The sequence below is a fragment of the Chelon labrosus genome (assembly GCF_963514085.1).
Source record: "Chelon labrosus genome assembly, chromosome: 20".
NCBI lineage: Eukaryota > Metazoa > Chordata > Actinopteri > Mugiliformes > Mugilidae > Chelon > Chelon labrosus.
In genome coordinates this window covers 12,830,123-13,096,831 of record NC_140353.1, presented here as the reverse complement: position 1 = coordinate 13,096,831, position 266,709 = coordinate 12,830,123, and the positions used below count along the sequence as shown (strand labels likewise).

Genomic DNA, 266,709 nt, shown 5'->3' with positions numbered 1-266,709 from the left:
GCTGGAGCAGGTGTGTGTGCGTGAGTCTGTGCGCAAGGATAACTTTGGTACACGCAGGTGTTTAGACAATCTCAGTACTGTACACACCCATCTTTGGTCAGGTCTGTTTGTACATATCAGAGCGGGAGGGGATTATTCAGTCTCTGGCGCACGGTCAGTGTGTTTGAGGTCCCTCGCATTCTGTTCAGCATTAAGTAATCAAATCTAAAGCCTTAACAAGTGCTTTGAATATTCAATTGTAGCTATTCAATTAAGTATGATGTCATTATATTGCAACCCCTGCTTATTTGACTGTTCTCTCCACTAGACACATACACTGCAGTTATTCTCGTGGCGGAGGTGGATTTCACCATACCCAAATGCTAAAACCCATGTATATACATCCGGCCTCCACCTCGCCACCTCATGGGAGTTTGCGGATGTGCATCGCCGGTGTTGATACTGTTAAATATACTGTTAAAGAGCCGCAGCAGCTGTAGCTCCACAACCCTGCAAAGTACACGCATAAAAAGTCTGTTACAGCCAGCAGCTGGCATGCAACCTCACATACGAGTATCATTGCACTGTAGGAGCCATCTGTGTGTTAGCAGAAGGGAAAAAAAAAAATTAAAAAAAGAACAAATGAATCTCGAACAAAAGGAATCTTATATTGAAGAAAAGTTGGCGATTGCTGGCTCATATCTCCAATGGAAATTGTATATAATGAATTGAGTTCCACACGTTCTGATGAATTTTTAATGGTTTCTATCACATTTTAGTGGTTGTTGAAGGTCCGTGTTTTTACTGTAGTGGACAACACTGTGTACTTGTCTTCGTCATGAAATCTCACTAAGAATGTGTGGTATAAAACTTAAAAGATTGTGTCTCGGAATCTATTTTGTTCTTAAATGTTTCGCATTTAGGGCAGTTTGTTCAATATTGTAGGTGGCGTGAATAACCATGTTTGTTGAGATGTTTCCCCCCCCCCCTTTTTTCCCTCCCCTTTACTTTAAAAGTAACAGGAATACGTAGAGCTTTGAAGATACTAGCTCTCTGCTTAGCTGTGATGGAGATGCCAAGCAGAAAAATCATTTTTCCGTCTTGGTTGCTTCATGGGGAAAAAATGCAAAACTCCAGATTCTTCCCCATGTTCATGTTGGGTAGTTGTTTTATTTTCCAGGACAATGTTCCATTGAGTAAAAGTCCTTGTTTTGCTCTTTGCTGTAGAGAAGTCAGTGCCTTCCCCTGCCTGCGGCTGGGCTTTTATTGGAGAAGTGACTTTGATGTCTATGCAAGCTCTTTTCTACCAGCTTACCAGCCTGCATCAAATAGGTCTTTAAAATCTCATGTAGCTTGTTTTGTGTACATAGTGTTATTTAGCACCTTTTGAAATTCAACCATCAGAAATGTGTGATTGCTTGTGTTGAATTGTAACAGGTACATTGTACTTGTATGGTATCATAGAAACCATGTTTGTAGATTGATATTAAGTTGCATTTAGTTTCACTGAATCTATTTTTCTACTGTCACCTCAGAAGGTGCGTAACAGTGGTTCAACTCGGGCATCCTCAAAATAAATTGGTTTGATATTATGAATACTGATGTCAGCTCGACTCTTTGTTCATTAGCAGTGTGTTTTATTGGGAGCGTCAATCCACATTCACGTCACTTTCACAGATAAGTTTGTCCTAACTGGTCGCCACCAGAAAATTTCACAAACAATGTAAACACGGTGTCGTAGAATTCAAACAAAATGAGGAACGAGAAATGCTGGTAAGAAGTTGCATGGTAGTACCATGATCACGTACAATGCTGAACTAGTTGAAGCAAGTGGCAAAACACAATTTTTGTCAATGAAAAATGTATCGGTGTGCAGCATCTGTGAATGTTTCAAGTAACAAAGTTTCATTCAAAGTTAAGGCATCATCATAAACCAATAAAAAAATGTACATAAAACTCTAACCTCACAGTCCTTCAACCCCAAAAGAATCACTTTACAGCAACATTCAGTACTCTTTGCACTATTTTTTTTTTCCAAGCTTGGAGGATCCCACTGGTTGCAGCAAAAAAAAGACTTTATTTAAGAGAGGAAAAAGGTCACATTCATCCAAAGCACCATATGAACCCAGCATATGATGTTAGCAGCGTGGACTCCTCGTTACTGATATCCTGCATTAGTTCTGCGTCGTTTTCTGGCCCGCAGCTCTTCAAAGAATTGATGTACAGCTTCAACTGTGACTGTCTGGTGTAAACATGGAAGGAAGGGGTTAGATTTGGGATTGAGAGGAAAGGGAGGGGGGGAAAAAAAACATTACAAACATCACCAACAAGGGTGTGTATTTCTCACCTTTCCTTCAGAAGCACACTGGCTTAAAAATGCACTGATCGAAGTCGTCAGCTCGTTGAAACCTGAGGGAAGAACACGTGATCCATTAGTCCACGTCAAGTCTCAAACAATTGCCCCTCCCTTATACAGAATTTCACTTTACACGATTACGTCCTAGGAGGAAAACTGATCCCCGTGCTCACCGTAAATGACCTCCAGCTGCTGTACGCGGTCCATTGAGCTCGTCAGTGCCATCAGCGGGTGCAGCCCAAACGGTTCATCCAAGCCCTTCTTCTCATAGGCCAGAACGGTGTCGGACTGATCCATTAAAAACTGCACCTCGGCAGCCACGTAGGCCCTCTGGTGCACACATGCAACACACAAGGGACGGACGTTAATTAAAAAATATCGCTCGTGTACGTCACAGGCAGTGAAGTCTACATTATAATCTTGGAGCTGGCGTTTGTGCAGCCTTACCTTACAGCTTGTGCAAGTGCAGAGCTCGGAGCGCCAGCTGTAAGGCCAGAACACCGCTCCCTGCCGCTGCGTCTCCAGCCCCCGGCCTTGCAGCTCCTTCAGCTTGCACTCCGCAGCTTTGGTTGCGGCCTTCCCAGGGCTGCTGGTCATTTCCTCGTGGGTGCGTTTGCACGGGGAACTCCTGTTAGCCGCTTCCTGGGATAGAGATAATAAAGATGGAGTGAGTAGCTGTGATGTGCTGGCAGGAGAAGCACGTGACAACACCTGGGCTTTGTTAAACACCGCCACATACACAGCATAGCTGAAGGCGACCGACACGATGACATGGCTGGCCGATGAAAATCGCCAGTTTACAGTAAGCTGTCCTGTGAAGCCTGGCCAAAGCTGTCTACAGAGCAGGGGAAGCAGTGCCTCAATGGGTCATTTCTCCTGTAATTACCCAGAGGAGGGGAAGGCACGATAACAGGAGCTGCTCTCTGGGTATAATCTGCTCATTTACCCACCAGCCCCACCTAGTGGCACAACTGTACTCCAACACTAACCCTCATACGCCACATAAAGTCATAGCTGTGGAGGGCTTCCATGTTACAGAGGATACACAAACCGGCATCAAGGATAAGGAAGCAAGGCTTTTATCTATACATGCAAAACATTCTCCAGATTAATGAAGCTGTACCATGTCCTAGATATTTTATAACTCGTTTGATGACCCTCCACATCTCATCTCACCTCCTGCTTTGTGTGATCATGACTGGTGGATGGCTCCTCGTCCCTACTTTGACAGGGCTCGCAGTCCTCATCCTCGACATTGACCTCTACGTCCTCCTCAGGATGACCGATGCTAATCACAGGTGGCACTGAAGGAAGAATGACACATCCATCAGTCTCAATTTTGGAGTTAAAGCCTGTGACAAGCGGCGCCGAGCAGACAGTCACCTGCAAAGTGAGCGGCGTACGTCCACAAGAAAGGAGCCTTGTTCATGCAGGCCTCGCACACCATCTCTTGCAGCTCCTCGGGTTCGGCCATAGCGCAGCCTAAGTGCTGTTGAAGGCAAACAGGGAGGGGAGAGCATTCAAGGGAGTGATCAAATGTTAATCGGGCTGAAAGAAGAGCTCAGGAAGCATCTCATCTCTTACCCTGCTGTGAAACCAGTCCTCACAGACCACACACTGAATCATCTCATCGTTGTCCTGTAAATAAAAAAAAACGTAAAACAATTTTAATGTAGTGACAGAAAACACAGAAATAAATCATCTGAATTACACGAGAGGCAAAACAAAATACCTGGTCATCTGTGTCTGGGTACGGACGGTCACATGTGCAGTAGCAGCCACTGAAGTTGTGATTATACTGATTGCTAATGTTTTCCTCATCTTTGGCCTGTGAATACAAGGGATATAATAACTTCAAAATTCAGAGCATGGACAGCAGGAAAAAACACAGAGACAAGAGATTCAAAAGTCTCACAGGATTTAGCTGGCACTGGAAATCACCAAACTTGCTATTTCCACAATCACAGCGAAAGTTTCTAAAAGAGAAATAGAAAAGATTTGTGAAATGATTTGGATGATAAAGGAAACATGTAAAGTTAGTTTACTGCCAGTAACCACACACAGATTTCATTGATGTTTTTTCTTACCTTTTGGTGTACAGTTCAAATATATCATGTCCATCGTGACATTTGTTGGCACAGGCCAGACAAACCCCCGCAGGCTCTGCAGCACTGGGAGTGCAAGTGTTGCAGGCAAACACTGCCTGTCTCTTCACATAACCCTGCACCAAAGTAGGAGATGTAAATATACAGCAACAGCATGCAAATGGTTGAAGTCAGGATCCCTGGACTAAAGAACTGTAGTAACTGTAGTAGTAAGTCTTTATTTTCATTAGAAGATTATCCTTAAAAGCAAACATGCAAAACTATCATGTGGGGGAAAAAATCACAGTTAAAACAGACACTCAATGCTGTGATCTAAACTCGCGATAGTATGCGCAGACAGCAGAGCGCCGCAGGGGATGCGGTGCAGGAAGCTTTCCTTACCTGGGAATAAGAGCAGTTTTCTGGGTCGCTTCCGGCCAGCACACACAGAGCCTGCTCGATCTCCTCCTCGGTGACAAGAGCACCGTCGACATCTGTGTCTCCGTTATTTGCAGCCATTCTGAGATCAGCGGGAACACAAGCAAGCACACAATCAGACACCAAGAGGTCTGTGCAGAACAACACTGTTGATAAATGAGAGTTCCGGGCGGGAGTTTGGGCCGAGACCACGTGGAGGAAGTGACGAAACGTGCTGCTTCACGAGCAACAAAAGGCAACTGGTGTATAAAAAAAAGTACTATTGTTTTCTATTTTACTATAGATGGCTTCACGCGATTTAGTTTATTTATTTATTTTTAAATTAATAACCTTTAATTAAATGTTATTGGGTTATTAATTATTTACAGGTCAGTTGTAACATATCAATAATAAGATATTTTGTAATATCAGAATTGCTAAATAATATAACAAGCAGTTGCTTACAACAAAATCAGTTTGTTTTATTAACAACGTTTATAGAAACGTCAACTAGCAACCGCCAGTTTATTATTATTAATCGATTTATAGGAATTAGTTCATGCTTTATTGACATAAACAAAACATTAGTTACAAATTGTTAACGCTTTGTAAACGGCGCCCTGTTTAAAGTGTGGACAACTAGCATTATTATGATTTACAGAGTGGAAAAAACGATAGGGAATGTCATTCAAAATGGTTGGTAATGTTCAAAATCGTTCAGTATATTTGCGTCTTCTCCGAATTGAAACTAGTTAGACTAAAAAAAATAAATAAAACAAAATCTTGTCAATTTAAAAAGTACATACCCTTTCCAGTGGGGAATAGTAGTCTGGAGAAAGAATTTCAAATCTGTGGTGTGTCCTCTCTCCGTCCAGTCGAGCAGCGTCTGTGCTGTTGTGTACTTTTAAAACATGTCTGTTTTTGTTTTTCAGAGCCGCGAGGCAGTGGAAAACTTTAGGAATATTCTAAAACTAGCGCCTTTGAAAAAACAAAACACTGGGAAGTTTCTAAATAGAGCCCTGTTTCTTTTATTTATTTATTTATGTGTCTTTATCGCAGCAACAAGGTGTGTATAATTTTCTTAATTTAAAAAAAAACACCAAGATATCAACATGAAAGAAGGACACTCATGTACCTTGTAATTAAAATAATATGTAGCTTTATTTTGTTTTATTTAGCAATAATTGTCTTATTTATTTTGGTCATGAGTGCATGTTGCAGTGTTTCTCCAGTGGATGGCGCCACTGCGACATGTTTGTCTGCTCCGTAGAAAACATGTACCCGACGTTAAATAGAAGGAACAGACTGAACTTCTCCGACCGCAACAAGGTTTTTCAAAGGCAGTCGGAAATACCAGCATGAGTAAACCAAAGAGGTGATTGACGTGTAAAGAAGCAAACAATAACTTTTTATATATTAGCTGGAAATAGTCTTAATTAGTCGACTATTTTAAGCGAAATTGCGAAATATTTACGTAACGCAGCGTACACTTGCAGCTTGTCTATGTTTTGTATCTTAAATAAATAAATGTGGGGCTTGGACTGTTACGCAAACATATTAGAATCAGTGTAAATGTTTTCTGAAGGACGTTTTTCATTGGTAATTTCTAACATTTTTATGTCCAAACCTATTAATGAGTCATTGTTATGGTAACATGACGTGAAAGTTAATCGTTAACTGAACTGGCCACGCAGTGATTCAACGGTCGGGGGCGGTATTTTCCGAGGTGCTCCTGAAGGCAGCACCAGTCTCCTGGATCCTGGGTGTGTGCAGTCAGTCAGTCGAGCCCAGAGCCAGGGAGAGAAAACACCAGGAACATCTCAACGTGAGTCCGGCCGTGCCTGTCATCTGTCACCGTGTTCGCTGCCCCTTCTCCCGCGGACAGGACCGAGAATGGGAAACTACCCGAGCTAGTTTCTGAACAGGACGCGGATTCGGAGGGGGAACTGTGCTAAAACTACCAGGTTAGTTAGCTCACCGTAGCCTGTCGCTGCCAGCTTTATTCGCAACTAGTTCAGTCAGTTGCTTCGCGTTTTCTTTTGCTAGCCAGCGGCTGCTAGCACCATTAGTCAACTCATTTCACATGAGGAGGTTTTGTGAATCTGCTCAACCATTTGACGTTTTGTCAGCGTTGTTAGCAAGCTAGCTGTCCTAATTGAATGCCTTCGGTTAGCTATGCAGCTATATCACTACTACACAGTTAGCCAGCTACCGTTAGCAGTTGAGGTTATCAAAAAAAAAAAAAAAAGGGGGTCAGCGTGTGAGGTTCGCAGATGCTGAACCACGCTCATTGTTAAATCATGTTTGGTGAACAAGACCAGGCCAACCACAGGTATAGAGGTGCATGCGAAGACAAGGCGCCACTTCTGGTTTGTTACTTGAACGTATCAGAAATCGAGTCGTGAACTTGACTATTCCCCTCAATTGCCCTGGTTGGCTGCTGTGTGACTATATAAAGTGGTTTCCTGTTGTCGTCCGCACAGGTTGAAGACTTCAGTCGCACCGTTTACCTCCAGAAGCAGGAACAGGCGCACAGTGGACATGCAGACCTTCCTGAAAGGCCGGAGAGTGGGCTACTGGCTCAGCGAGAAGAAGATGAAGAAGCTGAATTTCCAGGCCTTTGCTGATTTGTGCAGGTATGTGGCCGTGACACCCGTGTATTTGCATCCATGTGCTTGTGCCTTGCCCCATCCCCACCGTGGGCCTGCATCATTAACAATTCATGTCACAGTGAATTAAGAGCTGCGTTCACACACACACGCAGTGAACTTCCTCTTGAGAAGTCAGTGACAAAGGGAACCCCGTGAGCACCTATTCTCCTCTTACAGGGAATAGCCCTTTTGAATTTTTTATTTGAACTTTCGCTTCCATTCCTAAACCGCCGCTAACTTCCCTGGCTGTTCATGACTGTTGAGCTTTCGAGGTTACTGACAGGGGCCTGTGGCTGCACTGCTTGTTTGACTGCTCCGGGTTTCTGAAGTGTTTTGTTTAGTACCTCGAAAGAAAATGTGCCACCATTAGGTCTTGTTTGTTATGGAGTATTCAGTACTTGTTGAGACATGATGCATGAAGGGGTTGAGTGTAGAAAGGACGCCTCGTAGTGGTCTTAGGTGTGTGTATTAGAGGCTTAAAGGCTATTTCTGAAACATAGTACGTGCTCTTAACCTGTTGTGGCGTCGACGTTGTTTTTTTCTGACATAAATTCATTCAAGTGTGCATATCTGATTGAACGCAGATCTGATCTCTCAGCCTTGAGGCAGCTATTTGAGCATTGTATGTGTACTATTATAGCTTCTCCGTGACCAGCAGACCAAGTTGTTATATAAGTTGTAATCAAAAGGACTTGTATTTCTGTTGCAGGCGTGAATCTGAACTCTCCCTCACTGATTCCCGATAGCTTGTATAGAGTCTATTGGACTAGGGAAGGGCAGTAGCCTTATCATCTCGTGTTTCACCATCGCCTTGGTGCCTGTGCTCTTGCAATTATTCCGTAATCATTTGACCGCAATATTGTTTCAGTTCACCTATATAAAAACAGCTGTTTGAAACTAACATAGATGTCATATTTTCATGCTTCCGCATTGTTTTCCAAAGTTTGAAGTTTGACTGGTGCATTGTTGTGTCCACTTCTTTTGCTAGAGTTTAATTTCACTTGAGGAGCTTAACTTCTAATGCAGCTCGGCCGCATATTTATCAGTTTAGGCCGAAACACCACAGCATGTACGGAGAAAGGAGATCTCAACAATGTGGAGAAGGCAATTTGTCAGAAACCAGATAATGGTGAAAGGTGCTAACACCACAAATTCTAAAACTCCTCCACAGCTCGACCACACCACCCAGTTCACCAGACTTGCAAGACATCCCACAGCAGCAGTGGGAGCGAGTGTAAATGTGACCGCATCAGACGGCAACACAGTACATAGCCAAAGGAGTGCAGCCGTTTATTACAGTTAGAAAAACAAGCAGCACAGGTTAGACAAAGACCCATAAATCATTAATCACAATTAACTGTATGACCATTAATCATCAATTAAAGGTTTCATGATCATGACAACCTTGTTTAGGGCACTCATCCTGAAAACTCAGGTGTTAAAATGAATCCAGCTAAGTTTGAGAGAGACTGTAGAAGACATTTTAAAAGCCCCAGTTGTTTGATTTAGCTAGAATAGGTCACATATGTTGACAGTGCACTTTGAAGGATTTGCACCTTTTCCAACAGGGTTGTTGCTTCACAGAGCAACCTGACTGAGCCAGCGCAGATTACCACGCGGTAATCCACAAAACATTTTTAATCTCTTCATAAACCTCCCAGCTACCCCCCCCGCCCCAACCCCTTCTATCGCTCTGCTAATGAACTGTGGCCTGTTTAACGTGAAGGGCTGTGGTCAGTTTTGAAGGAGTGATGTTTGAGAAAGAACGAGTCGCCTCACCAGCCTTTAAGCACAAAAGCAAATAGCTGCACATTTAAATGAAAATGAGCCACAGTGAATGTGGGTGTGATCATGACTTTGTTTTCCAAGTCTTTCACTGAAACTTGTCTTTAAGTTCTCCTTTTTGTGTCAAGTTTCTCAGTCATACGGCTTGTTAGAAAACAAAAAGTCATGTTCAGGAGGAAGGAAATGGTGGTACTAAGATAATCTTCTGAAGTTTTTTTTTTTTCGAAGGCCTTCAAATAGTCAATCCTAAACTTTCTCAGGGCCTGCTGTTCTGTATCAGTGATGATTTTTACTCCACAGATAGGTATGTTTATTTTATTTAAACAGTGACTGATCAGATTCTTTCCCCTGTCATCATGTGGCATGCAGCTGACACCGCTAAGTGCTTCATGTCTGTCCTGTCTCATACAGCTGGACTTAAGAGATTCACGCTGGTCAGACCCACTTGGGTTTATGTCCGTCTCGTGTAAGCTTGCGCAGCGATTCGAAGGCCTCTCACCAGTTCACATGTACGCGATTTGGAAACACGGTGATGCCCCTGAGAACAGCCAGGCCGTGGAATAATATGAAAATACTGTCCCGCGAAAGCAAGGCGACAGATTCAAAGTCAACAAGTCTAATGAGATTACATTAATTCACACCTACTGTTTGCTTGTATTTATTTATCACCGATGAGGAGACTGATTATTTAAAGTCTTGTGATCAGACTCACTCTAACAGCTATTAACATGTGAATCTTTAATTGAAACAGATGTCTCTCGCTCATCTTGTACAGTTTACTTTATCATTCTTACGTCTAGATTATCCATTTAAATGGCAGACAATATGTAACACTAAAACCTGCTTTAATTTTCATGCACCTTAATATTATCATTAGCTACACCCGGCTCTGATGTCATTCTGCTTTTATCAGTATGTCAGTACAATCTCAAACGCACCCTGTTATTAACTTTGCACCGACTAGTTGCGCACTTGTTAAATACTGTATATAGTGTACCATAAAAAAACAAACTTGACAGTTGGAGTTTATAAATTATACCGTGCGTCGGTGATAAATCTCCTGTGTTTCTGTACACGTCTGTACACTTGAGCGTCAAAAAGTTCTGGCACCGGCTTGCTTCTCTGTCCCTCGTCCCTTTCTTTCTGCCTGCTGTGTAACAATATCGGACGGCAAGTCATCTCCATATCTGAGATGGGACGAAACCAAAGGCCCCATTCAGTTCACATGAAACGCTCCAGCTGCGGTATTAAATATCCACATTGTTGTGGAGCGGTGAATGGCTGCACTGCTGTTACCATGGGGCTGTATCCTCAAAAACAACTGGGTTGGACTGGCTGGGTTAGTGGTAGTCCTGGACTTGTTTGTTGTCATTACAAAACCCCCACCCCCCACCCACCCAACTAGGACGTGGTTGTGTTTGCTATTCATGTCTGACCCACAGAAGACTCTTGACAAGCAAGCTTAACCAGGTTTGCGCAAATGTGCCTTGGATATTTGTTATGTGGCTCAGTGGAGAGGTCGGACCAGTATGGTTTAAACATGTAAGAGGCATTATCCAGGCCTTTTGAAGGATTTGTTAAAAACAACTCAAAGTCATCTCATGGTCAGATTTATGCGCAAATGATTCCTTAATTCTGCTGTTTGGATAAAGAGAAGCGGTCGGCCCCAACACCAGACTCCTGTGCCGTTTCTGGAAAGCAGAACATTTTTCCATGGAGATTTTGTTTTTCAGACACAATAATCCTACTGCCATCAAACAATGTAGATTATCTGTTGAAGAGTTTTCTGCTGAATCCTTGTTTTGGAGTGTAACTATGTTGATGCATATTAACAAAAAAGCTTTCTGTGAGGTTAAAAGGAACCTTCGTATTATAAAGGAGGAAAGAGAGTTCAGACGATAGAAAGCATATTAACGCAGAAACAAAATAGTAACAAAGGTATATGTAAAACATGTGTTGACTTCCTTCTCTTCTTCTGAATCTTTGAGCCTGTATGTATTTCAGATATTGTTTCTGGACACTGAAAGACATCCCCACCTACAGTACCTGATGTACAATTTACATCTTATAGTTTTTTAGGTGCTTTGATCCATAGCAAAGTCTGTTTATAGTCATGTTCATGTTATTTATAATAAATTAATTTTTTTTCTTTGTCTTTTTCAGGAAAAGGGGAATAGAAGTTGTTCAGGTAAGTGAAAAACATGTTTTTTTAAGTTACAATATGTTTCCTATTGAAAGACCATTTTTCAAACCAGGGCTGTCGTAACGAATACGTTAATTATACGTTAACGCAAACTCCTTTTAACGCTATAAACTCGAAAAATATAATTTTCAGGTACATTTAAAACAGATTAATTAAAAGGGCAATTGATTTGGCCATAACTACGGAAATCCTGCGATGAACCGCGATGACTAATTTAAACTAATGACAACCCTAAACCAAACCCTTTAGCACGCCTACATTTTACAGACTTTTACTGTAAACTTCGTAACCTCCGAGGTACATGATGTACGTACTAAACAGTCATCTGTCATCAGTCACAGCATAGCAAAGGATGGTCTGTCTAGTAATTATTTAACCCTAGTCAAGGGTGCTGAGTAACGTTCCAGTAAATACAGGCCCCAGGGAAGTAAGGGCTACCTTCATTAATGGATATTCCACAGTGTACTGCTTGGAGTAAGTAAACGCAGCACATAGAGCGGCATAGTAACAATTGTCACTAAGTCCTGGGAGCTCAGTGCAAAAAAAGGATCTGTCAGTTTAAGTGCTCTCTGCAATTGAGGAGGAAATTATCTGGCCTTTTTTCTCCGTTTCTTTTCTTCCTGGGGGCAGGGGGTTATTTTTTTCCCCCCCTCGCTTTGAGGTTACTTTTTTCCTCTCTCAGTGCTGACGATATCAGCACACCCAGAAAGAGTCCTTCTATTCCCTTGTCCTGGGAATAGTCCCAAAGTAAGCAGGGCTTTGTTTCCCACTGTGCATTCAGTCCCTCCTGGGAGACGGCAGATCCTCACAGACCCTAGAAGTACCCAGAGGCCTGGAACAGCGCTGCGGCCTTCCCTGTTTCTCTTTTTCCAGGGCTACCTGTTGTCAGAGGAATTTCTGTCCACCTCAAATCAGGCTGACGTTTTTATTTTTAGCTTTGAATGTCATTGCCAATTTAGAGAGGTCACTTTACTCACAAGCCTAGAGGTGTTTTTGAGTACACACCAGTGATTCAATTGCCCCGAGATGCACCCAATGCCAGTCACTGCCTCTGTAGTGTCACGGCTACATTAGAAACCAAGACATGGGTAGCCATTGTCATGCATTATACAAACATGTCTTCTCCAGTTGCACTACTTAATTCTCAGCCCAGAGGCCCATACGTTGTTATTTTACAATCAACGACGTAATTATTTAAAGCTAGACTAAAGATACATTGTGTCTGAATTAGTGTTGTTGGTGTATTTTAAGCCAGTGCACGCTGCAGCTAATAGAATCAGTCGTAACGCAAAGTGTGAAATTGGGTTTGAGACATGACTGATGGAGAGATAAACAGGCGATTCTAGAAAGGAAAGGGTTCCGGAAGTGATACGTTAGATGCAAAATGTTTGGTTTCAGATAAAGCGTTCACTTGCTTTGTCTATCTTTTAGACAAAGCAAGTGCTTTGACAGTGCTGTTGTTTTTTTTAAAGCTTTGAGGAAGGGTGGGAGTTGATTTATGTGGATTTTAAGGCCGTTTAACCTTCCTCACAAGGCTAGAGTAGAATATGGCTACCGATTTATCTCTTACAGCCTGCTTAATCACCTAACCTTGTCCCAGTGGTCTGACGGACGAGCTGACCCTGGTGATAACAGCTCGACCTTGGCTAACCGAGAATAAATGGGTCCTTCTGGCAAATAAACCATTAGCTCAAATTGTTCACGGCTTTGTAACGAGGTAATTTGCTCGTTTGTTGTGTTTTGAAATGTACAGGAGTTAACCAACAGGCTCGACTGGCTTGTCAATCAACCGATAATTAGCCCATGGCTATTATGACATAGAGACATGCCAAAAATTCTCTGACTTTAGCTTCTCTAATGACCCACTTTCCTTGATCTTATAAGATACTCAGCTCTGTGTCTGAACCCTTTGGACAATAAAACAAAACAACCTGATTTATGGCATATTATTGAACGACTCAGTTGGTGATTTAACTAGAAAATAAATAGCGGTTTAAGCGTTAATACAAGGACTTGTTAGATGCAGACACACATTCTGCTAAATCAAGAAAAAACAAAAGAGACATGCATATAATTATTAGTGCAGTTCTACCTTGCTATATATATGGTATGTGATTATGCGGGGGGTTTGGCCGTGGTCGTGATGTTACCCTGTGTGAACCGATCTTTGCTAAATCTGGCAGCCCTAGGGAGTTAATTTTATATTTCCATCCCCAGTGTGGGAAAGCCATCCACATGTATACCCCTCATGCCTCTTTTGTTTGACTTTTACTGTTTCGTCATGAAGCACTAGAGACTCGCCACCCCCCCCCCCAGCTCCTTACAAGCGAGTCATTACGCTCATCTCGTCTCTATTTCTCACCCCTCCATCTTCCCTTTGCCTCCTCTGTGTAATTTCTCAGCTCATCAATACTGACCTCTTAGCCCTGAGCTCATGAGAGCCGTCCTTCCAGTGCTCCGTACATTAGCCTGTCTGTATTTCAGAGCTGATGAGATTAACTCACCAGGCCTGGTTTCAGGGAAGCCAGTATTTGCTCTCAGAGAAAGAACTCGTCACAGCAAATGGTCATTGTTTGAGTGGGCTGTCGAAGGGAAGTTATTGAGTTACTGTTTTTATTATATGCTAAGTGTTTAGAAATTTAAAGTTTCCGGCATACCACTGTATTCCACCAGCACATTGAATTTGCGGAAGCTGACAAACAAGAGATTGTCTGCCGAATGCATGTATTGATCTTCCAGTGTACTATGGCAAATTCAAACGTGGCAAATTTGTGGCCATTATTGAGAGTTAGCATGTAGCAACTTTAAGATGGTGAATACGGTTAGAAATGCACTTAAAGCTTCATTACAATGGTTTGCATGTCATTACAACAAATCAAAAATATATGTGTTTACATATAAAGTATATTGTCATACTGATATTAATGTGTCAAAAAAATAAAATAAAAATGTTTGTGAGTTCCAGTTTCAGATGGGGAAGAAGATGAATGACATAATCAACAGTTTGACCAAGATGAGCTGTACAGCCCTTCTCTATAGGCTTGGTTGAGTTATGGAGGTTCTTTCATTGTTGGTCTTAGTTTCCATCCTATGTGATTTGCAGACGTGTTCTCTAAATGTTAGAGTACCTGCAGAGCCACTTCTGTCACTCTTGTGAAGACATGCTTAACCTTTACCGAACAAAGCGTTTGTGTTAATGTCAAGCTTAAAGGCAGTTGTTTCGTCAGCTTTCGTTGCTCAACACGGCGGAGAGAAAACTCCTGCTGCTCTATGGGATGTTGAGGAGACGCCATTAGCTTGTGGTTCTGCTGGAGGTTCACCTTCATGTTGTTTCAGTCTTGTTCTTCGCGTGAGATGTGGCCAACTGCCACAGTTTGTCTCAGACACGTATGTTTCTCTTACACACGAGGGTGTCAATTGCCGGTACACAAAATAAATAATTTATCACATGTTTGTCTGCGCTCTCCAAACAGTCTTCTGGGATCGCCTTACAACAAAGCGAAAGCCAGGTGAGATTAGAACCAGCTGAGTGCAACTAGAAAAAGACGTCTGAAGCAGAGGCATTAACAAGTTACTGATCCAAACACTTCTTCATACAGTTCAGTGTACTTGATGAAAAGTCAAGCTCTGTCCTCGCTGTTTGCACAAAATTACAGTTGTTTGTTTCCCTTCGGGTAGAGCTTCGCCCCACAGTGAAGCTACATCAAAGCTGAAAATATATTGGCCCTGACCGACCCTCTCCCACCAGGATCCAGCATGTTTTCTGGGCTGTCCGTCACCACCATAGCCCGCTGCTGGCTCTCTGTCCCAGAGGGATTTACAAATACGTCAGCTGACATTTCTGCTTTTAGCATTTAGCAGGACATCAGTGCCTTTACTGCTGGGTTCTGGGATGAGCTCTAAGGCAGGGTCACTGTGTGCGCGCAGGGAGATGGAGAGCTTCATCCTCTGCGATGTGTCTATGCCCGTGGGTGTTGACCCCTACCATGTCAAGTCCTGTTTTTGTGGAGGGGCCAGAATGTGGACGGACCCTCTGCGTTGTGTAAGCAGGAGATTAAAAGCTGTACCTCTGCGACTGATTCCCGTCCAGCAGGCCCTGTCAGACTGACACTGTTAGCTAGTCAGAAAAGGACTTCTCGCCAGTGCTGCAGACCTGTCACCACCGCTGGTTGTGTTAAACACACAGTAATACTTTATCCAGATCGTGACTGCAACACATTTTATGAGTATAGCGTATGCTAACAAAGCTCTCAAGGTCCTGTTTAGTGTTTAGTGTGTTTGTCACATGCTTGCTGAGTCTGTGCCTGTGCGTCTCTCAACTCACGCGTTTCCTGATAAACCTGCTGCGTGGCGGAGATGCTCAATCACCTAGACATGGTTTGTTCAGTCTGAGTGATTGATTGTTACAAAAAGTCATAAATAGTTTGACGTCCTGAAGCAGATTATTTCGAAATATCTCATTTCAATTTTGCGTCTTAAGTGATTTCGATCAACAGTGCTGTCGTGTGTGTATACTGTATCAGCTGCTGTGTTTTATGCTAGCTTCTTATGCTAATTAAATAACATTTTGTTGAAAATGATTTGAAGATTGTGGCGATATCTCTCTTCAAGTTAGGTGATACGATAAGATATATTACACCATGATATAAACACGAGGTTGTGACATTAAATGTGTGTGGCATAGTGTGAACATGAACATGAGAAAGGTCCAAATGAACATCCCCCTTCTTGTAGTAGTCACAAATATGTGTAAAAACTTTAGTAACACCCTAATTTAGGAACTGTGATGTCTTTGCTTTAGTTGAATTAAATATAGGTATCTTTGTAGCTTTAGAATATGTACAGTATGAGTAAAATACTGATATTCACAGCAGCTTCATCCTTTCATTATGTGTTTGCCCAGTGGCTTCTAGACACCAGTAGTTGCCGAGCAGCATTCTTTTCATGTGCTGCTATCAGTGTTACCATTTGAATGCCATACATGTACGCAGTGTCGCATGTCATAGCCACAAGTTCACAAGTTCCATTTTAAGGCGGGACAAATATATTTCACGTTAATGTACTGAAAGATTTAGCTGTGTCAAAACCAGAACCACTCTGGTCGTTTGTCACGTTAAGAATTTCTAAAACATTTCTGTCATAAAATATGTTTGAGTAGTTAAATTTAATTGCATCACTCAAGATTTTAGCCACACTGCCCGTTCCTCCATGGCGTGACAACGGTCATTTTGAATATGAACTTCATGACGCACTCTTGGCTTTGTATACATTTTTGCAGCTTGTGCCAGCATGTTGCTTTGACTTGAAGACGTGTTCCTACAAGCATGTGGAATGGAGTGGGCAGGAGAACGAGATCCAACACTGTGAAGATGGGCAGAGAAAGAAATGTTATAATGATGGAGCGTAATGGGCTCTGGAGGGAATACAGCTTGACCTGTGTTTATTTTCAATACGTATCGGCACATTGTGTATAGACCGTGTGTTGTGTGCTATGCTGTAGATTGTGCTTAATAAACATAAATAAATATTTTTCATCTCCGGTTCCATGTTAAGAGTGAGATGAGAAAATTTACTTTAACTCTGCCAAAATGCCCTGGAAAGTCGAGAGCTAGACCCAGGGTGCTCCAATTAGTCATCCATCACCTCTCACAATCATTAACCAGATAATGTTGGCAGCGGCTGTGGCCAACCCTAAACCAACTTAAGCTCTGTACAGTTTTACAGTTCTTGCATCGATCACCACCTGTGTGACTAAGGTGTACTAGCTCTCGGATTGTGTACTGTCTGGACAGCACAAAGGACAGTGGTATCTTGCCCACCTCTGGCCTGTTTGCACAGGTTGCTGCTGAATTAATTATCTTTTGTCTCTAATGTTCAAGCGATCACCATTTGATGATTAGCTAATGAGTTAATATACATCTCGGTGACACAATGTCAATATGTTTGCTCTCCTTTCCTTTGTTCAGGCTTAGTCACGTATTTTCATTTTACACATTAAAGCAGTGATCATGTGTAAAATGAGTTGCTGTGCTGATAAGATGAATTGAGACTGACAGATTTATATTAATGCACACCTAAAGACTAAATATAGATTTCACAACACGAGTATTTCTTAAAAACACCATTTTTCCTTAATACACTGGAGTGTAGTCCCATACTGATGGCTATTTGATCGGCCTCTTCCACTGCCAGCCTCAACACCAAACACTAACTTTTATAAATGTAAAAGTTACTCATTCATCAGAGGCCTCGACGTCGGTAAAACTACAGTCTCTCCTCTGTCTTGAATGCTACGTTTGTGCGAGCACGTGTGCATGCTTTTGCTGTGCTACATCAGTCGTAACAAACTCGGGTCGCTGGTTTGACTACTCCTGAACTCATTGGCCAGCGCGGACACTCTTTCGATTCTGTTAAACATCAGACAGATGCTAATTTGGGGTTTTCTCAGAGTCTGTCGAATATGCCCTGAGAGACCAGAGGTCTGGCCAGAGGGAGTGTGTGTGTGTAACTCATAGTAAAATAGATGACGGCAGAAATAAATCCCGATGGTGTAATTCAAAACAAATGCAACTTAAACTCTGGCTGCACCAAAGGTACTGCTGTAAATAAAGAGGAAGAAGATTATGTAGAATCAATCATAATTGTGTTTTATTACCAAAAAAAGTATGGTTGTTTCCTAAAGCACAACTGTGAGATGGGAGGGAGAGATTACTGTCTTCTATACACGGATTGGGAGTATAAATGACGACGACAGTGGCAGATTCATGACTTACTAAAATTAGTTGCCCTTTTCTTAAAAATACTGCATCAGTTTGTTTAGAAAACAAGTAGTAAAAACTTAAAATAAATAAATTAAGAGAGAATAAGGCCATTTGATGATTTGTGTTAGAGTTTTGTGAATTACGCAGTTTATTCTGTATGCTGTACAGTTTTCGTCACTACATATGGACCCACAATAACAGGGCATCCAAGTGCATCCATTATTCAGACTCATGCATATGGTAATTGCAGGTTTCTGAACGCCCTAGACTTCATTAGCAGTACCGCCTCCTACCAGAGCTGCCTGGTCACTGAACTGGTGCATGTATGAGCCCATCTATATTCAAGTACTTATGATAAACTTACCAGCTGCATTGTTTTAGTGTGCAAATAAGATGAGAGATGTGAATAAACGGTGGGTTGGAAAGAAATAATGTGTCCAAAGGTCACGCATAAAAAAACAAAGTAAATATATAGCAAAGCTAACCAGTGGCATGCAACAATGTGTCTTAGAGGAAAAGAGGATATTGTGGCAGGTCATGACTTGAGGCTAGATCAAATTGTGTGAATTTAATTAATGTCGACATACTGCATGTGAGAAAATGTGAATGTAACTGACCAGCGATTTGCACTTTTGTACTGCCGTGATGATTCAGTGCAGTTTCTTTTAAGCTGCGAGTCTGTTTCAAAGTGTGGCCTATGAACACCTGACTGTAGGAAGTCTCTTTTGCAAAAAATAATCCTTGACCTGTGCCGTTCTGCTCTCCACAGCTGGACCTCAGCCAGCCTCTTGAGGACCAGGGTCCCCTGGACGTCATCATCCACAAACTGACTGATCTCATCCTGGAGGCTGACCAGAATGATTCACAGGCAGTGCTGCTGGTGCAGAGAGTACAGGTATGCATCTCTTTCTCCCACTCAAGTATTCGCTAATTAAAGCACAGAGATCTATCATAATGGACTTTCCTACCTCTGGAAAACCTTCAGGGTTGTGCACATCATTCGGTAAATGTGAAAATGGTCATTTACTTTTGTTTTAGTTTCATTCTCAACCTTGGCATCAGTACAAGTGCCAAGACTGTTTATCTCTTGAGTTCAGCAGGATATCACACAGGATGGATATTGAACCTCAGTAATTGTCTGGTACTGACTGACATGTGGCTGGTGGACTGATTGAGATTAAATCAAGCATTTAATATGTTTATATTTCCCAGACATAATATAGTAACACAAAATTTCAAGAGATATCCAGCCCTTTTAGGGGCCTTTTTTCAGCTCTTTAGATATGGTAGAACAAAATGTAGATGCTTTGTTTGGCAATCTGTAGCACTCCTACAGCCAGTAAACATTTATGGCTGATAGTTTTACATTTACAGCTGTAACTGTCCCAGTTCAAGGAATCAGATAGTGTAGTCAAGGAATAAAGGAGACGGATCACTGACACAGTCAAAGGTTTCTCGGTCAACTCAGCAAACCATAATGCCAAAGTTCATTGAGAGTATTTCTCGTTCTTCATTAAGTGAGAAACATGTCACATGGAGAGCAGATCACACTTCAGAAAACTGGTGTTATTCTCTGTCTTGTGTATTAATTAATCTGGCAGCGCTGCAGAAGGTGTGAAAATTAATTTTATTCCACCATCTTCCACTCTGCCACTCTCTCTCTCTCTCTCTAGCTCTAGCTTTCCCTCTAGCTCTCTGTCCGAATGACTCAGAGGAGCTGTAATCGTGATCAGCGTCACGCAGTTCTGTCAACATGTTCCTGACTGCTCAATTAGGAAGGACAAACAGGATGTCAAAGTGGGGCAATCTCCTAAGCGGCAGAACCTGGTCAATATTAACAAATGGCCGCATTTGACACTTTTATGGAACACTAGCCATTTTGAAATAAGCGCACACGCCTTGTTTTTTTGTATGATAAAGAACGGCTTTAGATAAGCTAGAGGCCTTTTATGGTGATCGTGAACAACGGGGAATTTTCCTTCTAAGGAGGCAAAAATAGATTTTTGTTTTTTATGTAGGAGTTGGTTTCTAGTAACAGGCAAGTAAGTGGTGAGTTTATTTATTAATCGTTTCAGTCGTTAATCAGAAAAGCTAAATATTCAGCTTTGTGCATTTGCTGCTATAGTTTGACAGAATCGCTTTTGTTTTTGGATATTTTTAGTTTTTGTTTATTTTTTTTATCTAAAGCATTATGGTCTTCCTCCAGTTGGCTATGTACAGGCTGTTGTGTTGCTATTGTGTTGCTAAATGATAGCATTCTGTAAGAATTAATTATAGCTACCTAAGCTATCTACAGATTTTTATTTAGAGCATGTGAACTCTGCTTTTAGTTCTTTTAGCCACCCAAAGGCTACCAGAGTAGGTGGTGGTTGAGTTGAATATCAGCTGGTAAACCAGCAGCTCAGTCTTGTGGCTCTAACCTGTCTGATCTTCTTTTTCTGGTTATTTGCCTGAACACCACTGTACTCTTTGATCACATTTCCGTTGGAAATATAAGCACTGATGCATTTCTGATATCACACGGCTCTGGTCGTAAATAACCTTGTGTGGTGGAGGGCGAGTCTTCCTCTCTAAAATAGCTCTTTATTTAAAACAAAATGTCATCCTGGGTTGCGCTCTGGTGATTCACCGGCCTGAGGTGTGAGCCATGTGCACAGAAGACATGGGTCATTAGCATGGTTTTCCTCTGGAGCTACATGATGCAACGATGATCCAGTTGGTTTAGTGTTGTAGATCTTAATTTGTGTAGGAGGACATGATTCAAGAAACTTAGTCTGTTGAGCTTGTAATTCTTTGTAGCATAAAAATTGCAGGCTACGTAAATATTATCATTAACTCCATACATTAGTATCTACTACATTATTAAAACTGCTGTTTTGAATAATTATTAAGAATAAGAGCACACATGGAGGTAGTATTTTCTCGTGGATGTCTCTGTGATCGACAACTTGTGTAAGTTGGACTGATGTCGCGGTTTAAGGCCCAATGAAATCAGTTTTCACTTCAGGTTTGACCTTGGCATTACAGACATGGCTTACAATGAGTGGAACAGACTGGATCCTCTACCGACCATATTTTCTGAGACCATTTAATCTCCGATGGAACCAGATCTGGTCTGAGGAATGAACAGAGAATGTGCAGCCCTCTCCTACGCCCACACCGACATACGTCTGGCTCTCTTCCTCTCCAACACCTGCTAAAGAGCGTTCATCTCTTTCTCACCTCCTTCTCTTGTCTGTTTAACCGCACTCCTTGTTCTGGGGTACAGGAATCAGGAAGTGACCGTCCTTATGAGCAGAGTATTCCTTGAACTCCTGGAAGATTAGTTTGGATTTATTTTATGGTGGCGGCATGTTTGACTTATATAACCGCTCAACTGGCTTTGATCAGCGCTGCCTGTTAGATCCTGGCAAATCCTACAGATGGGTCCCCTTGTCAAGGCAAAGGCATTTGTTTACATGCCAGTTCACAAATGTGGATTTTTTTTTTTTTTCCATTGGACATGCGTGCTTGATGCATGACATCGCTGCACGTGTTGAATTCATTCAAACACGGATGGCAGTGGGGCGGTGGTGTTTTAAGGGACTGTGATGTGAGCAGGCTGGCTCTTTGTGTAGTGTGAGTCGGTAAAAAATGCACGTAAGGAACGGTTGGCAGAAAGATCCACTGAACGGAGTCTGAAATGTGGAGAGAGCGGGAATGGAGGTGGTGTGAGGTCGGAGCCAGAGGGGAGACGACGAGGGGAGTTCAGTTATGTAAAATAGGCAACCTCACGCTGACCTAACAGCCGGCCATGCAGAGATGCAGTGATGTAACCTACATAGACCCGCTGGCATACATCTCCTGCTCTCACTAACTCGTACACACACGGGGGGGGGACATGTTGACCCTTCACCTCATTGTTTGTTCTTTGCCTACTTAAATAGGTTTGTTTAACATTTCTAATCTGTATATTAGAGTGTGTCATGGCACACGGTTGCCCTTTTAGCACATTTACACGTATTTGTTAATGTAACAACCCAGATATTTCCATTATTGATTAATCTGTGGGTTAGTTTTGTCAGCTCGACAAATAAAATGTCCTCAGATCAATCTCATTGTCTAACGCTCACAAATGCTTTCTGTTGACTGATGAATAACTGAGTAATTGTTGTTTTTTCTAATGTTTTACTAAGAGAAGTAGTTGTGAGTCATTTATTCTGAAAAGTAATGTGTAGACTGTATTTAGTGTGTTGTGAATGTCTGTTCGGACATATAAAAACAGTAAGTGCGTGAAATGACTGAAACATTTGTGTCTCTGTGTTTCAAGGACTACATTGATGCCCACCCTGAGACTATTGTCCTGGACCCACTTCCAGCCATCCGAACTCTGCTGGACCGCTGCAAGTCCTACCAGCTCATCCGGAGATTAGAAACCTGTATGCAAGGTATTTTGTTTTGGGTGAACCTGGTGGCCAAGCTCCCTCTGACTGGCGTTCTTGGTTGTGGCGGAGAAATTTCACACCTAATCGGTATCAAATCACCTGTCTGTGTAGGATTTAGTGGCATCTAGCAGTGGGGTTGTAGATTTCAACAAACTGGACACTGATCATGATATGATCGTCATATGTCCGCTCAATGTAACAACATAAAAACCTCTCAGGTTTCTATGTTTTAAGTGTAGATACGAAGGGGACTTTCTAAGCTAACGACAAAAACAACAATTTGTAGATACATGTGGTTACACAGGAATGAAAAGATATTTATGAATACTATATTTAATTTTCTGTTAATAGATCTCCCTAAATCCTACACACTGGTCCTTTATTTTGAGGGTTGATTCCTGGGGGTAAATCACATCTGATCTTCCATGTTGTGGTCAAAAATGGTGAAACTTTTATCTTGCAAATTCAAGTTCGTATTAGCTGTGTTGCATCCTGCCGTTTTATATAACCCCGCTCTATCCGAGTATGAACTGCGCTGTGAAAGAGATTCAGTTTGATTTTCACTCGACTGTGTGACAAGAGTGGATGGTAAACACCATTAGTCTCTGTTCCTTTTCCACTCCTCAGTATTATATAAAAGCAAAAGTTGTCCAAAATAATAAAGTAACTGTTGCTTCCTTAGACACAGCCTTCTGCCTTACTTAACGTGTCTAGTATTATTAAGAGGAGGGAGCAGAGTGGAGGTGACTCCAGGATCTCTGTCTTTCCTCTTCACTTCCAGAGGGGACACATTGGTAACATATGACACCACCAGCGCTTTTCTCTTGAATTATGTTACTTAATGCTTCCGAGCAGATGTTTAATTCTTGCCGGTTGAGCGCCTCCCTGATATCATAATTCCTCGCCTCCCTTTCACGCAACAAAACCACCTCCTCATTTCACCGTGCCTGAACTCGGCGTGAACTTGGCTCTGCGTGTCTCGCTGATGCTGCCTTCGCGTCGGTCCAGCGGCACCTCCCCCCCCCCCCCCCCCCCGTCACCGAACCCATAAACTAATCAGCCGGCAGTGTCTTTTAGCTGGGGGCGATGACGACAGGGGTACATTCTCTATCGACAACGCACTGTAAGCACACCTGTGACTCATCCACACTTCCTTTTCTCCCATAAATGGCAGGGAACGTAAACCATTTAATTATTACTTCACCGAGCACCGAGTGTGTGAAGGGGCTGAGTGCGTGAAGGGCTCGCGCTCCAGTGACAGAGCAACGAATCGGAGAGGTTTCAGCGTGTCGGCCGTGTCAGTGATTTCTTAAAATAGAATCGCAAGAAGACGTCTTTTTATCCAAACGGACATGATGACTGTTACGTAACAACGAGCATAAGCTGCATCCTTCTGTGCAGTTGGGTTGAAGAGAAAGATGCTCCACTAGCTTCATTTATAAGAAGCTCTTTATTTTCTTTTAACTGGTCTTCTACCATTACTGCATGTATTGCGTTCTGCTTACATTTAGGCCTGCATACCAAACCTGCCTGGCAATTGCAACCAGTTTAGACTCAAGTATGTTGTAAGCCATTATAATCCTCGTAGAACATACCACAGCGACTTTACAAAAAAAAAAAACATCATGTGACCGAGGATAAATGTAATGTCTGTCAGCAACAATGACTGCCAGATCTGGGTTAAGAGGGTGAGAGTGTTTGAGTCTACCTTGCTTTCTTAGGCACAGACACTTCCTCCTCCTTATCAACCGAGGCCACAGAGTCCAGGAGCAGCTGCCAAGGCAACCCCGCACTAAAAGGCCATAGAGAGGCTGCCATGCTTCACAGCCTGCATGACTCAGAAATAGTCCCTCAATAGGAGGAAGCACTTGAGGTGTGCTTGTGCTTTCTCGTGAAAAGCGAACCCTATTTTATCACTTGAGTGGCCTCTCGATGTTAAATGGCCTCGGTCATGGTACATTTATCTGTTCTGGTACAAACTGTTTAAATTAATATAGAAGAAAGTACAAGAATTTGATTATCGTAACGTTATGTTTAATAGAAAGCCGTCAGACAAGGGCCACATGAGCGCTAATGGATCGGTGTCGTTGATTCATGTCTGTGCTTATTGGAACTTTGGCGCTGCTCTGTTGTCTAACTTTGGTTTGTGTTTCGTATGCGAGCCAGAGCAAGGTAACTGTTTATGTTCCTTAGTGGAATCCACTGGTTCCTGTGTATACACGAGTTTTGATATCTCAAGACTGTTTTTGTAGACAGAAACCGTCGTCAAGTCAACTCAATAAAACGAAAGCCTCGCAGATGAAAGAATTCTCCTGAAAACACGGCGGATTCCTTCGGGCCGAGGCCGAAACCTTACTCGGGTATTTGTATATTCGTCAGACTGGCTTGAGGTCTCTGTGTTGGCATCAGTTTACGCCTCAGCGAGGACCAACAGAACAAGTGTCCCGTTTATGCAAGTGATCAATAATTAATCACACAAAGACAAACACAGAGAGATGGTTTAAGGCCCAAGCAGCCAGCCAAGTCCAATGAGCCAAGCGGTGGATAAGGTTGTCCAACTTGGGTTAAAGATTTCCTACCTGTCCGGTTGACCTGTACTGCGTTGTTTTGCGAAATGATGAATATCTGGTCAAAGAAGTCCTGGATTTACATTTCATCACAGAACAATCCTGTTGTGTCATTATTCAAATTGAAGCTAAAGCCTCTTATTGAGAAATGTAATACTCTTAGGGCACCAGTCGTGTTCAGAGTTCAATTTAAAATATTGAAAATCCTGCTGCTTTGCCTCGGAGCGACGCATTGAGAGCGGCAAGAGAAGATGCTGGGGTTTCTAGGAAACAAGCTCTAAATAGCAACAAGAGAGCTCAGCCTTCCAACTAAACAGCACCACAGTTTATGAAGTGTAATGTAACTTGGCTTCCTGTTGTTCTCCGCACATAATGCCTCAAAGCAGATTGAAGAATCTGAAACCTAGGTGTTATAACAGGCCCGTTGAAGGAATTCCTCCTCCGTTCACTCTTGGTTTCACTAGTCACTGCCTGCCAGTTTGCTCATTCGGTTGCATGAATGTGATGCAGCGGGGTGAACAAAATTAGATGTGGCAGATGTCCTGATGAGATAAAAGGTGAAACATAAAAACAACTGGATAATGACATTTAAAAAGCATCTCATTGTTGAGCCCTGTAAACGTCGTCCTCGGCTCCGCTGGGTCTGCTGCAAGCACGCAGTGTTTAGACAGAACCAGAGATTGATCCTCCCCTCCACCCCCTTATTCCTAAAGCGTCATCCGGAGCCAAGCATGCACGCTATTACAAACTTGGCCACACGCTCTTATCCACCATTACCCGGGTCTCTTTATTATAAGTCCTCAACTTGGAGCTTGAAATGTTTTCCATTTGATGAGATTTAGGCCTTTTGATGGTTTTTGTTTGAAAATTTTTTTAACGCTATCAGTCTTTGGGAACTCAGTGATGTAATGGGGATATTTTCCCCGTCGCACTGTTTTCTGAAAGACATTACGCTGCTATTCTTGTCCTGGTAAAATAACATCAGTGTGAGGAGCACATTTGAAGGCAGTGCGGAGATGACTGATGGGTAACCCTGTGGGCTTCCTGCTCCCAGCGCTGCCTGGTTACAGAGCCAGCACTGGACTAGACCCAGCTTTACAGGGAAAGGTTACAGAGCGCAAAACAAGTATCTGCCTGTGAAAGAGAACAGGAGTATTCTATACTTGTCTGCCACATAACGGCAAAAAATAGAAACACTTCAACCATAAAATATCTATTTTGGCATGCTTTAAAGAGGCAGAATCAAAGTCCTCCTATTAGGAAATTAGTTTTGTACATGGTGTGAAAGCACATGTCGAGTTGCAGCTGAGCCGGAGGGCATTTCATTTCTTGTTTACAGACACATCACAAGGTGGATACTTAAAGGATTATTCAGAGTTATTAAGACTTTACTTTCATAACTGTAGCAATCTTTTCTCTAACTTGTGGTAATGTTGTAATCACCAAAGTCACTGAGAAATGGAAACACGGCACCACAGTGAAGTCATAGGACTGGTATTAAATAACCGGATTACATAAACTGCTTCATTTGTTATAACTGGATGTAGGAAACGGAAAAGCAGTTTTTCAAACTTCCATAGCTATTGCCGGTCATTTGAATCCAGATATTGATCCTTAAACTCAAATGTTTATTAGTAAAGTAGGATGTAATTATGTTCCCTGTACTGTACATAGCAAAATAAATATCTAGATTGTATTCAGAGATTTCTAAATATACTTACTCATTGTGTACACTAGTTTAAATTAATGCATTGTAACGTAACAATCATGCACTAAATCTTAGCTTCATTACTTTGATAATGTTCAGTTTATGTTGAAACGGCGTCAGAAAGGTGGTGATTCATGTTTTGGAGGATGTAGGCAGTGGTGATGTTCAGCTGGACTGAATTTAATACAAAAGTGTTTTTGTTAGTTAACTAAATGCCGTTGTCAAAATGCAACACAATATAATACAATTCAATAAGTACTACAAACCGCAAACCTGTTAAAATGAAAACACAGTTGAATCAACGGCTCTCTGTTATTTTAAACGAACGCTGAATACCATAACCTTCATGAAGCTAAGATTTATGCAGGACTGTTATATTAGAACGTATTTGTTTTCACCAGTGTGCCTAATGAAGATTCAGATTCAGAAAACTTTATTTGTCCCTGGGTGGCCGTTGCAAGGCACATGTGAGCAGCATGACGTGCAAAACAAGACACTTTTAATGCATCTCATTAAAGGCAGAAAACATCTAATACTCGTGGAACAGAGTGGAGTACACATTACAAGAGACTGCACCACAAAATGCAAGGTGCCAGTTGCTGTGTTATAGATGATAGGGATTCCCTTACACATAAGTTTGGCAAGTGAGATGTATCCAGAACTTCGATCTCAGTACCTTTGCAGGAAAATGGAGAAAAGTGCTTAATAAAATTCAGTATTGAGTCTTGAGTTTGCTGAAACCTTTGTCCGACTATCAGCCCAAAACTGAAAATTCCCCCAAATCAATATATTTAAAAGATACTCAGTGTGGTGTCATCTAGGGTGAAGCATGCCAGCAGAGATGCAATTTAATAAGTTGCAATTGACCTTTGGCTAAGCCCCGCCCTAGAATGTAGATTGACCAATCACAGCCAAGAGAGCTCCCACAGGGGTCCGACACTTTTTCCACAGCGCTCCATTGACTTTAACGCAGGCGTCTCATATTTTCGGTCTCGGCAGGCTATACTGTCGGTATATATCCAGCATCCAGGGTATGGATAAGCCCAATGATGTGCGCGCAAAACCCCGTGGAGCTAACCAAAACATCACCGTTACAGCTTAAGTTGCATAGTTGTTGATACGCTAGCACACGCTGAAGAAATACAACGTTATACGTGCGTAACGTTAGTCCGTTTGCTTCGTAATAACGATTATAGAAGTGAATAGAGACGTACCCAGCTTTGCATGAACAGTGTTGCTCCTTGATATTGATACCAGAGCCTTATAGATAACCAGAAAACCACAGCCCAGAAGAGAATGTCGGACGTAGCAACAGTAACCAAGGGGGGCGGGGCTTAGCCAAAGGTCAATTAGTGAACATTTTGACTTATTTCTTTAAAGCTTTATCTATTATCAAATTAGTTACCAGCTGTGTTTGTTACAATAACAGAGAATCCTTAACACATCAGTTCATTTTTTCCTGATTGTTACGGAACCGGATATGCAACATCCACACTAAAGTAGTTTATATGATCACTTTTGGGCCACTTAACGTGGTGTTATGGTTATTATTATATGTCTGTGCTGTCCCACTGTAGATGCCTGTGGGGCCCTGAGTGCACCCAGAGCTCAGCACTGGAGTTAATGTAGGCAAATGAGATTCTCCTGACCTCAGCACTTGCGGGGAGCGGAGAGCCTGGTCACTGTTGAGGCCCACAGCACACAAAGACCGGCGTTTTTCCATTGTGCTTTTGTCTTTAGCAATTTGCCAGCTCTTGCTCTGGCCCCCCCTCACTGATTTCCTCTGGTGATATCTCTAACCATCTGCCTTATCACCCAAGTGTACCTACTGCCGAGGGGAAATTACAGAAGACAGAACATTAATATCAGTGCGTCCTTAGCCGTGATATGGTGAAGTATGACGAAGCTGCAGGATGATTTTATTATTATTATCATTTTCAGTCTTATCAGAAGTGACCGACCTGCCGTTACAGGATATAATAGTAGCTCATGAAGTAGAGATGAGTGAGAAATAGGCCAGACGTTTGTGATTACTGCTGTGCACTCGTTTACAATGTAATGGTGCCTGTGGTATTTTCTGCTGCAACCGGTGAAATGTCAGTCAGGACTGTCAGCCTGTCAGGTGATGCATCAAATGACAATGTAATGTACTCAGCTGGTTTGGCTTGTAGTTCCTCATGAAATAGCATTGAATGTCATGAAATGTCTTCCGGTGTTTCAGTATTTTCCAGTGTGGGCGTGTGTGTGTTTGAAGAAGGCCCTGTAAGCTTTCTGCTTTATTTATTAAAACAGGAGTCGCTTGTCCCCTGTGGGCCTTAAATGGCCTCTGCCGTGTTTGTTGTGTAAACGTGTCGCTAGGACGGGATATAAATGGCATAACATTTTGGCCCAATTGATTTAAGTAAGGCGTGTCTGCGTGTGTGTGTTAACACGCAGGTCTTAAACATCTGGGATAGCCGGGACAGTGTGCAAATTAGTATCCGCGACTGCATGCTAATGAAATGTTGCACAAGAACAAGTTTCAGGTACGGAATCACCTTATTGAATCCTATTTTTCTCTTTTTTTTTAGATGAGAGGATTTGCTCTCCTCCGTTCATGGTCCTGAACACAGAGTGCAGCGTAGACGTGCTGGAGCAGATCAAGAGGCAGGGACTCACATTCCCCTTCAGTAAGTATCTCGGCCTCGGCTGTGTTCACACTACAGGCGACAGAAGCTGCAAACCCCGGCAGCTAAGTTGTTGGCAAGTCACAGCTGAAGTGCTGCCCAAGGGCTTGTTGATGTTATGTTGTCATCTGTTGAAAAAAAAATGAAGTGGTGGAAAAAAAAAAACATGTGATTGGTTGACGCAACACAGCAAGCCTGCTAAACTTTGATTTGCAGCCTGTCGCTTGCGTCCCACAGCGACAAACATCAGGCGTTAATCTAAAATCTTACATTTTAGTTTGCGACCTCTTATACATACCGATCAGCCACAACATTATGACAGGAGAAGTAAATAACATTGACCATCTTGTGATGATGCAGTGTTCTGCTGGGAAACTTGTGGACCTGGCATTTGTGTGGCTGTTATTTAGACATGTACCACCCACCTAGACCAGACCACACCCCCCCACCCCATAGCAATGACACTCCATAGTCACCTCCAGCAGGATCTAGCCTGACACAGACACAGATACGGTTTTGGAACAACTAAAAAAAAACATGAAAAACAGCACAAGGTGTTGACCTGGCCTCCAAATTCTCTAACGTTATCTCCTACATTAATGTTGTTCACTGTTTCCAGTGTAGGCAAAGTGGGAGAAGTATTTGAGTTAGTTCCTTTCAGTGGTTGTGAAACATTGCTGGACAAAAAAAAAAAACTTATTCTCACCTACATTTCTTCCGCAGTTTGCAAAACACGAGTGGCTCATGGCACCAACTCCCATGAGGTAAGAGGCCCCAGAGGCTGCTCACACCCTCCACAGTTTGCTTTGTGTAACCAGTAACAGTCGTCGTGTCACAGGACTGTCATTTAACTCCAGTTCAAACAACAAAATCAGATAAAGGGCTCTACCTCATGTTTCTTTATGTGTCAGCTGAGATCAATACCCCTGCGAGGCGAGGCAAACAGCCTTCATTCCTCCGCGCTAAGAGAATCGAGTTAGGCTTTAACTCTCATTGATGATATGACTGTTTCTCTCTGCGACTTCTTTGTCATGTACCCTGCGCCCTCCTGTTCCACAGATGGCCATTATTTTCAGTGAAGAGGACCTGAAGGATGTGAAGCCTCCGTGCGTGATCCAGAGCTTCATCAACCACAACGCAGTGCTCTACAAGGTGTTTGTGGTGGGAGACTCCTACACCGTGGTGGAGAGACCTTCCCTGAAGAACTTCCCCGCTGGACCTGCAGGTGAGAATTCAGAGAAGTCAGGTGGGGAAGTCCAAGGGCTGCTATCAGCCACACTGCTCAGGTTGTATAGTCTGCACAGCTTCTCCAAATTACTCAATAAAAGACCTCATAAAATGGCTTTTATAGTCCCTGTGACTGGACCTGTTCGTCCTTTTAAGGGGTGCAGCAGAGTGCAGTTGAGTTTTACCCTGCTGGTACACGCTGTCGAAAATAAACAAGACGAGCGGTGTTTTTCTCCATAAACATGTCAGAAGTTTTACCCGTGGCGTGTTTTTGAATACAGGGTTGTCCCCTGATACAAACGGCTCCCGGCATTTGCATGTAATACAGTAGAGGCCCTCATGCAAACCATTTCCACCATCAGCGTAGTAGTCGGCTTTGTGTGGCAGAGCACAGAGGACAGATGCTTTCAGCCTGGAATGCTGAGTGGCACAACAGAAAAGCTCGGCCCTTTGCAAAACGCATAAAGCAGCATACCACAGCGATGCGTCCGCGCAGACTTTAGATTAGTGTCTGAATCTATACGTTGGGTGTCGTACCCAGAAAGCAGTGCGAGAAAGGCTGCACAAAAGGCTGAGAATGGAGATGAAGAGAGATCCCTGTCTTACTGCTGTTTGTGTTCGTCCAGCCTGGGATTGAACGAGCCGATCTGCCTCCGCTGCACTTCATTACCACGACCCTCGATGAGCCGAGGAGCATATTTATTTGGACAGTGATGGAATTTACTTTTCCTCTCCACTCTCCTCCCCTCTTCCTTCACTCTGACACTGGAGTTAATCATTACAACGAGAAGAAAGAAAAGAACGGAAAAATAAATTTGCAGTCCGTCCTGTCACATTCATCACCACTTCTAAGACAGTTCTCCACCTGAGGCAAACAGTTTATATGCTCTTGAATATACTAACACTCAATATGGTTATGAGTGAGAGACTTGAGGACCGGGATGGCTTAGGTTTACTTTTCTTTCACTCCAGGTGTTGAAATCGGTAAACAGTGACATTCATTTTGAAGTTGCCTGTGTGCCGTGGAACTAGTTGAGCTTTGCTGCCACCTAGTGTCCACGACGGGACGCATGTCGTTTTTCAAAGCTCATCAAAATTCTGCTTCTCTTTCAGAAAGGAAAGCCATATTCTTCAACAGCCACAATGTTTCCAAACCAGAGTCGTCCTCAGACTTGACCTCGGTACGTCCTCAATGCCGCCGAACATAATGTCACTTTCTCACGAGCTGCTTTCGCTAACACGCGACTTTTAATATTTCATCCGCCTCAGAGAGAGAACGTCGAGGGAATGTCTCTGCCACCCAATGACGATGTCATCAGAGAGCTGTCCAGGTCACTGCGCCAGGCGCTGGGGGTGTCCCTGTTCGGCATCGACGTGATCATCAACAACCAAACAGGCCAACATGCCGTCATCGACATTAATGCATTCCCTGGTAGGTGCAGCCTCGCGGTTCTTCTCGCTTAACTTACTTGAGTTCAAAATATGAAGCTTCCCTGTTAGCGTAGACTATAATCTACTGCTATCAGATTCTGATTATAGTTTGGGGTGTGTTAAGGCTTTCTGAGATCCTGAATTTAACCAAATTATTGAAGAACACAAGAACTTACAGGCTGCCTTTACTTTAGCTTCCTAATGCTAGTAAGGTTTCCTGTAATGTGCTGTACCATCTGACTTTATTAAAGAACAGATATGGTTAATAAAGGATAAGGTCTAAGGTTAAATACTGGAGGTAAACTCTTACTGTTTACTGCTTCTGAAGTTACTAAATAAGCTCTGACGTAAACAGGAAATGAAGTCGCTCCATAATGAATCCATGCAAACACACATTCTTTATTTAACAAGTTATTTTCGATCCATTTTTTGTTTCTAAAAACGGTCTCTGATTGTCCTCCTGTGTTCCCAGGTTACGAGGGTGTCCCCGAGTTCTTCAACCACCTCCTAAACCACATCAGCAGCATGCTCCAGAGCCAAAACCCTGACTTTGCTCCTGGCAGCGAGCAGCCCAAAGGCCTGCCGGTGAGCACCCCGGTACCCAACGCCGCGCCGCCGGCCTCGGGCTGCTGCAGCAGCATGCTGGGAAAAGAGCTGCAGAGACTGGGCTGCAACTCGGCCATGTCCCCCAACTTCCAGCAGCACTGTGTCTCCACGATAGCTACCAAGGCTTCCTCCCAGTGACGGATCCCCCGCCCCTACTTACCCCGTTTGATCCCCAAACAAACAAACAAAAAAAAAAAAAGAAAGAAAAAAAAAAACTGATGACAGTGGTGACAATAATAATGAATAATAATCATAGTAATTATGATGTTAATGATGATAATATATCTAATCAGAAAAGTTTTCCTATATAGTTATTGAAAAATGATGGTGATTGGGTGTAAGCTTTCTTTTCTCTCTGCCTTTTGTATTTTTGGTTTTGTCTAATGAGACTTAACAGTACTGTAATGTGAACTTTTGGGAACTCTTGCCTAATAGCTGTTTTTATTTTTCTCTCTTGTGTGAAATCTCTGTAATGAAAGGGTCCAGATGAGGTAGCTAATGGGAATGGCCTAATCGGGACTGGAGAAAGATGTGCCACTAGACGTGCAATGTATGATCGCTTGTATTTTACACACACACACACACACACATTTACACACACACGGGCACATTTACACTGCAACAAACCAGTGTTTTGTATCCTGGTCAATACCACTGACTCCTCTGTACAAAGTCCCGGGGAGAAGACGTGGCTGGGCATTTGAACACTACTCCACAGATCCCAGGCTGCTATGTGACTGTGGCCAACTGACGGCAGAGGACATCACGAGTCTGAATAGTTTTGGGGTTTTTGTTTTTTTTTTTGTTTTTTTTTGTCAGTTTCAACAAACACGTGAGCCGTTTATTTTTCTGAGTGCCATCAAATTTACTTGGAGTGTAGGAAGGTCGACCGCAGTAAAGAAAAATGTTTAAAAAGGTTCTAATCTCCGTAACCATGTGACCAATTTTTTTTTTAAAAATGTTGTTGCACCAGTTAGTACCAGTTTTTTTTTTTTGTCCTGTGTGTCAGATGCCGGATGTTTGGTGTTCAACAAACAAACCCAGTTTGAGTCGCTCCACTGCAGGAAGACGAGGATCACATTCCCTTATTTTGTGTGTTTTCTGGATGTTTTCAGAGAAATTCCATGATTTTTCAGAATTCCAGCGGGATCTTTGTGAGGGTTTCTCACGTCCCTTCATGGGGTTTGTAGTCTCCTTAAACACTCTCCATGTGTCTTCAACGCTTGTGTCTGTAACCTGAGCAAAGTACTCTCCTGAGGCAAACTTGACTTATCAACACACAACATTATTTCGCTAAAATGAAGGTGAAATGCCTGAAAGCCCGCGTCGAGTGGGCGCTTGTTTTGCCACCGTTAAACGAAGAGCAGCACTTCTTACACTTAAGGAAAGCAACAGTCCAGTCGGTTCATTTGCTTAAATATCTCTGGCCTGTCTTCTGTTCCAGCTGCTGTATGTGTGTCACGTGTTAAAAATCAATCAGTGGTGGGAGAAGCTGTTGTACACAGTGTTCACTGTGAGATTTTTTTACTCCAATTTTGTTAATATCTTTGTCCTGACATCTACTAAGAGCAACTTTATTTTATTGAGATTTTATGGGGAAAATGTTTTATATAAATGAAATGAGAGAAGCGGTGTTTCTGAACAACATGTGGGATATTTACTAGAGGAATAGTAAAGTGCTGGGTCTAGCAGGTGGTGTCAAAGGGACAGATGAGCTGGTGGCTGGCGCTGTTCCCTCTGGTATCTAGTGGGAACGAGCACTAACCTGCAGTGAATACAGATTATTGCATTCCTTTGAGCCTGCTGCTGCTTCTTCTTCTTCTCTTGTCCCAGTGAGTTCCTCCTTGCTGTTTTATTTCCTCCATCAGTATCCAAGGACGGTCCTCCAGCTTGACCTGTGATTCGTAAATAATCACTGCAGCCATCTCACCAGCATCTCGCTGGGACAAAAGAACAGCAGCGACATTTTTGGAGCAGGTTTTCACTCGATATCGCAGCGCGAGATTAGCATCCGGTTTTCCCCACAAATTGAGAGTGCAGTGAAGTAACCATAACGTATCACAGCAGGTTCAGGGCGCGTCCCTGTTTGGGTTGGAAAGGCTGACATCTGTGTACACAACTATACTGTGTCCTATCTCGTGTTCCTTCTTGTGCTTCTAAATGGGAAATAAATGGTTAACCCTACTCTTCTGCAACCCGGACGGCGTCATCATGCTCCCAGCTTCCACCTGAATGTTTACTTCTTGGGTGTCTTGTACAGTACGTGTATATGCGCCTAGGCTTACATCCGTACAGTATGTTGTTTTGTATCAGTTCTGTAATTACAAATCCACAATTTTGTGACCTTTTTTTTTTTTTTAAATTAAAGGGCCGACAATTCTACAGGGCGAAATAAACATGTGAAACCTCGTCTGGCTGCATTTCTTTATCCTCCTCTTTCTTAATTCAAGTTTCAGAGATTTTCTCCACAAGTAATGGGTCGAGGTTTATAAATTCTGTATTACCGAAACCATAAAGTTAAGCTCTAAATACTTTAATTTCTTTTTACAAACATTCCTTCATGAATATATCGAGTGCGAAGAGAAGACTGCAAAACAAAGTGCAGCGATTCTCAATCCAGGCCTCCAGATGTTTATTGCTTCAGTCGCACATTTCATAGATTCGGAGACAGTAAAAAAAAAAAAAGGACAAACATTTCCCACAGGGTCAATTCAGACACTTTACAAGACACGTATTAAAATAAAAAATATATCTTTTCATAATCTTAGTTTTCTGTACATGTAAAAAAAAGAACACAAACAGATAGAAGATATATTTACAAGAACGCCAGAGAAATGAGGCTAAAAAGGTTGCTAATGCTACTTCCAGGTTTCTATGCCGCTGCACTAATGAGACTGTAGGTGATGTGATGATGGCGTCGCCAGCAGTCCAAGGATGGTCGACAGACAGTGCAGCTTTTCCTTAACGTGTTCTGGCAACTTCTCATTTTCCTTATACCTGCAGAGAAGACATAAACACATGTATAAACAGTTGTCTCCCAGCTGACAATATCCTTATAAATACTGATGAACACACAAGAACAAAACATGTTTCCTACCTGGTGATCCTTCCATCTGGAGACGTGTAGGTGATGCAGGAAACTCCGGCCTGAACCACCAGCTGAGACCCATCGTTGAACTGCACCCACACCTCTCCACTTGTCAGCTGCAGATATAAAAAAAACACTCTTTTAATCACAAATATAATTCCTTCACCGTTCATAAAATATTCATCAACTAAATTCATCAATTACCTGGGAGGCCCATCCAACGTTGGGCACAAATATGGACTTGACCACCTTTCCTGCGCTCTGAACCAGGTCCTGTCGCACCGGGGAGCTTTTCTTAGTCAGGCTGGCCGTGGTGAAATCTGAGCCATCGTAGGAAATCATCTGGAAATATGAGTTGGAAGAGTCAAACACAAATCTCAACGCAATCTAGAGCTTTTACAATTTATGAAATGCATCAGTCCACACTGACTCTGAGGTTGTAGACTGATCAAGTTGTAGACTTAGCATTAAAAAAAATGGAACTGTGATTCTTCAAAAACATGAAAAACATAAAGTCTAGTATGAATGTGTAGGTACGGCGAAGGAGATAATCATTTATGCAAACTGAAAACTCATAAACCCACAAGTTTTCAATGACCCCTGCATGGATATTGTTTGTATAACCTAGCAACAGTAAAATAAGCAGATGGGACTTGACAAAGGATAGGAGCCCTCTGGTTGGTGGTCAGCGGACCAATCAGGAGACCAACAAAGAGTTAATTGAGGTGACAAAACGAAAAAGAATGCAAACAACAGAGTTCACCAAACACAGAGCTAGTGGACGGGGCTTAATGCTGTGAGACACTTACTGAAGGAGTGATCTGTGGAGGCTTCGGAGGTGAGACTGTATCAGGAGGCGGCGGATGGGAGGGCAGGGACGATGGGCACGGGGAGTCTGAGCTGGCAGGTCTCCTGAGAAGAATATATAAAACAAACCTTTGTCACAAATAATGACGAAAAAAGAAAATAACTATTAGTATAAGACAGAATTTTCCCTCTCACCTGCCAATAGTGACGGGGAAGAAAGGGACGCTCCTGGCGCTGCGCTGCTCCTCTGCTGCGATGGCCGCCTCGAGCGACAGACACATGTTGTGGCCTTCATCGGAAAGCTCCGCGTACGTCCGGCTCTCTGGGCTCAGGCCGCTCAGACCGACCTCTCCCTTCACCGTGTACGACTTCCCGCTCTTCTCCACCACCCGCACCAGCTCCGACGTCTTGTGTGTCTTTGCTCCTGCATAATACAGTTGTTACATGTTCATTTACACGGAGTCAGATCAGGTACTTCACGATGTACTCCGTGTTCAACAAACGCATTTGACTCACCATCGTAGAAGCAAACTTCCAGGTCCGCACTGGGAGAGTTCTCCATCAGCATGACTTTAGCATACTTGGTGTAGAGGGTCACTTTAGGCGTCTTGGATTTAACAAGCTGCACAAACTTGGAGGCATACTGGTATTTCTTCCAGTATTTCTCTACAACAGAAATCATATCCATTAAGATATCATGTCTAATCTTCCATCAGTTGATTTTTATTTTATTTTTTTTGGTGTGATGCATCCATCAGAATACCTGGAAGGTCCTCGTAGCTACATATAAGAATATCCTCTGGAGGAGCTGGGGGACGGTCCAGCACGGGAAAACCTTTTCCACCATTAGGCTGGTATATTGTCACCTGCAACAGACGGTAATAAGAGTCCATTTACGAGCGTTACAAGGACAGGCTGCGTGTCATATCATATACCGCATTGCCCCATACATCAAATAAAATGAGCTACTGCTTGATAAATGTATCCGTACCATCAATCCATCGCTGGAAATCCGAAGGACTTCTTTAACTCTTTCTTGCCCGCTCTGGCTTTTTAACAACTCCATGCACACTTCACCTGTTTCCAGGACGCTCACCTGCAGGAAAGAAGAAAAAAAGAGATTAGACATCAACACTTACTTTTAAAGGTGAAAACTAAAACCTCTGAGCAGCATCTTACAACAGCATTTTTGGTCTTCTGTCTGATGGGCTTCAGTCTGGATGCACACAAAGGCGGCACGATGTCTCTCAGTGTTTTCTTCTGCTTATCTGTGCTGGGTTTGGATGCGGGAGGCTTTGACTCTCTGCTGTGAGGAGGCTGAAACTCTGCTCCAGGCGTATTCTCCCTGTACGAGTCGGGGTTGGAGGGGAGAAGGTGGTGCGGGTTGTGGTGCTGGTTGTGGTGAGGGTTCACGCCGCGGCCCGTGGGCTTGTCTGTCCACGAGTTGTGAACCCCCAGCGGTCCTCTGCTGCTGTGGAAGCTGCCGCTGCTGCTGTGAGTGCTGCTGTCTGTGGGCCTCTGTCCAGAAACTGGGAAAGAAAAATAAATATTTGGAGAATGTTGCTTTAGCTTAATGACCCTAATGTTTATATTTAAGCTTTAAAAAAATCTATTGCACACATAATCATCATTATAATGATTTTACCATCATTGTTGAGCCAATTTGAAACTCCCTCCATGTCCTGAAATTGCAAGTTTGGTGGAGGCGCGTTCTCTGTGGATAAATACCCGGAACTGAAACAGAAAGTGCAACCAATTAGTCTTGTTCAATTTGAAAAATAAAGAGAAGTTCATGAAGAGGTCGACTATTACTTTGCTGACTGTTTGACAGGAGGAGAGGGAAGCCTTCCATACTCTGAAAATGCGTGCTGAGTGGAGGACACGGGGAAGACAGGCCGTCCTACACCAGTCAGACTCTCCTCTGAGTGGCATCGCCCCAGCTCAGCGTGGCCTGAACTCTGGCCTGGGGCAGAAGAACTGGAGCGGTCTGAAGAGTGAGCCCTCCTCAAATAGCGGGAATGAGGCTGCCCGCTTTCCTCGACATGAACCGCCCTGCTCCTGCCCTCTCTGTGAAATCTGTCCGGAGGGTGCTGGTGCTCCCACTGGTCTCCGTCCTCAAAACACGCGCTGTTGGGTTGGCGTGAAAGACTTGGAATGGGCATCATGCGATTGGGTAGGGCGGAGCCAATCATGTGCCTGGTTCGCCTCTGGAGGCGGCTGCTGCTGCCGGCTGAGGTGGAGGAGGTGCAGGCCGTGGAGATGGTGGCAATGCCGCTGTCCATGGATCCTTCATCCTCCGGGCCCAGCTCTTTGGTCCTGACCAGCAGGCTCTTGGTCATGAACGGATGGTCCAATACTGCAGAGAGACTGGGCCGCTGGGTGGGGTCCTTCTGCAGCAGCTGATGTATCAGGTCCTGAGCCTCTAGAGAAACATCGGTCGGCATCTCATATTCCCCGAGAACCACTTTAGACAAAGTGTGCCTCACTGTGTCTGTGTCAAACGGAGGGCGACCCATCAGGAAGGCATAGAACATGCACCCCAGTGACCAGACGTCCGATTCCAGGCCATGGGCACTGCGAGTGGCCACTTCTGGGGAGATGTAGTTGGGTGTCCCACACATGGTGAAGTGCTTCTCATTTGGGAGCTTGAGTTGAGTGGCCAGGCCAAAGTCTGCTATCTTAATGTTCATGCTGCTGGTCAGCAGAAGATTGGACAAGGTCAGATCTCGGTGCAAGATGCCATGAGTGTGTAAATAGAGCATTCCTTTCACTATTTGATGCATGAAATGTCTTGCTGTGGGACACAAAAGAAAAACATTCTTTTAAAGGCAGGCAACTCACAAAACAGATTATTTCCTGCAACACAATTCACAATTATGTTTCAGAATGAAAACTTCAGCCTCACCTTCATCCTCAGAGAAAGTCATCTTTTGCTCCTTAAGATACCGACTCATCTCTCCATTGTGGCACATCTCCAACACCAAATACACATAGTTGCTGTCCTCAAAGTAGTTGTACAGCTTTGTAAAAAGACATGAAATACAATAGTTACAAAGTGTGACGGCACAAAAAACACGAAAGCAACAAAATCTAGAATATATTTGACTGGATTTTAATCTAAAATAATTATACTGCTGTGGTCCAGAAAAGCTGTATCAGCGTTAATAACCAGGCTACTGAAGACCGATCCTAAAATTAAGTGAAGTGGAAATAATCAGCGGAGTCACAGCTCAACACTACATAACCATGGCAACGAAACACAAAGTTAATAAACACATTTAAAGACAACAGAAGTTAGTTCCTTGCCTGAGTGGTGTTAGTATAAGACAAATAATCGAAAGGAGAATGAATACACAAATAATACATCAAACTTCATGTTGTGCATTAAGAGGGCTCCACCACGGGAAACCAGTTGCGGTCGGTTACCTCGAGTATCGATGGATGCTTCAGTCGGCAGTGAATCTCCACCTCGTTTGTCACACGCTGGACCATGCCAGCTTTGTGCATTGCTTTTTTGTCGATCTGCAGATGGGAGAACAAACGGGGATAATTACACACCTGCCACTTTCAGGATCGACATGTAACATGGCACAGTGGCGCCGCAGCACGGCAGTTCGGTCTGTCGACTAATAGTCAATCTGTCACCCACAAAGACAGGGAATTACTAAGACCTCATTTGCGGGGCATGTCAGGGGACCACAAGACGCCCACGGGACACACCTGAGCTCTTATAATCCAACACGCTTCAACGGTCAGTTGATCGCAACAGCTTGTGTGTTAAGTGTCTACATTACGGGTAAAGCTTGTTATAATTATGACAAAGGGTCTTACCGTTTTGATCGCAACCTCCAGACCAGTCCTCACTGATTTTGCCCGGTAAACACACGCAAAGGAGCCTTTGCCAAGGAGGGTGAGGACCTTAAAGTCCTACAAACACACACACACACACAGAAAAAAAAAGAAAACATGAGTTTTGCAAGCAGTGAATAAAGAATAAAAACATTATTACTCCACTCTTATCGTAACACAGGCAAGATCTTTAAAAGCAGATACCTCAATGCTGAGCTCCTGAGCATAAGGTAAACTTTTCCTCTCATCTCTGGAGGTGTCCGGAGACAGGTTTTGAAAGAAATAGTGAATAACCTGATCAAACACAGTCCCTCTAGTCTGCGACATGCTGCTGGACGTTCAGGTAATAAAAAAAAACGTCTATCCTGCCACCGAGGACTCTCTCTCTCACACACAGGAGAAATCCTCCCACAACAAACGTTAACTGTCAAACAAGCCACCAACACCTGACGCCGTCATATGGCCAACCACAGCCTTTAATTATCCCGGCTCTCTTCCCGCTAATGAGGACCACTTGTAGCCGTTACCAGGCAGCATCGTGTTGGGGTTACCGAACTGAAGCACCGAGGAGAAACAACACTGTTTGTTCCGGGGGTTTGGGTAAGGTTACACACACGGGTACCAAGACAACACTGACACAACATTCATAATAATAATAGTAAAGTATTATTATTAGTAGTAGAAATATAATAATATAAAGTTTTAGGCCAACTGGTCACCATATTCAGATACAAAACAACAACAACACGACGACACTGACAATTAGCCAATTACTTAAGTTTAGCAGCGTAGTATTAACTGTATTAACTAAAGTTTGACCCATTTCCATTAAATATAACTAACTGAATGCCGTTTTCCCACTTTTATGCATTATTATGTAGCGATAAACAGCTAACTGGCCAATTTAACAAGCCTTTAAATAAACGCTGCGAGACCCCAACGGCGCTAGCTTGTGGGCGTTAGCCTAACGAAGGAGCTCACCTCAATTTTATCGCCGATCGATACGCTCATCGTGCCGGGTTTTGTCCTCGCAGATGCATGCAGGTGTGTAATAATGTCCCCCGGTCGTCAGAGCGCATCTATTCTCGGTGCAGGTGTCCTCAGAGAGAGAATAATTGTCGCTGTCGCGTTACCCTCCAAAACTTTGCCATTTCTTCCATTTTGAAAATATCCGCCCGTTACTCCGGGGCCACGTCACGCGCAACGTCACATGACAACAATCGAAGTGACCACGCCCCCCTCAGGAGTCCCACACACACACACACGGCCACGGTGAATTGATACAATTGATCCTGCTTTAAATAAATTAACAAGTTAATAATAAATGAATAAATACATTTTTACCCGTGATCTTCATTTTGCAAATATGCAAGTTTGTATTTATAAATCTCGTCAGTACATTGTGCTTTTTATACAGCTCTGTACTGGCAGGTTTAATTTTGAGAAGCTGCACATTTCTCAAGTTTTGTCTGCAGATGTATGATATGAGTGCTAGATTAAACGAATTAATTAAAACATTAGAGAATTAATGATAACAGATAACATATTTAATACAACTGTGAGGCAGAATATTCCACATTCACAGATTTCTTCATCTACCTCTGATAAAACGTGTCGGATCTGCTCTGTTTGTCTTTATTCACACACAACGAAAAGGCATCTTTAAATGTGAATGAGTCAAAATATATCTGTAGCAGTCTGTAAGCATGAAAAAGACAGGATAATATGTCTGTGAAGGTTCTCAGTCAGAAGCTGACTGGAAGAGTGTCAAAACATCTTCAAGATACTAATCTAGTTGGCTTTGTTTCAGCTTTTTTTGGATAATAGGCATACCTGTCAAGTATCCCGTTTTGGCCGGGAAAGTCCCGTATTTTACCCTTCTTTCCCGCCGTCCTCCCGTATTAGTATTTTCCCGTAAATCTCCCGTATTTTAACATGCGTTATTAAAAAATAATAATACCCCGGGCCCGGGCGGAGTAAAAAAAATAAAATAAAAATATTCCCAATCTGAGCTCTGTCACTAGCCTCGCGATAACTGCCACCTGCAGTAGCATACTACAGGTACTGTAGATCGCGTGCCATTTAATTTTTTTTTTTATGTTAGTCTAAAACATGCATCCATTGCAACTCCAAAACAAACAGCAAGACAAAGCTTCATCTTTATTTTTACTTTATAGTTGCAACATGCCCTCAGTTCAGAGGCACACATCCACAGCCACACAACAACTCCAGACTACCGTCTTTCTTAAAGAGACAGCGCTATTTTTCTAAAGGTGCAGTGCACCAATTTTTCTTGATAAAAATAAAAACAAAGATGGATAGAGCTTTTAACACTGTAACAACTATTAATATGACAATTAAAAAAAAATGTGTATATATATATATATATATATATATATATATACGGGTAGATCACTTTGACTTGGTCATTGTAAAAGTAGCTCGCAAGCCAGAAAAATGTGGGCACCCCTGATATAAGGGATACTGGAGCTTGGTTGGGGTGGTGGGACTGCTTGCGGCGGGCGCCGGAAAATTTCCCTTATTTTTAAATCCAAAACTTGACAGGTATGATAATAGGTAATTTCATGATGGGCTGACTTTAAAATAGCCAGGACTTCTTAATATGCCTTTTAGTCCTCCACATACTTTATCAGTATGTGAAGGTGCCCCAGAAACACAATTGTCTGTTTTTACTCATGAACATTTATTTCATGTCATATTAGTTTTGAACACTTTAGGCTCCCATATACATAATTTATTTTAATGGCAATATTTGTTTTTTGAAAGGCAAAACACCCCATCTATAGGTGTCTGTGTTCACAAACCTTCAGCTCTTCTCAGCAGATTTTAGTTCCAAAATTAAAGTTCAGTCGACAACGGTTTCCCTCTCATTCAGATTTAGATTGTACAGTAGATGTGGCCAATGTCTTTCAACTTCCCCCTCTTAATAATGAAATCATTTCAGACTTAACAGTTTTTGTCTTACAGACAAACATATTTATTTCTGCCATTTTTAAATCCCATAACTTAAATATGGAAAAAACTGCAAGAAACCAAAAAGGAAGTAAGTAACCAATCACTAGAGAAATTTGGTATATCAAGCATTTCCATTGTAACACTAGGAATGTGTTCGTAATGTTCATATCTATGCTGGCTGTTTTTCTTTACTAAATATTATTTACAGTTTCTAGACATCTCTCCAAAGTCATTAAATACAAATATATATCATTTGTATCATTGCATACAAACTAATAGTTCTGTTTATTTGGACAGATCTTTCTATTTCACTTATGATTGATAGAATTTAGTGCTGATACCTGATGCGTAAGAGACACGTGGAATGCAAACACAAAGCATAACTTCCTTTTTGGTGGACAGGAAACAGCTTTATGCCAGAATCAGAGTTTTATCTATTGCATCATTCCTTAATTTATTAAGTATGTCAAACCTTTGAGAGAGAGAGTAAAGCACACTGTTGTCACACATAAGGATGAAAGAGTGAGAACAAAAACCTCAAAAGGTAAAGTCCGATGGGGGGGACACCAAAAACAAACCCACTAAAGTGGCTGGTGAGGTTTGAGAAATGGTCCCAGGTATAGATGTTTCTACTGTCTAAATGGTGCATGATGGTCAACGCAGTGACGGCTGCAGGGTTTCCTTGTCAGACATGGATCTCAGTCCACTTCCATCTCTTTCGTGCCGGGTTTTGTTTGCTGGCTTCCCTTTGTGTCTCCCTTCCCTTCTGCTCCTTGCTTAGCTGTCGGGCCATTATGAGCTCCACTGTTCTGGTCATTCACTTCAGGGACCTCTTCCACTGTGGGCTTCGGCCTGTTGATTACTGGGTTACATACATCCTCCAGCTCCTGTTGGCAAACGTAAATTAGCAGATCTCATTCTTTCTAACAGAGCCACATCTTAAATAGTCGTTCACGTACCTGGATTTTGGCAATGATGTCTGCTACTTTAACAACTGGGTCTTGAGTTATAGCAAGCTTGCTCTGAGCATTCATCCTGCTGTTCATCCAGCCCATGCTTTCATTCACACACTTCTCCACAGTGTTCATTTCTTCCCCACTCAAATGTAGGAATCGCTCATCCTGGGAAAGATATCAATAACCATGTCAGTTAATAACCATGTCAGTTAACAAAACCAGAAACATGAGAAACATGTTTGATAATCTGCTGATGCTGAGGTGTTTGTAAAGCAATGTATAAAATTGCAAATTTTACCACTTTGAAACACAATCCTTAATGTTTTCTGTTGTCACAAGAGTTTACCTTCTGTTTGTAGGAATCTACAAACTTCATGTAGAGCTGCAGTTTCTTTCCCAACTCTTCAAAAGCCCTCGGCCTGTCCTCATGCTCTCTGTGCCGGTCCTGAATGGGCTGACCCAACCTCTGGAAAGCAAGAACTTACATGTTATATGTATCTCTTAGTTGTAAACTCCCCATGAAACTGAAGTTTAAACACAAACCTTAAGTCCATCTAGCTTCTCCTCATAGACTTGTTTGGGTTGGTCCTCTCCGTCCTCGTACAACCAGTTCTCTGTGTCCTCCAGCATCAGCGTCAGCCGGTTACTGTCCTGTTGTTAAGCACAAACCAAAAAACTGATGTTAAATAATACATTAGGTGCTATTCTTGGTGTGTCCTCTCAGTTACAATGGCTTTTACTACATCAGGGTAAAGTGGCACGTACCTCCTCTGTGATATACTTTTCATAAATCCCACAGAGTTTGTCCCGCAGGTCATACACGTACTCCTCCACAGCATTTTTAGCATCATTCTGCTCTTTCACCAGTTTGTCCTGGATAATCATCTGACGCTGCGAGGAGAAAACACAGATAATGTCACAGAAGAACCAAACAATCACAGAGCTCACAGAGAGATGATGTTACTCTCATATAATCCTGGCACACATCGTGGCCAATCAGTAACCATTAAACTAGAAACTAGAAACTACCAGAATAGAACAATAAGATGCAAAAAACAACGGTAGAAAACAGCTGCCAACTGGAGTAATAAAGCACATGTCAGTTGTTAATTCCACTATATCATTAAAGGCTGAGTTAATCGACATTTCAATCAGAGCATGACTCAGCTGTCACAAAGGCCAGCAGCGGGACTCACCTCATACTCAACGAAGTTAGTAAGGACTTCACTGTCAAGGTGTCGAATGTTGTTGGCCATGATTGGAAGATCGATACTCTTCACCTTGACTTTGGGCTTGCTTCCTCCTGCTGCCGGGTCCTGCTTTTCCCCAGCTGCCCCCTCCTGGATTTAGAAGCCAGAAATTGAAATGAGGCCTTTTTCAAACATAGCAGCACCAAACTTCCGTATATTTGTGTTTCTTGGTACTTTATCGCATCTGACAAAGCCATTGTGGATAATTAGTCTAAAATTCCGTTGCAGTAGAAGTCTAAAAAGCTTAATGTGTTTTGGAACTGCAAGACTGACATTAGTATTTGTATGTGCAAACTAAGACTGGAGCCTGACAAACCTTGCTGTTGTCTTCGTTCTGCTGGTCCCCCTGGCTTTGGCCCTCCTGGTCCACCTGCATGTTGGTCTGGGACACAATACAAACAGTTATTTAAGACAAGATATGATAAGTGTAAAATAACATGTCCCTAATCCAGTATGTATCCCAGTACCACTAGTAAAAACTAATGCATCCTAAAATAACAGATCTGTGTTTTCATTTTGGAGGCTGTGGTTGGTAGTACTATTGAATTGTATTGTGTAGTACCAACACATGTTACTAGTATTCCTGATTATCTATTGCACATCTTTTGACAACCCATTTTAGTCGGTAGACTGGACTAAATAACACAAACACCTAGGTTAACAGCACCATAGACTACATCCTTCAAAATTATCATTTAGTTGAATTACCAATCTGAAAATTATTAGATGACAGTCAACAGTTTCAAAAGTCAATAACAGGTTCAAGTCATGGCATTATCGTGTCGTTATGTTTCATCATCTGGAGAAACTTCTTCATTTATTTTCACATCAGTTTATTCTTTATTTGAGGCAACAATCATCTCACCTGCTCCTCTGCTCTGCTTTCATTCTGCACCATTGGCTCCGAGTCAATCTGCATGTCCTCTCCTTCTCCTTTCTGCTTCTCAATCAGAGAAGCGCTGGACACACTGAAGATGCCGTGGACGTTGACGCGCACTTTGACTTTCACTTTGGAGCTGTCTCCGTCCGGCTGCGGAACCACATTCTGCACTGAGAAGCAGCCTGGAAGCACATGGAAAATGAGTGGATTGTCAAGATGCTTCTGTGACACTATGTTGTTATAACACACCGGTGAAAGTTTAAACAAACTGATATGCAACCTGAGAGAACACAACTACCAAACGCACGTACAGACAATGATGCTGTTTGGATGAGTCACTACAGCCCATCTGTGGCAACGTTGTTCTTAATTACCATCCAGGTTGTAGATCCCTACAGGCACTCAGCTACAAATAGGCCGGCTACTAGGGCGAATGCATCAATCAATTATCTTGCTAAAAACTTGTGCAGCTGGTAAAAGGAGCACATGCATCGATAAGTTGTTGACTTTCACAGAGCAGAATCAGCACCATTACCTATCCTGTGGTCGGGGTAGGGGAGATCTTGAGGGTTGCTGTAGAAGGCTTCAAGGTCAAAGGGTTCCTTCTTGTGGAAGGTGATCACTTTGGAAAACGGAGCAGCGTGATTCTTGCTGAACACTTCGCACTCTCTGCAACACGAAATGCAGCAAAAGAAAAAGCAAAGTCAGGCTGTGGAAAGTCAACACAGTCAGCACTTAATGTATCTCCAAGGTGGCTGACCTAGCTTGATTTATTCATAGAGGGATGGCTACAGATTCATCCTTAATAGTGTCACAGCTTAACATGGCTAATTACCCCAATCCATCCTCTGTTGGTGTCTTCCAGCGCAGAGTAATGGGGAAGGGAACCACGTCAGTGATGGAGAATTCACGAACCTTAAATGCTGGGGACAAAATTGCACACTACACCCAAAGAGTCACCACACAACAAACAAACAAAAAAACAACAACCATTTAATGCATTATATATTATAAACCAGCTACATATGTTAGATATAAATGTCAGAGAAGAATCCTACCTGAAGTGCACAGCCCCTTGCTACAGCTTCGTCTGCATTGAGTGTGGTGCTGATGTCTTTGCCGAAAAACTTGGAGATCCTCTCTTTAATAGCCGGCATTCTTGTTGCTCCTCCAACTATCTCCACTGCATAGATTTCGTCTCGGCTCAACTCTGCAGCAAAACACGGACATTACTGAGTGGATTCTTCCTTTATTATAAAATAGCTTAGTAAATTCAACCAAAGTTTCGGGACATACTTGATTGTTCAAGGGCTGCCTTCAGGGGCATCTCCACTCTCATGAGATATTGTGCGCACATGTCTTCAAACTGCACCCTGCAGGTTGCAAATAAGGAAGAAACAACATTTACAATGCTGGATTATCACACTAGAGATGCAGGATTAAAAGTAAAATGTGTACCTGTTCATCCTGCTAGAAACGTCGATGTCATTCATGAAGCACTCGATGTTCAGAGGCAGGTCGGAGGAGTTGGCGCTCATGAGCTTCTTCAGTTTCTCGCATTCCTGGTACAGCCGCAGCACGGCCCTCGGGTTGTCCCGCACGTTGAGCTTGTACTTGCCCTTAAACTCCTCGCAGAAGTAATCTACCATCGTCTCGTCAAAATTACGTCCTCCGAGATAAGGGTCAAACGCCGTGGAAAGAACCTGATGGACCAGATTGACACTTCCAGTTTAAAAATACAAATATAGTTGTGGTTGCAAGCGAAAAAAAAGGCGAAAGGCTGACCTTGAGTTTGCCTTTGTTGAAGGCAGTGACGGAGACCTGGAATGAGGAATGACCCATGTCCACAAATACCACATTTCTTGGCTTCTCTTCTGGAGTGGGAAGGTCTTGTTTGTAGATCCCATACGCCAACGCCACTGTTAACAAAAAGATATTTATTTACATCTCTGTTCTGTCAATTAAAACGTGCTCCACTTTAGTCCTGTGCATTTATGTTAGAAATTTCACTGTTCACTAAGAACACTGACCTGCGGTGGTGTCATTAATTAACCGTAAACAGTTCAACCCCGCAATTTGAGACGCATCAAACACAGACCGTCTTTCGGCATCTGTGAAAAAACTTGGGACCTGTGGATCAAAGCAGGAATCAATATGTTTCCTGTACTTGTTGAATTGTGTAACAGTACGGTCTTCTGTGGCGTTTCCATCACTCACAGAGATGACACAGTCCACCACCGGCTTCTTCAGCGCGCTCTCTGATGTCTCCTTCAGCTTGGAGAGCAGCATCCCCGTGATCTGCTCCACTGTGAACACTTTATCCTCGTCCAAATAACGCACCTGCAAGCATGACGTGGAAAACATTTTAAGCTTAAAAAGTCAGGGTCAAAGAGAAAGCACTTGAAGATGTTCAGCGCCTCACCTTGATTCCAGTGTTTCCATTGGCCAGCTTATGTAAGCTGTAAGGTAATTTCAGTTTTTCCGCTTGGACGAATGGATCATCAAATGCTCTGCCGTGGAACTTTTTGAAGCCGTGGACTGTATTTTTGAAGTTTGTAATAACCTGAAAAAAAAAGTACAGTGATTCCAATATTTCAGTGTGTAACGTTGCTTTTATTACATAAATAAGACAGTTTTCCTTACTTGACTCTTGGCTGCATTTCCAATCATGCGGTTTTTGGAGGCCAAAGACACACAAGCCCTTAACAGAGGACAAACATATCAGCAAATTAGCTCCAATCAAGTTAACAGATGTGGCAGATGAAGCAGAACTGTCATTTACTGGCTGCTGCAAAATATATATATAAATATATACTGAGTGCTGCAATTTCACAAGGGAGTCTGTGGAAGAATCACAAATTAGGGCAGTGAGACAAATCGGTTCACCTTCAGAATGAATCACTTCCTGTCCAGGAGTGAAAAAAAAAAAAGAAATCATTCATGTTTTAGCAGACCAACAACGAATATCACTGTGTTTACTGAAAAAAAAAAAAAAAAAAAAAAAGATGAATGCTTCAGATTGTACAAGGTTTATAGGGATCCATTTCACATTGGCTGGCAGTGACAAGTCACTCCCTCGTTTCACCTTGCCACAAAAATATCCCCATTCATTTAAAGGTGCACACTTCCTTTCCAGCTGCACATCCCTGTTTGCAGGATGCTGCAGCGAACGAACACAGCTTGCAGAAACAGAGGCCCGCATGGAAAACACTTGTCATTCCAAGTTAATTAACGACACCCTCAATAAATAAAACAGTGTCACTATTTATGATTCACCTTGGGGTTTAATTCATTTCCGGGCTGGTGCTTGTAAGGATGTAGCTTTTTTTTTTTTTTTTGTGACAGGCTATAACAGATCGCTGTGTCATGCTAGAAAGCTATTTATTTGACTTTAAAGCATATCGTATGCTAACATATTGACGTGCAAATTGCTTAACCGAGGCGACTTGGTCAGAGGTTGTTATTAGGAGACGTGTCAAATGTTTTTTTTTAAGATTTTTAGCCACGCAGACGACATTTTGACCTACAATAACCTGCTGTGACTGCGAATAAACCAACAGTTACAGGCCTCATCACTACCACCACCGCCACCACCACCATCATCCCCGCTGCTGCTGCAGCCTCTGTATCACACCAGTGCGCCTCCGGTTGCAAACATTGCGTAACAAACTCACAGTCAGACTACACTACACGGTGATGATGATGTCTGTCAACATGTATACTTACGGTGTGCATCTGTCACTGTACTCATTGGCAACGGTTTCAATGCCGCCGCTCCTGGCCACGGCGATGTAACAATTTTGGAAACCCACATCAATGCCTACCACTGACATAATGAGCGCTCTGTAATTCACTGAAGTTATCCTGCTTAGCGACCGCACTTACAACACCTATAGCCTAAGGGGAAAATTTACAGGCTAATTTCAATAGCGGTCTACTCCAAAGAAAAATGTATTTTAATAAGTCCACTCTTGAAATTTACGAGTCTACTAGCAGCAGGTGCACTGACTGAATTACTCGCCGTTATGTAAGTCGAGCTGTTTATAGCAAACTCATTCAGCGTAATCCCAGGGAGCAGTGATGTCCAGAGCGGATTCTCCCACTCCTAGGCAGCCCTAACATCACCAAGCCGCTCCGGCTGACTGATGCTCCCCAAGCCCCGCCCACAGACCACTGTGATTGGCTGCGTCGCTCCCGTTCTCCGTACGTGATTGGCGTGGCAACCAATCGATAACAGAAACATCTAGAAGCCCCTGGAAAGGGGGCCGCGGTGTACGTCACATCGGTGAGAACGGTGAGAACGGCAGTGGATCGCACGGACACTGCGCCCCGAGTTCAACCTACCAGGCACTGTTTCTTCGTTCAAATCCCACGTGACTCGGGATGTACGTTTTTCGCCAATTGCATAATTTATGAAGCTGACGTTACTGTCATTTATTTGAAATCTAAAGTTTGCAAGAGGTTGAGCTCACCGAATGAAAGCCTGCGTTTCCTGAAAGCCTTTGCTGAGGGATTAAGCCCCCTAACACTGACACATGGTCTTGCGAACATGCATGATAAACCATGAATGTAATTATTATTTTAATAATGCAATTATTATTTTAGTAATTATATAAGCATCCTGGGTTTGTGATTATGACAAATACTCTTTTCTTAAAAAGGGAAAATAGCTGTTATTGAATATTTATAATGGTTTGATGATGATGTATGAGGTTTCTACTTGCAGGTATTCCCAAGTCAAACGTCAGTCAGCCTAAAGAAGAAAAGATTAAAGGTAGTAAAGATGTTACAAGATAAGGAATAACTGTCAGGTTAATTAAGCATGCCACAACCACACAAAATGCATAAAGCAAATCCACACAAACACACTGTTTATAACTGTAAAAATAAAACCTACCCATATATTTTTATAGGAGAAAAAGAAAACAGAGCTGTCATTTTTATACTTACTTACAGTGACATATTAACAACGTGCCATTTATCCTTTTATAGTAAAGCAAACGTGTCTTCATAAATGCATAGACACCATAATTAGTGTTAGATGGTATTGTAGAGAGAAACATCTTATTCACAGGCGAAAAAAAGTAAAATAAATAGTGTGTGAAGGCAAAACGTAAGAACAAAGCTGAGACTTTGGTTTATACATGGTCAGTTGTACATGACCTGCATATTTTAACATGACAGTAAGCTTTTAAAACTTTATAATTATAAAACATTGCCACATGATGAGTTGGTAAAGTTGAATCTCTATATATGTCAGTAGTAGTAGTCTTACTTTTTTTTTAAGTAATTTGAGAGAACTTAATTTTTGATTTTTCAAATGTAGTTGGAGATTTCTTTGCTGTGTTGGCTGGTAATACATGAATATATCATGACCAGAAAAGATCATGCGAGTTGTTTTAACTTATTTGCGTGTCTCGTTCGATTTCACTTGCACACTTGTCTTCCTTGCTGAGGACGGACCCTTCCTTCATGTTCGTACTGAGCCCGAGAGGCCTGGGCGAGAACAGGAAGTGCTGGATGAACGAGCTCAGCTAGCCAGCTAGTTATAGTCAGACGGGTTAGCTTGGCCTTTAACTCACCAGCTACAATGGGGCTGTTCGGCAGAACACCGGAGAAACCACCAAAAGATCTGGTGAGTACTGACTGCTGAAGGCTTGGACTGTCTTTTAGAGTTTTGTCCGTAATAAGAGAGAAATGGTAGTGGCTTTAGCTAACCTTGCTAACGCTAGCTGTCTGTTTAACTAGGCTTGGCTCGTCCTATCTGTTGATACTTCTTGCTAACTGAATAGGTGACATCACTCTTTGTAAATGAAGCCGTCTTTGCCCCTGACATAAACGTGGGCTATCCCCACAACATTTAACATTACACGTTTGTTTATGCACCTCAGTAACCAATAAGTCAGTGTTTGTTTATTGAACTGGAGCGAGAGCTAGTTAGCATACAAGCTAACATAAGGCTACTGTCAGTCACTTCGGTGTAAACAAACCCTGATTGTGGTTATTTCAGCTGACATCGTGATCTATTTTTATCTCTTATACATAGCGTTAGTCATATATTTATGGTCAAAATGGACATTATAAACATACTTTAACTGTTAAGATATTTTAATTCGGTTTGTTATAACTTATTGTTTCTTTACAGATCAATGAGTGGTCTCAGAAAATTAGGAAGGAGATGAGAGGGATTGATAGACAGATTCGAGGTGAGTTATTGTCAGCGTTTGACAGCTATTACAAAGTGTCCTGTTTATACATTTACTTTTAGGTGATTTCCAAGAATCTGATAAATGAATGGAAAACAATAATAGGTTTGTAATGCATTAGCACTGTCTGAAAACTGTCAATGCATCTCATTGTCTATGTTTGCCAGGAAAATGTGTAATAATAATAGTCAAGTGTAATTAAATTTAGAGACTCCTTTGTTAGAGGCAGTGGCTTGTTACAGTCATAAATCAGTCAAAGAACTAATTTCATAAATATATTGTTGGTGTTGTTTTTAATGACATAGTCTTTTGTTTCAGATATCCAAAGAGAACAGGAAAAAGTTAAAAGATCCATCAAAGATGCTGCCAAAAAGGGCCAGAAAGATGTGTGCGTGATCCTCGCAAAGGAGATGATCCACTCGAAACGGGCCATCACGAAACTTTACGCTTCCAAGGCCCAGATGAACTCTGTGCTGCTCAGCATGAAGAATCAGCTTGGTAAGTGCGGGAGGGCGGAAACTATGTCATCAGAAAATCAGATTGCTTTTCAGTCATCCGAGTTAAAGTTCTGCTGTACTCTGTCAGTGAGACTATGTATTTGTGTGTTTCTAGCTGTGCTGCGTGTGGCCGGGGCCATGCAGAAGAGCACAGAAGTCATGAAAGCCATGCAGAATCTAGTCAAAATCCCAGAAATCCAGGCCACCATGAGGGAGCTTTCGAAAGAGATGATGAAGGTCGGCAGCATCCAAAAATAGATGGATCCTACGAGAAGACAGTGCCTCTGATTACCATTTATTACCCATTATTTTTTTCAAAGAAAAAGTTGCTTATCCACATATTCATCTTTCAGGCTGGCATCATTGAAGAAATGTTGGAAGACACATTTGAGAGCATGGAAGACGGAGAGGAGATGGAGGAAGCAGCAGAGGAGGAAGTTGACAAGATCCTCTTTGATATCACAGCCGGTAAAGAGATTCATTAAACTAACTCATAATACGCTGTTACGTTCATGTTTTGTAATAAGGCTTTGGGATCTAACTTTTTGAAGAATTTCAGCCCTAACCTCAGATTGACCCTCCTCCCGTTCTGTTTTCCGTGCTAGGTGCCCTTGGCAAAGCGCCGAGCAAAGTCACAGACGACCTGCCCGAAATGGAGCCGGCTGGAGCCACCGCAGCTTCAGAGGATGAGTCAGAGGAGGACATTGAAGCGATGCAGTCGAGATTGGCAGCTCTGAGGAGCTAAGGTGAACTGCCACTCTTCTCTCAGTCAGAACACTCCATAAAGGACAGAGACAATTCTGGTGCAGGGTTTACAGCGCTGAGCATCCCCTTTGCTTCACAATATAGTTTCACATAATCATTTCTCATTGTGCTATATAAGTTAAAACTTTTTTATATATCATCTGGTCTACTCAGCCGGAAGAAAAGGTGGTAATGCTTCTTGTCTTTAATTATCAGGGGTAACCCTAGGTCAGTCTTTACTATCCAAAGTTAAACAGAAGGTTAAGAACGTGTATATAATGTAAGTATGAAAAGCCTGCGGTGCCTACAGTGCTTCGTCATATTCTTCTTCTGTCCTAAGTTGTGGACATGTTGTGGAGGTACTTGGGTGTTTTATGATCAAACAAGTGATTGAATAACTGTCAATAAATCGCTTCCTAGATCACTGTTCAGCAGTAGTTTTGTAAGCAACAGCTGTTTGTTTACTAGTAATTATACTTTATCTGGAACACTAGAGGTGATGGGCCTATTTCACTTTTGATAGATATTCTCCTGTACAGTCAAGATGTATCTGTTCTGTATGTGTTCATACACGTTAAGTACACTCATCAGAAAAATGCACGCATACTACCTTAACCCATTTTTTTGCATTCAGCTTGTTTAACGTTTCACTTTGCATCACGATTAGTTCGTCCACGACGGGAAGATGCGGAGGAAATAGAAAAGTTGTGCATTGTGGAAGTATTGTGTGTTTATTTTTTCTATGTGAACGGAGAAAAAAAATTATGAATAAACTTTTAAGACCGAAGGTGAGACGTATGTTTTGGCGCTCGTTTCTGCCGGCGGTATTGATCACACTGACTAACTGTGCATTGGGTCCTACTACATCACAATAAACATTGGGTCTGTTCTCATCAAAATAAGGGGAACGTCAACCTGCCGGCTGGCAACAGCCCGCTCAGCAGGTCAGAAACTGTACTGCACGAACAACTGAATGCTATTGACACAAACACCCGTCTGGCAGATGAAGCGGCTTGCTCAGCAGTCCTGGAAACGAACATTTTATGAAGAGCAAAGAGTTAAATGATTGACAGGAAATCCCGGGACTGTAATCTATCAATAATTAAATTGTAGAGATGTGACTCAGACGCGATGACGAAACTATGTCTTTGTTTGTTCAACCTGTAACATGATGTAAGGGGAAATTAGATCACGTTGCATTTTGTTGATATCAATCTCTCTTTTTTCAGGTTAGTGCAGTTTGGGTCCACCTTATTTCAAAGCCTTTCCCTTTGCTTTAAAATGGACAAAAGGATTAGATTTCTACCAACCTCCCTCCCTCGCAGGTTTTGTTGTACTGTAACAAAACCTTGCCTCTGTTCTCTGGCTTCAGCTAGTGGGCCAAAGGCTGGACAAAGCCAATACTGTAGCTCTGATAATGTCAGTGCTCTCAGGTTAGTGAGCAGAACTCAAAGAGACTTTCAGGGCAAAAATCTCACAGATTGGTCATTCAGATTAAGGTTTCTGTACACGTCATCTAGTCTATAGTTTACCCTGTACTTGGAGAAGTACTGGAGGGTATACTCACTTTTAAAAAAAACTTTTAAGAAGTCAAGTAATCATGCAAATGTAGTGGTATTAAAAATGTGATTGGTATGAATGATAACACCTTTAGGGCTTTATGGTGATTACAGATGTGTAGATGTAGAGCAAGCTTTTAAATTTCCATTTTGCAGTTTAATCCATGCAGGTCACGGGATATCTGAAGACATTTCACCACTTATCCGAGTGGCTTTGTCTGTTCTAAGCGTTTACCACTTTGTCATCTGCTCGCTCTGGAATATTTTGCGCATACTTTCCCAGTCTCCAATGCCCCAAAATATAATGATACCCAGTGTCGTAACTGATTTGAGATACTCCCGAGATCAATTAAAGTGGGTCAAGCTTTATCAGCTCCGTCTTGCAGCAAGGCCTGTTATCTAGGTCATGGTATGTCAAAAAAACAAAGCCAAAACAAAGAAGAGGCCACTCGGAGGAGCGGTGAAACATTTTTGAGCAAAGTCAAACCAGTCCAGTTGCTTTTGTTTTGGCTTTGTTTATAGATGCAGTTGGTGACATCAAGGACTCTGTCTTGTGTCTTTAAATAGCGACGTAAACTGAAAAATAACTGAAGAACTGTAATGACTATTATAACAATTCAACTTTTAAACTGAGAAAAAAAACATCAACTCTGTAGTTATCTTCCGTGTTGTTGTTTTTCAGTTGTTTTCTTTCTTGTTAAGTGAATTTCTTAAAGTTTCTGAGTAGTGGTTTAAAAAGAAACTCTCTGGCACACTGATGAACACCGGTCACTGTTTTCTGACACCTTCTGAAAGGCAAGTCAATGAGTCAGGAAAAAAACTTGCAAGTAAGTCTCACTTGGGGCATATGCGTAAATTACATCATAATGACTCGTATAAAAAAAACTGGGGGCAGGGTAGAATAAATTTAGTTTGAACATGGTTTCTAGATGTTTGGACTTTAATTCGGCTACTGTTCTGGTTATTGTCAGCTAAGTTTGCTTTACTTAAGGTCATTTTGGAGCCACATACTCCACACACTGTTAGTAAAAGAGCGTACAGGACTAACAGGAAATATATTGAACCTGGACATATTTATTAAGCAACTTTTAGCCAAAGATGAGGCACTGGGGCTCGTCTTTACCCATCGGCATGCCGAGTATCTGTTGTCTGTGTAATGCAACACTGCCATCTATGGATACGGTTACGGTCCTCTCACTGTTTATCCCGCATCACGTTGCTGCCTGTGTGCGTCCGTACGCTGCCGCCTGGACGCGCCTGTCATCTGGAGGAAACTCCTCCCCGCAGACAGCGCGTCCTGTCGCCTTTCCAGCGAAATGGTCTCCTGGCTCATCTCTAGACTTGTGGTGTAAGTCATTTTATTTATTTCATTCCGTACCATCTGTAACAGCTTTTGTATGTTAATAAGCGGAGGCTCCTGGTTGTTGCAGGTTGCGTTATTTGTGTCGCTATAAATGCAGGGGCGGCGCGCTTTGCAAGCCCCCGCAATTTTGTCTATATTTAATCAGAATCAGACGTCTATGTGTAAAGAGAACTGGTCTGTGTCTATTAAATTTTGACTGAAAACGGACTGTATCCCTAGCCACGGGACTGCACATTGCCATTTCAGCAGTAATGCTGAGCCAGGCCTGTATAGACCTATTTCTGGCAGCGCTCAGATGTCTGGCACTCTTTGTTTTTATCAAATTGATTTTTTTTTATTTTTTATAACAGACAAAGAGATGACGTGATTGCCTGAATAATGTATTATTATTGTTATTCACGGGTGGATACAAATGAGTCAGATCCAGGAATCAGAGGCTTTTCTTTCACAGCCAGAAGCCCTAAATGTCACAAATGAGCGTGGAGGTGACTGAACAACAGGAGCGGTCTTTGAGTGGAGCACTGTTCAGTGTTGATGTCCCATATTGGAAAAAAACAAAAAAAAACAAAAGGGATGGGCCAGCCTTCTCCGGTTACAATGCAAGAGTTATTCAAGTCATTGAAGTGTATGCATATCTCCCCTTGAAGTAACATTTAATAATGACAGGGTATTTTGACCTGCACAAAGTATGAATCAGCGCCATTGCATACCCTGTGGAGAGGCCCACACCTTAAATATAGTGAGGCAATTAAATTTAGATTACCAGATCTTATAACATGGATTGGACTTCCTCAGCTGTGGCTGTTAAGAACCTGGTTATGAGGGACGTTTTGGATCCAGTCTCCAAACAGAAGGTTTAGCTGCGTCGCCCTGGGTTGGTATATTTTGAGTGTCCTTTCTAAAAGCCCTGTTTGAGCACAGTAAGCTGGCCAGGCCTGAGTGCTGCAACATGATGTGGGTCAGTAATTTGATCAGGTCGCACTCACAGCTGTTGCCTTCTTAGTACTTCAACAGGGTGCTGTCTCTGTCCGGACACCCAGTGGCACAGGTGTCTACACACAAATATAAATTTAGAGATAAACACATGGGAGCTAATTTTGTCTCATACCTGGGTGTTTGTCGGTCAGATTAACCAACTGGACCAAATGCTTAGTTGGTTTAATAGTTATTTAGCAGCTGTTTTGCATGTTCTGATCGAGAAAACGCATCAAATTGGTGGCAAACATCATATCTAGCTGAACTTAACCCATAGTATATTGTCCATAATCATTGCTTTTGTAATGATTTGATTTCATTTGTAACTCATGCATGTTTTAAATCATTCCCTCTGACTATAACCTGGCATTTTATTGTGTTTAGACTTGTGTTTGGTACACTGTATCCTGCGTACTCATCATATAAAGCTGTGAAGTCGAAAGATGTGAGAGAATACGTAAGTATATGTTTTGTCTTTTTTAGTTTCTCATGCGCATGATTGCACAAGGTAGTTTGTGTACCTATTAACTGCTCCCATTACATTGCAGGTGAAATGGATGATGTACTGGATAATATTTGCGCTATTCAGTACTGTGGAAGCATTTACAGATATGTTTATATGCTGGTAAGTGAATGTAGATATGTAGACTATACTTTACAAAGGGAAAACTGGTTATAAGAATTTTCAATACTATTCTGTTTTCTTTGCAGGCTTCCTTTCTACTATGAACTGAAGATAGCCTTTGTGGTGTGGCTGCTGTCCCCTTACACCAAGGGCTCCAGTGTGCTATACAGGAAATTTGTTCATCCCACGCTTTCCTCAAAAGAGAAGGTGAAATCCCTTTCCTTTGTCGTATCTGAGCAGTGAAAGGAAGGGCTTAGGTGAAAACCTTCGGTCTAGGTTGTAAGTTAGCCTGCATGGTTTTGTGACTAATAGAATACAAGCTTCGCGACGGTCTCGAGAACAAAAGCGCCTTTGTGCCAGTTTTAGCGGTTAAGATGTGTTTTGCTGGACAGGAGACTTGTCACTTCTTCCATGCCTCTTTTCCCTTTTCCTCTATGTGTGAATGAGGAAGCAGATAAGTGACTTTTTAAAGATCAAAAGTCAGAGAGTGAACATGAGGCAGTGTGAAATGAGTTACACAATGACAGGCGTTTTATGTTTATGTGGGTTTTTTATGCCTTCATCTCAGGACATTGATGACTACATCTGCCAGGCAAAGGACAAAAGCTATGACACCCTGGTGCATTTTGGGAGAAAAGGACTGAATGTTGCAGCCACAGCTGCAGTCATGGCTGCAGCAAAGGTAATGCAGACTCTGAGCATTTGTTTTGTACCGACCTGGGGTACAGTCGACCCTCGCTGCGGTTAAATAGACAGTTTTGTTTCCAGAAATGGAGCTAAAACCATTGAGGCTAAAACAAAGGCCACTGGACTTATTGAGTTTTCCTAAAGACGTTTCATCACTCATCTAAGTGGCTTCGAAATCACTGGTGGAGCTTTTTTTAGAAACAAATGTGGGTGGTGCTGATTTAAAACTCACATGACTTGAGTCTGTTAACAACTAGATACTTTGTTTTTGTCCTCTCTCATTCCTCCAATGAGTGGCACTCTAACTTACCCATTAATGGCCAGAAACTCCTCCAATTCCAGGTGAATATCTTGTTTTCTAGACATTTAGAACTGAAGAAGCCACTTAAATTAAGGTGAAAGGTCTCCAAGTACAGCTGCCTTTCTTTTAGCTTTGTTTTTGGACATACCATGACCTGGAGGACTGAGAATCTTCACAGACAACCTACAGTAATGTTTATTTTATAGTTAGAGATAGTTCAGTTTCTTTGCAGTAGGCTTGCAAGAGGCACTTACCCGTAGTCAGTGTATTACATACAATAGATGGTGGCTGGCGTAACTCCAGCTTGGCGAAGCAGAGATGAGTGCTGACATGGAAGCCAGGCAAAGAACTGCTGTGGATGGGGTCAGCCACATAAAACGAGGTCCACCTAAAAAAGTCAATAGGGGTTTAAGAGTATGCTATATTTAGAATATTATCAGACACCCCTTATTGAAACTGTCACATCGCTCTCTTCAAAGCCACCAGACTCCACTGACAAAAACAGTCATTTTGTGTCACAGAACATAGAAGTTGCCGGTCTGTTTCTTCAGACTGGGGTCATGCCGACCACCGTCAACTGTAATGTCTGTAGAAATGTGCCTCATATCACCCAACTTCAAAGAAACCATCCATTTGATGTGTCGAGCCCGTTGTTTTGTGACCATTGTCCTAATGAAGAGTGCCTCTTAAAAAGCTTTGACTATGTTCCTTATTTATTTATAGTAAAGGATCCCATAGCTGATCATAATAGATACCCTAGATGTCCTCTAAATGTCTGTCATTGCTGCCTGCATTAAAATGAAACCCTGACATTTCCTGGTTTAGGGCCAAGGAGTTCTCTCAGACAGACTAAGGAGCTTCAGCATGCAGGACCTGTCCTCCTACCAGTCTGACGACGATACCACCGGCCCCGGCTCCGACTCCACGCAGACTTCGGCAGCACAGCACCGGACCAGGAGTATGATGCGCAGCAAGTCGGAGAGCTACAACAAAGGTGAGGACACACCACTGGCACCCTGCCTCCTGACACCTACCACTGAAAACTAAAAGCCAGATAAATACATCTGTTTCATAACACAGCGTATTGATAAAATGGATTCAACTTCTCTGAGCACATTAGCTGTAATGGAGGCATTACGATGCAGCAGCGGGGCCTGTTTGGTTCGCGAAGGACAGATCATCACGTCGATAGCTGTCTTCCCGTTCGAGCTTGTTTAAGCCTCCTGATATTGTTTAGTACTTCTGGTTTCCTGAGTGGCCCCCTTAACGTCAGGCCCGCCTTCCTGTTTGGAGCAGGTCAGGCCTCGTAGGGCTGCCAGGCTCGCCATCCTGTGATAAAACTCACATGTACTGTAGCTAGGAGGGATTTTTTTTCCCCGGTTTAACATCATGTGGAAACAGTTGTTGCTTGTTTTAATGCACTGTCAGATTGTTCCGATAATAATTCTTCCTTTGTAAAGAAAATGAGAAATACAGACACAACTGTTGACACTGAGCAGAAATATTACTCCTTTGATTAAACGAGGAGGACTCCCGATGCAAGTCCTTCTGTTAATATTTGCTGAATGTGTTTAAAACATTGCCGCTGTACGCTTCTGACTACTCTCAGCTGACTTAAAGGATTCATCTGGTGTCATCTTGAGTTTGGTTATTGTCAACAAATCCCATTAAAACACCAAAACCAGCACTTTCTGACTTCCCCGCCTTGTCTGTGTGTTTCTAACAATACATAGTTTGATTTGTCTGATTGTCTAAATAATTCTCTAAAGTGTGCATTTGTTGCACACTTTGTTTGCATCTGTGGTTTAAAACACATTTGTTGAGCTGGTGAGTGTTTACAGCGAAATGGCGGCGTTCCCCTTTTCTGAATCAAGAAACATGTCACAGGGAGCTAAGATGTGGCTCATAGATCTGAAATGCTCAGATGAAAACCAGACTTTGAATTCACAGACAGTTCTTGTTATTTGAATGAACGCATTGTTGGTTTTGGTCTTTTCATGAGATCTTTGTTTCAGTTGACAATAATCATCAAGATTACAATGTTTCCTAAATACATGTCTTGGCTTTTCCCTCTAGCTGCATTAAATTAAGCTTCAGTGGACGTACTGTAATTCTGCAGATACTCAACAAAGACCCAGAAACTGTAATAAGAACAGCCTTGTTTTGCTCATGTGTGCTGCAAATTGGTTTTCATTCCATTTGCCTCCTGCTCTGTACGACAGCAGGATGATGATGATGATGATGCAAAATGACTTGAACTTTTATCATCCCCCAAATGACCAAAATCGGTTGCAGCTCTACAGCAATTACCTAAAGTATTTGGCCTTTGATTTAATAGTCCAGGGGAATGATATAAATGTTGTTCATCCCTCCTACCGACCTTCTTCCACGGTACAGGACAGGAGTTTGACATGACTGAGTATGAGGTGTTGGGGCTGGACCAGTGGGACTCCAAGGGGTTTCAATCCCAGACCAGTACAGCTTCTGAGTCTGAGTCCACACCCGTTACGGCCTCTGTGACACCCGAGTCCAGCCCACCTTCCACCCCGGCCACACCCTCCACATCCTCTCCACCCTCTCCACCTCCCGCTCCCGCAGCTCCGGAGCCGCCCGAGGAGGTGGCGAAGGGGGTGCAGGCGCCTTCGAGCTCTCCACAGCTCAGGCTGAGTAAGAGGAAGGCTCCTGAGGTACACTGCCAGGTCAACGTGACTGCTCAGCTGCTGCCTGATTCTAACAGCCCCTTGAGAGTGGCGACTTACTCACTGATTCACTAATTCTTCCTGCCGCGTGGCTAAATGAATCATCACGCTTCAGTACCTGTGAAAAGAGCTGGGATACTAATGGGATTTCTGCACCGATGCATTAACTAGTGAAATTATTATTCGGTTTAAATGGATATGTGATTGCAGTGAGTCCCCTGTTTGGAAATGTGGCATGGTGAACATCCAAACATGGTTGACAGATTGATATGGATTTGCCTTCTGGTGTATTTCACACCTCAGAATAATTTTTTTTATTTTTGATGTTTGTGCAAATGTTTGTGTGAAATCCATCCCTGCAGTAAATTTCAACATCTGATATCAGTTTGTTTGGCATGACAGTGCAGTTTTCTAAAGGGTAAGTCTGGCAATATTGTTTTATTTTTCCACTTGTCAGCAAATATTGTGAAAAGTAGAAACCAGGAGTGAACTGTGAACATGTTTTGTCTGTGTGACCAAAGTCTGATAAAGCTTATTGCTTTGGGTCACACTGTTGCCCAGAAACACGTCAGCGAGCCGCGCCCGGCACTGAGTGTCATGTTCTTTTATCACAATGAATTTGGACGCTGTATTTTTTATTTTTTTTTGTAATTAGTTAATCCTAGATCAGTAGTAGACTGAGCAGAGTGTATTAATACGCAGCTGAAAGTAGTCCCCAACAAGTTTTATCAACAGTGCATAATATAACTTTTTTTTATTTTTTTTATTTTTATTATTGACTCCTTTAATTGACTTCTTTAGAAAGAACAAATGACCTTTGGGGTCAACCTCAGGGTCAAGTCGCAAAGTAATGCAAGACGGATAAACGCATTGTTCGTCTTATCTTGTATTTTGCTGACAGTACTAAAAATTCACAATAATGCCGGCTGTATCTTTTAAATACTCTGCAACCCCTCGCGGCAGTTTGCTTAATAAACTCCATCTTCCTTCTGTGCTTCCCTTCCAGCCTCCTCTTAGAGTCTTAAGGCCTCTCACAAGATCCAGGAGTGCTCTTTCTTCAAACAATGAAGCCATGTGAAACTGTCCTCAAGACTCCTCCAGCTGCCTTTGCTGCAAGAATTAAATATACTGAACGGCCAAAAGCTACATGACTGAAGCAGCCTTGCTTTGGAATAAGGTATTACCAAAGTGACCTATGATGACCCCTCTATATAAAATATATATAGCTAGTGGCTCATAATTAAAAAAAAATAAAAAATAGGTTTGTGACACTGAGTTAAGACAAATGAGTGAATGGGCGTCATGCTGATAGACACTTTGAGTTTGTGGGTTATTGAACATGTATTTATGTACAGTTTGTGCGTACTTCATCTTTATTTGTTTTTATAAGTCAGGGTCTGGGTAGGAAACTGCATGCGTGTCTTCCCACTCATTAGTCCGCTGTATATTGAACAGAATGTGCTGTCACCGGAGACTACAGCTGGCACTGAGAGTGACACGCTCTCTTTGAGAGAATGTGATAAAAGCCAAGGATCAAAAGAAAAAGCAAGGCTGTTTTTAACCCTATTCAATCTGTCCCGGGGACGCATTTCTGCACTACCCACGAAAACGCTTAACCATAAAACAGCCTATATTTCAAGTCATAAAATGTCAGATAGCTTCGACAGACACTATTCTGTCATTTACCTCTCTCTGCAAGCCTTAAAGAAAGAGATAGCAGAGGCACACACGTCTCTACAGGTGGTATTTTCAACAAAATGTTCACATTAAATAATCATTTTGCACTATATATAGAATATAAATGACTGCCCTCCATACTCTGAAATGCCCAAAAAATTAGATCATAACAAATAAATAGCTGAACATTACCATCAATCATTTTAGTATTATTGTGTATTTCTGCTGTGGTTAAAAAAAAAAAATACTTGTTTGACAAGGTATAGCTTCTCTGTCACAATAATTTAAGTGGAGCAGACTGTTTTGACAATCTACTGTTCAGTTTCTAAGCTTGTTTTGTCATTTATTTCACAAATTAATGAAAGCTAATGATAATAGGAAGAAGTCACTTCCATCCGTAGCAGAAATAGGATCCTACGTGAGTAAATATTAATGTATATAAACATGGTTCTTCTTTTCCATGTTTCAAATCACTGTGTAATGTTCTAACTGAGCAACAAGAAAACCCAGCGCTCCTACCTTTATTCGCTTCTGCTAGTTTTTTTTTAAGGACTTCCTGAGTGAGTCTATTGGTTTGCAGGTATACAAACTTACATTTAATGGTGCGTGGTGATGCATTGTATGTTTTCATCCTGTACTTTAATTCACTGAGCCTGAACCTTGGCAATGTTCTTACACTAAATGTCACCTCGTGTTGGCTGGTAACGGGTGGATTTACAGCTTACAGTCAGTGTTCATCGCTGTGTCTGTGTCATTTACCGTGGGGGTGAAGTTTGAAACAAAAGCTTCTCAGGTACAACTGTTCTGTTTACACGTCATCCACTCTGATGTTGTAGATACACTTATTATGCACATGAAATGTCCTTTTGATGGATAAATGGTGAAAAAAAAAGAAAATATGTGTGTTTCAGCATTAGTAGTATCAGTGTTTGTGTTGGAGGTGATTTCCTTCAATTAGAATCCATGCAAAAGTAAAACTGAGAAAAAAAAAAAATGTTGCTATACTTGTGCATAGATTGATAAACTCATCGCTGCATGACGTTTGTTGTTCATTTGTATGATAATCTGATTTCTTAAGTGGTTTTGTGTGAAGCCGTCGGCCTCTTCAGATGCTGAGAAACAATGAATTCTTTTCTTTTACTTTCGGCTCCTCCACAGCGAAGAAATGTTGGAACCATCAATTAGCACATAAATAAGATGTCTTATTTACTGGTAAATTGACCATGTAAGGCTTCATTCATGATGACAAACCACTTATATTACTCACTTATCCTAAGATTTTTTCTGGCAGGCCAGAATGTCAAATCACTTCAGTTTCAACTTGTGAATTATACAACAAAAAAAGCAGTGATGTGATGAATTAATGGTTTATGACTATCAGTTTATTGTTCCGCTAGTTTAAATATTTCTGTTGGTTAAATCAATTTACAGCTATTAAATATGAAGCAAACCTTTGACTCCCTGTTTCAGTTCATTTTGTCCAGTTGTCTTAAAATGCAAAGAATCATTTAAGAGAGAGACGGATTTATTAGATACTCATACAAGATTATTTCATTATTTTCAAGCGGAAGACCAGGTTACACGAATCAGCAAATTACACTTTGAGGTTAACCCGATCGTGGTATTTCATGTATGGATCATTTAGATACCAGTTTCTCCTTCTCCAAAAAGAGGTTGTCATTTTATCAAATAGCTTGCTCTGCGTTTTGTTACAAAACACGATTTCCCTCAGGCGCTTCTTTCTGGCAGGCTTCTTCTTCCACAGTTTCTTCTTGTACCCGGCCTGTTTACGAACGAAGAGAAGAGGACAAGAAGTCAGGTTGTGTTTAGAAGTAAATCCAGTGATCCTTGCAGTGAACTGTAAAACACACGCACCTTGCGTCTGATCCAAAGGCCACAGTGCAGCCTCATGAACCTTTCCGTGACCGATTTCACACTCTTCCTCTTTGCCTTCTTCACGCTGTAGTACGTCAGAGTTCTGCTTGGCTGCTGAGTTAGACTGGGAGCAAGTGCAGACACCCTGGAATAATGCAAAGAAGAAGATGAATTATTATTCAAAAAATGTTAACTTCAATAGTTCATCCTTTCAAGTCATAAACACGTTGTCTCACCGAATGGTATCTACACAATTCAGACAGATTCATTTGAAAATATCAGTTTCCAAAATACAGACTTTGTGACAAAGCATTTTCCCACAATGTTTAAATGGGTGAGCTATCTCTGCTAACAAAAACACACCTTTGCTACCATTAGAAAATAATTAACCTTAATAAAACAAAACATGAACATTCAGATGAAAATGTGGAGGCTGCTCTGTCACTGCCAGTTACACTGTATATACAATACAGCACTACAATAAGTGTGGTTGTTTGGTTGTCAACAAACTAGTTTCCTGGAGGATAACGTACACCTCATCTTATCAGGGCTGAGGATAAATCTTGTTATTTGGATTATTAACCAAATTAAATTACTTATGAGGGTTATGTAGGAGAATACTTTGAAAGATTAGTTGTTGATAGTCACTGAATGATGAGAAAAACGGGGTTGTGCAGTGGCAGCGTGGAGGGGGGTGACTCCAGGACGCTGGAAATCACTGTTACGCCTTCTTGAGGTGTTGTGGGCCTAACTCAATGAAACATCGGCGAAGGGAGGTGCCCACTTGAAAACCCCAATGACATGCTGCATACTGCTGTTGACTAGGCTAGGTATCAGATGTCTTCATGTTGGTTGGTAGCGATAATTCTTTGTCTGTTTAGCAGCTGAGCGGGCCATACAAGCCAGCAGCATTTACTTTGTTCACTTAGATTGTAGGTCTAATCGTCATATCTCATAACTGTAGGTTTATTAGGTTTTCTCAGTTGGACAGGGCCTCTTAATGTGTTTTGCCTGGGATCTTGACACAAGGGATTGTAACATCTAATCCTGTGTATTAACAAATTAACTAGTCTTCAAATGGTAAATATAGATGATGTCCAAATGGGTAATGTTAAATGCCTCTCTTCAAGCTAACACTGATTGTACCAACACCTGTAAAACCCTTGACCTTGTCCTGGTCTCAATAAAGAGGGTCACTGGAACACGTCATGCCGTCATTCATTTTTGGCTGAATAAAGCTAATAATACTAACGGGTTTAACTCTCCTGTTGGTATAATATGATTCAATTTATCCATTCAGTCTTTTCCCATCATGTGTGCACTCTCTGGTCATTACCGTTGCAGGATGTTGTACCGGGGTGTCTGACAGACTACACCCCGAATAGGAGCCCGGACAGCGGCTGTAGCAGAGCTGCAGAGAGGCGTAGGTTGGATGAGGTGGGAGAGCTGACAGATCTGTGGCGTCCTGGCACATGCCGCCACGGATAGTGGCCTCAGCAGCCCTGTCAGACACAAGGACAACACAAAAACACATGAACGCAGGAAAGAGAAAACATAGCTAGCTTAGCTAGTTAGCTAATGAGCGAACTCCAAACCACTAGTGCAGCTAGCAAACAACTATGACAAGTGCAGCAGCATATGGAAAAACATAATAAATATTTACAATATGATAACTGTGAAATGAAACAGTATGAATGTCAAATTATAGTTACACACCGGACAGCCTCCTTGCCAGGGCGGCCGCCATGTTTTCTGCTGTGTGTACTCGCGCAAGTACGGAGTCCCGTTTGGACAAAGTTTACGCTCGCGCGTTCATGCTACACAGAGCTTTACCGCCACCTAGCAACCGCCACTTGTGCCATGGTTACACATTTACAAACATATTCTCAGATTTTACTCTTCACAACAATAGATACCCTTTAATACACAAGTAAATATAACTTAGCATGTATTCAAATACTGATGGCCACTCACCTAATGGTTTGAAAAACTTGTATTTGTCTGAGTATTTCCTTTTTTGTTACCCAACTGTTTCACTTGACAAACGTAGAAAGAAGCAATACAGTACACAGCTAAAACATTTAAATACTTCCTAACATGTACATTATATTAATTATATATTTATATAAAAAAATATGTACTTTTTATATTACCACTAATAAAAGTACTTTTAATTTGATAAAGTACAAATCCTTGAGTTGAATTTGTAACTGAGTATTCCCACATTGTAACGTCGCTGTATTCATTTGAGAATGAGAATCAGATTTATTGCCAAGTAATTTGCTTGGTAAATGAAAAAGAATAATATATAAAAAGTCTGTTTTTATATAGTAAAGACTGATTATTAGAGTATAAAAAGTATTGACTACATAAGAATGTAAAGGCTATGGTCCAGAGGAGTGTGGTAATGTAACGCATAGACACAGGTTAAGGAGACTTCACTTTAATGTAATGCTGTAAATAAGTCTTATTTGTTTCAGTATGCAGCTATTGTTGCGAGAAAGAAAATATCCTAAAATCGCTCTAGGCACATTTCATCCTCTAGAAATTTGTTATGTACTCCAGTATTCACTCTGCGTGTACAGAAAGTATGAGGTTCGCCCTTCTAGTTTGCAGCTTTCAGCTCTGTCTTTATGGCTGTCACACTCTGTAAACGCATTTATCCGATCGCGAGATGTGCCATTTGTCACAGTCTCCTGCTGGATGTTTACATAATGTGGAAAGAATGGTTCAGTGTTGTGGAACTTTCTATTTTCTGCAGTCTGGTAAACCCTAAAGGGTCCATTGAATAGATATGTTTAGTCATGGCAAAAAAATGTTCACTTGCAGGAGAAGAAAACAGTGCAACTAATAGCATTAACGATGACCCCTTTACCACTGAATGTTTCGGCGGATCCGGATCCAGGACACCTAATGAACGCAGTGATTGAAGTTATTAATAACACATGTGCTTTTCCTGAGGTCACATGTACAGCATTTTGTAATGCTGCCGTAACATCCCATCGAATAATATTCAGAACATACTCTACAATACTGTGAAAATGTTTGATGCTCTAAAAGGTTATTTCTAATCATTAATTATCTTTTTTATTAGGTGTTGTAAACAGGGACAACCTGGATTATATTAGTGTTTTTATTGCATTGGTACAGTTCTACTGTGTCTGCTGTCTCTTCGTGTATTGCACACTGACTCCATGATTGTGAGATTATGGCACTGTGGGAGCCATACCATCTGTCGTAGGACTCCTTGTTCCTAGTACTTCCTTATGACAGTTTATTTTGGATTTTGGCCCACTGCTGAATGGATTTTGGACTGAGCAGATGTCTTGTGGATCATTCATTCAACTCGTCTGAGCAGTGGTCTATATAATAAAATCTCCAAATAAGATAAAATACAGTAAATTAAAAACATTGTCTAACCTGATGACATACTGAACAGGAAATACTGTAAAAAATAATAACTAAGAGGGGCTCTCACACACTCTTTACCTTTTTACTTTTGATAAATGTTTGTAAGTAGCTGAGACACATCATAAAATCAGACTCATTCATTCCACCTTCATCAATTCATCTATATGTGTGATTTGTCCATCAATAGTCAAATTAATATATTCTTTTAAATGACTTAACACCCTGAGAGCTTGTGAAGTCAGTGTTTAAACATCCCAAATCACCTCACCTTTCTGCAAAACTAATATGAATACCAGGTAATACCGTTCTGAGAGAACAAAAACAGCAGTAGACCAATAAAGCAGGGCATGCTCCGCACGTTTCACACGCTGAAAGATCAGTTTCACAGTATTTACAGTAAAAGATATGATACAAAATCTCAAATTAAAGCTCTACTGATGCACTTCACACTTATATAATAGGAATATTTTCTATGCTAAATAACCCAATGGCTTTTTTGACTACATTATCATAAAGCCACATCCAGCACTGAGAGGGCAAAGGTCTTTATGAGTTAAAAGTATAATTGTGTAGAAGCCTGGACTTAAATAAGCTGTGATTAAAAAGATGGGAAATGAGGGAAATACTGTTGCAGTGTTTTGAAGGTTTGACCGACAAACTTGATACGCACAGTAATTTGATAGGGAAATATTTAAATTGCCATCATTTCTTAACACTAGTTTGAAATATAGTTTATATTATTGCAAAAGAATTAGAAATCTGAATCATTTTATTTATTTCCTGTTAAAACACACAAATATAACCTTTAAAAAAGAAGAAAACCATTAAGCAAAGCGAGCGATGAAACTGCAAACAACCAGACACAATAATCGAACGCATTAAAAAAACACAGGGCTTCAGCCACAGTTCACACCTCCCTGTCACCGAGGAATGACACGAGTTAGTGGAGGCAAAGTAAATCAGTTACCTCGGTAAAAAAAAAAGTGCTTTTCATAAGAGAAAAAGATTCCCACCAAGTCGACGTCTGTTTCACCGTTCCAGCATGCCTCTCGTAATCCAATAACCCAGCGTACAAAAGGAACATTTATCTCTGAGGGGAACAATTTTAACAATGTCAAACTATAAGAATTCATAAAAGAATCAACTTCTGTTTGTCAAGAATATATTCAAATGTACCACATTTATAAGCTGGTGGATTGTACACTCCAGGTACCGTTTCAGGATTTATTTATTTTTTATCAGTCACTTTTTCTGTGTTAGTGGTTCACCAGCCGGCATATACGGGCTCTGCGTCGCAGGGCAGCCCATAGTACCGACCCTGAGGCCGCTCTTTGCGTAACAACGGAGCCCGGGCCATTGTCAGCTCTCCGTCAGCGTCTCTCCGTCGACGTAGAACCATTAAAATGATGAAGAGTAAGGCCACTGGAAGAAAAATAAGACGGGAAAGCGCCAGAGGATGTTACAGACATAAACAAAGAGTGCATTGATGTGTGAGCATGATTCTCATTTCATCTGATTATGTCTTATTAATTTATTACAGGGTCTCAGTACTTGGGCCAAAAAATGATCTGCTCCTGACGTACAGATAGTTCCAGTGAATACACAGTCTGTCTCATGTCTGCTTTTTTTCCTTATATGAGAGAAAAAACTGTACAGAACATATGTTTCATGAAACATTAGTACATAAAACTGTAGCTAATGATGCTAACCGTATAGCCTGTTAAATTTTAAAGCAACCAGTTTAAAAAGCACAAAAGAAATTCCAAATTGTATACCATGGGTCTGTAATCACAAACGATATGCATTACTTAAGGATAAAAACGCTGGCCCACAACACACAGTGCATCATTGTTCTCCTTTTTCATACTTCGTTAAGCATTGCTACTCACCCCCTCCTCCAATAACTAACAGCGCTATCGTGACAGGAGCCAATTCACAAGTGTCTCCTGCTTTCCGGAAGAAAGTCTCCATGCAGTAGCCCGGGGCCAAGCTGCCCTCTGGACAGAAAGCGTCACTCGGACACCGGATGGGATTCACGTCAGGACTCTGAGGACAACAACATGCTCTGTTACCAAACACGCAGAATATCCTTCTACTGCACACATGTTCATTTGCCTGGTCCGACAGGCGCGTGCAGGGGTCAGTACTCACTGGACAGTAGTGATTCTCTGGGCAGACATCACAGCTTTCCTGGCCCCAGTGGATCTGGAAGAAGCCGCTGCTGCAGATTTGACACATGGTCTGATGGGGAGCCTTGTGCATGCCTGTTGGAAGACAGATATCACTCATATGGACGGCAGCGCCTACACTTCTCTCCATTATGAGCTGCGGCAAGCTCTCATACAGATGACAAATTGCAGGCCTGTAGCTTTATGTTTGCACGATGTGAATTACCTGGCCGACACGGTGTGCAGTCTCTGGCGGCAGGCTGGAGAGCTTCTGTGCCTCCAGGACACATCTGGCACTGGCTGCAGCCAGACGAGCTGTCAGACAGAACGGTACATGATTATAACCATAAATGACTAATGACTATAGTTTTCACGGCTGCTACGCTTAAAAAAACAGTTGATTTGTTTGCAGCCTCGTTTTGCAGACACGTTGGTGACACTTACCCACTGGAAAAATTGTTGTAATAGTTGTAAGGACATAAATTAAAGAATAAATGCACTGTCCAATATCCCACAGCAATAATTTTAGCCACTCTATTTAAGCTACGGAGCTGTGGCCTCTCATGGCAGCAGACCAAGAACCCGCTGGTGGACGCCGGCAGTGGAGTAGGTTTCAGGCTTGGCAGACGAGCACTGACAGACCAGGACTATCGCTTTTATTACGTAGCTGCCAAAGCTCAGTGAAAAGAGATTTTTGTGGACTTGAGTGGTTCACGGACTGTCGTGGTAAAGATCTGAGCCTTAAATATGTTTTTTCAGTCTACCACTGAAGATATTGCTCCAACCCTCACAATGATTATGAGCTTGTAGTGACGTCAGTTTTACTTCTCCATGCTAAATGCAGTTTCTCCAACAGGGTGCTTGGGCTTGGATATATGGGAGGAGCTATTAACTGCTTCTTTACGCCCCCTCATTAACAGTGATCAAGATGCCAACAGGACAGCTCCTTTTGGAGGTATTGGAGGTACAACATCTGGGAGTAGAGCCCGGTGCAGAACAAGAACAACCTGGACAAGAGCAGCTGGTCTGGGAATTGCCAGGAGTACCCTAGAGAAGCTGAAGGACGCTTGGTCTGCTGTAACCACATATCACACTCAACTGGATAGATAATGTATCATGCGTTTGAAGCAGTAAACCATCTTACGTGACGTTTATATTTTCATGCCTATCGTTGATTACTCAGAGGGGACGACTGCATAATCAGTCTTGTGTGCAGGCGCATCTGCGCTGGCAGACAGAGCCATGGGATGATGAAAGCATGTGATGTTCAATTTGGTGGTTAGATACAGTGGGTCGCTTTTCAGACACTGAGAGAGTTCGGCTATGTTTTGTTCTGTTTTGTTTTTTGGATCCTGGTTACAGGATCTAACCCCTAACAGAAAAAGAATCAGCTGTTAAACTTACTTGCAAAAACTTCCCAGTGCACACGGCGAGCAGGAAGTAGAACTCTGCTTTGATGTAAAGGAACCTGAAAGCAACAGAGAGAAAATAACTCAACCCACCCAATCCATGTTAAGTGTCATATTACAATACACGAAACTGTGTTGTGATCATTGCCTGAAAATAATGTAATACATCATCTTAGCTGTACGTAGGTGTTGTAATATATATAGTACAGTTACAGATATAATACAACAATGAGTTACAGCTAAATAAACATACCTGGTGGACAACTTGTGCAAGTTTCTCCCCCTGTGTTATTGTTGAAGGACCCAGCGGGGCAGGGGTGACACAATGGGCTACCGGTGAAGCTGTAGAGTAGACGTAAAGTATTAAAGAAATTCACCAGTAAAGTATATAAGACAGACTTATTTACGTTCTATAAAAATAAAGTAGGAGCAATCTTTGTCCTTACTTGGTGTAGAAGCCCCGATTGCAGGGCACACACTGCTGCTGTCCCGCTAGCGGTTGATAAAATCCCTTGTTGCAAGGCAGGCACGCTCCAGGAAATACACACAGACCGGGGTTCGGACAGCACGTGCACAGCAGGGTGTCTGGGGAGGTATGTGCTTGATTTTATTGTCTATTGTTTAACCACTATTGTAAGGAATCTTATCTTTTCAGAAAGTAAATACAAAGTGCCTAAAAAAAGACTTAAATCTTGAAACGTCCACTAAAATCTATCTGTGACCCACCACCACACACAATGACACAATTAAATGGTGGCTCTGCATCAGGTGACACTCATTGACTCACTGTTGTCGAACTGGGATCCCGGTGCACAGGGCTCACAAGTAGAAACGTTGAAAGCGGAGCAGCCCGGGGTCGTGCTGCTGAAAATCACGGGTGTTGGGGTCAGACTGGTCACATTCTCAATGAGAGTGGTGTTCACCACAGCAGGGGCCAGTGTCGTCTGGCTCACCGCCATGCCTGCAAGACGAGGACACTGGATGATTCAAGTGTTTTTGACGTGTGGGGGCGGCCGGATGCAGAGCTGCGCGGCAAACGCAACTGCAAAATGTTTCTGACCTGTGTCTGACCTGTGGCGTAGACCTGATCATCAGAATACATAGTTTAATCTCTGATTATTAATGCAACAGTGGAAGAACAATAGCAAATTATTAGAAGGGATTAGCAGGGCCTAAGCTTTTTGAGGCTGTCAGCAAGTGTTTTGTTTTGGGATCCCACGCCACATCCTATGCTTGGATAATTAATCAAATTAAATTACTTTCTGTTTTCAGTCCATTTATCAGTTGTGTAGTGGCTAAAACAGATAAATATAATAAGTAATAACTGCTTGTCTCTCTGTTTCTGTGAGGAAACAGTTGAGATGAGATGACTAAAGCAGGTTTATAGTCAATGTTCCTCCTTAGACATGCTCTAAAAATGGACACAAGAACGCAAAAAAAGCAAAACTAACCCTTTGCCAGAGGTCACAGCGTCTGCCTTGTTTGGATATATCACGCACCAGCCCTTAACTATTATTACAAGTGAGGAAAACGTCTTCATTAAACTACAGCTGAGTTTCAAAGCCATCTCAAATAACATTCACCCTGTCAGAGCAGAGGGGGCCAACAGGTATAAGCACATCAGCAAAAAACAGAGCCCACATTGTGGCCCGTAATCACATAAGCCATGTGCTTAAGTGCTTTCTTGAATACGAGCCATCCTCCTCATGAAATGAAATTATTCAGAAAGAGAGGGGGTCATGTGATAGCACTGCTGTTTCAGTCTCCTCCGGGTTGGAAACATTTCTTCCGTCTTTCCAAACTGTTAGAAAGAAATGACCGCCGTCCTGATTTCTTAATAAGAGAGTTTGCAAGGATATAAAACCAGTCGTGATTGTGTTGACACAACAGCGAGGAAACCACAATTTAAAATAGAACTACAGGGTACTACAGAAACAGTGAGTCAGTTTATGAATTATATGGTGAGTTTTAATCAGGGGAAAGAGCGTTAGGTTGGCCATGTTGGTTGCAAAGTAAATGAATAAATCCCATTTTGTGGTAGAAATCTATGTATCTGAGTAAAAGTAGTTTCTAAAGAAGCTGAAAGCATTTATACAGATGCAAAAAATAACTTGTGTTTGTGCAGGATTTTATTTTTTTCTATACATGTTTTGGTTTTTTAACCAATAAATTTCACAACAAACATCTGGAGCAAAAGAGACTAGGACTTTAAGACGTGAATGCTCCTTGTTTCACAGTAACTGCTACAGTAGTTGCATCAATGGTGGATTAAACCTCTTATTTTCGTTAATGCTGGAGGAATCTGGACTTACCCAAGAAACAAGCGGCGGCTATCGCAGACAAAACTCCCCGACCGTCCATCCTCGGGATTTCCGAGCACTGCCACCAAACAAAGTTCAGTCTACAGCATCTCATCCCTGACAAGTGGTCGAGCCGACTTTGTTTTCACGGAGGACGAGGCTCTCTCGCCGGGGAGTCGGTCCTCTCATCAGTGTCATATGACAAAATAGGCACCATGTGATTTCGCTTTAGAGGACAAAAAACTGAGCACAACGGGTCGTTGTTGTTGCAGGGAGCCGCCAGCAGGGACACCCCGGCCCCTAAAATATCATTAGATAAAAAGAACATCTACTGGTAAACCATTATATTAAACAGATTGATTGTTTCAAACTATGATGAAGTAGTTGTCATATAACTCTATTAGCATTATTTGATGCAAGTTTTAAGAAAAGATTGTGAATCTCTTCAGTTTCCAGGCTTTGTGGAACTTAACAGTGACCCTCTGGTGACTTTATAGTCCCGTTCACTGACTTGCCACTTCATTAGGTACACTAGTTAACACAAATGCATTCTAATATAAGAGTCCGGCACATAAACTCGGCCTCGTGAAGGTTAAATGTTCAGTTTATGTTGAAAATGAGTGTTTCTGTTATTTAGCCTAAAACAAGGTTGTCAAACTAATAGAAACATGTATCGGTACAACACAACACAACACAGTTCAATAGTACTAAGCATATCCTCCGAAATAAAAACACAGTTACTAATAATAAAAATAATAATAATAAATTTTATTTATAAAGCACTTTACATCACCATAACCTTCAAGAATTATTAGTTTTTTACTACTGTATCTAATGAACTGAAAGGTGAGCGTATGTTCTTTTGTGATAAATATTCTGTGCTCTTTCTTGAAGCACTTCTGTATTTTTTAGTGGATTTCCCCATCAGAGGTGCCTCTTCATGCTCTGAGTAGTGATGAGTAACATTTAGTACAGTAACCTGTTACCAAAATACACACGCCCCATAAATAATAATGTTCTGAGGAAGGGAAAATTCCTTATGAATCATGAGTTCAAGGTCCGCTTCCTTTTGCATGTTGTACAAGTGTGGGCGGAGAAGTGAAACCCTGATGGTATTTACTGGACGTACAGTATTAGACATCAGAACAACAATTAAATAAATTAGTTTCACAACTGCAGTGTGCAACGGCTGTGATATTAACCAAGTTGCATGTGAACATCTTCACTGCGCAGAGAGATCAGAAATGACAGCGATAGGAGAACACTGTTGAAACTGTTTTAATGTCAAATGTGTCAAGTTAAGTTTGTAACAGAAGATGAAACGTTCACATTTTATAAAACTGAGCATATTATTGTTTTGCATCTAAGGACCATCTTGGGTAAAGCGCATTAAGCTCTGCTCAAGTTCCTCCCAGGTTTTCTCCTTTATCTGGCAAAAGGAAACAGAGAAAAGAGTGAGGGGTGTTATTTACTGCTACTACTATTGAAAATTAAAGTTCTTCTTTCATACTCACTTGGTTGTGTGTCCCTGCGCTGCTAACCGTGTGTGTTGATGTCTGCTTAGAGGCCCTGTTGCTTTCCATCTCCTTCAGCCTTTGGCGCTCTTGTTTTTTTTCCTCGAGCTTCTTCCGCAGAGCCAAAATGGTCTCATCTTGCTCCACGGCCTGCTGAAGGAAATCCAGCTTGGCTTTCCTTTCCTCTTTCCTGCCACATGTCAAAACTATCATGAACGTGTCATATGTGCGTGTTTGCTGCATGCTTGCTTTGGGCCGCATTTTCTCGCAGCCACAATGAAGTCGGAGCCAAGCGTTTTTCCTGACCTGATGGCGGCCGTCTGTGCCAGCGCTCTGCTGTGGAGCTCGATGGTGTCCAGCCTCTCCAGCAGCAGCTGCTTCTTTTTCTGCTTCTCCTCCATGATGTGCCTCCGCTTCTCCTGCTGCTCTCTTCGCTCTGCCTCCTTCAGATAGGCCAGCCGCTCCTTCAGCTCGGCCAGGGACATCTCCCCCAGCAGCTCGTGGCCTGCAGTCTTAGGTGGGACAGGTTAACCGTGACCCAGAAATCAATGGGAGACTGTGAAATGTAAAATGACGCCCTCCCTTTCTTTCACTCACCTCCGTCTCGTCGAAATTCTTGCCTCTGATGTGAGGTAGAGATTCAATGCAGCGAATTTCGTAGATGATTTCAAATTTTCTGCTCAGCTCTGCCTGCGCTCTCTCCAGCGCTTGACGAAGGAGCTCCTGGCTTTGTTCTGAGACTTCTTTCACTGTGAAATTTGCATGAAATTGATGAGAATCCAGAGGACACCATACAAAATGCTCTTTGTACCACTTGAAACGAGGAGGCGTACCTATGCTTTGCTTTAATTTCTGTATCTTCTCTTTAGCCGCTTTCGAATTCTTGTGGCCCTCTGCCACTTGTTGGACTAAGTCTCTCATTACTTTTTCCTCCTGCAGCCTTTTCTCTGCATATCTTTGCATCAGCTTGGCTGTCTAGAAAAAACAAACGAAGCATTCATTAAAGACATTTTTGAGGAGAATGCTTTTGTGTCTTCTTTAAAACAATTTCTTATCAGTTGCCTAATGTTTTTATTTACCCACCTCTTCCTTCTGCTGCTGTGCAGTCTTCTGGTTACGCTCCGTCAATCGTTTGCGAGCCAGAGCCACCTCCTCATCGCTGATGCGTCCCTCCAGGTATCTGCGCTCAATCCTGTTCAGGTTCTCCTGGAGGTCCTTCTCAAGCATCTCTGCCTGCCACCGTAGGAAAGACGAGGGCTCACGGTCACCTTGCACCAGTCGCTCTATTCTGTTCACACACACACACACACACACACAAAAAAAGGTACTGACTCATTTAATTCAGTCCGCTGGAGCATTCCTTCATTCCTGTGGTGTCTCGTACGGATGTCGTACCTCTGCAGCTCCTCCTCCACCTGGCGTTCATACAGCGCCTCCCTCCTCAGGATGGCTGCGTTGTTGAGCTTGATGCTACAGCTCTTAGCCTGACGGAAACGGAGAAATACACAAATGCCAGCAGATGTTACACTTACATTAGCTGATACCCTGAAGACTGGTCCACTGAAGCACATGAAACTATGAGATCTCACCTTGTTAGTGGAAGGAGTTCCCGAGGAATGAACAAAATTAAATTTGAGCTTTGAATCCAAGTCTTCCTCAATTTCGGAAATCACTCTCTGTGAAACAAATGATGATTCAGCAGAAATGTGAACGGCTTTGACCTGTCTCTCTCAGTACAAGCTATCTAAGTGATTATGCAGGAATTTAGTTGCCAGCAAAATTAAACGTTCAGCTCATTCATGTGTTGCAAAATCACTAAAAATGAGGAGGACTCTCTCTTTTGTGTCTTTCAGTATCAGTGATGTGAACCTCCATGTAAATTAGCCCCTACCTTTGTGTGTTGAGACTTCTGTGGCCTTACACAGCTGAACTGTTTCACATTTGCCTCGTACAGCAATTCCTTGGGTGAAAACAAGACAAGAAGCCATTACAATGTCATGCAATAGAGCTGGAAATTGATGGCGAATTATATTATTACATGGTTTGTTGGATATGCTGGTGATTTGGTAATGGTGAAAGCAGACGTCTAGTACCTCAGCCTTTTGATGGTTCTTTTGTTTGATCTCCTCTATTATCTGCATCTCCTTCGGAGGCTTGTAGGTGCTTTCTGGTACCTACAAAAACAAAAGTGTGATGCACCAGCCGCTGCACAGTTTACAGCAGAATGAACTACGTTGTATTGGAGGACGTGTTGCTTTGGGAAGCACAATGCAGCACACATGGAGTCCAATAAGAGAGTGAAAGACTGAGCAAAACTCTAAGCGAGGCTGACCGGTTTGGTTTTTTCCTGCTGCGGGATGAGCTCAGGCATGGGCAGAGGTCGAGGTTTAGGCCTGGTGAGGGAGAACTCCTGCGGCTCCGTGGTTTTGATAGGAGCTTTTTTGACCTGACTCCCTTGAGATATTTTGACAGCAAGCTGGTGCACGAGAATATCGATCTCAGGGCGCCACCTAAAGGAGACACAGAGACATATTTTGGTTGTTTGACTTTGGAATAACTTGTTGCACAAAACATTTGCCTGCACTTTTGTTTTCTCACCGAAGCAGAGGGCCAATCCAATGTTCCTCCACGAAGGCAGAATCATAGATGCGGTTCCACTCCGACTGTATCCACGTGGCGAGGTTTGAAAAGAAGAAACTCAAGAACTAAGAAAAAACAAAACACACTTACACAGAGTTCTTCACAACAGAGCCACTGATATTGCGATTTGTTTCCAGTGCATCAACCGTCATGTGTTCAGAAAAGGTGTTTCTTACTGAGTGCATCTTCTTGATGTCCAGAGATTTGACAATGTTCCTAAACTGCTGAAACCCAAGGTTGTCAAGAGCAAATGTGGCGATGTAACAGACAACTGAGGAACGACAGAGAGTTATAAACATGTCAGTGGAGACCTTGTTTTGTTAAGACGACACATAACTAACCATCAGATTCAGTTAATAATTTTGACTTACTGACAAACTGGCTGCGATCACCTCTGGATAAGAATTTCCCATTCTGCCCGTAGAAGGCATTGACAACTACATCCAGCAACTTTGTGTATTTGACACATCCAGACACGGCATCAAGGATGAACTTCTTCTGCACAGGATCCATGCTCTGCAGCAAAGGACAAAGGTGAGGTTCTTAAAAACAAGCTGCAGCAGAAGCCTCTCATTGACGCTGATCTGAGTCTTCCTACTGTACCTGCAGATCCTTCGAAGCATCTTCTATAAAGTCATCCAGACACTCTCTGCCAGCTCTGAATTTATCCAGCAGCACAATGGCTTCCTTTACAAGTGATCCATAGCTGGATTCCATTTTAAATCCACCAGAAAAGCCAGCAATTAAAACTCACAGACTGTGTAAAAATAACCTGAAGTGAGTGAAGTGGTTGCTATTAAACAGCACATAGATTTACAGAAAGTAACATTTCCACAAGAAAATCCGCGGAGCGCTTTGTGTTTATCTCCAGTCATTGCCAGCCGTTGCTTAGCAACACTAAACAGACGTAAACAGAAACGCAACCCAGCTCGAAGTGTTAATTTAATGCTGTACAAAAACAAGAATCGTGGATTTTATTTGCACTGATGGGAGGTGTTTTATTATTGATCTGTTATGTTCGACATATACAAGCATTCCTGGTCTTAATCCGTGCAGATTAACAGTGTGGCATCCTGATCCTTTGTTGGCTGCCATAACAATAATTATGACGTAGCGCGATGTGACGTCTGTGCGAGCCCTGTGGTGCCTTCAAGTGCCGTTGGAAATGTAATGAAAATTACAAGATAATCCAATTAACATGATCATTTTAACAAAAACGGTTAAATGCTTTAAAGGTAGCAGCCATGTGTGTTTTTTTAAATGTTTTTTTTTTTTCTACAAACAACTGAAAGAAATTCTTCAGACGGGAAAGTGACTTGTTTAACATCTGGGTTTTGAGGGGGGTCATTGGGGAAAAAGCTGATTACGGCACAAATCACATGCAAACAGGGGTTTTAGAGTGGCCTCGCAATGCATCATCTGACTTCCTGCCTTAATCTGATTAACATAATCTGATTTTGTTTTTATGCGGATGCGTAAACAAAGTCATTGGTCTGGCATTGTGTTGTCACAAATGTACATTTTGAATGTTTTCTTTAAATAATCTTACAGATTTAATTATAGAAAAAAAAAACTATGTAGTGGACTGAAAGTCAAAGAGTGCATTGAAAAAAACAGATTATCGGAATAACTGTACTCTTGTACTAGAGTAAACTCCATGATGACTTGTGACACTGCGAATAACTTTATAAACACGTAAGTGTGTCTCGAGTTAGGAAAGTTTTACCAGTCCATGTTTTTTTGTGAAATATCTGCTATTTCATGTTGATGTCCTTGTCTGTGCAGCATGATACATCTGTAAAGTTTGATACTAACAGGCTGTTATTACATTCATATGCTTTCTGAGACATATACAGTAGTTCTGCTTAAAAGTATATGTGACGCATGAATATTATTCAAAACATCAGTGGATTTTAATTTACTGCTGTGTCTGCTGCACGAGAAATCTTACTTTTGCAACCCACAGACTACAATTTCTTGAACATATGTATAGTATTTCTGTTTCACTTCCTTTATAGTGGGTTCTCCTTGCCTATTTTCAGCTCTGATGTTTTGAGCTATTTTTTTAAGCAGAAATGTAAAAAAATTTAGAGGGACGCCAATAAAAACGCACATGGTAGCTTAATTAATTTCACTGTAATTTCATTTGACTATTCAATAATTTTATTTTTGTAAATATTTTGTATATATGTACTTCTCTATCTTTATAGATTATGTGTGGTAAGTGCATGTACATCGCTGCTGCATCATTTAAATGTCCAGCTCTATCTATCTATCTATCTATCTATCTATCTATCTATCTATCTATCTATCAAATTTAAAGCAGTACTGTACATGTGAACATGTGTAGGTTTTTGTGTCCAATAACTAATATATATATTTATATATTTATAGTATATTCATATAGCCCATATTTATGAATAATAATAATAATAATAATGATAATAATAATAATTCATAGTTCTTATTATCCATTTTTGAGGTTGGATGTACGGTGTTTGGGAGCAGCACGTGAATGCGCCACTTCCTGGGAAAGTGGGAGGTGAATGTTGTCAACGTGACTGTCATCAAGCAACGTTAGAGGGGCAGAGAACAGCGGAGCCGTCGGTGTAGCTCCGGTTGTCTGTATCGTTGGGACTTGGGAAGTGACCGGGCGGCGGGCAGACTGGCGGCGAACCTCGGGATTCAGGGAAGATGGAAACGGGTCGCTGCTCTCCGGTACCCGCTTTGTAGGCGCTGAGAGCCGCGGTGTAGCGTTCAGGACAAACTTACCGCACATTGTGTTTTTGTGCGAATTTGGACACCACCAGCGCTAGCTAGCTTAGCAGCCGACACTGTCAGACGCACAGGTACAGGAGAGGAGAGGAGGGGTCGGTGACAAAGGAAGGTGGCGAGGTAACGATGAACCGCTTTCGAAAGTGGCTGTACAAGCCCAAGGTAAGTTGCCGCGGATCCACGCTGTGTGTGTGTGTGTGTGTGTGTGTGTCAGCTCTGCAGTCTGTCATATTTTATGCATAGCTCTGGAGAAACAGGCGAGCCAGTGAGCTAGCCCGATCACTTCAGCAGGCAGCCACACATCTGCTAACGTTAGCCTGTGTTCCTGATGTTACACTGTATTAACCAGCAGCTGTCCCTTTGTTGTTGTCTTTTGTTTTCCAGCCACAGTCGGAGCTGACAGTGTCACAGCCCGGCTATGTGCCCTGATTCACACTGATTTATTTACAGCTGCCTTTGCCTGACATTGCCACTGATTTAAGGCATTTCTTTATGTGATTTTATTTTGGTATTTTGCAACGTATGGCATGGCCTTAATGCAAATGTGATTGCTAATAACAGCATGATCAGAAACAAAGCAGAAAAAAAATAAGATTGAAAATGGCTACAATGATAATATCGACATTTTAAATATGTTTTTATAAGTAAATAAAGAGTTATAGCATTTTAGGGCTTATTATCATTTTAGATTCTGCTGCTCTCAGTTAGCTGATTCATAATTTGGTATTTTAAAATCACAGAAAATAGTATATTTTTTTTTATAGAAGAATACAAATCTATATATTTACATAGTTTTGTTCAGATATTAAATGTACAATCAGATAGAACAGGGTTAGTTTAAGCATTTAAGCTTAAAAAAAGGCCTGAAACTAATTATTGATTATCAAAATAGTTGCCTTTTATTTTTTTCTTCTTGTTTTTTTAAACGATTGATTGTTTTAAGCTTTGTAGCATTTCTGTCGGTCTGATTTGTTTGTTGACGACGGAAATAATGAGAAAGTGTTTGGGAACTAGTCCAGAGCTTCCTGGAAAACACAAACTGTGAGCAGAAACATCACTTTTTTTTTGAGTGGGGTGAGAGCCGGTAACAGACGTGCTGCTATTCCTTAAATCAAGCTCAGGGTGTGGAAACATGCCTGACACAGCAGAGGAAGTATTAAAGGCTTGGTTGCTTTGGTAAATGAACAGTTCAATATATGCCAACTGCAGCACCTTTAAGGATGAGTGAATGCGAAGGTTTCTCCAGGGTGAAAATCCTTTTATGTTTAACCTCTTTCCTTTGGGTGTGTGGAACTTGTGTCCTCACGTCCGCATTCATAACGAGTCCAGAGAGTGTGTTTTCAACGACTTGAATGCTTTAATTATATTGACGCAAAAGTTCCAGAATAGAAATGTTTGCATAACTACTTTACATTTGTGACGTTTCTCAAAAGCAGAGTTGACTTTAGTGCAGTCAGTGTTGTGTGCCTTGGCACATTTAATACCTTAAAGGGTTCGTCAACGCATATTTGTAATTGTTGGCCTTCCTGGTTGTAGGAGACAGCTGAAATGCCGTCAAACAGACATAATCATGTCAGACAAGGCTTAAATAAAAGGCCTCTGATTACATATTATCCACCTGCTCTTAGCCACATACACACACCTGCGTCATTCCCCCTTTCTGTGTTAGACCAAGTTTGCTGTCGCAGCGTTTTTGTGGTCCATTGTTGGGGTTAGGCCGAAGTGTTTGGGGTTCACCGGGGTATTGTCGCGTTCGCAAATGACTACTGTCGCGAGAATGCTGAGCTGTTGCATCAGGGCCTCTTTCTGCCAAATCACGGCCACGGTAGGTATTAACAGAATTACACATAAGTCTGTGGGATTCAAATGAGCAGTTATGTCTCAAAGGAGAGAAAAGAAACGCGCTAAAAGCCTCTGTAATTATGCCAATCAGCATGAAAAGACAACAGCAATGAAAGGAGGGTCAGCCGGCAGCGAAGCTGCTGTCGTTTTGGCTGTGAGAGAAAATATTTCTGTACCAATTTAAGTCTTGCCTCCAGCCCCCATATTATGGCGTTTATTGTTGGACCGCTCCGTAGCATTGTCATTTAGAATCAACAGTAAACAGTTTATTACTGAACTATGTTCTCTTGGAGATAGAAAGGTGTTGAATCAGCACGTTGCCTTGACGGAAGCAGACATATTGATATTCCCCATATTAGTCCCTCTGAGAGGACTTTCTTTTGCCCCTGCTATGCAGTCCCTTCTCAGTCTCTTGGAGGGTACTGCGTGGTAAATAACAAAGCTGTCTTTCTGCCTGTGCCTGCCATCATAGTGCTAACTGCTGGAAAGAAGATGAATGTGTAATAAAGGATGGATGTCCTTGTCTTGTCAGGTCAGGTTGTGGGGGGGAAAGGGTGTAATAGTCAACCCGAAGTAAGGTCGGATTTTTTTTACCTTCCTTCAAGGCATTTGAACTGGTTTAACCGGTTTTACATTATTAGTTGGCCCCTGTTTCCCTGTGTATCTACAAAGGATACTTTGTGCATGGGTTGACGTAGTGTAGGGTAGAGTTTCAGATGAGAAAATAATCTTTGGAGAGTCTCAAATCAGTAGAGGAGCATTCATAAAAATCTACCCCATCGTACATCACCGCACTTCCAAACAAAGGCCCGGCTCCGGTTCCCAAGCAGCCAAAATGGCCAGAGTCTCCTCACCTCTCATTCGTCAGCACAAAGATGCAGAGTGACTGATGGCGAGAGAGAGGGGGAGAGAGATGTCGGCAAAACCTGTGCACTTCCTCTGTGGGACCGTGCTCCACTTCTTTGCATTCAGGAGCTGACCTTCAGATCCACGCCACCTCATCTGTCAGTGTGACGGGCTCAGAGCTCGCGCCGAGCCGGACGCGCTCACCTCCGTCGGCAGGAAGCTGCTCATTTGCTTCGTTACGTTTTAATATGTGGACGGCTTCCGCTCTGCTCTCCTTCTTTTCTAAATGGAGTGAGTGATAACTTTAGTTTAGAGGGCTGCTCTTATGCAGCTTTATTTTTGGTAACAAGTAAAACACCAGACTCCAGTTAACAAGGTTTCCTCTTGGAACTGTGTTTATAATTACTGAAAAGTTGTATTTGATTTAACAAAACAGCTTTTAAAAGTACGCGATATTGTAAAAAGGCCCATTTAATTTATTCATCAGATCACAATCCAGTTTAATATCAGAGAAAACTAAAAAAAAAACAACAATTGTTAATATTTTATAAGCTACAAGCAGCGTGCATTATTTAATAGCTAAAGGTCAAATCTCATGAAATGATCAGCACTGTGCGCAGAACAATGGTGTGAAATCACTAACATGCATGCTAACGAGACACGACGAGGCATGCAAGTATTTACCGTGGTCGTAAATCATTGTCACGCCGCCATAACAGATGCTTTATAGATGTTTGTCTACACTGTCAGGGAGAAAAGCTGACACGCTGACAGCTGACGGTTCGACAAAGAAACACATTTTTACTCTTTGTTGCCAGCTGTGTGGGCCCTACTTAAAACGCCTCAGTCGAATCTGATTTGAAAAGAAATCTCTTGAAGAGTTGGTGATGACACACAAACTTATCAACATCTGTTTGGAAAGTGGAGGCCCGGTCATTAGAGCTGGGATGCTTTGTGATTTTCCGGCTGTTAAAAAAAGTCTGTGACATTGCTGACAAAGGCCCAGTACAAATTATGATTCTCATAAAGTTAGTTGTTAATGATCATGTGACACGACCAATAAATCCATTTATATAACAATATGGTTTGTAAAAAGGAGCTGTCACCTAGAAATTAAACAATTACTTAGTAGACAAGTGCAATTTTGATAATTGTATGAACAATAAATCAGTAAAAGTGATAAATAATTGTCGGTTAAATGTGTTAATATAACTTGTGAGTGCTGTGAGTGTGTATTGTGGCATTTTGGTCAGTTGTTTGGACCAGTTACGTCTTAGGAAGACATCACTTTGGTTTTGTAATATTATGATTTCTCTGCTCTGTAGTTGTTCACAGTTTTCTGACATTTTGTACAGCAGATGATTAATCTAGAGACTAATTGTCTGCCATACTCTTCTTTACGTGGACACCTTATAAATGAACCTTTGCTGGTCCTCTGATTGGTCTGCTGACCTCCAGCCGGAGGGCTCTTACTCTTTGTCACGTCCCGACTTCCCGACCGTTCGGTGATCAGTTAACAAACCTGGTTTTGGCCTCTCAAATATGAGGATTTACTCCCTTTCTTAATTTATACTGCTGTAAACTGAATATCTGAAATCAAACAAACAAATTAATGACATTAGCTTGGCCCTTTTAGATTTCAATAGTTTTTTTACATTTTCTAATTGGCTAATCGATACTATAATGACCAGATTAATTGATGACAATTTAGCTGCAGCCCTGATTGATCTGTTTTATAACTCTAATCTAAAATTATATGCTGTATACTTAGCGAGTCATGGCAGGTAATGTAATTACAGCTCCATAAGCTGCAGAGTATGGCAGGCCTTTCTGTGGTGTTGCAGCAGCCATTGGGGGGTTTGTTTCTGCAGTGTAGGTTCTGCACACTTGGCACGGAGTCGATGGGGCAGCAAACTGCTGAGCAGTGGCCACCGCGGCTTCATATTTAGCCCCGTTTCTGGACTTCTTTGTGGATGTCCCATTCTGCTTACCCATCAGCCGTGCGGTAATTGATTTGGTGTCAGCTGCTGGGATTTAGAGAGCTGACCCTAGTGCAGATTGAGACAGGCCGGGCGATTGAAAGCCTTTTTCAAATTCGCTGCGGGATTGGGGAATCACGGAGCCACCATCTTGAAGTGTGAGGACGCGATGATTGAAGGAAAGTAGAAGTGGATGAAGGCTGAGATTTAAGATTCACCACAGGGAATCAGTCCTGACCTCGAATGATAGGTTGCACTCGCACCTGCCTGCGTGTTGTCTTCCTAGTAATTATTGGTACACTGTTTGATCAAATACCTTTTTAAATTCCTCTTACCATTGTCACTGATGATAACCATTGTCTAAGTTGGCCTTGGTTACAGTTGGGCGGATGCCACTCATTATCAGCTGTATTATCAGCATTGTCAGCTCTAGTGTTTCTTCTTTGTGGTTTCTAGGACTGGGACGATAAGACAACTGGACCAACTGTTTCAACCATTATTACGCAGACTTAGGCTCTAAGTCTGTAGTTTCCATGAGCCATAGTGTAATGACTGCCTTTAGGAAACAAGTGCTGTGTTTTTAAAAGATCCCACAAGTTGGTTTTGTTATCTTGATCAAATAAATTGCACTGTGATGTTAGATTAGCAAGATAATGAAACTGTATTCCTTTAATTTCCCCAAAGATAATGAGGGAAAAAATATCATTAACAATCTCAGGATCCTTCTATGTATAATAAAGCTAAAACTTTTTTTGAAAGATTGATGAGGTTTACTTATTTTTTTTTTACTTTGCTACCCTGCAGTGGGGTTGACATGTTAGTGTTGCAGTTTCAGATGCAGTCCCAGTTGCACAGTTCACTGGCGTACGTGTAATCTCCACTGACTGCGATCAGAGATGTGTGTGTTTCCTCACACACACACACGTACCGCTGGCGTCCATGGCTGTCATTGTCTGCAATTTGGGACAGTCTGAGCTGTGCCTACACTCTGTCACTGCTCATGACAATAAGTGGACAGAATTAGCCTGACTGTGAATCATGCGCTTCCTTCAAGACTGCAGGAAGGAACACGTACGTAACAAGGTTTGTTTAATCGGTAAAATGTGACAAAGTTGTGGATTTATGTGTCCAAAATTCACCTTCCCCTCTGTGGCCACGATTGAACAGCCAATTCTGGATTGTGTAACCAGATTATTTCTTGCATAAGAACTTCCCTGCTGTCATTGGGCGGAGGGGTGTCCCAATTTGTCACCACACTCCCATCAGGGGATCCTGGACACGCCTTGCGGCCACCTAAATCCTCTGTGCCCACCCCCGTTTTACAAGCAGCCTGCTCCACCATGTGTCAGGCACATGCACAGGTCACTGCTATAGTCCGAATGACAGATTAGACCAACCCTCAGAGAGGAGACAAGCACGCAGATTATGCCATCATCAGTCCAGATGGGCAGACCACTCTGAATATATTGAGTCAGGGAACTGATTTAAATCCGCAGTCTTCTGCGGCTCCAAATCAACTTTAGGCCGGTTAGTGCAGAAATTCTCCCCAACTATTTCGTCAATTCGGTTGCACTTTTATGTAATCGGAGATCTCAGAAAAGATTTTATGGTTTAAAAGTCACCATCAATAACTCTGTAGCTGCAGCGGTAGGGAGGAAACTCCTCATGCAAGCTGAACACGAAAGAAATGACTCAACACAACTGTACTTGCTTCAGCATCACACTGCATTCTTAGAAAGATTTTATTATTTATTCTGCCAAGTCTAATGTAAATCATAGTCAAGGAAGCTTCCTTGTTTGTTACAGACACAATGGGCTCGCTCTTGCCATGGGTTTTATGCTGAGTCCTGAATAATAAATAAGGTGATGAACTGTTCCCGGCTGCTCTTTTGCCAGTCTGCCAGCTGACTGAATGAAGCAGAGTGAACTGGTTTCCCTCTACAGAATTTGCCTCTGATCCTTGGAAGGCAGCCAGAAGGCAGCAAATTGAGCCTGGAATAGAGTATGGAGGGCACAGGCAAGGCCTCTCAGAAGTCCCTTAAGTGGGCTCGGTGTGCATGCACCGATGCTATGGATGCTCATGAAGCATTAGCCTGACAGCCGTCATCATCTGCACGCTCTGAATGAAAATGAGGCCCAGAATCAGCAGCTCAAGGAGAGAGAGAGAGAGAGAGAGAAAGAGAGAGCTGGCCGGCACGACGAAAATGTTCAGCAGCAGGCGTCTTTCAGTGACACGTTTCAATAAGAGTCACGCTGTCGCCTCTCGTTATTGATTTAAACAAAAGAGGCAGCAATTTAACTTAGTCACAGTGAAATGATGTGATTGAGGAGGTTTAACAGTAATTGTCACTATGGGCGAACTTATGGATCTTAGTAGGCTGAAATGATGTGTTTGTGACCGCAGTGGGTAGAGAGTCATCCCAAGAGAGACAGGGCACCCGGGACAACAGTCAGCGGGAGTATAGGAGGAGAGCGACCTGCACAAGGGGACAACAGCTGAATCTGCTGATTCATTTCCTCACTTGCACAAGGTAGAACTGTCATTGGTGGTGATGACACAACTCGCAAGTTCAGGAGTCAGGCCACCAGATGCATCTGTCTTAATAGGAAGAAATGATTTCTCAACTTCTTAATCCGATTGTTACCTTTTTAAGTTTTCCACTTTTTGTGTTTTTCCCCGTCTAGATGTTTTGTTGTTGCTGTAGTTGTAAGTTAAGACCAAACTTCTTTTTTTTTTTAACCATTTACTCTGACCCTGTTAAGTAAATGTCAAGGCCAGTGCTTTACTGCGAGCCAACGTATGTTATGTAAGCAGATAAAAACAGGCACTTGTTTCAACAGATAGCTCGCCTTTGTAGAGCAGCATCTAACATCATCACTGACTCACAGTCCATGTAACAAGGTAAACATTACCACAGGAGGCTGTGGATCTCGCTTTGCAAAGGCGAAAGACTAATCTTTATTCTGTTACTCTAAAATGCCTGCCCAAGGAAGTTAGTTTAGCAAGGAGACATCTCTTTTTTCTCTGCAAGAGACGCCAGTCAACTGTGCTAACAGGATGTTGCAAATAAAGCTGTTTTAGGAGGGCAAACCGTGTGTGAAAACTCATTATAAATGTAGGTGATAGTTTAGTTCTAGTTTTGTATTTATGTATGCATACATGCTACATGCTATTGCTAATGCTGCGTTTGCACAACGAATGCAACCACTAGTGTGGACGTAGCATAGTACGGTTTAGAATGACAGGAAATGTCACATCTGCCATGTGGACTAGTTAGCTCTGTAATAGTAACTGCTGTAGCCACAAATGCAAGTATCAGCTGATCTCTGTGAACTAGTGTTGGGTGGTTTTGATCTCTGCTGGGTAAATACACCAATCAGCCACAGCATTAAAACCACTGACAGGATACCCATAGGACCCAAAGGCCCCCACTAACAATATTCTGGTACCAAACACCACAGGACACCCTCAGAAGGCCCGTGTCCATTCTCTGATGAGTCACGACTGTTTTGGAGCCACATGACTTTGGTCATAATGTTATGCCTGATCAGTGTATATAATAAATAGGATATGTTTGAACTTGAGAACAGCTGGTGCAGCCAGTTCTGTGCTTTCACTTCTGATAAATGATTATTCCATACACAAAACCTGTAGAAACCCAAACAACTCGAGCACTGCTGCCTGTGTAAAACTAAACCAGCACGCTGTGAACATAGCCAGTCTTTGACTTTTCCCCCATGATGCAATGCTGCAGGAATGTTCCCTTCTTGTGTGAGGAATGCAGCAGGAGGAGGATATACGATGGCATCTTGTCTCAAACACTGCGTTTCTTCCTCCTCTGGCTTTGGCCTATATGCTTCAGCTGAATGCCATCCGTCTGTGGGCCGCGTTGTGCCCGGGCTGGGGGAAAAAAAAAAAGGTCTTTCTCTGTCTCCCACTCCTTTTTCCTGTTTGGTCATCGTGACATTTGTATCATAGGCTCAGTCACTGACGAGCAGTTGTCCTGATAAATCAGCCTCCTGACTGGTGATATCATTGCTTTTCTCTCTGTTCAGAGGTTACAGTTTGATGGGAAGATAAGTACCTATCTCATGGTGGGTTTGGTTTCTTCTCATGTAATAAAGCTTTACTTTGAGCTCACTTCCTGTAACCTGCGCTTGCAGAGAAACACACTTATTTGTTTCGATTAAACAGTTGCCAAATGCAATAAAGAATATGTTTTGCCTTGCAACAATCTACTATTCACCCTTGCTTCAAGTTTATAGAGTTTATGACCTTGTTAAGAACCGCATGAAACACTTTATTTACTCAGAGTAATACAGACTCAGAGTTGCCTGTGTTGGGTACGGGTTAGATGACCTCTCTGCTCCACTTCTCCAGCTCATTCAGTAAACATGACATAGCAGAGACGTCTAAATTCACACACACAAGAGCAAAGATTTGCAGGAATTTTATTGATTTTCCTTCTGTGGGATTCGGTTTGACAAGAGAAACGCAGCGAGTTCTGAGTTTAGAAACAAACTGGGTTTTATGTTGGACTGACAAGTGTCTGCCCTGCTGAAGGAGCCTTGGGCGAGAAAAGAAATGTCGATCTGCTCCTTTCCAGCTGTTCTGTAACTCAACGTATCTGATTTAACTGTACTTGTACTTGTGACTGCCAGCTAATACACGTTTGACCTTGATAAAAACAAATACAGGTTGCAAAATTTTGTGTACAAGTCACCATGTGTTGATAAGGATTTTCTTGATATTAGTTCAACTAATACCCTTCTTAGCAATGTTTATATCCCTGCATCTCCTCCCTTCTCTGATACAATGCATCCTAGCCGTAGGATATATCTCTGTGTTTCCTCCTTTCTGTTTGTTTCATTATTAATGAGCTAGAGTGAGGGGAACAGAACCATGTATCATATTCAGAGAGAGAAGCGATGGTCCGCAGGGAGCGCATCACGCAACAGGAAACACTGCAAACTTAAGGGGAAAAGTCCTGCGAGAGGTTTCGGTAACTACTGGCGTTCTGTGGATCTTCACTTCCAGACATCGAGCGCGAGGGAGGCATATGAACCTGTTCACCGACTCCTCCCTGCTTCCAGTCTGCACAGTCATGCTGTCCTTTTTTTAAACTGTGCCGTCGCTGGGGGCATTGCTGGGCATTGCTGGGATGATGCACGTCGGCATGTAGTTGCCATTTCCAGAACCGTTGACCTTCTGGTTAACCCGGGCCCTCCCCAGGATGTGTGTGTTTCTATGTGTGATAAGTTTGTTGGTTTTGTGATTTATAAATTGGTGTCTTGATATTCAGTTTGAGTTTGCAGTTACATTCGACAAGAAACAACATATGCACAGTTGTTGCGTTTGCTTTTTTTAGTGCAGTTCCTTGCTTGTGTCGTGCTCCTCACAATGAGGGCTTACCTGCTGGGAGATAATGACACAAATCTTCTACTAGGACCAGGCTCTGTAGCCACTCATATGATTCTTTGGAGCTTTCACACTATACACTGATCAGGCATAACATTATGACCTAATATTGAGTAGGTCTCCCTTGTGCCTCCAGAACATTTCTGACTCGTCAGAGAATGGACATGGGCCTTCTGAGGGTGTCCTGTGATGTCTGGCAACAGGATGTTGTTAGTGGGGGTCTTTAGCTCCTATGGGTTGAGGAGAGGGGCCTCTGTGGGTCAGGCTTGTTCCAGTGCATCCCACAGATACTTGATCAGTTTGGGATTTAGTAAATTTGGAGGCCAGGTCAACACCTTGTCCTGTTCTTCATGTTTTTTTGAGTTGGTCCTAAACTGCTTTTGTGTGTGTGCCTGTGTCAGGCTGCATCCTGCTGGGGATGGCTGCTGCCATCAAGGAGTGCCATTGCTATGGGGTGGGGGTGCCTGGTCTGGTCTAAGTAACATCCACATGAATGCCAGGTCCACATGTTTCCCAGCAGAACATTGCATTGTCACAAGATGGTCAATGTTATTTACTTCTCCTGTCAGTGGTTTTAATGCTGTGGCTGACCGGTTTATTAACCTTTGTTAACTTTTCTTGTCAGGACTTTGTTTCTTATATATATTTTCCCCCATACTCGTAGGAAATGTGGACGTGTATGAATGTGTATCTGTGTTGCTCTCATAAATGTTTTGCTCATAAATCACCAGAATACCTCAACAAATGTTGTTAAGCTGACCCGTGTGGTGCCCTACTTACCTGATTTTATTTTCGTCCCCACAGACCGGCATTATGTTGCTGTATTATATTCCCTCTCGTTTGTGCTCAATTGCCTTTGAATGTCTACTCCCTCTGCTCTTCTCTGTTGCTTTCTCTTGCTCCTTTATTTGCACGAGATCTGTTTTGTTTTTTATCCTCAAAGAAGAAGACCACTAAAAGAGTTGCATTCACTGATTAAAGTGAGGATAGCTTCCTTTAAAATACTCCACCTGTTAGCACTTCAGGGCTGTAGTAACTCTGTATTGTAACCAGGAGGCTTAATCATTGCACTGACTTGCCTGCCTCACATAGAAAAGTACCAAGCTGGATATCTACAGACTGCAGCTGCTCATGTCTGACAATGTATTCTTTTCTCCTGCAGAGCTAGAAACGAGTGCACCCCATAATTCCCTCAAGCATTACACATAGAAACAAGGGTAGTGACACTGAAGCACAGCATTCGGGTCTCTGGATTGATTGTTGCTCGGTGCTACCCCTCAGCACCCTGTAACAGGCTAAACAGTCGTAACAGAGGACGTCAGGAAACATTCTTCATCCTTTGTTGCTTTATTTCCTCTTTGCGTGACATCTGTTACTAAATTTTGCAGCTAAAATTAATAATTGACTTACCCCGTGAGCTCAACAAGCAGGTTTATGACACTAGGGAGCTAAACCAGGGATGAGTTTAGGCAAAGGAGAGCTTCGTCGTCGCTCTGGCGGTGCTGCTAGATGGAAGGGAGCCAAAGAGTAGGAGGAGATATTTAGTAATAGTAATTTCAGAGGCGTTTTACTTTTAAAAGTGTGGTGTTAACACAGAGTGTGCATCTTGCATTGCTCTTTAAAAAGATGTTTCTACAGACAGGCTCTGGAGAGGCACTCTGCTGGGAGCGGGCTCGCGCTGTAATGTCTTTGTTTGTAGGTAATGCTCATAGGGTCATCAAAAAGATAGCATATGATAAACATCCTGAACTGAGCGTAATACAATTAGGCCAGGCCTAACAAGGTTGCCTCTCAGATAAGCTCATTTCACACATGAACCCCACACAATGCTCGGCGTATTGTCGCCAGCAGCTCCTTTGGTCGATGTCCTCCAGTACACGCGTAAATCCAGAGAATTGCTCTTAAAATGAGAAGAAAACGCCACCTTTACAACACTGGAGGCGTTGCTTGACGTGTTGCCCACTGAGCCACAAAACACGTAAAAACGTAGCAGCGGCCGTCTGACTTGCCACGACAGATTCACGTCCTCTCTACTGATAATATTGCACAACACAATAGAAAATAGTGTAAGAAATAGTCTGGTTGTATTTGAATAAAGTTGAGCTAGTGAACTGTAATAGCTGCATTTCTTGATCTAGGCTAAAGAGTGCATTGTAAGTTGTGTAATGGAGAAAAGGAAAACGTATAGACTTAAAATAAATACCGGTTGAAAAGACCTGGTCCTGAAATGATGGAGAAATGACAAAGACCGTCTGTACTTTGCATCCCACACAAATGATCAGGAACCTGTGCAATTTGAATAGCCAGTCAATGTTCTGCATTACACCCCGTCTGCATGCGATTAAAATCATGTCAGTGTGAGGGACCGGTGTGCGTGTAAAGATGTGAACAGATGACGAAAACAAGTTGTATTTAAAATAAAGCGATTTTCAATTTAAAAGACCTAGTATCTCATCTGGAGCGCCAATTGAACGTCTCACCTTTGGTACCAGACTATCCTGATGTGGCCCTGAGTTTAATCATAACTCCCCCCATGAAATTTTAAACATGAGTCGTCTCCGACAGCAAAAAACATAAAGCACTATGTCACTAAACCTCGTGGCTCGACGAATAATAAGCTGTTTTGAGATGTAAGGATAGGTCGGACGATTTCACAGCTGTGGGAGCTCTTAATTGTGTCATCCAACCTTTTTGTGCAGCTGGCTTCGCTGTGACTTCATTTATATTAACAGAGGAGGTTGTGACATTCATCCACTACAGCTCTTATCAAGCATTCATGATGTCTATTAATATATTTCTAGTGATTTACAACCTTTAGTTGTTTTGAAAGGTCTTTGCACTGCCTTGATTATAATGTTTCTCATTAGCAGCCGTACCAGTATTGAAAATGACCTCATTATGTTTTCTCCTTGTGTTTCTGCGCAGAGGACGGACCCTCAGCTCCTGGCCCAGTTCTATTACGCTGATGAAGAGCTCAACCAGGTGGCCACCGAGCTGGACAGCCTCGACGGCAGGAAGGACCCTCAGAGGTGCACCCTGCTGGTCAACCAGTTCCGATCCTGTCAGGTCAGCGCTGAGAACAAACAAACGTCGTCACCGTCTTTTCCCTTTTGGCGTAAATAATCCACAAAAATAGCCCTTTGAGAGGAGCAATTTGAGCCAAATCAACCCCCAGCTTTGATTTCATTCATTTATTTTAGCTTCCTTTCATTCACATAACCACCTGGCTGGACCTCGGTTGTGGCCCCAGAATGAAAAATACACAAAGCCTTTGTTTATCTCCCTGTGGATACAGGCGTGGTGATATGACCATTGCCTTACAGAACACTGCTTATGTGATGCAGTTTGCTGATAAGGTGAGATAAGTAGACTTTATTGGAAGTGGCCGGTGAACACACTCATCTTTCCCCTGATAACGCCGGGTGTCATGTGCTATTAGTAAATGGTTACGAGAGTGACATCTTTAGAAAGAGGACTTATACAAGAGCAGATTTGGTCGAAGAAACTGCCTCGGTAATTAGAGTTGGTTCAAATACCTGTCACACTTTGAATCATCTGACTAATAATCAGGTTGAATCTGAGCTACGGCCTGAAATAGAGGGATCTTAAGGTACGAACCCATAGGGAGTTAGTGCATGTGGTGATAGCGGTATTTGTTTAAGGTCTGCACGAGGTCAGGGCTGAGAGGAGCTTAGGAGGTGAGGCTGTGCATGAGTGATGGCTGCCGTGCTGCATCATGCTGAGAGATCTGGAGGTTGTGGAGGAGATTCTCATCTGGCCTGTTGTGCCTCACCCCCCCCACCCCCCACCAGCAGCAGGGCGCACAGGGAGAAACACTTAATAAGGTCATCACTTGATCCCCGACTGTTCTGTCTCTTTCCCCTCTATCTTGCTCTCTGCCGAGCTGTCACCTTGTTTTTCATCTGTGTTTCATTCTCGGTCAGGCTGAGCTTTTGTCTGTAACTCAAAGTAGGCTGATTTTCTCCCTCTGCAAGTTGCAATGAAAATGTTAAACAGCTAAGCACTTATAAGCCCAGGGAGGAGAGCTTTTTTAGAGTGGCATGCCTCCGAGGCATTTAAGGGTTTTGGACGAGGAGTTAAGCAGCATGATACCCCACAGCCCGAGGCCCCAAGAATAGAAGGCAAGTACATTCAAGCCAAATTGTTGCGCTTGAACCTGCCCCTGTGAGTATCGGCTCTTATTCATGGACCTCTGTGGGGGTCGCTGGCATGCTGTTCATATTATGTTGGCACGGCTGTTCGTACGGCGTGGCCTGCTGGAGCAGCCGTGCTAGTTTGAGACAAAGAAGAGACGGGTCAGAGACGGGCAGTCCTTTCTTATCCTGATAAAATGATAGAATAGATAGCGTTGCGTCAGACAGACACACAGGTATCACGTACAAGTCACTGCCCCGACACGCTCGCAGATCGTGGGGTGGCTCTCAGGCCGGGCCAAGACACATGTGCAGCACGCAGCCATAGAGGAATCAGTGGTTAAGCTCTCCCTCTCAAAGCTTTTTAATCTTTCTCCTCGGGGCGAGCAGAGAAAGACGCAGTGCTGTGCCTGACAAGATTACAGTGCACAGTGCAGCTGCGGTGGAGTGAAAGGCTCATTGTAAGTCATTGTTATGGCTGTTGTACATGCCAGCGGCACATAAGCTCTTGATTAGCTCTTGTTGTGTGTGACACTGCATTTTCACTGCTGGAATTATGGGCTTCAGTTCAGTGTTTTCATTAACGGAGAATGTAGCTGCGAGGGCCTTAATGCTCTCGTGTACTTGTCAAATTGTTTTCTTTCTCTTTCTAATCAATGGTCTTCAAGCACCGCAATATAACGGCCTCCTTCTCGAAAGGGTGACAAACGATTAAGCGTGGATTATTGACCAACATTAGCCGCGGAAAATTCCTTTTTCAAAAACGCATTTCTCCTCGCTGTTGTTTACCCCTCCGAGTAGTTTGTTCAATTTTGTGCTCTGTCACTCTTGTGTTCATCTGTAGGACAATGTGTTGAACATTATCAGTCAGATCATGGATGAATGTATCCCCAACGACCGGGCCAACAGAGACTTCTGTGTCAAGTTCCCTGAGGAGATTCGTCATGACAACTTGGCAGGGCAGCTGTGGTTTGGGGCTGAGGTAGTGTATTCCCCGCAGCATCACACTGGAAGAAAACAACCTTGCACAAGTCTTATATACACACACGAATAAAATACCATATTTCACTTCTACATTTGTTTCTTGATGGTCAACTGTGCCATTATAAACACTGTTTTCACAATTGAATCCTCTGTGCAAGGATGATTAATGAAGCGCTTGTTCCTGTCCAGTGTTTGGCTGCAGGCTCCATCATCATGAACAGGGAGATAGAGAGTATAGCGATGAGACCCCTGGCTAAGGACCTCACTCGCAGCCTGGAGGAGGTACGGAACATCACCAGAGACCAGGCCCTGAGAGACCTCAACATGTACACAGACCGCATGAAGGACGCATTGCGACATTTTGACGGCCTTTTTGCCGAGTTTGAGCTCAGGTAAACGAGGGACCAGACATTGCGATTTATCGTATCCACGAGATTAATCCACATTTGTAATCCGGTGAAAGGATTTTGCCAAAAAAAAATCATTCAGCAAACAGCAGCGAATGTCATTACATTCCACTCTCCTTTTCTTTCCTTGCCAGCTATGTGTCAGCCATGGTGCCTGTGAAGTCTCCCAAAGAATACTATGTACAGCAGGAGGTGATTGTCCTCTTCTGTGAGACTGTGGAGAGGTGAATTTGCCGAGTGACAAACATACTTGAAAAATAACGAGCCGTAGAGCTGCTGACTTTAGTTGGAATTAATCTGAATCTAAACAAACACGTGGAGATGACGTGGTTCATTATTTTTGTCACGTTTTCCTCTCTCTCTGTTGTCTCAGGGCCTTAAAGCTGGGCTATCTCACACAGGATATGATCGATGACTACGAACCCGCGCTGATGTTTACAATTCCCAGACTAGCCATTGTGTGGTAAGCGTTGCCTGTACTTCCGTCGGCCTCTTTGTTTTCCACTCATTTCCACCCTCTTACAGTTTTCTAAACATATCTTTCAGTGGGCTGGTTGTGTATTCAGAGGGACCTCTCAACCTAGACCAAAAATCAGAGGACATGTCCGAGCTCTTCAGGCCTTTTCGCACTTTATTGAAGAAAATAAGGTACAGCCTATGAATATCAAACATCGCAAAAATGTTTTATATTTTTTCCTCTATCACGATGCTACAGCTGTCTTGTGGTGCTTTTTGCAGAGACCTGCTGCAGACCCTGACTGAGGAGGAGTTGGTGACGCTGGAGAGGAACCTGTGTATTTCTCAGGATGGAGAGTTGTCCACAAGCCAGGGGCTGGCTGCAAACGGCGCTCCGGCATCGGCCCAAGAGAATCACTCATCATGCAGCCCTGCTAATGACACCTCCAAAGGGGAGAGTGAGGGGGAAGAGGAGCAGCTGGCTGTGTTTGTCTGTCCCAGTCAGGAGGAGGAGTTGGCGGAAGTGGAAAAGGGCTGGGAGGAGGTGGAAACTGAGAGGGGAGAGGAGGAGCAGGAGCAGGGCCTTCTCTGTGAGGAGGCAGAGGAGGCTGAGCTGGCCTGCTCCATGCAGTACGACGAGGAGGAACTGGAGCAGCTCAACATGATGGTGTACCGTGTGGGAGATGAGATGTCCACCCTGCTGTCTCCTCCCAGCCAGGGGCAGTCCCCAGCACATGGTCCAAACCGAGGAAGCTCCAGTGCGGCTTCCAGCACTGAGGCCTCACCACGCAGGATTATTGGGATCCGGGGAAGGACAGGCATCTATGTAGAGGAGGAGGACAGGGTCTTCTTCATGGAGGACCTAGATGCAGCAGGAGATGGCATCACCAGCATTTCAAGAGAGGCTTGTAGTTGTGTCGTCTCCCCTCCCAAAGAGTCCGTCCGTCCTGTGCAGCGCAAGCCCGGACCACGTCCAGACTCTGTTAGGAATGGGTGGTACTCTGAGACGACATCCGAGCAGCCTTGCCCACAGCCACACAGCCTGAACGCACACTGTCCTCCTGCAAAGCGACCCCCGTGCACCTCTGCCCCCGGTTCTGAACCTCTGCCTTACACCAATGGGTGGGAGATGGGTTTAGAAGGCACAGCGTCTGAAACAGCTGAGGTCATCGCCCATCGTATGGGAGGGATGAAACTGTCTGCCACGGTCATCTTCAACCCTCGCTCACCCAGCTTGACAGAGCTGGCTGTGGACAAGCTGCTGCTCCCTCGGCCCCCTCCGTCTGAGATTGAGCCCTGCGGCCCCCTGGTGGCCACTCACTGCCTGCTCAACTCCTGCGTCTGCTGTGGGAGCTGTGAGGACGGCCACGATGATGGCACCACCACGGAGACCGCCGGACTCGGATTAGGCCTCGCTCTGGGACTGGACAAGCATCCTAAGACCCCGGCTTCTGGCGCCGTCATCCAGTCTTCTGCTTGTCGGCTGCCGCCACGCGGTCACGATCCTCACGGTAAGGGTGAGGTTGCCCAGTTGACTCCCCCTTCTTCAAACTGCTCTGAGGAGCCGCTGGAAGAAGATTCGAATTCCCAGCTCTGTGAGGAGTGCCTGGTGGTGGCTCCAGAGCCGGGGCATCGCACTCAGGACTGTAGCTCTAGCAGAGGGGATGGAGCCTCCCCGTGCAACCACCAGCTGAGAACTGATAAGAGGCATGCCAGTGGAGGCCGACAGAGGGAGAAGGAGACGGATAAGGACAAGGGAGAAAATAAAGATGCGAAGAAGGACACCAAAGAGGACAGCAGGAGGAGCTCCAGGTGTGCAGTCATTTTTGGTTAATGTTGAGTTTCTTCTCTTATCATGTGTCGTCTGGGGCAAGTTTGAGCTTCTACCCATCTTCTATGAAAGTATTTGTTTTGGTTTGCATTATTTCATTCTACATTTCATATTATTCTTTCATGAATCATCTTTTTATGTTCCCATAATTTAATCCCTTTTACGTTTGTTTAACCATTACATATTTATTTCTCCTTTTTTTTTTTTTTTTTATTTGGTTGTTTTTAGTTTTCAGAACTCTCCCCTCAGCTCTGTGTCAGGTAGTGACTGCGACAGCGTGTCGGTCACCACATGTAGTCTGTCGAGCAGTGCATATACACCCAGGTAACTAATTGTTCTTCAAAGCGTGTGTCACTGTCATATGTTTGTATTTCCTTCCTTCTCACGCTTCAGCAGTGATTAAAGGAACAGTTTTGTTATTCTTCGGTCTTTTGCCTCAGATTTGTCAATCAGCATTCATGATCTTCAAGCTGAGGTTTAATCAGACAGATGTTAAAAATATATATTGTCCTGCTTGTATATCTGCAACATGGACAAAATATTGTCCCCTCACAGCTTTCATTCATCTTGTTGGGAAAAGTATGAAATGATCATCCTTTTCTGTTTCTCATCCCTTCCTGCAGCCCCGTCAGCAGTCTGACCCCCAGCTCGGGGACGTCAGAAGACCCGGACCACCAGGAGATCCAGGTGGCCCTGCACAATGTCAAGGTGGCGGCCAGGAACAAGATCCGATCGCGTTTCCACAGCAGCAGCGACCTCATCCACCGCCTCTTCGTTTGTATATCAGGTAAAGGCTTAGATTGATTCTCTTAGTCCTTGCATATTTCAGTCTCTCTTGGACTGACATCCGTAATGGGTTCTTGTGTGACACAGGTGTTGCCGATCAGCTGCAGACCAACTATGCTAGCGACCTTCGCGGCATCCTCAAGACTCTGTTTGAAGTCATGGCAACCAAGTGCGAGCAGGGAGACAATGATAAGCAAAAGAAAGGTGAGGAAATGTGAATGGCATTTGTATAATACAGACAGAATTCAAAAGTGCCTTTTTTAATTTAACAAAAGTGAAAGTATGAATTTTTATTGGAATCCAAGTGAATGATGATGGGTGTGATGCCAAAACAATTGGCATCACACCCATCATCATTCAAAACAATTGGACATTAAACTAATTGAGTGAAACTGAATAAAATAAATCACTACCAAAGCCTCTCCTTCGACTGTTTTGAATCACTTCATGTCATGGCTACTGTAAATCCTTTTCACCTGCCTCAGCTCTTCTGCACTACGTCGTCCCTATAACTGAGCCTTCACTCTGCAACAGGGCTTTTAACATAAACAAAAATCAATCAAACTTTACCCTGGTTTTCTTCTTTCGTCGTATCCAGCAGGTCCTGTTCTGCGCAGTGCGGTTCTGGAGGACTGTGCTCTGTGTCAGGAGACCATTTCCTCATCGGAATTGGCAGCCAAGGCCCGGGAGGGCCAGTTCGAAGGTCAGCAAATTCACAAGCAGTCCCACGCGGAGTTTAGTTGAAATGACAGCCTGTTACGTTTCCCTTTTCTCGACCAACGTTCAGCCGGTAACAGGTCTGCTATGTGTTTATTGTTTCTTGTAGACCCTCCTGACTGGGTCCCTGATGAAGCCTGCAACTCCTGCATTGCCTGCAAGGCTCCTTTCACAGTCATCCGCAGGAAGCATCACTGTAGGAGCTGTGGAAAGGTACGATTTTAGCCTTAAGATGCTCAGGGGGCAGAATTCTCGGTGTGACAGTATCATGTGAATGTTAACCAATATGTTCCATATTGTGTAATTTCAGATCTTCTGCTCTCGCTGCTCTTCCCATTCTGCCCCGTTGCCTCGATACGGCCAGGTGAAGCCGGTCAGGGTTTGCACACACTGCTACATGTTCCATGTCACGCCCTTCTACAGCGACAAGGCGGGCATCTGACCTCAGATTATCACCGAAAGCACACAGTCTGCAACAACAAGAGCATATGCAACTGACAGATCCTCGGCTGTGTACAAAGCGAGTGCAACACTGCTCTAGTAAACCTTAATGGCTGTGATTGTACCTGCTAAGCATGGCTTCAGAATAAGGAGGAGACAGACAAGACGAGAAGCCACGGAGGGACGATGCGGTCTGTTTCCGAGAGATGCTGGGAATCAAAGTGTCTTTCAGTGCCCACCACAAATGATTCACAAATGCCTGTGTGTCTGCAGAGGTGCTGAAGGGAGATGGTATGAGCGGGCAATAACAGATTTTGAGGTGGCGTTGTGCAGCAGCCGTCTATAGTATCACAAACTCAGAACAGGCCGCCTTGTTTGTTTTGTTGCTTTAGGTGTAAATGAAAGGACTTGTGACATATTTTGTATGCTTTAGCGAGCTTCCTAGATTTGTGGCCAAGCTCCCAATGAACTCGGATTACTTAAAAGAATGTAAGTCATGATCACCGTGTAAATAAGGATGATTCTGGTAATAACCACGCTCGATGCTATATTTGGGAACTGTAAACCAATCTTCACCAGGCCACCAGTCCCACTAAAGCAAAAACTGAAACACAAACTCTTTTATATGAGATTCCTTCATGCTTTCAATGGCAACGAATGTGTAATTCTGTATCACTTTGTGAGATGGGGTGGAGATTCCAACAAGTGGTGATGGGCTGTGCCTATTGCTTTTTTACTGTTGCACCGTGGCGGCATGGCGAGTTTTCTCTGAGGACCCTGCTGCACGCTGAGATGGATAAAAGGGATTCCTTAGTCATCACTGTCAGGTCTTAAAGTCCCCCTAGTGGAGAGTTGACCTCTCGTTGCTCAGTATCCCCAATAGTGGCACAATTTGTGTAATTTGTTTTGAACCGGAGGCCTTCTCAGGTGCTGGCCTACAGGAATACAGGCCGACTATTGCCCACTGTTTTTCCTCTTCCTCACAAAGTTTATAGTGCAATATGGTGACTACTAATTGCAATGGCCCTGCACAGTTAAAACACAACCCTTAACTATTTAAATTGCAGTTGCAGGCTGTTTGAAAGAGTGCGTCGATATGTGTTTACACTAAATTGTCTCCATCTTTGCCTCTGCTGGTACTTTCAGACAGGAGCGGATATTTTGTTCCCGGTCTGATATGATTTTCTCCTGCCTTCCTTTCTGCTCATCAGGCTGCTTCCATTGCAGTGACAGTCTACAAAGTATCTTCCATACTTACAATATACCTGTTTGTTCATCTGAATGCTCTGAGGTTTCCAATACGGACCTCTGAGCAGCAGTGACAAATGATCTCATTACAGTATACCCATCTGCTCTGACGTAAAGCAGTCTCTCAGGCATTACATATTTAGAATCACTCACTGCTCTTGGATCGATCTTATTATATTTTCATCAACAAACATATAAACTCACTTTGAAAAGGTATGCTTTTTCTTTTATAAAGAACAAAAATAATGTATGAAGCTATAATTTCTTTTATGTAAAAAAACAAACAAGTAATCATGCAGTAATTAAAGAGTGGGATATCTTATTATTATTATTATTGTTTCAGAGCTTGGTCTTATTTTCTAAAAACTCCAGTACATTTCCATGATAAGAGCTGTGTAAAATACTCAAGAAACAAATAATGTTATATAGTTTTAAATGCGATGTATATTGAAATAAATGACTTTTTCCTGTTTCAAGAAATCCGACCGACTACTTCTCGTCTTTACTTACTTGAATTTCTGCCTGGAAATGTGTCTATAGATTTATGTCTTGCATAGACTGACCAACCATTCACTTGCCATCTAATCTCTAATGCCATGCTGTTACACGCAGACTATGAATCTGAATGAAATTCTCTTGTCTCCAGCTAAGATAATAGGCTTAATGAGATGGCAACCCCATCTTCTAGTTAGCACATGCCTTGTTTTCTAAGAAGAGCCTGGAGTTGAGTGTATTTTTATTTGAATATTGTCAGACTGCATACTCTGTAAAGATGCTCATTTACTGCCTGGAACTCCTTTAGTTATGATGTGCCAGTTTTTCCTGGCACTTGAGTCAGCAGAGCGTGCCTACTCATGATGAGCAACACTCTGCTTAACAGAATGTAATGAGTCTTAAAGAGTTGGAGGCATTATTATCGGAGTTTCTTTCCCTGTAAAGAGGCTTTACATCACCTAACATGGAAAGATGAGCTTACTGCTCATCAAGAACCACTTCGGTTTTACAGTTAAGGAAATTCTTCCCGACAGGAAGCTCTCTCTATGAGGATATATACTAAAACCCTAGTTTAATGAACATACACTGCCTGGCCAAAATAAAAGTTGCCACCAAAAAAAAGGTCACAAGGTCTAATATGTTGTTGGACTTCGTTTTGCTTTGATTACAGCACACATTCTCTGTGGCATTGTTTCAATAAGCTTCTGCAATGTCACAAGATTTACATCCATCAAGTGTTGCGTTCATTTTTCACCAAGATCTTGTATTGATGATGGGAGAGTCTGACCACTGTGTAAAGCCTTCTCCAGCACATCCCAAAGATTCTCAATGGGGTTAAGGTCTGGACTCTGTGGTGGCCAATCCATGTGTCAAAATTATGTCTCATGCTCCCTGAACCACTCTTTCACAATCTGAGCCCGATGAATCCTGGCATTGTCATCTTGGAATATGCCCGTGCCATCAAGGAAGAAAAAATCCATCGATGGAATAACCTGGTCATTCAGTATATTCAGGTAGTCAGCTGACCTCATTCTTTGGACACATAATGTTGCTGAACCTAGACCTGAGCAACTGCAGCAACCCCAGATCATAGCACTGCCCCCACAGGCTTGTACAGTAGACACTAGGCATGATGGGTGCATCACTTCATCTGCCTCTCTTCTTACCCTGATGCCCTCATCACTCTGGAACCGGGTAAATGTGGACTCATCAGACCACATGGCCTTCTTCCATTGCTCCAGAGTCCAATCTTTATGCACCCTAGCAAAACGAGGCCTTTTTTCCTGGTTAGCCTCACTGATTAGTGGTTTTCTTAAGGCTACACAGCTGTTCAGTCCCAATCCCTTTGACTGTTTTTTTTTTTGGCCAGGTGTATTTCCTAATCAAAATTTAACTTAGACTTTTTGGTTTGTATGGCACAATTTGAACCAGGGGTTTTACAAGTTGCCTTCTCAGTCTTATTTATTATATTATTTTAATTCCACATTTTGTTTCCAATTAAAACTGGCTATCACTCTTTTCTCTCTCAAATTGGAAGTCCCCCACCTCAGTCTTTAGTGATTTTAGTGAACCAACATTATCCTAAACACCTATTTGACTCCAGAATTGGTAAACCTGATTTTTATGTTCCCAAATAATAAGAAACTTCCACCCTCAAAAGTATCTCCATGTATTTCTTTATCTCCTGCCAATAAAGAGTGATGGACCAAGACATCCCGCAGGGACATGGAGCTGTTCTTCTTTATCTATTCCACATTGGCAGTGTTATAAAAAAAAAAATCTCACACTAAGATGTTTTTCCGTCCGTGTTCTCTCCGTGATGGGAAGCAAGTTCTTTTAAAGTGCTGCTCGTAAATCTCTGGCAATTTGTCCCCTGATAACACAATATTGGCCTTCTCTTTTAAATATGATGTCTCATTTTCTTTTAATGCTTTCACCTCTGGGTATCATTTCGAAATCAAATTCCAAGCCCAATCCAAATTGTGTGTGGGACTAAACATGTGAACTCCTTCCCTTCAAAGCTCTTCTCTTCTCTTTGTCTGCCCTTGGTAATATCTCTGTTGCAGGTGTCTGTGTAGTCTTGCTCCAAGATGTTCAGATTCATAACAGAACTCCTGTTTTACTTTGACAGATGTGTGCATTTACCAGACATGAAGCGTTAAAGGAAAACCAGGTGGAGTGATTTTGGACCTTGAGACAAATTTGAAACAGTTTCTGCTTAAGATTGGTTTTGAGGTTTTCCAGTTTATTGGGAACCATTCAGTTGTTTTGCAAAGGCAGTAATAAATTCAAACAGAAATCCTTAAAACAAACAAACAAAAAAACATGCGTCACACTATTGCATGCAGGAACCCATTTATTGTCAAAAACACTAAATAATCCCCAAACATTTAAGATCTCTGAAACAGCCTCAGAGATGCTCGTTGTTAACGCAATCCATGTGAACGAGTCAGCAGTGAATTAGAGTCAAGAACAGCAGTATTGGACACAGGAGCTGCAAATAAATCATGAATGAAACATCTCTGGAGGGAGCTGGTCTGATTCACACGGCGCCCACTAGGTGGCAGCACACGGTCGTGGTGCAAACGCTTGTACAGCACTGAAGCATAATATTTGAGTTTATTTAATTAAATATCAAACTCTTGTGTGTCGTGTCAGTAAAGTTTAACAACATTATCAACTTCTAAACGTACTCCTTTAACAGTAACGTCGCTGTTTATGATGGCCAGCATCCTAAAAAATAACTTTTTAATCTCCTATAGAGGAGCATGGAGAATATCAGTAATTAAACTGGATATTGTAAGCTAATGAGAGTTTAATTTTGCTGCCTTTGTTGCCAGCTGTTACCTCTTGTCTCATGCGTTAAACTGGCAGCGGTGAGATGATGAAGGCTCTGTGATGAAGAGGCCGGTGCGGATAAAGAGTTAAACGTGTCCGGCCTCTGCGGCCCGTGATTGGCCGGCAGCTGCAGCGCTGGGACGGACAACAAGTCTCCGCTGAGTGCGCGCACTGGAAAAGTCACTGGGTGGACGAAGCGGGCTAAAACGGACCGGACCGGAGACTTTAAACACTACCACACTGGAGGTTTTACTGTAAATTGTGGAAGTGCCCGTTTTTTTTTTTTGTTTGAACCCCTTGAACGCGTGGTTTTGTTTCTTGTGCAGGCTTGTGCTGGTCTTTCAGGGGTCGGCGGAAAGTCCGACCGCTGTCACTTTTGATTCATGGACTCAACACGGACTTTAGCTAAAAGCACTTCTGTCAAGAGGCTGACACAAGGTTGACTTAACTCACAGAATATCAAGGTATGTTGTCATGTTAAAACTTATTATGTGCATGCCTTACCAAGCTACAACTGAGCAGCAGCGGTTGTCTTTTACTGTTTTAAAGTTTTTTTGCTTTAAGACCTTTTTGGAAATTCAACTAATACGTTACAATTCGTTCTAAAGTCACAGATATAGACCCTAAAAACAGAGTATCTACCTGTAGTTAAACCCAAAGTGGAAACAGAATTTATTTATTAAGAATTTAAGTTGAATCTTTGCCATTAAATCTTCTTCATTTCAAGTTTATTTTAGGGTTTTTTATGGACCATTAAAGCTCCCAGTAGTCCAGTTTGGGAAGCAGTGAGGTCAACTAGCAAAAAATCCTTTTCTAATAGTGCCAACTCCACATATATGAAGTAAAGTTACTGCATTTATATACAAGCAAGCGATACTTTTTAAATTATTATATGTATAAAATGATTGAAAATAGATGTTTAAGTCATCTAATGTAACTCTCATTTGATTGTCCTGCATGTGTCCACACATCCCGTGTTAATGTGTCTGCGTTTCTTTCAGATTCGGTCGCTATGAATTTGTCTTTGGACAGCATGGACGTCCTGAAGATCGTGCTGCTCATCTTCGAGGCCGTTTTGCTGACCGACTGCGTAAGAGGTGAGAGCTGCTCCATAAATTTCTCTTTCCTTTGCTACCGCTGCACCACACTCACAACTCATTATGAACCCCTGGTGAATGACCGGTTTCCTGAGAGGATGAAGAAATTCTCAGTTGGGTCTTTAATGTCGTCGCACCGCGAAGTAAGAGACGGAAAACTTTAAAAATAAATAAATAAAAAGAAAATCTCTAAACAGAGCCCAAAATCAACACGGGGCAGAGGAATGAGCGAGCCAGCCCCTGCCCCCAGTTAGTGTGTGTTTTAGTAATGGCTGTGTGTGTGTGTGTGTGTGTGTGTGTGTGTGTGCACATTCACTACAGCTAAACCAAACAAACATCATCCATCAGCTTCCCAGGGTGAAGGAACACCAGCTCTCCCGTGGCCCGGGCCAAAGGACTGTCTCACATCAGCCGAAGCGCTGAGCGGAGAGCTGGCGAACTCATTCTGACCACAATTCTCTGCACTGTTTATTGTGCCAGCGTCAATACTAAGCTTCATAAAGACAACTCACAGCGAGCTTGTCAACGGCTCGTGAATGACCGTCGAGGCAAATTTCTATGATTTCATCCGCCATCACTGACTGCTGAACCGTGTCTGATGCAATCCAGTGGCATGAAGACAGAGGCAAAACCTGGAACTACACTTCACCTATAATGAGAGAAATCTGAAAGCCAGAAACATTTCCACTGGAGATTACACTCCCACTGCAAAAAAATAAAAGCCCTTCTTAATTGTGCTGCACGGCATTGGATGTGAATTCAAGAGGCGCCTGATAGGTACAATACCTGCATGTGGCTACCATGGCTCAAGGTAGAGGAGGCAGGAGGGGGTTGGCTGCGGTTTAGAGGGGGGAGATTAGATCTGTGGGTCTGCAGACAATGCCTCATTCACAGCATGGCAGCCGTGCCTTCACGGCGCGACTAAACCAAAAGTAAACAAGACGTGAAGGCTAAATCAGATTAGACAGGCAATTTTGTATGTTTACAGATTAACATATGTCAGCGAAGGAGAAATCCAAAACTTGGAAGCCGGTGGGACGGTGGAGAGTGGAGGTCTGATGGGTCTAAACTGACTTAATGTCAGACAAAAGGGATAATTTACAGCCGGTTTTTCAAAGTTGCTCTGAAAGTGGTAGCAGATGCACGGACAGATGTAGACATCACAGATCGGTGTCTGGCAGTCAGTCTTGAGGGAGAAGATTTTGAATGATGCTTGACGATCTGTGAAGTGTAAATATCCCACAGTTCTCCCAGAAGAAGCGGCGATACAGTGAGTTCTGTGTTACAGTCCAAACGCAACAGCTTGACTCAGGCGTGCTGAGAAATACAGTCGGGGGGCTCTGACTCGAAACCTGGGCTTTTATAGCGAAGCGAAGGCCAGCAAGGCAGTGAAACAGTCCCTGTTAAATTTAACAATGCATGATGACATCTCTGACAAATGTAAATTGAATCATGAAGGTCGGACCCCCTTTGACTTGTGTGTGAAACTGTAAAAACACATTTTAAGTATTACTTTACTGCCGTTACGTAAACGTTTGAGGCGGCGCACCTGAGCAGACAGTAAGATTGGGTGAACGATTTTCAGCCTGTTGCTGTCAGTCATCAGGTGACATCTGACCCGGGACCCCCTGCCCTCGTGCCACAGAGAGCCCCAAACACACACACACACACACACACACACACACACATGGACCCTCCCTCTCTACACTGCTACGACTTTGCGACTGGCCAAGCAAGAATTATTTCTTAAGACCCCCTTGGAACCCCCCCCCCCACTTCCTCCATCCTAGCGCCTTCTGTCCTCCCCCTACTGGTGCTCCGCCACCCCCAGCAGCTGGAGGAGGTGCTCACTGATGTGTCCCAGCAGAGCCTCTAATGTGGTGACAGGCCCGGGGACCACTGGGCTCCACTAACTGAGGAATGCAGCAGCCCGGACATATGGATCTGCCGAAATGCACCCTGGGAGAAACAGAGAGGCACCAGGTGTCTCTGTTATGCTCCAGGACTAGCTAACAATGAACACACACACCGGACGGCGTTGTTTTGATGCATTTTAATTAGAAACAGTTGTCTTTTTTCCGTGTGCATGTACATGAATGTGCTTCCTTCACCTCTGGAGCTACCCGGTGAAGTTTAGACGCTCGCCTCTGCAACCCGGCTGGAAAATATACATTTTATAGAAGGGTTACGTCATGGTTTCATAACAAGAAGGTACTATAAGATAAAGTGTATGCCAAGTGCTTTTAAAATCACAAGGCTGTTTGGCTCCCAGACAGTTTTCCATTTCCTTTAACCGTAATGAGGCTCGTTTCTCAGTAACAAAATGCCCCAAAGTCCTCTTATTTTTTAAATAGCTCCTGAATAGTAAGAAGGTGTAACAGTGGTGTTCTGGTTTGTGGGCCAAGCCGGTGAGATGGAGAGAGGGAGAAAAGGACAAAGAATTAAGCTGAAAAGCAGCCATGCTCCTGTGTAACATGTTTTCCCAACTTGCGCTTCGATGCTCCGTTTAGAAATAAAATCAGTTTCACGTTACGGCTTCCTTTTTCAACCCGCACCCCACCGTATAGGGCTCGAGGAACGACAAACCTCTCTATCGCCTTCAGCTCTAATCAGTGTGACTTTTCCATACGTGCCATACGTCCAGCAGTGTCTGCCACCCCTTCTCACACATGTCCCCTTCTTTTCCCCGCTTCTCTCCGCGTTTCCTCCCATTTATGACCAGCGTTAAGTTGAAGGAAGTGAGTTAAGTTAATGTGCTGTCGTTAAAACAAGGCATGAACTGACCTTTACTCCCACACAGCCTTTCTCAGCTCTCCGTAGCCCCATATTTACTGAGTCTGGGTCCATTTGCGGAGAACAATGGATGGATTATTATGTGCGGCGGTCCCCCCAGGTTGGACAGGGCAGCAGTAATTAATTTTAAACACTCCTCTTCCCTGTAGACTGTACTTACTCGCCGTCTATTAGAGCCCCACGGCGGACGGGGGACCCGCTTTACTGAGGTGGTGCCATTTAGACGTGCGTGAGAAGAAGTTACGAGAGCGAATGAGCGCCGCTTTCGTGCGTCTGACTATATGCTTGTGTTTTATTAAGCAGGCTGAAATTACCCTGAGAAAAGTCATGATAATGAGACATCCAAGGAGCACGGGGCAATTTGGAAAACCTCAGAGGTACACCAACAACCATTCCCACTCCACCTCCTCCTCCTCCTTCTCCTCGAAACCAGGTGGAAATAATATTCCTCCTGCCATGATCCCCCTGTTTCTATCACGGAAATAATGTTAACAGTGCTACTACAGTCCGTGTTCGCCATCTATCAGCGCACACCGCTGACCCTGTCAGTTCAGGAGGAAACATTTGGAGGGAGGAATGTGTCAGACTTCACCCCTCTGAGGGGAAAGAAAGGAAAGGGCTGTAGCTGTGATAAGTAGTCATAATGGAGGTCAGTTGGTGTTTACTTTAGCGGGGTCATATAATCCCAGCGAGCAACACTCCCCTCATTGACTGACTTTATTTGGCCTCTTCAATTAACATTCATGTGGAATTTCAACAAGGCTTTGTCTGCTCTCAGTATTTGTCGCTTTCAGCTGTATGCTAATGCTCAGATGCACGTTTGTTGTTTTTTTTCCCCCCCTCCCTCTTTTTATGCTTAAAGAAAATCCCATGTCTGTGTGTACAATGCTCATTAGTTTGTTTGGGCAGTTGGCTCAGGGAGTGTTTTTTCAGACCACACACACTCTTCCTGCTGGCTGAATGGATTTGGGTTCAGTTAAATAGAATTCCTTTTGCTCCTGTTAACCTTCACGAAACCCGCGGAGCTGCTTACAAAGTGCACACGGAGGCGTCGGGGTGTCACCATTGAAATGATAATCGACTTTTCGCGTTCCCCTGCGCTGACTTGCGCGGTATGAACGGCGGATGTTTAATTGACAGCTGCTTGGTTTTAAATCGGCGTCCTGATGATACTGGATGCTGTTTAGACTCCAGGCTGCTGTGTTACACCCCGGGCCAAAAGAAAGAGAGTGGACTGGAAGCGAGCCCGTAGGTGGGGGTGAGGGTCCGCCTCGCTGGAACCTTACAAGTGACCTTACAATAACATTTCGGCCCCACAGTGGGAAGTGTTTGTCTTGCGCAACCCCTCTTTCTAAGCCTCCTTCGCTTCTCCAGTCCCGCTCAGTTTTCTCTTTTCTTTTGAGGAGCCAAGTGGTGGAGACCCTTCCCGTCCCCCCCCCCCCCATCTCCACCTTCCTTACTGTTTTGTGCTCCACAGCTGTTCACGCAGTCCCTTCAGTAAGTGAAATGATGCCAGCAGATTTTCCTGTAAATGCTAACTCCTTGAGTTATGATTCAGATCAGAGTCAGCATACCTGGGCAGGGGCTGCAGAAATTCTAACTTTCTTCTCCCTGTGGTTTTCCTCTACCATTGACTCCTAGTTGTATCTCCCGCCTTCTCCTCGGTGCTGGAGCCATCTGATGAAAAAAAAAGCACAGGCTATTTACGCAATGATGGCCTTCAAAATGTTGTTTGGACTGAGCAGGTTTGGGCAAGTTCACGAGTTGCCATTGTGATGTCAGTGAATAAAAGGCTGATTTAAAGTGCAGAAATTGTATCTGCCCCATCTCACCGTGTGTGCTCTGCTTGCCACAGCCTGCTAGACTCTGTTGTCTCCTACTGACTTATCAGAATACCAAATCTGGCGTCCAGGATGTACCTGTTGCGTTCAGTCTTAGTTTCCCTGTGTCACCAAGCGTCTTGTTTTCATTCCTTTTTAAGATTTTGGGAAGCAGTTCATAATCTGATACCCGACACCGGCTTATAAAAGTTTTTTTTCCTTTTTTTTTCCTGTTGCCCCCTCCTCTCTCTGGGGTTTCATTAGAAAATCACTTGTTAAACCTTCTCACATTCACACACACACACACACACCGACACACAAACCAACCAACCCTGCCGTTCTGCAGTTAAAAGGTTGATTGAAAGTTATGGTGGTGGCAACAGGGATGGCTGGCTGGGCCTGAAGAAAGCCCAGCCAGGGGACGGCTGGGATAACGAGCTCTGAATAAGGCCTCCGCTGCCTTTTCGCACACACCCCCAGACCCTCCTTCCAGTTTCCACCCCCCCCTTCCTTCTTTCAGTTCACCTCCGATGAGCTTCAGTGAGACCCCACATGGCTTTGTGGCTTTTTCACTTCCACTTTGTTTTTCATTAAGGATTCTTTTGAATGACCTCGGAAAGTCTTTGTGCATCGACCCTATTGATTGAGGTTATAAAGAGTCGGGGTCTGGGCGACTGCTTGTCACAAAGCGTCAAAATAGGAGTTTTTTTTTTTTATTGCGAGAGTGTAAAGGCTGTCATGATGGAATTTGTTTGCACTCATTTCCATCAGCAGCAGTCTCTGTCTGCATTAGAAATGGAGGCTGAGAGGCCCTGATTTTTTTATTTAGGGGACCCATTGCTTCTCTAATGAATGGAAAAATATGTCCCCGCCTTGACATGAAGAGTGGAACGGGAGGAAAAATCATTTCAGGAGCAAAGAGTATAATCTGTCATATTTTATAGCAGGGCTACTGCTATCCCAGACTGGAATTCTGCACCATGCAGTGAAACTGATTTGATTTCCTCATGCACAGGGATGTGAGTTTGGGCCTTGGACCAGTCCCCAGGCTGGATGTACGTGCACTTTAAAGCCTGGCAGATGGTTGCAAAACTCCATTCATGCCGTTACTGTGTGTCTTGATTAGGTATTAGCTCAACAAAACAGTTTATTTCTTTTCACGCAAGCAGCACGCACGTATCAGTTGCCGCAACCAGAAGGGTCTCAACAGGTTTTTGGTTAAGCTGCCGTGAAATTTTGCTCATTTATGATCCCCAGAGGATGAATATCCCTGACTTTAGTGAAGTCCACCAATGTGGTTTAGATTCAAATAACAACCACTGGATGGGTTTCTGTGAAATCTGCAGAAATCTTAGTTCCCTAGAAGATAAATTTAGTGACTTTTCTGATCCTCTGGGTTTCCCTCTAGCGCCAGCAGCAGGTTAAATACATCAGCGTATGCTGGATCTGTTAGCACCAGATTTTGTGCAGATGTTCATGGTTTCCAGATGATGTATTTTACTTTAGTAATTCTCTGACTTTTACTCGAAGACCACCATGATTTTATTTTGAATATCATAACACCCTTTAGACAGATTTCCATGGATCCTTACAAACATTCATGATCAGAGGATAAATTGTGCTTGGGACTTTTTATCTTTCACCATCATCAGGTCAAAGTCCAAAACTTGTGACCGACTTAATGACGTTCCCATCAGCCTGAACTGCATTTTGTCTTCAGTGATAGCAACCATTAGGATGCTGCTGAGCACAGTCTAACAGAGCAGCTAGCACGTCTGTAAAGGTAGTATTTTTTTTAATTCGTGAATTCTGTGATGTAGCAGCAGCAAAACGACTGCTCTGGTCGTCAGCTGGCTGTTTCTGGCACGAAAAGGGACTGTACATCTCCATGAAGACAATTGATGAACAATGAGACAGACAGACAGACTGGCAGACAGAGACAGATAGAGGTCAGTGACCTTAGTACAGCCGAGCTGTAAGGTGAACTGGGAGAGCACTGAACAAATTGTCACTGTGAAAGGGCGAGTACCACATCGTAATGACAGGCTCAACAGCTCTATGATGACAGATTGATTTCAGACAATATTCCTGGATTGTCAAGAGGCCCTATTGCTGTCAGTGAGAGCTTTGCCAGTTCCTCCACCCCCTCCCTCTGTCTCGCCTTGCCTCTCACTCCCAGCGCTGTCTCGTCTCTGTCTCACCCGCCTTTCTCTGTACCTCACCCTCTCCGCTCCTAGCTTCTCCCTCCCTCTTGCCCCTGTCTGAATTGCTCCATTCTGCCCAAACACTCCTGCTACATCACAGTCTGTCATTGGCCCTCTCCTGAAAAGACCTTGTTGACAAAGGCGCTGGTGTAAAGCGCTTCCTAGTGTCACGGAGATTGGCTGATCCTCAGACTGTACGCTGGTGTAGGGTTCCTGTAGATGGAGAAATGAGGGACGCTCAGCGCCAAGCTCAGCCGTCATCATGGTCATAATCACACAGATGTGACCACAACACAGAGAAAGACACACACTTGGGTTCGCCGGTGACAGAATGTCTGGCTCTAAACCTTCTTGTTTACAGCCTCTGTGCTTCTCTGCAACTCAGTTGCTGCACACAAAGAGCCAAATGCAGTTTTTTCCCTCCCACCGTGGAACGCGGCAAGGTAGAAGGAGGAAGGGGGAGGAGGAGGGGGGCATGCTGGGAGTGGCAGGATGCACCTCGTTGATGACAGATAGAGGCCATGAAAAACAAAAGCGTGTCGAGGAGACGGTGTAACAAGGTTTATTATTCAGCGCTCATGCTCTGGAGCAGCGGTTCTGAGCTTCTTTCACTACTTAAAATGGAGCAACGTATGGAATATGAGAAATAAGATCAATGGTTTCTTGATACAGACTGAAATGTGTTCGTAGAAGAGAGTCTCAAAACAAGTTTCTGATTTGAGTAAACTTCTTAAAGGTTTAAATCAACTTGAGTATCATCTTGGTACAAGTATCAAATCCTTTTTAACGATACAAAGAGCTGTTTTTCTTGTATTTGAGGCCTGAAAAGGTGAAATTTCTTATTAAATCCAAAAAAAAGCAAAATGTATAGTATGATTTCTATAACTAAGCTTATTATTCCTTAAATAAAAAAGTTTTAGTTTTGTTTCGAAAGAGTTCTTTATCCTTGAACATGTAAACACATCCAGTATTTCATATAATTCTGTGCAAAATATCATTTTATCCTCTTTTGTGTATTGTAATGATCATGCCACCCCTTATATTTATCTAGGAAATATGTGACACAATATTCATCTAAAATCATATCATCATATTTTAGATTAATATCATAATAACATGCAGATCACCTCTTAACCTTCACGTGTGTGTGAGAGAGAATAAGAAACAATGCAGCGCCAGTCCAGAGCAGCCAGACGTGTTAGTGTTCACACAATGTCCCATTCAGAGTCAGGAGGTCGGCCAATCTCCGAACATATTAGAAAGACGGTAATAAACAGGTGCTCGCTGGTGCCCTGTTTTGTAATGGAGAGAGGGAGAGGGAGGTCTGTTTGACTGTGTCATGTGGCTGAGGCTGAGCCCAGGCCAGGGAGTGGGGTGTGAGATTGTTGGGATTCCTGGTTACTGCCGCCTGGGCCCACCTAATCCCCCTGCACTCCCCCACGCAGCCCTCCTCTCCTTATGGGCTGCGTGTTAAAGGAGGCCTCTTTGCCATCTTAGCCCCTGCTCCCTGCCACTCTCTACATCAACCCTCTTGTCCTTAACCCTCACATTGCTTCTCTCTCCTTTTCTCTCCCTGCCTTGATTTTATTCCTCTCCCCTCCTCTGCGCCCTCTTTCCGCCTCTCTCACTCCGTTCGACCTTTCTCTTTCTTCACAGCCTCCCTCCTGTTGCCTCTTCCCTGATAAGTGGCCCTAAGCACACACTCAGCCCCTGTGTGTGCACCGGGCCTTAGCTTAATGGAGTGAGATAAAGCGACTAGAGTGCCACTCGCTGTGCGCTCATTATGGCAGAGTGAGACCGCTGAATTAACAGAGTCACATTTGCATGGAAAGTTATGCCACTTAAAATATTTAAGAAATGGCTGATTTGTATCTGCATCAGTATTTTTTCGACAGTTTTACTTCTTTTAGGGAGTAGAGGATGGTAAAAAAGTTTATATCATACTCCTGTGTTCACCATTTCATCACTCTTTGTTTAATAATATATTAAAAAATCTGTAAGTGATAAAACACTTTAAGAAAAGGTTGAATACACTCGGTCACCTTATTTTTCCCTAAATGATATTTATTCAAACTGAGGGTTAATACATATTCGTTGCGCTAGTGAGTGTTTTTTGTGTGTGTTGAATTCGCTTAAAATAAACTACAGTGTTTAAATGGGTTTGGGTTCAGTGACTCAAGATTTTCACAAAGAAAACAACACGTATCAACAAAATTTGCGACCCCTTGCTCTTCTTTTACACCTCAGGACAGCCAAATTAGCGAAACACGGTTATTTTTAGCAGAAACCACTTTGTTAAATACAATTTAAAAGCAATATTAGTGACCACTTTGAAGAGACGAGGCCTAGTCTCTTCAACGGGTCACACGCTGGAAAACCCAGGCTATGGACTGTTCCACTGCAACTCTTACTCACTGTCCAGTAATAAGACAAAAATGGCCGTCCCGAAAACATGATATGAAAGGCCTCCATTAACTTCAGGTTAAGGACTTTCCATACTTTTCCATACTTTCACATGCCTGGAAAAGTACAGAGTCCCTATGGCAAGTGCTTAACCTGAAGTGAAAGGAGCCTTTCACGTCACGAAAGTATCAACGTTTCAAAAAGGTTTCGCCTTCAGTAAGAGGAAATTATTTGTGGAGGCATTAAGCCACCAGCACCTTGACACATCTTGTCTTGTGATCAATTAACTAACTAAATGTTGACCTAAATAATAGGTGCACTACTAAATTAATGTCCTGTTTCATAAAACAGTAATTTATTAATGTTTCAGAGGAAGTGACTCACGTCTGCATAAATATTAAGAATAATATCAACGTCTATCTGGTAACTGACAAACAAACACACTCTGATTTATTGTGGGTGGAGCTTTGGCTTTGGTTACGCTGTGGCTACAGAAAACAGTAGGAGGTGTACACACTCGCACACATGCTCTTTTCTCCAGCAGAGGCAGCTGGGGCTGGGTGAAAGGCAGTCGAGTCTAATGAAATATAGCAGCTTAGAGTTCAAAGACTCCACAGTAGGGCCTGTAAAGGGCAGGCCGCGTGATGGAGATGTTTCCAGAAGCTTTATGACACTGGAGTAATTTCTCTCTGTTTCTTTCCTGCTCTTTTGATGAGGACTCGGCGGGAGCCTCTTGGTTTTTAGCGAAGGATGCAGATTCCGTGCACAGAGGCCTCTGATTTTATTCCAGTGATTCTTCTTGAATCAGATAGATTGACTGGAGCATCTTATTCCCCTTTCTTTTTATTCCACCCCCTCCTGCTGTTTCTCTAGTCCCTCGTGTCACCCAATAGCTCCTCCTGTACCATTCCCACCACCGAAGCAGTTGCTATTCAGTCCACATCTGATGGTGCCGAAGAAAGAGCCATTGTCCTGACTGGTCTTACTTCGCTCTTATCTATTGATTGGAAAGCCGAGAGGGGAAAATAACAGGTATTGATTACCACACTGGGCGAAGTTGCTGGGCAGGACGTCTGGAGGGGTAAGAAAAGACGGCATTCTTCACCCTCCGCTGCACCACTGCTGTCAGAACAGCCTCTGCTGCCACTCCACATATCCCCATCCCCTTTCACCCTGTCACTGCCCCCTCCCCACCTCCCCACTTCCCTCCCCCCTCCCTCACCTCGCCTCCTTTCTTGAATTGCCAAGGTGGCTCTCCTCCCCTCTCGCGCTGTTTTATGCAGATTTTTATCTCCGCTTGTGAAATGTATAGCCAGGCGCAGCAGCAGCCTCTGAACAGAAGCTCTGGCCTTTCACACACTCCCCGAGCTGCGGTGTCCGCTTCACCTTTCGCCTTCGCCCAACCCCTCCGGTCTCAAGTGAAGTCTCCGTCTCTGGTTTTCCAGCTTTCATGTATTTTTGGCGAGTTTTTTGTTTTTTTTTGTTCCTCCATCTCTGCTTACTTTTTTCCCCCCCAACCTCTTTTTCACTTGTAAAGCGCTCCAGAGTTTTTAAGCAATGCGTGATAGAGTATTTCCCCGGAAGCACAGGCTCCATTAAACTCCTTCCTCTGTTATGTTAGAGCTCTTGTACGGTCTGCTGAGCTAACACAGTGCTGCTGAGTAGGAGGAAAGATTCCCCAAGCCTCTATCTGTCTCTGTGCCTCTTATCCTTTATGTAAATACTACATATTGAAGACACATTCGCTCAGATCACTGTTTATCTTAGTAATGAATCACCACAGTCTGGCACTCTGCAAAAAACCTTTTGATGCATTTGAAACTCTTGCAGTTGCCTGGAGATTAAGCACCAAGATCCTCTTTATTAGAAGATGTTTACAGTGTAGTTTGAATAACTGTATCCTGCATTCAGCAGACAGCGTTGCGTGCATTATCTTGCCGCTCTCATTGTGCTCGGTTATGTTCCAGGTGTTCTCTATTGGAGCGGCTGTCAGCAGCCAAGTCAGCGCTTTATTGACATGTTTGTAAGGCTTAGAAAGACCAAAGGACTCTGTGGTGAATGAACAACGCACACACACATCATTACAAACCCACAGGTGTTTTGTACAAGAGAAAATAAATAAGAAAAGAGGTGCCAGCACATCTGAACGTTGCTGTAAGGCTTTGTTATCTTTATTTTTTTTTCTGCTCTGTATTAATCTGTCTTTTTCATTTGACATTTCCTGACATATTTCCCTCCACGGATGCCTGCACAACAGATCAACTGCTCATTAACCCGCTCACAGGGTTTCCTAAAGATGGCTATATTTAGTCCGAATCACAAGAATGCCTCTTATTGAATGTGCCCCTTTCTCTTAAAATAATCCATCACCAAATTGAGCAAAGAAAAACAGAGCTAATTCTGTGAGTCGCCAGGCCTCCTCCTCCTCTTCCTGCGCTATGAAAGATTCCATTCACACATGGGGCACGGCTATAATAAGGAGCGCACTACCGACGCTGCAATATGGGAAAGCCCATATGGTCATGTGTATCCTTTTCCATTTACTGAGCAACTAACAATCACAATGATTTGGGTAAACAGACTGAAGTGCTCAACAGTTTGTCATCAGTTGTGTAGGTTATTCATCACAGCGTTTGTAGAGGATTTCAACCAGGAGGGAGCCTCAGAAGACTAAAGCTAAACAGCAGAGAATAAATACAGCTCCATTACATTTGACCTCCAACATGGTTTCATATTAAACTCATAGGTTAAACTGTGTATCCAACAATTAAGCAGATAAGGCAATAATTCCCCTTTTATCAGACCTGGACCTCTGTGAGGTTTCAAAGTGTTCAACTCCAAGGTTAAAAGAGCCTGTCCTTGAGAGGGAGGAGGAGGAGGAGGAGGAGGAGGAGGAGGAGAGGAGAGCCCTCTCTGAAGAAAGGATGGTGGTCACGCACACAGCACAAATACTTATTAAGTTATTCACACGGTGTCCTTGATTTCAGCACTTGTTCATGTTTTTCAAAAGGGACTTCAAAAGCTTTTTAGGAGCGGAGATGGAGGGAGGAAATCATTTGTTGCACATTCCTCGCGCTTGGAGCACCAGCCAAAGCTTTTTATTTTATTAAGCCAAAAAGCTCAGCGGCTGCTCGATTTGCCCTTAATAATCCAAGTTCAAGATCACATAGACCTTTATCACAGTTAAAGGAATAATATTTTTGGAAATGCCCTTCCTTGAGTTCTTTCTTCTAAACCCGAAGAATGAGCAAGACGAAATGTTTGATATCGCTGCTATGTTTGCGTGGTAAATATAGAGCTACAGTCAGGAGCTTGTAGGCAGTTCTTTCTTCCAGCACAGCCAGGTCTCCTATTTCCTCTTGTTTCCTGTCTTTAAAATATATTGTTCTGTTCAGATACAAGAGGTGATTATTTAAAAATCCCCCAAATACCCCAACTGGTAACGCCAAAGTAGTTTGTTTAATGTATCCAGAAAACAATCGTTGAGATCTTATGAAGATTTGCATGTTATTTTGCACATACAAACAGTGCTGCAGCAGTTTCAAAGGCTGAAGTTGGACAGTGCTGCGCGTGTGACTGATTTAATGAGACATTTATATAGACAGGCTTCCCAATAAACTGTGTATTATAACATCTTTTATTGCTGCTGATTGGCAGAGCAGCCATCTTGGATTTTGAGGTCGGGGTTGGTGGGTTTCTTCCAACTTTCCGAGTTGAAATTTCGTGCCGGGAACTCAGAATTCTGATTCTAATTGAAAGCACCATTACATTTAGTGTATACAAGGCTAGCACTGATTGTCTCTGAAGAATCTTTTTTTCCAAAAATGTCAAGTTATTCCTTCAAGTTTGACGTTTTTAGTGTGAGAAAAAAAAAGGAACATATAAAGGAAACGGTAATAAAAGTCAAGAATGCTGAAAGTTCAGTTTGACCAAGGTCACTACCAACATGAAGCCATCAGACGTACAAAGAAATCTGTGATTCCAAAGTGAAACTTAGATGTGGACTGTAAAAGGAATCAAGCAAGAATCTTCCCCCGGAAGGTCGGAGGGAGCGTTGAATGCTGTGCAGACATTGCGGAGAAGTTGTCAACACACCCTTGCATATTTTTACTAATGGAAAAGAGCATTCTGGTGTTCCCTTTTCATTTTCTTCTTACCCATACTCGCCTCTCAAGGAATGTATTTCCAGCTCCGACAGAAGCAGTGCCTTTGCAGGGTCACTGTGTTTTGACACTTCGCTTCAACTAAACCTTTGACATGAATCAGGCCTTGTTTTTGTAAGTCAGCTCTCTCCATTAATCCAGAAAGAACACATGGTTGAGTGGCTTGCGGGCCCATAAGTCAGGCGAGATAACTGAAGCCTATTTGTTCAAGATCTGGCAGAAATGTATTTATGTTTTCCCCAGGCGGTTCAGTCCTTTAGGATCAGCTCGGTCCATATGAGCTCCAGCAGCCAATGCTCTGACCTGTTTGTGGTCATAAAGCAGAGTCTGCAGAGGATAAAACAGTGAGTGCCTCTGTTCTGATTTCCTGGTAACAGTGTAGTGAGATATGGGCCAGCTGACAACAGCCAAAAAGACTGCGGTTGCGTTTTTCTCCACAGACATAAACAATGACACTTCCAATTTCCTGTGCATGCTGTGGACCAGAAAGGCCATCCACAGAGAGGAAGGGAAACTTTCAGTTTGTGTATGCGCGTTCACGCATGGTTGAGAAAGTCATAGAGACAAAAAGGAGATATGGTTTTATGAGTTTTCTGCTCACATATTTATTTATTCGTTCCAGTAATTTAGATGCCACATTGTATACGCCTTTTGTATTTTTTTTTCCGACAAGTCCAACTTTTCTAGCATCAGAGGTCCCCAGAACCACAGTCCAGATGTTGTACCTGCAGCTGAGACACATCTGTCGACAATGTGACGGATGAAACGGCCAGATGGAGTTACCTGTGTCAACTTCCCCCGCTGCAACCCCATCAGTATAATGAACTTCTTGTTTACCATATGTGTGAAATGCGCCGAAGGAATGTGACTCTGTGTGTATGTGTTGGGAGAGGCCATGTGTACTTACCCTCCCCATTGTTTTTACTGCTACCAGACTGGCCATTTGTTCTGAGGCACAGACTGTGCTCTGTGTACTTTTGAGGGCTGTTGCAGCTATAGCGTTTGGTTGCATTTCCTACCCCCTTTCTCACTCCCTCGAGCTCCTGTTTCTCTACTGCGTCTCGTCTGCTCAGTAGTTTTGTTTAGTTTTTGTGGTGGTGGTGGTGGGGCGAGGGGGTAGTTGAATGCCTGGTGCTGTGCGAGCAGCGGCGCAGGCCTCCTAACACCATCACAGGGTGTTTCGGCCCGCTCCACTTCACCAGATCTGAGGGAGCAGACCTGAGCCAATTAAGAGCGGGGAGAGCGGGCTGCTGTCCGTCTCACTGCGACCCCGCCCCCCTCATCGCTTTGATCTCTTGCACGCTACGCAAAACCAGAGCCAGGGTGCCTTACCCTCTCTGTGCAACGCAGTGAACGGCAGGCCTCGGCCAATTATTACAATCTGGTTTCAAGATTTCTGGGTAATCAGCAAAAAAAAGATGACAAATTACCCCCATCTTCTATCATCTGCCCACAACGACACTGTTTCATTGCTGAGTTTAGGCAGGAACCTCAAAAATGTTATTATCCTCATTCTCTTGTGTTGTTCAAAGAAGCTGATCTTGTCACGTAGTTGGTGAACTAAAATTAATGACTCACATGTTTGATAATGATGGATTTGAAGGAGGAAACGCTGGGAATTAATTCTTGATGTTGGAAACGGCACTTGGCAAAACAATCTCACCACAATGTCCTTTCAGTATCTGTTCTGGATCTTAAATCATATCAGGCAATCTTCTGCAAGTTTGTTCACACATTTTTCTTGTGAATTACGGTTTAAAAAGAAAAAAACGGATGGAAAAATAATTTTGCTAAGTGTTTACAACCGTAAGAGCTACAGTATGCAACCTGCAGCTGCATGGTTTGAAAGGGCTTTATGTGCAAAAGGCTGCAAATCACTGGTCTAGATGATGTTTCAGAAAGAAATCACAGAATAATCTCTGTACACTTTCAATGTTTTAGGCAATGCTAAAAGACCTAGAGCTCCGTCTAAGAATTTCTATCAGCTACAGAAACCTGTTTTCAGTGTCCTTACAAAAGTCTTACAACAAAAACTGGTTTTAGAGAATTTCTGTTCTATGTGTGTCCTCAGGACCTCCGCGGGTGTGTGAGAAAGTTGCTCACAGACAGACGGCCCGGCTAGGCAGCGCCGTCAAGCTGCCGTGTCCAGTGGAGGGAGATCCTCCGCCCCTCATAATGTGGACCAAAGACGGACACAACATCCACAGCGGCTGGATTCGCTTCCGTATCCTGCGCATGGGCCTGAAGATCAAAGAGGTGGAGGCGGATGACGCGGGGACCTACATCTGCAAGGCGACTAATGGCTTTGGTAGCGTGAACATCAACTACACCCTCATTGTCATCGGTGAGTGCAGACGGGGTTCAGTGTGTGTAACCTGTCTCTCAGCAGGTGAGATGAGATCACTGACTCTTGGCAAATGCGTCACTGTTGTTAAAAATTCAAGCTCAATTAAGCAACTATAAAACATGAAGTCACCTGTCTGGTAACTAAAACCAGAGACCGTGGCATTGAGTCAATCTCTGATTTGTACGGTCAGGCCACATCGTCTTCCTCCGTTGTGTTTTGAGGCAGATTTGTAACACGTCCCTGCAGTCCTAAATCTCACCACAGTTCAGATGTTAAAAGACAACATCACTCACTGAGGTCGAGGCCTAAAACACATAGATTTATGGAGGTTTAGTGTCTGATCCGCTCATCTATTGTATGTGTTACAGCCCCTACCTCTCTCTGCCCAAAGTCAACAGCGGCACGGGATATTGTTTCATACTACTTCATCCTCCGTGACTCAATTGGATCTCCAGCTCTTCCTTTTCCTTAGGCTACACTCTGTGGAGGCAGGAGGTCTGCAGCTCCACAATAAGAAACACATTCAGTGTAAAAGTGATGTTTTTGTCTTTAGACTTTCGCACAGCTCTTGAATGGGGCCTGCAGGATTAAGCGCAGTCGGGCCGAGTGCGTTACTCGTTTGTGCGTGTGCATACAGTGCATTTCCTCTGCGCTAGAGCAGAGCATGATGAATGAGCGGAGTGGAGCGTGAAGGCTGTGTTTAGTCTAATTACTCTAAGATGCCTAATTTGGGCCAGAGTCTGTGCTCTTTCTGGCAGGAGGAGTTATAGCCTGGTCTTGTGACAGCCATGCTTCAGAAGAAGAGCCATAATCACGCAGAAGAAGAAAACACAGATCACTTCAGAAAACCGTTCATGAGTGGGGAACAGACCAAAGTTTATTTTAGGGTCTCCCTCAATGTGAAGTTCCTAGGGAGTTCAAAGGGAGGGTGTCTGCTGATTGTGCTGAAATGAAAGGTTTCAGATTGAGGCGTAGAGCCAGCTTTAATGTCAAGGCTCATAATACAGTTATGTATATAGTATTAAAGTCAGACGTGGCTACGTCTCCGTCTGCGTTGCACTTAAAAGGCAATCCAAGTTTCTGAACTTTTTAAAGAGGAGCACATATAAAATCCATCATGTAATAGATAACACGGCTTCATGTCTCAAGGTCTGGATTAGATACTGTCTGAATACTGTACTTCCCATGTTTTGATGTGATACAGTATGTTTACCTAGATTAACGTTTCTTATCGACATAAAAGACATTTTTGGAATTTGAATTCTAATTGATTGATGAAACTGATAAAGGTCAACAAGTCGCAAAAGTATGATGAGTGCGTGGTGTAGAAAAAAGTGAAAGGTTAGAATTTTTTTTTAACTCTTTATATATAGATCATTTTCGTCTTTTAGTACAAAAAGGTTAAACCAAAGACAAATACAAAACATTGAACAATTACACATACTCAGTATATCCAAAAGACAATCTTTTCATGCACAGTACGTGCATACAGTCTCACTCATTGCCCAGATAAGCTCAGCATTTCTGCTATCGTTTTTCACCTAGATCTTTTTGGAGTCGGATTGAGTTAGTCATTTGCTCTAGTACATGTAGTTGTTGCACAATATTAACAAAAGTATCTGTAGTGGGGGCATTTTTCTGGAGCCAACATTTTGTAATGACCTTTTTACTTGCAGCCAGCAAAGGTTAGAATGTCTAAAGAAACACTACGTGTGTTTGCTCCCAAGAATTCACAGTTGAAGCCTTTGAAATAGTTTTGTTGGAAGATGTTACAACATTCTCATTGAGTGCCGGAGGCGGTGTGGTACTAAAATGGCAAAGCATTTCCATATTTTCTGGGCTTGATCTTTAACATTTCCACGCTGGCAAGAAAGAAATAATTATAATTTTTGGAAGGGAGGTAGACGGCTCTTTTGTCACATTATACCTGGGCAGGATCCCAGACAAGCCCGTGGCTCTGAGAGAATATCTGTTTAAGATACTTTTGGCTCCAACAAAAACCTCCGGCAAAGGAGGACCATATTGGAGTTGTAAGTGAAAATGACCTTTACTTTAAAACTAATAAATATTTGAAATAATGGAAAAATCATGATATACAGTAGACACGTCTTTAAGATTCAACAAGTAGTTTGTACAGTAAAAAACACAATTGAAGTAATGGCAGTCAGAATACATTTGTTTAATCAAAGGTTAAAACTGAAGCGCTGAAAGTTTCACTGTAAAAGCGAGCACCAGTTCACACTAAGCTGAAGTCAGAGCGGTAAAAGAAGTTCAAGCCCTAAAAGGAACTGTCTAAATGTAGGTTATAAATTGACCTGTAAGTGTAGGTGAGTAACTTTACCCAGTTTTACTAGTACTTCCACCATAAAAACCAGTAGAATCCGCTTTAGGTTGTGGCGTTCTCAGATGAGAGCTGTGGAAGAGCATGAATAAACATATCCAGATACACCACAAAATATGAAAGAAACGCGGGTTGGCTCATTACTTGAGATGAAGTATTTATCCCCACAGTAGAGCGAAAATACTGCACAAACATATGGAATTTGTTTTTGGGATTTAAAACTGATTTACAGTCGGGAGATAAGCAGTGATTACACACACACACACAGGAGACACGCAGAATTAGCCAGTAAATCTCTGCGATAGATAACAACTTTCTCCCTGCGGTGTGTTTGTGTGACAGGTAATTTATCAGGTTTGACTTCAGCTGCCGTGCGACCCAGTGCGAATAGAGACTTCAATGAAAACAGTTTAAGTCTGCTGTTGTGAAGCTGGCACGGATCGCGGCGAGATCCGTTCAGACTCACTGCACGGTTAGCTCCCACTCCTCGAATTTGTTAAGAAAAAATATGTTTGGAAGTTAAATCACAAGTCTTTCTTGGAAGCGTATTTCCATGTGATTTTTATCTGGAGTCTTTTCGCCCTTCATGGAGTTACCTAGAGACTTTCTGGCCTTTCTCTTAATCCCGATCTGGTTTGTTCCATTTCCTTCTTGTCCTCTGGTGGTGGTGAGTGCATGACAAATCATCTGTAGACACTCACCAGCCATTGTGCATCTCCCAAGAACACCCCCTCCTCTGTTTCTGCTTTCTTGTCCATCATCCCATTAGGCGCTGGCAGGCCATCGCCACAGCGTTTGTTTTTATAGGTAATTGTTCCATCAGGGGCGCATTTCATTCTGGGAGCCTTTTTGCCACAAAGATTAGAGGGCCCCATTGTCAAAATACTTCCAAGATTGAAGTCAGCCAAAAAGTCTGCAATTACCATGAGCAACACTTTCCATTAACGTTGAAATGGCTAATTGTGAACCGTTTTTTTTTATTCAGTTGCTTGTCGTTAACCTGCCTGAGAAGGGGGCTATTACGTTGCTCAAGAAGATCAGAGAAGAGAGTTTATTTATTAGAAATTCAGTAAATGAGGGGTAGCAGGCTCCCAGCACAGCTCAGCATACACCATCCATCATGTAGTACTGGATCCTAGAGTGAAAACAATCTAGAGAAGCTACTGCAGTCAGTTTTAGTGCCGGACCAGTGTGGAGGGGTCGAGTAAATCCTGGCAGCTGTTCAAGTTCAAGGCCTAACGTGGAGAGCATAACTTTACAACATTGCAGAGGAGACGGCGGAGGAGCCAAGCACAAGAAACACAGTACGATAAAGAGACAGAGTGGAGTGAGATTGTTAGTTAGAGAGTGAGGGGTTTTGCAGGCTGATGTAAGGAGAAGGAGGAGGAGGAGGAGGAGGAGGAGGAGGAAGGGGGTTCCACTGCGGCTGGAGAGAGATATCCCTCTTCCCATCTGCCAGCGGACAGTCTGTCCTCCCAAGAGCTATCTGAAGAATCTGGTCCGTCAGTGCAACATGGCGCCTCCTCAATCCCTCCAGCTGGCTGTTTGGGCCCTGTTTGGGGTGGTCTCTTGACAACTGGCCCCATCACCTCCCAGCACCCCCACCAGGATAGTCCGATGCACACTGCCGTCTCTCAACCTCAGCTGCTCAGGCTGCAGCAGCTTACATATTAGCATTAATATGGGATTGTCATATTAACATTTACAGGATTGAATTTTAATGTTTATGTCTGCAGTGATACTGTATTACAAGGCTAATGCGGGGCTGGCAGCGCTCATTATTTCTCCAGGAAGATGTTGGCTCTCGTGGCACATATTTCATTTCGCTCCTCTCTGGAGACGTTGTCAGGCCAACTGTTGTATAAACTGCCCCGTGTCTGACTGATCACATGTGGTAGCTGTTTGGAGATTTCCAGAGTGTGATGCAAGGCCAGTGTGCGTAGCTTTTCCCTGGACATTGCAATGTCCCCAACAACATCTGGAGCTCATTGCGACCCCAAATCATCAGGCCTTTTCCTGTGATTCAGCTGGCACAGGAGGCCAGCAGGGAAAGTGTGTAGTGACTTGTTTCCGGTGGCTGGATTTGTGAATGAAGTGGGAGGGGATGGTGTCAGACCCCAAACACTATAGCAGGACCATGAATGGATTCAAGTTGTACGGAAGAGGGTTTGTTTGTTAGCCTCAGTCTCAGCATGCATTTGACTGATTTCTGTTCGCATAATGAACATTTGATGTTGCAAGTAATTCCACGATAAGTTGCGGATTTTACAAATTTTCCAGCACACAAGAACGGAGTCCTTGTCAAGTGCTCCTCATCTGATTATTTGATTTTCAATCTTCCCAAAGCAACAATCGTATGGCAGCCTTGAGATGTCCTCTACCTCGCCCCTGTCTGTAGTTCAGTGAGCCAACATTGTGTAAAGACAATAGTGGCAAAGGGGAGCTTTAACGGCACAGACGTATAAAGGGTGCCATTGTTTCCTCGAATCGCCAAAAAGTAGAGAGGAAATAGATTCAAGTTTAAAAAAAAAAAAAAAAAGCCAGAAAGAAAACCCCGGCAGTGTGGGACCATGTTCTGTTTGGATTGGGAGGTTCAGGAACCGGGAGGAATGTGGAGAGCCCAAGTGAGCAACAGAGAAATATTTCTTCCAGTGGAGGCTGTTTTTTAAAGGAATGGGTTATTATAGTTGGCCAGTTAAACCCCTTCAAATAGCCATGACATCATGGCTGGGCTTGGTGCTGCAGGGGACAAACAAAGGAGGGTTTGTACCCAGAGAACCCTAGAGAGCTTTGAGGGTTTCGGGGGGACTCAGAGGGAGGCAGAACGAGGGGGTTAGAAGTCACATCTGGTCTCTTTACCTGACCCAATCAAACCCTGCGAGGGAATCAAGTGTGCCAAACTGCATCTAGAAAAATCCAACACAAAGCTGCCCTGAACCAGAAACCGAAAGGAGTCACGGAAGGTAAAAATCTGGCCGGTAGTTTTTCCTTTTTGGTTTGTTATTTAAAAACATACTGTTAACTGAGGACACGATTGTTGGAAATGCTGCCATTGGCTTCCAAATCTAATGTGAAATGACACCTCAGGAGTGTAAGAAACCGTTTGATAGGAGCCCTTGTTCAACAATCATCTGCCTAATGTCTCTGTCTGCACAGATTGGCAGATAAATGGCAAAGAACACGAGCTGCTCAGTTAATTCATCACTGCTTAACTCGAAAAGTCGATATGCATCACAAAGCGTCGATTAGGTTTCACTCATTATATTTTCTCTAAGCCCCGTCTTAACGCCGCTGCATGATGTCAGCCAGTGACATAAACTCCACAGCTGTCTCCTGGAACTGGGCTTATGAAAACTGATCATGTTACTTCCAAATGCTACAGAGTATGACCTGAGCATGCAACCCTCTGCAAGGAGCCTGTCGATAAATGCTGAATTTACTCAGCGAGAGCCAAAAACACTTTCTGGGCTTGTTTGGTGTTGGAACTCCGTTTTTAAATGCTGTCAGAAGTTGAGATTGGGATTGTAATGATAAGTTAAAACAGGCTTTAAAGTCTCTATGTGATGGCTACGTCAGTGCTATTTGTTTCCACTTATTTATATTATTCTTGTAAAAACTGTGCTAGGAAGTCTGCCTCCAGAAAGTCCAGTGTGCTCCTATTGGTTGGCTCCAAAGTATTTTAATTGGGTGCAATATAAGCACACGCCCACTAGTGCAGGATGAGTCATAAGCATTTTGTTTTAATTGTTCTGAAGGAAATGATGAACTGTAACGTAACTTTATGGATACCTTTATGAATACGTCAATGTTTTTGTCAAAGTTGACCAGATAGTGGTGTTTACGTGACATACAGTGCAAATACTTAAACATAGAATATTATCTTGTTGTTGACTGATTGTTGTCTTGTTGTGTTAACAGATGACTCTGCAAAAACTGGACCCAGGGAAGAGCCTAAAACGGGCGGTAAGAGCTAACCCTCCTGCCATTCTATCAAATACTAGTGGTTTGGTGTGATGTCTTATATTTACTACAAAGCAACAGCTATTAGCATACCGTACTTTTAGAATTGGGCTGCTTTTATTCCTGTATGATACAAAAACTTTAGTTATTGTCTTTTTGTTATGCCGTTTACTTGCCGGTTGATGCAATGAGTGTTTTACTTTGCAATGAATGAACTCAAGACATGAAGCGACTGAAGAGTGAATAAATTTGTCTTCTGATTTGCCCCAAAGTGCGTCCCCGCTTCACGCAACCCGCCAAGATGAGGAAAAGGGTGATAGCTCGCCCCGTGGGCAGTTCAGTGCGTCTCAAATGCACGGCGAGTGGGAACCCTCGACCGGACATCGTGTGGCTGAAGGACGACAGGCTGCTGACGGGGGAGGAGGTCGGCGAGGGTCGTCAGAAGAAGTGGACCCTGAGTCTGAGGAACCTCATGCCCGAGCACAGCGGCAGATATACCTGCAGGGTCTCCAATTCGGCCGGAGAAATCAACGCCACGTACAAAGTTGAGGTCATACGTGAGTATCCCACAGAGAGGCTGAGCTGTACGCATACCAGACATGATCACCTGGAAATATTAGCGGTAACGGATGAGGTCAGGCAAATTAGTTTTAAGTGATTACTTCTGCTTGTATGGATCAACTACGTGAGCGTATGTACACTGCTGCGGGAAATTAAAATAGTCTAATCACTGTAATAGTAGGTCTAATATTGACAAAGGACAAACTGTAACTTTTGAAAAATCTTTTCTCTGATCTACCTACTCCCGATGTCTGATTGCAAACCGCAGGTCTCATACATATCCACGCTGCATGGATGAATGTGCTTGTGTAATCATGTATATGAGAAGCATATTGAGGAAGTAAGCTGGAGAGTGAGGGCTTGTGCCCTGGTGTTTGCACAAGGGGGAGGAAGAGAGAGAGGTTGTTCAACTCAAAGACCATCCACCCAATCTGGAGCTGATTAAAGCCCAGCTGTCTGCCAGACCCACTGCCCCCCCACCCCTTCCCATGAGAAATGTGTGCTGTACAACCAGGAGCAAAGAAAGAGAGGAAACTAATCACACATACGTCTTGTGTTACATGTGGTATTCCTCCCTCTCTGTCAATTATGAGTTCTGAGCCTGAGGCTAATAACCGTACGGACAACTAAGACCTCTTCAGTCCGCAGAAGAGCTGACATGTCAGAAGTGTTTGTCTTGACCGTTTTTCTTTCTCTGCGCGTCTGTGCAGAGAGGACGAACTCCAAGCCCATTCTGACGGGCACTCACCCGGTCAACACGACGGTGGACTACGGAGGCACCACGTCCTTCCAGTGCAAAGTGAGGAGTGACGTTAAACCGGTCATCCAGTGGCTCAAACGCGTGGAGTATAACGAGGAGAGCCGCTACAACTCCACCATCGAGGTGGGGGACCACAGATTCGTGGTGCTGCCCACAGGGGAGGTGTGGTCGCGGCCCGACGGCTCCTACCTCAACAAGCTGCTCATTACCCGCGCCAAGGAGGAGGACGCTGGCATGTACATCTGCTTAGGCGCCAACACGATGGGCTACAGCTTCCGCAGCGCTTTCCTCACTGTGCTGCCAGGTGAGACATGAGGAGTTTGTGTTTACACGGAGCATCAAATCAGCAGCTCGAACAAGGATTTACTCTGTCTGTGTAGTTATATACAGATGTTAACAAAAGCCTAAGAGACAAGGGAAATAACAATTAAATAACTTGCATGGGGGGAAAAAGAATCAAGGAAACGGGATGGAAAAATAGGAATAGAGAAAAGAAAAACAACACATTCCTTAAGGCAACAAACACAGACAGGATGATTACTGCACAAAAACGGTCCCGACTGAGCCTTTTCTTCCAGTTTTAAAGAGCTCTTCCCTTTATGAGTAAAGCAGGACTAGGTGCACTCAGTCACCTACTGCAGCATGACACACACAAACCACTTATTAAACAATAGCTGCGTCTCCTTTTGACTTGACTTTTAGGTTGAGCTCGATATGTCAGGATGTTTTTACCTCACCGAGAAATATGTAATTCAAAAACAGTTTTAGACCCGACACTAGCCTACATTAGGGGAACTGTCACACACCTGCTGGAGCAATACAGTGTTACTAAGCAAACTATTTAACATTATAGAATAGAAAGCTATAGATGTTTTTATTTTCATTTGGATGGAAAATAAAGTAGTCTGACCTACAAGAGTAATACTTCTTAAAAAACAAAAACAAAACCAACCTCTGAACAGTTTTTACAGTTTATCTTTCTCTACATTAAAACAGTAGTGTATGGTGCCCATATGTAGAAGAAATGAGCTACCAGAAGGAGGAGATCAAATAAATGAATCCCCTTTGAGAGAGATAACCACAAGAGATAATGCGTCTGAAGTTCTTAGAATCAAAACGCACCACATGTCATGAGTGTCGGTGAAGTCTTGAGCCAATCAGGGTGAAGTTCTAGCATCACAGTAGAGGCTCCCGGTTTTAATGTCTTGTGACGTTCTACTGCGTCGGCGGAACAAAATTTCCAACCAGCATTCGTTGTTTTCAGTCCAGCACGCATCACCCATCATATTAACCTGCTGATATATCTTATGCGGTGATTTATTTTTGACACAAATCACCAGAACTTCAAGGAATTTTCCATCATCATTCTCGTGTTGAGGGAGTTTTTCCGTGCATACCGCAGCTAAATAGATTGAAAGCTCTGTCGAAGAAAAAAACAAATCAATTTATCACTTATTAAAGATGAATGTTAAACATTCATTGCTGCTTTTCCCCCTTTTTTTGATCCTTATAAAGTAATCTTATGCCGTGATTGTTCTGAGCAGCTGGAGTCTGCTCAGTTGATCTACAGTAAATAAGGAATTTTGGCCACGTGAAAACATAAAGTCATAGTTCGTAGCCTGTGTTCAAAGATTCAAATGTTTATCTTTGGGGTTTTGGATTGTTGCTCTGACGTTTATTGATGAAGTGATGAATTGATAATAATGTGATGATGAAAATAACTGTTTGCAGGCCTAAACCGCTTACATTAAAACAAAGCATGGGAACATTTATGAGTGTATTTTGATTTCTCCAGTTTTTTTGGCCCTCTTCTCTTGCAGACACAAAGCCTCCCATCACACCTGTGTTCTCGCCAGCCTCCAGCTCCCTCCCCTGGCCCGTCATCATCGGCATCCCCGCTGGGATAGTGTTCATCTTTGGCACGGTGCTGCTGTGGTTCTGCCAAAACAGGAAACACTGTCCCCCTCCCAGCGCTCCGGCTGCGCAGGTACTGCAGAGCTCCCACCGGCCGTCGTATCGAGAGCGGGACAGGGGCTGCGCGGCTCCGTCGTCCAGCTCCTCCAGCCCAGACAAAGACTGCTTGAGCTCCATGAACTATGAGGAGTACCTGGCCCAGCAGCAGCTCCTCCTCAGCCAGGGAGGACCCACGATCCCCCCTAAAATCTACCCCAAAATCTACACTGACATTCACACGCACACTCACTCCCATGTGGACGGGAAAGTACATCAGCATCAACACATTCATTTTCAGTGTTAGCCTCAGTGCCAAGTATTCCCCACAAACTGCTCCAGTATCAGAGACGGACGCTGAGCTGCGGACTGAACAGCAGCTCCTGTCAGTGACGCTCACCAGGCATTACTCTTCACAGCTGGACGTTGTTGGGAAAGTATGTGAAAAGAAACAATGGCCAGTGACACACACACACACACACACACACACACACACACACACACACACAGTTTGTGTGATTTCATAAGAACTTCCACATTTGGTGCTTTGTTTTTTTTTTAAAAAAATCTCACACCACTAAAATCCATTAATCGTTGCTGTGCACTTAATACAAAAAAGGACCTTTTTTTGAGTTTACTTGCAGCTATTCAGGCCAGCTGAACGCTCTTCCCTTGCAGCTGATTTTTGTTTTGTATTTGGAAGCTTGGTTTTACCTTACACATAATCAGCTGTTGGAGCGCGGAGGTCTCTGGATGTTCTGCCAGGTAATGAAGATGAAAACGGTACTCAAGATTTCCTAAAGGGCTGGTTTTAATGCTCCTACTCAGGTCGCCCTTTTTTTTGTTTGTTGAAGATGCATTATGCTGGGAATGCTGACCACTATCCTTCACGTCACCATCCCTCGCTTCAGTTAAAAGTGAGTGACATGAGTTATTTGTACGTAGGTTCCCATCACTAGTCAGTAGCGTGTTGAGGTAAACCAGCAGTTTTTCTTTCCTTATCCAACCACAGTTTATGAAGCTGTAGCCGTTTATAATCAAATTGAGTCATGAATATTTAATTTATTTTGCTAAAAAAAATGTATCAAAGTTTTATTTTTCAGAGTAAGTCATTTTACATATCTATGTAATGTTATTAAAGTATACTGTTTTTGTGTATAGTACATTTTGTCACCCAGTTTAATCACATTTACTTCATGCCAATATGTAGGTATCTCTGTATGTAATTGGTTATATTTGACAATCTTGTATGATGTACTCTGTTCAAGGCTAAAAAACAAAAACAAGTTTGAAGGTTTGATAGTTTGATTAAATTACCTGAAACAAAAGACGCTCTGTAGAGATGAATGCATTTGCAGATTTTTTCTGGAGTTGGACCAATTATTATTATTATTCAAACTCTGCAAATTAGAAGTGTAAAAGTCCGTGAGCATAAGACATGACAGTGGCAGTGACCTGTCCTAAATCAGAGACGGGGCTCACAAAGGTCAGCTTTCTTTCCTTTGAGCTGGTTGAAGTGTCTGAGGGTGACACAGAGGGCAGCCAGTAGAGGGACAGAAGTTGCCCGGGATGAATGACTGAATAGATACCCAGCAGACACAAGAGCAGCCTCATAGCGGCTTTTTAGATGAGTGATGGGCCCTGCAAGACTACACCGAACGACCAGCATCTTTTCCCATTTAAGTGACCCTCTCCACTTCGCCCCCCACTTGTCCCAGTCTGCACCACCACCACCACCACCACCTCCTCCTCATTCAGCTCCAATCTAGGTAGGATTCCCTTTCACCATTTAGGAAGTGTATTGTCCTGGTCTGGGAGTGAAGTGACAGGAGCCTGTGATTGCTCTGGAAAGAAGGGGAGCATTGTACCAGGTGAGCTCTTGTTTTGTTGTAAGCACTGCAGGATGGAGATGAGCTCTGGCTCCAGACGGTTGATAGGTGAGTACACTGAACAGTCTGTGTTTAAATGAAACACTCAACATGGCAAAAAACTTACAGGGCTCAAAACCTTTCATATACACATGTAAAAATCACTTTGAATCAAAAACCTAGATGACAGGATTCAAACGCTATGAAGGCAAACACTGCCCTCTAGCGGCTACCAACTGTGTAACTGTCTAAAATGATCACAAACTAATTAAACTTGTAAAGCATCTTTATTAAAGTGGTTACAGTACTACCAGAACATTGACAAAGACAAACAATAGACTGCACATGAAGATGATCTGGACACAAACGAAGAAAATCTGAATTAAAACATACAGTATTTACAAACAAGCTCAGCCCTTCTGGACTTTTGTTATAAGTTCATCGCAAAGTTTGGTGAGTTCTTCAGCCTCCTTCTCCTGTGAAAATAAAAATAAATCAATATATCAATAACATTGTACATAAATACCACTGCAAATACCAGCCAGTTCATCGACATGTTCACTCACCTTCTGGTCCAGGCTCTTCTCCAGTGACTGCACCTTCAGCTGCTCCCTGCGCAGCTGGGCTTGAAGTGCCGATATCTCAGACGTCTTCTTTGATCGCACCTCAGCAATTTCTGAATTAGCTCTGACGATGAGAAATAAATTAGTCAGCGATATTCTCCCAAGACTAGCCAACACAAAATGTTTGTGGTGTTACTTACTGGCCAATTTTCTCCTCAGCGTGAGCTTTAAGAGTCAGGTAGCGCTGCTCCTCTTTCTTGATTCTTGCCAGGTAGTCCTGTGCACACGTCTTCAGAGTCTGTTCATTCTGGAGAGAGGGCAGAGGAGAGTGAACCTTCAACTCCCTTGAAATCAAAACAGATATACGCTGAGCATTTGTTGGCTTGTGTCCATGGACTCTAACCTTTTTGTAGCCCTCAATAACTTCCTTGTACTTCTCCAGTCTCTTGAAAAGCTCAGAGAATGATCTCTCTATGGTGTTCAGGTCGTTGGACACTTGCTCCTTCTCCTGCAGAGCCTCGGTGAGCTTGGCCTGGGCCACCTCCCTCTCCTTCTCTTGATCAGCTGACACATGCCAAAATTTAAGAACCATTTTTTAGACACGTCATTACACAAACTATCCTGATTAGTTTATTATGTACACAACACTGACTTACCCATCACTTTTGCAATCACAAGCTCATATTCTGCAATTATTTTCCTGTGAGGGGAAAGAGATGTTGAGTATCTTGAAACACTAATATTGTGTAAAACTTAAAAATAAACAACCATACACCGCTCACCTCATTTCTTGACCATCATCAATCAGCTTCTTATATTTTGCATTCCATTGCTCTTCTTTTTCTTTTGCCTAATTGAGAAGATAAACTAATTATTTCAAAGAATAGCCATTTGGACACCCTGTGACTTATTAGTTAATAAGGGCAGTCAAACTTCAACTTCTAATTTAAAGCTGAGCATTCAAAACAGCCGGTTATACACTAAAAAATGCATTAGGAGGCCTCATTCACAGCAAATTTGGTTTAAAAATGGAAAAAGTAGGAAACGGTGACATTTCTGATGATTGCCGATTATCACTATTGCTACCGAACTAATTACCTTGACAACTGTAGTCAGTCTCCATGAATAATGAAAAGATTTTAAATAACTGGTGTCCCTTTTACCTTATTTCTGCTTTAGAAACAAGATTCTGCTGATAGTAACAACCCAAAATGGCACTCCACGAAGGTTTGTTTAATCATAGAGCTCTGTATTTCTGCAGCCTAACCAGATTATTCCAAACTGATCCAGGGACTGTTTGAGAAAACAAACTGGTCAGGCCGTACCTCTTCCTGCACTTTGGCGATGGCCGCATCCATATCTTTCTGACTGTACTTCAGCATTTCAATGATGGCATCCTCTCTGTTTGCTTGCTGGGGGAAAGGAGGGACGAGGCTCTTGAGGACTGGCTCCTAAATAACAGACAGATATGGAGAAAGAAATCAAGTCAGGAGAAGTAACGGTGACACACTGTAGTAACGGTGACACACTGTAGCCGACATCAGGTGATCGTGACTTACTGGTGCCACAGCATCATCAAACAGTCTGAAAGCATCCTTTTGTGCTCCACCTGTTGCCTCTTTTTCAGCCGTCTGCGGAGTTTCAAGCCTTAATTGGACAAAAAAAAATAAAAAATTTAAAAAAGAAACGTGTATGTGAAGTAATGACATTTTAGACCAATCCAATTTTTGTTTTCCAGGGTGTGCAAAGCAGAACGAATTCCGCTTTAACGTTCAGTGACAGCAGTAATCTGAGTAAATGAAAACAGAAGTGCATCATACCGGGAAGCGAAGGCAGCGAGGGGAGGGACGTGGACCTGAGCACCGGGGCCTGCTAACTTTTTGGGGCTCTCTCTCAGAAGGGGGTCAAACTTCAGGTACAAAGATTGTTTCCTCAGTGCAGACTCCTTGAACTGTTGACAAAAAAAAAAAAAAGAAACATTTAAATATATAAAGACCATGCACCAATAACAAAATAGTTACGTTTGACCAACAAAGTACTTACACTGCTGGACCCAAACTGCTCAAGGTAGTCAATCTGTCCATCAAAGTCATTGGCCATGACTGCAAATGAAAATGATGGGTTTATATCAAAAGGAGCTTTTTACAGTTGTACTATACAGAATGAAGCCTTTCTTCAGATTTAACTAGGTTTAGCTTCTAAGAGCGGACAGAATAATCATACATTTGTAAAACTAGACAAAATAGAGTTGAGGCCAAAATTAACTCACACATAGTTCCAGGAACAAACTCGTCATTGAAGTCTAGCAGCTGTGACTTCTGGTCGGCCTGAGATGATTCGGAGAACTGGGGGAGACTCTGCACTTCTGCTTCAGGTTGAAGCCCCTTGTCATGGTCAGAGGCAACCTCCTGATCGGCCGGCTGTCAGTCACAATAACACAACGTGTTAATGACAAACAACGAAAAGGGAAACTGTCAAGGGTTTTTTCATCAATCTGCATTGCTTTACTTACCACTTCAGGGTTGACAGTTGGTGAACTCTCTTCAGCACTACAGAGAGCAAACAGAGAAAATAAAAATGTATGGTGAAATAAAACGCCACCGGCAAATAACTAACTGGTAGATAAATGGTTAACATACCTTGCTGGTGATATCGCTTCCTTTCCAGCAGGGTTGTCGGTTTGCTCTGGAATGGCCGTTTCTGTGAGCACAGGGCTGGACTTCTTGCTGCTCATTGGGGAGTTGTTCATGCTGGATTTTGTGCCAAAAGGATTGAAGTTTGGATCGTCAAACCTGTCAATGTCAAATGTGTAAGAACTTTTGGGAACTGGAACGTCAGCTACATCAATAGCATCTGGCTTCACTGCAGCTTCTTTTGGTGGCTTGACATCAGACGCAGCCTTAGGCTTTAGACCAGGTGGCCGTTTCCCAAACTTCTTAGGTGGAGGTTTCTTTTTGACCTCAGTCCCGTCACCGAAACTGAACTCAAGTTTGACTGGACCTTCTTTGACAGGGAGATCGGCCGGCTGGGATTCAGCAGCTGCAGGCTGGGCTGTATTGGCAGATATTGGGGCCACTGCAGCCATGGGCTTCACCTCAGGCTGAACAGGCAACTCTTGGGCCACCTCAGGCTGAACAGGCAACTCTTGGGCCACCTCAGGCTGAACAGGCAACTCTTGGGCCACCTCAGGCTGAACAGGCAACTCTTGGGCCACCTCAGGCTGAACAGGCAACTCTTGGGCCACCTCGGGGACGTCAACGACACTCGCAGGCTTGTTTTCCTCTGCAGGTGTATCCTCGTGTGACACCTTTCTCCCAACGACGGGTGAATTCTGAATTTTAGAGCCTCCTGTCTGGAAAGGATTGACCGAGTCAAGGTTATCGAAATCAAAGCTATAAGAACCTTTCGCTGGAAGTGGAGCATCCTCCGCAAAACTGCCCGATGAGTTGTCTTGCACCGCGCTCAAAGACGTGTTAGCAGGTCGTTTTTCATCGGGTGTGGCGGCGTACGAATCTTGTTCCTCAGCAGCTGGGAACTTCACCACTGTGACCACGCTGCTCTCTGTGGAGCTGATGTTAGTGGAGATGTCAGCTAGTGAGTTTTCAACAGATGGGATGAACGGAAGCGTCTCATCAAGCGCAGATTCTATTTTGGTCTGGTCCTCTGAGATATTCTCTGGTGTTGTGGCTTGAGGCTCAACATGATCTATAGCAAGGGTTTCAGCAACTGGCTTTGCAGGAGAAAGAACCATCTTGTTAGACCCCTGAAATGGATTGACAGCCTCAAGGTTGTCAAAATCCACCAGGTAGCCACCTTTGCTTTGTATTGGCATATTGTCGTCAGGATAAGATGACGGCTCTGTGGGAGGAATTCAAGACGGTTTGTGTTAGTTTCTCAGTAGAAAGGAAAAAATAAATAATTGAAGGAAATCATTTTGTATAGATTACCTTGTTTGGGCTGCTCAGTGGTTTCCTGCAGCAAAGCACTGTAAAACCAAACAGGCGTGGTTACTTGAATGTAACCAGCTATTTCTCTGGATGCATGCCAGAGTATTAAAATGTGTTACTTACTTTGATTTATCCAAATTCAGGGACTCCATTGCGTTTGTACACTCCTCCACAGATGACATCTTGACAGACTTGCTGGGAGACACAATTCTCTTGGTCACAGGATCTCTTCTTGGAGTCTGAAAACAAACCTATGCAGAAACATTTTAGTCAGTAAGTATAGTCAATGTCAACAGACCAGAAAAATGTTTATCAAAAAGAATGACAGACAAAAGAAATAAATACAAATGTTCAGTCATTTCACTATATTCTAGGCCGCAGTGCAACATTTCTGAAAATATCTTTGTGTTCACACACGTCTAGTTAAAGGTGGGCCACTAATAGGCTGAGGTAAAACCTCATAAAGTCATAGAAATTAAGATTCTTAAAATAAAGAATCTCCTGTTCACAAGTGCAAAAAAAAAAAAAAACTTATAGATAGATAGACAACTTTATTGATCCCTTTGGGAGGTTCCCGCAGGGAAACTGACATATCGTTCTCATCAGCTCCTCAACGTTTGCATGACCTAATAACTGAAAGTTTATCATCCTTGTAAATGTGCATCATTAGAGTGTGTGAAAAGAACCTACAGGAAAATTGGGACGTAAAAATATTTAAAAAAAACATCCAAAGTAGCAGATTCTGTACCTTCACACCCTTTTGTACAGTCTTGCTGGGCAGATTCTCCGTCTGACGCAGGATGGAGGGCCTCCCAGTTGGCTGATCCAGGGCAAATATGTCGGTACTCGAGCTGTTGTGCTTTCCTCCAGGGGTGACCCCACAATTCTCGTCATTCACCTCAACCGAACTCATCCTGTGAAAAGCGGAGGAACGGGCTGTTAGAGTGTTACAGGGCTGGGACGGACCAGCTGCAGCCCGAAGGAGGTGCCACTCTGAAAGCTGCGCCCGGTTGATAAGATAAGTTTGGTCAGAGTTTACCGATGCGTGTGAACAAAGAAAGAGGATACAAAGTTTAGGACTGAGGAGCACATTGCCGAGCCAGTTTACTTCTGTTACTGAATTTTGGTTGGGGTATTGCTATAATTTATATTATTATAATACACTCCTCTATATAATAAAACATTTTGTGGGGGTGAATGTGGTAGAGGGACGATAAAAAACGATAAAAATAATATGAGCTCAAACTTGTAAATGTGGTTACTGTGCACTGAGTTAATCTTTCAGTAAATACATTTGACATTGAATAACAACTTCAAAATACTGGAAGTAGAAAATGAGTCGCTGTTTCACAGTTTGACCACCAGAGGGCATTGACAAGCCCTTTTTATAACAGTAAAACACCAAGTTTACTTATTAACATCTTGGCAACAACAAACAGCAAAGCGTTTAAATAAAATTCCTATCAAATATAACATTATGTACCAAGCTATTTTGGTTGATAATATCATATTGTAACAATATTATATGTCAGCTTATGAGCACAGAAGTGTGCGATTTGTTACAGGGTGCAGAAAGTTGAACCATGAATTATCGAAGAATTTTCTTAAACACTATTTTAGTTTACAGTCCTCATATGAAGAAAACAGACTAGCACAATGGTTCATAATTCAATAATTAAAATTGAAGCTCATCAAATGAATTGACAATTTGCTCATCTATTGGTTTCCAACTCAAATACATTTGTCACGTTTGTGCATCTCTTCCACTTCAGTAATATTTTGTTTCTCCCACCATTGACACCACTTTCCTGACAATTTTGTGAGATCAGTGATTAATGCAAGACAAGGGAAATTGACAAAATATGCCTTTGTTTTGATCATTTCACGATTTAACTATTTTTTTCCCATTCACTTCAAGCACAATGTTACTGCTCAATTTTCATTTCATAATTGTATCTAATGTTTTTCCACCGCTCATAAAAAAAAAAAGCAATAAAGCTTGTGCAACACTTCAAATTAATTCAGACCACATGAAATGAAATTAAATTCAGCTGACGTTCAGTTTGCAAGAGGTGATTTTTTTTTTTTAGGATTTGAGGATCAGTCGACGATCTGTCTACAGTGATTGAGTTTACTTGTTCTTAAGATGTTGATAAATCCCAGTATATCATATTTGCGTGTACAGCCTTTTTACTAAACGATGATTGTTGCTGTCATAAGACCAATGTCGTCAACCGTTAGTTTGAGCTAAGCTAGCGTTCAACACTTCAGGTTATCAGAGAGCAAAACACTCAACGTGGACAGCTAATGCTAACGTAGATTTCTTCAAATATTAGCTGCTCATGTGGATTTGCTAACGATTTGCTATTGAACTTAAGCAATTTGTCCTAAACATCACGGTCGACACCCAGGTTAGCCTAATTGTGACATGACTTGCGTTAACAATAAATCGACAACAACAGATTCGTTAGCCAACTGTTAACATTAGACCCAACTAAAGTTTACATAAAAGCTGGGATCGTATTTTAATACACTACGAGACGTAATGTACTTTAGTATCATCCTGCATTTAGCACCTACCTCAATATGACAGATAATTACCTGTAGAACTTATAAAACACTTCGTCAACGCATACGACAGTGCAGCGGCGAGTGCGAACAACTCTCTTTTGAAAACCCCTCGCCTTCTCTGGGCTACAGCCGTTTGGAATTTAAACGCCTGGGAACGCACCAATAAAAACGCCAGAAACACTCAAAGGAAACGCTCTTCCTGGTTGAGCAGCCAATCGCGTTAAAGAGCGGATGCGATCCATCCCTATGGATCTAACCGACGGCCAGAACCAACTTAAAAATATAACGGAAAAAATAAATATAATTTAACAGTTACAAAAAAAAAACACAAAAAGCAATCGGATACAGAAAATGTGAATCATGATGTAAATTAATTTCGTCTTTTCCCTTAAAATAGTACTCCTGCACGCTTAAATCCAGTAGGTGGCAGTAAAGCTGGCGTATCCGTGAGTTAAATCAACGAAGAAGAAGAGGTGGCGTAGGAGGAGGAAGAAGAAGAAGAAGCAGAAGCAGATCTGCCCGCCAATTTTGAAGGATGTAAACAACGTCGTCCTTCCTCGTCTGATGAAGAAATTAAATATCCCCATGTAACGGCGACTATTTCTTTGTCCACAATGACTTCCAGCGGAAAAGGTAGCGCACTAAACGCACATTTGTTCACTTTGCAAGCTAATATGCCGTCAACTAGACTAATTCGCTAATTTTGGTAACTTTTGCAAGCTAGTTGACGACTCAGTAGCTACTTAGCCAGTACACACAGGTTAACCTAAACTGTATTGCACCTCGAAAGCAGACATTTTAGGAGGCTAATCTGCTGAATAAACATTTAATGGTGCTCTTCTTTGCTTTACAGGATCGGGCGATTCAAGCCATCTTGCTGCCAGGTAACCAAAGCTTAATTCACACTGACGCTGCTCTTCAAACTAAACCGACAGTTGAATTAAATTTTACTCGCATACTCTTGATCTATGTCTAAGCTAATTCCGATGCTGTGATTGTGTGGTTGTTGTTTTATTTCTTTTCTTATTTTGTGTTTTTATGTTTGGTATGCCTTAGAAGGCTATAAAGTTACAGTTACATAGAAATGTGGGCAGCGGTGCCTGCTCCCATGTGCTTTTTTTATGCAGTGTTTTACTTTAACCATCTACAAAGCGCAAATCTTTTTTTTATATTATGCATTTTCTGGGTTTACAGTGGTGACAGCGATTGCATCAAAGTTTTTGTCCGAGTGCGACCTTTGACCCAGGGCACTGGGCTGACCACAGATGGAGATCAGAATTTGTGTCTCACGGTCACCTCGCCCAACACCATCCGTCTGCTCTCAAAGCCAGAGCCGCGGACCTTCACCTATGACCATGTTGCTGATATGGACACATCTCAGGTTCGTAGCATATGGCAATTATGAATATACAACTAGCATGGCTACAAATAACGTAAGTGACTTAAAGTAGCTTGATTTGATGTGTGATGTTGCCTAAATGACAGTAAGGTCATCTGATGTGTGTGTGTGATTGTGTCATTTTTCAACAGGACTCTGTATTCTCCAGTGTGGCCAAGAATATAGTGGAGTCTTGCATGAATGGATATAATGGTACCATATTTGCATAGTAAGTGGTGTTTCTATTGCTCATATACAGTATAAAATGTGCTTATGGCAACCTTTCAATTCCTTATTGAACTGTTCTTTTGCTTCTTCAGTGGACAAACAGGCTCAGGAAAAACTTTCACCATGCTCGGTGAGACTTCCATATCACACTGTATACGACAGGTTCTTTAAGCTCAAGCATAGAATAACATGAGCTTACACTTGTTTTCTTTTCTTCATCCAGGACCATCTGAGCTGGATAACTTCACAGATGAATTACGGGGGGTCATTCCCAGAAGTTTTGAGTACTTGTTTTTTCTCATCAACAGAGAAGTGGAAAGGGTGAGCTGTGTAACATTCACCGTGAAGATGTAAATCTGTGTTTCCGGTTTGATTTTTAATTAATATCGCACTTCTTCTTTCTCTCCCAAAAGTCTTCTCAGTCCAAGAGTTTCCTTTGCAAATGTTCATTTATTGAGATATACAATGAACAAATTTATGACCTTCTGGACACAGCCTCAGCCAGCCTGTTTCTCAGGGAGAACATCAAGAAAGGCATGTTTGTAGAGGGGGCAGTGGAGAAGTTTGTGAACTCAGCTGCTGAAGCGTACCAGGTATACATTCCTACTTTCTTGAGACTAATTGAAGTCTGTGTACTAGTATAATATGTGTACTAGTATAATATTTGGTATCACTCATGTCTGACCAGTTAGAGAGAATGAAACCACTACAGTCCTTTCAATTCTATATCCAGTTTTATTCACTTATTACAAAAAAATAATTTGATGCACTATAAGCCGTGTTAAGCATTTTCAGATTATTTTACAGAGTTGAGGTTAAATTAATTAAATCCGTGTTTGGGCCATTCTAAGAAACACCTGTGGGGCTACAGAGTTTGTGTTTGATACCACTTAGGTGCTATCTATGGGCTGGCGCAATCGACGTGTGGCCTCTACCTCCATGAACCGCGAATCTTCGAGATCTCACGCAGTGTTCAGTATGACTTTGGAGTCTAAAGAGACCGTCAATGAGGTGGTGAACATCCGAATGTCTCAGCTGAACCTGGTTGATCTGGCAGGGTCTGAGAGACAAAAAGACACACACACAGAAGGTTCAAGACTCAAGGTAAAAGGAAGCTTTGTGCCTGAACGGTCTCCCTGTCTGGCACTACATTTGTGATTTTTGTTCTCTATAACTGCTGTTGTCTGCTCTGCTTTTCTTTTAGGAGGCCAGTAGTATCAATCGCTCCCTCATGTGCCTTGGCCAGGTGATCATGGCACTGGTGGATGTGTCTAATGGGAAGAACCGCCACATCTGCTACAGGGATTCTAAACTCACCTTCTTGCTCAGGGTAATTACAAACTATACAAGGAAACTGTACAAGTCAAGTCCCCTGCAAAGATGACACTGACGTTGCCAGATGTTCAGAAAATTAATTTTATGGTTATTTCAGGACTCTCTTGGTGGAAATGCGAAGACTTACATCATAGCCAACGTACACCCTGGTTCAAAGTGTTTTGGAGAAACATTGTCCACCTTACAGTTTGCTCAGAGGGCAAAGCTGATCAAAAATAAGGTATTAATATGTCATCAAACACAGCTTTACACTGTATTAAAGCAGACCAGATTGAACCTGTTTCTGATGATTTCCAGATTAGAGCACTTCATTATTTAATCACTGTGGAATTATTCTGTTTTACTAGGCTGTCATCAATGAAGACACACAGGGAAATGTGAGGCAGCTACAGGCTGAGGTGAAGAAACTGAAGGAGCAACTTGCTCAGGCACTGGTTTCTCAGGCAGTGGACTATGGGAGAGACATAGCACCAGGAGGACCTGAACTCCCCACAGGTAACAATATGCTGATCAAACATATGTTAACCATGTAACCTGCTGCTATTTACTCACGTTTAGTGTTACAAACCTGAGCTAGAGTGGACAAAGGGTCCTAAGTCATAAATTAAACATTTTTTAAACAAATGTAATATGGCTTTTTTTTCTAATCTAGATGAAATTCATCATGATGTCTCATATAAAGCCAAGTTTATGGCTGCTGTTCGTCTGTGGAAGAAGCAAGATGAGGAAAAGAGGGTATGAGGATTTTTTTCCCCTTCTAATGTTGTGAGGAAATCGGTCTGCTGATACAAGTACATTTACAGTTATGTTTGACTACACTTAGGTGCTACTGAAGAAGGTGGCTCAACTTGAGGAGGCCTGGACTCAAAAAGACAAGTTTATCCATTCTAGCCGAATGATTATCAGGTTTCGAGAAGACCACATCTCTCGCCTTGAGACTAAACTGAAGACTGGACAAAGCTCACTGTCTGACAAGGAGTCTCAGGCTTTGATTGAAAAGCTGAAAGAAGAGATTAAGATCTTAAGAGATCAGGTAAGAAAAAAAAAAATATTTTAACCCCTTTGAACACTGTCTCCGTTGCTCATGACTATGTCTGCATAATATATAGATACACAATTCCCCTTAACGTACATTCTTCTGCCCTTTTAAGGTTGAGCATCACCCAAAGATGACTCGATATGCAGCGGAGAATTACACCCTCAGGGAGGAGAACCGTCAACTACGCTCTCTTGAGTCAGTGGTGAAAGCTGGAGAGGTCATAGCCCAAGTTGCCGCTGATTTGGAAGAAGCCTTTCAGAAGGCTATGGAGTCAGAAAGACTCACAGAGAGTAAGACAACTAACTTGAGAAATGAGGATGGTTTTGTAGATTTAAAAATAAATAAATAAATAAATAAAAAATATGTATATTAATAATCGCATGTTGCACTACAGCCTCAGGAGTCTCTTCAACCTCCGCGGGTACAAATTCTGTCTTGGCGGCTACAGTTGAGAAGTTGAACGCTCAAGTGCTTCAGAAGCAGTCGGATCTCGCTGCTGCACTTAACGCCTTTGAGGAGTATAAAGAGGTCACCAAGTAAGGAAGTTATTGAATGCGTACAGCTGTTTTAATTGAGATTTTTCTTTGTTGATAACTGTCTCTACAGTGAAATAACTAAGCTGGATACAGGAGGTTATAAACAGACAAACATAATAATTCCTGGTTAATTGGAAAATACAAATATCTAGCTTCTTTGTGGGTTGTGTTTCAGGAAACAGATGTCTCAGTTGGAGTCTGAGAAAAGATACCTTGACAAGTCCAACAGGCATTTGGAAAACATTTTGGAAGCCACAAATGCACATAAAAACAAGGAGGTCTCAGAACTGAACAGAATGCACGTTGAAACCATAAAGGTCAGTCAGTGTTGAAACTGATATAACTGGCAACTTGTCACGTATTTTCTTTGTCTAGGATTATTTAAAAAAATGTATTCTGTTTCATTACTGATATATCTCATACCAGATTCTCACCACGCCCACCAAACCATACAACCTGCGGTCTCACCTCATGAATCTCTCCAGCCCGGACCACCTGAATGGGACAGGCAACAACGGAGACATTTGGGCTGAGCAGCCTCCATCAGATATGGGTGAGATGGCGTTGACGGAGGAACTGCGTCAAGTGCAGGTAAAACTGGATTTTCCATTAAATTAGTGTACAACAGACGCATACAGGAGAGTCCTCTTACTGTCTTCTACTTTTCCTAATTTCTCATCAGGAGCAGGCTAGTCGTGTCCAGGTGCAGCTAGAGGAAGAGGAGCTGAAGAACAGAAAGTTGTTGCAGCAAATTGCAAAACTCGAGGAGCAGATTACTGTCGTCTCACAAGAGTCTGACCGCAAGGAAGAGGTACAATTTATTAATTTTACAGTCAGTAAAATCCAAAAATAATACTGTATTAATTTATCTGTTCTGTTTTTCTAATTGTTCAAACTTTATACAGCTACTTTCTACTGAGAGAAATAATAGGAAGAAAGATCAGCTCACCCTGCAAGAGACCATCAACAACTTGCAACAGAGCCTTCAGTCTGAACAACAAGCTGCAGAAGGTTAAACTGATGTTCCTCCTGATTGTTTGCTTGGTTTTACTCCTGTATCAACGAGCATACAGTGCTGCTTAAAAGTATCGGCATCCTGCAGAATTTTAGACATGTCTGCATAAAAATTACTTAAAACATCAGATGATTTTCACACAAGTCCTGAAAGTGTTTATTCAGGAACATTTGCATATATTACCTATCTGTTTGCTTCAAAAGTAAATTCCTCTGTAGGATTACAGGTTAATTTCAAGGCCAAATTAGAATAAATCTGTTCAGAAGTGTTTCCGACTAATGTACTGAGACACAGGTGTTGTTCAGTGTCCCATTTGGTTTAAAAAAATGAATAAATCGGGGACTTTTCACAGTCTGATCGTGTATGATAACACAGACATCAGGAGCTTCCTAAAAAAGTAGTTTTTGACCAAACAAATACCGAAACATTTTCCAGTTTCGTGTGATTGGGTTCTCTTTGTCTAGTCTCTTGACTTGTGTAAAAATCTGCTGATGTTTCAAGTAATTTTTTATGCAGAAATGCACAGAAAAAATTCTGAGGGGTGCAAATGCTTTTAAGCAGCTCTCAATGAAAGTCTTTTCTCTCCTTTCAGTTCTGAGGACAGAGATCCGTGATTTACGCTTGGTTCTGCAGTCGTCCGATAAGGAGCTGGCCTCTGTGAAGAACGAGCTAAGAGACGCTCAGAGCGAGCAGCAGAGTGAGATGAGTCAGCTGTCGAGCAGTCTGATCAGCACACAGCTCCAACTCGACAAAGTCCAGTAAGCATGACTAATAGTGGTACGCTCTCTTCGGCCTAATGTGTTTACACGCTCACAACCACAATGTCTTTGTTCCAGACTGGAGTGGGAGCAGCTTCTGGAGCAGCATCGGACATTGCAGGATTCATTTGACCAGCTGCAAGCTGAGGCCAAGTTTGAGGCTGATCAGGCGAGGCAGCAGCTGCATGACAGGCTGCAGGAGATGGAGGAACTCAAGGCCAAGGTCATGGTTAGTGAATTTATAAACTCTAGCACCATTGTGGTCTTGAAATGTAGGCTTTGATGACTTAACTGTCCTTTCTATTTCTTTTTTTTCCTTTTTCCTGAAGGATTTAAATAATTCTCTGCAAACTGAGCAAGAACGCTCAAACACCCTGATCTCTCAGTTAAGAGAAAACAAAGAAAGTTCATCGAAGTGAGTTTTGCAAACTGGAACTGTTGAAAGTTATTGTGTTTTATGAATCGATTTTAATATTTAATATTACTCTTATTATATTAACATAAGTGATCTTGGTTTATGCCTTCAGAGACCTTATTGAAACTATTGAGCAGAATACGCAGCTCAGAAAACAAGTGGCTGACTTGACGTTACAAAATCAACAACAGGTGAGCCCCAACAAGAATGCATAAATTATAATTAATTGGCAAAGCAATAACTGTAGCTCTGTAGCTAAACCTGGTGGTCTTATTCTTTGTTTTGAAGGCATCCAGAAATGATGACCTTGAGCAAAATGTAACCTCTGCTAATGAAAGGATAAAAATCTTGGAGCAGAAGATCGAACAGAACAAAGTAAGCCTCAGCAAACAATAATCTCACTTTTTTTTTTTAATCACAATAAACATGGTCTCAGTATGCCAATGACCTTCTGAATACCTCTTGTATTGTTTGACAGGACGTTATTCTGGATCTAATGAACCAAACCAGAGACGTCCGCAGTGAACTCAGCCAGAAGGAACAGACCATTACCCACCTGTCAGAAGATATCAAAGACATCACAGTACTACTTCCTCCTATATTGCTCTTTATGTCTTAAATGAGTTCCCCATTTGTTCGATCAGGGTATGTTCCTAATAATAATGTCATTGCTTTTTCAGGCCAAATACAACACTGCCTGCTTTGAAAGGGAAGATATGAGGGAACAAAACTGTAAGATGCAGGCAGAAATCTGTGACCTAAAGGAAAGTTTAGACAGGAAGGTGGCTTCCAACGCAGTCGAGGTAATGCATCTTTATGTGGAGCCTTGCAGATGTCAAGTGAATAATGTTTTGACTCTTTAGTTTTACTCAATATAATGTATATGTCCTTAGGTTGAGTTGTTGCGGGAGGATATGATTTATGCCAATGAAGAGGTTGAGAGACTCACTAAGGTCGTAGATGAACAGAACAGCCTCCTCCAAGCATCTCGAGAACAAACAGCCCAGAAGGATGTCATGATACAGAATCTACAGCAGAAGGTGATTTTTCATGTCATGTGTCAGCAGCTGGTACTGTAAAAATGTTTAAAGGATAGGATCCAAATGACTTATTTTCAAAACTCTACCTTTGTTCCAGGTGCAACAACAGCAAGACGCTGTAGAGAAAACTGTAAGAAATGGAAATTTCAACCCGTTTGCTGAGTTGACCGTCACACCTAAATCATCGCCTCGGGTAAATCTTGTTTACTGTTTAAATATGCCTACCCAAATGGTGCATCCGTGACTTATTTTATTATATATGTAAATATATTTAATTTGTAATTACAAATCTAATATATTATTATATTTGTTTTCTCTCTTTTTTGTTTCTTAAGACACCTTGTGCTCCAGGAAGCTTCAACAGGGACCTGAGCCAGGTGTTAGAGATCCAGGAGCGGGAGCTGGAGAACAGGCGCTCCTCCATGATGACCATGGAGGTTCTTTTAGCAGAGCTGAACGCTGAGAGGGCGGCCAAAAATGACGAGATCGAAAGGCTTAAGGTACAGTATTTTTTTTAATTTCTGGATGCCAAATTTAAATAAACCTATAGCCATTTTTTAAATATTCATATTCAGTATTCCCTGTCCTCAGACGCAGCTGACTGAGAAAGAGAAGGTTCGAATGGAGATCCAGGATTTGCTTGACCATTTTTACGCCAAGCAGAACCAGCTGACTACGAACGGAAACAATAATGGGTTGAGTTTCTTCATCATCCAGTTATTCAGCCATCAGACCAGCCAGGACTAAATAGGACTAAATAACATGAATAATGTTGTCTGTGATTTTTCAGTCAGGAGTTGAATGATGCCATCAGACAGTCCATGCTTAAAGAGTTACAGGACGAGAGAGAAGAGAAGGTATGTATTTGTTTAGCAGATGTTTTCTTTCTTCTCTTGAGGGAATAATTTATTCATCATGTTTTTTTTTTTTTATTTGTTATCAGAGCAAAATAGTGCAGAAGCTCTCTGACACTCAAAAAAAGTAAGCATGAAGTTATTTTATTAACTGAACCAGTGTGTGTTGCTGGTTTCAAACTTTCATGGATGATTGACAAGCAGATAACTATTCTTGTTTTACTCCGGGTTAGACTGCAGGTGCAGGAGTCCACGTTGGCTCAGTCTCAGGTCTGCATTCAAGAGCTCACCTCTGAGCTGAGGAACCGCTGTCTAGACATAAGAGATCTGAGTGAGAGGATACAGGATGAGGAGAAGCTCCTCCAGGTGAGAGTTGGAGTCGATCTTAGTTTCCCATGTGCAACAAAACAGAATCTTTCTAACAATTAAGTGAGAAAATGTTTAGGATCAAATCCAAAATAACTGGGATCAGTAACGCATGCACGGGAGTTACCATTCAGCTGACTTTAGCAATATGTTTGCTCTCTCAAAGGAGAATGAGGTTCTTCGTAAGCAGAACATTAAGCTGTCGGAGGAGACTGGAAAACTTGTGGGACACCAGAACCACAAACAGAAGATTGAATATTTGGTTAAGCTGAAAAAGGACAACACCAAACTCCAAGAGGTATCTAACATAGCCTCTTTAATTTATAGACGCTTTTCTTCATCCATGTGAATCCCTGCAAACACATCATGTCAACCAATTTTGTGTATTTTGTTTGTTTTCAAGGAAAATGAAAAGCTCAGAGCAGAGAATAACCAGATGCGAGAGAACTTTGGATGTCTGCCAATGGAGGTGTCACAAATCCTTGATTTGAAGTTGGTTGAACAGTGAACATCTTTCCTTGTCAACAACTGTTATTTTAAACTATATTTTTAATCGTTTGTCGTTTCAAGTAGGAATACATCGTGATTTTATTTTAGTGAGCCAATATTTTACTATGATGTGTGTTAAAGGATGATTTCAGTATTTCTAAGTCTGGGCCCCATATTCCCAAGTTTTTTTTGTTGTTTTTTTTAAAGCAAAAATTACTAAAACTACGTGAGGACACTTACACAGCTGCAGCAAATCTGCTGCCATGTTATTAAGTAGGGTATTTGTCCACTGTCCTCTACAAGTGCTTGTTTTTGTCACTGACAGACTCAGATTGGTTTTACTACTCTGCCATGCTGTGTGTACTGATGCCAGGTCAACAAAATAACATTACTTCCACTCTGTGGAAGCAGCAGGTCCCTCTGCTCTTAAAACAGCACTTTTCATCAGAAAAACAAAGAAGGAAACGGGCTTTGGTGTTTCGGTTTATTTTCCTATTTGAGTGATAGTCAAAATGGTTATAGGACCCAGGTTTAAAAAACTAAATTAACCTCATGTTCTCTGTGTGTGTCTGGGGATGTGATTGTGACTGAACATCTGAGCTGTGTCCAGTGTTTTTATCTTTTTGGTAAAGGAACGTTTTAATACTGTAATTAAATTTTTTTTCTTTCTCTAGTAAGCTGAATGTCTCGCATCACATTTTTTGGTATTTTTCTCCTGAGCCCTTGAAGGAATTTAACAAGCTACAAGGACAATGTCAAAACATTAAAAAAAAAAAAACCCATTATGATTTCCAAGAGCATGAGGTCTTCAAATGTTTTCATTTGTTTGATCAACAGCAGGAATCCCCAAAATATTTAGTTTACAATCATATAAACTAGAGAAAAGTCCTTAAATTTGAGATGGTCAAATAAGAAAATGTAGCTAGCTTTGCCTAAAAACTTACTCAAACATTAATTAGTTACCAGAATAGCTGAAAAACAACTTTATGTTCATTTACTCATCCGTTGTTTCCACTATAACGATACAAAAGCCAGATAAAAGGGTTTATGGGTTGTCCAGCTCTCTAATAGTACTAAATCCAGACTATCAATGAGTAGTTTGACTTACACTTTGACTTACTAATAGTAGAAATTATGAATTTTAATTTTCACATATATCCCTTGTCACATGTCTCAGTAGAAAATGATGCTGTGCGCAATGTTTTCACTTTACTTCTCAGTCCAGCCGCTAGTGGGAGACGTGAGACTCACTGCGTCATGCGCTTATAAATTTACCGACAATTGACAAGATAGAGGCAGTTTGTTTGCCATCGCCTGAAACATGAAGAAAGCCTTCACTTCAGAGCAAATATCCGACTGGTTCACCTCGGGGACCACGTTCGCCAACATTAAACTCACAGAAGAAGCTGCTGACAGAAAACCCGACGGTCCGTCGTCGAAAGAGTCCAGGTAAGTAACGGTAAGCTAGCTGACGTTTGGCTAACGCCTTGCTACCTAGCTAGCATAGTTAGCTATCACTGAACTTGGGCAAATTGGTAAAAAAAAAATAAACGAGAAAACTGGTAAAATTCTTTAAAAATTCGCATAAAAGTTTTAGCCAGTGTTGTTAAAAGCTTTCACCTACTTTACTCTCAAACTTAAACTATGGAAAGAATATTAATATAATAAAAAAGGTGGTAATTATAGTAACAAATGATAACCACAGTTTTAGATGGCCACCATTAGCATCAATTTTAACAGTTGTTTTGAAACCAAAAATAAATCTCGTTAAATATTTTTGATATTTTTGGGTGTTCTTTGGTATCAAGAAAAAAAAAAAGGCTTTTGTGGACTGTTAAAGTTTTTTTAATAGGCCACATACTGCCAGTATAATAATGATATTATTACTTAGAGTGCCTTGAATTGTTGTTTTTTTTTTTTTCTCTGAAGTAAAATATTTTAATGGTGCATGTTATATTCCAATTTTATTTTTTTCTGCTGCAATACTTAATAAAAAAGGAGCATTAAAAGTAATACTCAAAATAGGTTGAAAACAGTAGAAACAAGTGACCTAATACACTTACAATTGTATTTTTTTTCCACTGTAAAATATCTGTTTTGTTTTTTGTTTTTTTTTTGTCGCAGGTTGACTAAAACAACACCAAAAAAATTACTATGCAAGTTATGTTTTCTTTAATCTCTGCTTTTTATTATAACTCTACCTCTTTAGGCCTCTAAAAACTGCTCTCATTAAACATTTATTCATATTTTCTGTGTGTCACAAGTAAGCTTAAAAGTCCATCTTGTGCTCTTAGTATCAAATCTCTAAAGCCACTGCACCGTGTGAAGAACCCCCTCCACTGTACAAAATCTAACTGAGGTTTGCAGTCGGGACTGCATAAAGCACTCAGTCAGTGACGTAAAGATTATAAAGGGCAGGCACAAAATAGTTATTGCAATATAATATTTGAATATATTCACCTCCTAGCCTAATGTTGTTTTCACATTTGGTCACAAGCTATGAAATTGTTTATACAAACTAATACAAATAACGCCATTTGGTCTCCATGCATAGGATGTAATAACTGTTTTTCCTTGTGTGAAACAACATCACAGATGTGGTAGGAGTGTGTCCTCTCACAGAGTAGTGCTGTACGCCCCTTTGGGTCTAAGAGGTGCTGGATAGTAGTATGGAAGGTCCCAGTCCCTGTTGGCTGTGAGTGAACTGGAGTATCGCATGAGCCGATCCACGTATCCAGACACTGTTGGGATCTCTTCCCTTTGGTGGTCTCCACAGCTGGGGACTGTGGGCGTCACGAAGCCCTGCTTCATTTTGTAACGACTCGTCCAAGTCTCCATGGGCTGGAACCGTGCCGCCTGAACCGAGAGGTCGTTCTCTTCGTCGTAATCCTTTTGGTTCAGGAAATCCCTCAGTACCTGCTTGAAGACAGATGCCAGCTCCCAGGGTCGTATGTTGTTAGTGGCAAGCACCTCACGAAACCTGTGGAAGTATTCAACAATTAAGTCAATTTATGACCTGTTGAAGACAGAGTATTTATTTATTTATTTATTTTAAATCAGCTTAGCGTAACACAATTTGTAGTTGTCATGAATCATGAAATGTAAAACCTGGATGCTCTTTTAGCTTAAATAATGACATATCTGGGGCAATAGCACTGACTTTTGGAAATGGTACAAACATTAAACCACATACCACCACTGAATATGTTGTTCTTCAGTAATGTGGTTATGTAAGCACCCAGTAGTGACCTAGTAGTGCGTTTTATGTGAAATAAGTAAGTAGGTCACAGCGCTCAACTGTGTTTAACAGCTCCTCTGCCTTTTTCCCATAGTGGCTAACTGATGATGAGTTGAAACCCAGACAGTCTGGCTACTCTCAGGCTGCGTCCTTCACCTTCAGATGTTAACACCCTACATCGCCTGTGACCGTGACAATAACACATTATGGCTTTCTTGGCAGCTCGCCCTTCCTCCCTTTCCCTTTGGGTCTTTTCTGCTTTGCCTGCTGTCAGGCCTTGTGTTGATGCAGTAGCAGCTAGCCACTGCTGACAGCATACTAATGTGAGGATGGAGCAAAAAGCATGGCTGCTACCAAACACCTGGAGAGGACGGTGGCTGCATGAATAGGTGGGATCTGAGCGCACAGGAACTCGAGCTGGCGTAGCTCCGATGAGGGGATGAGCGTCCGTAACCTCGGGTACTTCTGAAACCAGTGGAGACCCAACGCGCTGTGGGCTAGTTGATGCTCCCGCTCCAGTTCTCTCGCCAGCCGCTCGCGTTCTTCCACATGCCACAAGAGCTCTGTGATCAACATGCGGCTGGGTACAAGCCCAGAGCTTTTCAGACACTGCGTTTCATCTTTAGCCTGCGCTCTTGTCTCATGCGGCCATTTCATCCAGCTGAACAGAGGCATGTCACTGACAGCACACGGCCCTTAAAACCTGAAGAAAAAAGAATTACTCTGTGTTATCCGTTATGAAGCCATTGTTTAAATGCCCTTGAATACATGTGTGTGAATGTCGGTAGCTTCAAACAAGGCTAAATTTGCACATACAAAGTCCTGAATCTGAAATGTAAATGTTGTGTTGGAAAAGCGAAAAAAATAAAGAAACCCTGCTGGTGACAATGGGGGAAGAAAACACTTCTTTATTGCTATTTCTGTCAAAAATTTCCAGCTTTGATGAGAATTTTTTGATATAAATCAAATTATAACATGAATTGTAGGTGAATTTGTTTTCTCAAACTGTTTAGCTGCCATTTTGCCCTTGAATAATTACATTTCTAGGAATCACAGTGAAATCAGAGCACCCCATAACCAGTCTGACCTGTGGTCTCTGCCTGATGGGAGCTCTGATTGCAATCGCATCAAGTCAAACTTGGTGAAGAACAAGGTCCCAGGTGTGTGTGTTTGAACCCCTTTTCCAAGCCGATGGATCCAGCTCAGTTTCCACCTGGGATTCAGACGGATTAAATAGCCTGCAGGGTCAGAGGTCAGCCTCACCGAAAACAAACTGGATGTGTGCCTTTTGTAATGTTGTAATATTGTAAGGTTACAAAAGAGAGCTCCTCCTCCTCCAGGAATATGATTTTATTTCAGCTTTTAGAATTAGTATTTAAACTGAAAGTTTTTTACCCTGTACAGGAAAGAATTATCACACTAACATGTCAGAAAATATCTTTACTTACAGTTGAAATCTGCACCACTGACACTTTCGTAAATCGGGTGAAGATGAGCTTTTCACTGCGTACAGCCTCCAGCGTCTTTTCTCCACGAATCAGTCTTTGTAAAGTTAACTCCTTCACTCGCTGTTGACTTCGTCCCTTGATGTCAGATATTGGCTGCAATCCTTTCCTGCCTTGGTTGTTGGAATTGTTCTCCTTTTTGTCTTGTAGTATTGTCTTTTCCTCCCACTGCTCCTGTCATGCAGACTTTTTCCGGGATAGTTAGTCACACACTGCTTACTGACTAAGAGCCGTCACCTCTCCTCTCCTTTCACCCCACTCTCCTCTGTGCAGTGTGCTGCTTTGTTGTAAGGTCAGCTGCTTTGTAGCTTGCACAAAGTGTGTGCACTGGAGAGAAAGAGAGAGGACGGGAGTGCATGTGTGTGCACACAAGCCGTGGGTGTGTTGCATTTGAGCTCCTCTTGGTACTGTCAGGGTTTGTGTCGGCTGTTGCGATAAAATCCTTCCCTTACCAAGAGAGTGAAAAGGCACACATAACTGGGAATAGTTCTCAGGCTGTAGTGCCGTGGGCTCGGTCAAGAGGGAAAGTGGAGAAGGGGCACGTAAGTCGAAGCGAAGTTAGAAATGACTCCAGTTAATGAATCAGGCAGGGATGCTTTAATTTTCACACACTGAACCAATATTTGAAGTTTACTGTTAATAAGCTCAGCGCTGCCCTGCTTAGAGTCTGGCCTCGTATAAATGATTATAAAGACAAAGTAATTCCCAAGAATCCCAATAATTTTAGTCTGGCTTGTATAGACATTCACTTCCAGTTCAGTAGGCACACTAGTGTAAATTAATACACTCAGATATAACAGTCCTGCACTAAATCCAAGCTTCATGGCTGTTTATATTGTTCAATTCATGGTGAAACAGTGTAAGAAAGGTGGTAATTAAACTTTATGATAATTTTGGAGGATGTAATTTGTGGCGCTATTAAACAGTATTTTAATAGCACCACATTTTGATCACATGAGTACAGTAAACTACATTATGTATGGTCTAAAAAAAATAATCAGCAGAGATTTGATTAAAATGGCTTTTAGTTTCAAAATATTTAGTAAATTTGTTAATAGTGTCTCAAAAATATATAACAAAATTCTTTATTTTTATTACAGCGCAGCAAAAGTTCCTGATGAGAGCAGCCTGAAAAATGGGAACTCAGACGGAGGAAAGCTCCAAAAGCCTCAGCCTGCAAAATGTGAGTATAACCTGACTGTAGTTCTGAATTCTTGTCTAATCATACTTTTGAACTAACTGTTTTAAAACTGTTTCTTGTGCATTCAACTCTGCATCCTTAGGTACTGCTCATTCTCCTCTGCGCAGCTATGAGTATCCAAGCTTGCCCATAACCAAAAACAGACAGGAGGTAAGATGTAGTGCTCATATACTGCATCCACCCAACCACACAGCCTGATGGGTTTATTGTCCCCTCTCACTCTGCTGTAGTTCTTTTTCTATTCGTCATTTTGGAGTTTTAGCGAAATTGTCATTGTGTCCTCGGGACATTCGAGCACTTTCGCTTTTACTGGTTGCTCGGGATGAGCACAAAGTTATTAGATGCTGCAGGGCAGTGTCTAACTTTAAATTCACCATCCGTTGACTAATGGAGAGTAGTGTGTGTATATTTTAGGAGCTCATACTGTGATTTAAGCTGCACTTCTTAATGGAGATTATAAAGTCTCGACTTGCTGTCATAAATCAGCTTAGCACATCCATCTGCTCCATATTTTAAATTTCTCTTTCACTTCGGTGATTTTGTACAATTACTGAATGGACTCTCCTTTTTTTTTTTTTTTTTTTTAAGACCAGTCTTTGTTTTTAACTGTGCACATGTGTCTGCTTGCGTGTGCGTCCACATCCAGCTGATTTCCCTCATAGAAAACAACTCTGTAGTGATCATACGAGGAGCCACAGGCAGTGGCAAGACTACCCAGCTGCCACAGTACATTCTGGACCATTACACTGAGAAAAATGCCTCGTGCAACATCGTGGTCACCCAGCCACGCAAAATCGGAGCCACCAGTATTGCTCGATGGGTTGCCACACAGCGGAAGTGTACCCTGGGCAGTCTGGTTGGATATCAGGTTGGTGCAGTATTTAGAACTAATTATATTTACTTAAACTGTGCAGTGCTGGAAAATACTGCTCATACTGTAGTTTTTATTCCTGTTCTTACTCTTCTTACCAAATGTTTTTGTTTTTATAATACACAACATACACTCACTTGACAAAACACAGCAGTTTTATTACTGTACTAATATTTAGTTTATGTTGTAATAGAGTAACAAAGGTGGTAGTTCAACTTTATATTAATTTTGGAGGATGTAGGTTGTGGCGCTGTTAAACTGTGTTAATTAGCCTCATCCACTGACTAACATGGTGTTGTCAAAATAATAGAAACATTTGTCAGTACAACACAATTCAGTAGTTAATAGCAAACCACAGCCTCTAAAATGAAAACCCAGTTGAATCAAATCTTCTCTTAGTTATTTGAAACAAATCTTTCATGAAGCTAAGATTCACTGAGGGACCATTATATTCATATACATTTATTTTCTCTAGTGTACCTAATAAACAGGCAAGTAATGGTGGTTCTAGGTTCTAAGCATGTATTGTAGCAGTAGTTGCTCAGGACTGATGCACTGACCTGTAATGATTTATATATGACCAAAAGAACATTCGTTGCATCTCTTTCACAGTTTAAAAATGTATTTATATGCTTAACTTAACAAGCTCTTCTGTTGCTAGGTTGTCTGGCTGCATTGTGTGTAGAGCTCTGAAACAGTGTCTAATAATAACTGTTGTCTCCTCTGCTGGGTGCAGACCTATGGAGTTGTGGATTATGTCACTGTCAGTGGGAGCACAGATAAACAGTCAGTGTTAGGAGGAGATAAAATGCTTAGATTATGCAACACAACCTGGACATTATGTTCTGATTTGTATTCTTACGAGGCACTTTTTAATGTTTGTTGTTACCCCAAGTGAAATATCTCTATCTGCTGCTTGGAGAGAATTCTTCTACTTTCACCACTTTATTATTTTTTGGTCTTGATTTGTGAAAGCCATTCAGTCAGAGAATTGAAATTTCTTTTGGACTCGGAATTGAGTTAGTGAAGCAAAAAGTATTTCCCTGAGGTCAGACGCAGCTTATCAGCAGATTTTTCTACAGGTCCACTAATATTTTTGCCAATTCCAACCAGAAATAGTTATGTTGACATTGCAGACATTAGTTTTTATTATATTAGTCCTAAAGCTACAACAAATGAACTGTGCTTCTTCTGTGGCTGGTCCGATTACATTCTGAGGCAGTAGCATATAACCTTGTAGCATATAACACATATTTCTATGTGTGTGTTTGTTTGAAATAGCAGGAAGTAATGGGTTGATTAGGTGGATTTATCAGAACTCCAAAACCATGAAAAGGAAACTAAAACATAGGTCCCTGAGGTGGTGATAAAAACATTATCTGTGAGCTGGTATTTGCAGAGTCTTGTGAAGCAACACAGCAACAAGAACCAGGAACAAATGCACGTCTTCCACATCTGTATTTGTATTTCAGGTTGGGCTGGAGAAGATGGCTACTGAGCATACCCGACTAATCTACATGACCACAGGAGTACTTCTGCAAAAACTGGTTTCAGACAAGTGCCTCACAGAGTACTCCCACATTTTTGTAGATGAGGTACATTTATTTGTGAATTAAATGAATGATGCTTAATTAAATTTCATAACATTTATGTTGTTGCAGTTTCATCCAGTGCTGTTTATTGTGTTTCTCTTTCTCTGTAGTTTTCTCAGCTCTAGTGTAATTTTTTTAAGTTTAATTTAATCTTAATACTTCTTCAGTAATTCCTGACCATTACAAACTGAGCCCTCCAACTCTGTTTTCTCACAAGGTTCATGAGCGCACAGAGGAGATGGACTTTCTCCTGCTGGTTTTGAGAAAACTCCTTCATTGTAACTCTCGTTACGTCAAGGTAACTGTTCAGTTAAAGGTAACATCTCTTGTGTCTTCCTCATTCATCACTTGAACTTTCACTTACAAATTGATTTTTTACAGATAATCCTCATGTCAGCCACCATTAACTGCAGAGAGTTTGCTGAGTACTTTGGCAGCCCAATCTGTGGCAAAATGAACCCCGCCTATGTGTTTGAAGTGGAGGGGGCACCTTATGCTATTGAGGAGTTTTACCTGGATGACATCCGCAACTTGTTACCACACAGGGTAAAGAGATGAGACAGTATATGATGGTTGATGCTACTGTTTTCTGTGTTGAATCCAGTAAATAATTGAATAGTTAATTTTGTGTTTGTTCTCACCAGATTGAGTCACCTCATCCAGATGACCCTAACATCTCAGCGGAGATGTACAATCTTGCCATCAGTCTTATTCAAAGCTTTGACGAGATGGAGGGCAAAGATTTAAGGTAATGTTGTCGTTGTTGTTTTTTAGCACATTTGACTGCTCAGTCACACAAAGTTTCATCTGTGTGTCCACTAAATGTGTATTGATGTATTTGTGATTAGCAACGCAGAGAAAGTGGGTAACATGACTTTGTCAGAGAGAGGCAGCGTTTTGGTTTTCCTTCCTGGTTTACACGAGATAATCTTCATGCAGGAGGCCTTGACCAGGCTGGTTCACAAAAGGTGAGCTATTGAATTTACCTTGGTTGAATGTTTATGGATTATTACAGAACACTATTGCTTTATAGTGTACTAAGAGTTGGACACATTTAAGATGATTAAAGCACGAAGATGTTTTTCCTTTTGCTCATGATGAATGCTGACATTTAACTTTATGCTGATCTTGCTGCAATCTGGTATTCAGATTACAGGTTTATCCTCTCCACTCCACTGTGACTCTGGAGGAACAGAATGGTGTGTTCCTGTCCCCTGTCCCTGGATACAGGAAGGTAAAAACTATTGACTGCATTCTGCCATGGGTTGTCAGCACATGCTTTACTGATAATCTCCTTGCGTTTGCAGGTGATCCTTTCCACCAACATTGCAGAGAGTTCTGTGACAGTTCCAGATATCAAATACGGTGCCTTTTCCCCTCACTTTTTTATTTTAATTTATTTAACTGTTGTCCTATTTTTAAAAATCTAAATTGGTATTGGGATTGTTTTTCCTATCACAGTGATTGACTTCTGTCTGGCTCGTCGCTTGGTCTGTGATGAAGAGACCAATTATCAGTCTCTGCGTCTCACCTGGGCATCCAAAACCAACTGCAATCAGCGCAGAGGTACAACAACTATAGCTCAGTGCTTTAACTGCAAACTGTAAATATCTATTCACTGCTGTGCTCTCACCCGTGATATCTCTTCCATGTCAGGCAGAGCAGGCCGAGTGTCTAAAGGTTACTGTTACCGTCTTGTTACCAGAGAGTTCTGGAGGAAAGAAATCCCAGACTACATGATTCCTGAGATGCTGGTCAGAGAACGCACCAAAGACCAGACATCTTTCCTTGTTTTTAATGATGTTTAGATCCTTCTTTTGACAGTCAGTCTGTGCTGTGTGTTATTCCATCCCCTTTAGCTGGCTCCCCTAGCCAACATCTTGTTGAAGGTGAAACTGTTGGACATGGGAGATCCCCGCTCTCTGCTCTCATCAGCACTCTCACCCCCCAACCTTGGTGACATAGTTAAGACTGTGCTCCAACTCAAAGAGGTCAGTAAAAAGACTGCAGATTGATGACTCTCCTCTGAGGGAGCCATTAATGTCAAATATATGAGAAGGTGCGGCTGTAATGATGATTGTTATGTATTTGGGCGGGCAGCTGACCACCCAGCTCTGTCAGAGAGGATCAGACCTCTAGTTCCCTGACAGCTTTGCGTCAGCCAGTGTTGCCATTGTTGTAGCATTGGCAAGTTTGTTGGGAGAGAGCACAATAGGGCAGTGATGTGATGTAATGTGTTTGTGTGTCTGTGGCAAAGGGAAGGATGAAGATGTACATGTTGTGCAATGTTTCAGCAAGAAGAACAAGGGCACAAAGTGCTTTACACAAGTCAAAATAAAAAAGCTATCAAGACCAATCACAATTTTAAGCTAAGCAGTTTTTCTGAGTTGTGATTGTTGAAGTTAATCTGTGGCATTAATGGAGCTTGTCTTTACACTAACGGGATGTTTCACTCTGCAGATGGGTGTGCTGTCTGTCAAAGGGGGTGGTGTTGATCAAAATGAAGATGGTGAGCTGACGTTCCTGGGTCGAGTGCTGGCCCACCTACCTGTGGACCTGTACCTGGGGAAGATGATTGTCCTGGGTCATGTCTTTGGCTGTCTGGATGAATGTCTCATCATAGGTCAGTCATCATGCTACTGGAATGGACTTGCGTCATATGCATGTGTTTACAGTTGTAGGAAGTGTAGTTTGTGTCAGTGCTCCTTTGAACCCCAGCCTCTGTCGTCCTCAGCTGCCTCGCACTCTCTGAAGAGTTTTTTTGCCATACCATCCATGCAGCAGATTGCCGGCCACAGGTAAGTCTCATGCAGCAGCTGCAATGATTTACACGTGCTGGGGTATATCACAAGATACACTGGAACGTTATATGACTTGATTGAATCCATATCTCTCTGTTGACCATGTGTTTTACAATTATTTACAAGTATTACAAGTATTTTACAATTTTCTATAGCCAGTGTAGTCACTACAGTTCAATGGCCACGTTGCAAACTATGAAATATTTTCATCAGGGCAGAAAGAAGTTAGGGTTCTGTGTGTTGTATGTTTTATCTTCATGTATTGAGTCAGACTTGTCGTTCCAGGAGCAAGCTGGCTTTTGCCGGTGGGACACCAAGTGATGCCATAGCTTTTGTCAATGCCTTCAAGGTGATGCATTAGCTTTCAAGACAACAACAAGTACAGTGGATTTACACAAATGGCGGTAGCATTTGAAACCCGTTGCTTATTGTTTCTTTCTGTTAGGCATGGCACTCGTCAAAGAAGAAAGGACTGCTGAGACACCCAAAGGTAAACATTACATTCACAGCAGTATCACAGCAAAAGTCTCAGACCACCCTAGAAATCTACCGTCAAATTTGTCAAATAGTGAGAAGGTTTAAGGATTTCGAAAGATTATGCAAATTAAGAAATATTTCAGAAGCACTGTTCAGACAAAAGTCAGATGGATTTGATTGAATTTGGTTGATTTGTAAGAAAAATGGTTGTACATCTCAAAGAGAGTGTTGGATCATGGCAGTTTTTTCTTCAAAGCGAGATTCAGCAGACCAAAAAATGGCCACCACGTCAGAGGATCGATAGACAGAGCTTTGCTCAACGACAATTAGAATATCAGCTTCGTCACAGATGCCAAATTTGCCAAAGAAAGCAAGACTCCAATCAGCAAAGGCACGGTAAAAAAAAAGGCTGTCTAGTAGATTCATTCAGTGAGAAGAGACCACTGAATGTGATTGAATATCAGAGAATTGTAGCAATGATAGATGATGTGAAGTGGCGGTACCAAGTTGAACTAATCTCAACTTTATGGCAATAAGAAATAGGAGTGTCTCGGTTGGTTAATTGACATATGATGCAAATCCATATTCCAAAATACCCAAAACCAAATTCACCATGCTTGAAGCTTTGGGTGAACTCAGATAGAACAATAGCTTCATTAACAATATTTTCTACTCAGATAGAGGCCAGGCAAGAAGAACTACCTCCATTCATATTCTAAATATATTTTTGTGTTCATCTGAAATGGAAAGTTTCAGTGTGTTTGCTGCTTTTGCCTCTTAGGATGAGCTGGACTGGGGAAGAGAGAACTTCATTCAAATCAAGAGGATCAAGGAGGTACAGAGATGATGCTGAGACAGCTGCATCTCATGAAGTTATGGAAATACATTACAGGAGTAAAGGCGTAACCTAAGTCATCTAGTAAAATGGCTAGATTAGATGTGAAAATGTTTGAATGAGAAATACTCCAGGTAAAAAAAAAAGGATTTATTCTTTTAATCCTGCAGTTTGTAGCTGCTCTTAGTTTTTATTTAGTTTTTAGTTTTCATTTTATGTTGTTCAGGCTGAAAGTAGGTGCTGTATCCAGCCATTACAAAAAATAGGCGACACAGACTCCCATCTTCTTAAATTTACTGGAGGACAGAGTTCAAATACTTTTTCCCCATCCAATATTTAGTTTTGATCAAGCATGGATTATGATTTTCTCACCGCCCAGGTAGCAGAGCTGTATGAGGACCTGAAGAAGCGTGTGTCCCAATTCAACATGCACATCCCGAATGACACTGACTCCTCAGACTACACCAGTACACACAGGCAGAAGTTCATTCTCCAGGTCAGAGTGTTTGTTGAACTTTATGGGACAGATAAGATCCTCCAGGTTCTAAATGTTACACCTCAGATCTAGGCAGTGAGTAAATTACTTTGTCACTGGTCATAAATTTCATCTGTCTCCGTCTCAGGTCGTCATTGCCGGTGCATACTACCCCAACTACTTTGTCCAGGCAGAAATAGATGAAGACCTGTCTTCCAGAGAGCTGAGTGGATATAACCCCAGAACAACAGTGATGGTAATATGCCGGGAGACTGTTTTGAATCATCACAGCAGTTAATCCTTAAAGTCGCTTTTGATTTATGTAGTCTGTGATTACAGAATATTGGTGCGAGCATGTTAAATATTAAATATTAGGACAATTTCAGTTGTAGACATGTGAATGAAAAACTGAATATTGTTAAGCATTAAGAACAATTTAAAATGGTTTGTCTGTGAATGAAGAGCTGAGTCTGAGATGTCCTAAATAACAAGATTACTTATTTTTCATCTATCATGTTTTGTTTTCTACTAGTATGGTTGTAGTGTGGTGTACTGTAATATAGCCTTTACATAATAAACTGGTATTTTGTAATTGTATCATGAGACCTTTTGTTGTTTTCAGGTGAGGAACCTCCCTCCGTACAGTTTCCTGTATTACAAGCAGCTGCAGTCCCTTTTCCGCCTGTGTGGACTGGTCAAGACCATTTACTTTGACAACTCCAGGTACCTGGAGTCACATTAACAAATCAGACATGAACACAACTACTTTTTTCTGCTCCCACATGTGCACACTTTTATCTCACTTTACGTGTATGTATGTCCACTCAGAGCATACGTGGAGTTCTACAGGACGTCCAAGACCTCCGGGGTGCTGCCTGAAGTGTCTCTTGCTCTCCTCCTGGACCATCTGAGCCCTCCGATGGAGCTCTCTGTCTACCCCATTGAACAAATAGAAAACTGTGCTGGGAACAGACTCATAACTCACATGAGATATGCACGGTATGGCTCAGTTCACATATTATTACAAATGCCAATTGTAGTCCTCCCCCTGTGCTTGGCCACCTTCGGAGCAAAGGTTTGATGGTGCGGGTCTTTTGAGGCCAGAGCCTGTTGTTTTGTAAAGTAAAACCCCTACAGTACATAACAGGCTGCATTGGTCAGTGCCCCTGCTCTGTGGCTTAATGGAATCTGACATCCTAGCACTCTGCATGACTCTTTCCCGCAGTCATTGGACCCAGGGAGGGGAGGTTTAAGGCAGAGACAGCACCACATTCTTCCTACTCCCCTCTGAGAGGTCAGAAATGGGATGACATGCCATATTTTTAGCTCTAACCATAATACAGTTCCTTGGCTGTTCTCACTGTTTATGTTCCCTTTAACAGTAATGTTTCTGCATGCTTAGACAATTCAGTTTTTTTTTAAACTCTGCTGTATTTCCCCCATCCCGAAACATGTTTCTCAATTATGTCCAGACTGTTACCTAATTAATTTTCAATTAATTTCAATTTTAAACAGAATTGAAAGCAACAGCGTCACTGCTTTTGTGCCTGACTCAGCATCTTCAGCCCTGTTTTTGCTGCTACAGAGATATTATATTGACGGCATACTTTTCAGCCCAAGCTCAGGTTATATCAGCTAGAATTAGGGTACTCCACCCTTCGTCATTTCCAGAATCCCACTTTAAGTTTACAACTTGTCAAATATGCTCCTGTCCACTCGCCACGGTTTCATTTTGGCTTTGAATCTGAAACTTTACCTGCCTACTTGGAAGGAGTTGTCATTCTTCCCTGAAGTGACACATTTAGTTCACTGAGCTTGCTGAAGATTTCACAGGTGAACAGGTTTTGCTGCCAGCGTGACTTTTTCTCACAGAACAAAATCTCTGAAGTGGCTCTAAAACCCTGTCCAGTGAACTCCCCCTTGTGTTGAGGGAAGGTGCAGTACAGACAGATCACGCCAAGCTTCAGTGCCATTATCGCTTTAACTATAATGTCACAACCCAGTTGCAAATGCTTTGCTTCCCTGTATTAGTCCACAGCTCCGTAAGAGAGGGCCTGAGGTCTAAACTATTAATATGGGCAAAATGTTTGGATGTGATCCATTGTTATTAATAATACTAGGAAGAGTGGAGTAACGTTACAGATGATATAAAATGACACAGTACACTTGGCGAAATACACATTACCACACTACTCCAATAGTGAAGGTGTGCAGATAAATATTGAAAGCACCGAAACCTTTATTACACAGAGAGAAGAAGTGAAACACCAATAAAAGGTCTCTCTGAAGGGATCTTTTTCATAATGTGTTCAGGCACACCTATTAATCATTTAGACTCACAAAGGTGGGAAAATAGGACTCATGTTTAACTGCAGTTATAATTTAAGATCACCTCTTAGACCAGGGGTGTCAAACATACGGCCTGCGGGCCAAACTTGGCTCACCAGAGGGTCCCATCTGGCCGCAGGATGAATTTGCGAAGAACTACATAGAAGACACTAACTGCAATTGCTCAACAAAACTGGCACCTGTTCTTAGTTTGTTCACTAGGCAGCACATTGTTTTAGTCAGAGTTGCAGGACATAACACAACACTGAGACCCAGAACTACCAGCAGATGACAGCAATGTGCTGAAATTGTACTTATTTATCTTAAGAAATTTCAGGTTCATAAAATGTTTTGTAAAACGATAGTTCATTAAATGTAGATATTTTCATAATGTACCTGTTCTTCTTTGCACTAAAACAAAAGGAAACATTTGGGGTTGTTATTTATAGGTTATTATGCTGTTATGTTACTGGTTCGGCCCCCTGAACATCATATGAGGCTGTATGTGGCCCCTGAACTAAAATGAGTTTGTATTTTACTATTTGTTTTTATGAACAATGCCTTTAAAATTCTTGCTTGATGTTTGAATCTCTGATTTAGCTGATTCAGCACTTTCCAGTCAGCTGTCTAGTTAAAATACTGAGATGCCTTGACAGATGACATCCAAGCACAAACAAACAGACATGCCACAGTGTTGACAGTAAGTGCAATGAAAGTGAATGTATAAATATCATTAATGCCCAGATGTCTGTGATGTTTCCCTTCAGGGTGAATGTAGACTTCCAGAGTCAGTCTGTCTGCCCAGTGGGAGTGGTGAGCAGCTCCATTGACCCAGACAAACTTCCCCCCAATCGCTTGTTCGTGGTGAACATCACAGAGGTTAGTCATCTGCATTTAACCACGTCTGCTTTCTTAATATTTAGCCGATGCGTATTTTCTTAGCTCTGCTCCTTGCTCCAGGTGGTGGAGGTGGGTCATTTCTGGGGGTTCCAAGCAGACGAAGCCAGCTTAAAAAAGCAGCGCCATCTGACCGCAGAGATTAACATGCGTACGCTGCATCCTGTAACTGTGTCGCTCTACCCCAACCTGCTGTGTCTGGCTCCTTACTGCGAGGTCAATGCAGAGAGCATGTACTACCGTGCCAAGATCCTGCACATACGTGGTAGTGGCGTGGAGGTGAATATTGCTCACACTCACGCAAATGTCGTGCCACATTTAATTTTCCATCTCTTTCTGTCTCTCTTACTTTTGTCTCGTCTAATGTTCAGACCATGAAGGTAGAAGGAAAGCACGTCATAGCTTTCACAGTCCTTACATGTCATTGTGTTCAGTGTTGCTTATCAAGGAACTGATTTTAGGTTTTTAAAGTGACCGTTTATGAAGATCCCCGTTTAGTTCTCTTTTGCGACACCAATGGTAAAAAATGGCAATTGCAAGTGTGTTTGTTAATTGAACATTTGCTCTGGCTGTTGGCGCTACAGAATGATCACCGCTTCACAATGGATCACCTGTGACTAACTGTGCACAGACAATTTGACCAGTTTGTTAAATACAGACTTGGTTATTTTGTTCAGTTAAATGTATTTGATAGTGTTGTTAATTTCCTCTCTGTATCCAGACGTACATGTTGTTGTTGATTGATGTTGAGGGCCACTGTTCTGAATGAAGACTAAATTGATACTATCAAAACACACTAACAAAGGGCTGTAGTCTCCAGTTATTCAGGCTGCAACCTGACTACAGTTTCAGCCTCTGAAGAATGACTGTATGTTACCTCTTATTCTGTAGGTGTTCTTTTTGGACTTTGGCAACACAGCAGTTGTTGCCTGCAGCAGCCTCAGAGAGCTCCCACCTGATCTGCAGTCTCACCCTTTCCAGGTAGCAATACTATGAACTAGAAACAGTATGTTTCAGCACAGTAAATGCACACTCTTTGCACACTGAACTAACAGTAACACAAACTCTTGTTGTGGCGTCAGGCTCAGGAGTTCCAAGTCACGGGGATGCGTCCTTCAGCCCAGTCCATCATTCTGGGGAACCAGTGGAGCAGCCGCGCCCGCAACCGCTTCATCACTCTGGTGAAAGGTCAATCGCTCATTGTGTCTCTGTACTCCATCCTCCACGGTGTCATGCGTGTGCAGCTGCTCATCAACACAGAGATGACAAACACCAGCGTGGTAGACATACTGGTGGAGGAGGGACATGCTGTGAAGGCCGAAGAGAGCTTTGATTCTAAGGTGATGCTTGTATCTGAGCTGGTCCCACATGAAATGTATTAGTCAGTGTGGGAGTGAATGAATCACAGTTAGCTTTGTTTGTGCTGAATCAACCCCATATTATGAAGAATGAAGAATGCGTTTTCTACAACAGCTTTTCTGCATCTGGTCCATGTATGAAAGGATCAGTTGTAATGCCGTGTGCTTTGTTCAGATGACACAAAGGATCTTTATGTGCCCTTGCAGCAAAACCATGAGTTACTGATGTCTCTGTACAAGGACCTGGAGAAAGGTACGTACACCCCCAACTCTGCCAGCGGCTCCTGGAACGACCGCAAGAAAGAGGAGAAGGAGCTCATAGACAGCCTGCTCGCACACTTCTCCAAGAAATGTCAAGCCAATTCCAGAACGAAGGTATGAGACACTGCAGCCTAGAGCACATTTAATATGATTACTAAGAAAGAACAAACTAATAACCTACACTATATTGTTTATTATATAGCATTTTTCAGACAACGGAAGCAGGCATAATAAATAAGTAAAGTAACAAGGATTGAAAGCAGAGTCAGTTAAAATAAAAGTTAGTTAATAGTGTGTTTGGAGGAAGCGTTTGAATGTCCACGGTACTGATGCGCCAATGTTGGGTACATGATGGCGTCACCTTTGTGCTGTCTGCTGCCGTCTGTTTGTCCAGTAGATGGAGCCATTTCCGTGGCTCAGTACATATGTTTGTGTTCACTGAGAGGCACGCCCATCCTGTCTGGTGACCAGAACAATGACTGTTTGTCTAATGCCTGATTATGGCTTCCCTCTGACACTATAGGCCGTTCGTCTGATGGGACCGAGAAGCCCTCATATGATAAGCGTCCACAGCTTGAGCCACAAGAATCACTACAAGTAAGCACTGCAAGACCAAATTAAGTTCAACCTCCCCTTTCCCTTGTGCATCAAGACTGTGTCCTCCTGCAGGACTGTGCGCATAACGAGGTCCAGCATCAACTCTTTGTTCCTGAATGAAAACCCTCACTACAAACATCAGAGGATGCTGGTGGCCGGGACTGTGTCAGTCAACCCCACAGGTACCACAGTAACACAATACCACCATATATTTACATGTATATTTATGAATGTGAAAAGTGTCCTGGAGGTCATGAACACAAAAAATGTTTTATATGTTGGCTGACAGTTATAAGCGTGTTTGTGTTGCAGGTACTAGTATCCTCCTGAGGGATACCTCCATGATGCCAGACATCCCTGGTCTGCCTGCACTGATCGTGATGCTCTTCACCCCCATCATGGAGTTGCGGTTAGTAGGTGTGCTGCACAGCTGCACCTAAATTCATAACTGACTGACGTTAATATTCTTCTCCCTTATGTGACTCAGGACTAATGAAGAGAGGACCAGCTACACCGGTGCCATCTGTGGCTTAGGCTGCAACAGTCAGACACAACTACCCATCCTACCTGAGCATGACATCGAACTGGCCTTCGACGTCAAGTTTGACTTTGAGGACATCACTGAGGTAACGGTGATAACAGTAGATGTGTTGTGACCAAAGTATTTTGACATACCGTACCTATGTGAAATAAAACTGTAGTATAAAAGCAGCCACGAACCAGATCATTACATTGGGCCTTGTGCCAATTCCAGTCCTTCACTTCCAGTTTTACATAATGTTGTCAATCCCTCTTGTGTTTTCAGATAAATGCTTTGCGAGTGGCTGTAAACCGCCTGGTGTGTTCTGGGCCCAGTGGCACCCTGCATCTGGGACCGGACAAGACCAGCCACCTGCAAGAGGACTGTCGGGACCGCCTCATCAGGTCACACACTCATGCGCCCCCAGATAAACAGTAATAGCGTAGAATTGTGGGTAACTATTAACGTGTGCTTCATGTTGTTTAATGCAGACTGTTCACAAAGTCTCCACCGAGGGAAGCTGTCACTCCAGTGTTCTATGAGAAACTGGAAAAGTGGAACCAGGTACGGTACACATCAACACTCCTTCTCCATGTACGGGGCTGGATCACTGGCTCTGTGTAGCACACTATAGCTCTGTGTGTGTGTCTGTACTGGATCTACAGGTGGATCCTTCGCTGAGGATGGATATCGTGGAGCCTGGAGGTGGAAACTCTGGAGGTGTTCTCTTCCAGCTTCATCCTGTCATTCTCCTCAACAGTTAAAGGATAGTTGGAGGGTTGAAATGGTTCTCACGTTGTACTCACAGTGGCCTTAAATTTAAGTTCATGTTCAAAAGTGCTTACTTTTTGGCACAGAAGCTTTTAGTTTGATAATAACCTCTCTGGAATAGCCCAGTGGCCGCTTACGTTCATTGATAAAGTTCATTCTGTGTACTTTGTGTTTCAGCAGTGGGCCATAAAGAATATTTGTCTGCAACAGATGAGGCTTGTCAGTCTTCTTCAAATATAGTCTCTTTGTGACCTAAGAGTCAAGTTAAAGCAGTCACACCACGTACAGATTAAACTCCTACTGTGAGAGGTGTGTCTGTGCCAGAATGCTTTGGCTTATATTTATAGCTCACCATTCCAAGACCCTCGTCCAAACTCTCATCACCTCAAGCTTAGCTGTTGTGTCATACAGTAAACTTTTTACTGATTAGGGACTCTTCATTAAAGTGAGACATTATACATCAAGGTACATTTATTTTTCTTATTCCTGTTATTAATTAAATACATACTGTAAGTGCAAATAGTTAAAGAGTCCAGGGTCTAAAGAACTACAGAGTATAGTTGAACATAGTACAAAGTTGGACAGTTATTCAAACAAGCTAAATATCACCAGATACTCCTTGTCTTCATAGTAGTTGTACAACAGTACCTAAACATGAGCGTGTGTATTGTTCCTTATGGTTATACAAAAGCAAAAACCCTACAATTACCACATCTAAGACGCATATTAAATCATTTTGTGCTTGGAAACACCAAAAGGAAATCGTTTTTGATATTTATATATATTGACATATACTGAGAGAAGCCCCATCTGCTAACTCAGAAACATGAAGCAGTATTTAACATCGGCAGCAGAGCACGCCTGAGGGCATTCAGCCTTTTTGTGCCAAACCGTACAGTTTGTTGTAAAGCACTGCAAAGCAAAGATGTAGCGTGACTTAAAAACTGCACAAAAGATATCAAATATTATTTACCCAAGGCTCGACTTCATGCACTTTATAATAAGCAACACAAAAAAAGTTTCTTTTTTTGTCTTTGAGTTGTGTACTTGTCTACCTAGAAACAGGATTATGTACGTACGTGTGACTTGTGTGTGTTAGTGATTTAGACTGCTATAGACAGGGTGAAGGCTTCTCCAGTGGATGCTTTTAGAGAACACCAAGATGACATAGCACTACGCCCCACAGATGACGAGCAGGTACTTCAACAGTGATCCTGACTCTGAGCTGGACTGGACTGTCAGCTTCTCGGTCAGAGACAGGTCTACTCCTCCTTCCTCTTGGCTCCAGGGATCTTTGCCTGGATCCTGGACAAAGAAAACAGACTTTAGATTAAGTTGCGCTTGTTGTTCAAATCCATTTTTAGGTTAGGCTATTGTCTCTTTTTATGGGAGTCCATAAAACCAACAGGTCAGGTTTGACTAAAATTGGCAAACTCACTGTAATCTGCACATATTAGAACTACTTTGAAACTTGGAGAGACAGATCTTCACTTGTGGTCTGTTGTCTTTATTTTAAATAGGCTTGCAAATAAAAGTCTGTTCAGTGAGTCAGTTTCCAAACACAGATACAGGGAAGCTGCCGAGTACAACTACACTAATTCTCTTTCAGTTTCTTGTAAGAGACAAAAAAAAAAATGGCACCCAGATATAATTTAATCAGATCAGTAGCCACAAGATACTGCAATGAATGAAATCACTTACTTCCCCACCACAGAGTTGACGTGGGTCCGTATTAGTCCCACGTACTGATCAATCTGTGCCTGAAAAGAGAAGGAAAATGTTCGAATGCTTCTCTTCCAAACCCGGCTTGACTTGAGTTTTTTGTGAAATTCCTACCTGATGTTTCTCATAGACCACAGGCATAGTGAACATGGAGACCACAGCTGCAGGGGTACAGAAACAGTCACGGTTAATATTTAAGTATTCTGACTTGGAAGTGGGAATATGTTCAAACAAGAACACGTTTCTGTCGGCAGGGGCTTATCTTGGGTACACTGGAAAAGTAAACAGATACTGTACCGCAGTGTAGTAAACATGACTAGTAAATACATTTGGCTCTGGCTTTAAGTTTTAAGGACATGCTCTACTCTTGCTTAATGTCACATATGATTGAATTGTGTGTTTTCTGATTAGGAAGATTACTGAGCTGCTGACTAAAGCTCAAAGGCAGGAGTGTGCCCGTGAGGCAACAGCAGTGCTTGTTGGACATTTGTTGCCGATCTAACCGTCTGGAGGAGCTCACCTAGGATGAGGAGTGTCAGGCCGTTGAAGAGAGCGCCCACATAGGTCAGCAGCCACATCAGAACAGCAAACTGAAACACAGCGTGGTTGGGGTTTGAGCCGACTGACATATCTTGTCAAAGGTGCTAAAGGGAAACAGTGATGGAATTTAAATACGAGGCAAACCTTCAAAGAGTCGATCAGATCTTGTACGAGGAACAGCCTGCGGAGCTCCTTCATACAGGTGTTGGAGTAGAGCAGGATTTTGTCAGCATATTTACTAATCTGGTCCTGAGACAGAGCGATCTCCACCTCCAGGTAGGCTCTGGTGACAAACAGAAAGAACTGATGAACGTGCACACCCTTCAGAAGATAAACGTCACAGACCTTTTTAATTAAATCCACTCTCTTTATTCATTCCTTTTCTATTTGACTCACTTGAAAGGATGTCCCTCATCGGTCTTCTGCACAGCTTGCAGCACGGACTTGTAGATCCTGAAGCTGATGGTGGCAGAGAGGGCTGCCAGGGCTAAGTAGGCTCCGACGCTGACCACGCTGAACTGGGTCAGGGAGAAGAGGAGCAGAAGCACGCTGCTGAACACGGCCCCTGACTGCTTCACATTCCTCCAGTAGAGCAGGTCGATCGCTGAGGGGGGGGAGGACAGAACAAGGACAAACCAGGTTAGGGCTCATCAGTAGCAGGACCTGGGATCTCACTCTGAATCACGCTGGAGCATCCTTGGTCGTATCCCTTTCAAAGTGGATTAGGCTGCTGTGCTCTACACACACACCACACATTTGGGTCAAATTACTGGAAGCTGTTCACAACCCAGAGTCCTCAGAGAGCTCCAGCTGTCACATGGTCCTGTTTTAACCCAGCTTCCTAACCTAGCTTTTCATTAGGTTAGAGCTAGCGGTGAAGGTGTCTTAGTGATGGTTACTCACATCTGTATATATATATAGAAAAAGAGAGAGTGAGTGACCTCTGCAGAATCTAACTTATGGAACATTCAGTGTTGCGACAGTATTTACATCTGCTTATCGTCAGGAGCACCTGCTGTGGTCCCATACGTATACAAACGTACACACAGACCGCCACATTACCCCAAAGCTACACCTGCAGCGTCCGCTCACTGCAGAATTAATGATTGACCTGTGGCTCTCTGAAAGCAGCAGCAGAAATAGAAGCGCTATCAGCAGTTCACAGATAATGGCTCAATGTGACCTGGCCGGACAAGCAGCTCCGCTCAGTTGCTGAAGGATGACGATGCATCAGTATCTCAATAATGCAGTGAAGCACCACGATTCCTCTGAAGCGCGTGGAGAAACATTAGGAATATACATCAGAGTCATTCAAAGACAGTCAGGCATCCTGCTACACTATTAGTTTTTTTTCTTTCTGGGTGGCGGGGCTTGTAATGGAAAGCCACTACCAAGTATGAAAGAGAAGTGATAACTAAGGCTTAGCCCAGTGTACCATTACAGCTTCACTGGCTGACATGGTCCTCTGCTGGCAAGTCGTCTGTGTCGACTGGAAACACGGGCCTGTTTCCATGAGAACTGTCGGCTGCTTGTTTCACCTCTGCTGAACCAGCTAACGGTGCGGCTGCATCAGTTGGTGCCAACGCCAGGAAATCCTTAATGTCGCATTACAAGCGGCGCTGGTACGTAATGTAAAGCTCTGTGCACAGTGGAGACAAAGGAGAGAGAATTGTAACTGAAGCCCCTTGGGTACCTTACTCTTCCTCTAAGCTGTCCGCCTGCCTGCCTGCCTGCTCTAATTTTAGCCGTGGAGCTGTGAGCAGCATAGTGATGACGGCCATCTTTACTCTCCACTAAAAAGGCGTCTGTGGATGCCAAAAAGGCAGGCTAAACCTGGATGGTGAAAGAACAGTCATTGTGACTAAGTGAATCTCAGCCCCCCACACAGCAACACTGTAAAACAGCACTTGCAATATTGCGTCTTGTCAGTAACCAACAGTGAACTGAGGTACATTTCTGCCCACACCGCCGCTATCAAATCAGACTCAATCAGTGTCGATAGGATCCATGTGCAGCAGCTGCTGTGCATGCACCACTCCCCACAGAAGCCATTGTTGCTGGCGACACTGACAAACTCCATGTGACTGCTGATATGAATGGAGATGCTCTCACACACACACACACACACACACACACACAGAGACAGGCGCAGGTAGCACAGACAGCAGCTGTAACGACAGACGCGTCGCCAACAGACAGGTCTCCCAGAGAGACAGGTGTCGACAGCGACCTTGTGACGTGCTGCACAGACTGAAAAGCTTTAGCTTGCAGTAGAAGCGTGTACTGACCTGCGGCTCCCATGGCTGAACAGGGAAAGAGGCAGCTGCTTTATCCACGGACAAAAGGAGAGCACTGAAAGGGGAGTCCCCCTGCATGGGAGGGGAGGGGCCACAGACACGCCAGCGAATCAGCTTTCGCCTGAGCAAGGGGACTGATGGATGGGAGGGAGGGAGGGAGGGAGGGGACGTGTATGGGGTGCGGTTGCCAAAGAACCACATTGCAATCCGGCACACACACACACTAACACAAACACACACACTCTTCCTCTTTCTTCAGGCTTTTAAGCGAAGCCCCGCTGACATGAAGCGGCGACTAAAATAACATTCAGCGTATCAGAATGAAGGCTTTTAATGTGTAAAGATGGCATCACATGACCTCCGTGTCTAAACATAACTGCTGTAACGCCGGACGTTAATAAACCGGGCTGACCGCGGCCGCTGCTCTATTAAAACGCTTTTTGCGGCGAGGATCTGCCGAGCACCTGCCTGATGCAGTTACCATGGCTACCATGCTCCATTTTCTCCCCCGCCACTCACTGGGAGATGGAGAGAAGGAGGAAAGGAGGGGCCGAAGAAAGAGAAAGGGAGGGAGGGGAAAAAAAGAGCGCTCCTTTGGGAACAGAGAGAGATTCATTTGCTCTGAATCTGGGCAATCAGGGGCGCATAGTGTGTCCTCACACCCCCCCCCCGACACATTAAGACAGCCACTCCCTTTATTGTGGAGCACAAAAGGACAATGGCAGGTTTAACAAGAGGTCTGGTGTTGACAGGTCTGTGATGACAAATGTGGAAAAAGGGCGTGTAGAAGGCTTAACATTCACATTAAAAGCACATTTCTAGATTCAATTTGATCAAAAGTAGAAAAAAAAAACGTGGCTTTTCTCATAGATGAGGATGTATATAAGCCTGTCGAGCTTAAGCTCCATGTTACATAATGCACTGAATGGAGAAAAACCAAGGTACCAACCAAGAGAATAATCTCAACACCACAGGTGAGGCCTTTCACCAGGTCTGAAGTCCCAAACACAACAGTGAACACAGGATGTTGAATCAAAGCTCAAAAGGAAGTGGTCCTGGCTGAGCCCAGTCTGTCCCAAGACTCTGATATTCAACACACACACTGAGCAAAAAAACCAGAGCAAAGTATTACATCAGTGACAATGATATGATTTCCCATCCCCCCTTTTTGGTAGTGGAACTAGTTTAGCCTGACCTCATTAAATCACTGAAGACGTACTCATGGCCTCAAACAAGCTATCAGCCAGACCCAGACAACATGCTGCTGATAGTCCTTCACAGCTAGAGTCAGGGTTTGGATCGTAGGGACTGCAAATTGGATTCAAAATATGTTTTTTTAGATGATGGTTACTTAATTTATAGTGATGTGTAGATAATAAAATTAGACAAGTTACCAACAATAGCACTGCCATGTTTCAACTTATCAACATTGTGTATTTATAACGCTGGACCACGCTTTCAGACGATATCAGTCAAAGTATCTGAAAAGCTGGATCAAAATCACCATAAGTGAGCTAATCACGCAAGATCATTTAAAAGAATATTTAACTTTGTGAATTATCCAAAAGTTTCATTGCTTCAGCCACGTAACGAGCCTCCCTTAAAAGTTATATATACACACGCTACAGTCGTGTTTAAGCTACAGCATGTTCATATATTTGAAAGATAATAGATAAAACACGTTTTTGCTGGCTCTATACATGATATGTAAGAATTATGTTTGTTCCTCCTTTAATTATCTGCATGATTTACTGGTATTACTTTACCTGACGACAAGATACACAAATTCACAGCCACTAGCCAGATGTACACCTTGGATAATATAAAATTGGACCTACAACCTATAAACTATAAACTATAGCTGTTGTGAGTCATACTGAGTCCTATAAGTGTGATTTATTTTCAATCACGTATCCATGACTCAGTGTTGGATAAAGCCTGCATCATAGTTCGATCACTCCTGAGTCTGTAATGCGATGAGAATGACTTAACAAAAATGCCTACAGCTTCGTGGTGATGCACAGGAATTCAAGAGCAGAAAATAAATCAGCTCAGTTTCATCTTTTGCTTTGCTGACTGGAATAATTTGATGCGTCCTGTGAGCTTCAGACAGATCTCATCAGATCACATTGCACAGTCTGACGAATTCTTTTAAGCCAGACCGAATGGATAATGACTCAGCAGAATAATGACAAATGTGTTTTTTTGTTTTGGTTATAAAACTACGCAACCAAAATCAGATACTCTTATGGTGTCCGTCTGAACAGACAATCACATTTTCACTCGCTTAGCCAAACCTAAAAACACGGCAGATGATAAATGATAAACCGTGTGGAGGAAGGGACGCCATTTTCTCTCTCGTCCCCTTTCACAAGCCCTCCGTGAAAACAGACAGACTGCCGGAGGATGCTCCTCTTCGGCCGAGTCTCTGCAAGGTGCCATGGCAGCCAAGGAGATGGGGCTGATGTAATCGCTATGGGTGTGCCCCTGGTTACCATAGAGACAGTCTTGTCAGTGCTGTCCGGATGCTCTGGCTGCCTCGTTACACAAATGCAGAGAACGCGGCATATAAAAGCAGCTCCCCTTGTACAGTTACAAAGTGGGGAGGGTGATAACAATGACACGCCTTAGTCCGTAACTCTGGCATCTAATATTAACATGCAGCAAAACAGATGGCTCTCAGCATGCTGGCGTGTATACACTGATTTTCCAAAACACCCGCCAGCGTCTCTCACCCCCCTCACCTCATCGTTGTTGTTTTTTTTTTTCTTCAGATGGACACATGAAGCAGAAAGGAGCCGTCACAAGGGCGTGCCCATGTGAAAAGAGGCCCTGTTAACATGCACTTTTTGATTCCCCCCAACAAAGGCTACGATATGACGAATGTGCACATGCAAAGCGCTCTAGACTACACGCTCACAGTGTGGTGAATATTTAACCTACATGCAGACAGTCCATCCCTCACAGCCACAAAACACAGACAATTGATGAGTAAATCACAGTTAAACACGTCAGTACCCTGGCCCTTCCAGCTGCTCCAGGAGCTTTCCTTCTTGGTCACGTCTGCAGTGGCCTGCATGCTGGTGATCAGTTATGTCCCTGTTCTCTCTCTCCCTTTCTCTTTATGGTCTCCGTTTTCTTCTTTGTCTCCCTCTTCGGCAGCACAGACTCACTCACTCATCCCAGAAAGGCATGAATGGTCGAAAAAAAAAGGATGCGGGAGAAAGGCTGAGATGACAGAGAGGGAGGAAGGGAGGGAGGGAGGAAAGGTTTCCAAGGTGCTGCCGGCTCGCGGAGCACAAAGACTGATGCTGTGGAGCAGCGCTGACTAGAACAGAAGGAGCAGGGAAAGTGCGTATGTGTATGTCTGTGTGCTGGGGGAGGGAGGAGCGGGGGGGGGAGGGGGGCAAATTGTAAACACCACAGTTTCTGCAGTAGCAAACCATCCATGCAATGAGCCTTGGGTGAGGGTGGGTAACGAAGGTTTTTTCTTAAAAGGGAAGGTACGCTAGCTTTCACAATAAAAGCCCAGACAGAGCCTCAGACTAATAGAGGGGCTACAAGCGATGGTAGGATTATTCTAAATACAGTTTGATGAGACATCTAAGCTGATGGATGTCATATTTTTTTTAATGTAGCAACATATTTATTGATGAAATTTGTGATAGACCAATAAATGTGGTTTGTACCACAAGCTGTACTGTGTAGCCTAAAAAAATGAATTTCATAGTCTGATGTCATGTTGCAAACCAGACAGGAAACAGTAGCAGTAGTTGTTTTGAAAGGCTTAAAATGGCTGGACTTCATCCCATGTTACAGATACAACATGGTGAATAACCATCTGTTCTTAATTTACACATAATAATGTTCAAGATTGTAGCCAGAGATTCAATAGCTATTGAAGTGCTTGGTCTTAATTATTCATACTGAGAGACGCCGTGCATTACAGCACAATGCTCCTTGTTTAGTACCTTCAGGATGAGTTTGTGCTTTGTGATTTCCTCCTGTGAATGCATAAGTAATGCAAGTAGAGCTACAAGAGAAATAGGACTGAAAAGGCAAAGCAAGGATGTCTGGAGAGGCAAGAGAAACAGCACAGTCACTGTGGTGTCAGCACTGAGCAGGAAACAATTCCCTAATAGTTTGGGGGATAATGTCCTTTTTCAATCAATTCAAATCTATGAGTCCTGTCCCTTCTGTCCCCCCCCTGGAGACAGCCACACCTCACACCTTCTGCTCAATGCAGCCTTGAAAGCCCTCGATGCCAATACCTACCAAGGAAGGAAAAAAATAAAAATAAATCTAATTTATCTGAACCAGGCTGAACATGCTCCCCCATCACTGTTGCTATGGCAACTGAGGAGGCGCAGAGCACTGACTGATGAAAACAATATCCGCCGGTCTTCAGCAGAGCTGCGATGACAAATAAAAGGTCCGCTGCACCCTCTAGTGGAGGGAAAAAAGTACACGTGACCCGCTTTTTAGCATTTCCAGAACCTTCTCAGTCTGAGTAAACAAAACAAGATCACTGTTTACAGATGGCAGCCAGTGGCGTAAATGAACGTTTCAGATATGTAACTATTTACCTTATTTAAATCTACGAGAAACCTTATCTTTAGAAGCCACAGAAATGACAATTTCAGACGTGCGTTGTTTTGCACTAGAAATATGTGCAATTTAAGAGCGAGCCTTCAAAGCTTTTAACCAGGAGTGTGTCCCAGTTTTGACATAACAGGATTATGTAAACCCAGTGTTTACAGTGACAGAGAGAGATCAGACAATAGAAGTCAAAAATCCATGCCAACATCAAATGTGCCACTGAAAGGGCATTAACTGCGTCTGGCATGTCTGGCTCATCTATTAACGCAGGATGTTGAAGACTGATGTAAGACGCCAGACGCCGTCAAGATGTCCAACATTTACAGTTTTAGAATTTGTGCTGTTTACAGGCAAGACAGTGTAGCTGTTGAGTTTCAGTCGTCATGCCGTCACCATGAATGTGATTGAACGCATCCTTTTTTTCTGCTTTTTTTTTTTTTTTTTTCTCAAATACGCCACCAGGGGGAAGCAGATGTGGGGGAAAGCACAACACAAGCACTCCCCGCCCACCCACTCCTGGTACAGAGATACACACTCATCAGTAGAACGTCCCGTCTCTTTCCCAGCAGCGCCTTTTATTTCCCGGCCTTGTCAATAAAACGACACAGAAGCGCACAATGCAGGTGGCTTCCAGGAGGTAGACAATAACATGTAGTGGATGAGTGAATTAAAAATAACCCTCCAAACACAGCACTGTTTGATCCGCAAGCTGACAGTTATTATTTCTGCAAAGCCTATATTCATAATAGTGACTGATAAGCCGAGTAGAAACAACTGCAACGGTGAAAAGATTAAGTTTTGCGAAGTCTCCCACAAATAGACATGGTGCTGCTTTCCTGAGTAAATGGAGACTTTGTGTTACTGAGACAAATCTGAATAGAAAATGGATAAATGAGAAAAATCAAGAATTTAAGGACTAACCTTTTTGTTTATTAAAGCCCTCCATGAAGACTGGCACAGCAGGTTTCCCTAGGTCTCCTCTGCCCTCGTTGGTGAGCTTGTGCATGTCATCTTGGTGGGGCTTTTCTGATCGCACCTCTGGGGGCACAGCAGCAGTCGGGGGCTTGGGCTTGCTGGTGCGATCCTCCTCCGTTTTCACTGGGTTCTTGACCTTTTCTGTGACCAGAGGCTCAGACGGCACCGTCTCGGTGGTACTGCGGGCCGAGACGTTGCTGGGAACCAGGGGAGAGGGAGGCCTGACTCCGTGCGTGGGGCCACTGAAGCCCTGCTCTCTCTTAGGGCTTTCTTCAGATGCAGACTCAATGAAGAGATCACTGTCAAGCTCAGCCTCTCTCTCTTCTCTCAGTATGCTGTAGGCTGTGGGTGGAGCATGGCTGCCAGCAAGGCCAAAACCACCCTTGGCGACTGGGGGATTGTCAAAGGGGTTGTTAGGCTGGCTGAAAGTGCCCTTGCTTTTAGGCGGCTGGGCAAATGGGTTGCTACTGGCCTTGGGAGGCTCCTCAGACACCAACTCGATTTCTGAGTCTCCAGACTCTGCGCTGCTGCCATCATGCTCCCTGCTGCCGGCCTTTGTGCCTGGACTGCTTTTGGAAGCAGCAGGCTTCGCCGTTTCAGTCTTGAACGTGTCACCGGAGGGGAATTCTTTTTCTGCTCACAAAGACATGCAGAAAAAAAAAGTGGGAATTAGTGTCTTCATTCACATTACAAATCCACAGTGTGTGCACACACATAACTTAAAGCTAGATTATATAACTTTGGAAAGAAGAAACAACACCGACTTCCTCTGGCAAATAAAATGTTGAATTCCTCAGCAATAAATTGGTCATGTGTACTTTTGCTACATTTTAGTATTTTTTCATTAAAGTAATGTTTAAGCTAGTAGTTACGTACAGTTATGTAGTCTCACTTTAAAGACATGCCATGAAATAATAGGACATTAGGGGGGTATTAGGCAGCTGTACCTTACTTGGCAATTCATTGTGCACAACAAACATTAGTTAAAGGTTACATTTGTATGGTATTTAATTGTCTTGATTACATTTTCACATGGTTAATTTATCTATGAACAGTTTCTTAAGAAAAAAAATACTAAACTATGTGATACCATCGAAGAGATTCTTTATTACTCAGTCCGATGTGATAGGTGTTTGTGTGCGTGTCTGCGCTGTGCCTACGTGTTGGCGAAGCATTGGGAGTGGAAGCAGGGCTGTCGTCCTCCGGCTCCGACAGTGTCACCGTGGGAACCCCCTGTAAGCCCACACTGAGGACGCTTTCACGCTCAGACACACTGACGGGAGCGGGTTGTTGCTGCGGTTCAGCTTTAGCAGGCGGGGGCTGAGACTCGGTCAAGGTGATCTTCACCGGGCTGGCCGTCTGTGGGGTGCCACCCAGGTTTCGGTAGGAACGGTAGTCTGTCAGCTCCTCATCAGATGGCTCCTCCACATATGGGAACGAGTGGGAACCCAGTGCTGGACCCAGATTTTCTTCTTCTTCTTCCTCTTCGTCATCCTCATATCTACCAGGGCTTTTATCTATGTAGCTTCCCAGTGAGTCATGACCACTTGAGCCTTTATCCTCCAAGCTGTGCAGAGCTCCTTGCTGCTGGTCCTGGCGTTCATCCCCATGGCTGATATCCATGTAGTTGTAGGATTCTGTCTTCTCTGAGCCCAGCAGAGACTTTGGCATGTCATCAACTACGCTGGAACTCATCTTGGTGCTGGAGCTGAAGCTGTAAGTCTCACTTGAGAACTGATCCAGGCCAGAGGAGTGATTGGAGGGCTTCAGGTCGTCCGACAGGTAGGAGGATTCCCGGCCTGATGTGAAGCTCTGATTGGACAGCAGGGAAGTGTACACATCACCATCATCATTCATTGGCTTCCTAAACAGGCCAGACGTGGGATCATCTAGAAAAGACAGAGACAAACGTAGGTAAGAAATAATGACGGTAACCTCTGTATCTCACGGCTGAATCAAACCAGGCTGTGCCTGAGCAGTCTGATTAATGAAAACATCCAGTTAAACAAGGCTATGCTTCAGCTGGTGCTGCTGTCAAGAAGAGGGGCTGTGGCTGTGTGAGAGCAGCACAGTCAGACTGGGTGACTGGCTGTGTAGATCATTGAGGATGCAGTAACAGAGGGTACTTGTACCCGCTTAGGGACAAAGGGGGATTGTTCAGACCCCCCCAAAAAAAAACAAAGTCCCACAACCAATGTCTGTTCCAAATCAGGAGACTAAAGGGCTGCATGTAGTCACATCTCTGCTCACTAATGCATCATCTCACCCAAATAAATACATAAATATATATATACACACACATACACACATACACACATACACATAAAATCTGAACATAAACAGTATTTCCAATCCAGCAATTTAATTCAAAATTGACCAGGATGGTTGGTGTTTATCTGTGTGAGGCTATGAAATGTCACAGAATGTCTCACTAAATAATTTCTTGCAGTGCTACAGGGAAAAAACAGGAAGAGATTGAGTTGTTGTGGACGTTAGAGCGTTAAAAGATAAGATCAAATCAAAAGTCAAGGTCAAGATAAATATTGTTGATTTTATGTCGAACTTCCGGTCTGAGTCATGCAGCTCCACCAGTAAACATGGATTGAGTCATGTTTATATTTAAAACAATAAACACCAGTACTCACAGTACCCACACACGACCACTGACTACATGAAATATAATGTTTATATTTTTGTTGCGTTGTGTACAAGTCAGAGTTTACACTTCAGCAATCTGAGCTCATACTCAAGCTCTCCAACCCTGCTGCTCTCAGGGCAGCGGTGGTGCTATAAATAGGTCGTGTCCAGCTGCCGGGCTGGATGAGGGGGGAAAAGATTTAAAATAGCAGCCTTAGGGTTAACTCTGAAGGATGCAGACTGACTGACAGAAGATACAACAGGTCAGGACGTCCCGTTCCCTCCCTTCGCTTCCTCTAAAAGGCTTCACCACCCTTTCCCTTCTGCTGTCCTTCGAATCGCTGCTTCCTCAGTCATTAACAATACATCATACTGCAGCACAGAGGCATGAACCCAACACACCCATGCTTGGATGCAACTGGAGGGTTGATGTGACATAGAAGAAAAGCAAAGCACGCCGAGAGATTTTTCAGCTTCAGGTTAGTTTGTATTAAAATGGCTAAAATGTCTTGTAGAGCAACATCTGAACGACCCATTCAGTGCAGTGACATGAATGCCCTTGATGTACTGCTAAAGTGACCCAAAGAATAATCCTCTTAGTTTACTACCATATAGGTCCGATCAGCCATCACCCTGGCAACACCATCATAATCTGACACTCACTGATTCACTGTACAAATAAATACTGTGCGGTGGGAAGCACTCAAAGCCGGTACAAACTGTGAAGAGAGGTGATCCCTGGACCTATGAACTGCTAGTAATCCGGATGACTGTAGGCAAAAACCCCCTCTCTTTATCAAACCCTTCCATTGAACAGCATAGATAAACATACCAGCAGTTGCAGAAGGCATCCGCAACAATTAAAGAGACTAGATGCTTGTGTTTAACTGCTGCTTGACAAACTTGGTGGAGACCGAGGGCATTTTGAATCTGCTGATATGGCATAACACCCAGACACTGGAAAAACCCTCATGGCTGAAACAAGTGTTCCACTGCAGTCAGATGGGATTGGACGTGACAACAGAGGAATTCACAGCTCATACTGTGGCCACACAACAAAATCATGTCACTGAAAGGACGCCGTAGTAGTTAAATAAATAAGTCCCGGTGGTTGTGCTGTGAAGGGGCAGTCCTTTTGTTGTCCTCTGTGCAGCCAGTGCAGCCCTGAAACTAATTCAGCCTGACAATCTGTGCTAAGCCAAGGCATGGGCTCCTAATTATCAGGCAAAAACATGTGAGCACAGACAATATCAAAAGGGCCGCAGTTGCAGAATGAATACATTAACGCTGAAAAATTAAGGGTTTACTGAGCAGCGTTTTCCCCTACAAAGAAACTGACCCACTACAGCTACTGCATGTGGAATAAAGCAAAGAATCAACGTGAATGACATAAATTGATGAAGAAGAAAGATAAGTAACAACATAGTTTCTCCAAAACTGCGCTTGCAATTGTCAGAAACATTATGCTATCTCAATTCTTGCAGCCGGGAGATCAGTGGAGAGACGGAAGAGATGCTGCTGCTTTTATAATCCAACACAACAACAAGCCAGACTAACGTTCAAAGGGACAATCTGTCAGTCTGCGCCATCCGAGCGTACGCCATCATTAGTCCCGGACAGCTTTTCCTTTAAGCATCTGTGACTCCGCGGCCCTGTAACGATTCCATTACTCCATCCATGACCCTCTCAACTGTGGTGTTGCCTTTCAGGAGATCTCTTTCACAACGTGACCTTGTGGAAACCAATCCATCGAGAAGTATACTGTGCTCTTCTTTCAAAGACATCTGTGCCTTCAATAGTAAATAACATGCTTATTATAATAGATATGAATTGTTCTTTTTAGTAGGAGCTGTGCTATAGCTTATAAGATATTACAAAGCATTAAACTAGTTAGTTACTAAAAAAACAAATTGTCAGTATCAATAAATTGAATCTCATAAAGAAAGTTAGGTGTTTGCTTTTTATTTCTAATCAGGACAACAGAACTTGATTCACTTCAACTTTTAATGGTCCCTGCCCTTGAAAGCTTTTCTTGTGACGTTTATGCTTGTAATGTATTGATTACAATATCCTTGACTGAACAAACACATGAATACCAGTCACTAACTCTCCCACTTTAATGTCGGTATAAAAAAAGAAGAAAATGGAGAGCACAAAGACGGCCTGCACTGAGAGCTGAGCTACAGCAAAACTACTAGCCGAGGTCGATATGAGAACAGCTGTGCCGAGGGATTCAAGTGCTCTGCTGCATTGATCCAAGACAATGAGGACATACAATTACCTTAAGAAACGTTCGCGTATCTAGCATTCTTAAAAAAAAAATCACTGAAGGCCACACAGACCAACTGTTATTGTTCCAGCAGCCTTTGTCAAAGGCAAATCAATCTAGAGACGGTTTAAATAAAAGCTAATCTGTCCCTATTCAGATTGAAGAAGCCGTGGTATGTAGCGTACCTGTGTTCTACTGTATTGATCGTATTTTTCTTGCTTGGATCGAGCTCTATGGATGCATGGAGAGGATGTAGGAGGATCCAGACTGCAAGCTGTCTGCTCCGGGTCAAGGCTGTCAATGTGGATTGACTTTGAACTGGTAAGTCACTTTCACTGTATACAGACAGAATTTGGCACTAAAGAGCAACGAAAGTCTACAGTAACCTCCACAAAAAATTTTGATGCACTCCCCTATTTGTAAGTGCCTCTGCTGAGCCCTAATCCCATGAGCAGTGTTGTTCTACTCGGCTCAGGGATTACTCTGTGCCCACATGCTAGAGAGCAGGACTGAGACAGCAGGATTGCAGACATGGCATAATGTTGCACATGCTGGGCTTTTAATTGTTTTCTGAGTGAACACACGAGATCAAAAGACACTAGAGTTGATGACTTATTGTCATAGCAGTGTTATGTTAATATCCCCTGTAGCTTTTGGGCTTGGTTTGGTTTTATCTGTCCTAATTTTAAGGTATCTTTAAAGGACGGTGCAGTTTGTTGTTCCAGTTTTTCCCCAACAGTCTGGCCATTTGAACTATCGGCCTTCTGCTCACAGCCTTGCCTCTTTTGCCATTAAGCTACCCCGCTCCCTCCCCTGTGTTATCTTGCATCTTTATCATGTTGGCAGAAAAGACCTAGCACCGCTTGCCCCTCTGGGAACAGCTCTCACCAGCTAAAGGCACAAATGCACTGCGCTGGCTCATGCAGTCCGGCAGAGTCCACTAAGTGCTTTCTCTGTCTGAGAGATATAGAAAAAAAGACCCAGGCTGACATTTGCTGTCTCATCCTTGTCTCTGATGATATGCTGAAACGGAGAAAGACTCGAGTCTAATCCACCTATCAAGCAGTGGATTGTGTGAGGAGGTTTCTCATGACTGAAGCACTTTGTCAGGACACGATAAAGCACCAAACAGCAGTTATAAGAGGGTTTGTTGAAAAAAAAAAAAAGGAAAGATGCCAAAATGCACTGCCGCTGTTTGTGTACAATATGCACTTAATTGTTTTTTTCTTCTAGAGAGCAGAGGATGGCTATTAAACGCACCATCTGCTAAAAACAAACTGGGCTGTGGTGTTTTCACAGCACATCAGAGCCGGTCATGATGCAGCAGTATCTTCCACAACATTATTTTTTTTTTTCATGCCTCTCAAAACTGTCATTGGACGGGAAACTTCTGAAGATGAAAGAGGCTGTACTGTACTGTCCTGTCTGTGATCCCAGGATAAAGTTCTGTCCCAAGGTAATTTAATACAGCTGAAATCAGCACTATCAGGGCCTTGTGGGTAGATTACTGTTGTGAACAAGATTTAGGACAGACATGGATCGATTACTTAGAGAGGCAATTCTAGACATCTAGAGGGGATACAGTTCTGCAGTTCATTCTGGTCAGAGGCCAAGCTTCTTTTCTGGCCTCTTTGAAGAAAATAATCTTTAATTTTCCCAAACTTAGAGTAGAATATTGTCATTATCATCAACAAAGCAGAGAAGGAAAGTGTGAGTGAAGAGTTAAAGAGGATGCTGCTGGGAGTAAATGACACATATCAGATTAGACTGTAATATGTCTTGTTAAGAGCGTCCACACTGTCCTCCAAGATGTGATGAGACCCACACTGTTCCCACCATCACTGGTACGGATTCAGCTGAGTGGGAGCATGAACAGACAGCAACTCTTTAATCTTTTAGGAACCAAAATAAAATCTGTGTGTGTATGTGTGTCTGTGTGCACCTACACACGTTTGTGCTTGTCTGGCACACTGTTATGAAAGCAGAGCATTTGCTTTCTTTACTTTTTCTAGAAAGGAAAGCCAAACAAGCCAGACAAGCCCATTCATAATTTCGGCTGTCTGCTTCAAGAAGAATCATTTTTAGCTTTTTGTGTGTGTGTGTTGTGCACATTTTTGTCTGGCTTTTGTCCCCTTTAATATTTAGTTTTAAATGCTCAAGTTCTAATTTCATGATCAGTTCTGTTCAAGAACAATTTATGTATTTGGTAATCCTGTTATACATAACAATATGACATTTTATTTGTGCCTGATTTGCAGTTGGTGAAATGAGAAAAGGCCTGAGCAGCGGAGACAAAAACTGGGCAGAGTTTTTTCTTTTTAAAAGCATAATCTCATGAATTTTTCAGTGAATTCGTGAATAAAAGTGCACAGCTCTAGTTTTGCACGCCAAGCGAATAGTGAGTGAGTTACTTTTGGATTAAAAATAGCAGCATGAGCGAGCTGTGCTGGGGAGAGTGCGAGACTTAAAACTGAGGTCTGAATTAAAAACAAAAACACACTTTTCCTAGAATCTAAAATGGATAAACCGACATGGCTTTAGGGGGTATAAAGATGTAGGCTTGTTCATTACACGTTTCAGGTTTAATGAAATGTTTTGGTGAAAAATCTGTCTCTGATGATAAAATTAAGGATAAGGCAGTCTGGTTAGGAATATGTCCACTCTGTCTTTCTTTCACCATAACAAAATGCAGGCATTTTATTTAAGATAGCCAACGTGTGGGAGCTTGTGCAGTAGTAATGCCAGTGATAGCTCACAGGCCATTCAGAGTTCAACAGGCCATTTCATAATGTCTTCTGCATCCCATCTGAATCCTCCCTACAGACCCCCAGTCTCAAAAGACCTGCGCAGGCAAACAGGAAAAGCAGAATGATGTTTCATAACTATCCGAGGATAAAAGCTAAGCAGCTAACCGTGTCTGACTGGGTTTTGTCTACCGTTATTTTGTCCAGCATCATTGTTGTGGCAGCTGATTTGCTATCACCCCGTGGAAGTTCCTTTGTTTTTGTGCTTTCAAGCCCAGAAGTTTTTAACTCGGCTGACAGACAGTTAGGCCGTCTGTCGTAATGCTAAATCTGTGACAAATGAACTCGGCTGCGTCTTACTCGGCGTATTTACACGCCAGTACGCGCGCGTCGTGTTCTCAATGTTTGCCTAAATCAAACCCGACGTCGCCGAAATGCTAAAATATTGAGATTTAGCCGAGATAAGTGCGGGCTTTACCTGTAGATGCAGTTTCCATAGCAACGGGAGGCCTTTTCCCGTCGTCCTGGAAAGGATGTAATTGTTGATCCAGGTCGCCCGCCGCGTCGCCGCCTCTCGGCTTAAATTCTTCGCGCAGCTCGTCGAACCGGGTCGGTGTGTTCCCGAAGAGGCCGTTCCTCTCGTAGTCGTCCCCGAACCACTTTCCTTCTGAGCCTAGCTCCTCACCGGGCTGAGCAGACATGCTTTTTCCTGTTGTCGGACAGAAGATACACAAGCCGCTAAGCTTCTTCTTCTTCTTCTTCTTATCTACCTTGTATGCCGGGTCTGCACCGTAGAATTAGCCGTGGCGCTGGGATGGGCGACAGAGGAAAAAAAAACACACACACCACAAAGCAGTTACTGGCCGGCGTCTGTCAACTGAGCGTGGGGTTTGTGGACGCCGCAGATGAAGCGGTGTAGTCGGTCGGGGAGCAGAGAGGAGTGAGCCTGATTGTTTTAGTTCACTGCTCCGGCGGTGACGTCATGACATCCGCGAGACGGACGGTTGGCACTTGTTTTGGGACGGAGTCAAACACGGAAACTGCATTTATGTTCAAATATTAAAACAAGTGTTTGACGTTAACGGGCCCAATGTCAAGAAAGAAGAGCAAAAATCGCTACAGTGATCCCCCCCCTACACACACACACAAATAAATAAAGCCGGACGCATGACTCAAGCGAGCGTAATTTAATGGCGTCATTTTCGTGACTGAATGTTTTAAACAGTAGCTAGTACTCCGAGTGTATTCTTGGGTAATGGCGTTCGTTTTTAAACCGTGCATTCCTTGGTTTTGTGAGAAATTATCCTGCCGTGTGGCGCCCTCGACTGGCGGCTCAGTGTATGAACACGGCCTCAAAAGTTTCAACCTCCCTCCCTCCTTAGCAACCAGACGCTTCTGCCTGGATACACACTGATGCCAAACATTGCTGAACTCAGATGGGCTGGAATCATGTCACTCGTCTTAGGAAACAGTGTTGAATATGTTAGCTGTGTAAAACAGAATTTAACATATTAATTTTTTGCCAATATTGGCATGTGTGGCGCTTAAATATTTACACAGTCTGCACTGAGCTAGCTAGGTGTTTAATGGCATAACTTTAGATGCTAGCATAGTTAGCATCATTGTGTCGCGACATTTAGTGGATGTACCTTGCTGTCATCCGTTTGTACAGGTAGGTTTAGACACACTTAGCTTCTATGTTGACTTTACATATAAGGTATTTATATAAACCTGCACTATGAGGGAAAATAAACAGTTTTAGTTTGTTGTAGTTATGTTACAGAGTGAGAAACAAAAGAACCGCAGTGATGAAGAAGTGGTTAAAAAACTGGTGAGCATCAAACTCATTTTATTTACCTGAAAAAAACAATTGTCTAGGTAAACATTCAGTGCTAACTACTTTCGGCAAATTAATTCAGCACTGAATTGTGTTTTAATTTCAAGTTATGATATTTAGGCCCTGTGGGGACTCTTTGTCTCAACAGTGCTTGGTCAACGGAGTGTCCTATGAGAAAATTGCACAAGAAGGGAGCAACATCAGGTCCCTGGAGATCTTTTTCTCTGGTTTCCCCCGCATGGTCGGCCTCTCCTTCTTCCCAAGGCTCTGCCAGCTAACCATAGTGGACCAGAACATAAAACACATCGAAGGACTTGAGTGCTGTCCTCTGCTCCAGGAGCTCTGGATAGTGCAGTGCCACCTGACGGTAAGGTTGATTTGCTGATAATACACTGAATCATTACAGTTACGCTAGATACAGTTAGTCTTGTGAGCAAAAGCATTGTTTTAATGCAGGAGCCCTCTTTGTAGCATCTAAAAAAATAAATAAATCATGCATGCATGGGTCGTCATTCATGGACCACATTCCACACATTAAGGAAAATAGGGACTTCACTTTGTTGTACATACATTTAACAATAACTTGTGTCTTTATTGCAGGAAATATCTGGACTTCAGAATTGTCTGCAACTGGAGAAACTGTACCTTTATGATAATAAAATCTGTAAAATAAAGAATTTAGAGTTGCAGGTCAACCTAGAGGTTCTGTGGCTCAATAATAACTGTATAACTAAGATACAGGTAGGATATATCTATATAACTATATTTTATACAGTGTATCATATCATTTAATATGATTGCATATTTTTTCATGTAGCACACTCCTGTTTGTATTTGTTATTTTCCCCAAAGGGCTTATCCACACTTCAAAACCTTAAGGAGGTAAACCTTGCTGACAACATGATTGAAAAGATTGGTATGTTTTTAGAAGACTCCGTGTTTTCTGTGCCAGGTTTGATGGAGATTCACTGTGCTGTTTAAAAAAATAATGATAATCAAATAATTTGTAAATTCTTTTAAGGGCAAAGCCTTGATCCCAACGAGAGCCTTCAGAATCTCAATCTGTCCGGAAACAAGATCAGTTCTTTTAAGGTAAGATTAAAAAACCAAAATGTGCTTTTGAAATTCTTTCTGTAGAAAAGTTTTCTTGCTTATTTTGAAAAATCTTAAAGTCCTTGGTTTGACAAAAGGGCATTTCTAAATTCCTGGGTCTCGGCCAGTTCAGATTTTCAATCATTTCTACAATGGGCTGGCTGAACAAGACCTTCATTGAAGTATTGAGTAGGATATTTTCAGGTTTTGCCCTTACAAATTCAATAATATACATTCATAACTGAATCTATTTAAACGAAAAAGAATCTTATTCTTTTGCTGGTTTGTGTTAGTTATACGTGTTAGACATATACAGGAGCTGACAAGCTCATTCAGCACCTTTACACTCATCGAGAGTCATTGTTTTGCTCAAGGTCATTCTGACAAGAAAACACACAAAGTTTTGTGGCTTTAGCTTTGATTGGATTAATACCTCAGATCTTATTCCTGCAGTCCACCTTTTCTCCTAACACAGCTTTGAAGAATTTAATTATTGTCATTCACTGCACGGTGTCCGGTACATTGCAATAACTGTTGGATCAAGGAAGAAGTCTTTGCCCTCTTTGCCATGACAATGTGACATTTCTCTTCAGCTGCTGTGCCGTAAATATAGAGAGGGAAAAAAAGACATAGCAAATTCCAAAAGATGCGTGGTTTATTGTGGCATCTTTCAAATGTTTAGACATCCTTTTCAGCGACAGGGGTTGCAGACAGTTCCTTTAACATTATGTCCCCATATATTTTTCACTTTGTTGCAGATGGTACAATGCATCATATTTTTTTATGCGGCGTCTATTCTGCTACAATCTCTTTAATTAGTAATAATCAGACGGCTGATGGAAATTTAATTTGTTTTTGTGAGAAGAAAATGAATAAAATGTGGACATTTTGTGTGAAGTCTACATCTGCTGTTTGTTAAAAAAATATTGAAATATAATAATACGGTTATTTTTTTTTTTTAAGGCATACCTACAGAAACCTTTCTCCCTGTCTAGTCTTTGTGTTCTCTTGTAACAGGAATTGACCATGCTCGCCCATTTACCCCATTTGAGAGAATTAGCTTTGAAGGAGCCCACGTCCATCCCGAACCCAGTCTGCCTGCTGTGTAACTATGCCACACACGTTCTTTACCACATGCCAGGCCTCCAGCGACTTGACACCTATGACGTCTCCAGCAAGCAAGTCAAGGAAGCAGCTGAGGTACTGCGAGTTCACCAGAGGCTCTGTTAGGCTGCTTAAATTCACAACAATGTTTAGCTTTAAATTAATTTAGGTTTCTTCAGAAAGCTAGAATAAAACAGGCATCATATTTTAGACATACAGATTTTCTCTCTAGTACAGCTTTGCACGTGTGATGTTTTGGGGAATTCTTGAGATGCTCGGTGGCATTAAAATTAGTTAGATTTGAACAATGCCTCTCTTTCTTTATTATTTTATTTGTAAATCTGGAAGGTATATATATGTAAATGAGGAGAAGGGGATATGTGGAAAAATAAGTAAGTAAATAAATACATACAAGATAAATGTAAATAAATACACACAAGACAGTCAAAAAGGATAAAGAAAGAACATTGCTTATTTGTGATGGAATAGTTTAGTAATATGTGATATAAATGGCATAATATGAAAATTTCATTTGTTGTGGTAATAACCATAATGAATGAATACTGGAAGGTAATTGAAGATTTGTGTGGTATGCACACACACATACAATAACTTGTCATTTAGTCATTAGTTGCAATAAAAAATGTTTTCTTTTTTAGTCTGCAGTAATGAAGAAAATGATGTACTACAACATGCGTGTCCGGACTGCTCAGAGGAACCTAGCAGAGACACGGTTCAGTCTGATCGAGAGGAGGAAAACTTTATTACAGTTACCAGAAGAATGTATCCGGACCCTCAGTCATGCCCTCAAATGTGTACGTACAATTTCTGAAAAACAGTCTGAAAAAGCGTTGTAGCAGCTGTAACAAGAATACAGGATAAGATACTAGCACAATGCTGCTCTAGCCGTACATATTTAAAAGAGCTGCTTTCATTCATGTGCATTCCTAGCTCGAACGTGAGCTCACCGTGGGGCCGGTTAGCTGCAAGAAGCCTGCCTGCACATTGGAGGAAGAACCAGCAGAACCACTGCACCTGGAGGAAGGTTTTGCTGAAATACGTGACTCAGCTGCTGACATCAGTCGTGATCCTGCCAAGGATGACAAAATATTCCGAAAGATTGAAAGCCTGAGGGAAAGACTGCAAATATGGTTGCGGAAGCTGGATGAGTTAGTTTGCTTATTTCTCTGAGATATACAAAGGATAGCTTTATGTAATTTAATCCCTTACAGCACAGTTCTCTGCATAAAGCATCTGAGGTGAGCCTCAAATGGGTAAAAATGACATTCCTTCTTTTATATTCAGGATCGAAGCATGGTATGAGCGAGATTTGGCCCAAGCCACAAACAGGATGGAATATACAGTGCAGTTTCTGTTGATGGAGCTAGAAAGTGTTGGAAATATCCGCCTGGAGGAGGGCTGCTCCACAGACCCCTGGTACTCACTTGGTATTTTTAACCATCATGTTAATTCACAGTTACAGGGGGAAAATAAAAACTCCTGTTTATTTGATTTTTCTGATCAACAGGTTTACGTCCTGTTGCGACCTTGTGCTTTCCCGCTTTTCTCCTTCAGACTGCGAGCCTCATGGCACCACTGATATTAAGATCGACAGAGTCATCCGCATCCACAACAGTGCTTTGAGGTTTCGGTTTGAAGACAAACTTCATAGCCTGCTAGCCAACGAAGAGTCCGTTATCTTCTCACAGTAAGTAAAACCAGATTGTAATGAGAAAGGATTAAATGTGTTTTTTTAGCAATACTTGCACATATATGTATGTTAAGTCTTATTATTGTAACAGCTGGTAAAAGGACCTTTCTTAATCAGGAATTACAGACGTCGACTAGAGTATTTATTCTACACAGCTGACCCAGCAAACTGTGGGAAGGAAGAAACTCTGTGCATCCTAGAGGAAGGCTTCAAAACAGCAGAGGAACTAAAGGTGTGTACACTGCTAGAAAGTTAATCCGTCCAAGCAACACTCACCTGCATCACCCAGATTTTATTTATTATTGTAGACAACACAATCTATTCGTAGGATTTTCTTTCTTTTATTGCATTTATACAAATCACGCAGACTTTTTCCTCATTTGAATTAGGCCATGGGAAGAGAGGGTGCTATTCCTTTATCAAACAGCTTAAGTGTGACCGAAAAGCCCAGAATTGAGTATGCACTGCACCATGCCAACCAAGGCGATCACAAGCAAATTACGGATACAATCCCCTTCCGGCACGGTCAGTTAATCTTATTTGTATTATGCTCTTATTTTCTCATTAGCTTTAGCTTTTTTTTGTCTTAATGGTTTAAACGCTAATGCTACTTTGCCTCTAGGCCAGGTTATTGTTTCCAAGGCGTTCATTGGCAACAGCACGCCCATCCGAGATGGACAACCCCTGGACAGGAGCAGCTATCCTACAGTCTACTCTGTGTATCGCAATGTGGACACTAAGCGGAGATCTGCAATGAGTGAAGGTAAAGTGAATTAAAAGTGACAATAAATAATGTTTTAGTTTGTCTGTATTATTCACTATTTCTTCATCTCTTTTTATGTAGAGAGGCCGCGCTCCACTAAAACACATTCTGAGTGCAATCTTCGCCAAAGGCAGTGGTTTGTGTTTGACCATGAGCTCATCCTGCCTGAGTACATCATTTATTTTGAATATATCACTGGGGTAGTTAATACTTTTCATTTATTTCCTCAGTATTGTTTGATCAAATTGATATGTTAAATGGATAAAATGTCAATTTTGGATCAGTCCTCTTAAACAAGTGCTCAACATTGATGACAATCCCTCTCACCGTTAAGCAGATGATACAAAATTGTTCTTTTTTTAACATTCCTGTCTGTGTCACTTCGGTAATCAACCACCACAGAGGGAGGATTGTCTCAATTGTGCTGAGCTGTGATGTGATCAAAACAAAGCATGAACTTTAACCATAGCTCAACCGCTGATTTTTACGTCTCTTTTGTAATTTATTTTAAGCACAGCAAGTAACTAAGTGTCAGCCCACTGGCAATACAGTCTAAACATATTAATGTTCCGTTTCTAGGACAAAGAACAAGCTGCATTACCAAGCCACAGCAGAAGCACAGATACTATTCTTTCCAATGACATTGTTCTGGATAAAGAAGTCCTCAACATGGAACCTGTGCTGAAACCACAGCCCAAACTCTTGAGCTTGGACGATAAAATTCTGCTTAATGTTGCCAGAGCCAATGTCCTCAGTCAGATCACTGTAAGTCTTTTTAAATAAGAGTTTGAAACTGAAGTTGTTTCATATGCTTAGAGTGAGCCACCAGTGATGTATTGACTCTCCAGGTGCTTAATCTTCATGGAAACAGCCTGAGCAAAGTGAAGGAGATTTCCAGCCTCACGTCTCTGAGACATCTTACCATCAGCTTCAATGAGTTCACGCGTCTTGATGACATTTCTCGCATGGTAAAAATGAAAATAGAAAATTATATTTTTGAGCTTAAACTAACCAGTGGATTTAAAGTCACAATAAAGAAAGATTTTAAGAATACATTGACACTGTAGTGGATGGACTGGATGGCTAAATAGCATAAAGTGGAATCATTTAACATATATACTCTCTTCCCCATATTTAAGCCCAACCTTGAGTTTTTGGATGCTAGCTTCAACCACCTAGTAACTCTAGAAGGCATGCGGGGATTGGGACAACTCAAACAGCTCGATGTCCGCTGGAACAGGCTGTCCAAGGCCAGAGAGGATACAGCTGTGCTGAGGAAACACACACCTGCTCTGCTGAAACTGGACACCCGATACAATCCCTGGAACAAGGTGTGTGTCAGAATTTGATGTAAATCAAAACATTAACAGGATGAACCTCAATAATAAAAGCTGCATTTTCAGCATATACATAGAGGACAAGCTACAATGTACAGTGAGTGGCATCACATGTAAGAATGTGTTTTCCTCCTTCCAGCCAGAGGCAGTCAGAATGACCATGCTAGGCCACCTCATGACTCTCACACACCTGGACAATGTGCTGGTAACAGAGGAGGAGGCTACTGAAGCTGTTCAGATGGCTTCCAGTTCCAAAATTGACCAGGTTAAGATTTTGTAAACATTTTTGCTTATAAAATCTGCTTTATATTTTTTATATCGTGAGGTTGCTTTGTGTGAAAAGACATTTTTAGATAATCAAATTAATGTGGACTGATTAAAATAAGTTGTTACATGGAGTAGATACGAATATCTATATTTTAGAATGTGCTGTAATTCAATCAGACTTATTGACACCGTTCGCAGGCATCTCTCCTGGTGCACTCTCGTACCAACAGCGACCGTCCTCGCAGTCTCAGTCTCCTGTCAACAGCCCAGCTCCTGTGTCGTTTGAGCCCGGCACCCTGGGGCCTCGGTATAGAACTGGAGCCAGACTGGACTGAAAAGGTGAGCTGCAGCGTGTGAGGCTTCTCAGTTAACGAAGATGCATTTGTAAAAAAATGTCAGAAAAATACCAAACACTGATGAGGCTCCATGATGTTGACACTGTGGCAGTTGTAATTTAAAGTGTAACATGTAATCTTTAAGTAATTTGTACATTCTTTAATGTGTTTGTGGCAATAACATTTTGAACAGATCACCACCCTGAACCTTGACAACCAGAAAATTTCAAAGCTGATCAATTTGAATAAGCTGGTGAACCTGCGCTGGGCTTCTTTTAATGATAACAACATTTCTAAAGTGGAGGGCCTTGACGGCTGCCCGAAGCTTGAAGAGCTTTCTCTAAACAACAACAACATCAGTACGCTCAATGGTCAGTCACACTCTTAACATGACCAGAAAGAATTACAATACCAACATACACCAAAAATATAATTGTTTCTTATAACCCTTATTATTATTTATGTGTTTTTCCTCCCTGTTTCTTCAGGCTTAACAAGACTGCATTGCCTAAATAAACTGAGTGTAGATGGGAATCAGCTGTCCAGTCTGGACGCCACAGCCCTAGATAAGCTGCCTAACTTGTCCTTTCTGTCAGTGGAGAACAATTGCATCACTTCCTTGCATGGCATCCAGAGGGTCCGCTCTCTCCTTGAACTCTACATCGGTGGCAACAAGATTTCTACATCGAGAGACATCTACTATCTGAAAGTGAGAATCTGATCAACACTTTCCGGAATCCGAACCAAAATAAGGATGGCAGGTTTCTATGATTGCCGTTGTGTTGTCAGATCTCATACTGTATGTACATTTTTCCTTTCAGGGATTGGCAAACCTCATCATTCTGGATCTCTATGGGAATCCATTAGTGGAGAAACTGGAAAACTATCGGATATATGTAGTGTTCCATCTCCCCTCACTTAAAGCTCTGGATGGAATTGCAGTCGTATGTGGCAAAAAATAGCAACCAACAGAGCTTCTCTGATATTGCAGTGGTTGAATCCAATGTTTTCTGTTGTTTGTTGTTTGTTTTCTAGGAATTGAGTGAGTGTGAGAGTGCAAAAAGTATGTTTAAAGGAAGGCTAACCACTGACACAGTGTCAGAGAAGCTGGGCCATTCGGAGTACTCAGAAATCACCTACCTAACCCTGCAGTCCTGCTCCATTCGGTAATAACCTGTCTCTAAAGGCAAATAAAGCAATGACATTACAAAAATTAGCATTAGACAGTGATTTACAGTCATGATAAGCAGGGTGCTGGAAAAAAAAAAATAAAAAGCTTTTTCTTCCTACAGGATGGTTGACCTGTCTCCAGCAGACCTCTTCTGTAATCTGCGCAGTGTCAACTTAGACCACAACAACCTCACCTCCTTCTCAGGCCTTATCTACCTGCCCAACATCAAAGTACAAATCACTGTCACATGTCGATAAGCTGGCTTTAAATATACCCGAGCCACGGACCGATCAATTATTTACACCGTCTTCTCTGCAGGCTCTGTGTCTGAACTACAACCACATTGAATCCATTCTGCCCAGGCAGAAGACTCATCAGACAAACAGGCAGATTCTGTACAGCAAAGTCCACTCCAGTGGCTATGGCCAGCAAAGCCATTCAAAAACCAATAGGTAGGATTGTACAGTTTTATTTCACATAAAACGTTGCCATTTTGCACTGTTGCAAAGTAATTTTATAACCATTAGGGGGCAGCACTGACCAGCCAATGATGAGCTGCCTCTTAGTATTTACAGTGTGTCAAATCTTGAGGTAGCTAAGAAACCTTAATGAATTTAGCTCTAAGCATATTTACAGGAAATTGATGTGATTTAAATTAAAATGGTCAGTATAATTTATACAATCACAAAATTACACAGAACATTTAAATGTTTCTGGATAGTACAATGTATTTCAAGGATAACATAATTTTTTAATGACCTATTTCTTGGGTGAAACCAGTACAGAAGCCAGTGCTGTGACAGGCGTCTTTTTCTTTGTCCGGCCAGTGATTGCCTTGAGGTGGTCCGCACCTGTGAGGTCTGACCAGTTAAATGTGTCAGCGGGAGGGAGAATGAGATGTTCGTTTAACCACAGAGGCTTCAAACTGTCTTTCTGTGGCTGTGTTTAAGGGATACTGGGCCCACTGGCAGCCTGGAGCCACTGATGGGAAGCCTTGAGGTGCTTCATTTGAGTCACAATGGCATCTCCAATATGGCCAATCTGCAGCTCAGCAGGCTCACCAATCTTAAAGCACTCTTCCTTCAAGGTATGTATAGTTGGTGTACCACCCCGCCGATTGAAAGTGCAGTGTATAGAGCCTGTGAAAAGGCAAGCACCGAGAGAAAAGTCTCCCATAGACCTAAGGCCAGGTGGGTGATGAGACTTGAAGAAAAGAATGACTGACTTTCTTTTCAAGAGCTTTTGATTGGGTTATGCTTTGTCAGGGCGATTCGTTCCAAAAAGCCAACCTCACTTTTCTTTCTTCCTTTGCCTTAGAAACCTCTGGAAGATGTCTGTAATTTCAGTGCTTGTTACACCGGGGGCAAATAAGAAATACCACACAAGTGTTTATATAGCCTTGAAAGGCTGCCTTTTATGCTGTTTAGGGTGTGCAATTTGCTCTTTATTTTGTTTACACAAAAATGTGGCCGTTGTTTGAGATGTGTTTCCATCATGTTTAAGGTTTGTCTCTCTGCAGGCAATGAGATCAGCCATGTGGAGGGCTTGGAAGGTCTTCATCATCTTAGAGAGCTCGTTTTAGACAGAAACCGGATTAAAGTTCTGGCCAAGAACTCTTTTTCGGCCCAGACCGTTCTGCTAGAACTTCACCTTGCAGAGAACCGAATCCGTGAACTGAGCCATCTGGATCCTCTGATTGAGCTCCGCAAGCTCTTCCTCAGCATGAACAAGCTGCAGGTATTGTTCAGTGGCAGTAGTCTCCTCACATGGTGGATTTTTTTGTGTTTTTTTTTTTAAAAGCTTATATTCAGTTTTTTAATGAAACGGCATATTCAATTTAACTGCCTGAATGAATCACTGCACATTGATTTCCTGAGGTCATCACCGAGGTCACAGTCATCTTTTGTACAGTTTTTGATTTACCACCAACTTTTACTGATTGGTTCATATGTGTCAGATGTTTAAGAATGTATTTTATTCAGCGTGTGGCAGTATTACTTTTCCCTGCATTTGCAAAGTAAGACATGAAGTATAGTAATCATGAGCCATTACCACCCACTGTGGCATGCAAGGGGTAGCATTAAGGAGAATCAAGTTTGATTGAAGGTCAGGACCGTGTGTATGAAGAAAGAGGGGAACAATCAGGATAACGTGTAATCAGCTTCTCAGTCTGCATCTCCTCACCCAGGGCAAGTGATTTGCACTTTTGTTGCCGGTTCCTTCTTTCCCTGCACTTCCTTAATGTTTTCACGCATTCAATTAAGACATAAAATACAGCAATCATCCCAGAGCATCAGTCCTCACAGTGGGGGCGTCTTTGAATCACAGCCAAGACCGAGCATAAAGCTGGGAATGAGAGAAAACACCCCCGTGCCCTGTTGCGTGCCCAAACTCTCTCATGAGATTAATGAAGGCTCACACATGTAATCTCTCCATCAGCTGCTTCCATCCTCCCTACACCAAAATTATGAAAGGTTCAGCCCTGATGCATATGTCTCCATTATCAACACACACTAGGCTACTACCAATGGGAAAGAATAGTTAAATGAGGGGGCAATGAATGCAAAATAATTGAATAAGATCTTTCTTTCTCTACTTTTTGTAGGACATTACAGAGCTTGACAAATTAGAAGTTCTTCCCTCACTGATGGAGCTCTCTGTTGTTGGCAATCCTGTGAGTATTACTCGGTTTCATGAGCAGTTTGTCCAATAAACCAAATCATGTGTTGTGAGCGGGTCAAGAATATAATCCATGTTTTGTACTATTATACGTTTTTACAGTGATGTGAATCCACCTCTTTCTTCACAAATTACCCATAACATTATGACTGATTACGATTACTTTATTATCATGGCACCTGTCAGCGGGGGGATTCATGAAAAGCCATTTATGAAAATATATTTGGCAGCAAGTGGCATTTTGTGAGGCAGGGACAGGGCCAACAGACGAGCAACTGTAACTCAAACTGGTGACAAAGCTCATACTGGCTCTGAATGAAAGGTGTAAGAACACACAGGGCGTCACAGTTGGTTGCATATGAGGCTGTGTAGCCGCAGATCCATCAGGGTGCCATTGCTGACCCTTCCTCTGCCGAGAGTGACTACCATTGCCATGTGAGCATCAAAACTGGAACCACAGAGCAGTGGAAGAAGGTGGCCTGGTCTGATGATTCGTGTTTTGTTTTTTTTCCCCCTCATGTGGATGGCTGGGTATGTGCTTTCACTTACCTGGGGAACATATGGCACCAGGACGCACTATGGGAAGATGGGAAGATGGCAAGCCAGCAGAGGCAGTGTTATCCTGCCATTCATGTGAATGTAACTGTGACACATACGTACCACCTATCTAAGCACTGATGTGGACAATGTACACCCTTTCATGGAAGCGGTGTTCCCTTATGGCAGTGGCCTTCTTCACCAAGATAATGCAGCCCTGTCCCAAACCAAAAATGGTTTGAGGAGGACTGCCTCCATTTTGGTGACTTGGCCTCCAAATTCTCTAGATCTCCATCTAATTTAGCATCTGTGGCATGAGTTGGACAAAGAAGTTCGATCCATGGAGGCTACACTTCGAAGCTTGTAGGACTTTACCGATCTGCTTCTAACGTCTTCAGAAGTCTAGTTAAGTCCATGCTTTGATGGGTCAGGGCAGATTTTGTGGCAAAAATAGGACCCAGAGTACATAATATTAGGCAGGTCATAACGTTATGATTGATCGGTGTGAATTTACAAGCTGTCAGCCGATCACTTTGAGCTCTTTCTCTCACAAACAAATGATCAAAACCACGCTTACAGGCTCATTTTCTCACTGTCACGATCCGAACCAAAACCCCAGTTTGTAACTTTGTGCTTCCAAATTAAGTGATTACATGATGGGCCGTCTGTTGTGCTTCAAACTGGCTGGCATCGGACACAAATTCGTTGACCAAATGGCAGGGTGCTATTGACCTTGTTACATCACCCATCTGGAGCTCATGGATCAGGCCTAAGCAGAGCCTGCAGCCCAGGGCCTCTCTAAAGTCCATAGGGTAATGCTCAGCTGTGGTAGCCTCTATTCTGCTCGACCCCATCCCCCTTCTCTTCCCATAGGGAGGGGATAATCCTGCCAAGGGGTAGAAGCCAACAGCCACCCAGGAGACAATACCTCCTGCTGTTGACGGCATGAGATAGCTCCTTCACCCATGTTCCCTAGCCAAAGTGTGTCTCCTCCTCTCCACTGGATGTCCATGGGCACGCACTCACAATTTAATCACAGCAGTAGAGTCCTGCAGGAATATGCAGTTATGTGACTGGACAGGCTTGGTTTATACCCTGGCCAGAGGATGCCCTCAGCTGGGAAGGGATGTATCTGCTGCTGTCAGCTGGGTCACTGGAATAGCTACTGGGAACATGACAAGTACACTTGGACCCACATAGCATCATATTTATCCCAAATATCTCAAGGCAGACTTCAGGCTCCAATGTTAAAATATTAGTTAGGGACAGGGTGGTTTATGACCAGACTGTTTTATCAAACAGGTCCTACTTTGTCTTTTCAGGTAGCGAGAAATTCTCTCCACAGACCAGCTGTAGTTCTCCGCCTGTCCCAGTTGCAGGTCCTAGATGGAGTGATGGTCACTCTGGAGGAAAGGACGAGGGCTGAACTCCTGTGTGCTGATCCATCTGTGAGACCCGTACACATCATACACACTGAGACTCAAATATATTTGCAGAACACCCAGGGTTAAACAGTATCGCTTTTTAACTTGAGGGAGAAAGATAATTTCATTTTTTTTTAAGACAGCAGCACATTTCAACTTGACTTCTTTTGGACCATCAAAAAGAACAAAGGAAGCCTTCAGTATTTCCCTTTGTCTGAGAGTGATGAAGGATGGATTCGCTTTTGTAAAATCCTGGCAGCACACACACACACTAGGGGTTGAACGACTTCGGATTTTTTAAAGTTGACTAATATGTGGTGAAAGAAGCTTGAACACGGGCTACTGTCGGCTTTAGCCCAGTCAACATCATAAATACTGTCAGTCTGACACTTCTAATATGTGCTCCTGCTCGGCAAAAAAAATCAAAGACAAAAAAAACACGCTCTACAACCACAGTAACAATGTCAACTAGAAAAACACAACGTTACTGCACTTGAAAACATGCGCTTATCAATACTGTGCGCTGCAGATATGTATAGCCTATATAAGTCGGCACCGTCAGTGGCATTTAATAGTACTTCACAGCATGTTGTAAGACAGAAAAATGTAGCCAGGATTTTAAAAAAGCGATATATCTCTGAAGCCCTTTCCATGAATAGCAGCTAAAGATCTAATATCTTTAGACAAACTGATGATTTGTACCCTCCTTCTCTTTGTTAGCACAGGATGTTTAGTGAAGTTGTTAACTGACTGCTGTTGAGAGGATTTGGACCGTTCCTCTGCTAGTGTTAGCTGATGCCTTTTCAGATGGGTTTGTAATGCAGTAGCATATTTGTTGTAAGTCAGAACTCAATTACATATTCTGCATGTCACGGTAGAATGGGCTCCATCTTTAGTATTTCCACACACTTGATGAACCGCTGCTAGTTTGCTGCAATGACCCACTGAGCTCCTCACATGTACACAGCAGTGCTGGCACAGCTGTAAAGTCAACTAGTCGACTAGTCGGTACAACCCCTAACACACATACCGCACATATCAAAAACAAAAAAGGTTTTATGTGAGGTTAGTGCGCAGGAAAAAAAAAATCTGCCATGCTTGTGCACTCCTACTACACACACTCCTCCTGCATTTCAGTCATGACTTAATTGCAAATGAACAAAGACATTGTTTATACAAAATCCCATAATGGGCCTTATCGTGTCAAATGTAGTCCAACTGAAAGAACCACAATGACAACAACCAAACCACAGCCACCAAAAAAAAAAAAAATAAAAAAGGGCAAAGCCGGGATCAAATTCTGTCAGTCCGACTGATTTAATGTTCATGTAATGAGAGACCAGGGCAGTAATTCTCCTGCAGCTCTGAATTAAAAGCAGTCTAAGCCTGCTGGCATCATCCTGCTGATTAGATGAAATGTGCCTGCCTGATAATGCACCAGTGGATTTACCCCCTATTAGCCAGGTCAATGCGACCCCCTCTGCTTGTTAATCGGCGATATGGAAATGACTGAGATTCTGGGCTTTCTCATTAAAAACATAAACACTAACCTCCTCCCGTTGACTTTCAGAAATTCTATCTCAGCCGTCCGCCTCGCTCAAGAGGTCTGAATGCTTTTGCTTGAATTTGCACATTGTTATTGATGAGCAGTAATTACTGTTCCCCTATAAGACGTTTATGTATGTGGAACAACAAGCAATCTATTCAGCAATCCCCTGCCAAGTGAGTGGGTGGAGCGGACGCATTAGCATCGACTGCAGTAGCTATAGGAATGCACAGAAAAAAATCAGAGGTAGGATGGATATGTTATTGAGGTCAGCGACATTCAGTTGACCTCGGAGGCACTTAAGAGGTCATTTTTACACATTATGTGAACATTTGCTCTCGTCTTGGAAATTATGCCGATCTGTCTTAGGAGCTGAATTTAATATTTTGTCTTCAAGTCATGTTCTCAGCATCCAGGAGGTTCCCATTCTACCACTGAAATTAATCTGCCTGGCCTGCTGCCCCTCATGCCCCACAACACAACTCTACGAGGAATGAGTATAGGCGGAGGACTGCAGAATATGCACGTGCATGATACGGGCATGATGAATAATGAGGACAAGGACCACTACACATACAAATGTGAGTGTAACATACAGAAGTTGTATGATGAAAATTCTTTTGAGTGACCTGTACAGCTTGATATATAGTGAAGAATTGTGTTCCTGACCTCGTGCTAATCTTTAACTCAGACAAGAAGAATAAGCACAGTAATGTTGGACAAAACGGCAACCGAAGAATAGGAAGCAACCTGCCGACGACTGGTCTCCTGTCTGATGGGAACAGAGGCATCATTATGTATCCCAAACAGGAGCAAGACAACAGGTTGGTAAAGATGTAATTAGATATAATTATGTATCTTTCAACTGTAAAATTATAGTATAAAAAATGCAAGTCTTTAACATGTGTGTACTTATCATATTCCAGATTCCCAAATGGTGGTAGACCTCCACCCATGTAGCAGCCAGAAGAGGTGGAGCATTCAGCCAACGGTGCACAAGGAGTACCCATGTGGCAGCCATGGAGGTGGTGTACTGACACTAATATATATATCCTAGTTGCCTTAATGCTGATCATCTGCTCATTTTACTTTTTTTAGATGTGACAATAAGAATTTTTAAATGTATGCAGATGTAACAAATTACTACGAAAATGTTGCTCTTGAATAAAGCAGCAAAACTGCCTTTTACGTAGAGAAAATTAGGCTACTTGCAGGGGACATGTAGTTCATTCCTTTCAAATCATTTACTGTATAATAACTTCATTTTTGATCCACATATGTGGATCACTAACCATGGTAATCTGTGGATGAGAGGTTTAGGTGTCATTTCGACTGCTATCCCGTCCTTTGCCCAAACCGAGTGAAAAAACACCCACAGATGTGAAGGCGCGTGAGGCTGGCATGCTCGCGTCCATCGGGTCAAATGCACCCCCAACAAGTGGATAATCCAGCTTTAGCACACCTCTCTGTGGACAATAATCTGCAGTCACTCAGATAAAGATGTAATCTTGAATAAGGTCCAAATGGATTTTAGAGATTGTCAGTTTCATCATGTTAGCCTCTTTTCAAAAACCCCACGCTGCAGTTTCATCTCTAACAGGCAACTCTGGTGTGTTGCAACTGGAAATGAACCTACTCTGCCTGATATTTATCATGTTAGTTCTGCTGGACATTAGACTATAAGCCTTCCTGTTTTACTGTTGGTTTAATCTAGTAGCCCTGTAGTTAAAAAAACCCCATCAGTCTGAATACAGAAGATATGCTGTAATTATTACGTGCTGTAACAGAGACCTGTAAACTGAAAATTGTAAAGTTAAAACATTTACATATCAAAAATATGCATGACAGGACACCCATTATCGTATGACCATGAATATTTTCATGCTGAGAATCTGTTTTCACATTCACTGTGCAGACATCTCTTGTAGCTTACGTTGTTTTCATTTACTTTTTCACATCTGTAGAAAATGCAGAATTGAGTCTAGAGCCAGTTTGGAGAAAAGTGTGCTCCTTGTCCAAAACCGTTAATGAAACATTAACAGCATCAACGGCAAATACTGCAGCCGTTCACCAAGGAATATCGCACAATATTAGCTGCAGTGTTTATGCACCTTTAAAATGACCACTAGGTGTCCTTACAGCTCCATTAACAACACTAATCAATCCTCTGTGAATTTTCCTCTTGCCTTGTAGGTACTCATTTATCAGTTGAATGGGGGGGATATGTGTACACTAGTTTTGTATCTCCTGCTTGTGCAGACTTTGCTGAACCTCGGAGGCAACAGCCAGCTCCACAAGGCAAAAGTGAAAAGCTCAAACAAGCTCCTCTAATGCATGTACTTAACTTCACTTAATTTGTGTTAATTCCCAGCATTAAGCAGGGCTAATGACTGCGCAAGTGAGTGCACTGTCATTACCTTGCTCTGGCTGACATCAAATGGCAGCTGATGGACTCAGACTTATAAAAAAAAAACACACACACACAGATTTGGAGGGGCTCAGTGTGAGTGCTCTAATGCATTAGGTATTGCAGAGGATAATTACACCATTTATATTTGTGTACAGTATGTGCAGTATGGATGTTATAAATATTTTTAATTCAGCTGTATGGTGAGCAGGTTTGTAGTGAACATACCACTTCACACAGTATGGCTCAGATCTGCATATCTGTCAGTATTTCTAACATTAAAATGACATTAGCATAAAAATTGTGAATAATTCATCACTTCTGAGTGAACCCAGATGCACTGCTCTCCTCTCCCTCTCCCCGCTCCTCCATGTGAGCAGACCACATGGTTTGTTGCTGGTTTAATGGGATGGAATGTGACAGGTTATGTTTTCATCTGCCTGATATGGAGCCCGGCTTGGGAGGGAGGGGGAGGGAGGGAGAAGGAGAGGAAGGGAGAGAAAGGGAGACCGGGAGAGAGACCAAGAGAGAGACAGAGGGGCAAGTGAGTTGGTCTCTAGTTGTAATCTGGATTCATAATGAGACATGTTTGTGCTTGTTGTGAATCAGTTATAGATGATGCCCCCCGCCCCCCCGAATCCCCGCCACACACACACACACACACATAGAAGAACACATGCTCTGTATGGGGCCATTACTGCTGGTCCACTAACTCCCTGTATTTGCTGTGTCTGTGCATTCAGAGCACCATTAGTCCAAGACTCTGTGAATAATTGCTGAATGGAGCATGTTTTCACTGCTATCTACTCAGGTTCCAGTGAAGTTAGAGAGGTGACGACATTGATTGATGTTTGATGCCGAAGGTAACGCTGCATATTGTGCAATGCTCATCGAAGCATTATGCACTGCATGTGTAACGGATGAACAACATTACACTCCACATGCATTACACATTTACCAGCTTGTATTAACTTAAGAAGTGCCTTGATAGAGGCGACGATTTCATCAACATCATCACTTGAGGTGAAATTGCTGTTGTAAAAATGAACTGTTTGAACTGCGAGCCATCAACAAAATACAAATTATTTTGTTTTCAAAAGGTACATATTGCTCCCCAAGTTCATTTTTCATCCTCGCAAACACATCCTCTTTCATGCCATATTGCCTCTCTTGAAATCGGTCATTGAGTTATTGCTGTCACTTGTCATTTTCCTGTAATTTGTTTCCTGTGGAATAAAGAGTGAACACAGAGAGAGAGCGAGAAAACACAGATAAAAGAATGGAGTGACAATTAGAATGGAAAGGAAAATGCTTTTATTTTGTGTGGACATTTTGAATGAGAGCACGCCTCGCAGAGGCATTAAATCTTAACTGCTATTCATTTCTGGACTTGCGTGTCATTCATCACATTATTGAACTTGTGTGTCATTTATCACATTATTTCAATCACACAAAGCGCAGTGCTCAGCTGAAATGGCAAAAACAAGTTAAGAGAACAATCGAACAACAGACAAATACCCAATTTTCTCGTAAATATAACAGGAATCAATTTTCAGAGCTTCGTCTGATGGTCTGCTTTTGGGCAATTTGCTATCTGCTTTTTATATTTCATGGTATTTGCATTGTGCCTCTTCTTTAATGACTGAAGTCTTAATTCAAGTCGACAGTCTACACCAGGCGACCAGCGGTAACAATAATGGAGCAATGTTTTTGAATAAGTGGTGCAATGGGAGGATTACAGGGTGCAGTTCATGTTGTTGTGAATGACAGGCTCTTCTGTTATGGTTTATTGAGTCCTATACAAAGTAGAAATTGCTTTTTCAAGATGACAAGGAAACACAACCTCCTGCCCACTCTTATCCCCTCAGCCCAAATGAACAACAACAATTTAATCTCCTTTGCCCCAGATTATTATCTTTCTTTGTGTTGATATTGTGGCCATTTTAGTGATCCTCCTTTTGCCCTCCTTAAAACAACATTTTGGAGACACTTGCACACAATCACTTTCATTATACTGAAATAATAAAAAATGCCGGTAGGATTTGCTCTTTTTGTATTAAGAACATGATAACAAGGATTTAGAATGTAACATTAATATTCTTAATCCTATGTCAGGTTTTGGGTTGCACTAAGAGCATTAAAACCCGGATTTAAAGATACTGGCAAGTGCCAAGTTTAAAAATCATTTAGAATAAAGAAGATGAACAGCCCCACAGAATGTAATTAAAATTGCAAAGAAGGATGGTCTTTTCATTGTTGGGTGGAGACCCTTTGTTTATTTGATCATCGAATAAACAAAGGGTCTGCAGTTTTCAGTAGACCCTTTCAATGTTAGAAACAATGCTGCATCTAATACAGCTGGTCAGTGTGCTGTAGTTTGATGTGGTTTCCACTCACATAACATCTGATTTCACAACGTGTCAATGCACTTTGACTAACATATTAATCCAATCATAATGTGAGCCTCAAACAACCAGTCCTCATCAGAGTCTAACAGTTCCTCTAGAGATGCTGCATAAAAGTTGTTTAAAACCCTTAAAACACTAAAAAGCCACTAGAAGTAGCACAAAAACAAGCCATATATGTAAAAGCTATGATACGCAAGACTGATTTTGCATCAGGCTTTATAATACCATAACACTTACCCAAAATATGGACTTGTGTTGATCCTTTTGTGTTAACTGTGTCCAGTTGTTGAGTGGGCGGGGTTGTGCCGTGTAGAAGGCGGGGCTTGTACGCTATAGACCAATCATAGAACGCGTTCTATTCCCCTCTTCACTCCCATTGGTTACAAACTGACTGTGTATCATGCCGATGTTGCTGGCTTTCTAGCGGTTAGCTAGCACCTAATGTTAATGCTGGCGATTTCCGCCCGTTTTCCTTTAATTTTCCCTAACTACACCGTCAAATATTACGCAAAGCGTGTCCGCAGTTGGCCCTTCCGCTGTTTGACGGTAAGTCTGTCTCATACGGTTGCCGCCTTTCTGTTATTTACATATTGGTAATAGCAAGCTAACGGAAAGGCAAGCTGAAAAGACTTGGGAGGCTTGGTTAGCTAATAGTAATTGAGCTAGCTAAGATAAAGGGAATGGTTAAAAAAAGATACACAGAAAACATTGTTCTCGTCGTAAATAACCTGTTTTGATTATATAACATGAGAAATAGTCCCGTTACTACCCTGAACACGTTAGCCCACGTTAGCGCATCTACAAGCCACTGTTGCTATGTTGTGTTTTCCTGGCAACTCAGTAGGTGTTGCTCCTGTCTCGTATCTCTCGTGTGTGTGTGTGTGTGTGTTACACATAAATAACCAAAGGGGATTCACGGCACTGTTTGTTATAGAAACACAGCCAAATTCATGGCCGTGTTTTACCAGGAATGTAAATATATGGCAGAATAAATGATTTTGTTCATAGTGTGACACCTGTAGGATGAGACATTTCCTCGAGTAGGAGATCATCCGAATACAGGCAGCAAAAATAATGATTATTGCAATTAAAAAGATGTTTTTCCTACTGTTGATTTAGCTGAGAGGCACAGACTGAGACTGTGGTTGTTTGACCAGGACAATGAGAGATTGTAATAATGCGTCTCGTGTAATAATTATTTATTTCCATTGCCTAACTAATGTGTGCTTCATTGCAGAGTGTTTGACCATGTCAGAGACGATGAATGGAAGCCCTCCTTCAGCTGTGTGGAGATGACCTGCCACCCTTTCGGGAATGGTCAGGATGGGGCCAGATGTGCCCCTTCTTAATGAGTACAAGCAGGAGTTCTTCTGGAAGCGCTTCCCCCAAACAGTGTTGGGGGGTCCACGCTTCAAGTTGGGCTACTGTGCCCCGCCGTATGTATACGTCAACCAAGCCGTCTTGTTCCTGACACCATGGCTTTTCGGGGGCGTTGGTACTCTGCTCTGCCAGCTGCAGCTGCTGCAGGAGCTCCATGCCGCGGTGCTCTCTGGTATGCTTATGTTCGGGGCTGCAGCGGGTGTCCAGGCCCTGGCGCTGTATGCTGCTCGGAGGAGTGGCACGGTGGAGAGACTCGGTGCGCCCAACATCCTGGTTGACGAAGAGGAAGTGGAATTTACCCACTGCGTCAGCCCAGAGACTGTTCGATTCATTGCTCCTGGGAAGCGGTTTGGGATGAATGTGGTGTTGCATACAGTTCTTGCTGGGGTTCTCTGTGGCTTTGGGACGTGGTATGTGTTCCTTGGCAGACTGACGGCTCTCTATGGCAGCATCGGTGTATCCCTGGTAGTCTTTGTCCTGAGCTGGGTGACTTTATGTATAGCCGAGTATTCCCTCATTGTAAATACAGCTACAGAGACGGCCACTTTCCAGGCGCAGGACACTTACGAGATCACCCCACTCACCCGACCCCTCTACATTTTTATTTTCATTGCCGTGGACTTGGCTGATCGGTGAGCAACACAACTATTGTCTGTTTAACTGAGAAATCATCTTATCGAATGCTCACAGTGTTTGCTGTCATAATAATGCCAATATCTTGCTTTGATGTAGGTTCTCAGACCCTGTCCCTGAACTCCAGCTGGCCAGCCAGGTTCTCCATGTGCTGTTTCTTTTCCTACCTCTGCTGTGGGCTCTGGGTGTACTGCCTCCCCTGGATGCCCTGCTCCTGTGGGGCATGGAGCAGGCTCTTGTGTTCGGTTTAGGAGGCTCGCCCATGTCTAGCAACCTCAGGTACAGTTATGTTTGCAAATGTTGCCAGTAGATTCTTCCTGTGCATTGAGATAAAAATGGAGAATCTTGATTTCTGATTAAAACTGTTATTGTCTTTGTCATACTTGTCTGTCTTCTTCTGTTACCTGTTGAAGTTGTTGGTACAATAGCTGTAATTCTGTATAATACTTTTACCATAACCAAGATCTAATTTGAAGCATTAAATGTCAAGCACATTCTTTAAAATGAGTCCACACTATATATTCATTCTATAATAATTCTATATTTAAGCCTTGATATTAAATTTAATAGCGGTATCTTCAGTATTTTTAAAGAGTAAAAAGAGTTGAGTTCATTTATATCCTTTTAATATTCTGTGGTAAACCAGTCCTCGTCAGATTCTAATAGTTCCTCTGAACTGACAAGTGTGATGTATCCTGAATTTGTGTGTGTGTGTGTGTGTATTCGCTGTCCCACAGATTGCTGTTGATGTTTGGTGTATCCGCCGGCATCGCTGTGTGTAATTACTTTATCCCGTCAGCGCTGGGTGTGGTTCTCCTCTCCATCTCTACGGGATTTCTGCTGAGCCTGGATCTCAGCCAGGTTGGCACACTCTGCAGAGGTTCCAGGGGAGCCTTCAGGGACCGGGGATTGCGCAGAGGGGGGTCGCCACCTCCTCCTCCCCGCTCCTTTGGCTGGAATCTGGGCTGCAGGGAGCTACTGCTCTATTTGACCCTGCTACTGGTGGCGATGGCAGAGGCAGGGCTGTTGCAGCACTTCCTTGGTTTAGTTCAGTCCCAGAGCTTAGTTGCCGGGCCCCAGGCTCCTGTCAGCTACCTCCTCCTTGTACTCTTCTGCCTCTGCTGGGCTCTCGGAGAGATCCAGGGGGCCTACATATTGGGAGGGGTGTTCCTCAATCCCCTGTACCCTAAAGGCATGTCCAGTGTGCAAACTTTCAAGCAGCGGAACAGAGGCTTATATATTGCTGCAGCAATCAGGAGAATCCTTCTTTATCTGGGTGAGCTCGTTGTTATGTATACAAGTCTTTTTTTTTTCTGTTCATGTCTCTCACGCGTGTGAAAACAACTGAGCTCTGTAGGTGAATGTGGCTGACCTGTACTTTATGTGTGTTTTACTCAACAGTGGCTCCATTTGCGATGATTGCGTTCCTGTCCATGGATAAATCTCTGCAGCAGCTCCACAGGGTTTCCCTCAGTGTGGGATTCACACGAGCCTTTAGAGTGGTATACTCACACTTGATCATTTTCAAAGACACAAATATACAAAAATATTTATACCTTTTTTTTAAGACAAGACATATTCTCTACACAAATCACAGATCTCTCTTTAAAAGGAAACTGAAAAGTGTGGCCGTTATAAAACAAAAAGAAAAAAGATCCTCTTGATACGTCATCTTTAAAATGTCTTTCTTTTTTCTTTTATTCAAATGAGCCGTGATTAATCACAGAGTGCCCTTCTCTTGATTTTTGTGCCTGTTATGTTCAGCATAGTGGTTTCTCTTTGTTGCCGTGCAGGTGTGGCAGAGCTCAGAGGACGCTCTGCTCCAGATGGTGGTGGTGATCTTGGTGCGGCTTGCAGCTGGAAGCAAAACGCTGCCAGGTTGGGACGACTTGGGAACTGGAGTTCAGCTTCTTCTGGTGAGGTCAACACTCATTTCCACCACACATTAGATCCTTATACACTATATATCATATCTGCATTTGCTTAAATCTGACCTTATATCTGGGCAGTGTTGCATCTCACATATCTTGACAACTGTCACCACCACAATGATCTGTGAACATTGCGTTCATACATCCATTAACTATACCCACTTGTCTCTTTGAAGGGTCACAAGGGTGGCTGAAGCATATCCCAGCTGACATGTGGCGATAGTGTGCAACAATAAACCATTTAATTACAATAAACCTTAATTTCTGACCCTGGGCAATATTTACACTTGTGGGTCCTCTACACTCCTCTTAATGTTTGCCTTTCTTCTGATCCAGGTTGGCCTCCTGATCGACAGACTGACACAGTTCCTGGCCAAGCTAAAGTTCATCCTAACTGTGTTGGTGACGTCTTGGACGGAGAAGAAGCAGCGCCGTCAGTCGGCTGGAACTCTGCTGGCTCTTAACGCCTCCCTGTGCCCACTGCTGCTAGCGGTAGTGACCCTCTCTGCCCTGCTCTCCGCCCCTCTGCTGCCCCTCTTCACTCTCCCCATCTTCCTTGTGGGGTTTCCCAGGCCTCAGCGAAGTTGGCCTGGACCCGTGGGCACAGCATGTCCCTGCCCTGACTCCATCTTCTACCAACAAATGAGTGGAAGTCTGGCCTCTGCTCTGAGAACGGCCTTTGCAAGAGGTTCACTGGGTAAGTTGTTCATGCCTTGTATTTTTTCAGTTTGATATTTTTGTAAATTCACATGTTGTGGAAAAACAGACTTCTAAATAGGACTGCCAAAAGAAAAGAGGTTGTAAAAGAGTAAAAGAAATGAGGTTGTGAGCTGCCTTTTTGGAGTTCTATCCAGTTGAGCATCCCGTGAAGTGACACACAAAAAAAAGCCCTGATCTGTATTCATTACATCTCAATGCTTCCTCAACATTCACTTTGTAACACTCGTAAATTAAACCGTGCTGATGCTAGGATTTTATTCTCTGCTCTATCAGGAGGGGGTGAGAGGAGAAAAATGATTCAAGTAGAGCGACGTTACTTATGGGTCGACGATTTGATGATTCAAAACTTACAAAAACTGCTGAGGGGACGTAATCACCGAGTCTCATTGTTTTTCGTGAGCTTGGGACGCTGTCGGTACAATGTATAATTCAGAATCGCTTCTTGTTTGGTTGGTGCTCTCGAGTCAAACGATGGCACTTTGTAGTGTCCTCCTGCCTGGCTCTCACGAGGGGCCGTAGAGCAGTGAGCAGGAAAGTAATCTGCTCAGTGTGTCACTTCACATCATGGGGTAGCGGCTGGGACTATTCTGAGATGTCGTTATGGGACATGACATTATCCTTGAGCCAAGCAAGCGCTAGTCAACTTAAAACAAAGGCCTCCTTCACCTTGCCATTCCCTTTCATCTCTGTCTAAACAAATGTCTTCTGATTGCAGAAAGGAAAAGACCTCATCGTATAAATGGAGTGAAATTTTAGAGAGTAATGGAAAGCTAAAGAAGAGGTTTAATATCTAGATCTCTGTGCAGTCACCCAGTTAAAGCAGCACCATGACCTTCTTGTTCTATTGTGATGGTACATGTCCCAAGTAGCTCATCCAGTAGCCATGTTATTCACTAAGTCAGCAGAGGGAAGCAAAGCTGATACAAAATGAAAGGAGTGTGTGGTTAAGTCCCACATGCATGTTACATGCTGTATATGTTGTGTGCTTCCTTTCTTGCTCTCAGTTTTCGTATAATGTCTCCTTACATGCTTCACTGATGACTGATGATTTTCTTTCCATTTGAAGGCTCTCTAGCCCCAGGCTCTCATTTTCTTGGCCGCTTTCAGGACCGTATGGTTTGGATAATGATCCTAGAGAGAGGATACGGCTATTGTACTGTCAACATTAAGGTGTGTCTCTCTGTTTGTCTACTTGGACTCAGTGCAGTCACTCACAGCAACGTTACGTAACGTAGTTTGGTTTGTTACAGGGTCTGGAGCTGCAGGAGACTTCTTGCCACACAGTGGAGGCACGGAGGGTGGATGAGGTGTTCGAGGCTGCTTTTGAACGCCCCGAGCGGCTGGGCTTCACCCAGGGCTTTAACCTGCACTGGGGAAACGCCCTCACCCCTTGTGCTGCACTTGCAGTGCGAGTCTATTCTGACGCCCGAAACGTCCTGTCTGGTATCATTGACTCTCATGACAACTTGAGGAAACTTCAGGATGACTTCATGAAATCACTGATCTGGCTGCTCCTTCGATACTGTGTGCAGAAGCATAAAGGGTTTCTGTGGAGTAGTGAAGAAGGGTCAGGGATTGGAGGGATGAAGTCCCAGTCTTCACAGTTAGTCCAGACTACTTGTAACCAACAACCTGAGGCCGTCTTCGTAGAATCCAATGTGTCTTCTCTCAGGTTCAGACAGGACAGCTCCAGTTTGACCTCCTTTGGAGATTGGTCAGATGAGGATGACTTATTTGGACCTCAACCAGCCAGACGGACAGTGGCTTTAGTCACTGCAGAGGCCCAACCTGGACAAACCACACTCCAGACAGGGGCCTCTTTGCCGGGCTCTGTGGAGATGGACAGTCTTTTTGAAAACATGGCTCTCTCTGCCCTGCAGCCCTTGCAGCCCCTGGGACTAGGCATCGGGATGCCAGCCGTGGACAAAGGCCGTAACCCCGAGGTCTTCAGAGAAAGCCCTGGCTCTCTGCCTCAGTTGAACTTCAGCTGTCCTCAGTCGGAGCTATTTAACCTACCAACAGGGTGGAGGACAGCACCGTTATTACCATCCCGCTTGTTGTCGCTTAGGCCTTTATTTCCAGAGGAATGGTTTAGGTTCACGTTGGGCCGGTTTGGGCCTGCTGTACAGGGTGAGACGTCAGAGGACATGACCAAAGCCCTGAAGGAGGATGAAGTCTTGAAAGAACTGCACGTTCAGGTTGCACTTTCATGTCTCATCTCCCTGGGGGCAGAGTCTGCCTTCACCAGTCCAAGTTACGTCTACAGGCTCTATTGTGGAGATGTACCATGGACAGAAGGACTCGACTGGTTGTCCTCAAGTAAAGAACTTTACCAGCTCGCGCTTCAGGCTTTCAGGTAAAATTGCCCGTTAGGACCTTTTGACTTTGATAATCATGATCAGTAGAGCTTATTTCTGAAAGCTCTGCCTCTGTGTTTTTGTTTGCCCCTAGGTTCAGTTTCAAGCTGTTGTTTGATCAAGCAAGCCTGGGGCCAATGGAGTCCCCTGAGGAATTGTTCAGCACTTTGGAGGAATATGAAAGGGACTGGTACATCGGCCTGGTGACGGAGAAAGGCTGGCATGACAGTGTCCTTCAGGAGAAACCATTCCTATTCTCTCTAGGACATGACCTCACCATGGTAATTAAACACGCCACTCCTTATTCTCAACTACAGAATATTAAAGTACATAATGGTAATACCTGTTGTCTATTTATATTCATTGATTGATATAAAATGTAGGTGACTTATAAATTGGAACATTTGGACTGTCCTTGTCCACAGGGTACCTACACAGGGCGAGTCCTGTCCCTGCAGGAGCAGCTGGTACAAGTGGGCCGGCTGAATGGAGAAGGGGTTCGAGGGCAATGGGCAAACCTTTCCTGGGAACTCCTGTATGCTACTAATGATGACGAGGAGCGGTACAGCATCCAGGCTCATCCATTCATGCTGAGAAACTTAACTGTCCAGGCAGCTGACCCCCCTCTAGGATATCCCATTTACTCGTCTGCGCCCCTTCACTTCCCCAGCCTCTGACCTGTGGTCCCATCTGCCATTTTTACATAGTCTAGAGAGGGAAGCAGATGCTTTTCAGTCGGTACTCCTGCAAGAAAATGTCGATTTCTTTGGGTAATATCAAAATACATGCGACAACTACAGCAAATTCAAGATCAACTTGTGAAACAGTTTTTACAAACTGTTGACTCTATGGGAAACCGACTTAGTTTTTCATATTAATTTGACTTTTAGGTGCTTTATATCCTGCATCATAGAGGAAGGAGCAGTGGCATCACCACTGTACTCTTGCAAAATCTAACTGTCAGTGTGGACTACTTCCTAGAAAAAGCACACTCACAAAGAAATACTGAATGTGAACTGTTAGGTTTCCACCGAAGCACACAGGTTTGTTTAACGTGTGTGGCTTAAACAAAAAGCGAATAAATACATTTAGGCAACTCCCTTCTATGAGACACAAGCAGAATATTTTATTGTACTTCTTAGGTTTCACAATTTAATGTGATGTCCCCTCCATGTCCAGAAAAAAAGGGACAAGAATTTTAATGTTTTGTTAAAGATATCAAGGATGTGCCTTGGGCAAGTCTTGCTGTACGTGTATGAATGGTGTTTAGTGCTATCGTTTTGTTTACAATTCACTTGTTTACAATGTAGAATGAAGAGTTAAATGAATTTGTCCACAGTTTCTTGTACATATTGTTAATTTTTATATGTTTAAGTGTATATACTTATAATAAAACCGGTTTGTAAATGCAGTTTGGTCATGTTTAATTTAACAAACAAAGAAATTTGATTCAAACTCAATTTTATTTGGCATTCATTGACAAAAGGTCAGTCACTGCAAATCATTCTTTCATGCAGTCTTGTGTTATACATTCACAAAGGTTATTTACCAGAAGTTGAACATTTATTATAAAGGTTAAAGCATTAACATAACATTTGTAATTGGAAGAGAATGTCGAGCTTTAAAAGCAGTCATGTCTTGAAAACTTTTAATTTAATTTTTTTTTTCCAAAAAGCAGACTAATTCAAGGTCCAACGTTAGGAATGCAATAAACCCGTTTCCTGTTCAGATTGTGACTTTCAGGAGGTCTTTGGTTTAGTGAAGTATGCAGAGTCTGCGTCCTGCAAAAGAAAAGATTAGCTATAAGGACTATTTTGGACTTCATTTTTTGATTTTTATTCAAGGATGAAAGTTGAAAATCTTTAGCAACTGTGTAGTGGTCATGAGTATGACCCAGACGTTGCTTTAACTGCAGAGACTTGACCGTGCTGTTTCGATGTGTTAGCTTTTATAGGCTTTTTTTTTTCTTCACAGAGCCACCTGAAGCAGAAGCATGTGACGCAACAATGGCAGGCCAGTTGGAACATGACCTTTCTGGATGGCCCTCAGCTGTCACTGTCCAGCAGAGGCCACCAGACGCACTGGTCAGTCAGTCAGCCAGCCAGCACTGCAGGGAAATAGTCATGCTCACTGTCATAACCTAGCCACCCCCTCCTTCTTATTAGACTCAAGCAAGGTCAGTAACAGCTGAGGCCTCCAAGCTGTTAAGAGGCAGCTTCGCAAAGTGTCTACCACGTTCTGATTTATTCAAGTATTGTTCACACAGCGAGGATCCCCCGGTCTCAGGTCTAATGCAGCAAGGTCAATCTTGCAGAATGCAACAGCAACACCAAGATTACAGAAGCAACAAACTGGTCCGAACAAATGTCAGCACTTTCTAAAGTGCTCTTATTAAAGCAAGATGCTTAGCAGTCTTAGCCGTTTTGGCATTTCTCTGATTCTCCTATACACACGGCAGACATTTTCGACTTACCAGAGTTGGGAAAGCACATGTGGAAAAGTCAATGTCTGCTGGTCAAGAAAACGGTCCTATATATATCTACGTACAGTATGTTCATGACAACTGCGCCTACTACGGCTAACAAACCTTTTAATATGAGAGCACATAGTAATACCTGGACTTTCAACAGTTATACAGCAGTGTAACTAGCATGTCTAAGCAAAAGAATGCTTTCTTGCCCAGGAAGACCACCCTGTAAACATAGATATCCCAAAAGGCTGTACCTACCATACCAGCTTTGAAATTCTGCACCCTTTTTCTGCCCAGCGCATTTGTGATGTACCAGGCAAATGTGGGGGCATACTGCCAGACGTAGTAAAACAGGAGGAATGGCTGCTGAGCGATCCACATTTCCTTGACACCGTTGGCAATTCCCACCAGCATTAAACGCACACAGCGACTCGTTGGCATTTTGTGTTCCTGGCTACCAGCTGTGGCCACGGGCTTTGGTAATGGGAGAGAAACTGGTTACTGGACACAAATCACTGAAGCGACAACTGTTATGTCACACATATCAACACGAAAGTGAAATGCATCACCTTGCTCAGTTCCTCTGTGAACGCATTGTGGACAATCTGTGACTGCACCGGCCCTGGACACACCGTGCTAATGAGTATTTTTGGATAGTCAGTCAGCTCAGTTCGAAGGGAGTTAAAGAAGCCCTGTGAACAGCACAGTAACAGCAACATTATATATGCTCAGGCGGGACAGACAGTCACTTCTTACAATATTTATTTTACATAAAGAAACATCTAGATGTACCAGAAATCAAGTCCTTGAAAACCAGAGAGTTATAATATGAAATCTCTTCACCTGAAGAGCATGTTTGCTGGCTGAGTATCCTGTTGCCAAGGGCGCCCCGGCAAGGCCAACCACGCTGCTGACAGTCACGATGCTCCCAGTGCCTCGCCTCGTCATGTGAGGCAGCACCTGCTTCGTTACAGACACCGTACCTAGAAAGTTGAGGTCCATCAAGGCCTGGTACACATCAACACTGGTCTCCAAGCACAGAGAGCGCTGGCTGCGGCCACCGTTGTTTATTAGGACGTCAATCTGTGATGGCGTGGAAAAGTGGACAGCGACAGAGCGGAAGAACGGCATGATATTTTCAAGTAGAAATGTTGTTATTGTAATGAAACTGAGAACAGCTGCGGCGGCCTTACATGCCCAAAGTACTGAATTGCGGTTTTCGCTTTTTCCTCGTGCGATGTCCTTGCCAACAAATCAAGTGGAAGAACAAGAATATCCTTATCCTCAAGGTCGGAGTTCTCTTGAAGAATAAATGACAAAAAAAAAATTCAGCTGGTCACAACTGAGTAAGACTGAATGAAAATAAGACTAACTCATATAGAGACTATTTCTGCGTCTCACCTGAGCTGACTAAAGAGTTGAGGTGCTTGTGCAAAAAAAGCACAAAAACGCATCTTACCTACGCAATGACGTTTGACTCTGTGCAGCTCATCCTCGCGGCGAGCAGACAAGATGAGCCGCGACCCACACTTTGCCAGCTGGTAGGCCAGCTCTTCTCCAATACCGCTGGAGGCTCCAGTGACCCACACCACCAGCCCTTTCAGCTTGATCTCTGGTCGGCACAAATTACACATTTACTGTTTGTAGAATAAATATCACTGCTGAACTGAGACCAACTCAGCATACTATCAATATCCCCTCAGTTACGGCAAAAAAGAGCAGGCCTTTTTCAGAGAACGCATTTTGACAACTCAAGGTAAAACTGCTGTATCTAATAAATTAATGTTGGCCTGCTTCCATTTAAGCTGCTTCATCTTCAGGGTTTTATAAAGTAATATGCATGCTGGCTGACTGTCGTGCTTTGTCACGGCTCACTGGGACATTTAGAAAAGAACAATCATTAATGTCAGGTCAAAAAAAAAAAGGTCCGGTGAATCATCCTTGCATTTTATAAGTGACTTAAGGACATTTCCTAAACTTTGCACTTTTACCACAAACGTTTCCATTAATTACTTAGAAGATTTTACATTCGAAATGCAGAATGAAAAAACACTGCACAGTTACAGCCAAAACTACCTTATAGAATATTAAATAGATTTAAAAGTATTGCTTTAATTGCTTTTGACTGGCAACAACGGGAAACAGCTGCTTCATTTATAAAATCTATTTGTGTTTTAATATAATAAACTTGTTGTACATTATGTAGCTATATATACTTTTAGACTCTTTATACACAATGGTTTCCACTTCTGGGTTTCTGCTGTCACTGATCTGGACGATTTTAGGTTAACTTCTATAACATAACTCACGTGGAATTTGGCCTTTGAATACCTCAGAGTTAAATGTGAGTTACAGCCTTTTTATGAACAGTCGGTGGTTATGACCTTGTCAAGTTACCTTTATGGCGGACTCACCGATCTTTTAGTGAGGCGAATTTTCTTCTTTATAACATTTAAAACACTTGATTAACTCACCTGGCCTCTGTCCTAACAGACATGCCCGCAGCAGGGTGAAGTCTGCATCCGCGAAGATGAAATACAGGAAGTGAAGGAGTGAAAAAAGCGCTATGAAATAACACAGTGCAGATACAATGCAGCAGTCCATATTTTGGGAATACTTTACAACTCTCAGACGGTATGAATTGAGTTGAATGAAATACGGCGAGGAGCAAAACAAAGATACAAGGATAACGACGTCACTTCCTCTCCAATATTTTCAAAATTAAACGCGGAAGTTGCAGAGGAACAACTGAAACGGTGCCGAGAGAAACCTATCTATCTGTCTATCTATCTGTCTATCTGTCTGTCTATCTGTCTGTCTGTTTGTCTGTCTGTCTGTCTACCTTCTCAATGTGATGACTCAGCTTTGACTAACAGCCAATGAACCACAACCGCAACTCTTGCACAAGCAAAACTTGGTGGTTCTCTAAACACGTTATCACTGTTTCACAACAATGCTCTCTTCATGGCTCAAGTGGAAGGTGGGGAAATGTGTGCTGTGTCATCTGATGTTGCAGTAAGCACAGGTCAAATGAGAAAAGATATAGTGTCAACAAGAAAGACTCCGGTGATTGTTTTCTTGTTATTGAAAGAGGCCTTATATTTACACTTTGAATTGTTTTTCTGCAGTGTTACCAATCGGCTTATGCAATATTGCGCTGCACAGCTTTGCATAAGGCTACACTGCAAAAGCCTGTGTCAAGATAAGCTGTATGGTGTACTTGGTATCATATTGGCATCTATGTGCATATGCAGCGTCTTTGGTATCTGCACACAATAAAGGGGTATGCTTGACTGCCTGAGGACAATTTTCTATTATTTGTGGATTTTACACTCCAGTAGGAAAAACATAGAAATTGTGGTCATTTTATAGACTGATTCTAGTACGATTAGCATTGATATACTTGTTTTATTTGCATTGTGTAACGTAGCAAGGCTAACAAATATTAACACTAATGATCTTATCTATGGCAAGGTATTAATAATGGTGCATATACTGTACTTAGTTATGCAAGAATACAGTGTTGTTAATGTGTCAGTGGATTAGTTGTGAAAGAATTCAGTGTACATGAAATATGCATAGTTAGAGATAATATAACTTAAACCAGTATCATATATATTATATTTATATTACACATCATTAAATTCTTCCCTCAAGTCTTGAATATATCCCATGTGAAAACTGCCCAATCAAAACAATGTCATCCATTATATGGCAGAGGCTCATATGTACGCACATCACTGATATACGATGTATTTTTGCGAGGCTACATTCAATCCAGATACAGATTTGTGACACGTTAAACAGGCGATATATCATTTGCATTTTGGCATTTGAGAGCTGGCGTCGTTGAAAACGTGTTTTCTGGGCATGTTTCAGTGTAGCAGCCCAAGCAGCGACAACTCTTGAAGAATGATGTCATGTTTTCGAATACGCAACCTGTAACATCCGGGTCCCGTCGCTCTAGCTCTGTGCTTCTCAGAGGCTAACGTTAGCTAGCAAGCTGTCAAGCTGTCAAGTGGAGAGGCTGGGGCAGACGTTTCAGCTTCCCCCTGGCTTGGCCGCACAAAGCTCCGGGCCATAAACAACACAAGAAAATCCGCTAGAATATTCTTTAGCTTGCCAGCTGAGATGATGTGATGCATCACGGGCGTACGCAAAGAGGGACCTCCGCACCTACACAATTTATATGCACTGAGTCTTGAGTGACGATTGCTCATTGCTAGCTAATCAGCTAGCTAGCTTAGCTAAACCGCCGCAAACCCCCTTCGTTTCGTCGGTGTACCCTCTCTTGTGTGAACTGCGGCCAGTTGCTCCTTGTCCTCGTAGCAGCTTCCGTTGCTGTCGACCAGTATTTTGGTTATTTGGTAAGTCGTACAATGTTTTCTCTTAATCCAACAACTGTTTAGGAACGTTGGGCAGTTAGCTAGCTTAGCTATGTTAGCATGTAGCGATAGTACCTTAGCAAGGCCGAGGGCTTTGCCTGCCTCAACATTACGTTAGCAAACCGTGGAAGAGGGAGGCCTGTCAAAGTTAGCTGTGAGGGACAAGGGTCAAGGCCCACAACTAGGTAAGGCTGTTTGTTTATTTGAGTTGTGGTCTGGGTTTGCTACAGAGCTAACTTTCTCCGTAAATTCAGCAGCACAATTGATCCTAACTGAGCAGGTTCATGGTGTGACCTAGCGTAGTCCGGCGTTAGTGTTGTTTTTGACTGATGTTGTGGTTTGTGGTGGTTATCGAGTAAATGGTCAATCGGTTAGCTAACATTAGCCCTGCAAGCATGTAACGATAGCTGTAACTCACATTACCCCGTGTATGGTGAGGTGCTCTGCACTGCGAAGGTCAGAGGGTTTTGTAGTGTATGAGAAATACCACTGAGTAACTTAATTCACTGCATCATACTTAGTGTTAAAACGTGACCAGTGTGTGGCTTGAAATGTTTTCAATTAGATCCACAGCAGCAGCGTTCCTAATATGTAGACATAATGTGAACAGAGGTCTACTATTTTTAGACTAGAGCAGGGGCCTGAACTGAGCTTCAAGATGCTAATGTTTTGCCACAAATGAATGGAAGGTGTGCTGTCTGTTTCAGTTCTGTTATTATAGTCATTAGTGCACCCCTCTGTTGAGCACTGCACTCACATTTTTTAAAAAATTTTTAATTAGAGACTTATTTTGATCTTTCCGAGTATACTTTTGCATAATAGCATGGTTTCAATGTGAATATTGCCACACAGTTTTCAAAGTATTGGCTTATGATCACACTTTCTTCTTCTGATTTGTGTTACAGGCTGTTTGGGACAAAATGGGTGCGTTTCTGGACAAACCAAAGATGGAAAAATATAATTCACGTGGTGAGGGTAACAACCTAAAGTATGGGCTGAGCAGCATGCAAGGCTGGCGGGTTGAGATGGAAGATGCACACACAGCAGTAATTGGTCTGCCTCATGGTCTAGACCTCTGGTCATTCTTTGCTGTATACGATGGGCATGCTGGCTCTCAGGTGGCCAAGTACTGCTGTGAGCACCTGCTGTACCACATCACCAGCAACTCAGACTTCCAGAGTGCTTTGCAGGAGGACCCATGTGTGGAAAGTGTGAAGAATGGAATCCGCACAGGATTCTTGCAGATTGATGAACACATGCGAACCATCTCTGAGAAGAAGCACGGTGTGGACCGCAGTGGTTCCACTGCAGTGGGGGTGATGATTTCTCCAAGCCATATCTACTTTATCAACTGTGGTGACTCACGGGGGCTCCTCAGCCGGGGCGGAGCCGTGCACTTCTTCACACAAGATCACAAACCCAGCAACCCACTAGAGAAAGAAAGGATCCAGAATGCTGGTGGTTCAGTCATGATACAACGAGTTAATGGGTCCCTAGCTGTGTCTCGGGCTTTGGGAGACTTCGACTACAAGTGTGTCCTTGGAAAAGGCCCGACAGAGCAGCTGGTTTCTCCAGAGCCTGAAGTTTATGCAATAGAGAGATGTGAGGGCGAAGATGAGTTCATAGTACTAGCTTGTGATGGCATCTGGGATGTCATGGCCAATGAGGAACTGTGTGACTTTGTGAGGTCAAGACTAGAGGTTACAGATGATCTTGAAAAAGTCAGCAATGAAATTGTTGACACCTGCTTATACAAGGTATGGCATATCTACAAAACCAATTGTGACATTTTGGCGTACTATTTGGTATCATATTTATTTACTTGCGTGTTTGTTTATTTTTTCCACAGGGAAGCCGGGACAATATGAGTGTTGTGCTAATCTGCTTTCCTGGGGCCCCGAAGGTGTCTCCAGAAGCGGTGAAACGGGAGGCTGAGCTGGACAAATATCTGGAGGGCAGAGTAGAAGGTACGTTTTTTTTTTTTTCCCCCACATTAAGTAACACATAGGTTGATGGGGAAAATATTAAGTTTGCAAAAGGTTATATGTCACACATGTCTGTAAAGCCAGGGATCATCTAAAAAGGCATTTACAGTAGTCAAAAGACATAGGCAAAGGTTAGACTAATTCTGTGTGTTCAGATGTTTTAATCTGTTTATTAGTAGTTGTCTGGAGAGGAAGAATGTTTTGAATGTTTAATTAAAAGGAGATCACGCAATATTTCAGAGTTTTCCTTAAACCTCTGTATATTAACATTTAAAGGCAGATGTCTATCATTAGTTCACGGTATTTATTTTTCAAACTTTAGTCATGCTGGAGTGTGAAACATCGAAATACCAAGTGAAAGAATTGACATTCCCTCTTTATAGTTAGAGGGCCACTGGCATAACATTGTCATTGGCATCTCATTTCTTTCCCATAAACGATTATCTAATATTTACTGTCAAGGCCTGGGAAGCCACTTTGATTTGTTGGCATATTGTAAAAGAAAGAAGATGTACTAAGAATATTTTACGTTACCATCACATATGTCTTGATTTATGATGATATTTAAAAAACAAAGAGACATATATTTAAACATTTCTCAAACCCAGCCCTACAAACCCCGTGTTTGCAGGGCCTCTAATGTTACTGAACATGAGTTTATTCTTTCTGAAGCTTTGTCAGGCCTCTAAGACAGCTGTCTTCCGTTCTTGTTTGATTATGGTTTTTCATCATGATCATTATATAACCGTAACCATGATTTGGTAAACCACTAAATAACTTTTTTATTTTCCACATTTTAGTAGCCTACAGTGCCCTATGTCTTTCTGTGATAAAATGCCGTTGACTTACGGCTTATTGCTTGAACAAATTATATGTTAATTCATGTTATGTATACAGTTAACCAAGAAAACTGATAAGGACATTTGCTGTTCAGAGTCCGTCTGCACCTACTTCTGCCACCACACATTGAAAAGTGTTGTGAACCTCAACTGTGTGTTTGCATGCTTGCGATTACACAGTTGGCTCAGCTGCAGTAAAGCAGACAATGGGCTTATTGGGGCAAGGCGCAATAAACAAATCTTATTCAAGTTTCTTTGAGTGCTTAACAACTCAACCCAACTTAATTCTAAACAGGATAATATTGTCCTGTAATCAAGTTTCAATCACAATTTTTCTGTTGTGCATTCATGCACACATTTCAGTTGCACATATTAAGGGTCTTTATGTTAAAATATCTAAAATCATGTAATTTTCTCTCCTGACAGAGATCATCAAAAAGCAGGGGGATGAAGGTGTCCCGGATTTGGTCCATGTGTTGCGGACGTTAGCATCTGAGAGCATCCCTAACCTCCCCCCTGGAGGAGACCTGGCAAGCAAGTAAGTGAGCTCTGTGGTTTGAATAGATGACAGCTTCCTTGTGGCAATATGGCATGTTTTTCTTTGTGGTATAAATATCATTATACTAATAATTTTATATATTTTCTTCCCTTCAGACGAAGTGTTATTGAAGCGGTGTACAACAAACTCAACCCCTACCGAAGCGATGACACAGTAAGTATCCAGCTGGTCTTTAACTCCTTGAAGGTATGCTTTGTTTAGCATATGCATGGTTTGATGTGTGACCAGAAAATTAACTAATCTTATGCATGTTATTAGTATTCCTCAAAATAGTACAAGCAAATTTATGAAAGTTGCATTTTTCAATTAGAAAACAAAAAAAATATGGATTGACTCCGCAATGACATTTGACAGGTGACTCGTCCAGGTTGTTTCTTTGCCTATGACGGCAACAGAAAATGGTTAGAAATTGCTTGCATCAACAAGTCACATATTATGTAATTTAACTTTGAGAAGGATCACAATTGCATTTCAGATTGTGTGCCAAAAAGCTTCAGTCTCCAACAGTGTGAGCTGATATTGCTAATTAGTGCACATACAAACAAACCACAAAACTGTTGTCCTTGTCCACTCAAATATTGTGCTTTTAAAATTTCTTATCGCAGATAAGCTCACTGGGTCAGCTGCAATTTAATTGCACACATCGTCTTGTCCTTGCCAGTACAAAATGACTTTTTGTTTTAGTATTTTATGTCTGAATAATGTTGGACTTTTTAAATTACATTCACACATTGGGTTCTTTAGATTAAAGTGCCTTCAGAAAGCCATCAGGCCCTTTGATATGTCTGAGGTATTATATTGTGCATAGTGAGTACAAAATGTGCTAAACTGGGGTGTTTGTGCCACCAGTCTACACACAACTTTCTGTGTAGAAAGTGAAACGAACTTCTTACATTTTTATAAATGTTTTGAAAGCAACTCATACAAATGTTACATCGCGTATATTATCATATTCAGCCTTTTAAACAAGTAGTTTTGGCAGCATTGGCATTTTCATGTCCTCTAAGGACACATCTGTAACATCTCATACTAAAAACTTGGTAAACCAGGAAGTAAACTGCTCTCTGAAAATTATAAAAATAATTCTTAATGAAATTCAATTTTAAATTTTGGCCTGGCCACCAGGACTTTAACTTTCTAGTTTTGAAGCCAGCCCTGTGTTACTGTGGTTTTGTTTGTAAGTTGGTGGTGTCATGGGATACTGTCAATTATTTCACGGTTAGAAAGTTAATCAAATCATGGCGATTTGAAATTAAGTTTTCATGTTATCTCATTAATTAGCTCTATTTTCCACCTGCTGGTAAGCACTAGTGGCGCTACTCCTTCATTTACAGCAACTAGTTTGCAATCCTTTTTACGACTTTACAACTGACAATCTTAAAAGATGTGCCGTGTAATGTGTAAACTGCTCAAGAAACTGCTTAACCAGTGTCCATAGTATTCACCTGTGACGCTCTATGTGTTGGGGTGTGGGCGGGAGTTGTCCACATGCGCATATATTCAGTTCGCAACATAGTTACAGTACTTCTGTGATATTTTAATAAAAATGAAAGAAAATATATAGCGAAGCTGGACAAATGGCTAAAATCACTTTATCGGATGGAAAAAGAAGCGTATAATCTGATACAGAGTTTTAGTGACGCTGTAAAGACTGATGTGTCACAAGCGCACAGATGAGCACATGTTTCAAGTAACTACAACCTGAGTGAAGCCTAACAGCAGTGCTGTCCTCATGACAATTGTGTAAATTATTTCAGTCTCGTGGATGACAATAAGTGCAATTTATACAATGCAAGCGTTGCAAGGTCTAGCAGCACCAAGAATTTCATTAAACACTGGATAAAGTGCATATAGACAAATGTGGTTTTAACAGATTAGTTGTTTAAGATAAAGTAAAAGACTGTATTGTACCAGTGTTGCTGTCAGCAGATACTGAAACTTGCTGGATTAGTATCATCATTAAACACGGTAAAGTAGTATCAAGTTATCCCAACACAGTATGATTCAGACCCATGCATAAGAGCACATAGCTGAGGAGCTCTGCTGTCTGTCCATCAGACCAGACAGTTTCTCATTCATGTCAGTGTCTTCACACATCTTCTTTTCAAACCGATATCCCGTCATACTGCCCTTTTGTTGTTTTTAATAGTCCTTTTCGTGACATCTCTCATTATAGCTCTCATCTCTTGCTTTGTCTGAGTCATTCTTGTGGCCATGGTCCAATCTGTTCATCTTGCCTCATTTCTCTGTTTGGACAGACAGCCCCCTTTCAGAAGTCTGTGCAGTTTTTTTTTTTTTTTAATGATTTATTTTTAGTAGTCAAGCCCTCTGTTCCTTTCAGCACTGTAGAAATTGTCTTCTAGCTCCATCTAGCTCACTCTGCGTCTTAATATTTGATCAACCAAGTTGATCTGTGACAAGAAGTCCTAATAGTCCATTACAAACTCTGTAACAAGAGAAAATACAGAAACCTCAAGATGTTAAATATGCCAGTGCATCAGCATAATTAATCATATTATTCAGTAAAACGTATTAACCTCTGGAATTCTGACACAGGCTAATGCTGTGTTTAAAATCGCACTAAATAAAATCTACAGGGAAGAATATCGGACATGATCCAGATCACAGTGACTGCGTACAGTTTTAGGTGGCAGTAGGCCAACCCAGTTCTGTGGAGTTCTTCTGTTGCTTTGTTGTGTAGCCTGCGGCTAACCTTGAAGACTCTATGGTAGCTGTTTTATATTACCTCTGTGAAGATAATGACTGTGTCCGAACCAGAAATAATCACACACTACAACAAGTGCTGGACCTATTACCTAGAATTCAGCAGCACGCTGTTTGTTAGGTTGTGGTCCACAACAAAGAAGGGACAGTAATGGTACAGAAGTTAAACCTCAGGCCTGGATCTTCTAAACGGGAGCAATCATAATGAAATTTTAAAAAATGGAGGAGGAAAAAAAACTAGTTTGAGACATCTCTTAGTGCCTTTATGTCATTTGTGTGTTTTGTCAGATTATTCCAATTGCCTTATTAGTAATATTGACAAAAATAAAAATATTTTGTACTCTTACAAGCAATATATTTTATCCCAAACGAAATGTGTAGATGAAATGTTTTTAATTTGTTAAGACAGCATCATCAGGAACTATTCTTCTTTATTTCTAAACAAAATAAATAGTTTCATAAATTACATTTCAAAACAAAAGTTACCAAAAAAAAATCAAATCCCACACTATGAAGGTAAAAAGTAAATGTTTAAATGCAAAATGAGGAGTAGTTTTAAGAATCAAGGTTTTGTTTTCTTGACACAACACAGTGTGGCTCGGTTGCATTTAGACTGTGCTATAACTATGCAGACCTTTACTGAAACTGAAGGGACACTCTGAAATGGTGATCTTCTGAAGCTAGTTTGTCTAGCAGCAGCCAGACTGTTTGCAGACAGCTCACTCACTGTTGCTAGGTAATGTCACAGCGTGAGCAAACACTGGAGATGTCCCGATAAAGCTCGTTGCCCTTCATCCAAGTGCTTTTAACACTGGGTATCTACCAGTGCAGATCTGAAAATTACATTTATCTAATTTACGCAGCCTCCCAGTGCACACTTAAACTACAGCCTGGAATGAGATAATTGTACAGTGGAGCTTCCTCTCGTTGCAGTTTTAGTAGCGTTGATGCATTTGTTTATTTTGCAAGTCAGGGTGTTGCACCAGTGCTACTTGTGTCATGTTTGAAAATGACGCAACATATTTGAAAACTTCCAGATTTGTGATCGGTTCGACAAAACGGAATCATACACTTGTACACGTATTTCTTATGCAAAATGGTATGTGACTTATTCGCAGACTTTAAACTGGATTTCTTTAATTTATTGTTACGTACTTAGTGTTATTTATCAAATTCTGTGCATCTGTGAAAATCCATGTAATCAAAATTGCTCCAGTGTAAACACATTTTTATATTATTGACTCTTGGTGTACATTATAAATTACTTTGGGCTCTGTTTGGCTGAGAAGGCACTGAAATTGTTGTTTTTACCAGCTATAACAGCAACAACAACAAAACTACTCAAAACAACAACAACAATTTTAGTTTCATATGTTTTCAAATCAACCAAAATAGTTGTCATTTGTTAATTTTACTGTACATCTTGGAAAAAAAAAAAAAATAATCACTTGTTTGTAACAGAAGCTTTAAAAAAAATACACGTTGACAATACAAAGACATCGTAGTTACGTTACAAACCTTTGGACACATGTTAGCCAGTGAGCAACAAGACAAATCAATGGCCATTGTGTGTTCACAAGTGAAGAGTTGGTTTGTATAGCAGCATCAAAGATGTTTGGGGGGAAGATTGTGGGATTCAGATACCTCTGTTCACACATGGGAGATTTAGATTCATTTTTCAGTTTGTGTCTCTCACGGATGCAGAGTCTGAAGGGTTTTTCCTTCCTCTCCTCTCTTATCAAGGACTCTGCGTCCACTGACGACATGTGGTAACACAACCTCCTACCACTAACACAGCATAGAGTTTACAAACCACCATCCTCTCAAGACCCACAGCAGCTCAGCTCAGCAGTCTGTCTCTCCGTCACTCTGAGCTTTTGGTTTCTAAGAAGGGAATTTCATGGGAGGAGGAGAAGGAGGCGAAGGAGGAGGAGGAGGAAGAGGAGTTGCATGCACACAAACCTGGAATAGTGCAGCACCAGTCCGCTCTGGAGTTCAGGATCCCCCACCGTCTTGTCTCCCCTTTATGTTCACCCACCTTAATATTCTCCTCTAAAGTAATCCATAACAAGTGAGTCCACAAGGTTTTCTTTCTTTTTGTTAAATAATCGGCTTAAGTAGTTTTTTTTTTTTTTTTTTTTTTGCTGTAATTAATTTGATTCACATTTCCTTGTGTGTGTGTTTGTATATTTCTGTTTTTGTGAAGTGCAATTGTCCTGTACAAACAGCCTGTATTTAATGCAGCTTGATTTTAAGTTAAAAAATGAAAGAAATGGAAAAAGAGAAACTTTTATGCACTATCTGCCTTTTCCTGCTCTTCTGGAATTCTACCGTCTATACCGCTTGTCCTCCTGGCACGTCTCTGCGCTTTTACTTTTTTTTTTTTCCCCAGTTAGTCTATGCTCCTTAAAGAAACGGGTAAATTGTATAGTCGACAGCACAGTAAGCTCTATATATCAGACCATTTAAATCCTAATTATTTTTTTTTCCTGTGCTTTTTTTTTTTTTCCCCCATTGTATTTTACTTTTGTAAGTGGTTTTCTGTACATGCTCAAATAATATTGGCAAGCTGTTTCTCAATCATTTTGAAAGTATGAAGTGGAAATATATATATATATATATATATATATATATATTTATATGTATATATATATATATATATTTCTCATTTCTGCAGGACTCTGTGATGAGTTCCATGTTAACACGTTTGTCTGTGCAAATAGATACCTACAAGCGTGCGTGGGTGCTTGTGTGTACGTACATGCGCACGTGTGCTAGTGGAAAGGCAGATCTTAATGAGCAACTCTAATTTCAACTTGCTGAGGTGGTTCAGACAACAAATCGGGCTGGAGTTTAAGGGAATTGCCCTCCTCATGCTAACCCATTGTCAGCTTCTTCTTTTTTTTTTTCTTCTCTTTCTTCCTTTCTCTCTCTCTCTCTCTCTCTCTCAGCCAGTGCTCCATATCAACCCAACATAGACTTTCACTACTTTAATTCCAAACTGCTTTGGATAACAGAGTTTACGTGCTGTTACTCCATTTGAACAACTTTTAGTGCTCGCTCTCTATATATAACTGTAACTGTAACCTGAGATGACACAAGTAGCTCAATTTACCAGTGGTGTACAATGATTTGCAGCTAGTCTTGTGTGGACTAGTTTACACACTTTTTTTGTGTCATATTTAAATATCAATTCCTAAACACACTTCCATACCAGTGACCACTGTGGGTGCCATATAATTTTTGATCATATTTTACAGCTTTATAACAGCCTATGCCAAGTTTTGTTTTTTTTTCTTTCTCATGAGATTAAGTTCTTTTGTATGTGGTACAGATAGATTTTTAGCTTCTGCATTTAACATCTGATAATTTGACCTGTGTGAACAGTTTAAGCACTGAATATTTTTGACAAAATCACACATTAGCAGTCGGAAAATAGTTCTAAAACTTACAAAGACTATTTTTATTCAGGTTATTTGGACGTTCACACCAAGAACAAATCCGCAGTCTGCATTGAGTTCTTGTGGTTGTATAGCACCTTTTTATTCCCATTTGCTCTAATTAAAACCCTCCCCCATGGCACCACAAGCCACATCACAATACAGTTTGCTGCTATAGTGTATCACTTGTAGGTTTGTAACTTTATCCCCCCCTCTGAAAAGATAGTCATTGACTAAATCTGTATTTAACACACTCGGTAGATATATTTCTTGAAGAGAAATGGTTTTTATTTCAGATTTATTTTCTGCCATTTTTTTTTTTTTGTCTTGCATTGTTGGAAATTTCTGTATGTATATATTTTTGACTTAACTTTTCAAGGAATAAATCATGTCGCTTGAGTTTAGTTTGTTGCCATGGACAAAATGTGATTCTGGTTTGTCTTGAGATGGTTGGTTACATTTTGGGATTTTGGCGAAAAAGAAAGCGAAAAATAAAAAATATCCTCATCACTTTGGTCATCAACACTGATGACTGGAAAAGTTCGTTTTATGTAATAAAGCGTGATAATGTGCTAAAATCAAAATGACAATCCTAACTATTTCACAGGCTTTAGACTTAAACAGACTCTAACTTTGATTATAATCCTAAATTAAAAATGCCAAAGTGTAGAAGTCCTAGCTGTTACACTGCAACAGTCCAAAAATATAAACCTACTAGTTATTAGATGATTTTCAGTAGCTCCAATTAGTTGGCTTTTAAAGGTACTCTGTGGAGTTTTGAACCCTTGGTGGTGGTTTAGAGAAATGTTCGCTTTACAAGCGCGCGCACGAGGAACCCGCATGACATTAAATGCACTTCCGCTGACTGCAGGGGGCAGTAATGTGTATTATCAACAGGTGGTGTCATGGCAATGTGGTGCAAGTGTGCCTACCACCTACTAACATGTTACTGAAAATTTTGCTAGGCCTTATAGCAAAATGCATTTTGCTCAGAAATGTTGAATGTAACCTAATTTTGTATTTACACTGAAGACTCCATAAAGTACCTTTGACTAGTCGTCCTCCAAAAAAACAAATAATATAATATCAGCAGGGTTAATAAAGTGGTACAGTAGCTGACTCAAGACTCTAAACGTGTCAAATAGGAAAATAGTTTTCTTTGTGTTAAAAAATATGGTTCCACTGAATATTCCTTCCCAAAAAAAACTAATTTCAGCAAATCAATGGTTAAATAGTAAAAATGAAACAATATTCTGTTTCTACCAGAGTACTCACCTTAATACTTGTATACCTGCTGTACACACACATGTAAAACTCAAGTCAATTTATTCAGTGTGTTTGCGAAACATTTTTTTTAGTATGTATATTAAAATGCTTTTTTTTTTAATTTCGCTAAGCAGTTTATATTTAATCTATAAGCTATTTATTTTGCTCTGCATAGCTTGTATTTGTTAAGTGCACTAAATATCTCCCTTTATCTAACCTTTGTCTGCACCCTGCTGCTTGTTGATATTACAGTGACCCTGAAAGCAACATTTCATGCTATTTTTCTTTAAGCTTAAAGAGGAACAAACTTATTTCTTTCTATGTTGAGGCAGTTGACAAACTCACGCCCCTGGACTGTCCACCTTGTCATATATAATTTAAAATGAGTGACCCTTAAATGATGGCGGTGGAATACCCGTTTTTACAACAGACTCATTCCTCAGGATGAGAATTGTAGAAATCGACTGTAATGTTCAAAATCGCTGCAGCTGGAATGTTTGCAGATACTGACAGTGGCTTGGTTATGATTTGTCCACGTGTATTATTCGATTTTCCATAGCATCCCTGTTACTTCCCCAAAAACTGAACAAAAAAAAGGGTCCTAAGCGTATATAGTTTTAATTTCTCATTAACTGAAATACCTCATAAACTTTATAGGAAATGTTTTTGTCTTTGGTTTGGCAATTTACTTTAACAAGGGCCATTTCCCAGTGGTTTGTCCCGGTTATTTTAACACTGATCAATTTGAACGGGATGAGGTTGTGCTCATGTACAGTGTTTGAATTGTGCTGTTAACTAAACGAGAAATGATTCAAGAAGCTACTGTAAAAGACGACTTGTTTTAGTAACTAGGAACACTATTGGCCTTGTCCTGTTAGCCCCCCCCTCCGCCCCCAACGACGCCCCTCAAACCCGTGTATCCTCACCTGCTTTGTCCCCTTGTGTGACGCTCACTTGGCTCAAATCTATAATTGTATCGAGAGTTCAGGGTTTTAGAAATGTGAGATGTGTGAGAAAACAAGTGACTAAATGACAATAGTCATATGCACTGATCATCTGTATAATCAGCTCTTTTTTTTCCAAAAAAAGAAAATTATTGTAGAAAAAAAAAGATTATAAAGCTATTTACCTTTGGTTGCCTGGAAAGCATCCTGTATATTCTTGTACGGAGGACTACCTGGCAGAAGTTGAAAGAGATTTTAAACGCTTGCGCCCTCTTGTACATAGCGATGTACCTCAGTTTGTGGCGTGTACTGTGTGACCCTTCGCAGTGGTGGTTTATTTGTCCCCTCACAGGGGGACCTGAGCCTCACTTGGCTGACCTTTTTCAGCTCATAAATAAGCTCACCGATTTGCCTTACCCAATCTCATGTTGCCCCCTAAAGTACTTGTCCAACAAAACACTATTGAAGAGGAGTAATGCTGCTGACATTACACTCATACAGATTAAAAACTTTGTCCATTTTAAGGTACTTAAGCTATCAGCAAAGTGACTTTGTCCCGGTTGTCACAAGGTACAACTTTTCAAACATCGCTGGTTTGTATTTTTATTTATTTTTTTTTCCATGTTACCGTATTGGATCTCGGTCTTGAAAAAGCTTATTTAATTTTCACTGCAGATGATGTCATACTTTTAACAAATGCAAGTGTTTTAACATGGTAACCTCGTAAGCATTCAAAATGTGCGTACATACATTAATGTCTGCTCTATTTATGATTACATTCAAGAATAGCTTTAGAGTGCTGTAGTTAAGTATTGTCAATGTTGATTCAAATGCTTCTCGGAGGCCTCTGTGAGTGATTTTACAAAGTTCAATAACTGTATATTTTGTATTATGTTCTAGCTCCAAAGGAATGGCAGAAAAAAAAAAAAGAAATGTTTAAAAAAGCTTTGTTCCCTGAACTAAATTGTACTATTTGTGTTGTCGATTGAACAAATTGCATTCCTTGCTTGTGAATAGACGCATTTTTCTCCCTGCTCCTTAAATTTTCTCCCCTTCTTTCCCTCCTTTCTTTCATTTTTTAGCCTTTGAAGTTTGAATAAAATTTCTAGTTTGCAGAATGTATTACTAAATAAATGGGTTGTCATCTTGTACCTCATCATTTCATCGCTTTTTATCTGTCGGGGCCTGTTGTCCAAGTGAAACTTTGTGTGACCGTAACAGGTAAAATACAGCTTTACTCAAAAACCTAGATTATGAAACTCAGGCGTGTAGTAGAAGGTGTCTGCCGTGAAAGCTGACGGGAACCAACAACACGCTTAATATCAGACAGTGATCATCTTGATCTGCTGAAATACAAACTGCCTTCGCTCTGCCACTTCAGGGAAGATGGGAAAAAAAAGATATAACACTGAGGTAATTCTTTTTTTACTGTGCGCGGTGGTAGAATATTTTCTCATCCAGGTGTTACAAGACTATTTGGAGATGCTATAAATACATTCACAACAGCTCTAATAACCCTTTCAAACTAAAAAAAATCTGATGCATCTAATACATCCTAATGCTATATATTCATCTTGGTGACTAATGATTCGACTTGCGTATGATAATTAACAAGCTCTAATCGCTACGTGCTCTGAGCCCCATGAGCTCTCCGAAGCACGAGGGGTGTTGTTGACTGCGCCGAGTATCAGAGTCATGTTTGTCTCCCTGCTTTTCCTGTCAGTGTGTGGCGAGAGCATGCGAGGGGCTCGAGCTCCGAGGATGGGTCAGGGCAGTCCACGGCCACTGGGATTAAGAACCGTGGGAGGGATTACTTGAAATGTCAACATAATGTCATGAGCTGTGCTAGAAGGTCAAACGTTCAAATGGTGCTCAGTGGCGAGCAGTTAATAGATCAGGTACAATTTGGATTGTTGTGGTTCCCGTGATGCATTGACTAGCATGCTAAAACAAGCCTTGCATTATAGTTTTTTTAATTCTTTAACATTCGGAAACACGGTTAGATGTGCAGTGAGGACTGTTTACTTACTTGAAATACTATACCAGGTATTGATTAGAATTAATTTGTACTTATTATGCATTATTCTTTCTAAATGAGTGGGAATATATATTTAAATGGAACAAGATTTCTACTGTTTTCCCAAGCCGTGGATTTGATTTTGTGCTCATTATTCTAGCAGATCAATGGTAAAACAAATCCTAATCAGACAGCCGGCTAGCCAGAGGGGGGCAGTGTTATTACCTTAGACTGATTAGAAAGTATGCTCACCATGACAAACAGTGCTCTGAAAACTTAATGGATGCTGTGACAGCTTTTAATGCTTAAATCTAAAGTGTTACGTCACAGTGTCCTGTGAAATAATCAGCAGGATTGTGACAGATTTATAATGTCAGCAGCAGTCATCATTGCTGAGCACACGGATGCTCTCAGATTTGTTATTTTATTAGATTAGATACGGGGATGGACAGCTGATACATCTTCACTAAAGTGAGAATAATAACTCATCTAAAACAGGCTTGTTTTTTTTAGCGTGCGCGCCGCTCTTTGAGCCATTTGCACGTTAGGAACGGCACAAAATGTGACTCATTAGATCTCCGGCCACCTGTGCACCCATAATGAACCACGCTGCCCTCGTATTCCTCCACATCAAAAAAGAGGCCGCGTCGGCAGAGGCCATCATCAAATGGAGCTGGCTCGTCATCTGCCTGCCATTGTTGAGCGCATGTCATGCTCTGCTTCTCATGGCGGAAAAAACCCATTTGAGCTTGACTAATGCGGCCATGCAGACGCAGCAGTAAGAGGTGGGGGTGGTAGGGCACGCCGCACACTCTGCGTGCAGTGGCGGAGCTAGACTTTTATCCTTGGGGTGGCCAGGGGGTGGCCAAGGCTATTTCAGGGGGTCCACAGACTATAACAATGAATTTGTTTCTTGACTTATCAATTGCAATCGGAGTGTCAAATGTTGAAATGTACATACTAAGCACACAGGAGATCAGATTTGTGTATATATAATTTGCAGTTTATTAACAATGCAGAAAATGTAAAACACAACTTGGCAACAATTTTTCAATAATTAATTAATAATAACTAATTTTTACAAAAATGGTGAAAATGCACCAACACATTCATAGTTACTCACACAAACATCTCTCTCTGTCTCTCTCCCTGTAGCAAAAAACAAAACAAACTTCTATCTACAAAAGTTATTTTAAACAGTGACTCATTAGGACACCACCGTAAAACTTACTTTACGACAAGGATTTCTCTGTCCATGAAGGATATCCTTCTTCTCCTTCTTTTTCTTTGTCACTTCGTTGATCTCCGGTAACAGGCAACGATAACCGACTCCAGTTCAAATCTTCCTCTTCTTCAGTGGCGATTCTTCTTCTTCTCCTAATGAAGGTGGCTCGCAACGCTTTGTGGTATATAGCGCCAACTACTGTACAGGAGGGACTTAGCAGTCAATAGGCTTCACTGATTTAAAAATGCAACTGGCTCCTTCCGACAAGAAGTGCGGTGCGCCGGTGCCGCGATATGTCAATCATCTGGGGTGGCATCTGGGGGGTCCAATCAGATTTCAGGGGGGTCCAGTGCTACCCCGGCCTCCCCTCTAGCTCCGCCACTGTCTGCGTGGATGGTCTCCGCGCTGAGGTCACTGAGCTCCACATTTGTTAATTTGCTTCGAAGTGCAGCAGGAGCCAGATTTTTTTTTTTTGATTTTTTTGCTCAGAAAATTATGCTTATGTGTCCAGAAAACGAAGCGAAGTATGTGGAGATACGTGGACATTTCTCTGTTAACATTTACTGTCTGTCCTCTAAAGCATCTCCTTCTCCCCCACCCGCCATGCCCTCCTTCTCCATTTCCTCTTTCTGTGAGTGCTCTTGTTGCCCGAGGTCAGTTTGTCACAGAGAACACAAGCTTTTCTCACTTGGACGCAGCGATTCAATGATTGGTGTGTACAAACAATCATATCAACCAGGGATGACATGTACCCACCTCCCCTCCCTCCCTCCCTCCCTCCCTCACGCCCTCCTCTCTCCTACAGACATGAAATATGTCCTTCCCGCTCTCTTCTGCTGCTGTCTCTCACTCACTCTCGTTGGGAGTGAGTGTCCCCTGCATGAGATGGGTTACACAAGCTGCTGCCCTGGGAATCCCGGTCCAGCTCATTATCCTGCACCCCTGAGACACGGCTCATTGTAAATTAGGACATCAAATGGTGCGGCCTCGTTACAGAGCCACAGATACGCTCATTAGCATCAGCACCTTTCCTTGTTAGAGCCCGTATCGGCATTCGCTCCCACCACCCCGTTACATCCTGTCATTCCTCCTCGCTGACTGGAAGGTTTAGGATTAATGTCAGCTCTAGCCAGTGGGTCATCGCTGTTGCGGTTCAGATATGGGACTGATTGATCAGCGGTGGCGGGGAGCTGTTGACAGCTGCCCACTATACCCGCCACGGTTATCCATATTTCATTGTGTGGAGGGGGGAAAAAAACCTGTCTCAGAATAACTCGTCTGGCAAGTGGCTGACTAGTTGTTTCTCACACCCACAGGGCATTGACAAAATAACAGAAACGTCTTTCATTACCGTATCATAGTCTTACAGACAGTAGATTCATAGTGTTTTTAATCTTGCCGGCTATTTTTTCAAGTGATTAACTTGTCTCTTCGTTCGTAGCTTCATATTTCCCTGAAAACTAAGCAACAGTGATGGTCACATGGGCTCTGTAACCACTGTAGAGGGCTGTATTTATGTGGATCCTTGCTAAGTGATGTATTGATTTGTGCGCACACGAGGATGCACGTGCCCAGCCACCAACATGCAGTTGGTGCACACCAACAAGAGGAGGACTGACTGCGTTCAACACATTCGTCTAACTTAAAGGATACGTGTTACTCAGTGTGTTTTCTTTTTAATTGTCTTCTTTAATAACTCCTGATAACGATTACAGTGCAGTTGTAGGTCTTCTGTGTCTGGTGGACGGACTGTACAAAGATATATATCGCAAATGATGACGCTATCGAGCATCATATGACCCTGCAGTTCTAAGATTTGACCCACAGAGACGGTGTCTTCTGGCTTTAATGGGACCACTTGATTCTTTAAGAAGTACAGCACTAAATAATTTTGGTAATAATCCTATCAAAAATGTGTCTTGGAATGTTTTGCATGTGCACTGTTGGTGCAAACTTATGGCTAGGTGGAGGTCCCAATATACATGTTGACACATGACAAACAAGATAAATGCGGTGGTTGCAAATGTGTGTCAGCACTGACTGAATCACTTTACGTTGCATTTGCCACAAAGCGCGGCCTCGAAAGTGACCTCAGAGAGCTGAAAGCGTATATCTAGACGCATAACTATTAAGTATGATTCGTTAAATGCAGAATCAGAAGGTTTTCTTCGCTGTTAGGCGCTACTGAAGTATTGTTCTGTGTTCTGTCTTCTCTCAATCCATATCAGTAACCATCTTCATTACTTCATTTGTCTAAGACCTTCTATTGCCCTTTACTGAGTGAATATAAGTGTGACTCAAATTGTTTTCCTCTTTGTACCTGGGCAGCCTTCAGCATGCTGTGTTATTAGCTGCAGTGAGATAGAAATGTTCAGCTGACCACGGGGTCCTGTCATCAGACTGTCCCAGCCGGCACTCAACCACTAATTAGTCTTATTAAATCGTAATGTCACAGGTTTCGTTTTACTGATCTTCTTCATCTCCTCTGCATGCTGCCTGACCTGTGGTAGCATGCAGCCAACGGGTGAATTTGAGTCATTCCTCCTGCATGCCGTCACTTCACTCCATCTGTAGCCACACACTTCACCTCATCTTCATCTTGCTCTTCTCCTCCCCCCCACCCCCAGGACCCAGACATCCTCTTCTTCCGTGGTTTCAGCTAAGACAAGAGCTAATCAGAGGATGCCAAGCCAAGTATCGGTTCCCTCGTGTTTGTCCGTCACCACAATTAGGAATCCATCCCTCAATTCATCACTTACATAATGTGGTTTTTATCTGATATGCCCAAGTAGTAATTGAACATTTCATTTTAGTTTTACTCCCTTTAGGATGAACGTATCCAGACACCTGTCTTGGCTGTTATGTCAATTCAAACGGTTGCTTATGTACACATTTAAATACTTAGGACGACTATTCAGGGATGACAGTCCTCCTATCACGTAGTTAATTTAATATCAACATGCTAATAATAACTCATACTATGAAAGTAGGATAGGAGTAAAGAAGAGCTGTGTCGAGTCTCCTGTTTAAAGTCAGTAACTAGCTTTAACCAGCTTATTTTGGGTCATCAAACTCCAGGAATAATTCATGCAAGGCAGACATTAGAGTTATTAAAGATTGTGTTGCTGGATGAGAGATGAGAGAGGACATTTCCGAGGCCTAAGGCTCAAACAGAGGCAGTTAAGCTGCATGAACCTGTGAAATCCATTTTCACAGGGAATTATAGGAGATGGCATCATCACGGCCACACGGAGAAGGGGAAACGACACCTGCACGGGCTTCATTTTATCTCATTTCTTTGCTAGAAAACATTTCACTACATGAACGTAGAGTGTAGAGTGAACATCCGTGTCGTCTTTCATATGCTGCACAGTTTCTAAAAAGGTGGGACACTGTAAAATTTAAATAAAAACAATGCCATCATTTTCAAAGGAGCTAAATGCTACTGAAAACGGTACGAGGGCAACAAGTGCTGAAATTTTGTTTTTGAAAAATATATGCTGATTTTGAATTTACTGCCAGCATCACATTTTAAAAAGCACAAACATGTTTACCAACCAGGACTACAGTTTTAATATGTGCAGAATGTTGTTTTAAAACCTATATATATATATATATATATATATCATTCTGCATTATTGGGGCCATCACAGATGTGCAAGTTACTCATGCCATGTGCACTAATGATCCCCCATACGTCACAGATACTGGCATTTGAACCCAGCGCTGATAACAAACAGGATGCTTCCACTTCTTCATAGCCTCAGGACCCAGCATACAGGATTCCCAAAAATAATTTCAATTCAATTTCAATTTTATTTTGTCAGACCAAAGGGCAAAGTCAATCGATCTTGAGTGAGCTCAAACCCAGAGAAGGTGGTTACACTTCTTTGTCTTCTCTGTATATGTATTTTTAACTTTTCATTCATGGCCGCCATGACAAACTGTGTTCACTGACGGTAATCGTCAGGTGTTTCTGAGCCCATGCAGTGATTTCTACTGCAGAATCATAGCTGTTTCTAATGCAGTACCATCTAAAGATCACGGCCATCCAGTATTGGTTTTTGGCCTTGTCACTTGCGCAGGGATTTCTCTGAAACTTCTGAATCTTTCAATTACGTGTTGTACGTGAAGAAATTCACAAATTCTTGGCAATTTTACATTAAGAAGTGCTTTTGAATTGTGGAACTATTTGCCCATGCGGTCTCCCCCCATCTTTACTTCTCAAAGACTCTTGTCCTTTTCATACCCAGACATGATGCTGACCTGTTGCCAGTCAACTCAGTTGTAGCAAAAATGTACTAGAAGACGTTCCACCAGGTATTATTTTAAATAACACCACTTTCCCAGTCTTACGCTGCCCCGTCCCAAAATTTTTGAAGTTTCTTTGCAGTATTAAATTAAATATGAGGGTTAAAAGATTTGCAAATAAATGCATTCTGGTTTTAGTTACATTTTGCACAGTGTCCCAACTTTTCAGGAAAAAAAAGCGCTGAATTTATTTAAATGCCCTTCCCGTGTATGCAGGTGCTCAGGTCAGATTTTTATTTGACAATTTTTCTGAAAGCTTGCTGCTTCAAATCAAAAACCTCCTCTCACTTTCTCAAATGTATCTACCAGTGGGCATTCATACGCTTTCAGTCTCAGACTTTGCTGCTAAAAGCGTTATTATCTATTGTTGGTACATTTTTTAAAATTATTTATTTATTTTTTTGTGCATTTCCCTGCGATTTTTGGTGGTTACGATCAGGAAGAAGGATTTTGCTTTTCCCTTCATGTCATTAAGAAGCAGTAAATCAACATTTTAAAGGAGTCAAACCAGTAAATACAGTTATAGTAATAATATTTGCTGCTATGTTTACATGGACAAAACAGCACGACAAACCTTGGATTCCATTTTAAATGCACTGTAAATTAAATTGGCTAAGTTATTTATTCTTTATGTGTGGAATCTGGTCAAAATTTTAAAAGAGGAAGAAGTTTTGTCCCAAACTTTTTTGGCAATACTTTTGACATTCATTCATTCATTCATTTAGTGTTGAACGACATGGACCCACGCTTTCGATGGTGCTGCCTAAAACAATTCCAGTTGTTTCGCACCCGCTATGTTTCTGTTCACGCCACCTGATGCTTACGCCACAGAAAGAGTGTATTTATTCCAACCGGGGAAAAACTGTCAGATCGAACTTTTACATGGTTATCATGTGCTTTTATTTTCCTATTGAACTGATCATCAATGGTTAACACCACCCCTAGAGTCCATGTAAACGCAGCAACTCTTTCCTCCCCGAGTGTATGTGACTTTAAGAGGCACTGAGCAAAGGTTTAAGCATGCTTTTGACAAAGTTCTTCATCCGTGCTGCCAAATATGTCCGACTCAAAAGGGAATCAAGTGAGTTGTCAGTGTTTCTTTGGCCTATCACACGACTCAGGTGTTTTGTTATTTACAGACCTCACTGTGTGACCTTTCATTTAACGTGTGATGAACAATGGTGCTGAGCTAAGTCGCTGGTTTTAAGGCTGAATCTTTCCCAGGTCAAGGTGTGCGTGTTCCTGCCATGTGACCACAGATCATTGAACCAACTCAGCCTGTGGGTCAGCGCTCAAGTCCAAAACTTAACACTGAACCGTACAGTACTGTATATCTCCAGGCCCTGTTCATGCCCTTACGGATTGTTAAGAACAGTTTAGCTTCTCTGACTTGGTCTGACTACACAACTTGGTTCTGTGTGAAATTTGTTGCCATGAATAAAATCTTGAACTGTCACCATATTGTGTGCTGTGCTCTGTGAAATTGTAAGCATTCATAGCTCTATGTTTTAGGTCAGCGGCAAACTATGTTATGTGGTGAAGTGCCTTCAGTCTCGTTGTCCCTGTCATTAACCCTGCCTATCTCTCTCATGACCTTTCATAAATACAATCATTCTTGATTAACACGTTGCAATTTGCTGAAACTAAATTAAGCAGAACAGCAATGAAAGAGGTCAGGAACGGAGCAGCCTGGCTGACACTTCACTTCTCTGAATAAATGTACGTGTATGCTTTTATTGTGTCCAAGTACTGAGGGAATAATATGTGACACTAAATGTCAGCCTTAGAGAATTTTCACTGCATGTCAATGAGCAGAACTGTTGCTAATTCATTAAGTTCCTGATTGATATACACCCCAGATTATATCACCATACATTACGTAAACCATATTAGTTACTGCACCTATAGTATTTAGTCAAATTTAGGTGCTTTTATCAAAAAAAACCCCTCATGTTCTGGTACCTCAGTTTTTTTTTAATGCATGTTTATCATCATAAAAAGCTATTTAATTCATACTAATGATCTAGTCAATCTTTTGATACCAGAAAGTGGAGAAAAAAAAATAAAGTTTCATTTGTTGATCTTAATTAGCTTCATAGTTTTAGAAGAGAACAAAAGCTGAGGCACACACTGAAAAGGAAACTGCTGAAGAATGTGATTTCTGAATTTGAGGTCACAGAACGGTTCTAGTTTCGTACTGTACGTGTTTTTCAACCTTGTAAGGAAGTCATTGGAATTATCAACGGTATCCTTTAGAGAAGGACTCCGATATTCATTTATGAGAAAACTCCACCGCTAGTTCCTTTTCTTTAGCCTTTCATCCTATACGTTGTATGCTCATTATTCAAAGACATTAAAGTTTGCAGAAGAAAATGCTTTTGAACAAGAAGTTTGGTAAGTTTCTCAGATTCTCTTTACTTTTACTCAGAAGAAAAGTTGTGACCCTTTGAACACTTTTTATCTTGTAAATGACAATCTCCTTCACTTGTGTGTGTGTATTGTAAATCCACTACTTTATATGTTTTTTTAAGACATGCATCTGGAAACAACCCAAATATGTGAACTGAAGAGTTTGAGTACAGGAATTAGCAACAGTTTAGAAAACCGTATTTACGCTGCATGACTTCCTATGTTGTTCCTTTGTACAATGAAACAGCATGGGATGGAGGGGGGCAGCCCATGTTGGCAAGAAATTCACCACCATTCAACCACCAGCCACAAAGCACAAACAGCCCTTTTTCCCCTCTGCAGCAGGAGCAGCACTCATTAAGGCATCTTATGACTTTCCTGCCCAAACTGGGAATTATTTTCTGTTTGTCAGTGATGATTACTCTAATTTGCCCACAAGCCTCTTTGCTGTTTTTGTGAAAAGGGTTTCCCTATTCACCACTATCCATGTGAGGAAACTGCTATTTTGTGTTGCATAAAGACATGTGTTATTGCCCTGTCTGAGCCTTATACACAAACACAATTCATCAACAGGTGCGGGAGGAAATATATTTTCTCTCTCTCTCTGCAGGAGGATGCTGCGTTTGGAGTGTGTAGGGTAAGTGTGAGAGAACAAAAGTTGCTGGCAAGGGGCATTCAGCCTGCAGGAGGATTTCCTTGCTCAGCAGAGGAAAGAAGGAAGGGAAGCCTTGATACAGCTGGCTGTGTAGAAGCATTTACACAGAGGAATTAACTTGCTCTTGATCAGTAAAGCTCACAGTCAGACATTACAGTAGAATGAATTAAAGTTAATTACAGTTATGAAGCTTTTTCATCAGAAACCTAAAGATGAAGGATAATATCAGCTGGCTGCTTTTTTAACCAACATTATGCCAGGTGTAAGCTACCCCTTAAAGAATACTTGTCTTTTAAGATGATCAGCAGCGACAACAGCAGAAAAAAAACTGCATATCCCCTGACTACCAATGCATCATTTATGAAGAATCTTAAAATGTACTTTGAGGAAAAGATCAAAGTTGCTGCTTTGGCTTGCTAGGGTGACTTAAATTAGGGTGGCAAGATAATAGAAGAGACGCAGACGTATTTGCGGTGTGCTGATTTGTAATGGTTTTTCTTTAATCTCCTGACACCTTTCATTTGAGAGTTGGGATGCTCGGCCTTGCCATCAGCAATATTTTATATATTTTTTTTCCTCCTCCCAACACCATGCTTTAATCCCCTCGAAGGATGTTTTATGTAAAACATGCTTTTTGTGCCCTAGAAAGATATTTAATCAAGATTAACCTTGGTATTTTAGTAGCCAATGGTCTAGCTTTGTGAGGTCTCATAATGGAAGACAATTATGGCACTACTTTCACTGCTGAAGATCTGCTCTTGTGGAGGAAAGAAAAAAAACATTTATTTATAGTAAGAATTTTTGGTGAATTTTTAGAAGGACATGCAAAGAGAGTGTATCACAAATCCTGGTATAATTTGACTTTTCTGACTAAATTAAAGTTCAATAACCCCTCTTTTGTATTAGAAGAAAGGCTCATTGGTCAAATAAGTTTAACAGACAGCCTAAAGGGAGATGTATATTTTTTTTCAGAGCGGCATGGATTCTTATTGATCTAAAGCTCTGTGATTAATAGGCAACTAGATATTTAATTTTTCTTTTTGACTATAAATGTACCTTCAAATGCTTCTATTTCTGCTTCATGCCGCACACGCGGGAAAAAAAAAAAATACAAGGAGCCTCACTTCATCCAACAAAATGATCAGTTTTTGTCCAGAATACTTAACCTTTTCTTCTTCTTCCTCTTCTTTTTTAATACTTTAATCAGTCATTGGTCTGCTGGAAATGTGGCAGCAGGGGAGCACTGCTCTTGTAAATGTCCATTCATGGCTCTTGGAGCATGGCAGGCTCGAGTGTCCTCACATTGTGCGCTAAGAAAGTGCAGAGAAAATAGTTTTCCTGGGTGGTCCGACTCATTAATACACTCTGCACTTCTTGATTTACGGCTCACAGTTCAACTGCTGCTAATTAACATGAAAACACGCAACAACATGGACAAAAAAAAAAAAAAAGGAAAATACAGAGAGGAAGGAGGAGGAGGAGGAGGAGGAGGCGGCCGAGGGTCCTGCTGTTGTCCTACTGAGTCAGGATGAACCTGTCCTCCATGTCAAGGTAGGACATCAGAAACTGTTAAAAACTTTCAGGGTAGGCCCCGAAAATGACATGACCCAGCTACAGACTTAGCATGTAGCTACTCGAGCTGTGGGCTAATGTAATGCTAATGCGTTTAGCTGCTGTTAGCATCTTCGAAATGCTTTAATTAAATTACAAAAAAATAACTTTCTCAAGTACATTATTCATTGTAAACGACGCTATTTATTTATTTATTTATTAGTTTATTTTCTCTGTTATTTATTAGAAGAAGGAATTAGAGGAAAAAGCCCCAAACACGTACAGACTAATCTTCATCCTTTCAGGAAAATGTCTCGGCAGTAGATGCTGAAGAATAAAATAAATAATAATAATAATAATAATAATAAATCCTTCACCTTGGCTTCGTATTTATTTTAATTTGATTTAAAAATAATCATTGTGAGTGTGCTAATATGCTACTTTTTTTTTTGTCATCTTAAAAAGGTTTTTATTCCGGTTAAAGCCCACCTGTTAAAAAACAACTGAAAAAAGGTAAATATAACTGATAAATAGGGTTGAGGAAGAACATGTAAATTTATATATACAGAAAATGGATTACTGTAAGTAGCCGTATAGTAGTTTTTATCCCCACTGTTGGATAAATGCAGGGTTATCTTATCTCTTATGTCCTTTCTGCTTCATGTGCTGTATATCCATCTCATCAAACCTTTTGTATAAACGATTTCACCAAAAACACAAAAAACTACAAGTCATTTTTCATTTTTGCACCAACTATTTTTTAATAATTCTGCACAAGGACCTTCAAAAGTAATTCAAAATGAAAACACACTAATATAAAGACATAAAACTAATCATATTGCCATTCTTCTTATGTGACCATTTGATATGCTGCAGTTTTATGAACTCAAAATTCATTATCGATTGGTACATCTCACCTTTTTTTGCCATCTCAGGTAATCTATCATTATTGCCACTGAGTGTGAACATTGATCTCCCTAAGCACTGACCGCTGTGTGTCTCCGGCTCTTTAACGCCTTTATTTTCTTTTTCTTTGCTTTCATGCCTGGAAAAGCAGCAGCACCCTGTTGAGGTCATGCACTGTTGCACGGTAACCCGTGACCTTGTCTAAAGCAATCGCCGCGGTCACACACACACACACACACACGACTATAGTTCTCCTCTCATGTTAAGACGTAATCTCTTTAATTGGTGTCAAAGTTGGGGTCCTTATGGTGAAAGTCCCACGCGGACAGACAGGCTCACTTGTTGACACTTAGGAGAAACAAACAAACCAAGCAGGGCCTCGTCAATGTGGTGCTGAAACTTGTTAATCTTTAGTGGGAGGGGTGTTACCGCAGACCCTCTAGCCACTCCAGTCTGACAGGAGATCCTTCGACTTAAGTCAGCCCCATCTGACCCCTCAGACTATTCAGTCTTTACACCTGCTCAGTCCCAACGTCGCAGCGCAAGTTAGGGGCGATTTACTTTTAAGGAAGGAGTGTATATTTTTTAAATCATCTTAGGGTCGGGGATATCATTTGATCTACCATTTCATGAATTCAGTTTACTTTTATAATATGTCAAATCGGATGAGACATCCCAGTTCAAATTTCCCATATTCCCTCAGGTGGCTTATTTTATCTTACTAACAGTCTGCACCTCAAGGTTATTCACCTGCAATGATATAAAGCATGGAAAAAAGCCAATACTAACACTGGAGGATAAGGAACTAGATCATATTTGCCATTTTTGTAGGAAAAATTACAAAGATTAAAATAATCGCACTTGTTGCGTATTAATTTCCTGTAAGACTCCAGATCGATTTCTCCTCTAATTCTTTCAGCTTGAGTGATAGGACTCAGATCAGGCATTTGTTTTTATACTGAGGAAGTAAACTGCTCACTGAGCAAGACTGTTTTATAGTAAGATTAGATTTGCTGTTTTTTTGCATGAATAATATGAAGCACATTAATTTATAGGGAAGTTCATTCACTGGAAAAGGTAGTAAAACTTTCTGCTTTTTTGTGTAATTGTTTGTAATTCCTTATGATAAAAAATTCAGTCTAATACGACTAAACTCAACTAGCATCTTTGTGCTTATTATTCTTGCAATCTAATGTTAAATAAATGACGACGGGAGATTTTAACCGTGACCTCAAGCCTTTAGTTCAGATATTCAGTCAGTAGAGCAGTGAAAGGCGTGTTGGAGGATGTTCTCATAACCCACACGATTCTATAAACTCTATTAATACCGTGAGATTTAATAACATGAGCCGGGATCATGAATGACAGATGTTGCACCTGCTGAATGAAGAAGGTGTCGTGGTTTGTTGCCGAGGCCACAGTTCGCCGTCGGAGACACGCGAGCTGACCTTTCACCCAGGCCTCCCGAACAGAAACCCGCAGCATACGCCTGAATATCAGTGAGCGAAGGTCAGACCTGTCTCTTCTTACCTGTGACCTCTAGGACTCGCGCTTTATCAAGGGGTTTTCTGGGGATGACTGCAAATGCGGGGCCCCAACTTAAACCAATTAAATCACTGAATAGAGACCCATAGGGAGGCTGAATGGCAACCTTGAGGGATTCAAAGACACATCAGCTTTTGACATAAATCATATGTCTGAAAAATGATCAAAGAAAGGTACTATTAGGCTATTTTTTATTGGATACAAAAATATGGTCCGGTGTAGCCTTCTCATAGGGCAATTAAACCAAAGGCTGGTTCAGATTACCTCCATTCCAGGCCTAGACATTCACCTGAATGCTCCTCACCTTTGCCACCGAAGAGCAGCGAGCAGAAAAAGGGGAAAGCGGGATGAATGTGGAAAACACACATTAATAAAACAGGAAATTGGGGGCTAAAAAGTGCAAATAATCACTGGATGTGAATGTGTTCATTGAAGCACTCTTTTGGGTGCTAGCCCGATGCTCCCACTAATGGTCTGTTTCACTGAAGTAGGACCAGGAATGCTAACCTTCTCAGCGCTTCACAACTCAGGACAGGCATGGCCGCGCTCCCATTTGTGTACGTGTGTGCGTGTACGCCTCGCTGTCATTATCCTTTCTCTGGAAAAAAAGAAAGGAAAAGAACTCATTCTAGCGTACTCTCCCATCCTGTAATGAACAGAGCCTACATATTTATGTTTTTACCTGAGAACACTTGAAACACAAGAGGGGTTAAAGTAAAGAGTGGGAAGGCCTTTGGACCATTTTCAATATTTCCCCGCTCTGTGCCCCATAGGGCAAGTGAGGGGTTGGTTCTTTACAATAATCAGGTGACCAGAGGAAAATAGTGTGGCCTTAACAAGCCCAAATTAAAAAAGAACATCATTTTCATTATGCAGTCAAACACAATTACAAGCAAATGTTTTCTCTGTGGAGCTGCCCCTGCTTTCAGGGTCTTTGTCCCTCACTCCTTAGTGTGTGCAGAGAAAGGCCCCGGTGGTCAATGGGCAGCTGAGTGGCGTGTTCAGCGGAGGCCCACATCCTTAGCCCCCAGCGCAGAATACGTTTTGTTAGAGGAGCAGCCATACATTCTGAGCAGATTTGTTGAATTAGAGAGCGCAGCGGGAGACGGGGAAGCGGGGGGTAAGTGATGGGGAGGACTTGTTGCTAGGTGACTGACATACAACTGCAGCATGCCAGTTTTCAGAGCCTGGCACTCCTTGTCTGTTTTCTGTTTTCCTTTTTGTTTTGTTTTCTTCCTTATCACCCCCTCACCGCCCAACTCCCCGCCTGCCTCCCTTCCTCCCTCCCTCCCTGCTCCACCCTCCCATCAATTCACTTGTCTAGCCCTCCTCATTGCTGAAGTGTAGATAATAAAATGAAGAGAAAATAGACAAAACAGGATGAATCACAGAGGATTTTGCACTACACCTCTAGCACCTAATAAGAAGCCAGTCATCAGCTTTTCAACTGCGTCGATACTTAAAAACCTTACTGCAGCTAAGTGTTGAAGCAAAGGAAAAATGCTTTTATGGCAAAAGTAAAGGTGGATCTCCTCTTTCTAATGTGCCAGTTAGTATAGAATCTGACATAAAGCATTAACCTCATGGAGACACTTTGCGCTATCAGCAAAAAAAAAAAAAAAAGTGTCTTTTCCTGTGGCTTGTAAGTGACACACAAGGACAGGCAGGATTTTCCCTGAGCCCCCACCTCCCTGTGGGCATCGCTGCTTGGGAGGTTTGCCATTTGAAACACTGATATTTCCAAACATAATCTGAGTTGGGTTATGTTTATTTTGAAATTATCATCATCTCCCGTGTATCAATTTATGATTTCATTCAGTAATTAAAGCCCCCCCTCCCTTTTTTTTTTACAGACTCATTGAATTTTCCTGAGCAAACACTTCCTTCAGCGCCGCTCCTGACTCGACGAGCGTCATGTCTTTCTCCTGACTGCCTGACTTAGCAGCCTGACCACTTACCTTGTCAACCCCCTTCACCACGTGTCAAGCGTCTCAGCCCCACGCAGCCACGCCGAGCCTCTCAGGCTGTCTGCAGTTTAAAAATGATGGAAATGGAGATGAGTTTAAAGTCCAAAGCAGTCTGTGCCAGCTCTGTGTCTAGACAGCAGGCAGCTTTACTCTTACAGGCGTCAGTACTGAATCGCGGACACATGCGCGTTAGGCACAAATCGTATATATTTTTATTGTCATTTATAGGCATATGTTTGCAGCACTTCTGTGTTCAAGGGTATGAATGCATAAAAAGAAGTGATTGTGCCTGCTGGTGCTGCCGACTGTGGAGAGGCCTTACCCGCACGCTTTGTCTCTCTGTTTGTCTGCAAATGCATTACACTTTTTTTTCTTTTTCTTTTTCTCCCAGTCGTCTTTGAACATAATCATTCCCAGCCAGCGTAGGGTGTGGAGATTTTCGGGTCATCTGGATTTTTGATTTCCCCCTCGGTGTCGCATTTATTTGAAGCTCCGTCTGAAGGTCAAAACCAAATACATCCAAACGAAGAAGCCATTGTTGATCTGTTCCTCCACCTTGTGCCTCCCCATTCCTTTTCACTAAGAAAGCATCTTTCTTTCTTTGTGCTGCCGGAGGCTTATGAGACTATCAGAGCACACCTGTGCCCTGAGGAAAATTCCCTTGCTCTCTCTAAAGCTGTATTATTCAGCACAAGGCCATGACAGTCAGTGTTTCTAAAAGCATTTGGAACATTGTAAATGGTGATGCTAAAAACTGTCAGGAACCCACCAAGGTAAAAAAAAAAAAATAAATAACATAAAAAAGAGAAGAAAGATACTGTATACAATGTCATCCCTTTATATGTGCGAGCTTGTAAAATTGTCAGGAAAAAGATATGGATGCATTGCATAGTAAAATAAGCCTTGATGTAGCCTTCATGCGCTAAAGAAGCTTATATATGTAGATTTTTATATAATGAATGAAGCTGCTTCTCGCATTACTGCCCACATACAGTATCTTCTCTAGACTGCAGATCAAAAAATGTAATATTAAGTGACTAAAGCTATCAACTATTTCTAATATTTGTTTAAATATTTAAAATATTTAATTAGACCAGCAGGAAAATGCACCAGAAATACAAATATTCAAAGAAATATTCAATTCATAAAGTGTTAAATAATTTATGCTTCACAGTGATTTTAAAAATAAATATAAAAATACATAAATTAACATAAAACTATATCATTTTATATAATTTACCCAGTTTAATGTAATTAACATGTAAATAAAATGTAGGTTTTTATTTCTAGGATCTCTTTTATTTGTTAAAAGTTTTTACCAGTGTATGTGCGTTAATTGTAAGCTCATGTGAGAGTGTGTCGAGCAAACAGAGAGCTACTGTTAGTGATCAACTCAGCCCAAATCTTATTCGGACTTGTGTTCTGGCTGACCGGATTAGCGAGCACATCTCCTTGGCCGGGCTCCACACAACTTCCAAGATAAAATGGCGTTAACACTGTCTCGAGTTTTACTGGCTCAGCCTCCCCGCTGCTGTCGGTGCTGATGTGCCGCAGTGTGCCAAGCAGTTTAGTGGGAGACTTGTATCACACTCTTTTACAGTTCAAGGACTTGTACATTTATCCGACCTCCGTGTTTTCTGTAAAAAAAAAAAATGGTTTAACCATGATGTTTTATTCTTGCTTGAACTGACTGAAAATATAATGTAAATAGCACCAAACTCTGCTGGGCTTGTTTAAATGAACGCAGCCATATCACTATGACCTGGCCATGTGCAGGTTAACAGCCAGGCCTTTTATCGATCATATCCACTTTTACTCTGTGATATTATTATTTTTGCCTTGTTAGAAAATCTGCTGCTGACTTTGTGTCTCATAGCTTGCTCATTTACATTGACCCGAATCCCCAGTATGTCTGTTAAGTAGAGTGATTTAATCTTCCCTGGCAGGAGCACCCAGAGCACCCCTCTGCTTACCCTCCCAACATGCATTTTTAATCAGTATATTAAGATGTCATATAACAGTCTGAGCTCATCAGCGATGCCGCTGGCCATAGCAAAGATGGATTCAGCTGTTTAGAGTAGTATTAGAGACCCAGGCTGCTGGCTATTAGAGATTAATCACTGAATGATGATGATGTGTAAAATGCATGTTTACTGAATGAGAATATCACCCGGAGTGACAATTCATATGCTAATAAAATGTCCTCTTTGTGTTTTCTTATTTTTTTTTCATGGTATCGGAGAATGTTATAGTTACTGTGCGGCAGAGAAGAGCAAGGACCAGTGAGGAAATCATTTGACTCATCTTCTCAAGGTCTCTGAAGTCTCCACAGGGCCTTGTCCTTGTAGCACAAGACTGCTGATGCCACGCGGTGCACTGAGAGGGCTGCGCATGGATAAATATTTGAGTATGTGTGAGTGGCGAAAGCGAGATGACTCTCAGCCTGTCAGTTGTGTTTGGGGTCCTGGCATCAAGCAGGGACCTGCTCAGTGACACCGGGTAACTCAAGCAATGACATCAACACATACACATATACTTTCTTTCTGAGCACGGCTGCCCTCCCTCAACCTCCTCTGTGTATCACACGCACACACACACACACACATGCACACAGCCCTGTCAGCTAACTCCTGTCAGAGGCATCACCCTCTAGGTAGAGTGGTGAGCTTGGTGCACACAGTGATCGGGCAGCTCACCAGCTCTGCCTTCTCCTGCCTCTACCTAGACAATTCCCTTCATCCTAATGAGCTCTGTCAGGATGGCATTTGACATAAGCCATCAATAAAGCACAGCTGACAGACATTAAAACTCTGGAAATCCGGGATACCCCCTTGCCGCTCCTGCCGAAGACAACTCCAAGATCTTTTGCAGTTAGAAGGCAGGTTGTTTTGATCTCATCTCGACCTAATACGTATCCATGACCTGCCCTCAATTAGCTTTGCCAAAAATACAATTTCCCACAAACCTACGATGCTGCTTTCACCCCAGCGAATTTATTTCCTGCATATTTTGCAGCATAGAACATATTTTTAGTGATCGCCGGGTGTCATTGTTAATTTTTCTTTCAAAATATATTAAATAGACAAAAATGTATATGCTCCTTGATTGGAAAATAACAACCGTAGCCAATGAAAACGTCTCAGTTTTCAATAGACGCTGAGTGTAATTGTGCTGCCTTGTACGCAGAGGCTCTTGTCTGGAGTGAGCCACGCTGCAGCTCGCAGATTGCTGCTCATCTGCGGTCGGGCACTAATAAACGCTAGCTCGAAGAAACAATCCCGTTTTAAGGAAGCTAATCAACTTAAAGAAGTCCCAGTCGTAAATCATTATCATATAGGAGGGCGCCGCGTGGGATGAGTGTACCATTTACAATAAAGTAATTCTTACTTCAGTGTGAAGCCACTGCGGTGTGAATCGTTCCCCTGAGCTAATGTGACAATTTTTTTTTTCTCTTGCCATATTTCTTGAAAGTACACATACATATTTAAAATGAGATAAATCCAACAAGCTGTGTGCATACAATGAAGAAGTGTTTGCAGCTTTTCATACGGTCTTCTTTTCTACTCCCATACAACACATTAAATCACACACATCCTAAAGAGATATGTGTAAAGGTCACTGTTGAAAAAGCTGTGATAGTGCAGACAAAAGAGCAAAGTATGCTGCTAGAAGAGACATTTATTGACAGTCGTGTGTATGTGTGTGTCTGTGTGTTTTGACTTGAAGGAGCCGAGGCTCATAGACAATGTGAAGTGGAGGTGAGGCCCAGGCGGCATAGCTGCGGCGTTGTGACCTGTGCCCTGACTCACGCATCATGTAGCTCCCCGGCGCCAGAGGACCTCCTGACCGTGATGAGTTTTGACTCCTGTCACCTTTGGGTGTCGTCAAGATCCTATGACATGGACAGTATTTTTTTTTTTATCTTCTTCTTTTTGAGAGAGGGTGACCATCATCCCCGCAAGTGAAGAAAGGAGAGAGAGGACTTTGGGGAGAGTTTCCAGGCAGAATCAACACGACCGAAAACAAGACAAAGGTTTGCTAAATATTTGAGCTATTCTCTTTTAGACACTTCCTCGAATACTAGAAATATCGTCTTGACAGTCACTGTCAGAAACCTTTGATATACCGGCGTAACAATAACTTTAAAAAAATTTCATCATTGAGAAAACAGAGTGGCCATTATTTTCTATTGGAAGCCTGATGCATTGTACAGTGAATAAAAAGAGGGGGAGACAGAGATGGTGTGTGGGAGGCTGCAGAGAAAGGTCTAAAGACCAAGCATTCAATCAACCCACCTGTTTTGACAGTTTGTCCGTAGCTTTGTCAAGACAGCACATTCAATGAAAAGGTCTTATTTGTAAAATATTTTCTCAGGCTTAACAACCGCACCCTCGTGTTGCACCTTAGAGAACACAGCACTTTGTAAAAGCTTGATTTCGTTCGCCAGCACACGTGACGGTTGTGGTTCAGTGTGACTGAAAACAAGGGAGTGATTGAAAAGGAAAGCACACCACTGGACGCCAATTTCATTTTTGGAGCGTGCTGTATATGGCCGTGCGTAAACAATGTATTTGCTGTTCATAAGTACCTCATACACACAATCACTTTGTTGTGCAAGTGCTATAGGTGATGCATGGGTTTGTTCATTTGCAATTTCTGCTCTCTATCCCTCTGCCGCTTACACAAACACTCACAAACACAGGTTATATAAAGCGCCGCGGCATGCACCATGCACTCTCCCTAGTTTCATTTAGCCTTTTATCTGGCCAGAAATTGACTGCATTCAAGAGTGGAATGGATGTAATAATTGCATGCACTCTATAACATGCTCCGCAAATGTGTTTCTGGAAAAAAAAAAAAAAAAAAGGGCAGGTTTCAAGGTATTCCTAATGGCTTTCTGCCAAGGATTTGAGATTCGCTCTCACTGTGTGGTTTGTTTGCGAGAGCCAAATGTGGTCCCCATCACTTTGCAACCTGCAGGGAAGAAGAACATACTGAGATTCTCGAAAACCTTCGATATAGGATCTCACTTTTGTGCTGCGCGACAATAGCGGGATTCAATGAAGTTACATTTACAGTCAACAGATGGTTGGTAAAACCTTTTGTAATGTGTAGGAGCACTGCAGAGATTCACACAAAGGAAAATCTCTTTGGCCGAGGCGTGATGCTTTTGTGCGGCCTCACGGTGTACATGATTCGCGGTTCGGTTGGTAAAATGACTCTTTTCATGGTAGCATTGAGAATGTATGCACTCCAGTTTGAATATTCAATGCTGCCGGCACGTCTCGGCTCTGACATAAATTTTATGGAATATATTATGTGTGAACTGGCTTAGCGGTTATAAGGTCAAATATCATGTGCAGTGATTTTAATAACCTGAACTGCGTTGTAGATGCCCTGTGAAACAAAAGCTTGGGGGAATAGTATGTGTGTCAGGACAGCGTTTTTGCACCCCCACGGTGACTGCTGCAGCATTCTGGCGCTCCTCTATCCGTGTCAGCAGGGCTGTGTGACTGAAAGGCACTGGATTACGTACACTGGGGGCCAATGGGTCAGTGGATAAGAAGTCTTCTCTGTTACCACAAATCCACAGATTAAACGCAGCGTCGAGAGCTAGTGCTGCCCCGGGGGCAAATGGGTCTGAAAACACGACTCTGTGAGAGCTTGGGCTTAACCCTTCTGTCACCACCGGAGCCACGAGGCACCATACGAGTGAAGTGACTTCCCTTTAAGTCGTGCTGCATGAGGCAGGCCTTTTAAATACATCCGGGTCATCCAGGGGTTATTGGTAGTGTTGCTGACATGATATCTTAATTGGAAAGTTAATCCTGTGCTGGAACAGCTGACTCTGAGTTAAAACAGTCTGTTGTGCAGAGAGAATTCGGCAAAACGCTCAAGTCGAGCAGGCAGTGAACACTCACGCAGTAATGTTTACATCTTCCATCTTTGCCAAGCAGAAGTGCCTGCCCGCCCCAGGCAATTAACACTATACATTAGCATCATGTGGCTCTGGTTTACTTCACTGCCAGTCTTCTCTTCATGCTGTTTAAGTGCTTTAAAAAGGTGTCTTGTCACACAGAGCAGAGGAAATTTACAGTAACAAAGCCTGTCAACTATAAGATGATATTATAGGTTTCAGAGTCAGACTGGCATGTATCATAGATGTTAAGCAAGCTCTTTGGGGTGCCTGTTTGCGTGTTTGCATACATCTCAGTGGGCTTAATGAATAAGAAGAGCAGCACTGATGTGGGGGGAGAGCAGATGGAGAGGGAAAGGTACTGTAGCTCTGTATGGGATAGTGGCAGGATGGCTGTTGGTGACAGGCTCTTGTAGCGTCTCGTCTGCTCCAGTGATCCTAGGGAATCTGGGTCATTTCCAGCCTGTTCACATGTAGTTATTCCCCACTCCTTCCCTCCCGCAGCCCAGGGCAAGCTACGACCCAGCTACATGCTAATGATGACACAAAGTAAATTTACTCATCTCTTATCGTAAACTGGGAGGAAACTGGTCTGTGGCAGGGCACGCCGCTTCACCTCCCTTCGCCTCGTAGTCTTGTTTGTTTGTCACTGAGCTGCCGCCCACCTTGAGGAAGCTCTTTCTCTTTTCCAATGATATTCTCAGATCATTTAATGCAGCGACTCAGTATCTTTTGGCATAACAGCCACTGCAGCTATCTGACACTGTTTTGCCAAGGCTTCAGTATTCTTCGCTGTGTTAGAATTACTGTTGCAGAGTAGGTTTGTTGAAATGATAGACAATAATGTAATAGTATTTAACTTTAATATGAAGGTAGTTAATAATACAATATAACCTTGGTATCAGCGGCTGACAAAACACTCTCACTTACTAAAGTCAACTGAATATTTCCTTTTTAATGAATTCTTTAAAGTCTTCCGATAGTTATTATTATGCTTTTAATTCATTTAAAGTAAAAACTATTATGCTCCTCTCTGATATCTACAGAGAATTGACAAAATTACAGATTTTTTTTTTCCCTAAATGCAAATGAGTGCAGCAAACCTACAAAACATCAAAAACAAAAATGGGAAGTCGCTGCTGCAACTATGTTCAAAAGGTGGAGAAATTAAATTTCTAGTAAGTTTTCTGGTCACATTTTGAGCAAGGTTAAATTATTCTGTGTTATTTTCTTCCACGTGATTCTGAAACTTGTTCACTGGATTTCCAGTCCAAGGAATTTCAGTAAGAAGGTGCCTAACTACTACTAATGTGTACTCATAGTCTGTATGAAGCTACAACTTAAGTATGTGTGCACCAAAATAAACTAGGGAAGCTCCTAGTTTGAAATAATACAGTGTGAAATGATAATGTGCTAAGATCTGGTGTGTCTGACTGCAGGGAAGGGAGTCATTCATGAAACAAGTGGACAAGAGAAAGAAAAAATGTGTTTGAATGAGGTCCACTGTGTTGCTGGGGTGAATGTGCGGGGATATTGGTGTCAGGAGGCCTATCTCCTGACACAGTGACATAGGCCTGGACCCACTGAGACACAGTAGATCTTAGGCTACGTTGTTTTTTTTTTAGTTTTGCATATCCAATGGAAAATGGTGGGAATTAAATAGCCTACACACAAAAAAAGCATGGGATAAGGCTAAGACTGTGTATGCGAGCAATTAAAAAAAGACTAAAGGAATGCAAAGAGACGAGGCTATTGGCAAGATTAATACGCGTGGATGTGGCGCAGAAATAGTAAAGCATAAATTCACTGAGAAAGAAAAAATACAACAAAACGTGTCCAGACCTTTTTCCTTTCCTGTTATAAATGTTTAAACCGTGCCATAAGTCAGACGTGTTGCTTACACAGCACGGTCTACGATTGTTATTTTCAGCCCTCAGTTTAGGAGATCCGAAGCTCGCTTATATTTAATTGATGCCAGCTTCCACGGGAAAAAGAAAAGAAAGAAAGAAAGAGATCATTGGAGTCCTCGTAAATTTAGGGTCGGGACGGGAATCCTGCAAAAATGAAATATTTACAGGCAGTTAAATTTTTCAGACCAGCACCTTGTCAGTCGTCCTCACAATTTACTTCCACTGCTTCATCTGATGGAGCTCTTATCCTTTATTTACTTACTCGTCTGGTGTTATAATATCTGTGTGACTGGTGACCCTGATAGAGACAAGTTAAATCGTCCTAATCTGTACATTGCTCCTGCGTCGTGGCCATATGCGCTATAGGATTGGACGTAAAGATGACGCGGCCTATTGGTTTGTCATGTTGCGTTAAGGTGCCATGTTTCACGCACATACATATATTTATATATAAGCATAGCCTATGTATTCTCCCATCAGTATTATGTGATGATATTCTTGATTATTACGTTTTTATTTTTTAATGCGCTCTCCAGTAAACCAGCAAGAGAATGAACAGCTTCCTGTGCAGAAGGCATTTCATAACCCCGCATCAAGAGTCTATAATTCATGCAAAAAGATCCCGAAGGCGATTCATCTCCAGTGTGTGGTGCGTGCACGTGTGCGCGCGTGTGCACGAGAGAGAGATGGAGCGAGAGAGAGAGAGAGCGAGGGAGAGGGAGAGAGAGGGTATCTGTGAAAATAATATCAGGCTTTTCCGTCAGAATGAACTTTACTACTGTATCCAGCCATGAAATAATCTGACCCGACACTTCAAACCATCTGCGCTATCTATCCGCCCTCTTATTTACTAAATCAGCCTGTGCACAAAACGGAGTGTGTCTGATACTCCAACCGAGTAGCCTGGCGGGGCCATGATAATCCTATATACACAAATATTTTCCTCCCCTGCTAGTTTTTCTTTTTTTTTTTGTTTCCTTCTCTACACAGTCATCGGAAACTGGACACAACCGCACCGCGCTGACGCTCCCGGCTACTGTAACATGACTGTAAATAGAAATAACGATACATTTATTAAAAGAAAAAAAAAACAAATCATCATACTACACAACTGCCAGACCGTGTTTTGAAAATAGAAAAAAAAAAAAGAGCATTTATTCATGCCCCACATAAAAGAGCATGCATCATCGCGATTTTGGCGATGATATAATTTATTAGGATTAATGGCCTAAATGAAGATTTTGTGAGGTTGGAAAGAAAATAAATAAATTGGGAAGCCTTGACTAAGTGTTCAAGGTTGCAAATTCACGGTCCTTTTAAAATGTTCCAATAAAGGACATACTCACCCGTTTTTTTTTTAAATAATTTCCATAATTCAGAATGGACATGATGACTAACGATTATAATCGTATTTTATAAGGATCATAAAGCAGATGTTCACATTTTATAAAACTCCCTATAAGACTATTAATACAGACCTGAAATTCACCGCTTTAAACATGATAATGTATAATATTATCCAGTGATGTGTACCTCGGGCAGCCCATAGTGAGCGGAGATGTGTCACTTCGCCGTGTAAAGCCTGTTTCAATGGCTCTAAGAGGAGACTGGGCTCAGCGTGTTTGTCTGCTTAGGTACTTCACAATATAGACTGAAGAGTCTTTCTTTAACACCGCCCGCCGCACAAAGGCAGAGTGTGTTTTGGAAGCACGGTGGGCGGCCAAACGATTGAAAACGCGAAGCAAAAAGGTCAAAATGTTTATATTATTTTTGAAAAGGGAGGTGCTGAGCTCTCCTTTCCGCCTGATTGGCCGAACTTGACAGTGATTGACGTGCATCCATGGCAACCGGGCAACCAATCTGCCAAGTCCAATAGGAAATCATCGGAGGGGGCTTGACTGTCTTTTTCTCCCCCCTTAAAAATACATCTCGGCTCCGGCTTTAATTCTTTCCTACACTCAGTCCCAGCCTACCTTGAAAAATACATCGCCGCTCCGGCATTTTTTTTTTTTTATTTTCCCTGCACCTTCAGCCCTTTGCCTGCCAAGTTTGCCAACCCCGAGGATGCGGTAGCCGGCCCCCACGCATCATCGTCCCTCCTCCGCGGCGTTTGGTGTCTGCGTTTTCCACGGCTGGTCAGACGATTGGTTCGGTAACTTTGGAATTGCCTTGTTTTTTGGGTGTCTTGGATTGCCTTGGCGCACGGAGAGAAGACGCGAGGAGGACCCGACGCGGAGGAGAGAGAGAGAGAGGAGAAAGGAGGGGGAGAGGGAAACACAGGAGAAGCCTCCATGTTTCAGCTGCCCATCTTGAATTTCAGCCCCCAGCAGGTCGCCGGGGTCTGCGAGACTCTGGAGGAGAGCGGGGACGTCGAGCGCCTGGGCCGCTTCCTCTGGTCGCTGCCCGTCGCGCCAGCGGCCTGCGAGGTCCTCAACAAGAACGAGTCGGTGCTGAGGGCCAGGGCCGTCGTCGCTTTCCACACGGGAAATTTCCGCGAACTCTACCACATCCTGGAGAACCACAAGTTCACCAAAGAGTCGCACACGAAGCTGCAGGCGCTGTGGCTCGAAGCGCACTACCAGGAGGCTGAAAAGCTGCGGGGCCGCCCGCTGGGGCCAGTGGACAAATACAGGGTGCGGAAGAAGTTTCCCCTACCCAGAACCATTTGGGATGGAGAGCAGAAAACCCACTGCTTCAAGGAGAGAACCCGGCACTTGTTAAGAGAATGGTACTTGCAGGATCCCTACCCAAACCCCAGTAAAAAGAGGGAGCTTGCTCAAGCCACTGGACTTACACCCACACAAGTAGGAAACTGGTTCAAAAACCGCAGACAAAGAGACAGAGCCGCGGCTGCGAAGAACAGGTGAGCATCCTTTACATGGTTTCTGATCTTTATATCTGTTAAATTATTAGGACAAAGTAGAGCAAACAGAGATCCAGACTCGGTCATGTGCTGGACGTTCAGTTTAACAGGCCTGCTGAGAGACATTCAGTTGTGGCTTCATTTCTGTGGATATTAAATTCAGAATCATCCTTTAATCCTAAAATCTGTATACTATTGGGATAAATGCTGCTCCCAGTGTCTGTAATGACATTATTTAGAGGGGGTTAAAATGCAGAAAATGGTCAGGCAGCAGTGGTGACAGCAACAACGAAAAATGCACTGATTCTCCACAGTTAAATTTCTTCTTATTTATTTTGGATTATTGTGACTTCATTGGGATAAGCGTTTTTTTTTTTTTTTTTAGTTTTGTTATTAGTGAGGTTAACAACATGGAAAACGATTTAAGAACGATTTTAATAATATAATAATATGTTATGCCCATTTATACATCAGTAAAAACAACAATAATAAAAATGTTAAAGCTGTAGTTTAATGTATGTTATTGGTTGGTTTCCAAATACATAGCTAGTTGGATCTGTGTTATATAGCAGGTCAGGATCCCTCTGTTGTTGTTGTTTATTTAAGCTAAATGGTACATTTATGACTGAAAATATGTCATTTGTAATTTTCCTATTATAAATGTTTTTATGGCATAACTGTGAGGCTTGCACAATAGCTGAAATGCTAAAATGCACATGTTTTAATGAGGGATATTTTCAGCCATGCACAGTGCAAAATAAAATCCATTTTTACTTAATTAAATTTCATATACCGTGTTTTGTAAAACTGAGAAGAAAAAGATAATTGGTTGAGATGTTTTTTCCTGTTTCTATTTGTTTCAGTTTTTTTTAACACTCTACAGAAAATATATATATGTGTAATTTGTGTTATGTGTTGTGGTGATAAGGATAAAATCCCTGTAATAATATAGTTTTATTGACATTTGTTTCGTCTCTCTGTCCCTTTGCGCAGGCTCCAGCAGCAGGTCCTCTCCGGCGGCTCGGTTCGCTCCCTGGCGGACGAGGACGGCACCGTGGACCGCCTGGGGAACTCGTCCAGTCCGGAGGCCAGTCTGTCCAGCAAAGCAGCCGCCTCGGCCATCTCCATCACCTCCAGCGACAGTGAATGTGACATCTGACGGGCAGATCGAGGGTGTTAATGAATTAAGGGGATACGAGTGAAAGACAATCTAATAAAACAAGTCATAGTGCCTGCGTTGAGTTAAAAAAAAAAACAAAAAACAAATCACACACAAACTGATATTTGACGGCTGACAAAACATGAGGAGATCTGTGATCTGCGGCGGACTGCACGTCCTTATCCTTTTAGGCCTACTTTTGTTTGCGTTTTACCCACGTGTGGATAACTGAACTTAATACGGACGAAACACAGTTCACGGACTAATCAACCAACGCTACCAGATGAAAAAAATACATATTAAAAAAAAGGAAAAACAAAAAAAAGGAAAAGGGATGAGGGCATCCAAACGCGCCTAACCTGCTGTTCTCTGTGGGTATTTCATGTTGAAAAGAACTGTGATATTTTTACTTTACTTTCAAAGTTTTATAAATAATGTTTATTTGCCTATTTAAAACGATCTGCTCTGTCTCTTCGAATTTCATATTCATTTGCTTGGTGTTTTTAATACTTACCTTGTACACAGGTAAACCTGTTGAGCATGCGCGCTTTAGTGAAAATGTGTTTCAGTAAAAGAAAAAAAAAAGGTAAAGATAACTTAATAAAATAATTGTTGATGAAGAGAGTTTAAAGTTTAGTCTTATTTTTTTTGTTCGTGCGGAGATAAAAAAAGAAAAATGCACATGAATAAAAATGGTAAAATATCGGCATTATTACGCTTCTCTAGACTCCTCTCGGCTGTTTACGCGAACAGAAAGATTTTCGTGATTATAATGCCACGGTGCTGTATTCCCTGACACGTTTTAGAGCCAGGCCTAATTGGCCAACATGCTCTGCGTCCTGTAATGCAGGGTGACAGCGAGAGGTCACAGCGAGGCCGGCTCAGTAACCCGGATGATCTGCGAGAGGGATCATACAGATCAAAACAGCAGATTGTCGACCTGAGCTTTACGCAGCGCATGGAGGAGGACAGACAATGTAGAGACAAGCTTCTTCGGTCGTGCAAGTGTCTGTTTTCCCAAGATCTCAGTAAACACACCGTGCATGGGCCAAATGCATTTTTTTAATTAACATAAAGGACCACGGTAGATTTATTACAGCCAGTCTTTTATAATTATTTTGCAGAATATGTGTTGCATTCATGCACGCGTGCATTATCTAAAAATAGTCATTTTGTTGTACAGATCCTTGTGGTTATTTATTTTCCTCTGGCATTGTTCGTGCGCTTTTCTTTCTTTCTTTTTTTATTTTTTATTTCTTTTTTGCTGACATGTATTTGCATTCTTAAACCTAAATCTGGGACACAGATATTCCTCTCTAAAACTGTTTTAGCATGATAGACTCTTAATCCGAACCAACTGTAACAAGGCAACATTAAATATAAGGGCAAGAGCAGTCTTAACCAGAGTTTAAAGTTTAGCTTTTCCAGTTGATGGTGCAACCACCTGGTTTCCTCCAATTTGCAGTTAATTAGGCTACAGTAACTTATGAAACACACAAAAGCCTTTCAGCTTGAGAGAGGAAACAAGTGAAGGGAAATAAATGGGGTTTGGGGTGCCTTTTTTTTTTTTTTTTTTTTTACTTTCCCCTGCTCCTCTTTCAAACTATACGGGGGACAGAATAGCTAAATATTTCCGTTTCTATTGAGAGTAAGGACAGGCCGGGGGACTCGCTGAAAAAGTCTTTCTCGCAGTCAATAAGGTTGTCAAACTGGTCAGCGGTAATCAGTGCTAATGATGGGTCTGGGGTCCCGGCTCGAACAAAAGGGGCCCCGCCGCTGTTTTGTGAAGGGAAGCGACCGCGGGTCCCTCTCCAAAGAAAAGACTCCTGTGAGGATAGTCTGGGGCGCGGAAATCACAACTTCTCCAGTGGGTGTGTGTCTGTGTGTGCGCTCTCTTACTGCGTGAGCTCATGGCCCGGACTGTTAAAAAGGATTTAATCACCAGGTGATTGTTTTCTGACTTGCTGTAGTAGCCGGCTCACAGACACGGGGCTTCTTTGGTTATGCCTCAGCATAGTCTTCATAAATTACTCAACATAGTTTGTTGGCAGCTGTGGGAGAAAAAGAAATAAAATCCTTAACTCGTTCTCGATGTTGTAATGGACAAGCTGATTGTGTGAGCAGAATTTTTGCCAGGCAATAATTTTGACAAGTTAAAATCTACAGAGACTCTTTCAGTTGTAGCAGTGATATGAGATGAAGGGCAGGCAGCAGCCTTGACTATACGTCTCTACTGAGAGTCCTTCAGCGTGCAGAAACCACGGAGCACAGCATAGTTTGCTTTTATAAATATCTGCACAGCTCTCTGTGGATAGAAGCCCTGCCTTCTTGCATTTGATTGAATTGGATCCTGGGATTATGATTATTTAAAAATAACAATAGTTTAAAGGAAATTACTTTAAATTATAAATTATATTCACTGCGCAAAACCAGCGCGTTGAAGATACCCAGCTCTTCGCGTGCTCGCCGGTCACCCTGCTTTAATGTGCACCCCACAACGAGCTGATCAACAGTCCTGAATAGTCTATAATATGGATATAACCCTTAGACTGAGGGCCTTTTACCGCTGTCCGATTCTCCTGTGTGCCACTGAAGTATAACATGTGACGGGGGAAAATGAAATAGCAACCTCTGTTGAATGATTATTTTGAAACCAATGAACTAAATCAACCCCCAGGTTGGTGTCGTGCGCCTTTGGGAGTTTCAGGAAGAATCGGCGTTAAAACGCGTTCAGCTGCCCGTGAATCTCTTGCCACTCAAACGCCACCATCAAAGAGGCAGAGCTGTCTGCATTGGTAGCACAGCGTTGTTCCCGTGTGTGGATTGTGTGGATGCAGTGATTTATTAGCAAACAACTGGAAACATGCGCGTAGTCTGCAGACACCTTCGCCGATCTGATCTTGGATCTGCTGCATCCAGGCAGTCGTTCGCATTTTAAAACCAATCAGTGAATGCGAACATGTAATCCGTTTTTGTTTTTTTTGTTGTTTTTTTTTTTGCTGATATGTACATATATATTTAGTGTTACAGTACAGGAAATAGAGACAATAGTCGTCATCCTTACTCAGGAGTATGTTTGTACTGATGCTCAGCCGATTGTGCCGGTGGTGTATTTATTCCAATTCTCTACAATTTCTACTTCTAATCTTTACTTAATGCTACCATACTCCGAC

The 266,709-nt window shown here is 42.3% G+C and overlaps 21 protein-coding genes across 30 annotated transcripts; 11 read left to right on the top strand and 10 right to left on the bottom strand.

Moving 5' to 3' along the window:
- Positions 1-2,083: 2,083 nt before the first annotated feature.
- LOC311505375 (putative E3 ubiquitin-protein ligase UBR7) lies at positions 2,084-4,998 on the bottom strand. Its single transcript, XM_084568898.1, has 11 exons — positions 4,822-4,998; positions 4,423-4,556; positions 4,251-4,311; positions 4,068-4,163; positions 3,920-3,973; positions 3,719-3,824; positions 3,512-3,639; positions 2,783-2,977; positions 2,509-2,665; positions 2,327-2,388; positions 2,084-2,221 (listed from the first exon to the last, which is right to left on the bottom strand). Exons 1-11 carry the CDS (start codon positions 4,936-4,938, stop codon positions 2,138-2,140), a joined length of 1,194 nt encoding a protein of 397 aa, XP_084425024.1. The 5' UTR covers positions 4,939-4,998; the 3' UTR covers positions 2,084-2,137.
- Positions 4,999-6,185: 1,187 nt separating this feature from the next.
- LOC311505852 (inositol-tetrakisphosphate 1-kinase-like) lies at positions 6,186-35,274 on the top strand. 2 transcript variants are annotated; one of them, XM_084569653.1, is made up of 12 exons: positions 6,186-6,211; positions 6,531-6,800; positions 7,320-7,472; positions 11,436-11,460; positions 19,006-19,131; positions 22,546-22,654; positions 29,506-29,604; positions 30,325-30,365; positions 30,661-30,826; positions 31,942-32,009; positions 32,098-32,260; positions 32,732-35,274. In XM_084569653.1, exons 3-12 carry the CDS (start codon positions 7,378-7,380, stop codon positions 33,001-33,003), a joined length of 1,164 nt encoding a protein of 387 aa, XP_084425779.1. In that variant the 5' UTR covers positions 6,186-6,211; positions 6,531-6,800; positions 7,320-7,377; the 3' UTR covers positions 33,004-35,274. The 2 variants fall into 2 exon arrangements, with proteins under 2 accessions (XP_084425779.1, XP_084425778.1); XM_084569652.1 differs by having other exon boundaries at positions 6,188-6,211; positions 22,546-22,663.
- A 102-nt stretch (positions 35,275-35,376) lies between these two features.
- Positions 35,377-41,787, bottom strand: plk4 (polo-like kinase 4). 3 transcript variants are annotated; one of them, XM_084569649.1, is made up of 15 exons: positions 41,591-41,787; positions 40,592-40,687; positions 40,187-40,282; positions 39,666-39,780; positions 38,573-39,554; positions 38,406-38,494; positions 37,940-38,289; positions 37,752-37,856; positions 37,524-37,626; positions 37,277-37,426; positions 36,956-37,184; positions 36,763-36,865; positions 36,158-36,295; positions 35,963-36,069; positions 35,377-35,862 (listed from the first exon to the last, which is right to left on the bottom strand). In XM_084569649.1, exons 1-15 carry the CDS (start codon positions 41,618-41,620, stop codon positions 35,751-35,753), a joined length of 2,805 nt encoding a protein of 934 aa, XP_084425775.1. In that variant the 5' UTR covers positions 41,621-41,787; the 3' UTR covers positions 35,377-35,750. The 3 variants fall into 3 exon arrangements, with proteins under 3 accessions (XP_084425775.1, XP_084425776.1, XP_084425777.1); XM_084569650.1 differs by having other exon boundaries at positions 38,582-39,554; XM_084569651.1 differs by having other exon boundaries at positions 38,615-39,554.
- Positions 41,788-43,480: 1,693 nt separating this feature from the next.
- On the bottom strand, positions 43,481-50,768 carry hspa4l (heat shock protein 4 like). Of its 2 annotated transcripts, XM_084569305.1 has the most exons (19): positions 50,398-50,768; positions 49,315-49,372; positions 49,094-49,234; positions 48,889-49,011; positions 48,702-48,801; positions 48,457-48,590; positions 48,130-48,374; positions 47,968-48,044; positions 47,730-47,881; positions 47,507-47,613; positions 47,207-47,340; positions 46,657-46,853; positions 46,108-46,173; positions 45,738-45,881; positions 45,307-45,432; positions 45,085-45,192; positions 44,888-45,007; positions 44,545-44,706; positions 43,481-44,472 (listed from the first exon to the last, which is right to left on the bottom strand). In XM_084569305.1, the coding sequence occupies exons 1-19, from the start codon at positions 50,502-50,504 to the stop codon at positions 44,284-44,286; spliced, it is 2,490 nt and encodes an 829-aa protein (XP_084425431.1). In that variant the 5' UTR covers positions 50,505-50,768; the 3' UTR covers positions 43,481-44,283. The 2 variants fall into 2 exon arrangements, with proteins under 2 accessions (XP_084425431.1, XP_084425430.1); XM_084569304.1 differs by having other exon boundaries at positions 48,702-49,011.
- Positions 50,769-50,986: 218 nt separating this feature from the next.
- chmp3 (charged multivesicular body protein 3) lies at positions 50,987-54,910 on the top strand. The gene is made up of 8 exons (XM_084569242.1): positions 50,987-51,056; positions 51,398-51,445; positions 52,128-52,306; positions 52,817-52,877; positions 53,196-53,375; positions 53,490-53,611; positions 53,728-53,842; positions 53,980-54,910. The coding sequence occupies exons 3-8, from the start codon at positions 52,262-52,264 to the stop codon at positions 54,117-54,119; spliced, it is 663 nt and encodes a 220-aa protein (XP_084425368.1). The 5' UTR covers positions 50,987-51,056; positions 51,398-51,445; positions 52,128-52,261; the 3' UTR covers positions 54,120-54,910.
- Positions 54,911-56,444: 1,534 nt separating this feature from the next.
- reep1 (receptor accessory protein 1) lies at positions 56,445-65,375 on the top strand. 2 transcript variants are annotated; one of them, XM_084569089.1, is made up of 8 exons: positions 56,445-57,025; positions 58,400-58,472; positions 58,564-58,640; positions 58,727-58,847; positions 59,209-59,322; positions 60,454-60,622; positions 62,026-62,315; positions 63,334-65,375. In XM_084569089.1, the coding sequence occupies exons 1-8, from the start codon at positions 56,994-56,996 to the stop codon at positions 63,403-63,405; spliced, it is 948 nt and encodes a 315-aa protein (XP_084425215.1). In that variant the 5' UTR covers positions 56,445-56,993; the 3' UTR covers positions 63,406-65,375. The 2 variants fall into 2 exon arrangements, with proteins under 2 accessions (XP_084425215.1, XP_084425214.1); XM_084569088.1 differs by lacking the exon at positions 62,026-62,315.
- A 136-nt stretch (positions 65,376-65,511) lies between these two features.
- On the bottom strand, positions 65,512-67,702 carry mrpl35 (mitochondrial ribosomal protein L35). Its single transcript, XM_084569090.1, has 4 exons — positions 67,596-67,702; positions 67,216-67,381; positions 65,880-66,024; positions 65,512-65,787 (listed from the first exon to the last, which is right to left on the bottom strand). Exons 1-4 carry the CDS (start codon positions 67,624-67,626, stop codon positions 65,599-65,601), a joined length of 531 nt encoding a protein of 176 aa, XP_084425216.1. The 5' UTR covers positions 67,627-67,702; the 3' UTR covers positions 65,512-65,598.
- Positions 67,703-70,198: 2,496 nt separating this feature from the next.
- Positions 70,199-74,281, bottom strand: LOC311505358 (uncharacterized protein). 2 transcript variants are annotated; one of them, XM_084568876.1, is made up of 8 exons: positions 73,655-74,281; positions 73,314-73,452; positions 73,121-73,209; positions 72,863-72,926; positions 71,685-71,773; positions 71,442-71,554; positions 71,180-71,336; positions 70,199-70,712 (listed from the first exon to the last, which is right to left on the bottom strand). In XM_084568876.1, exons 1-8 carry the CDS (start codon positions 73,824-73,826, stop codon positions 70,555-70,557), a joined length of 981 nt encoding a protein of 326 aa, XP_084425002.1. In that variant the 5' UTR covers positions 73,827-74,281; the 3' UTR covers positions 70,199-70,554. The 2 variants fall into 2 exon arrangements, with proteins under 2 accessions (XP_084425002.1, XP_084425001.1); XM_084568875.1 differs by having other exon boundaries at positions 71,180-71,554.
- Positions 74,282-76,011: 1,730 nt separating this feature from the next.
- cfap99 (cilia and flagella associated protein 99) lies at positions 76,012-80,053 on the bottom strand. The gene is made up of 14 exons (XM_084568675.1): positions 79,925-80,053; positions 79,693-79,837; positions 79,498-79,592; positions 79,280-79,386; positions 79,014-79,191; positions 78,775-78,855; positions 78,573-78,641; positions 78,271-78,357; positions 78,077-78,165; positions 77,765-77,969; positions 77,515-77,656; positions 77,279-77,430; positions 76,988-77,193; positions 76,012-76,871 (listed from the first exon to the last, which is right to left on the bottom strand). The coding sequence occupies exons 1-14, from the start codon at positions 80,036-80,038 to the stop codon at positions 76,658-76,660; spliced, it is 1,884 nt and encodes a 627-aa protein (XP_084424801.1). The 5' UTR covers positions 80,039-80,053; the 3' UTR covers positions 76,012-76,657.
- A 1,885-nt stretch (positions 80,054-81,938) lies between these two features.
- Positions 81,939-104,602, top strand: zfyve28 (zinc finger, FYVE domain containing 28). 2 transcript variants are annotated; one of them, XM_084569241.1, is made up of 14 exons: positions 81,939-82,258; positions 95,108-95,248; positions 97,181-97,318; positions 97,510-97,712; positions 97,862-97,951; positions 98,101-98,190; positions 98,274-98,375; positions 98,466-99,995; positions 100,243-100,338; positions 100,638-100,801; positions 100,888-101,004; positions 101,399-101,503; positions 101,627-101,730; positions 101,828-104,602. In XM_084569241.1, exons 1-14 carry the CDS (start codon positions 82,223-82,225, stop codon positions 101,957-101,959), a joined length of 3,048 nt encoding a protein of 1,015 aa, XP_084425367.1. In that variant the 5' UTR covers positions 81,939-82,222; the 3' UTR covers positions 101,960-104,602. The 2 variants fall into 2 exon arrangements, with proteins under 2 accessions (XP_084425367.1, XP_084425366.1); XM_084569240.1 differs by lacking the exon at positions 81,939-82,258 and having other exon boundaries at positions 94,891-95,248.
- Positions 104,603-106,473: 1,871 nt separating this feature from the next.
- Positions 106,474-134,327, top strand: LOC311505408 (fibroblast growth factor receptor-like 1). Its single transcript, XM_084568962.1, has 7 exons — positions 106,474-107,003; positions 107,541-107,636; positions 123,091-123,363; positions 129,626-129,670; positions 129,940-130,224; positions 130,939-131,292; positions 132,809-134,327. The coding sequence occupies exons 2-7, from the start codon at positions 107,552-107,554 to the stop codon at positions 133,243-133,245; spliced, it is 1,479 nt and encodes a 492-aa protein (XP_084425088.1). The 5' UTR covers positions 106,474-107,003; positions 107,541-107,551; the 3' UTR covers positions 133,246-134,327.
- A 729-nt stretch (positions 134,328-135,056) lies between these two features.
- Positions 135,057-142,009, bottom strand: tacc3 (transforming, acidic coiled-coil containing protein 3). 2 transcript variants are annotated; one of them, XM_084568745.1, is made up of 17 exons: positions 141,897-142,009; positions 140,065-140,230; positions 139,440-139,567; positions 139,317-139,354; positions 138,009-139,227; positions 137,882-137,918; positions 137,639-137,789; positions 137,413-137,471; positions 137,190-137,320; positions 136,929-137,016; positions 136,695-136,820; positions 136,152-136,219; positions 136,026-136,069; positions 135,773-135,933; positions 135,570-135,676; positions 135,373-135,493; positions 135,057-135,282 (listed from the first exon to the last, which is right to left on the bottom strand). In XM_084568745.1, exons 2-17 carry the CDS (start codon positions 140,227-140,229, stop codon positions 135,217-135,219), a joined length of 2,709 nt encoding a protein of 902 aa, XP_084424871.1. In that variant the 5' UTR covers position 140,230; positions 141,897-142,009; the 3' UTR covers positions 135,057-135,216. The 2 variants fall into 2 exon arrangements, with proteins under 2 accessions (XP_084424871.1, XP_084424872.1); XM_084568746.1 differs by lacking the exon at positions 141,897-142,009 and having other exon boundaries at positions 138,009-138,553; positions 138,614-139,227; positions 140,065-140,265.
- A 250-nt stretch (positions 142,010-142,259) lies between these two features.
- kif15 (kinesin family member 15) lies at positions 142,260-151,541 on the top strand. The gene is made up of 35 exons (XM_084568741.1): positions 142,260-142,520; positions 142,741-142,771; positions 143,082-143,268; positions 143,418-143,494; positions 143,586-143,623; positions 143,717-143,814; positions 143,907-144,086; positions 144,388-144,597; positions 144,698-144,823; positions 144,926-145,048; positions 145,176-145,323; positions 145,481-145,563; positions 145,652-145,861; positions 145,980-146,157; positions 146,262-146,403; positions 146,579-146,720; positions 146,830-146,994; positions 147,086-147,214; positions 147,309-147,414; positions 148,011-148,176; positions 148,255-148,405; positions 148,506-148,591; positions 148,704-148,782; positions 148,880-148,966; positions 149,070-149,174; positions 149,272-149,394; positions 149,485-149,631; positions 149,729-149,824; positions 149,967-150,131; positions 150,223-150,326; positions 150,422-150,488; positions 150,575-150,612; positions 150,719-150,851; positions 151,018-151,149; positions 151,255-151,541. The coding sequence occupies exons 1-35, from the start codon at positions 142,502-142,504 to the stop codon at positions 151,357-151,359; spliced, it is 4,176 nt and encodes a 1,391-aa protein (XP_084424867.1). The 5' UTR covers positions 142,260-142,501; the 3' UTR covers positions 151,360-151,541.
- Positions 151,542-152,634: 1,093 nt separating this feature from the next.
- Positions 152,635-171,100, top strand: tdrd9 (tudor domain containing 9). The gene is made up of 35 exons (XM_084569822.1): positions 152,635-152,789; positions 157,184-157,266; positions 157,367-157,434; positions 157,931-158,152; positions 159,628-159,750; positions 159,965-160,045; positions 160,129-160,293; positions 160,392-160,495; positions 160,596-160,715; positions 160,897-160,981; positions 161,055-161,112; positions 161,209-161,313; positions 161,404-161,501; positions 161,607-161,738; positions 162,208-162,370; positions 162,482-162,545; positions 162,834-162,897; positions 162,994-163,038; positions 163,807-163,860; positions 164,240-164,356; positions 164,484-164,591; positions 164,958-165,058; positions 165,164-165,334; positions 167,431-167,542; positions 167,624-167,839; positions 168,452-168,541; positions 168,643-168,900; positions 169,126-169,293; positions 169,703-169,776; positions 169,849-169,958; positions 170,089-170,185; positions 170,264-170,402; positions 170,582-170,700; positions 170,788-170,860; positions 170,962-171,100. The coding sequence occupies exons 1-35, from the start codon at positions 152,662-152,664 to the stop codon at positions 171,058-171,060; spliced, it is 4,014 nt and encodes a 1,337-aa protein (XP_084425948.1). The 5' UTR covers positions 152,635-152,661; the 3' UTR covers positions 171,061-171,100.
- rd3l (RD3 like) lies at positions 153,942-155,484 on the bottom strand. The gene is made up of 2 exons (XM_084569823.1): positions 154,940-155,484; positions 153,942-154,320 (listed from the first exon to the last, which is right to left on the bottom strand). Exons 1-2 carry the CDS (start codon positions 155,251-155,253, stop codon positions 153,957-153,959), a joined length of 678 nt encoding a protein of 225 aa, XP_084425949.1. The 5' UTR covers positions 155,254-155,484; the 3' UTR covers positions 153,942-153,956.
- A 435-nt stretch (positions 171,101-171,535) lies between the features above and the next one.
- On the bottom strand, positions 171,536-189,785 carry rtn1a (reticulon 1a). 2 transcript variants are annotated; one of them, XM_084569820.1, is made up of 9 exons: positions 189,329-189,785; positions 182,361-183,089; positions 181,147-181,833; positions 173,726-173,933; positions 173,474-173,612; positions 173,310-173,379; positions 172,904-172,950; positions 172,769-172,827; positions 172,214-172,372 (listed from the first exon to the last, which is right to left on the bottom strand). In XM_084569820.1, the coding sequence occupies exons 1-9, from the start codon at positions 189,549-189,551 to the stop codon at positions 172,330-172,332; spliced, it is 2,205 nt and encodes a 734-aa protein (XP_084425946.1). In that variant the 5' UTR covers positions 189,552-189,785; the 3' UTR covers positions 172,214-172,329. The 2 variants fall into 2 exon arrangements, with proteins under 2 accessions (XP_084425947.1, XP_084425946.1); XM_084569821.1 differs by lacking the exons at positions 181,147-181,833; positions 182,361-183,089; positions 189,329-189,785 and adding an exon at positions 175,618-175,687 and having other exon boundaries at positions 171,536-172,372.
- Positions 189,786-190,624: 839 nt separating this feature from the next.
- lrrc9 (leucine rich repeat containing 9) lies at positions 190,625-205,510 on the top strand (the record flags this gene model as incomplete). The annotated part of the gene is made up of 30 exons (XM_084568894.1): positions 190,625-190,681; positions 190,836-191,054; positions 191,288-191,428; positions 191,540-191,603; positions 191,709-191,779; positions 192,797-192,979; positions 193,543-193,698; positions 193,835-194,052; positions 194,189-194,320; positions 194,412-194,591; positions 194,712-194,826; positions 194,984-195,119; positions 195,217-195,357; positions 195,439-195,557; positions 195,937-196,122; positions 196,206-196,325; positions 196,497-196,688; positions 196,834-196,959; positions 197,160-197,300; positions 197,490-197,667; positions 197,785-198,005; positions 198,118-198,240; positions 198,332-198,462; positions 198,589-198,697; positions 198,786-198,919; positions 199,418-199,554; positions 199,987-200,204; positions 201,073-201,141; positions 203,006-203,131; positions 205,063-205,510. The coding sequence occupies 30 exons, from the start codon at positions 190,625-190,627 to the stop codon at positions 205,279-205,281; spliced, it is 4,362 nt and encodes a 1,453-aa protein (XP_084425020.1). The 3' UTR covers positions 205,282-205,510.
- Positions 205,511-209,359: 3,849 nt separating this feature from the next.
- Positions 209,360-217,893, top strand: pcnx4 (pecanex 4). The gene is made up of 11 exons (XM_084569303.1): positions 209,360-210,014; positions 210,706-211,480; positions 211,581-211,760; positions 212,219-212,757; positions 212,883-212,983; positions 213,275-213,397; positions 213,749-214,109; positions 215,199-215,302; positions 215,383-216,488; positions 216,584-216,770; positions 216,915-217,893. The coding sequence occupies exons 2-11, from the start codon at positions 210,783-210,785 to the stop codon at positions 217,164-217,166; spliced, it is 3,651 nt and encodes a 1,216-aa protein (XP_084425429.1). The 5' UTR covers positions 209,360-210,014; positions 210,706-210,782; the 3' UTR covers positions 217,167-217,893.
- A 49-nt stretch (positions 217,894-217,942) lies between these two features.
- dhrs7 (dehydrogenase/reductase (SDR family) member 7) lies at positions 217,943-222,108 on the bottom strand. The gene is made up of 7 exons (XM_084568467.1): positions 221,434-222,108; positions 220,419-220,571; positions 220,153-220,259; positions 219,803-220,042; positions 219,529-219,651; positions 219,218-219,433; positions 217,943-218,270 (listed from the first exon to the last, which is right to left on the bottom strand). The coding sequence occupies exons 1-7, from the start codon at positions 221,561-221,563 to the stop codon at positions 218,229-218,231; spliced, it is 1,011 nt and encodes a 336-aa protein (XP_084424593.1). The 5' UTR covers positions 221,564-222,108; the 3' UTR covers positions 217,943-218,228.
- A 669-nt stretch (positions 222,109-222,777) lies between these two features.
- On the top strand, positions 222,778-236,639 carry ppm1aa (protein phosphatase, Mg2+/Mn2+ dependent, 1Aa). The gene is made up of 6 exons (XM_084569080.1): positions 222,778-223,326; positions 224,250-225,101; positions 225,194-225,311; positions 226,595-226,706; positions 226,823-226,880; positions 231,195-236,639. Exons 2-6 carry the CDS (start codon positions 224,265-224,267, stop codon positions 231,222-231,224), a joined length of 1,155 nt encoding a protein of 384 aa, XP_084425206.1. The 5' UTR covers positions 222,778-223,326; positions 224,250-224,264; the 3' UTR covers positions 231,225-236,639.
- Positions 236,640-261,805: 25,166 nt separating this feature from the next.
- LOC311505490 (homeobox protein SIX6) lies at positions 261,806-263,545 on the top strand (the record flags this gene model as incomplete). Its single annotated transcript, XM_084569086.1, has 2 exons — positions 261,806-262,377; positions 263,371-263,545. The coding sequence occupies 2 exons, from the start codon at positions 261,806-261,808 to the stop codon at positions 263,534-263,536; spliced, it is 738 nt and encodes a 245-aa protein (XP_084425212.1). The 3' UTR covers positions 263,537-263,545.
- Positions 263,546-266,709: the final 3,164 nt, after the last annotated feature.

Bases quoted from the DNA above. Each gene is read 5' to 3' on its own strand.
- cfap99 (XM_084568675.1), bottom strand. From the start codon at position 80,038: ATGGAATCCAGCTATGGATCACTTGTAAAGGAAGCCATTGTGCTGCTG. The intron at 78,856-79,013 runs GTCAGCCTCGCT...TTGTTTTTGTAG, and splicing joins AGCAGGAAAAAACCAAACCG to GTACCAGAAAGCACCTACAA. The intron at 76,872-76,987 runs GTCAGGAAAAAC...GACATGTGGCAG, and splicing joins GCACAGACGGCCGCCATCAG to GAAAGAGGAAAGGAAAGCCA.
- zfyve28 (XM_084569240.1), top strand. From the start codon at position 95,036: ATGTTTCTCATTAGCAGCCGTACCAGTATTGAAAATGACCTCATTATG. The intron at 98,191-98,273 runs GTAAGCGTTGCC...CATATCTTTCAG, and splicing joins CCCAGACTAGCCATTGTGTG to TGGGCTGGTTGTGTATTCAG. The intron at 100,339-100,637 runs GTAACTAATTGT...CCCTTCCTGCAG, and splicing joins AGCAGTGCATATACACCCAG to CCCCGTCAGCAGTCTGACCC.
- pcnx4 (XM_084569303.1), top strand. From the start codon at position 210,783: ATGGTCAGGATGGGGCCAGATGTGCCCCTTCTTAATGAGTACAAGCAG. The intron at 211,761-212,218 runs GTACAGTTATGT...GCTGTCCCACAG, and splicing joins CCCATGTCTAGCAACCTCAG to ATTGCTGTTGATGTTTGGTG. The intron at 213,398-213,748 runs GTGAGGTCAACA...CTTCTGATCCAG, and splicing joins CTGGAGTTCAGCTTCTTCTG to GTTGGCCTCCTGATCGACAG.
- rd3l (XM_084569823.1), bottom strand. From the start codon at position 155,253: ATGCCTCTGTTCAGCTGGATGAAATGGCCGCATGAGACAAGAGCGCAG. The intron at 154,321-154,939 runs GTGTTTGGTAGC...ATACTTCCACAG, and splicing joins GCAGCCACCGTCCTCTCCAG to GTTTCGTGAGGTGCTTGCCA.
- kif15 (XM_084568741.1), top strand. The intron at 145,862-145,979 runs GTAAGAAAAAAA...TGCCCTTTTAAG, and splicing joins TTAAGATCTTAAGAGATCAG to GTTGAGCATCACCCAAAGAT. The intron at 150,132-150,222 runs GTACAGTATTTT...CCCTGTCCTCAG, and splicing joins ACGAGATCGAAAGGCTTAAG to ACGCAGCTGACTGAGAAAGA.
- chmp3 (XM_084569242.1), top strand. From the start codon at position 52,262: ATGGGGCTGTTCGGCAGAACACCGGAGAAACCACCAAAAGATCTG. The intron at 53,376-53,489 runs GTAAGTGCGGGA...GTGTGTTTCTAG, and splicing joins CAGCATGAAGAATCAGCTTG to CTGTGCTGCGTGTGGCCGGG. The intron at 53,843-53,979 runs GTAAAGAGATTC...TTTCCGTGCTAG, and splicing joins CCTCTTTGATATCACAGCCG to GTGCCCTTGGCAAAGCGCCG.
- LOC311505375 (XM_084568898.1), bottom strand. From the start codon at position 4,938: ATGGCTGCAAATAACGGAGACACAGATGTCGACGGTGCTCTTGTCACC. The intron at 4,312-4,422 runs GTAAGAAAAAAC...TTTCTCTTTTAG, and splicing joins TTTGAACTGTACACCAAAAG to AAACTTTCGCTGTGATTGTG. The intron at 2,389-2,508 runs GTGAGCACGGGG...TTCTTCCCTCAG, and splicing joins GCAGCTGGAGGTCATTTACG to GTTTCAACGAGCTGACGACT.
- reep1 (XM_084569089.1), top strand. From the start codon at position 56,994: ATGGTCTCCTGGCTCATCTCTAGACTTGTGGT. The intron at 58,473-58,563 runs GTAAGTATATGT...ATTACATTGCAG, and splicing joins CGAAAGATGTGAGAGAATAC to GTGAAATGGATGATGTACTG. The intron at 62,316-63,333 runs GTACACTGCCAG...CTTCCCTTCCAG, and splicing joins GTAAGAGGAAGGCTCCTGAG to CCTCCTCTTAGAGTCTTAAG.
- tacc3 (XM_084568745.1), bottom strand. From the start codon at position 140,229: ATGAGTTCGGTTGAGGTGAATGACGAGAATTGTGGGGTCACCCCTGGA. The intron at 137,790-137,881 runs GTAAGTAAAGCA...TGTGACTGACAG, and splicing joins CAACTGTCAACCCTGAAGTG to CCGGCCGATCAGGAGGTTGC. The intron at 136,070-136,151 runs GTGAGCGGTGTA...TTCCCCTCACAG, and splicing joins GATGATGGTCAAGAAATGAG to GAAAATAATTGCAGAATATG.
- rtn1a (XM_084569820.1), bottom strand. From the start codon at position 189,551: ATGTCTGCTCAGCCCGGTGAGGAGCTAGGCTCAGAAGGAAAGTGGTTC. The intron at 172,951-173,309 runs GTGAGCTCCTCC...GTACCCCTGCAG, and splicing joins CCTGACACTCCTCATCCTAG to CTGTGGTCTCCATGTTCACT. The intron at 172,828-172,903 runs GTAGGAATTTCA...TTCTCTTTTCAG, and splicing joins TGGTCTATGAGAAACATCAG to GCACAGATTGATCAGTACGT.
- plk4 (XM_084569649.1), bottom strand. From the start codon at position 41,620: ATGAGCGTATCGATCGGCGATAAAATTGAG. The intron at 40,688-41,590 runs GTGAGCTCCTTC...GTGTGTTTGTAG, and splicing joins CGATCGGCGATAAAATTGAG to GACTTTAAGGTCCTCACCCT. The intron at 38,495-38,572 runs GTAATAGTCGAC...TTTCTGTTTCAG, and splicing joins CCTGTCAAACAGTCAGCAAA to TTCCGGGTATTTATCCACAG.
- LOC311505852 (XM_084569652.1), top strand. From the start codon at position 7,378: ATGCAGACCTTCCTGAAAGGCCGGAGAGTGGGCTACTGGCTCAGCGAG. The intron at 11,461-19,005 runs GTAAGTGAAAAA...TGCTCTCCACAG, and splicing joins GGGGAATAGAAGTTGTTCAG to CTGGACCTCAGCCAGCCTCT. The intron at 30,366-30,660 runs GTAAGAGGCCCC...CCTGTTCCACAG, and splicing joins ATGGCACCAACTCCCATGAG to ATGGCCATTATTTTCAGTGA.
- hspa4l (XM_084569304.1), bottom strand. From the start codon at position 50,504: ATGTCAGTGGTAGGCATTGATGTGGGTTTCCAAAATTGTTACATCGCC. The intron at 47,882-47,967 runs GTATGTCCCGAA...GTTTTGCTGCAG, and splicing joins GGCAGCCCTTGAACAATCAA to AGTTGAGCCGAGACGAAATC. The intron at 46,854-47,206 runs GTAATGGTGCTG...ATGTGCTTCCAG, and splicing joins CTACCCCGACCACAGGATAG to GCTGCTTCTCAGTGCAGAAT.
- LOC311505358 (XM_084568875.1), bottom strand. From the start codon at position 73,826: ATGGCGGTGAGCCAGACGACACTGGCCCCTGCTGTGGTGAACACCACT. The intron at 73,453-73,654 runs GTGAGTCAATGA...ATACCTCCCCAG, and splicing joins GGGATCCCAGTTCGACAACA to ACACCCTGCTGTGCACGTGC. The intron at 71,774-72,862 runs GTAAGTTTAACA...TCTGTCTGACAG, and splicing joins GCACTGGGAAGTTTTTGCAA to CTCGTCTGGCTGCAGCCAGT.
- tdrd9 (XM_084569822.1), top strand. From the start codon at position 152,662: ATGAAGAAAGCCTTCACTTCAGAGCAAATATCCGACTGGTTCACCTCG. The intron at 160,294-160,391 runs GTAAAGAGATGA...TGTTCTCACCAG, and splicing joins GCAACTTGTTACCACACAGG to ATTGAGTCACCTCATCCAGA. The intron at 160,982-161,054 runs GTAAAAACTATT...TTGCGTTTGCAG, and splicing joins CTGTCCCTGGATACAGGAAG to GTGATCCTTTCCACCAACAT.
- mrpl35 (XM_084569090.1), bottom strand. From the start codon at position 67,626: ATGGCGGCCGCCCTGGCAAGGAGGCTGTCCG. The intron at 66,025-67,215 runs GTAATGACCAGA...GCATTATTCCAG, and splicing joins CGGTACAACATCCTGCAACG to GGTGTCTGCACTTGCTCCCA. The intron at 65,788-65,879 runs GTGCGTGTGTTT...GTTCGTAAACAG, and splicing joins GCCTTTGGATCAGACGCAAG to GCCGGGTACAAGAAGAAACT.
- LOC311505408 (XM_084568962.1), top strand. From the start codon at position 107,552: ATGAATTTGTCTTTGGACAGCATGGACGTCCTGAAGATCGTGCTGCTC. The intron at 107,637-123,090 runs GTGAGAGCTGCT...GTGTGTCCTCAG, and splicing joins GCTGACCGACTGCGTAAGAG to GACCTCCGCGGGTGTGTGAG. The intron at 131,293-132,808 runs GTGAGACATGAG...CTTCTCTTGCAG, and splicing joins TTTCCTCACTGTGCTGCCAG to ACACAAAGCCTCCCATCACA.
- ppm1aa (XM_084569080.1), top strand. From the start codon at position 224,265: ATGGGTGCGTTTCTGGACAAACCAAAGATGGAAAAATATAATTCACGT. The intron at 225,102-225,193 runs GTATGGCATATC...TTTTTTCCACAG, and splicing joins TTGACACCTGCTTATACAAG to GGAAGCCGGGACAATATGAG. The intron at 225,312-226,594 runs GTACGTTTTTTT...CTCTCCTGACAG, and splicing joins TCTGGAGGGCAGAGTAGAAG to AGATCATCAAAAAGCAGGGG.
- dhrs7 (XM_084568467.1), bottom strand. From the start codon at position 221,563: ATGGACTGCTGCATTGTATCTGCACTGTGTTATTTCATAGCGCTTTTT. The intron at 220,043-220,152 runs GTAAGGCCGCCG...ACGCCATCACAG, and splicing joins CAATTCAGTACTTTGGGCAT to ATTGACGTCCTAATAAACAA. The intron at 219,652-219,802 runs GTGAAGAGATTT...TGCTGTTCACAG, and splicing joins CCAGCAAACATGCTCTTCAG to GGCTTCTTTAACTCCCTTCG.